Source organism: Asterias amurensis, chromosome 10 (genome assembly GCF_032118995.1).
Source record: "Asterias amurensis chromosome 10, ASM3211899v1".
Taxonomy (NCBI): domain Eukaryota; kingdom Metazoa; phylum Echinodermata; class Asteroidea; order Forcipulatida; family Asteriidae; genus Asterias; species Asterias amurensis.
This window is the reverse complement of record NC_092657.1, coordinates 22,224,035-22,512,392: the sequence shown is the minus strand read 5'-3', so window position 1 is coordinate 22,512,392 and position 288,358 is coordinate 22,224,035. Positions and strand designations below refer to the sequence as shown.

Genomic DNA, 288,358 nt, shown 5'->3' with positions numbered 1-288,358 from the left:
CAGAACATTATTTCATGACGAACAGCATTCACGCGCACAAAGTTTAGAATGTAATTTTTTCACAGTCCGTATACGGGTACACGGAGCGTGCCAAAATGACCTTTCACAACACGCACTGTGTAATAAAAACAGAGGAAGTGGGATATAAAACAGAGGTCGTAGCATAATATATGTTTTTATCCCCCTAGTAGTTCAAGCTTCTGATTGGTGGATTAGCGCGTACTGGAAGATAAATGTTTTTATCACCCTAGTAGTCTGAGCTTCTGATTGGTGGATTGGCGCGTACTGGAAGATAAATGTTTTTAATCCCAATCTAAATCGAGCTTCTGATTGGTGGATTAGCACGTACTGGAAGATAAATGTTTTTATCCCCCTAGTACATGTAGTTCAAGCTTCTGATTGGTGGATTAGCGCGTACTGGAAGATAGAGACATTTAGACGTAACCCCTGCCGAACTTCAGCAATATTTAAAAAATGCTCCTACCTTTTGTAATTAAGTTCCCAAAGGTTCATGTTATGGTATATATATCTACAGTTATTTCAATTATCAATACATTCCTATAAGTATTCATTTGTAAGATTATTCACAAGGCTAATTTGCCAACAAACCTAATTCATGAGGGAATTCTTCACAAATGACAGCAATGGAAGTCGAGATTCCCTGGAAGACTGACGTAGAAAATGACACTCCGATCGCTAATCCATCCACAAAGTTATGAAGACCGTCACCGAATATGATCATGTAAGCCACTGATGCTATGCGGACCTTTCCTGACATTGTTGTCATCGGTAGATGAGAATGTACGTCTTCACGTTGGGGCTTAGATGTTCCATTCTGTACATTTTGGTGGAAAGAAAAGGTAGATATTTAATCAAAACTTATGAAGAGTTCATACTTTACCCCAACTGCCTAATGGGTTTGTTCACAATTCCATGAGGTTTTTACTTTAAAGGGATGCTGAAGTGAATTAAAATAAAACAGTTAGTTTTGCTGTAATTTATATTTGGTATATATGTATTAGACATCAATAAAATGTGTTTTGTTTTTTCCCCGACATATCTCACTTGCGTAATTAGCGAATAAGTCATGCCCCACCCCCCTTTTGTGGATTGTTACTGCCCCCTACCATCGACGTCAGGTCGGGAATTCAAACATATCGTCTGGTCCCTAACTACACGAGCCTAGGTAACAGGCCACACAGTGCACACGTCTCTATGTGCACACAGCTAGAGGGCCTGACAGCTCAGGTTCCTGACATGACGTCACGTGCAGGCTCCCTTTTAGGGGCGGGGTGGGTTCCCCTAATCTCTTGAAAACCACTTTTAAAATACTTGCGCATTAAATAAAAAATAATACAAAATATTTCAGGTTTAAAAAGTCATGTTTAATCGTTCAAATTTTCAAAAAACACACTGCAGCCACCCTTTAACAAAAACAGCTACATCATACACATATATTTTGTTAGTAAGGAAGTGAAGAACTCTATTTGTATAGATTATGGTTAGTCTTGCTCAGAGCGAAATAAACAATTATTACAAACAACTGTCATGTACATGTTGTCCACAAAGAAAGATCTTGAGAACTTTTGTACCACTCAAGTACATTGTATCACCATGTTAACCTCTCAAATCCAACATAATATTTTGTTTCAATCTGTTGGACTGAGGACTGCACAATACAGTGTACATGTATATCCCAATATGTTTTACATGGCATCTGGTGTATAACAGAGATGCCAAGTCCAATGGCCAGCTATGCGTGAGATTTTTCAAAGCTCAACCCCCACCCCCTCCCCCGGAAAAAAAATAAAATAAGTTTCCAGTTTTAGAAGGCCTTTCGAAATTGAGCCCAACTTCTTTTTTTTTTTTTGTAAAATCAACAAAAAATCAGACATTTTATTGTGGACAAAGGAGTGTTTCAAAATGCATCAAAAACCTCTTCAGAACAACTAAAACTCAACTGAGGTACACAGGAGATGTTAATGGTTAATGTGGAGGTACATTTGTGTTAGATTATTTCCTTCCACACTAAAAAAAAATCTACTAAAAATGATGTCCAAAATCCTCCGCTCACTTCTTCTGCCTGTTGTGTCTTCGCTAGTAGTATTTGCTAAACGAATCGGGAAAAACTTGTGCGCAAAAAGCGTTTTGCGCTATGCCGAATTTTAGCTGAACCTGCTGGAAGAGCAAAAGCGTGCGCAATCTGCAAATTTGCGCTCTGTTTGTACAAAGTTTGTACAAGAATGATGATTCTGATAAGTTGCGTGCAATCTGAAGATTGTGCAAACATTGTAGATTGCAATTTTTGTACACACGAGTGCGATTTGGCGATGCATGTCGTTAATTTTTATTTTTTTCCCGGCCTGGCCCCAATGCGTGAGACAATGGTTGCTGTGCGTGTGAGCATGAGACAAAGCCCGAATGCGTGAGTCTCACGCCTAATGCGTGAGACTTGGTAGGTCTGGTACATGTATATAACCATAATCAGAGTCACAACACTTTGGATTTTAACAATACACCACAGGGGTGTATCAAACCCTGCAAGGTACAATGTACAATGTATGGAGAGCTCATATTGAAATAATGTGACCAACATGTATTCCCCTGAATCCCCATAAAAAATGGTTTTAGACTTTGTAATAGAGTGAGGAACTGAGGAAGGAAAAAGGGTACAAGACTGAATATGAACACATACATCTATGAATATTGTGGATATTGTCAGAATGAGGACAATTCAGTCAATTACAACAGGAGGTTTGGGTTTGAAAATGAAAACAAAAATACAGAGAATTAAGAATCTGAATTAAGAATGTTAAAATTTCAAGACAAAGACTGAAAGTAAAACTGATTTTCTACCACTACAGAGAAGAGCTGAGTGAAAAACACTTCAATGATAAATACACACTTTTACCTGTGTGTTTTGTTGGTCAGCATTCTGTGTTTTTATCATACGTTGGTACCCTGGTTTATCACCATTTAACTGTAAAAAAACCTCCTTTTACGGATAAAAATATCATTCAAGTCAATTGATAATAAGAAAAACTGTTATCTTAAGGAAACCAACTCCTACACATTCTGACATGATAGTAATGTTATAAATAACAATGGTTTTCAAGGCTTTCAGGTTTCAGTAGAATTACACAATTATTTTTAGGGGGAAAAGGGGCACTTCCAAAGTAAGACCCAACCTTTAAAACAGTAGAGTAGCCCTCTAAAAGCAGCCAATACACAATTCATGCTATTACTTCCCTTGTTTACCCCGCAATGCATTCCTGAAACCATCTCAACTCGTTACATGCCTTAGGAGTATGCAGCACCCAAAGAGCTACATGTATATTGACTAGAGCGCTAACTTGCTCTGCGTTTTGAAGCCACCCTGGGCGAAGACATTGTTTGATGTCTATGGCAGCACCTTAACCCATTTAGGAGCATACATAAAGTTACTTTGCAAACATGCTGATGGTCTATGACACTAAAGCCCACTTCATCATTCCTGCAAATATGATACCAATTTTGACGTCACAAATTTGCAACAAATACTTCGCAGCAGTTGAAATGTGCTCAACTCCTACGCAACATTTGCAGCGAAAACAGGACTGTTACATCAAAATTTGAAGTGCATTTTTGCATTCGCAGGAAGTTTGAACCGGGCTGAAGTCTTATCCAATCATGACTGCAGGCCTGATATTTCACGAAGGCAGCAAATGCGATTGCATCTATTGCCTTGGTGCCCTTGCTATTTTCTTGTAAGGTGCCCTTTACCAACGACAAAAATACCTTGGTGCCCATGGCCCTTTCAAAAAATGAAGCATTACCTGATTTGTAGCAGTAGCCGCTAAGTCGTTATCCGAGTTGATGATGACATTATTAATACCCAGTGCACTATCTCCAGATGTGATCTTATACATATCATGACGAGGTTCTAAATCATGCATAGCAGTCACATGCATTGTGTCGTCAGCTTGCAAATGCTTCTGCTGTAGTGTAGGAAACAAAAATCAGAATCAATGAAATTCATGACCAACCCCTGATATCATAGTTTAACACAATGGTTTGTTCTCCATATAGTTGCTTCCTCCACTGCAGTATTTTAAAAGTCCTCAATTTTCTCAGCTTCTTTTGTGTCAAATCATTGCCCCATGATGTCTTTATTTGTAAAAATTAATTAGCTTTGTAAAGGTAAATTTGTTCATATATAAAACAAGTTTATTTGTTCTGTTTTTTATTCAGAGGCACTCCACTACAAGTCTTGGCTTTTTAGGATTGTGCCTTCACAATATTGTGATTTGTGTACATTTTGTACTGTTCAAGATGGAAATAACTTTTATATTGAATTTAATTTAATTACTTTGGTTTTACCAAGCATGGATTTACACACAGGTTATGGAGGTTTTAGCTCTGGCAGTCTGGGTCCAACTCCAAAGAGCCACTTAAGCGGGAAATTGTGTTTCAAACAATCACTTTCTGCTAAGCAAGAATTAGCAGGAAACCACAATGCTAGTACTTAGCAGGAAACCACAGTGCTAGTACTTAGCAGGAAACCACAGTGCTAGTACTTAGCAGGAAACCACAGTGCTAGTACTTAGCAGGAAACCATAGTGCTAGTACACATCTAGCAGTTAAAATCTTTTTCTGGTAAGCCCATTTCTTCTGTGCTTAGCTACATTTATGGTTATGCAGTTCTGTTGCCTCCGTTAAATATCAGAACCTTTTGTATCGTTTTGTACTTACCTTGTATTTAGACTCCTTTCTCAGTGAAATCATTTTAAGAACTCGCTCAACGAAGAAAAATAGATAAATACCACTAAGGATTGTGGTATTCCTCCAGACAAAGTTCAGTCCATGTGTACTGACTAGCATTCCATGTGTCTATAAATACAAACATAAATGTCTTGTTTTATTCTTGTGGACTTGTGTTTTAAATGTCCTTTTTGCTACATGTAACGTTGATTTGTAAGGCCCTTTAAACCCAACCCCAACCTCTGCTCAATGCAGCAAAACACATACCTCTCATGAATTAGTAACACAATGAAACAAGTGGAACAGAAGTGACTGATTCATGTCAGACTCGGAACAGGGGATACAACTGTACCAACTGTATCATACCCAGCTAATTTCAACTTGGCACTGGACATTTACTATGACAAATACAATGAGTGCCTCAGTTATATGCAACAAGAATGTCTGCACCCAGGAGTATGTCAGACTGGTCCCCCGTCTTTATCCGCAAGGATAATGATACATCTAGGTATTGGTTTTACAAAGCCAGTGATTTGGCTGGATACAATGATTTCATTGGATAAACGTGCAGTGACGTAAGCTTTCTACAGCTGTGTTTTGATTGGTGCGAGGTTTAAAGTTTGGCAGCTGCACTTTTGGTAGCTGCGTGCTGCAGCAAGCAACTTTTTTACTAATAGATGGGAGGTCAATGGCACTTTATGGACGGGGATTGACAGAAGCTCAACACAGATCTAATACATGAATCTTGAAGTGTGATGTCAGATGTTCAGGGATAGGAGATTGCAAGAAAAACAGGAGTTAGTGCTCTTGCCATAAGTGCCTTGCCCACCAATACAAGTCAATCTTCTGATTGTGATGTTTTTTTTTTTTATCTATCTCCTTACCTCTGGTATAAGACCGAGCAGTGCATTACCACTCAATGTTCCAACAGCCAATCCAATGAGGTAGTTCAGTACCATCTTATACATCTTCTTATTCATGCAGGGAATGATGCAAGCTCCCATCAGTGTACTGGCGTTTATGATTGTTACAAAGAGGACTCCGTAACCCCATACTGTGGGAAAACAATCAAGTATGGTCAGAAGAAGCAAGCTTTGGTGATTGGAGGACTCAGTTACCCCATACTGTGGGAATACAATAAAATAATGTCAAAAGAAGCTAGCTTTGGTGATTGGAGGACTCAGTTACCCCATACTGTGGGAAAACAATAAAGTAATGTCAGAAGAAGCTAGCTTTGGTGATTGGAGGACTCAGTTACCCCATACTGTGGGAAAACAATCAAGTATTGTCAAAAGAAGCTAGCTTTGGTGATTGGAGGACTCAGTTACCCCATACTGTGGGAATACAATAAAGTAATGTCAGAAGAAGCTAGCTTTGGTGATTGGACGATTCTGTTACCCCATACTGTGGGAAAACAATCAAGTATTGTCAAAAGAAGCTAGCTTTGGTGATTGGAGGACTCAGTTACCCCATACTGTGGGAATACAATAAAGTAATGTCAGAAGAAGCTAGCTTTGGTGATTGGAGGATTCTGTTACCCCATACTGTGGGAAAACAATCAAGTATTGTCAAAAGAAGCTAGCTTTGGTGATTGGAGGATTCTGTTACCCCATACTGTGGGAAAACAATCAAGTATTGTCCAAAGAAGCTAGCTTTGGTGATTGGAGGACTCAGTTACCCCATACTGTGGGAAAACAATAAAATAATGTCAAAAGAAGCTAGCTTTGGTGATTGGAGGACTCAGTTACCCCATACTGTGGGAAAACAATAAAGTAATGTCAGAAGAAGCTAGCTTTGGTGATTGGAGGACTCAGTTACCCCATACTGTGGGAAAACAATAAAGTAATGTCAGAAGAAGCTAGCTTTGGTGATTGGAGGACTCTGTTACCCCATACTGTGGGAATACAATAACATAATGTCATTTGATGATTGGATGACTGTGTCACCCCATACCGCATTATACTGTAGAAAAACAATTAAAGTTTATGTCACCCCATACTGCATTGTACTGTAGAAAAACAATACAAGTTTAAGGAGTAAGCTATGTAGAAAAAGAATTTAACAGGCTTAAAGCAAAGTGATCCAAACAGAGAAAGAATCCCTACTAGCTTTGGTTTTAAGTGAACTGGGTTCTTTAACGTGCATCAACACAACACACAGAGCCTTTGAACCCTATCAAAAGAATAAAAACTTACTTGTTAACGATCACTTCGGAGAGCTGTTGATCATGTTGATAGTTTAAAACATTGTGAGAAATGGCTCCCTCTGAAGTAGGAACGTAGTTTTTGACAAAGAGGACATTTCTTACTCAAATAATGAAAGACGAACAGCTTTAAAGCCTTTTATCATGCATACTGAAAGGATACAGTTATGCAACTAGGGTGTTTTTTCTTTCATCATTCTCTTGCAAATTACATGTAGATGACCAATTGAGCAAAATTTACACCGGTTTGTTACTTTATGTTTGGATACACCAGGTGAGAATACTGATGTTTAACAATTACCAAATGTATCCAGTGGCCTTAAGACCAGGACTTGAATCCACACTCTGGTGATCAGAAAGAGATACATGTACGTGTAGCTTGAATCCAATGATATCAGCTCGGCCAGCACAGGATGATGTACATGTACATTGTACCATCTCTTAGAGAAGTGTACTCCATGAGTGAGTTTGACATACCTTGTGCAGTAGTTGGAGGTCCTCTATCTTTAGCAGGCCCTGTATCATCTAAAGCTACACACCAGTCAGTTGAAGCCTGGTACATTATAGTTGGACATAGGGCCTTTATAACATCTACTGTATCATTCAGTAATTGCTCCTCACTGGAGGAATGAATGCTCAACAATTCTGATGACGTATAGCACTGTAGGATGACAACAGACCAAATAAAGTTACAATTAACACACTGCTTTTTGTCAATGTAATGCTTTTAAATAAAGTTACAATAAACACACTGCTTTTTGTCAATGTAATGCTTTTAGAAGCCTGGTTCATCTGCAAATGCAAAGCGTATTTTGGAGATGCAATAATCGGTACACACTCTCTTTCCAATTGTGACACAAGGAGATTCATTTTGCACAAAGCATTTGCAGAAAGAGTCAACCGGTCTTTATATAAATTGGCAAATTTAAGTCAACAAAAGTCACTTGTGAAATATTCAGCTAAATAGTGTACACATACATAGAAGGTCAAATTCAAAATAATTGTTCATGATATGAGTTTTTGTCATCTGACAATGCATTGTGATTAAAACTAAACAAAACTATGAAAAAGTTAATGTAAGATTCTGAAGCATGTATTATGGTGCCAGACAAAAACAGAGACAATATTCCACACAACTGGTTTGTGAGTTGTGGGGCTACATGTAGCAAGGCGAACATGTAAATCCTAAGTTTAGCCTAGCAAGACAGGACCTTGTGGGCTGAGGTAGGAAGCCAGATCACCAAGTACATTCTACTAAGAACTCTTACGTTTCAATCCTCAATAAATCTTCATACTGTGATGACTCGTTAACTGTAACTAGTGGCTGCAAACTACTTTGCAAATTTATGATAAATTGTGAAATTGTTTATTAAAATTTAATAAGAGGAGTAAATCTTGACACAGTTCAGTTTAGTTTGTCCATGAATTAAGAAAGTAAAATGGTGTTTATAGGGGGCCTACTCTTTGCGGTCTATTACTGGGCAACCCTGGATACCAACAATGCAGTCAGTGCCTGACGACACTTTTATAACAAGCGCACAACGATAGCCGCAAGAGCAGATACTGTATAATCAGTAAAACAAAAAAGAAACCTCAATCTGGTTCAGTTTGTTATTATGAGTATTTGACCTTAAATTAATGTGAAAAATATTGGCCACAAAACATTTCTTCATGTAGAGTGATTTAAAGTAAAATGTGTTCAAAAGCTAAAAATGTTCAGTGACAACAGTTTTAACCAATATTTCAGGCATTTAGAAATAAATGATTCTTTTTGCAAGTCAGGCCTTAAAGCCATTATACACTTTCAGTACAGAAAAAAAAGTTCACATAAATTACAAATAATTTACAGGGTTTACAGTTCAAGGTAATGGTGAAAGACTTCTCTTGAAATATTAGTCCATGAAATGCTTTACTTTTTGAGAAAACATAATAACATTATAAAGTCTCGTACGCGAGAATTACAGATTTATTTTAACACATGTCATGACACGATTGAGCCTAAATTTTCACAGGTTTATTATTTTATTAAGTTGTGATACACGAAGTGTGGGACGTCTTGGACAATACTGTTTACCGAAAGTGTATAAAAAAAATGGCTTTAAAAGAAGGCCTTTTGGGAAATAAAAAGTCAATTGTTTCACCTTGATCATAAAATGGGTAATTCCACCAAAAAGTGTCCTCGGCCCAAAAAATTGAAGTCAAATTTGTGGATTTAAATTTAAAGTAGCAAGAAAGAGTGATACCTAGTGATTTCAAATCTATGTTTGTTTCATTTTTTTTTCTTGGTTTTCCATGTTTTTCATCGTTTATTAAAAAAGTTTTTTTTGTGCCACATTCATGATTTTTGGGAAATGTTTGGCACAATTGTCTAAAATGCCCTCCTGGTTACATTTGAGATGATATTTCAATTATTCTTGGCTTAAAACATATAACTGGTGGTAAGTATTCACAATTTTAAAGAAACTTCATTGTCAATTTATTCACAGGGTGCTGCCACTCATTTTAATTAGCCCTTAATTACCAATTATGAAATGTAATGTCCATGACATTGCATGGTGTTTAGTTTTATATTTTAAAGCCAGTAAGAGATATTTTCATGAGACTTCATACGCAAAGCTAGTTTTTAGGGGCTAATCCTATAATGCAAGAAAATTAATCAAAAATTAATTACAACTGTGCTAACGAGCGTCATGGACATTACATTTAGCGTCATGGACATTACGTCATGGACATTACATGTCACATGAAACTTACCTTTTTGAAGGTAAATGCTACAATTTATCAATTGGACCTATTGTAGGTAAACCTGGACTAGTCAAAGAGAACATTTTGTCATAGACCTCATCAGAATTTTTTTTCAAGCTCTTTTTTTAGCAGCGCGTTTAGTGGCAACATCGTGCACAGATTCTACAAACTGACAGCCCAAATCCGAGATTTTCAGGTGAGTTTTCTCATGGAACTGATCTTTCCTAAAAACATTCAAGTGACATTTTCATACTAAAATGTATGTGGACTGTTGGTGAGACAAGTTTAAATGAATGTAGGACATTATAAACACACTTTATCATGAAAGAAGACTTCTCAAGGCCTAGGTGTAATGCAGATTTGTACACATCTACGGATAGCTTGGATACAAAGACGTCATACATAAAGTAATTTTTTATTTTTACATAATTTCAGAATGGCTAAGACTTGAGTAGAGAGGCAGAAAAAGTATAGAGAGAAAACAAGACAAAACATGGAAACATGATTGTGATAAACAAAGCCCCATGCAGCCAATCTTTCCCTCATTTGTTGTTCTCCGTTCTTGTTTTGCATGTCAATCTAGGTGGAACGTGTAGAGGATGACCTCAATGACTGTCTCGTATTTGGAAAACTAAGGAAGCATCTACATGTACGTTTGACCTGTTCCTCCCAAGAAGTCATCCCAACTCATTTGAACTGATCTTCTGGGAATTGTTCACCCAGTCTGGAACATAGCAGTATCCAGATCAACTTTGAAAATTACAGAAACCTTTGATGTTTAATTTCCATTTACTGTCGTCACAAAATGTTGACGCAAGATGTTCAGTATATTACTCAAGATGAACAATCACCTTGTGAGAAACACATAAAAGGGAATTATGTGAAAGATAATTAGAAAAAAAAGGTTACTTCATGTATACCTACATCTCTGGTCTATCATAACTACTCCAATGCAGAAGCCAGCCTGGTTGGATGTGGACGGAAAGTGCAAAAAGGGGACTTACCGAGGGGCGGGGTTTAAGTGAGATTCTGGGGGAGGTTTGGTTCTTAAAAATGTTTGGAAGAGGTTAAACATTAACATAGGGACATTCATTATAGTTTAAAACCCATATTAAGAGCAAGGCAGCACATGGGTTTACAAATTCAGGGTAAAAGCATGATGCGTCATTTTACAAGTTTGACGTAATGTCCATGACGCTAAAAATAACCCAAAAATGTAATGTCCATGACGCTCTATTAAAGGAACACGTTGCCTTGGATCGGACGAGTTGGTCTATAAAAAGCGTTTGAAACCGTTTGTTATGAAATGTATATGGTTAGAAAGATGTTTTAAAAGTAGAATATAATGATCCACACAAGTATCTCTCAAAATTGCACGGTTTTCTTTTTACATCGCGAACTATCACGGTCGGCCATTTATGGGGGTCAAAATTTTGACTCCCATAAATGGCCGACCGTGTTATTGGACGAGGTAAAAAGAAAACCACGCAATTTCGAGGCATATTTGTGTAGATCATTGTATTCTACTTTTACATCATCTTTCTAACCATATGCATTTTATAATAAACGGTCAAAAAACGACCAACTCGACCGATCCAAGGCAACGTGTTCCTTTAAGACGTGTAACATGAAAGTTGACAGGTTGTCTTAAATATTATCACTGTTCATGTTAACTACTTCCCTGTTTAGCAAATAAAAAGGTATTCTAAAAATTTTGAACTTTAACTTCACAGAGTTTTGGAATTGAGTGTGTTGTACCCAAAACCCACTTCCGTTTTTCGTAATGTCCATGACGCTCGTTAGCAGTGCTCTGACTCCTTAATTAATTTGAACTTTTCCAAATACATAGTATCATTTGACTTACTAGGACACAAGATACTAGTATCAAACACAAAACTTTAAATCAAAGCTACTTGGTGTGTTTAACTGACCAACAAAGTTCTAAAAATGTCTCAAAACGTAATGTCCATGACGTGGAATTGCCCAAATGTCTTTAGTATAAATATATTGATAATGTTTTTCAAAATGTGCTGGTAAAAGCTTTATGTAATATTAAAGTCAACTATAGAGGGCATAGAGCAGCATTTTGTTAAATGACTATTATTTTGTTGTGATGATTAATAATAATAATATAGTGGCCTCTCTAAGTAAGAAATAAGAGCACTCATGTCACGTCCATCAGGCATAATGCTCACAATGAGTCCATACTTGTATTTTAATAGTTTAAATGATTCCTCTTTTTTGACAGTATCCAACATTTTACAGATGTTAGAAAGAAAAACTGTCATTCTTCAAGTTTTTTTTTCGGATAACTTTCCGTATGGCGCCACCACTTTTTCACTCATTTTTACAAAAAGGGATTTATCAATCAGGTAAATTAGATACTATTTTATTTTATTTCGAATGAAAAAGCTGTGGCGCCATACGGAAACTTTTCCGTTTTTTCATCAACTTCATGAATATTGTATTATCAAGTTTCCTTTAATATGTTGATTAGAATAGTCTATTTTTAATAAAAATATAAAATCAAACAAACAAATTCAAACAAACCTCAGCGCCGACTCGTTGTAGCAAAACCTGCAATTGCTCCTGATTAATTTTTCCATTTAAACCAAAAGTGTTGACAATTTCCTCGATGAAAATCTCCGAACTTACAAATGCAACTGTGTTCACGTCACGCTCAGCGGCATTTCGTCGTTTCCTTTGGCCGTCAATCGCGTTGCGTGACCCCGTCGACTCGATCGACGTGGCATCAACAGCCACGACTGAGAAAATCACCTCGGTCAAAACGATAAAACGACACAAACGCAGTACACATTTCTGCAATGAAAACGAAACCCGTGCCATCTTTCAAGCCAGGATTATTGCCTTCCTTGGTGCAGTGTTTAATTAATTATCGGTTGGTTACGGTTATTTTGCTGAACTTTAACTGAGTACAGTACAACTTCGCAACCACTCGGCGTTATTTTATCTATAAAAAAAAATCGCATGTGTGTGTGCAGCAATTAACCACGCCGTTACCACCACAGACACGTCTGTTTCCACACTTGTTTAGTCACCCCCGGCAAAACGTGGAAAGAGGATTCAAGCAACTGGGGGATCGTATTAGTACGAGGTTGACTTCTAATCGTACAGTAGACTGGTTAATATACTTCATGTACTAGGTTAACCTATAAACAGTACAGGTACCGCACTTTAAAGACACTAACTACACGTTGTAATAATAGTTTCAACTGTATGATGCAAAGGCCTTGTTTAAATGGGCGGGTCTATAGTCAACCACTGGGATTTGATTGGTTAAATCTTGAGCAAATTGCTTATAAAACTTTCTATCGCAAAACGTCACATGCACAGCCTGCCTGTCTTGAAGTCTGTCAATACGGTGCAGTTACAGCGCGGTGAAATCGTGGGGACGGTACACTCATCCTCAGTGGATCCAGTATGTGTGTGTGAGTCACCAGCAGAGAGTGGCCCACGCGCTACCTACGACCTAGACTTGATGACAAGTCGTTAGGCGCTGCCTATTTGTCTGCCTTTCATGCAACAGTCACAGTGCGATGTTACACATGCAACAGTCGTAGGTGGATCGAGGGTGTGTGTATCGTCCCCGCGCTGTAACTACACACCGCGCTCAACAATTACCGTCTTGATTTCAAGACTACCTACGACCTTGCTCTGTGCAACGACCGCACTGTGACTGTTGCATAAGGCAGACAATTTATTAAGCAGCCCCTTACGACTTTTCATCAAGTCTAGCCTGAGTTTAGGAGGCGGGGTAAACATGGAAAATCCCCCCCCCCCCCCACCGGACACACACACACCGCCAAACACAGAAATCGTTGAGTTTGTTAGAAAAAAAGGAACCAACCAGGGATAAACCGAAGTAAAATGTGTTATATACTATACTATTGAATGTTTTATTATCACCAGCAACCGACACCAACATGGCGCTACCAACGCCCGTTACCATGGTTTTTTTTTCTCTTTGTTTTGTTTTTTAGTGTTGCTCATAATGCATTAAGGTTGAGTAAAACCATAGCACTTTATATTTATTATGGTTAAATTTATGTATGAGAAGGAGATTCCCTCAGGCATCAGCAAAAATGCCATGACATTGTTCGAAATAATCTCATACCCAGATAGCATCACAACATACAATCAACGTTGGGCCAACGGAACACTTTCATTGGACCAACATTGGCTGTCAACATTGGCCCAGCGTACTTTTGCTCATCGGTCTTATGTTGGGCCAATGTAAAAGTTGGCCCAACGTTGGCCCAACGTAGACATTGGCTCAACATTGGGCCAATGTCTTGCCCATGTATGTTAAAACATTGAACCAATATCAGGCCAACGTAATCAAACATTGAGCCAACATCATTCTGCCAACAGAACAGTTTCATTGGGCCAACGTTGGATGTCGACGTTGGCCCAACATACTTTTGCTCATAGGAGTTATGTTGAGCCAATGTTAAAACTGGGCCAACATTGGCCCAACGCAAACATTGGCCAACGTATAGAACCAATGAAATGTTTATGTTTAGCCAATGTTGATTACCAATATTGGCCCAAAGTACTTTTGCTCATCGGCATAATGTTGGGCCAATGTTAAAGTTGGCCCAACATTGGCCTCACTAATAATCTTTATGTTGGCTAAACGTTGAGCCAACGTATCATTATTCAAAAATATTAACTTTGAGTTTATATTTCTGTTCATGAACTGAATTATCTTTATGATTAATTCAAGTAGGCCTAAGTCTGTGAACAGCTACTTATCAGTTATATTATTTACTTATAATTTACGATACCAATAACTAAATACTTTTTAAACTGACTACAATCTATAATATATGCCGATGCATCCTTCTGCACTGTATGTTTTGTATTTATAGTCCAGGATCCATAGACTTTCCATTCATGGTTTGTTGTTAATTCAAACTGTGTACTTCTTAATTAACATGGTTGAATTACAAATGTTTGTTTGTACTTTTGATGTTCATATTTTCTTACAAAAGAATTATACACAAAAATACACAAATTTGCCTTGGATAACTTAAACTCACCCAAATTGTTGTGATATTATCAAAAGTAAATATACACACAATTCTAAGCCCCCGCCCACAAATTTGCATTTATGTCAATGTTGGCCCAATGTTGGCTCAACGTTGGCTCAACTGTATTTTCGGGATTAATGACATTTGATTGTCAATTCCTATGAAAAACTTCAACATTAGCAATGATTCTGACCATCAAACTTGTCCTATAACTAACAAGCAAAGACATTTAATCTATTTGATGACCAGACAGACACACTTAACCACATGTTGGTCATATCCCCTGACTCATTTGCCGTAGTATGATTCTTGTTATAAATGGTTGACGACGAAACATCAGACCGCTGACCTAATTCCAACATATAACTGCGCAACATTTCAACACAACTCCAACGTTGTCCATTTGAAAGCTTTGTCTGTTTGCAAAAAAACAAAAACAACCAAACAAGCAAACCAACCCCAACAGCATGCAGTGTATCAACGTTCTGTTTCCAATGGTGTCCTAAAATGATTGGCAATTGATATGAAACCCGATTAATTATTTGAACATTTCGGCCAGGCCTTTGTTTTGTGATTTTGTATCATATTTTCTATTGTAAAGCTTTTTAGCTGTTCCGACCTACTGTCGGAACAGGTATTGTTTTCGTCGAGATTGTTATTATTATTTTTTGTTATTATTCTTTGTTTCCGCCTACAACCTCAAAAGGTTTGTGCACGTTTTTTTTTTTTAAAGGCAGTGGACACTATTGGTAATTACTCAAAATAATTATTAGCATAAAACCTTTTTTGGTAACGAGTAATGGGGAGAGGTCGATAGTATAAAACATTGTGAGAAACGGCTCCCTCTAAGTAATGTAGTTTAAGAGAAAAAAGCAATTTTCCACTAATTTGATTTCGAGACCTCAGATTGGACTTTTTTATTGCAAAGTAATTTCATTTAAATTTAATATATGCGATATACTTTTTGCATTTTTAAAATGCTGGTTGAATTTTCGTCTGATAATGAAAGTTTTACTTTCTGACATCTGGTTACTGTTAGTGGCAAACTGTGTTGGCCCAATACAGAAGTGCCCGCATGAACTCATCATGAACGTTATTGGGCCTGTAAGCCTACTGGGTGAATTATGGCAACTGTTACTGTGCAAAAAGTATTTTGGCCAACCTTCTGCCAGCTGTGGCATTATCTGGCCAGTAGTTGGCCAATTCTGGGCCAAATAGTGACATGCTATATAATGGCCCAAAACAGAGGTGCCAGCATCGGCGCGAGCGTTATTGGGCCTATGCAAAGAGTACTAGGCCAGCCTTCTGCCAGCAGTGGGCCATCTGGCCAGATAACGGGCTGATTCTGGGTCAATAGTAACATGACTGTAATCTCAATAAAGAATTGTGCCAGCAGTTATGGCAACTGTACTGGGCCGATTAATTGCCAATGTTTCAAACGAAATGCCAGTATCGAGCCAATACAGATGTTTGCTGGGAGACTCCTTTGGCATTGGAGATTAGCCTTGGGTAATCTTGATCCCATGTTGACCGGAAGTGGGGCCATAACTCAAGAGCTACACAACCGATTTTCAATTGTTTTTTAAAGCTTTGGGCAAAGAAAACACTGTCATTTCTTGAAATCAGACCAATTATAATCTTTGAAGCACTCAATCGAAGCAAAAGACCACGGAACAGCTTTGTGTTTGTGCATAAACACCTAATGTCTAGTTAATTAATTATTGTAATATTTTTAAAGATTTTGAAATATGTTTTCAGCGGTATGCTGCGATGACATTTTAAAATAAATAAACCATAATTTAATGTAAAAAACTGAAGCAAAAAAATGCTATAAACTGTCATAATTCCGACCTCAACATTGTTGGTCAATTGCTATCGTTGCCAAGGCAAGTAATGGACTAAAAACCATCGTTGGTCCAATGAATAAGCTTTAATGCTACCAATATTCTCTCAGCACTGACCACAAACGTTAAACAACGGTGATGTTGCCAACCCAGAGCCAACAATGGTCCTTCGTCCTCACCAACACAAGCCGTTATTGCTTTCCCACAAAATACATTATGTTGGCTCGACAGTGAGAGCCGGCGTAAAACCAATGTGGAAATGCCGACCTAGAGCCAACATTGGTCCTACGTTGGAAACCAACACAATGCCGACATTGATGTCCCACTTATAACCAACGTTGACTCAACATTGAGTGCCACCGTAAAACCAATGTGGAAATGCCGACCTAGAGCCAACATTGGTATTACGAATATAAACCAACACAATGCCGATATTGATGTCCCACTTATAACCAACGTTGGCTCAACATTAAGTGCCAACGTAAAATCAATGTGGTAATGCCGACTTAGCGCCAACATTGGTCCTACGTCGAAAACCAACACAATGCCAATATTAATGTCCCACTTATAACCAACGTTAGCTCAACATTGCGTGCCAACGTAAAACCAATGTGGTAATGCCGACCTAGAGCCAACATTGGTTCTACGTCGGATACCAACACAGTGCCGAATATTGTTTAATTACTAAAAAACAACGTTGGCTCAACATTGATCGCCAGTGTAAAACCAACGTGATTCTGCCGACTTACAGCCAACGTTGGCCCAATGTCAGAACCAAACATAGTGCCAATGCAGATCGTGGCGACGTAGTGCCAACATGGGGCCAACGCCAAAAGCTAACACAATACCAACGCCAACGGTGCCGACCAAACACCAACTTTGGCCCAATGTATGAATGTTATCTGGGTAAGGTTATATGGATCATCATTATAAAATCCAATAAAGATAATATCCTCATTAAGCTAAACCTACCAGCGCAAAGGGCCTCAATATGAATTCGTTACCGTACGTTTAATTGTTATTAAACATTCATAGACGGTGAGTTGCATGCGAGGGATTAGTTTTGATAAGCATTAATAATGCTTTTTAAACGAATCAGATTAACTAAAAATCGTGTTCGTGGCATGGAACACTTTCTTTAGGTAAAAAAACACTTAAAATAATGCAATTTTATTTCTTAAAAAAAAAAACAATCGTATAATCCAAAAAAGTCAGGGGATCTTCATAAAAATAGTCTTCTCATTAGTTTACTAATCATATACCAGCACATTACCTATACCGTATTATGAACGTCAATCATTTCCATTTCATACTTCTTGTTCAGGTATGGAGGACCAAAAGTGGACAACGCAATAGTATTTCCAATATTTTTGAAAGTAGAAGAAAAAGAGAATTTAGTTTCAAGTAAAACCATTTTTTTTTCAAAATCTTCATTTCCTGCTAGCAGAAATTTTCTTGTCAAAAGGGGGGGGGGGGGGCAGTTTGAATTCTTGTTTGTTCCCAAAAGGCTATGGCTGGATTGGCAGCATATTGCACCACAGCACCTTGTAAACCACTGGTGCTTCAAGGAACACGTTGCCTTGGATCGGTCGAGTTGGTCTTTGAAAAGCGTTTGAAACCGTTTGTTACGAATTGCAAATGGTTAGATAGATAATTTAAAAGTAGAATATAATGACCCACACAAACATGCCTCGAAATTCCACGGTTTTCCTTATACGTCGCGAAGAAACACGTTCGGCCATTTATGGGAGTCAACATTTTGACTCCCATAAATGGCCGACCGTGTTAGTGCGCGACGTAAAAGGAAAACCGTGTGCAATTTAATGTATTTCATAACAAACGGTTTCAACTGCTTTTAAAAGAACAACTCGTCCGATCCAAGGCAACGTGTTCCTTTAAGGATTAGGTCTTATAATATCTCAAAATAATACCTGAAAATTTGTATCCTTTGGCAAAAGGCGCGTTATAAAATAATACGGTTATTATTATTATTATAGAGCCATTGGCTGCACCGGACGAGTCCGAGTTCATTCTAATTTAATATTTTTTAAATGTTGTAGTAAACTTATCGTTTACTCTGGTTTTTCTTTTTAACGTTTACTAACTATTTTCAGTAAGTTTAATAAGTTTATCAAGCAACGTGTGCCGGGCGATCGTGTGGAACGAGCAATACCAAGTTATACATTTAAAAAATGAGTAAACAGCTCCCCCTGAAATTGCATAGATTTTGAGAAAAAGGTAATTTCTCACTAAATTAATAATAAAAGACATATAGCTAGAAGTTTTTTATTCCTATCTGAAAACACACAAATTCGTTCAAGCAAGGGTGTTTTTTTCTTGCAACCTCGATGACCAATTTGAGCACAAATTATCACATAACAGGCTTGAATATATGCTTATGTTGGAATACACCAAATGAGAAGAGTGGTTTGACAAGTGCCAAACGTGTACCTTCCCTTTAAGAGGGCTTGTGTATAAATTAGGGCAATGAACTTTGCTTACTTCCAGGAAAAGAATTTGTTTCCCTATAATAGGTTAATGTTGAGAGAAAAACAAAGTCCTGGAGGATCGTTTATAAAATTAACTATTACACCGTTTTTTTTTTTTTTTTTTTTTGGGGGGGGGGGTTACATTTTTCACTCGTACCCAGGTCCGTTATGCTTTTAGTGCTGATAATTAGAGAAGAGAGAGAGCATTTTAACGGAGTAATAGTATATTAGTTTCTTGTTTGCCCTTTATTTTTTTATTTTGACAAAACGCAGTTGCGAATGATCGCACACTTTCTCATTATTTATTCCAAACCTTTCTTGCTAACGAGTTAGGGGAGAGGTTGACCGCATTGTGAGAAACGTCTCCCTCTAAATGAAGTAATGAAGTTTTCGAGAAAGAAGTAATTTTTCACGAATACTTGTTCTTGATTATTTTTACCTCGACTTAAATTTTCGTCTCTGTAAAATAATTATTATCAAGAACCATGCTTCGTTGGCTGTAAACCACAAGTTGAAAACCTCTTCACCACACATTGATTCCCTTATCTATATTATAAATAAAGTAACAACGTGGAGCAATAGTGACAAGTACTTTTTTTGTGTAGAATTGCGAGAAAGGGGGGGGGGGGGGGGGTGGGGAGACGGGTCGATGGCCTCAGAAGTGTGTTGGGCTATCTAAACTCTAGAGGGCGCTATTTTTTCACATCTCGAATAAAACCTCCCACTTTTCTGCGTGAATATCGAAGCATAGGAAGTGAGATTCACTGGTTAGCAAAAAAGCAAAGAAAATGGTAAGTAGTTATTTTAAAATTGGGACTTTTGGTGTCCCGGGTAGTGAAGGATGAATTCATGAGGATTTTGAGGTTTGTGTGTAAATTGTTTGCAAAGCATATCCAGACATTGTGTTGTGACTTGTGTTGCGTATTCATTGACAATGGCAGTCCTTATTGATGCTAATGTTTTGCCCAGTATCCGGACAGTGCTTTAAATTAAATGTTTTGTGTTTGTTCCTCATCATGTAGTTTATATTTGTGTTGCCGTAACATTTTCATTCAATTACACCACCTAATATAATTGCTTAACATTTCTTTCTTTGTTTGGGGGGGGGGGGGGGGGGGGTGGGCGTAGTAGGGGGCTCCGTACTCGACAAGCTCTGTTTTCTGTGTTTTAAATTTAATTTTCTGGCCCCCTGGTACTGGACCACACATCATCACATGACCATCCATGTCAGAATGATGATGATGTGGTTATTATTTGTAAGTTTTTGTATTATTACTATTGGTTTTTAATTTTAGTTTGGTTTCCTGTTATGTTACGGTATGATTGCATTTGTTTGTGAATATTTGTTTAGGCCTAATTTTATATTTTAATTTTTAGTTACTTCATAAGTTTTTTTTTTTTTTTTTTTTTGTAGGGTAGGCCTGTTCACCATGTTCACATAATTGACTACATTTTATCGTATCATCCATCACTCATCAGTATCACTACATTGTCACCGTAATGGAAATAAAGTGAATTGTTTGGAACTATTCTTGTGATAAACTCTTTTAAATTAAAAAGCAAATTGAAGCAATTGGTCGAGAAACTTTCCTTATCCGGCTACCATTTCTTCTTTCATTTTGACAAAAAGGAATAGAAACTCATTTTGTTAAGACTGGCTGGGATGCTATTTTATTTTTTATTACACATGAAAAATGGTCAAAAAGTCTGAAATTGAAAAGGGAATTGTGGCCTGCCACTACTTTTTCACTCTATTTTATTTTATAACGAATGAAAAGGTGGTGGCAGGACCTGGACAATTTAAGTTGACTTTTCAGTGAGACAAGATAGAACAAGAAGGAATATGCTACAGACAACCTCATGATCAAAGTTTGTTTCAATGCAATGCATCATTGCTTTTATCAGATAAAGTAATGTAGGTGTTACCAAGGTGCCATAGATTTTATTGAGAAGCAAAGAAAATACTAAAATTTACCATTGATTTACAATCCCTGAACATAAAAGTGGTTGGACAATGAACACACCTTTCTTTGCTTTATTTTATATAAAAACAGATTTTGTTTTCAGTTATAAGGCATCAGTCATGTCAGTAGGATTACAGACTAACAATAGTGGTTACTGTGTTTCAATAGAGTTTTAAGGTAACCCAATGAAGAGTTTTCTAAAAGTTTCTTATGCCCAGTTCATATCTCGCTATGAGCCTTCATCATGGTGGATAATGTCACTTTAAGTTTTCAATATCATCATCGCTATCAAAACAGCTCGTTTCTTTTTTTATTTGTTATTTTTTATTCCCGTAGAGTTTCTTGGGGTTCGGTCAAGGCGCCGATATTGACATCGTATTGGACGATTCTGCAACTCGTAAACAAGCAGAAATAAAAACAGAAGATGGCAAGAAAGAAAGGCTCTTCTTGTTTTATGACGGAGAATCAATCACCGGGAAAGTCAATGTAAACTTGAAAGGGAGGAAATTAGAGCACCAAGGGATTCGGATTGAGTTTGTCGGACAAATTGGTGAGTATTAAACCTGTGAGTATTAAACCTGTGAGTATTAAACCTGTGAGTATTAAACCTGTGAGTATTAAACCTGTGAGTATTAAACCTGTGAGTATTAAACCTGTGAGTATTAAATATGGGATAATGCAGGTTGGTTACCCTACATAATCCATAGTGCATGTTTTTTGACTGTAGACTACAGTACATGTAGTTTTGTACTTTAGATCATTCATACTCACCAGAATCAAACTCCAGTACTCTGGGTTTGGATTTTGTTGTAGAGTGATCCCTGAGTGTTCCGTTTTCCTGAGATGAAGCCAAGAGAACAAGTTAATAGAAAGTTGTATTAGTTCTGAATGGCACCCTGAACAAAGATAATGACAAACTATAAGGAAAACAACAACATTTGGGCTAAGCTACCTCAATTGGTAGAGCACTTGCCTGAGGTGGCAGGTTGAAGTCCAACTCTAGTCAATCTGTCTGTCAATCTGTCAATCTGGTATTAAAAACCAACAACCTTTGCAACTCTAGAGCAGTGTCTTACATGTACCATTTGTATACAAATTGTCTTACAAACTACAGTATGGGTAACACCAACATTAATATTCTTACTTCCCGATGCAATTTTTAATTTATTACTGTTAAGTGTAAATTACTCTGAGCATTTGTTTTTATTTCCAGAGTTGTACTACGACAGAGGCAACCACCATGAGTTTACTTCATTGGTCAAAGAGCTCGCTAGACCAGGAGAACTCACTCAATCCACCAATTACTCATATGAGTTCTTGAATGTTGAAAAACCCTACGAGTCCTACACTGGAGCTAATGTTCGGTTACGGTAAGTTATTTGCCGAGGGTGGGAGGGGAAGGGGGTGGGGCAAGGGTGGGGGATTTTAATCAAACCAGCATGCTAATATGCCATTCTTCAAGGAAAGTTATACGTTTGGTAACCTCTCTTAAAATTAATGGCAGTAGAATTTGTTTAAAGAAGCTTACAGTAGCGTTTGATAGTATTTTGACTAGTGTCAGGTATTTGAACTTTGCCAGCAAACCACTATTAAAGGAAAGCAGTGCTCTGCTCTAAGAAACATTTCTTCATTATATATAATATAATTTTTTTTCTGGTTATGTTTTGTTCCTGCAGTTATTTCCTGCGAGTGACCATTACAAAGCGATTAACAGACACAGTGAAAGAAATGGACATCTTGGTTCACACTCTTTCCCACTATCCGGAAGTCAACTCATCTATTAAGATGGAGGTCGGTATCGAAGATTGCCTTCACATAGAGTTTGAATACAATAAATCAAAGTAAGTACAGGTACCAGACCTTAAATTTTTTAAACAGGTTTAGATTCTAAGTAGGGTTTGAAACTTTGCATGGTGTAAGGGAAACTAATAGACGTTTGCGGTAACACCATAAACTTTGCATGGTGTAAGGGAAACACCATAAACTTTGCATGGTGTAAGGGAAACTAATAGAGGTTTGCGGTAACACCATAAACTTTGCATGGTGTAAGGGAAACACCATAAACTTTGCAGGGTGTAAGGGAAACTAATAGAGGTTTGCGGTAACACCATAAACTTTGCAGGGTGTAAGGGAAACTAATAGAGGTTTGCGGTAACACCATGTAAATACAATTTTTTCAGTAGTGTTGGTTCTGAAAGGAACCGGTGGTTAATGACTCAAAGTTTGGTACTTGAGGTCGTTGAGACTGTAAACACGAATAAACGTTGCATTCCTTTTAAGGTGATTTCTCTGCTGCCACTTCTCATGTTGTTATTGTTAACTTTGGTTTGATCCCTGGTAACACAGCAGCTGCAGGTGGAATGGCTTCTGACTTCACCCCCAAACATCGATAATATTTACACATTATTTGGTTTTACCCATTACTTTGTGTGTGAGCACAGCATACTCGGTACTTTCCCAAGTTCTGTGTCAAAAATGTATACATGAAGGCCTACTCAGTACATGTACTTTCCCGACTTCTGTGATTTTGTGCACAAAATTCAGGAAAGTACTGAGTGTACAGTGCTAGCACACATCGGTGTAAGGGTACAAACCAAAAAAGATGTTTATCATAATCAAAGTCAGAATCACTATTTGAACACTGTTTTCCTCAATACATACATTACACAGTGAGGTATTACTATTCAATTAAAAAAGACAAGACTGCCCAACTTGTCCGATCTTGTATTGACTGAACTTAGGAGCAATGGGTGTCCAAAACAATACTAACAGTACAAACAGAAGAAACCCAAGCAATCGGCAATGCTAGCCTGAACAGTATATGTACCATGTAAATGTATGATATTGTGAGACTATTTATTGCACTCATAGACTTGAACAAAATACTAATATAGTTCAGAACAACAGTCAAAAACAGTAGTAGTTCATTTCCAATGTTTTACCATCCATTAAAATGTTGTGTTTGTACAGATACCACCTGAAGGACGTTATAGTGGGTAAGATCTATTTCTTACTGGTACGAATCAAGATTAAACACATGGAGCTTGCTATCATCAAGCGAGAAACAACAGGATCAGGTTGGTAGGCATTTGCCCCCTATTTCATTTCTTAATATTTGTAGTATTCTTTATTAAAGGAACATGTTGCCTTGGATCGGTCGAGTTGGTCTTTAAAAAGCGTTCGTAACCGTTTGTTATAAAATGCATATGGTTAGAAAGATAATTTTAAAGAAGAATACAATGATCCACACAAATTTGCTTCGAAATTGCGTGGTTTTCCTTTTACTTTACGAACTAACACGGTCGGCCATGTATGGGAGTCAAAAATTGCAGAATACACCTCTGCACATTGCAGAATACACCTCTGCACATTGCAGAATACACCTCTGCAAAATGCGAATCTACCATTAAGCAATTCTATTCTGGGAGTCAGATCTTGTGTGTACATTTTGACTACCAAAATAGTGGACAGATTGGCAGATGGTGTAAGTGTGCTGAACATCATGAAATGGGTCAATAATGTTATTGAATGCAAAATAAGTTTTATAAGGTTAAATCTGGACCATTAATAAAAGTAATATACTGATGTTAAATCCATTAATACAAAAAGTTCTCGGGCAATCATAAGTTGCCTTAACTATCAATTTTGTAGCAATGGCATGATTTAGCACAGTTACTTATTTTGCAGATCTGCTTATTATTGGCTCATCTTCTCATTTGTGTTTTCTTCTTTGTAGGTCCCAACACTTTTAATGAAAACGAGACCATAGCTAAGTATGAAATCATGGATGGGGCACCAGTTAGAGGTAAGTTAATGAATTGTGAACATAACCCGAAATCAATTTAAGGGGGGACTGTTTTCAGATTCTATCTTCGTGGAGATAGTTTTATAGTATCGCATGGCAACGACCATGCAAGGTTTTAAATGAATGTTCAAGATCGAATACCAGCCAGCGGGAACAGCCGCATACATGTGCAGTAATTTGGTTAGAGTTCATAACCCAGCAGGCACAAGATGGTCATAGTAACGTTAAACCGACGTCAAATCCCGACGTCGGATGACGGTCGGCTCATGGTTCTATGTGAAAGTTTGTAGGACGATTGTTACCGACCATAATACAACGTAATTTTTCCGACCACAAACCGACGTCGACAGACGGTCAATAAATGAACGTCATTTAGACGTCGGCAAATTTCCCAAAACATGACGTCAAATCCCGACGTCGGATGATGGTCGGCTGATGGTTCTATGTGAAAGTTTGCAGGACGTCTGTTACCGACCATGATACAACGTAATTTTTCCGACCACAAACCGACGTCGGCATATTGTCAATTAATGACATTGTTTAGACGTCATTAGAATACCCCAAACTTGACATTACATTAACATTTTATGTTTATTATTTATTAGTTAGTTTATTTTTAATTATTAACATTATCAATTAATACAACACACACATACAATCCACTTGATCTCCCTTCGTCGACCTCTAGTCACCGCACCAATATACTATTCAATGGTACAGCATGTGTATATATACCGATCGATTTCAAGAATTTTGCATTCATGGGTGTTATAGATTGTAATTAAAACTTTGTAGTTTTAATTAATATTTTGGAATTAAGCTGTCAAATTTAGTTCACACATTTAATTTATCACAAAATCTATTGATATTTAACACAAACAAAACAAAACATGTGTTTGTAGTATCTAATTACCGATTAATTTGTTGTATAATTGTTGCAGTATGTAACCACATCTAAGTCTGACCTCAAAATTTGCATAATATGCAAATGATGTCGTGACGGTAAATTGCCGTCACAAGTGGACCATAATATGACGAAATACTGATGTACATATTATGACGTCGTAATGACGTCACAGGTTGACCTAAATATAATGACGCTACTAACTGGTTATAATACAAACAATAAAATGACGTTTGTTTATGGTCGGCTTATGGTAATACAATTATGGTTACAAAGGGACATACAAAAGACGTCTATGCAACGTCTGCTCAGTGACGTTACTATCTGGTTAAAATACAAACATTAATGCGACGTCTTATTATGGTCAGACTGTTGTAATAAAACAATGGTTAGACTATGACAATAAAATTACGTCTAAACAACGTCTGGTCAATGGCGTTACTATTAGGTTATAAATCTACCTAAAATGTAACGTTCCTTTTCGGTTACATTTTAGTTATCATAGTCATGACCATCTTACGACGTCCATACGACGTTATTAATTTACGTTTGATTCTTGTCGCCAATCTGACGTTGTATTTAAGTCACTTTGGTAATCTGACGTCGCGACTTCGAAATCAACCATAATATGACATCAGAAAGACGTCGTGTGCCTGCTGGGAACCCAATACAGCCACAACTTGTTATGAATATGACAACAGTCCACCTTTAATTGACGTGACCTCCAAGACTAGAGATGTGACCTCCAAGACTTAATGACAACTCAATCTTAAAGCCCCCTCCACAATTCTCACAAGAATATGCTGCCTCTGTCCAAATGACAATGTTTCATTATTGAATGATTGATTTGTCTTGATGTATGTGAGTCTATTCCAATCCGTCTCTTCCTATCTGGTTATGAACTCACTCCAACAATGCAAGATGTTAATAAGAAGTTCTCTACTCGCTACTATCTTAACTTAGTCTGTGTTATTATTGATTGATTGATTGATTGAGTGATTGATTGATTGATTTATTGATTGATTGATTGATTGATTGATTGATTTGTCTTGATGTAGGTGAGTCTATTCCAATTCGTCTCTTCCTATCTGGTTATGAACTCACTCCAACGATGCGAGATGTTAATAAGAAGTTCTCTACTCGCTACTATCTTAACTTAGTCCTGGTGGATGAGGAAGAAAGGAGATACTTCAAACAACAGGTAAGCATGTCTGCAATAATGCTTAGCAGAACAAGGTTACCGAACAAAATACCATTTCTCGTGTACTCTCTGTGACTGGTATCCTGGTTATTTTTGCTTTGCACAAAAAGTAGCTAAGCACAACAAAATTATGCTTACCAGAACAAGGTTACCAACAGAAGTACCATCTCACCTGTACTGTATGTGGGTGGTATTCAGCTTATTTTTGCTAAGCAGAATTTTTAAAGCAGTATTTTCTGCTTAAGCAGCTCTACGAAATTGGGTCAAAGCCAGCAATTACCTAGTCTATGAGTTGAATTCCAAATGTTTATCATTGTGTCAGTGCAAATACTTTCTGTCTCCTAAACCAGCATTTATCTTTGTTATGCACTTGTAAGTTAGAAATGAGAAAATTTAATTAGCTGACTGCAAACTGCTTACCAACGGAAAGGACCTATGGTATAAATGAAAACAACAAAATGAATGGCCTGACTTTTCTGCCTTAGCAGTTTTTCTCGGTGGCTTAAATAAAAAAGCCTTCTAGAAAGACTCTGCTTGGGTCGAAACGTCAGGCCGTTAACCATTTTTTTGCAAGCTACAAATTGTCACAACTTTTTTTCTCGCTTAAAGTAGCCCGGATGTATACATTAGAACAAGCACACGCTGTGATACAATGATTTGCAGGGAGCATTTTTGTGTAAAATGAGAAACATTGACCCGACATTATGTCATCTTTAGACAAAAACATGTGCTTTCTTCAGTATGGGAACCCCTGCTCAGTGATCTGTTCTCTGAAGTAAGCCATCATTAACTCAAAATTTGCAGAGTATTTTAAATTGAGTATCTTTTGTTTTCTCTCCACAGGAAATCACGCTGTGGCGGAAACCTGACAAGGCAAAGAAACCTCAAAATTTCCAGACACAAAAGTTTGAACCAGTCAAATAGAAAACATTTCTCTCTAATAGACAGAACCTAGACAGGACTGGGGACCAGTCTACTGTAGTTACCATGATGTGATCATCTTCCATTGAAACTCATGTAAGCCAAAGTGAGGCAGGAAGGTAATTGGTCTGGTTCCCAATGGTAGACATGTGAGTAGCCATTTATTTCTTACTCTACATTAAACCACTATAGACGGGCACCTTGGTAAGTGCAATACAATCAAATGAAACAGGCATGATTTTCTCTACTTCAGTCTGATTAATGTTTTTTTTTAACCTGGAAAAAAACCCCAGAACAATTGTGATTAAAATAGCATGGAAAGTCTGTACTTTAAAAGCAGCTGTGTGAAGTACAGCCCAGCATACTAAATTCACAATGCAGTATGAACCAATGGCCCTGTGATTTTGCGGTGTGGACTTGTTGCACTCATAGCAGTGTCCTTTGCTAAGAAAAACTGTGATTGACAAAGAAAGAAGAACCATGACCGAATTTTAAATCATCAATCTAACAAGACTGAGTCCCCTCATGCTTGGTTAAAAATCAACCATGTCATACTTTTTAAAAATGTTTACGTTGTACAAATTTGTAACATTTGAGTAGAGTACATAAAGTGCATTCCATTATAACCAATAATTGCAACAGAAAAACCGATGCAATCACTTTATTGCCAACTCAAAACTAAAGTTATATAATGTAGAAATCCAGATGAAGTATTTTGACCTCAATCCTCCTATATTCTTTTCTCCCGTGTCACTAGACACTCAACTGATTGGACTCGGAAGATCAGAAACCCTGACACTCTGAGAACATGTGCTATTTTTTTGATACTGGCCCAAGTCCTTCTGAATTCTTCACTTTGGCAATTAGATAAATAAAGACTTGGTGCTGTCCATCTTGATCATTGTTTAAAGACACTGGACACCCTTGGTAGTGGTTAAAGACCAGTATTCTCACTTGGTGTATCCAATATGCATAAATTAACACAAACACGCCTTTGAAGTTTGGGCTCAATTGGTCATTGAAGTTGCAAGAAAATAATGGAAGAAAAAACATCAATTTGTGTGCTTTCAAATGGCTTCAAATAATTTGAATATTCACCAAATGTGGCCAGTGCATTTAAGTAGTGACACTCATTTTCTGATCAAACTTTTAGCGCCCCCCCCTCCTCCCACCCTCTGTAGGGTGGTTTTAAGAAACTGGAAAGGAGGTACAGCTTACTGTAGATAGAATCTATGAATAGATTTATATCATGTGTAAAGATATTGGCCTTGTTACAAACCTTAGGCTTTGGCTTCGGCTCTGGGTCAGGCTTCAGCTCTGACTGAGGCTGTAGCTTAGTGTAAGCCATTGGTAGAAAATTGCCATAAACAGTTTGTGTTTGGCTGCATATTGCGCTACAGCACCTTGTAAATCATTACATTCTACAAGGTACTATGTAAAGGAATAGGTCTCAAACTTCTTAACGTAGCTTCACATTATTATACCTTGTAGGAACGATACTATGGGGCCCTCATGGTGATAAAGCGCTATTATAAGAATGGGTAATTATTATTAGTATTATTATATTATATGATGACTTTTTGGGTTAAATGAGACTCGGAAAAAACAAATATTAATGTATTGAGAACTGTGAGGCATTTGACTTTTTTATCTGTTTATCTTTGTTAAAAATTACCTTAAAAAATCACATTGTTCCATTGGTATTGGAATCACTTTCTATCACATCTTTATTTCTAGTAGATGATTGCATCAGGGATAACGAATATCACTAGCTACCTGGCAATTTGGGTGGTCTTGTAGGTAAGACATCTGCTCTAGAAGAACAAAGTTCATGGGTTTGAATCCCACTCAAATAAAAGTACCTGTGATTATTTAACAGAACTCTGCAAGGTTAAACATTGCAAATACAAATTGGTGAAAGAGTAAAACAGAAAAATAATCTTTATTTCTCTTCAGATTATTTGACATATACCATGAGGTTAGCAAGAATGTAAATACATGTTTTTACTTGATTAGAATGTCATTAAGTTCAGTGTCAGATGAACACTTTAACCCTCCTACTTTCTGACCATTCAATTCTATAGTTTTGACTTATACACCATGAATGCATCTATACAGTTAACAGTCAACCCTCCTACTGTCTTTCCATTCACTAACATCCAGTTTGGTTTTAGTGCATTGCGGCAGTAAATACATAATGGCAGACATGTGACACGTATTGTACATGTCTCAGATACATTGAATGAAAAAACAATTATTTCTGATTACTTTCTGGTTAAAGAAACAAAATCTTAACTTTATTATAGTTTAGTACTTGCCACTATACACATTATGTCTATCGGCAAATTATGAGTATGAATAAAAATGTATAATTATGATAAAGAATATACTTGACATGTGTATAATAATGTAAACTTTAAGGCATTGTGTCTGGTAACCTGTTTCTATGATGCAGGTTTTTTGTCTGTGCTCGGCAAATTCATGTGGGTACCAACTTGATGAAAATGGCCTATGACGTTTTGGTTTGTATCATTGGAATATAGTGTGGTATATAGATCTACACTACACTGTCAACCCTCCTACTGTCTGACCATTATCATCCACAGTGATTATGAATGATACATTAACTATGACAGCCTCCAATATGATATCATGTTGTGAATGCATCTACACAGCACACACACGTGTAGAGTTTTAGTTATGTGTACAGTTCTGCCACCATACAAAAAGTGCAATTCGAATGTTTTTAAATGGTCAGTCAATTTGGAAATGGTATCAAGAGTATCACACAACCTTTGTGTCTATTTAAAGTCGATTTAATTTAGATCCTGTCCAACACTTTGTCATGAATAGTTATCGGGGATGCGTCGAAAAATGGCTGGAAATTTGTCTCCATGGTTACGAGTGACCTTTTGACCTTCTTCAGTACAACTCCCAAGCAGCTCTGTGATTGGATCCTCAGTCTACAATAAAGGATAGAAAACAAATTCAAAGATTACTGGAAAAGAACAAATTATAGCCCCACCAAGTAGCAAGTCTATAAGCCTTGTTTACAATACCAAGCCAAATCCCAGAAATTAAATTCAACGAACTGAACTTGTTTTTGCAACTATGTTTGTCATTCGGAAGATGTAGAGAAGGACATTATTTTCTAAAAGAAAGATGACAGAATAATTTATTTGAAAGTTTGATAAAGTTTGTATTGTACCTGTTGTTGGTCAGAGATCCTTTCAAATAATGGATGTTCATTCAAATGTTGACACATCCATTCATGAAGCTCCTTCACATCCGTTATTGTGTACAACAATCCCTGTATACAAGCAACATTTTGTCATTCATTACAATAAATTCAAAACTTAAAGTGTAGACTAGGTCATCTGTCCCTTGTTAACTACAGGGCAATTACATGTAGTTAGGATCCCCTGTGTATTAAGTGGAACGGTTTTAATTGCAAAATGAAGCTCAAAATGTTGAGTGATGGAAGTAATTGGGATGTCACATCCTCTACACCTCAGCACTACACCCTCAATATTGCAACTGGTCACCACTACCACCCACCCCACCACACCCCCTGGTCACCACACCCCCTGGTCACCACACCCCAGACGCTACACTCCCTGGTTGCTACACCCTCAATATTGCAACTGGTCACCACTACCACCCACCCCACCACACCCCCTGGTCACCACACCCCCTGGTCACCACACCCCAGACGCTACGCCCTCAATATTGCAACTGGTCACCACTACCACCCACCCCACCACACCCCCTGGTCACCACACCCCCTGGTCACCACACCCCCTGGTCACCACACCCCAGACGCTACGCCCTCAATATTGCAACTGGTCACCACTACCACCCACCCCACCACACCCCCTGGTCACCACACCCCCTGGTCACCACACCCCCTGGTCACCACACCCCAGACGCTACGCCCTTAATATTGCAACTGGTCACCACTACCACCCACCCCACCACACCCCCTGGTCACCACACCCCCTGGTCACCACACCCCAGACGCTACGCCCTCAATATTGCAACTGGTTACCACTACCACCCACCCCACCACACCCCCTGGTCACCACACCCCCTGGTCACCACACCCCAGACGCTACGCCCTCAATATTGCAACTGGTCACCACACCCCAGATGCTACACTCCCTGGTTGCTACACCCTCAATATTGCAACTGGTCACCCAGCCCCCACCCCGACCACACCCCCTGGTCACCACACCCCAGATGCTACACTCCCTGGTTGCTACACCCTCAATATTGCAACTGGTCACCACAACCCCCACCCCCACCACACCCCCTGGTCACCACACCCCCTGGTCACCACACCCCAGATGCTACACTCCCTGGTTGCTACACCCTCAATATTGCAACTGGTCACCACAACCCCCACCCCCACCACACCCCCTGGTCACCACACCCCCTGGTCACCACACCCCAGATGCTACACTCCCTGGTTGCTACACCCTCAATATTGCAACTGGTCACCACAACCCCCACCCCCACCACACCCCCTGGTCACCACACCCCCTGGTCACCACACCCCAGACGCTACACTCCCTGGTTGCTACACCCTCAATATTGCAACTGGTCACCACAACCCCCACCCCCACCACACCCCCTGGTCACCACACCCCAGATGCTACACTCCCTGGTTGCTACACCCTCAATATTGCAACTGGTCACCACAACCCCCACCCCCACCACACCCCCTGGTCACCACACCCCCTGGTGGCTACACCTCCCTAGTTGCTACATTTAATGACCACTAGTTGTTACACCCACCCTGCTCACTACAAACACCCAGGGCCCGATGTCATAGAGCTGCTTAAACACAAAAAAACTAGCTAAGTAAAACAAAACAAAGCTTTCTTTACCAATAAAAAGGTTACCAGCTGAAATAAAAAGAGAACATGTGACTGGTATCCTTCTTATTGTTGCTTAGCAGAAATTTGTTGTTAAGCAATTTATTTTGATTGCTGTATGAAATTGCCCCTACTGACTACACCCCTGCTCAGGATAAGGTCGAATAGAGATGAAACTTACCCCTTCTTTTATAACATAAGCATACTCCGCCAAAAGGGTCTGATTAATAATTCTCCACTTGTGTTTAGTTTTCTTGAAGTGTGGATCAGGAAATAAAATAAACATCTTAGAAATCTGGAAAACAAAACATAAATATTCAATATGACAGTGAGTGGAATGAGCGGACACTATACTTATATACATGTACTTATTCTTTCCTACAATTTAACTTCTACATTTATGAATCTTTTCCCCAACAAAAACATTACTTTTATTGAGTTTTTTTTTCTTTGCAATAATTAATCAGTCTGAAATATAATATAATTCAATTAGTTTAGAAAACAGAATCTGCTGTTGTAAACCGATTCCCTCACCAACCGAAAGGACCTTTGTTATATTATACAAAATATAATTAACAGCCTGACAGGCTGACATTTTGACCCTAGCAGAGTCTTTCTCAAAGGCTTAAAAAAAAAAGGCTCTTACCTGTCCTTTAGAGAAGAAGTTTGGAAGATGTTTCATAGCGTTCCCTCGGAGACAGCCAACATTCTGATATAAACCTTCTTGATTCTGTCTCAAAGCTTTAATTCGATCTTGAACGTAATCGGACACCTTCATCCGTATCTCCATACCGAGCATTAGTGTCTTTGGAAACATCGTCGACAGCGAAACTAAAGACAAGAAAGAAAAATAGAGTAACATTAAAGACATTGGACATGTTTGATAAATATCAAATAAATATCAAAAACCAGTATTCTCACTTAGTTAAAGACACTGGTCACTATTGATACATGTAATTGTCAAAGACCAGTCTCCTCACTTCGTGTATCTCAACATATGCATGAAATAACAAACCTGTGAAAATTTGAGCTCAATTTGTCATTGAAGTTGCGAGATGATGTTGAAAAAAAAAACTTGTCACACGAAGTTGTGTGCTTTCAGATGCTTGATTTTAAGACCTCAAAATCTAGTTCTGAGGTGTGAAATAAAATTCGATGAAAATTACTTCCTTCTTGAAAACTACAATTCTTCAGAGGCAGCCGTTTCTCGCAATGTTTTATACTATCATACATGTATACAAATGTAGTGAACCTGTTTGTACATATCTGGCAGGCCATTGCTTTTGTGTTTTTTTTTTATCAAATGTTCACTATGTATTTTCTATTGTAAAGCTTTTTAATAACTAATGTAATATTTTTTAATTATTGTAAATTATGCCGCAATTCAGCGGTATGCTGCGATGGCATTTTTAAATAAATAAACCAATTTATATCAACAGCTCCCCATTACTTGTAACCAAGTAAGGTTTTAGGTATACTAACAATTATTTTGAGTAATTACCAACAGTGTCCACTGCCTTTAACAGTGTACAATGTATGCATTTATAAATAACAAACCTGTGAAAATTTGAGCTCAATTGGTCATCCAAGTTGCAAGAAAATAATGAAAGAAAAAACACCCTTGTTGCACAAATTAGTGTGCTTGCAGATGTCCGAGAAAGGCTTCAGGCCTGAAGTTCTTTCTCAAATAAAATATTTTTTGGGAAATTGCTTCTTTCTCAAAAACTTTGTTTACCTCAGATGGAGACATCTCACCTACTATCATCAGCTCTCCATTGCTTGTTACCATTAAATTTTTTGCTAAAATGTTTCTACCCAATTAAATCATCAGACCTTCATTTGAAGAGCTACAAAGGAACCTACAGTGTATTAACCAGGGGTGCGTTCCACTCGCGCAAACGACTTGCAACTGTTCGCGCAATCGTTTTTTTATCTTTTGAACGATTGGTGCGTATACGCGATGTCAATATGGCGGCGCCCTGAAATGAAGATGGCGCGCACCATATGTAGGTATTTTTAAAACTTCGTTTTTGCTGCAATAGTCCTCTTTTTGACATCATTACATCAACTAATTAACTTTGTTATTCCAAATCTGCATTATCATCCACCGAAAATACAATGTAATTATGTTTGTGACAAAGATATAATACCGTATGCTTGTCCGCCATTTTAAAAACCACTAGCCAACACCTCAGAAGTATGTTCGCCTAAAGTTGCTAACGTTCGCCAACGGTGGCGGCGAACAACTCGTTCCACTTGAAATTGTTGGCGAACGTGCGCAACTGTTGGCAACGTTTGCGCGAGTGGAACGCACCCCTGCTTGCTCCCTGTTATTTGTTAGGCAATAGGTATTAATGTCTTCTCACCAAGGAGTCCCCCATATCCGCATCCAACATCCAGAAACTCAACTTTGGCTGAAGAGTCTCCATTTGCTACTTGAGTTTTATCATTTGGTGAAGAGAAGAAAGTTGGATAGATTTTACTCCAGTTCATCTCGTCTGGTCTGAGGGGGCTACAAAGAAGGAAACTTACAATAAAATACAAATGTTTATCAAAATAATTTGTTTTGAGAATGATGAGATTCTGTGTCGGTCATGCCTAGAGTCGTAGACCCAGTGACTGGGGCGCTAGATTCCTTTTTTCGAAATTTTGACATTAGTCACTGGGTCTGAGTCAGACCACCATTTTCCCTACTCTTTAACTACCTAGAACTACATGTATGAGGTTTGTTCCGCTATCGTCTCCACTTCATTTTCCCCATCAGTTACAAACAAGAAAAAAATAATGAAAACCTGACATGTGACCGCATGACGATTACTAATACTAGTCCTGAGCGACAATAGCTGTAACTGAGATATCCCTTTTTGTAAAAATGAGTGAATTGAAAAGGTGGTGGCGCCATACGGATGATACGGTAAGTTATCCAATTAATTTAATAAGTAAGGCCCCTCGGCTCTAGTACTCATAGAACTATTTCGGTTTTGTTCCGCCATCGCCTCCGCGAACGGAGACGATTGCAAAACGAAACCGGAACCGAAATAGTTCTAGGATTCAGCTTCAGGAATACTTTTACTAGCTAGGCTAGGACTCGAGTAAGGCCCCTCTACTCTACTAGTACTACTACCGCATAGCACTCTGATCATAAACATCGTCTGATGATATGATAATATGAGTGATTGTGTTTTGTAAGTAAATTTGACATGTTTGATCAGTTGATGATCAGTTCCTCATCTAGCTAGATATGCTAAACAGGTTTTGTTTATTTGATGAGAACCCACAGTCACACTACACACACACAGTCAGCATGGTCAGTGTACAGGTGTAGAAATTAGACGAGGACCTACATAATTTGATTTTGAATTTTGAGGAATAATTTTGACCATTGTTTGTGTATCTAATCATGCGATCACCGCCCAAACTTAACATTCAGGTTTTGGTGGATACTGATTTGATGAAGTATACTTACTACTCAAATGAATGGTCGGAATGTGGGTTAGAATGAGCTCGTTGTCGGTAAAACTTTTTCTGTGGCATGGGGGCCGCCATCTTGATTCTTGCACTGTGTCAACTGAGGAGGGCGCTACAACACATCGCCGGCAGCCAAAGGTCCTTTTCGAAACTACGTTATCTGCTCAAAATCAGGCTTCCGATCAGTCATTGAAAAAGGGGCGTTTCTACACTGGGTTGACGTAGGCCGGCGGAGTTAAAGTTGTAATTTCGAAAAGGGCCAAGACGACTGTTAATGTTGCATAGCGCCCTCATCTGAGAAAGTCTTGCGGCTGGCGCGGGCTTATGGGTGGAACCGCGGGAGTTGAATTGTTGAAATCGTCTGGATTTGGTGATTTTATTTTGCTTTCCTTCGTTACATTTTATTATCAATTTCACCTTTCTTTCCTGTTAATAGGTGTAATTCTTTGGTGTCATTCTTCTTAACTTAAAATTACAGGCAAGAGTCATATGGTAAACGTTTGGTATCAATGTTAAAATTCATCCTTTTTATAAAATTTTACGTAATGTTTAATGTAACATGTGTATTTTATTTCTGTTCGGTTGTCTCGGTTGTCAGTAACAAACACCAAACACTAACTACAGAGCCTGTCCAGCTGCATTGTTGACACTCTGGGTTCAGTGGATCATTGACCGGTACATAATGCTGCTGGTCGTCGGAGCTCCCGAAGTTTGTTTTACATTAGGGATGATCACTTCACTTGTGTCTTTGTGAATCTTTTTTGTTTTGATTGAAAGAAAAATATATATTTTTTTATTTACAAAGTACAACTTATCGGTGGAGCATTACCTATCTCTAAATTTTGGTCAACGGAGAGGAGAGTCGATGTTTGGCATGTAGAAAATGTAACTTTGTATCTAGTGGACATTTACATCGCGCGCAATGACGTTAAAGACAGCACCGCGATTTTAGGGTTAAATCGAACACATGATGAAGGACCACCACCTAAATATTTTGTATATTGTAGATTAACTATGTTAAAAATGTAAGAAACTATAAAATACTTGACTTTCACTTTGTTCCCAACCAATCAAGGCAAGGATGTGTTTTTATTCAGGGATAATTTTCCGCACGTCGCCACCAATTTATCCGCCGCTAATTAACTCCAAAACCACTGAATGTTTTTCTTACCTGAGTGGAAGGGTTACAGCATATATACATCTAGAAAAAAGCGAGAAAAATAACGTAACAGTTTGGAGTTAGGCCCCCCAATATTCAATTATTCTTTCTTTTTATAAATCTTACATTTGAATTTTTGTGAAACCAGTCAACTAGCGCCCCCAGCAAAGTCGCCTACTAAATAGAACTACACCTTCAAAACCCTAACCCTAACCCTAACCCTTCAAAGTCGCACACACCACAACATTGTTTCCATGCTGTTTGGGGCCAACTCTGTCAGAGGGAAAGACAACTTTGTAAGGGGTGATTTTGAGAGGGGGGTGACGTGACTTTGTGAGTGGTTGACTTTGCTAGGGGCATGACCACTAAAGGAAGTTTTTTTACTCGCCCAGACGCCCACCCATTGTTTTCACTCACATTTGACAAGCAGTTGACCACTAAAGGTGAAATTCTGGTTGTGTATAGATATTATTAATTGTTTTTTGATATACATTTTTACTAATAATTTTGCTGTCTCTTATCCAGACTTTCTAGATGAGGATGGCCAGTGTGGTGGAGCAGCCATCTTCTGGCACACACAGTGAAGAAATCACTGAGTATGACTCGGATTCTACCACAATCAACAATGATTTGGATGAATACACAAGTGACGCAGGCTTAGAGGATGAAGATACTGAGTTATACCCAAGGAATGAGGGTAGAGGAAACATCCCACAAAGGTCTGGTGTACCCTCAAGTAGACCGATAGATCTCGGCCACCAACCACAAACTAGAGCCCTGACAATTGCAGAGGAAGAAACCCAGCTCTTTGCATCACAAACTCTTAACCCTCTCAGGAGATCAAATGAACAAAGAACTCATGATGTTGGAGCAACATCTAATCATCCGATATTTCAGAATGAAAGAGTCGCTCAACCTGGTTTAGAATCTCACCAACCGGAGGAACTAAGAACTGTTGATGAACCACCAGGTGCCGTTGCATGGTCATTGGTTCCCAGCAGTGAAGGAGATGAAAATAGTGAATCACTTCTAAATGATCACCCACCAAGAACATCAACCATTCAATCAAATAGAACCACTGAGGCTCCATCAACAAGTAGCCAATCACTTCTTCATATTCCTTTGCCAGATGCTCATTCTCTGTCTCAAAGCAACCAATCACAAATCTCCATTTCAAGAGATGCTAATCCAACAAACCAATCAGGACCACAGGATTATGAAGAAGCCTCAGAGGTGATTCATGCTCCTAATCATCGCAACCGGATAGTTTTAGATTCCCTCGATGATGACGATGAAAGACAACACCCGGCAACCATTGATCTATCGCAATTACTATCCAACCAATCAGAGACCGTCGTCGTACTCGCACAGCGCCCAGCCCGTCGTCAAATTGCAGAAATCGTTATTGATCACGATGATGGAAGTGACTCTGACGTCGTTGATCTTGCAACTGATGAGGAACCGATGGAATTGGAAGAAATGGCAACATCTTCTAGAGGGCCTTCGTCATCGATAGCAAATCTGCCGGGACCAAGTACCTCTACAAACCAAACCAACATTACATCAGACTCTAAAAGTTGTCGAGATGATAAAAGTGATGATGAAGAAGCAGTAAGTCCGATAACAGCATCTGTAATTTTTGTATCCATCAGTTTCCACCAAAGTTTTCAGGCCTGAACTTGGCTCTTTTCTGGAACAAGTCTGGGCCAGTAAACATTTTGAGCAACTGGGCATGTAGGCTTGTGGATTTCCCCCCCCCTCCCCCCAAATTCAGGCCCTGACAGTTTTCATAAATTTTGTTCCCAGCACCCTATTCGAATTTCAGTTTGCCAAATCAAAAAATGATAAGGTTTTTAAAATCTGCGCTTTGTTGAATAAAATATTTGTTGGCACTTATTGAAGAAATTGTATTACCAAGTTTTTAATGTTGTTGACAATGTTGTTTCTTTTCCAGCAAATGTGTATAATTTGTTATGAGGTCTGGACAAACTCCGGAGAGCATCGTTTAGCTTCACTAAAGTGTGGACATCTCTTTGGCAAAAGGTAGGTCTAGAGTGTAGTGTAATTGAAATTCTCAGAAATATTCTCGTAGCCAGCTATCACTCAGTCATGACAAAGTGGGATCCTTGATGAAGCACCACTTAAAACAATCGTCATAGGATTCTGTACCAGCTGCACCATCGTTCAAAACCATTTAGGGAACCAACTATGTGCACAGTTATCAAACCATTCAAAACCGTTCACTTGAATGGTTTCAAATGGTGTATCAACTTGTTAAAAAAAAGGCATCGATGGTAAGAGGGTTACTAGGGGCACAGTAACTTTCGTCTGGGAAGGGGTGGCACTCTATGAGAAAATTTGTATTTAAACTGTGTGAAGGGCACCACAGCAAAACGCACAGGGCACCACACTAATTGCTGTGGGTATCATGGGTTATGTCAAGGCCTGGGACTAATACATAGCAGTCAACTGATTATGTTTAGAAAACCACTTCACATGGATAACTTGTGTACACACTAAATTTTTCTGGACAGACATTTTCAACACTGTGAGGTGTCAAATCATTTTTGTTAACCTCAAGATTGTTTTATACATCCAGCTGTATAGAGAAATGGTTGAAGTCAACTTCTAAGTGTCCTCAATGTAACACCAAAGCCAAGAAGTCTGATATTCGAGTCATCTTTGCCGGTAAATCACTCAAGACGCTCGACACTACAGAGAGAGATAGAGCTCTTGAAGATCTCAAAAAAGAAAAGGTTCGTTCATATTTATCAATTCAAAATAAAAAGTACTAAGAATAATAAGATGAGTTTTTCGCTGGTACAATTTGTAGATCTCTTTTGAGTAGTTTTGGTGAGGTTCTGAGAACTTTAAGAACCAACACATTTCAAATGAGATTGCAACATGGTGCTACCACAAACCTCACTTAAATGCAGCGTTTCAAATGAGTCTTGTATTCTTGGTCTATTTTAGGAAGTGAGAAGGAAAGCTGAGATTGAAATGGCTCAGGCTAATCTAAGATATCGTCTAGCTGTAGAAGAAATGAACCGACTGAAAGGTCAACTCAAATCACAAGAAGATCGTATCAGAAGGTAAGCATTAATAGTATAGCACTTTCATCCGTCACTCATTGATGCTCAAGGTGCTTCAACGTTTAGTATTTACCTGCACGGTTTTCAAGTATAAGACCAATTCCTTCACTTAGCACCATGTTATGCTTTACAAAGTCCTGTATCCCAATATGCAGCTATTCAAACCACGAACACCGGGGCGAATCCTTTCTCTTTACGATAAGTGCACTGGGGACTTGTATGTGTGCATTTCACATCTAAAGGATGCAGCAATAATGATTAAGTGTTTTGCTAAAGGACACAGTGTCATGACTGGGACTCAAACCCACACTCTGCTGAACAGAAACACCAGAGCTAACGTCTGGTGCTCTTAACTGCTCGGCTACATCACGCCATACTGAGGGAGTAATACTAGTTGAACATTCAGACATTAAAAGGCAATGGACACGTTTGGTTATTACTGTAAATATATTTGCATACAAACTTACTTGGTAATGAGCATGTGGAGAGCTAACTGTTGATGGTATAAAACATTGTGAGAAACGTCTCCCTCTGAAGTAACGTAGTTTTTGGGATCAAAGTAATTTCTCACTCAAATAAAAATACAAATAAATCCTACAACAAAGGCAACTGCCTCAAACCCCTGCAAGTTAAGCCAATCTTTGAAATGAGTTTCTTTTGTCTTTACCAGTTCATCATCGCAATCATCGTCATCGATCAAACCCCAATCTTCAACCAGTCAACGGATCGATGGTATGAACCCAGCTAGAGGACAATACGTCTTGGATAAAACCATTCAAATATCACAGGTACGTGTATATTATTGCAACATTCCTTCAAGGACCATTATATTATACAAAGACAAGTTTATGAGAGCAGGGGATTTCAACCAACCACTTTCGGATTAACTGAGCTATCTAGCCTTATGTTGGGGATCTACCTATTTTGTCAATATCTTTATTCGGGGTACTAGTCAGATGCCATACAATCCTTAGCTGTCATGTACAGTAGCCAGGTTAACGCAGGGTACTAGTCAGATGCCATACAATCCTTAGTTGTCATGTACAGTAGGCAGGTTAACGCAGGGTACTAGTCAGATGCCATACAATCCTTACCTGTCATGTACAGTAGCCAGGTTAACGCAGGGTACTAGTCAGATGCCATACAATCCTTAGCTGTCATGTACAGTAGCCAGGTTAACGCAGGGTACTAGTCAGATGCCATACAATTCTTAGCTGCCATGTACAGTAGCCAGGTTAACGCAGGGTACTAGTCAGATGCCATACAATTCTTAGCTGCCATGTACAGTAGCCAGGTTAACGATACAACCTGGGAAGCAGATCACACACCCAACTAAGGGCAAACAACATTTTAGTTTTAGTAATAATAAACCACAAGGGAAATTGACTGGTAAATTTAAAAAAGTAAAAAAAAAATACTATTGTTAATCATATTATTATTATACCATTTTATAAATATCTGCCTAAAAAAGAAAAAAAACAAAATATTTAAAAAAATACTCGTATTGATAATTACACATCCGCGTGTGCAGAACGGTGCCAATAACAGCAGGATGTCAAAACTTTTTTGATGCAGAATAAAAAGACAGAAGTTTATTCATTCTTAATACTCAGATCAACATTTCTAACCCTAACCCTAACCCTAACCCAAACAATCACCAAAACAATTTAAAATATACTGACACTCTACTTTACATCTTGCTTACTCTTTTTGCATTTTTCGCTTACACATAATTTGTTATTTTATTTGACTTGTTTGTAAATATTGATATATTTGACTTTGATTTCAGAGTGGCAATTGTCGTGTGATGTCGTTTGATTCCTTTAACAATGCGCTTATGGTATCAATGCCTTCACCAAACCAACTCTTCCCTGGTTTCGGAGTTAAAAAGGTAAGAGTAGTATCTCCTCCTATTTTACTCTTTTTTGGTTTGATCCATTATTGAAAGACCTGCAGCTGATTCCACAAAACGCTAGGATTAATCCTATCTCAAGGTAGGACGAGTATCTTGTCCTAACTTGGGATTGGTCCAATGTGTCCTAACGTCTTGGGATACGAAATTGAACTTGTCCTAAGTCCTAAGACTAATCCTAAATTAGGAAGAGTTTGGTGAAATCGACGCCTGTCAGTTTTATGGAATCTGGTAAGATTCTATTGCAGGCCAAATCTTACATAAAGCACCAGCAGCCAAAAGGGCACCAAGGCTCCTAAAGCTCTGGTGTGCTTGATGGATGAGCCTAGGCTTTGAACTTGGCTCTTGAAGGGGCACAACAATTATCCTCTGGAAAAGGGGCACTTCTATAAAGAAAATGTAAATTTGTATAGGAACTTTGCAGATGTCACCACAGCAAAAGCCTAGTACACCACATCAATTGCTATAGGTGCATTGGGTTATTTTGAGGCCTATGGATGACATAAGCACTTCTGTAATGACTATACTGTTTATTTCTTATGACAGGTTAGCGCAACTGCACACAATACGTCCCAATTCATACCTCAGTCATTAGATCATTAACATTCAATGGAAGGAATGATGGCGTAATGCTGACTGGATCCACCGATAACTACTGTTATTGATTATTATTATCTGTTTATCATGTTTATTATATCCCAGGTTAGCGCAACTGACCATCGCTGCACACAATACGTCCCAATTCATACGTCAGTCATCAGATCATTAACATTCAATGGAAGGAATGATGGCTTAATGCTGACCGGATCAACCGATAAAACATTGAAAATGACAAGTCTCGTCAGTAATACCGTGGTGCAAACGTAAATATCCTTTTGTGTTTTTTACTCCTACACTGATTTCTGTTTCATGTGACAATTCTATGTTCCTTTTTTCTTTGTTTTACAACCTGCAGTTATTTGCTTTTTACTTTCTTGAGTCCTGTAAAAAATATCAACAGGCATTTAACTCTGGCGGGATCTGAAGCCACAACCTTTGCCAATTCTAGAGCAGTTGTCTTACACACTACATCACTGAGTTTGCCCGATAGATTTCTTTTTGACAAGATTCAGGAAAGTACGTAGTGTACAGTGCTAACACACATCGGTGTTAGGGGAAACGAAACAATGCTCTTTATCAAGATGCAAGTTTAACATCTGTTAAAATCTGCAGTTGTAACTACTGGGTGTAGTGGAGGTTTTCTTGCCATTTGAACTTTGACATTTCATGCTGTAATGTTGACACTGACTGTTTGCAGATATAAAACGGAGGCACCAGTATGGAGCTGTACATGGAATACATCTGATGTGAATTATGTCTATGCTGGTCTCCAGAATGGTTCTATCCTAGTCTATGATACAAGACAGACAGCTAGCGAGGTTCACAAACTATCTCTGGATAATTCTCGTTGTCCCATCGTGGCGTTGACTTACGTACCTAAAGCTGCAGATGCATCACTTGGGTAAGTCTGATTAATGGAAAAGCATTCGTGCCTTGTTGTGGCTGAGCGGTGTAGTTTATAGGACCCAACCTCTGGGCCCAATTTCAAAGAGCTGCTAAGCACGAAAATTTGCTTAGCAGGAAATTTCTTCCTTGACAAAAAACAGGATTACCAACCAAATTTCCATTTCTTGCATTCGGTTATTCCTGGTTTTCAGCCATTGTTTGCTTATCCTGAAAACCATATGGAAATTTGTTTGGTAATCCTGTTTTTATCAAGGCAACAATTTTATGTTAAGCAAATTTTTGTGCTTAGCAGCTCTATGACATTGGGCCCTGGTGTTGTCAGCAGCAGAGTGTGGGTTTGAATCTCGGTCATTAAGACACTTGAGCAATGCACTCTAAACCATAATTTATTTGTAAACAAGTGGGAAGGTAATAGGTATTGCATTCTGCACAATCAACCAGGCTCCTATAGTGGATAATACCCATGCCTATATCCTTATGGACTGTGAAGGGGTAACCCTGTTTCAGCCCCAGGGGTAGGTGGCTCCTAGCGGATGTTACCCATGCCTATATCCTTACAGACTGAAGGGGTGTTACCATGTTTCAGCCCCAGGAGTAGGTGGCTCCTAGTGGATGATACCCATGCCTATATCCTTACAGACTGAAGGGGTGTTACCATGTTTCAGCCCCAGGAGTAGGTGGCTCCTAGTGGATGATACCCATGCCTATATCCTTACAGACTGAAGGGGTGTTACCATGTTTCAGAGCCCCAGGAGTAGGTGGCTCCTAGTGGATGTTACCCATGCCTATATGCTTATGGACTGTGAAGGGGTAACACTGTTTCAGTCTTAGGAGTATAGGTAACTCCTAGTGGATGTTACCCATGCCTATATCCTTATGGACTGTGAAGGGTTAACCCTGTTTCAGCCCCAGGAGTAGGTGGCTCCTAGTGGATGATACCCGTGCCTATATCCTTACGGACTGTGAATGGGGTAACCCTATTTCAGCCCCAGGAGTAGGTGGCAACATGCCCCTGGCATGCTTGGTGACAGTTGATTTGGGTTGGTAGCCCAAATCAGTTAAGTGTAAGTTGGGCAAAATCTCATAAAAATACAAATCATGCAACTCTTTACTTATGGTAAATTTGGCCCTGGTAATTTACGCACAGTGAAGACCAGTTCCTCATAATTATTGTTATTATCCAGATGTTTCTATTGATGATGTAATTGATATAAACTAAGACTCCTTGTGACCCCTCTCTACAGCTGTAGTGGTTTACTCATGGCATCTCTTGGTGGTATGTCATTCTGGGAACAGACATCGGAACTAGAATTCAAACCTCATCTCCTACAAGCGGATGGTATCTGTACTTCACTTAGCTTTAGTAATAAGAGTCGGCATTGTTTAGCATCATTCAGACCCAACAAGAACCATACTATGACAAGACATGTGGTAAGTTTTACCCCTATTCCCATGTATGAAAACACTGTGTACACTGTGCATTTATCCATGTTCTGTAAAAACAAAACCCACATACTTGAGTGTGATTGGAACCTACAATCTTTGCCATACTAGAAGTGCCACTAGACCATCAACAGGCCTCAAAATAATCCACGGCACCCACAACCATTGCCGTAGTGCCCTGTGCTTTTGCTGTGGTGCCCCATGCAAGGTTCAAATACAAAAGTTTTTTCCTCATAGAAGTGCCCCTTACCAGATAAAAAATGCTCCTTCAGAGGAAAAGTTCCTCTTCAAGATCCAAATTCAAGGCCTGCATCAAGCTTGCCTAGTAGCTTGGAATTGTTTGCAAGTTCTCTTCCAATGCCATACAAATTTTGACATTACAAAAAATTTGCAATGAAAAGTTAATCAGTTGACTTGTGCCGAGCTCTTGCGAAACATTCGCTGCAAAAACAACCATGTGACATCAAAATTTGTATCACATTGGCATGTTCTTAGGGAGTGTGAACCAGGGTTTAGTGGGGTGCTTTATTTTGTTTATGATTGTTCCCTCATTGTAGATGTGTGAATTAAAGCATGAGAAGGGACAAGCTACATCTAGCAGGGTAGTAGCCTGTCATCCAGTCCAAACCTTCTATGGTGGTCCAACAATGAAGGTGTTATCTCGTTCAGCATTGTATCAAAGCCCTTGCCAATCTGATCAACTCTTTGCATGCTCTGGGGATGAGGCTACTACTTCAGTAAGTACACACAACTTCAACTACCCATTTCAGCATAGTGCATTACGAGGTTAGGGTAAAGTCTGGGAGAAGTTCACCATGCCATGCTGGTAATAATTATTTTAAAAGAATTCTAGAACTCTGTCCAGAACAGTAATTTTTTGTTTTTCAACAAGTTTCAATAATAATAGTTGCTTCTAGTATAGCGCTCATATCCGTTACTCAGTGTCAACAAAACAATTGAATCTGCTGAAATAAATAAGCCAATAATGTCTTCATTTGAGTGCCATGGTCGAGTGGTTTGGAGCATCAAATTCAAGTTCTGGTGGTTAAGTCATTGGAGTCTGGGTTTGAATCCCGGTCATGAAACTTCTGTCCTTAAAGAAGATGCTTGCTTCTCTTCACCTAGGGGTATAAATTGGTACATGTGAGGTTAGAGGTTGAAATCGATAATCCCCAGGGAGCTGAGAAAAGTCAAATAAATGTTATTGGCCCAAAGACCATGGCACTAAAGCACATTGAGACGTTATTGTGAAATGCCCTATATAAGAACTAGTTACTAATATTGTATTATTGATATTTATTAATAGTATCCTTCCCCTGTTTAACCCTCATTTGCACAGGCCTTGATTTGGGATACAACAACTGGATTACAGGTACAGAAACTGGTGATAAACTCAGCTGTACTAGATGTCTGTCCCTTCCAGTACAACGCACACAACCTACTGGCTGCTCTTACTGATAAGCAAGTCAAACTGTATTCATGGCAACCAAGTAAATAAGGTAATCATTAAGGTATGACACTTTGTGTTGATGAGGACATTGGGCTAGAAATACATGGAGACATGTTGTAGTACCATACCCATTGTGGGCAATGCTATACACAGCTGTTGAACCACCAGGGCCCTAAATTTCATGGCTGTGCTTACCACAAGCCAAGAATTGTCGCTTATGGAAGCAGGGAATTACGCACTTACGTTTCAATATACATGTACATGTAGTTGCAAGACTGAATTGAAGCTTCATTAAGGAGCAAAACAGTTTATGTGTTCTGGAAAAGTTTTACATAATTGTGGTGTGATCTGGTTCAAGCAATCCCAAAGATTTATATCTGAGTTTTGTGGGATATTTTAAAGACACAAGACCTCCCTCCTGGAAGTTGATGTATTTTACCATTTCCAGCTACACTAAGACAGTGGCATATGACTTTAAACCTTTGGTTGGCCCTATTTGGGTCTCCTTGCATTTTTACCTCTATGATGACAGCAAACCCTGTCAATCATAATTGTCTTAAATTGTAATATTTTTTGGACCATAGCTGGCCTATGATCTTATCAGAAATTTCATTTGGTGTCTGTATGAATTCAAAAATTGCTGGCCCAACTTATTGAAAGACATTTAAGCATACCACCAAGGAGCGTAAGAAGTGGCCCACTTGTTGTAGATAATCTTTCTCAGGGCTCAAATTTGGGGAAAAATTCACAAGACTACAGGACTTGAAGCTCAGACTCGTTGCCCAGGATGTTATTCAAAAGACCAGAACCAAAATGAGAAGAGACTAGAGTAAAAAAGAGAACACAGCTTTATCATCAAATTGTTTGTTTTAACAAACACAAAGAGAGGATCTATTTATTTGTTTTAGGGGTAATACTCGGCAAGATTGAAAGATATTTGTGAGACTTAAACTCAACATTTTGTTGAATTGAACAAAAACCAAGACCTCTGGACTAATCTTGTCTTGAGCTTACTGGCTGGACACTGAAATTACTGACCATGGACCGATTGAGGTTCACAGTGCCTAGAGCTGTAACCTATAGGCCTGTACATACAATAGTAAAGATTACTCAATTTTATCAAGCGCCTGCTTGTTAAATGATCATTTACTCGCCGGTCAGGTCAAATTATTGTCACTGTTTAAAATGACTATATGGAACCAGTGTTGAATATCACAAGATTGTACAAAATGGAAATGAGGTTAGGTCTGGTTCTTCACAGAGCCAATAGAGTCTCTGTTGCCCCTTGTCATTGCCTTGGTGCCCGTTGGAGTATTCCAATATAACTTTACAGTTTCCTCATAGAGGGGCTTTTTCTACCAAGGAAAATAGGGCTTGGCGCCCTTGCAAAAGAGACAAATCACCATTCCTCTAAAGTACTTGCTTAATATGTTTTCACTTACAAATGTAAACTTGAAAGTTTAGCAACACTTTTTGCTACATGGCACTATTAATCATGAAATTGGACAGGAGTGTAGTGTGGTTCCATTAGTCTACTCTACACATATCAATAGCAAACACACAGGGTGTCACTGTCAGACAACCTTTGATAAACACTGATTGCTCAAAATCTACAAACAAATCATTTCACCAAATATCAATTAATTTTTTTTATTTTGTTCCTTGTTTTAAAGTTTCTATTTCTTCATCATGATTCCTTCTCAATTGTATTTATTTTATTTCTGTGATTATAATTCAAGTGACTTGGGTTTGATCAAAGATCATTTGGTAGAATGCCAATATTTGAATCCAGATCGAGGTAGTTGGTTCAAATGCTGCTTAGTCGATTGTTCTTTTATTAACCCCAAATCATAAAAGAAAAAGAAAGGAAAAAATCAGTTTCCCATGTGGTTTATTTTTTGATAAATAATTCAAGTAATAAACCACATCTGACTGTCACCCCTCACCCCTGAACTAATAATTTTACAAAATAAAGATACTGCTAACATACCTCAGTTTGTGGAGTGCCTGTTGGTTCAACTCCTGCTCTGGTCAATTTTCTTTGTTCAACTTAAAATTATAAAATAATTTATTGACAAGTCCTTCAAGTTCGTTTATCATTTTACATATATCTTTATTTCTATATTTTTCAGTTCCAATTTATTTCTATTTGTAAAATTGTTTTGAACATACTTCTCTGTCATAGTCTCCTAACGATGTTGACAATGCACCCGAATTTGTAAATCCCTAATTGAGCTACCCCAAAAGGAACTGGACACCTTTGGTCATTGTCAAAGACCAGTACACACACTTGGTGTATCTTAACATATGCATTAAATAACAAACTTGACTCACTTGGTCGTCGAAGTTGCAAGAAAATATAGAAGGAAAAAAAGAACCTGTTGCACCCTTGTTGCTCAGGCATTTGACAGCACACAAACAACATATGTTTCATACCGGAAGCCTTCAAGGGTGAAAATGGCCTCTCTCTCTAAAACTGCATTACTTTTGATTCTAACAATGATTTAAAACCTTTGAAGCAAGTGAGTGCTGTATACAAAGTAAGATGTTGTGGTCATTAACATTTGGGGGCAATTACCGAAGGTATACACTGCCTTTTACTTTAGGAAAGAATACCCTCAAATAAACATAGTATTAAAGCCACTGTACACTTTCGGAACAGAACAAAACATAAACGTTCACAGATAACTTACAGGGTTTACACAAGGTAATGGTGAACGATTTCTCTTGAAACATTATTCAATAAAATGCTTCACTTTTTGAGAAACTTAAAACAATATCAATTCTCGATATCGAGAATTAAGGATTTATTTTAAAGGAACACGTTGCCTTGGATCAGTCGAGTTGGTCTTTGAAAAGCGTTTGTAACCGTTTTTTATAAAATGCATATGGGTAGAAAGATGTTGTAAAAGTAGAATACAAAGATCCACACAAACATGCCTCGAAATTGCGTGGTTTTCCATTTACCTCGTCGACTAGCACGTCGGCCATTTATGGGGGTCAAAATTTTGACTCCCATAAATGGCCGACCGTGTTAGTTCGCACAGTAGAAGGAAAACCACGCAATTTCGAAGCAAACTTGTGTGGAATGTATTCTACTTTTAAAACATCTTTCCAACCATATGCATTGTATAAAAAACGGTTACAAACGCTTTTGTTTTGACCAACTCGTCCGATCCAAGGCAACGTGTTCCTTTAAACACATGTCATGACACGGCGTAAACAAGGGTGTGTTTTCCTGTCTCCCGACTCTTGTGATACACGAAGTGTGAGCCTTTGAACAATACTGTTTACCGAAAGTGTCCAATGGCTCCAATGTTACTTAGCCAGTTGCCAATGTTATGAATTAAGTTTGAGTAATGTCACAATTTCATACTTAGTTGAAAACTCATCTGAATTATTTTCCTCTTTTTTTTCTTGCTCGTTTTTCCCTTTTCATAGTTTTTCATGGATAGTTACGCACATGCATGCTAATGACAATAAGAATAATATTCAAAACTACAGCGAAAACAGAAACTAAGACAAATTAGAATTAATGAATTGATTCACATCTGTGACAGGGACGTAACGTTTCCAACAATTGTTTAAAAATCACAAGCCATATGTTTTGTCATACACCTTTATATATGAATGGTAGGAGACACGTGGGTGGAACTTTAACTTTGAATGGGTCACTTATCAAATGTAAAATGTGAATATTTTTTGGTAAGAATTAAAAGATTTTCTATTTAATTTTATCTTCTTTTGTTTGTTCTTTTTGTTTGATTTATTTCTTTTTAATTTGCACACCATCCTTTCTTTACACCATGGTTTAAAAAGCGTTAAAACATGTCACTTTTGAATGCTTTGGGGCAACAGTTATAATATTTCCATTTTGTAGTTGTAGGTTAGGTAGTCTGAGCATGCGTAAAAACAGTGGATTTTTGGGCAAGTCTGCTGCCACCTTGCGTCCACAGAATTCCCATAGAGCACTTTCAGCACATAAGACCTTTATCACGCTGTCACCATGTTGGTCATGTTCCATGTTTCCAATAACAGTAATAATTAATGCCAACAATCATTGACTATTATTTCGTTTAGCCTCAGTTTGGTTACAATGAGTTGGAATGGAGTGATAAAGGCCTGTACTTTTCATACTAATAAGTTACTATGTTTATTCCCATGTGTTTACAATGCCTCAAAACTTTTTGCAGAAACACAAACTTCAATGCTAACTCATTTCCCTAACACAAAACACAATAGAACTCAGCACAACATATGCTAAAAGGTTAAAGTTCACTGCGCCTGCTCCGTTACACAAATCCGTTTCACAACAATTGACGCACACCTCCTGTTGAACATACGTTGACGGATTCGTAATTGGGTAACAATGGTCGATGCATTGGGATCCACACGTGCGGGCTACAGACTGTAAGTAATTGGGATTGTCTTTGAACTTGGACCCAAGGGTGACTTCTACTTTCTGTGAAAAAAAAGAGAGGTAACAATTGTATGAGTTCAAAACAACCCATGCTCAGAGATTAGATGCTTTACTTTTTTATAATATCAAGATGAGATGAGAAAAATAGGACAACTGGGCATATGAAGTAGAAATGTTTCCCTACTCTCAGACCTGATTTATATGCAATTACAAAGACTTGATTTCGGAAATAAATGAGGGTTTAGGAAATTTTGAACTTTTGAAGATGCTGATTTACTTTTTTTTTATTTTTTTTGTTTTTTAAGATTGCGGCAATCGAAATAAAGCCAGAATAACAAGTCATCACAAATTAAAACTCATTAAACACAACCAGAGGAAATTTCCCAAACAATGGCCATCAGAGAACTAAATACAATTCTCTTACAATAAAAGTACAAAGTAGTGTTATAAACATTGTTTTCGTCCAACATTAGGCACGAGAGCAGATTATTTGTCCCCCACCCCAATACAACGAACTGTACAAACTACTTGTATAGCGCCCTCTTTTGAATCCTCCTCCAGCCCATGTTAAATTCTTATTGTGGGGACAGAATCTCCGGAGGACAGACTTCCCTGTGACACCCTCCGTCTGAATAACGAAAAATTAACGTACTTCAGTTCTCTTGTTGGTGTTATCGTTGTTGTTTACAAGATAAAATAAGTTTAAGTATGTTAGCCAGAATAGACTTACAATGCAGTATTTATCGCACGTGACGTCAGTATAAGACACGTTACCAGTCACTTCAGCGCTATCCACTCCCGCCTTCACCATCCCACAATAATCGGTGTCTGGTTCATCAACACTGTAACAGACGTGACAACTGATGGCGCTACATACTCCTGCATATCATTCCATGTAACATACATTCAAAATTAATAACTTTCTTTCAATGTTAAAAATAATAATAATAAGCTAAAAATATAAAAACAGAAACACCCACCCTCTCCCCCCCAAAAAAAAAAAAAACAAAAAAAAAAAACACAAACAAACCACAAGGAGCAACAGAAGAATAGAAACTGGCTGCATAGGAGAAAACAAAAGTAAAGTTTCAATGGTAATTTATTTTCCACAGTACCAAAAGAAAAAAAATACAGTATCAATTTAAACTGGTCAGAACAAAATGCAAGGTTTTGGGAATGTTCTACCTCCACGGTAGAACTAAAATGGAAAAGTTTTGGGCACGAAATTTATTTACGCCTTTTTTGTAGCGTAGACGAAAGTGTGTGGGTAGCACCGAAGCGACCTACCCCCCCCCCCCAATAAATAAATAAATAAACAAGTTGTGTTTCGAATCAATCGACTAATAATGTTTATTAAACCTCAGTAAGAAAATGAAACATAATGAAAACGTGCGAACAACATCTTATATCAGTCTAATTGTAATCTGAATAATAGAACAATAGGGAAAATAGAAATAGCTGTTTGCAAACTGCTTACCAGAAATGACCTATTAAGGTATGCAACAAAACAGCTTGGCGTTTTGGCTCTACAGGACCTTTATGTTAAAGTCACCTGGAAGTGGTATTTTGTCAAAATAAAGCTTTTGTCACTAAATTATGTGTTATGATGAGTGGAATATGACCAAACCAACAAACTAAGGTTTAAAAAAATTAGTTTCTGTGTTATTTACAAATTTGAAAATAATCCCGACCCGAGAGGGCACTGTTCGTGACGTCAATCGAGGCGCGATGAATCGCATTCAGTGCCAACACAAGATAGTGACGCTTGGCGCAAGTAAAGTTGAAACAATACCTGGTTTTTTCAAGTTAGGCAAATGCTCCTTTAGGTTCGTTACGTCTTCAGGTACCTTCTTCGACTTCCCCACTAGCTGGAAAAAATTGTTGGGATGGCGTCATGTTTTAGAAAAGAACTTTTCTCTTCATGTCAAAATGTGTAGTGTATTCCGGATTCTCGAAGCATGACGGCTCGGAGTGTTTGCTGCACAGCGCTGGAAAAGACTTGCAAACTGACACCATCTTTAGTTGTTTTGCTGCAATACACCTGGTCGACATTGCCGGAAAAATAAAAGACAAAAGCTTTTTCGAAACGTACAAACTCACGACTTGCACGTACGTGTGTTAGATGTTCGATCGAGGCAAAGTCTGCGTCGGTTGACGTCACAAAAGGGATAGGCGGAGTCACCCCCACACAACTCATTTTATTGTTCAGAAACATACTCTTATGTTTGAAAAAAAAAAAAAAAAAATTCTAGGTGACTTTTTAAAGTCACCTGGAAATAGATATTTAGCCTTAGAGAAAGACACGTTGCTAGGGTCGGCAGGCTATAATTAAAGGGCACGTTCTACATGAGCTAATTTTGGAGATATGAGCTAGATGGATAAGTGTACAAGGTAAAATGAGCTTAGCAAAATGTACACTAAACCGATATCTACCCATTGAGCCAATACACGTCATTGTTCAGCACTGTATAGACCGCCCAGTTATGTCCTACTGCGGTCGGAATTCCCTTCTTTTGAAACCATTGAACTGATGACACTCGATCGATAGACCCCTTTCACTCTCTGGGAAACTTCGGACCTGTCTGGTACCTTTTGTCCACTCTAGAGTTATGCATTATGGAATAAAGTGGATTGTGCCAAGGAAAATGGACGACAAAGTGTAGATTCGTGGATTAAGTTAAGGAGAATGAGAATGGTCTGAAAAGTGTAGATTCGTGAATCATGTTAAGGAGAACCGGGTCTTTCTGGTCTTAACTGCGTACATAATCTAGTCAATGTGTGTACATTTCTGCCAGGCCTTCGTTTTGTGATTTTTCATAATTTTTGTACTTCCTTCTTTTGTAAAGCGTGTTAATTATTTTGTAATATTTTTAACGATTGTGAATTGTGTCGCATTTCAGCGGTATGCTGCGATGAAACTTTTAAATTAATAAGCCATTATATAGAAAGTGTAGAATCGTGGATTAAGTTAAGGAGAATGAACGAGAAAGTGTAGATTCGTGAAGAGGTGTCATGGAAAGACAGTCATTTCCAAAATAAACCATTACTTTAGTTCGTAACGAATCTCTTCTTCCGTGAAAGTACAGTCCACCATCTGGTGTATTGCGTACTGTGGTAGTTGTGTGCATGCGAGGGTGTAGACATATACATGTACAGTGCAGGTGGGTGAACAGTGAACGTGCGGTTAAAAAACAGCTCAGGCTCACCTAGCGGAGCTGGACTGACTGTACACCCTGCTTAAAACTAGCAAGAGTTGTACAGTTGATCAGGTCTACCGGGAGATTGTTCCATATCTTAATGCTATTGGGAAAAAATGACTGTGTGTAGACCCCTGTCCTGGTGAATGGTATCATGTATTTGCAAGAATGACCCCTCAGAGAAACGGTGCATGGAGCCAGTAACAGTTGAGTGTGGATTCGTAACTAACCCACAGTTGATTGTACATTCATAACGAATCTACAGTTGAGTGTAGGTTCGTAAAAGCAATTAGATTGACGTCACCGATTGGTTTAACCATGGAGGTAGACGGTGTTGCATAATCTATAGCTGGAAGGCCGTGTATCGGAATTGATGGCTACGGCTGTTGCTAGGGCTGTTTCTAACATACAGCCGTAACCGCTAATTTGGGCACGGTCTCCATAACCATCTCAATGGTCTAACTGAGGGAAGTACTCTAGTTTTCCTCACAATTTACGGCAACTTAAAGTAACCACTCCGTTATTTTTTTATCAGTTTTTAGCAGTTCCTCGACTTTTGTTAAGCAATTTGTTGAGTAATCTGGCTTAGCAGAACAAGCGGTTACCATTCAATGTAACCATCCATATAAGCAGATTTAATTCACACTAAGCTTTTTATGGAATTTCTAATTGCTATACCAACGACTGCATGCATTGAATTCGGATTCAACAGTGAGCTTCACGAGTAACTTATACAGTACATTTAGTTATTATGTCAACATTATACAATAATTATTCAATGTTCATGTTTCCCTATGTAAGCCAATTTGCCACTGGTGGAAGCGGAAATAACCGGGAATAAACTTAAAGGCAGTGGACACTATTGGTAAATGTCAAAGACTAGCCTTCACAATTGGTGTATGTCAACGTATGCATAAAATAACAAACCTGTGAAAATTTGAGCTCAATCGATCATCAAACTTGCGAGATAATAATGAAAGAAAAAAACACCCTTGTCACACGAAGTTGTGTGCGTTTAGATGGTTGATTTCGAGACCTCAAGTTCTAAATCTGAGGTCTCAAAATCAAATTCGTGGAATATTACTTCTTTCTCGCAAACTATGGCACTTCAGAGGGTGCTGTTTCTCACAATGTTTTATACCATCAACCTCTCCCCATTACTCCTTACCAAGTGAGGTTTTATGCTAATAAATATTTTGAGTAACTACCAATAGTGTCCACTGCCTGTAATGTTTTCACATAGGACAAACACGTTTTGGGTTTCCACTCTTAAAAAGTACATGTATAATAGATTCGGCTAAACTTACCGTAAACAGCACTGAGTATAATTAGTTTCAACACTAGCTCACCCGCCATTTTGTTTTTGTTTTTGTTCTTGTTCTGCGTGTGTGTGTGGCGCCCTAGCTACTACGTCACTGGCTTTAGTTATATTCATTATCACTTTTGTGCGTGTTATGAATGGTCTCCTGGTTGCATTCAATTCAATTGGCAGTTTAAAACTGCCTTCATTGTGGCCAAGTCTTCTCAAATCAATAGTCATTGACAGAACCTTCACTGACAGTCTTAGCATCCCTGAGCTGTATCGACTCAGCTGCTGAAAACCCCAACAATCCAATCAATTCAATCTATGATGCATTTATCAAGCATCGATCCGAAGTAAGCAACATTTTGAAGAACCAACAGTGGACAACGCAATTTGTCTTTGATGCGAATTTGCTTTCAAATAAAACCTTTTTTCCAAAACCTTCGTTTTCTGTTGGTAGAAATTTTGAATTTACTTTTTGCCATTTTTTTTTTTTTTTTTTTTTTTTTTTTGGGGGGGGGGGGTTCTTCACATTAGCTACATCGTAGAGGAAGGAATTTCGAGAGGAAGGACCACAAACATGGGTAAACGCGTCAATCGAATTCTAGATACCATAAACATGGGTTTGCCAAGATATAGGCCAAAATATAATTTAAAATTACGGCCATATTAAAATTCAAAATGGCGGATGAAAAACGCCATTAAACAAATTGTACAGGCTTACTTTTTTGAAATCAGCACCCCAAAATAGACTAGTTGAAAAGTTACAAAGTAAGCTAATTAAACCAACTTTGGCACGAAAATCCAGCTCGATCCAAATGTCTATGGACCCGTACTTTTAGGGAATGGGACTAGTGATGCTGGACACGTGGGTTAGGTATTCACGCAGCTCCGAGTTGCACCATACACATCACATAATAGTCACTCTCATTATAACAAGGTCTCAGCATAGACTATGGTCGGAGGGACAGGATGTTTTGTACAACGAAGAAACCCAAAATAGAGATGCGGTTTGGGACTTCTTTATCAGCACGGCGTTCTCACTGTAAGGAGAGTGACTGTATCACGAAGTGCCGAATTTCAAAAAGATTCAAAAGATTCCCATCACTTGAAAAAGCTCCCCCTGGTCTTGGTGCCGCTTCAAAAGTGGCCCACCACTTGAAAGGTGCAGTTTTGCCCCTGGTCTTGGTGCCCCTCCGAAAGTTTCCACATAACTTGAAAAAGCTTCCCTGGTCATGGTGCCCACTCAAAGGTTTGATATATCACTTGAACAAACTCAGTTGACCCCGGCTTGATGCATCTTTAAAAGTGTCCCCTCACTTAAAACTGCTCCTATACATTGTCCCTACAATACGATGTTATGTCCCTCCCAATTACCTACCTTTACGAGTACATGTAATAGTAATAATGAATGGAGGCGAAACAATAATTGTGGTTCCCGTTGTGTAGTTCCCCTCTCTCAATGCCATCCATTCCCTCCTTTTCGAGTGAAAAACTAATTTACGGCGGCGAAACTGTCAAATGAAATAAACAATAATTGTGGTTCCCGTTTTGTAGTTCCCCTCCCCATGCCATCTATTCACTCCTTTTCGGGTGAATACTAATTTACGGAGGCGAAACTGTCAAATGAAATAAACAATAATTGTGGTTCCCGTTTTGTAGTTCCCCTCCCCATGCCATCCATTCCCACCTTTTCGAGTGAAAACTAATTTACGGTGGCGAAACTGTCAAATGAAATAAACAATAATTGTGGTTCCCGTTTTGTAGTTCCCCTCCCCATGCCATCCATTCCCACCTTTTCGAGTGAAAACTAATTTACGGTGGCGAAACTGTCAAATGAAATAAACAATAATTGTGGTTCCCGTTTTGTAGTTCCCCTCCCCATGCCATCCATTCCCTCCTTTTCGAGTGAAAACTAATTTACGGAGGCGAAACTTGCAAATGTAAAAATATATTGTAGTCCCCGTTTTATAGTTACTCTCTCAAAATGCCAAGCAGGCCTACCATTTTAGGTACATGTAGCAACATTCAAGTAAAGGTAAAACATAAGTACATGTACATACATTGTATAGTAAACCTAGTTACCCCTTGGATCATGTACAAAAATAATTCTGGAAAACATTTAAAAGAACAACATTAAAAATGTCTAAACAGAATTGAGACACAACATGTAAGTATAAATACAAGTGAACGCAATATTTTCAAAATACAAAGACAAATTTATTTCGCACAAACCGGTCACCTTATATAAAAAATACATGTACATACATAAAAAAGCATAACAAGAAAACAGTTGTGAGATCACATCACTAAAAACTGACCCCTGCACTCTCCTGGTAACGATGCATTAGGTTCACTGCCCATTCAACGAGCGCTCTGGGCATTTCAGCTCATTTTCTCTTGTAAAAACTAACCTACAAGTAGGCCACAGTTATTGAAAAGATAAAACAATATAAAAAAAGTATTATGTTCAGATAGTTTAAAAGTATTTGTGAAATTTGTATTCCAAATTCATATTGCAGACCAACTTTCTCTAAAACCTAATTCACTTCAGAGTTTTCATTAGGTTTCCTGATGTACTCTGGAGAAATCTCAACAACATTTATTTTGAAACAATTTACTGTGCTACATAAGCACCGATTACGGTAGCGGCCATGACAGCAATGCTCAAGGTGACTGAGGTTGCGCTGTTGCAATCATCGGTAGAGCAGCAATAGGTACATCCTTCAAGGCTGAAGAGGGAAACACAGGCCTCGGAGCAAGATGCTGAGCAACCACGAGCTAGAATAGTTACTGTGCCATCAACCTTTGTTACAGATTTCTGTAGAAAAATAACACAACAGCTTTATAAAACTTATAAAAGGTCCACCAATGGGAGCTGTTGCAGTACAAGTTGTATGCCCATTCATAATGTAAGCGAGTAGGCAGAAATTGACGTGGTAATAGTCAAATATATGTACACGTATGTATACATTCTGTTATACACAACATGGCCCCGGATCGGTCGAGTTTGTAACCGTTTGTTATAAAATGCAAATGATTAGACAGATATTTTAAAATGGAATACAACAGATCTAAAATGTAGATATTTAGGTGTAGGTACTGGTAATTCAATAAGAGTTATTACCAGGATAACTAGTTAAGGGTTGGTCTGTATATACTTACACTACACGAATCAAATCCAGACGCACATGTGACTGAGCTGTTAGAAGCGGTGGCATCGAATTCATCAAGGCATGAATCGTCGGAGGCACCGGTTAGCCAACCACACGTGTTACACGTCAGGGCACTCATACCAGCTAGAAAATAAAATAAAAATCAGTTAAACTTCGTAATAAAACAAAAGACACTTTTTGCAACTAACTTCAGTGATATACATTTATTTGTTATGCATAAAATTGAATAAAAATTAACTGTGACAGTTTGAGCTCAATTGGTCGACGAAGTTGCAAGATACGAGTGAAATACAAAACACCCTTACACGAAGTATCGACATTCCGAATGCTTGATTTCGGTATCTGAAAATCAAATTCTAAGGTCTCGAAACCAAATTCATCGAAAATTACTTCTTTCTCGAAAACTACATTTTAATACTTCAGAGGGAGCAGTTTCTCATAATGTTTAATACTACCAACAGCTCCCCGTTACTTGCTATCAAGTAAGTTTTCATGTTTAAAATTATGTTTAGTAATAACCATTAGTGTCCACTGCCTTTAACCAGTTCGCTTCGAAGGACACAACAGCAGGTTAACCGGTCCTACTACTCGCCGACTCGCCAACTCATTTTCGTGCCGTCAACTCATTAAATTTACATGAAAAATCTATAAAAGGGGCACGGAAGTGTTAAGTGTGATGGGCTAAACTACATATTTCTCATGGTTTTCAGTAAAAATTCGTTCACAAAACGACTTTGTGTTGATAAAAAAAAAAGTACCAATCATTGACATCTTGGGCCAATCAATGTGAAAGACTAATCAATGTGAAAAAGCAAGATGGCGGCCAACGGTTTTACTGCTTCGAGATAATTTTTTCACGAGAAAAAAACTCACTTTATCTTCCGAAATATGACCTAAAAATTACGCGAATTCTCTTTGAGCAGATACTTAGCAGTTCTATGCTTATTTTGTGGATTTTAAATGTATATTGGATGAGTTGACGGCGCACGTGAGTTGAGGCGAGTTGACAGCAAGTAGTACGACCCAGGTAAACATCTTATTTGCAACACACAGTTATTGGATACGGCCAAATTATAAAAAATACATGCCTTTTTGAAAGAAGGGCTCTGTTATTCAAATTGGCCGCCCGAAGAAATTGTTCGACCTATATCCTTAAATTGTTGCCTTCTTTTATTTGTAATAAATTAAAGGGGGAAAAGGAGGCGGACGGGACGCTAAACATTTGTTTTTGTCTCCACACAAAAAAAAAAAAAAAAAAAAAAAAACCTTGCAGATCGGACAGTTGAGATTGTGTTTTGTTTCACCGGGACCGGGATCATCGCCACTAAAATATCACCAGCGGTAAGTGTTCTCAGTGACCATTTAAACAAAATACAAATTCTTATTCGAATCAATTGTCAAATCCTCCATTTACAGTTGGTACTTACCTATAAGGCTCATCAGAACGACAATTGTTGCAAGGGTATTCATGATGAGTGTTTCTTTGTGGTGTTTATGCCTCGGTAAAGTACAAGATTCTGCAAGATGAAAACAATTTAATGATCACTTTTCCAGCCCAATCGACGAGATGACTAAAAACTGCAAACGCCCTCCCCTAAACTAAGATTAGATAATTGAGGTGAGGTTTGCTGGTGCACCATAGTTTAATCTATTTTTAGTAGTTTTGGTTCTGAGATGAAAAGAACTGCTACTGCAAACCTCACCACCTAAAGTTCAAAATCCCACTTTAATTGACAGGCCCATCTCTTTTCGTTTGAATCAATAAATTGTTGACCGTCGATTCCGATCTCCAACCAGCCGAGTTATAGTAGCGCGGTCACACTAAAAGCCCCTAACCAAAACGGACGAATGTCCGGGTAAAACATGTTTCAATGCAACCTGAAAATCCCCAAATCGTCAAAATGGCTTATTGGTCCCAACAAAAATAGTAATAATCGGTTGATTTGCTTTTATTTCATAATCATCCGATCACAAAGCACAATATTCATAAACGATGCAGAAATCCCGAATTAGTACGAAGATAGGAAGTGTCTCGTGAGAAGGTACGAAGTGTCTTGTAAGAAGGTACGAAGTATCTTGTAAGAAGGTACGAAGTGTACCGGGTACGAAGTGGCAAAGGTATACGAAGTGTCCTGACACCGTACAAATGAAAGCGCTTTTTGCTTATGTCTTGAATAACATTGTGAATAAATAAAAGTTAATACACTTAAAAAAAAAAATCCACGAAATGAATTCAAAGAACACATAAACTGACTTTATAAATAACACAATATTGGTTAATGTTTGCACAGTAGCTCTTACCTGCTCGAGTCCAGTGGATGTTGTGTTTGATTTGAAAGTAGTTGCCCGCTAACACCCAACGCAAAGCCGCACACTCTTCAAAATACCGCCCAAATACCGCCCAAATATCCTACAAACAGGGCGTGAGTGTCCGTTTGGCACCCGGTTGCTAAGTAGACATAGCCCAATTGAATTGACCAATTAGTAAGCAAGCGCCTAACAACAACGTGTTTGTGTTGATGGTGGTAACTAACGATGGACACAAAAGGTGCTAAGGTTACCAGCAAGCTTGTTGTCTATTAATGGAAATGTTTACGTCATATCTGAAGAAAGCAAGTCATTAATATGCAAATGAGGTATTTTGTACGGACACAATGCATGCCACCATGGGGTTAAGAGAACTTTCCCTGCTATACATGTACATGTAGTAGCAACGTGTAGTTTGATGTTTATGACAACGTGTTTCCTATGGACTCGCCTTATAGAATTCAAAATGCGTTATGCCAACCATGGGTGAATATTCCTCCATGCGCCAACGTAAGACTTGCAATGAGGCTCTTATCGACAGTTGGAGTTGCCAATCAATATTTATTTACTTATAATGTCGTTTATATAACTTATTTACACATTATCACAAAACATCTTCCTTTATTCTTCGCTTCGGAATGCTTTGATCAGACATATTGTGCCCGCTATACAACCCTAACGCAAGCAAATATAAATCAGGGACATTTCATAGTCTGTTGGTGTAGGCTATGTATACCGACATTACGGATTGGCCACATATAGTTGAAGTTGGCAAACAAAATGTATTCACTTACACTGTCGTTTATATAACTTATTTACACTATTTACCAAATATCTTCCTTTATTCTTCGCTTCGGAATGCGTATTGTGCCTGCTATACGCAAGCAAATATAAATCAAGGGACATTATATAGTCTGTTGGTATAGGCGTTGTATGCCGATAACACGGATTGGTTTAGTTGAAGTTGGCAAACAAAATGTATTTACTTACACTGTTGTTTATATAGCTTATTTACACAATTTACCAAATACCCTCCTTTATTTTTCGCTTCGGAATGCTTACTGATCAGACATATTGTGCCTGCTATACGCAAGCAAATATAAATCAGGGACATTACATAGTCTGTTGGTATAGGCGTTGTATACCGACAACACGGATTTGCCACATAATAGTTGAAGTTGCCAAACAAAATGTATTCACTTACACTGTTGTTTATATAACTTATTTACACAATTTACCAAATACCCTCCTTTATTTTTCGCTTCGGAATGCTTATATTTGATCAGACGTGCCTGCTATACAACCCTAACGCAAGCAAATATAAATCAAGGGACATTACTTTATCTGTTGGTATAGGCGTTTATGCCGACAGAACGGATTGGCCACATATTTATTTAGGCTGAACACAAGGCTGTTTGAACTGCTTCTGTTATAGCAAGTATATTTAGGCTGAACACAAGGCTGTTTGAACTGCTTCTGTTATAGCCAGTATATTTAGGCTGAACACAAGGCTGTTTGAACTGCTTCTGTTATAGCCAGTATATTTAGGCTGAACACAAGGCTGTTTGAACTGCTTCTGTTATAGCCAGTATATTTAGGCTGAACACAAGGCTGTTTGAACTGCTTCTGTTATAGCCAGTATATTTAGGCTGAACACAAGGCTGTTTGAACTGCTTCTGTTAAAGCCAGTATAGCATTCATCCTCCTCATGAGGAGTCGAAATCGGGGAGCCATCAGTTCGCGCGAGGGCAGTGATCTCGCGAGAGCACTATCTCAGCGCGTGGGGCCGATTTAACGACTTGTCCACAAGTCTAGTATATCATCGGAAACGAATGTCCATTGTCCGTATACGTAGTTATTGGGTAGTTGCAAAGTATCAAGAGAATTTGAAACAAATGTCCATCGTCCGTACCAAATGTATCAGATTAGCGTGCTTTCGAAAGACCACGGTAGGGACACAGGACGGGACAGAGCATAACACAGTAATCTGTATTCTCACGCTTGAGTGCTCCCGTCCTGTATGTTGTGGACCGCATGGTGATATAGAATTGATTCAAGTCCCAGTCCCCATGAGGGTCCTTTTATTTACAGTCTCATCGCCTAAAAATTATACAACTTTTGCGAGGTTGGCATCCCCCAACCTAGCCCCCTGTGCCTGGCCATTCTCGGGACCACAATAACTACATTTTGAAGTCGGATATGATTTTTTAGGATCTCTCGCACGAGAACGGGCCTTGAATCGAGTCTATCACAAGGCTCCCCCACCATACAACGTGTACAAACGACATCACTCCGTTGTCGTACAGACCGGACGTTGTTTCACCAAATTAGCGTTCCGAAACTCTACACGACGGAGTCTACTTCAGTTTGGCGCATGCGTCGATCGATTTTCCTGCTTCCTTACACTGATCTCGATTATATACAATCAGTAATCCCTTATAGCTTATTTTTTCCCCCAGGAAAGATAAGGCCACTTGGACGGGTTGTACATGTAGGCGCGTTGGCAACCATGGTGCAACCAACCAAGCGTGTCGAGAGTACCCTCTACTATACACGTGTGTAATTGTATTGCATCTCCATGCGAGCTCCATGTTGAAGGAACACGTTGCCTTGGATCAGACGAGTTGGTCTATAAAAAGCGACTTGTAACCGTTTTCTATAAAATGCATATGGTTGGAAAGATGTTGTAAAAGTAGAATACAATGATCCACACAAATTTGCCTCGAAATTGCGTGGTTTTCCTTTTACTGTGCGAACTAACACGGTCGGCCATTTATGGGAGTCAAAAGTTTGACTCCCATAAATGGCCGACCGTGTTAGTCGACGAGGTAAAAGGAAAACCGTGCAATTTCGAGGCATGTTTGTGTGGATCATTGTATTTTACTTTTACAACATCTTTCTACCTTTGTGCATTTTATAACAAACGCTTTTCAAAGACCAACTCGACCGATCCAAGGCAACGTGTTCCTTTAACTTGTAGCGTCCTCCGTCTTGGGGACGGTAAGGCTATGGAGCTAGTTATAAGCATAGAGCAAGACTTGCTTTTTGTTATAAGGTACACTGTTACGTTGTTATTGTTGTTTAGGTGCTTGACGCTAAGTAGCCTCATCTTCCCTGGGGAAAAAACACGCTTAGAATTTGTTCACCGTCCTGTGTCCCTACCGTGGTCTTTCGAAAGCACGCTAGTATTAGTGTTGGAAGCGAAGGCACAAGGTCTGCAGTTGTAGACACATTTAATGTGTTCTTTGCTCTATTTTCTCTTGTAATTTATGATTATTGTCCAACAATTCTCTTTGTATTATTTTCATGTGAATGCCGAATTATTAATAATATGCCTATAAAGGATCTAAGGCATTGCATGGTGAGGTATCAATGTATGTTTGGTTTGCGGTAATACCATCTGTGTATCTACTTGCCAGGTAGAGTTTGTTCTTTGACTTGCTTTATTCTACTGCCGCGGAGTAGATAATCGGGGGTTCGGGAGACTTCTCAGTCTGAAATAGTTAAAAGCAGGACAGTTCTTTTCAGAACTGTTTAATTCAGAACAGCTGGTTCTTTTCAAAACAGCTTAATTATTAATAGTCAAGTTTTTGAGAGAGAAAAAGTAACAACTATTTCAAGATGTTTTCAGGAGAGGCGCGTATTAATCCGTTGTTCACATACTAACATAAGTTTTCGTCTCACCGAGAGGAAACATATTTTGCTGAAATTATTTTACTCCTTTTTCAAAAGGTACTCGAACCCTATAAGTACTACATGGTATCGATAGTGACAGGGAATAAACATGAATTGATAACAACGAGACAACAGTAAAAATGAAATATGTGTGGTGAATAGGGAAGGGAAAGAGTGTTGTTATCATGTCCTGCAGGATCCTGGTTGGACAGATTGGACACCCTGGTTGAAGGCGCCTTATCGACAGTTTATACCTTATCACGGTAATGTAAATATAAATCATGTCCGACATTAGGAGTGATTAGGAAGATTGAAGTGATGTCCTACAGGTGTATCCAGCTTTTGTGTCTTGACTGTGGATTTGTGGCCATATAGGAACTCCTCTTGAGTTGAGGTCTCGTTTCACGTATATATTAAACACCACAGACTCTACACGATATGACCAATGAGGTAGAATGACATTGTTGAGTAGAATGACAGAGTGTAGGTGACATACATAATATTTTTGTCAATCTGCTGTTGAGTGCTGTATCTGTCCAGAAAAGAGAGGTAAATATGTCAAAGTTTGACTAACGTTTGTTCTGAATGTGTTGTAAACTTTTATCTTTATTTTTAGTTACTAAATAATGAGTAGGGTAGATTTAGCTGTAGCTTTGGATCCAAACCGGACCTTCTTCAGAGGCATAAACCATTAATATATTTTTATATATTTATTAATAAATTAATTTATTTATTTTTTTATTTATTTATTTATATATTCATTTACTTATTTAGTTATTTTTTTTTTTACTTGTTTACTTAATACTTATTTAGTTATTCACGTATTTATTTATGTATTTCTTTATTAATGGCTATTTTTAATTCTTATTGAGAAAATAGAATTAGCTGTTGCGAACTGTTACCAACCAAATAATGACTACAATGACAAACATGGCTACTAGCCCAAACGCTTCGACCTAGCAGGTTATCCTTCGAAGGCTAAATTAAAACGCAACAGACATGAACGGGTAGTGTGACGTAAGCAGTGAAGTGGAAATAAATGAATAGAGAGTCAGAAAGCACACTATATACATCAATCAAAGCGTAAACTGAGTGAATGGGTGGACAAAATAGGGGGGGGGGGGGTTAGGGGTTGGGGTTGGAGGGAAGGGTCTGGTTTGACCACAAGAAGATTGAAACACGAAGGACAATATCAAAGGTTGGAAGAGGGAGAACAAGCTATGTTTAATTAGTGAACGAGGCAGGCTAGCTAAAAAGGGGGAATGTAATAGTATATTTTGAGGGGCTAAAACGAATACTTCAATCATTTTTTTTTTTTTTTTTTTTTTTATTCGTATTATTATAACTGTTTTTTTTTTCCTCTAAACGTGTAAAACGTGCATTTGTATCAATCTCGATTTTGGGGGCCTACATACAATGCTATTTGAGGAATGTTGGAAGCACAAATACGAGGGGATTAACAGTATAAAGGAGCTTGGGGGAGGGGGGTTCTACCAGACAACAAATAGAGTCTTCTTGAATGGAATATTAACATGTATTGTGTCTTCTGGAACGGGGTGAATGTCTTGTTGACGTTGCTTGTGAATTGAATCTAGGGCCTATATACAGTTTTGCAGTAGCACACGCATACACCTCGTTCTTTACACTATCTTACATTAACTAAACACTGGCTCCCGATCAAATTACGTATCGGTTATACATTTAATCTATTAATTTTCAAAGCTCTTTATGGCAAAGTCTGACCATAGAGATAAATCCTTTCTCTATGGTATGGCCTTGTTCATACAAATAATCCTTTTCGTTCTCTCCCCTCTGCTAGACCCGAGTCATAAACCCAATCCCTACTGACTCAAACTACCCGTTCCAATAAAAGAGCCTTCCACTTCATTGCACCTTCGTGTTGGAATGACTTACCCATTCACTTCAGCAAGCTGCATTGCTATAAATTTTCAAGGCGCTTTTTTTATGAGAACTCATTTGTTTGAATATTTCGTTCGTAACAACTACTTTTAGTCGTAACATCGAATATTGTATAGCGAACGTTTTTTTCCAACAAAATACTCAATGCCATTAGTATACATTAATATAGGTAATTGAAGTTATTATAAAAAAAAAAACTTTGATTGGCTATGATAATTTCCACCTTTTTCTGGATCCATTCCCTTAATACTTTTCCCTTTTTTTCTTTAAATGAGCATGTATTTGTTTACCGGTACTTGTGTTTATAAAGATGGTCGACTGGTTTGGATCGGAAAATAAAGCCATTTATTCTAGACTCATTTTTAAAATTTGTTTTGCAGTACAAGCATTATGTCAACCCAATGTTCAAAGACTAAAGGGGTATATTCAATTCAACTCCCCAAAAGGGTACACAGTTCCTAGCACTTTCATGATATGACGGTTTGTGGCGAGTGGGTGTTAATAAAGGACACTGGATGAACACTTTGGGAATAATAATTTTGTCAAAGAGCCCAATTTCATTGAGCTACTTACGGTGTGATTTCTATTTCATAGCGCTCTAAACCGCAATCATACGGAAATGCGTGCAAACCTTCTGCTGCTTATAGCACGAAAATAAATGACGTCACAATGCAGATCCATAGTAATAAGCAATACGACCGCCTTATTTTTCTTCTAACCTGTGAAATACGCTTGCACCATAGCAAATTTTCTGTTGCATTAAGCACGCAAGATGCTCACTAGTTCAGGAGCCAAACCCCCAAATTTAGATAAATCGTGACATTGAGTACAACTCAACTACATTGAGTACACACAAGTATTTCTTGTCGAGAAAACATGTGAAGAGTTCTGTCGTTATCTTATAAAACACATTGATGAGCGTTTGTACACAAACATTATGGGAATTTTTTTTTTTTTTACAGTAACAAAAAATGCTTAACCCTGCCAGCTGGGCATGCATAAGTTTCTTAAAAGGGACCACCTGATGGACTCATTTCAGAAAAAAATGTTAGTTGTACTCAATGTCACGGTTGATGTTCAGTTCTCCTGGACTATACCGTTAAGCATTCGCATCAGCGCTATGTAATTTGGCCAGTATTCTCACTTAGTCTATCCCAAAACATGTGCATAAAAGTCGGTGAAAATTTTTGACTAAATTGGTCATCGAAGTTGTAATAAAAAGATGAAAACAAACAAAAGCATTTGTAGTATAAATGATGTGTGATGCATATATTAAAAAGGCTTAAGTCTCGAGTCTTTTAATATCTAAGTGAGAAAGTACCTCTTCCTTAACAACTGCGTTTCACATTGTTTTCAGTAGCTCATTGTAGGCCTATGCTAACAATTTATTTGAGTTATTACCAATTGTGTCCAGTGCCATTACATTGGACACTATTGGCAATGTCAAAGACCAGTCTTCTCATTTGGTTTATCTCAACATATGCATACACGAAGTTGTGTACACTGCTTTCAGATGCTTGATTTCGAGAGCTCAAAATCTAACTCTGAGGTCTCGAAATCAAATTCGTGGAAAATTACTTCCCATTACGCGTTGCCAAGTTAAGTTTTATGCTAATAATTATTTTGAGTAGTTACCAATAATGTCCAGTGCCTCTAAGCATTTTCATTATGAAGTATTGACATGGAGTGTATAACTCCCATTGAACATGGACTTGGAACAAATTGTTGACGATACACTTCACATTGTGTTTTTAGCGTAAATGTTTTCCTTAACTTGCACGGCACAATTAGGAGGGTTGCTTTAAACTTCACGAGGGGAACCATGACGATCCAAACCGGACCTTCATCTGCGGTGCGGCATAAATAAGTACAAACATAAACACAATATTCATTGTTTGTTTTCAATATTTGTATTTGTTTATCCGGTAACGTTGGTTTCCACTGGTTCTTTTTACCTGTTCCACTTCTACCCCACATCCAGTGCCTTCGGCAACCCCTAATTTAATGATCCATGGCCATAAAGGTCAATGTTGTATCCATGAGCGACCACACAGCACGAAAGCCGGGGGCCATACACGTTGACCTGCTGCTGTGAATAGCACAATAATAATTGTATTGGTTTGGTTTTATGACCGAAAAGGTCAATAAAATATGGAATTAATTATGCCTCACTGTTATTTTTCATCTTCTTTTCAAACGGAGATTTAGTCTCTAATCCTACCTCCAGGGTCATACCTGAGTGCAATTGAAAATTAGATTTTAAAAAGTTAAACTTTGTTAAATTGTACATTTGCAGTTAACTGCAGTACATCCGGGAACTAAATTCAGAGTAAAAGTTACAATAGAAACAGTGAGCATTTACAAATAATAGACATTAATTTACATTGATTTCCTTTTCATGGCACGTGGACATGTGTCGACAGCCTTACCTGGCGGACGACACACTTATGTCGACAGTCACTTTTTTTATTGTGTGTATTTTAAATGTTCGGACATCATTCTCTGTTGGCGGGGCTGGCCAAGGTAAGGCAAAAATACAAAACAAATTACCAAAGCGACGTACCCCCCAGACCCCGTAGCGATCATGCGTGTAAATAAAAAGAGTGGAAAGTAAAGCATGAGTAGAAACAATTGATAGGATCAAAACAATATAATAGTAAAGAACACTTATATATTGGAATTTGGAATAGAAGGCCTTCGGGTTATAGTTTTGAGGTAAACTTGTTTAATTCCGGGCATACGTCCCTGGTTTTTGTTTTGTTTTGATTATGTTTGTATTTGTATGTGTTTTTATGCCGAATAAATAATAATAACAATATTACCTACATTGATTTCAAAAAGCATGAAACACCGAACTGACACAAATATTAGGGAAAGATAATAATAATTGACCAGCAACTAAAAACTACATTTCTACCAGTAAAATTAAACCATAATTTTGAGTTCGGTGCCCTCAACCGCTCGGCAGACACTTATTGTCATACACAATGTATCACTTACAAAATAGCTTGGCAGTCATGTACGTCAAACCCTGTGCGTTGATTTTTGCACTGAACATTGGTATTGGCACTTAGTTAAATCAGATCCATAATGCTGTCTAATAACACTCCATACATAATTATTTTCCTATGATTGAGTTATTGTGCACATTTGTAAAGGTGTGCTGAATGTACATGGATTGTTGTGGCTAGTTGTGGCAACAGCATATTTGTGTCCTATTATTTATTATCTCATGTTTAGACCCTATAGTAATGTTAGATACAGTGGAAAAAAGTTTTCCCGTGTGACCTGTTGGGTGTTGACTTCCAACTTGTTGTAGTTTGGATGAAGAAGGCCCAGAGTGTAGTCAAGGTGTGCTGAATGTACATGGATTGTTGTGGCTAGTTGTGGCAACTATGGTGGCCCTGAAGGGACACAGCCAGTCGTGAATATTTTTGCGACGTCGTGAATATTTTTGCGAAGTCGTGAATTTATTCACGACAAGTCGCGAATATGTTTGCAATGTCATGAATATTTTTGCGACGTCGTGAATTTATTCACGACAAGTCGCGAACATTTTTGCAACGTCGGGAATGTTTTTGCGACGTCGTGAATTTATTCACGACAAGTCGCGAATATTTTGGCGACGTCGCGAATTTTTTCACGACTAGTCGCGAACATTTTCATGACGTCGTGAATATTTCTGCGACTAGTCGCGAATATTTTTTCAGTAGCTTGAGTGTGTAATTACTGTATTCGCGTTGACGGCTTAGTAAGACTAAGTAAAAGCTGTCCCGTACGATGATGGATCCGGAGGAGAATTCCGACTCTTGCAAATCGAGGGTGGGTTGTTTAAACAAAACTAACGTTAACGTATGGCCCTAACGGTAGGCCTAGGCCTAACGTTATAGTTTTATTAGTACTTTAGTAGGAGTAGGCTATCCTATGTTAGGCAATAAACGTTGGCACTTTCACTCTTCAGAAAAAAAACATAACGTTACATGTCACCCGCTCCTTCGTAATGATGAATATCGAGTAGATTTCATTTTTGAGTTTATCATAATAATCCCAACAAGCAAATCTCAACATTTTAAATAAAATTAAAATCATGATCATACGACCTTCCTGTCCAAAATAATATGTAATTTTCGATGACCTTGACACCATAAATTTTACGACCCGTTTTGAAAAACATAAACGCTAGAAAAATTTACTTTTAAAAGTGCGACGTCTCACACACTCATTAAAACAACTATTTTTTACGAAATGAAAACATCAATTTTAACCCCGGCGTAGTCTGACCAACACTAGGTAAATTTTACAAACAACCCAATGATAAGTTTAATTATAATGTGTTGACAATTTCAGCAATAAAGTGACAATTTTTACCTGAAGATCAGGTAAGCGATATAGAGCGATCAGAGCCGACTCCAACCGTACTCGCAATAGTTTTTATCCCAGTGCAATAAGGTTACTTAATGATTAATACTTTTTAATTTGTTTTGGGGGTTTGCAATTTTGTTACTGTTATTGTCTCTCTGCATATTGTGCGCATACTGTTTATTTGTTCGTTATTGTATGCCTATGTGGTTTTAGGGTTTTCTGTATTTTTTGTAATTTTTGATTGTTAATATTTTTAGACTCGCAAGCCGAAGTGAATTTCACTGTATATGTATTTATATGTGTGACAATAAACAATTGAATTGAATTGAATTGAATTGAATTGAAATGTTAGAGCAATTTGCGTTGTTATTTCCAACTTGAAATGCGAGTTCGTTCCGTCACGGCAGGGTGCAACGCATCACGTAATCCCCCACCAAGTTTAACTGAAAGATTAATCCTTTAGCATTCAGAATTATTTGGGTTTGGAGTAATTCAACCTTGAAAACCCCCGAAATATTGATGAAAATCAGACACTGTTTTTTCGAATTTCGATAACAATTCTACTGGATAAAACATGGGCCCCATACACATAGCCGAGTAGTAACAATCGTCATAGCTTGGCTCTCTACGCGTGCCGTGTAAGAATTACACACTCAAGCTACTGAACACAATATTTACGACTAGTCGCGAATTTATTCACGACTAGTCGCAGAATTATTCACGACGTCGTAAAAATATTCGCGACTAGTCGTGAATAAATATACGACGTCGCGAAAATATTCACGACTGGCTGTGTCCCTTCATCAGGGCCACCATAGGCAACAGCATACATGTATTTGTGTCCTATTATTTATTATCTCATGTTTAGACCCTATAGTAATGTTAGATACAGTGGAAAAAGTTTTCCCATGTGGCCTATGGGTTGTTGACATCCAACTTGGTTGTACTTTGGATGAAGAAGGCCAAGAATATTGTCCCATTTGCCGATAGGTGTAGGGGAACATTTCAAGATTGTTGCTCTGGATACGGTAATTGCTTTGTAATGTTGGTGTAAAGTTCTAAGGTGAACATACACGCTGGTTTTGATGCCGGCGTCACATGCAAATAATGTTCTCTATGCATTACTATCCGGATGACATTATTGCATTTGCAATATATGTCCGCCGTACGGTTTTGCGTACTCAAACGTGTCCGCCCGGACACTCCTGCATTGCAATTGTGTCTGCCCGGACTCATTTGCATATGCACTTGTGTCCGCCTATGCAAATGTGTCCGTCTCCGTGCTAAACCGTCCTTGCAGTAAATTAACCGCCCTTGGTCGACGGAACACGTTCGCAATTTTTTGTATTAAGCTATTGGTGCATGTTATGAATGGCGTGGGAAATGTTAGTCCGTTGGGTATTCGCTGCAATCATAAAACACGTGAATATTCATGCTGCATAAATACGTAGGTTCAGTGCATATTCACGGTCGTACATACATATACAGTCATGTACATGTCCACCGGACGGTTTTTGCATAGCCCCGGACACGATTGCATATGAAAAAGTGTCCGGAGCGGACAGTATTGCATGGCGGACACAATTGCATCTGACTCCGGTCTCTGGCGTTATTCACGAGCCTTGAAGTGTGACGTCAAAAGTTCATCGGTGTATGGGTAAACACCAACAACTAATATTCTTTATTCCGATGCTAAATTTAGCATCACTTATTGATCTCATTAATGTGCAGGCTACAGTTAACCTGAACGTATGACGTCATTCTTCGAGGCTCGTGAATAACGCCAGAGACCGGGCTCAAGCTGCAAAACCGGCGTGTAGTTTGACCTCTGACCTCTGTCGTTTCACATAGGGTGCATTCGTTTAGCTTCCCAGGGTCTACCCCGCGGTGCTCACTCGGCCAGCCCCTGAAAAGAGCTAAATGAACGATCACACTCGCCCTCTCGTGGTGACGGCATGCAACTCAAGTCACCCCCGAGTGACCCACTCCACAAGCAGGGCACTGGGGATAACCCGGGTGAGCCCCGTCAAAGCTATTCGAACGTACCGGGCAGACCGGTGTGACCCAGGGTGACGAACGCACCCATAATACGCAGTCAAATTTCATTGCGGACTTGAGAACAGTGACTATTTTGGGCATCTATGTCACTGCACGTGCATTGTATCCAATGGGAATCACTGGATCTAGCGGCAGCGACCTGTCTTTATCCTTGCGGATAAAGGACCCAGTCTAGGCTACAGTTAGCCCACAAAACATTCACAAGAGGGCGCTATGCTTCTCAGTAATGTCTTGCATGTCACAATGACGTTGCTGGCGACGTGATACCCTGTGGTAAAGCCCAGGTTTTTGGTATTGGAGTCAATTAGGGAGATAATTAATTGAGTTCGTTGACCTATATTGTAGATTTGTTGATATTTGTATAAGCGACCTTCATCAGAGCATGGATGATCATAGTAAATCAGCAAACCAATCTTGTGCAGTAGTGTCAGCGAACGACAAAGGACACGATGATTCATCAGCAGAGTCACTCATACTGAGAATGATTAGTCGAGTACAATCCAGGAAAAGAGAGACTTGATCACAGTAGTTAGTCTTGGTTCCAAAAGACCTTCGCATGGATTATTTCCCAGCCTCTTGCTACCATGCATGGGCAACGCGCCGTGTATCGCCCGCTCGCCTTTTGCAAGTCTATTTTATCGTTTGACAGTCGTCAACGGAAAAAGAAAATCACGCCCTCTGTCGGGTAATCACGTTTACGTTACGAGTATGAGACAGTGACGTCTTGGACAAAGACTTCAGAGTTGTAGGACTCGATTCCTGGACTCGAGACGTCTCGAGCCACATTATTGGTTGGTGGCTTGGCTTTGACTCAAACCTCTAAAAGCAGATTTTAAACCTGACTCTGAAAAAAACAACTTGTGCTTAGAAACCAGTAACACGTAACGTTACACAGTCACACCATCCAGCGACATAATCCAAACATACAGATTTGTGCAATCAGAGCACTCATTTAGGTGAGGGCGCCCTTCTCAAATGACGTAATCTGGTTCAAGCGGAGGTTTTAATTATTTTGTTTTGTTTGGACCGGAGAAAGGTCATTATTGGGGTCACGTTGTTAAATACTCCCAAATGTACCCTTAAGATACAATTTACCACAAATACTATGGTTTGATGACGTGGATATGTGACTTCTTAAGAATTGCGAGTTTCTTTTTTTAATTTCTTGTTTGTACCGGTGTCCCAGGGAATTCTCTCCTTAGGAGATTCGTCCCCAATAATTATGGGAAATTAACGTGAACTGCCTATGAAACAAAAACTAGTTTCAATTCCTCGCCCTGATTAAATGGGGACAAATCCCTACGTAGTAAAGTCTGTCCCGACAGCTTGGCCCATCATGCCGGCCGTGAATTGTTTATAACCGGTTTCCTTGGCATGTAGTAAGGATCCTCTCCTAATGGACAGGAAGCCAGTCCATCACGCTTTACTTCCAGCTCTATAGTACCCATTTGTACTTCAGGCTGGAGAGAAACAAATATGCTGTGCTTTACTCGATTGAACTGGCCAGGATTCGAATCCAAAGACTCAAAGTGTCGCGATTGAACTGGCCAGGATTTGAACCCAAAGACTCAAAGTGTAGCGATTGAACTGGCCAGGATTCGAACCCAAAGACTCAAAGTGTCGCGATTGAACTGGCCAGGATTCCAACCCAAAGACTCAAAGTGTCGCGATTGAACTGGCCAGGATTCAAACCCAAAGACTCAAAGTGTCGCGATTGAACTAGCCAGGATTCGAACCCAAAGACTCAAAGTGTTGCGATTGAACTGGCCAGGATTCGAACCCAAAGACTCAAAGTGTCGCGATTGAACTGGCCACGATTCGAACCCAAAGACTCAAAGTGTCGCGATTGAACTGGCCAGGATTCGAACTCAACGACTCAAAGTGTCGCGATTGAACTGGCCAGGATTCGAACCCAAAGACTCAAAGTGTCGCGATTGAACTGGCCAGGATTCGAACCCAAAGACTCAAAGTGTCGCGATTGAACTGGCCAGGATTCGAACCCAAAGACTCAAAGTGTCGCGATTGAACTGGCCAGGATTCGAACCCACATTCTTTAAATTGGTAAAAGTAGAGTATTTCATGTTTATTCCACTGGTCTGTGTACACAAAATGCTTGCATGAAGTCCAGTTTCTGCGGGCTCGTTGGCAATTAATGTGTCATATCAAAGATACCATGGTCCTATCAAGGCCATTTCCAAATCTTAAAAAGCAGATGGCAAAAATGGAATAACTCTTTCGCAAGAATGATGTATCAATGCCAAAACATAGGAGTATTATCTTTTTATTACATTCTACTATTTCGCAAACGAACTGCAAAAACCAGCTATACAAACAGCAAATGTTGCATATTATATGCGATAATAATACTTAAGCTTAATATAACTAAAGCTACCATTAACATTGTAGCTTTAATAATACTGAACTGTTAACCTTAAAACACCAATTACTTCCATTTCGCAAACGAATATGCTCATAGAAAAGTTACAGTTACAAACCAATATTACCTTCTATATTTATTTTATTTTATTACTAATACCTTTCAAAAAAAAAGAAATGTAGAACGTTAAGGTCTCGAAATCAACCATCTAAACGCACACAACTTCGTGTTGCAAGGGTTGTTTTTCTTTCATTATTATCTCGCAACTTCGATGACCGATTGAGCTCAAATTTTCACAGGTTTGTCATTTTATGCATATGATGAGATACATTAACTGTGAAGGCTAGTCTTTGACATTTACCAATAGTGTCCACTGTTTCTTTACCTACCATTAATATTTGACCCCGCCCACTGTTGAAAAAAAAAACACTGTATACGTCAAGTTTCGCCGGGCTAAAAGACACGTAGTCATAGTAATTATTGCATGCCAAAACACAAAGGTTTTGCCCGACGGTATGCGCGCGAACCATGTTATGGTTTTCGTGTAACGTCAGAGGTCTCATAATCAGATGAAATAACCAGTAGCGTTCATATTGGGCCTACCATCCACTTCTTTGTAATACAAGTAGGCCATGAAGCTTTCTGATATGAATTCCACAGTATTATTTTCTTTTGTGGGATTATTACAAACAATGATTACGTTCTACATTTTTTTTCATTATTACTTACACCTTAATATAACTAAATCAACCATTTACATTGTTGGTTTAATAATAAGATGTATAATAGTTTAACTGTTAACCATAATAAACTAACGCCAAACTTCCATTTCGCAAATGAATATTCTCCAAGTAAAGTTACAGTTACAAACAAATATATTGGTGGTTTTTTTTTCGTTTGTAATAACTGAAATCTAAGTATAACTTAACCTACCATTAATATTTGAGCTTCAATAGTAACATGTATGCAAGTTTTAACTGTTAAAATATAAGAAACCAACACAATTAACTTTAAACAGTTGTCTATTTGACCAGTTAAGTGTTTAGCCATGTAGTGTTTACAGTTGCAAAACGCGCTATTAATGACGTCATAATGACGTGACAGTTAACAAGGTAAGTCGAAATACAAGTTTAACTGAAAACATATTTAAAATCGGATATACACTTCTTTGGATATGGTGGTTACAAGATTAACTAATTAAATATGCATACAACGATAATGTAGTTAATTAAACAAATTATTTTAGTTACATCTAAAAACAAAAGCATGGTATTAACTTAAATATGTAGAACATTTGACTGCAGTTAAACATGTTTATTCACTAAATTAACAAGTTAGAAAGGGTCACAGGTTGAAGGGTTTACGTTCGTTCAGAAACTACTCTGAAAGTTAAAGGCAATATTAAAACGAACGTGGTTCGTAGTTTTTACAATAGCTTTAGCCCGCTTATGTAAAAGTTTTTACAATAGCTTTAGCCCATTCATGTACCTCAAGAGTCATTTTACCTCGAAGTACGTTATGGAAAAATTATATGCCTTTTTTTGTATTCTCAGTCAATATAAATATAAGGAGCGTTACCGCGGTAACGCTTCTCAGAAATGCGACCAAATTGTCATGGGTTAGTTCTTATATTATTATCTTCACTTAAATAGGATTGAAACATCATCCAACGCTTCCAAACACCGAAAGTATACTTTACATCTCGACATAAATGTCCTGTAATTTCATTAAGAACGTTAAATCCATCCATGTTTGGCAAACATGGACCCCTAGGCTACCGTGCTTGCTTTAACAGCGGGTACCAAACGCAACTCCAGTTTGTTCGTAATCAAGGCCCTATTTCAAAAGTAAGCACATTAATTAAGCTAAGCACAGAAACATATTGCTTAGTAACTGGTTACAAGCCAATGTTAAAGTTTGCAATGTTTTGACTGGAAGGCCACCCACTTATTTTCTGTTTAGCATGAACATTTCATTTGCGGTGTTTTGTTCTTAAAAGCTTTATGGAATCGGGCCTGGATGGGCAGCATTCCAAACAATCACCTCGAAAAAAATTTGCCTATTTAAAATTGTCAGCTTCTATAATCTGTTGGCTTTATATAGACGACGTAACCTATGGGTGCGTTCGTTTAGCTTCCCTGGGTCGACCCCGGTGTGTGGTGAATTTTTTTTAACCAGGACTAACGTGGGTAATTATCTGCACACACTTGTCCTGGAGAAAAAAAAACGCCACACACCGGGGTCGACTCGGGGAAGCTAAACGAACGCACCCTATGTTTACATGCAAACCTTCCTCTGTAGAAAAAAAAAAACACTGTATACGTCATGTTTCGCCGGGTAAAAAGACACGTAGTCATGGTACGATTGCATGCCAAAACACACATGTTTTGCACGACGGTATGCGGGCGAATCATGTTATGGTTTTCGTGTGACGTCAGAGGTCACATCGCCTATAATCAGATGAAATAACTTGGTACCGTCCTTACTGGGCCTACCATCCCCTTCTTTGTAAAACAAGTAGGCCATGAAGATTTCTGATATGAATTCCACAGTATCATTGTCTTTTGTGGGATTATAACCACAAAACAACCCCACCTTAAACGTGGCCAACAAAACGACTTGTTATCATTTCAATATAACATTGGCCTTGATTCGGCACTGAGTGCAGCGGCTACCTTGGGCTGATCTATTCACTACGACTCTATAGATCGCTATGGGTGTCATTCACTGATCTCTATTATAGGGATCAGTGGGGTCACCTTCTTACAATGATCCTGTCACTATCAATATGCTGTTTATTGTTGCACTTTGAGCTCGGCTAACCTTGGTGCATGTTGATTGTGCATCTGTTGTCAGACTATGGTCGCTCTATCTCCATGGTCAGACCATAGAGCAAGGGTCAGACCAATGCACTTTTCTACCCCACTCTGATTTTGATAAAAGCCTACAATGCAATTCCTTATGTTAAATACAATATTGGCATATTTTTAAAAATAAAATTAAACGAATTGAAGGCACTTGACACTCTTCGTAATGGCCAAAGAGCAGTGTATTCGCACTGTTTATCAATATAGGCCTAATATGCATAAAATAAAAAGTTTAGGAAAACTTGTAAATTGGTTCTCGAAGTTGCATGAGAACAATGAAAGAAAAAGCACCTTTGTTGAACAGTGTGTTCCGGATGCCTAAAATCGCCGAAAGGTTGAAGTGTTTTAACATTTTGAGTGAGAAATTATCTCTTTCTCAAAAGCCGTTGTGCAAAATTATGTGTTTCCGCAGCTCTCCATTGCTCTTTACCAAGTAACTTTTTATGATAACGATTGTTTTTATTAATTACCAATAGTGTCCACTGTCTTTGATTAAACCTTGTACCCAAAAAGGGTGGTATTTGATTTTAAAACAAATATTCAGATTTTCATGGTTTGTGCCCTGACCACATGGTAAGTCGGACCGGGCTAAATATTGGTGTGCATTCATTGCTTATTATGACCTATAGAAAACACGCACTTCATATGCAAGTATGTTTAAATCTCACCATGTCAGTCCTGGCTACCAAACAGATCAATGTTTTTGAGCACTTTCTCCAGGAGATCTCGCGAGAACTGCGGGAAATATTCATCATAAGCTTGAAGCCACTCCTCTTGGTTTGCCAGCTTGGTCTTTCCAACTAAACCGTCTGCATCTTCAAGCAATAGTGACTTATCTTTAATTGCTACCAGTCTGTCATGTCTGAAGTCCATAGCTCTAGCGCTAGTCGAGAATGGGAACGCGTCTTTGGGTAATGTTTTGGGCCCAGTGTAGACGAGGGTGACATTTTGAACGAGGCGTTCCAGACCCACGTGCTTGGTTGTAAACTCAGCAAACGGTATCCATCCATGTACAGGTTGGTCTGCACAGTCATCATCTACATGCCGACTTAGCATCAACCAAAAAGTCCCTTTATCGGATTTGATGAATTTATATGGCATGAAACTGGAGTTACACTCGGGTGATTCTTGCTGAAAATCCAGCGGTATTGGGAGAAACATTGGTATCCCTAATCCAACATCTACCAGATGGGTTGATTTATCTGAGGTGAGGTTTTTCACTATGGTAAGAACGTGGTTACCAGGATGGTTGATATTACCAGCGATACTGTATGCTTCATAACCAAGTGTTACCATTAGAACTTTCATGAAGTAGTTCAGTTCGAAACAAAGTCCCCCATGACGGGCGAACATGTTAGCTTTAATCTCATCAAAGGTTGGAACATGTTTATGTTCTTCTGGTGTTGCGACTAGACTCACACTTTGAAATGGTATCTTGTATAGGAAAGCTTGTATCAACTCAGCAAGGAAAGCAACTCGGTCTGCTTGGAGTCTGTTCATCGGGGACTCCATGTGAAGTACGTTCTCTAAGAACTGTAGTGACTCGGTTGTAGTAAGCTCTGACATCTTGAATTGAACTTGTACAGCGCCTTAGAGACGGTTTGAGCAAGAAAGCAACACGACCACTCAACAACTATACCGTTTACCGTGTTGTGAAAAAGTATACTTACTCCTGACAATAACTATACGTAGAGCAAGGTCTGAACGTGACGTTGATGCAAATTTCGATCTCACTCCGCGGTTGTGAAGTTAACAACGAGGAGACCCATTGACACACTACAGTAGTCTGGTCACCTGACAAAAAATTCCTTGACGTCTCTTGTTAAAAATCTTAGGTCAGGTATCACCCACGGTTAAAAATAGAGCATGACGCAACTTGTCAGGGTCGGGGGTCATCTCCAGGGAAACCATGTCTGCACTAGTTGCGATAACGTAACCCTCCTCCCGACGGCCGCCAGGCCGGAGGGTTACGTTATTATTTGATCAGCAATTAATGACAATCTGGTTCAACACGTATAATTTCGACAGCTAGTCACCAGATCATTTGCCCCATTTTTACCACTTTCAAAAATCATGAAAATTAATCCTCAATCAATGTCTAATGAACACTCAAGTCAAAACACCTTTGAAAAAATATTTTTGAAGAAAAAGGACAAAAACTTACCAGATCCTGGAGCGATTTCCCAGGTTTATATATGTTGAACTTGTCGCATCGCTTTGCAAACGCTTTATTTAGGCACAACGCCTGCATTGGCAATAACTGGCATAAAAACTCCTGGATCTACGGCCGACAGGACTGACATTACGAGTCCGTACCGAACATCAACGATACTGTCCGAATGTTGACGACAACACGTTCGGAACATTTCGGATAACTTCGAAACAGGAGGAATTCTTCCTTTTTGGTCACGTGATTTTGGGTGATACCGGACCCTAAATTCGACAGAGCCTAGTCGGAGATTTTTGGGTCTGGGAACCAGACTACCACTACAGCTAAAAGGTGACCCATCCACTACAGCTAAAAGTAGTCCCGGTTGAGTTTCTACTTTCTGCCCAGATAATATGTTACAAAGCAGGACAGTTCTACTTGAGAGTCTGCAGAATTTAGAAAATGTACTCCGTGGTAAGAACATAATCTACAAGCAAGTATTATATCCTACACACATTGTGTTACGGCAAACTAAATAATACAATGATCACAGTGTAAAAAACAGTCTAAAATACACTGGTTTTAACGCTGCAGCATGGTTTTGTAATCCAATGAATACACATTGTGCGCAACGTAGCATTACCACACCAGCATCAAACAAGTTCAAACTAGTGACCCCGTTTATTTTGGTAAAAGTTTGTGAGCACTGCTTGAACTTCCGCCCAGGGATTATTCTACACAAAGCCCCTTAAGTTTGCGTCTGGTAAATTCTATACTCGTCAAATAGACAGAAATAATCATGACAAATGAAGGCTTCCCTGTTAGCAGGAAGATATCATACATTGAAGGTTAGACATGTGTATACCGTTAGTTTAGTTTTTAAGTAATGTTTTTCCTTATTCTCATTCTTTAGACACAGGTCCATAAAGTAAAACAGCATTTTGCTGATTTCTTTATCCTATTTAAAGATCTCGAAATAAATAAATACTGAATAAATAAACATAAAGTATCAATTTACTTATCAGTTATATGTTCAAAAGTGAAAATGTTTTGGTTTAACAAGTAATATTAAGGCCTGTGTATTGTTTCTTTTTTACTAACAAAAGTACATGCAATGGTAACATTTTATTCTTAAAGGAACCGGAGATTTAGATAAGTCTCGACGTTTCGAGCAGCTAGCTCCGGTCGTCTTCATCAAAATGATTTTTTGGGGGGGATTTGCAACGGTATGCACGTATTTCTATTTCACTAACAGAATGATTTAAACTTCCAAAACGCTTCCTGTGTAGACTCGAAACCCACGTACAGCTGGCCCAAATAAACGTCACCAGTCCACTCCAAGAATGGGGCCCCCTCTACCGTTGTGCTGACCGAGATGGTCCCGTTTTTACCGCTAATCCATATGTCTTGGTATTTATTCTCATCCAAGATGGGTGCAAATGATGTCTGTTGATTGGTCTGTGACGTAGTGCTATTTGGGTCATGGTACATTAATGTTGTCTCGGTTGTATTTACAGACAATGCTGAAAAAAAAAAGATCGCAAAAGTTCAAAATGTCTGTGTTTGGAGCGCCATTTACCATGCATATCCAAAACGAATAGAGGTTTGCGGGAAACACCATGTGCTTTTGAGTTGTGTTGATTCTGAAAATAACTGGTGGTTATTGCTCAACGTTTCGATGTGAGCATGTTCTAATTATCTTGAGGAGAATGCTGGACTCTGTTGTGGGATGTTGCTTTAATACTGACTTGTGTACAATCAGAGTCAAGCATTTTCTTTGCATAGATTTATAGTCATTATGAACAGCGTTTTGTACTAAAAAGTATAATAAAATAATGGTTATTTTGTTTTGATATCTATTACAGATCCACTCAGCCATGTATTTGTTGCATACTTTTAGTACAGTCAGAGTCCAGCATTTCCATTGCGTAGGCTTAACAATAATAAATAGCAATTTGGTTTTAGTGGTGCAATAGAAACATGTTATTCTGATTATTATAACGTTTCTATTACAGATTCACTGAGCAACGTAACAAGCACGATATGGACTCACATATAGTGTATACGGGGTCCGGAATATTGGCACTCCGGGAGAGTAGGATCCGAACTAGTCCGGCTGATTGTATGGAGATATCCACACGGAATGACACTGCGTCTACTGACCGGAACGGGAACCTTGTATTGGATAATCCATCCGTCTGGTAGGTCGGACAGGCAACTGGGGGAACAATCGTAATGGGGTAAATACAACTTTGTTTCGATGGTGTTATTGTTTTGTCTTTGTTATTTGATTGCCTTATGTAGTTGTTGTTGTTGTTTGTTTGTTGTTGTTCATGATTTGTATTGTGGTGTGTGAATTCCAGTTTGTTCATGTGAAGTGACGAAAATAATCATAAAAACCTCAAAACACGGTGAAAACTTTCATGTGTTTTGCAGTAATTTTTGAATAGTAATTAATTTGTTTGGGCTGTGACACCATGAAAGTATCCTCACAACGTGTTAGACCTCAACAGAACCAAACCAGTACTGTATACTCGACGTTTCGATAAGATGCTCTAATGGTCTCCATCACTTTCAGTTGTCACGCAATGGGTTTCGTTATGCGTTCGTATAAATACCCCGGGTGAACCACCGCGTAAGTCCAAACTTACCAACACAGGTCAAACCAACGTCTTGTGTATGATCACACGATTCGCTGTCGTGCCAGTTACTATGGATACACTGACTCAAATGGTTTTCACATCCACGACACTGCATATCTTTGAGGTGAATAGCGCCCTCTCCCGGGTCAAACCTCAAGCTGAATTCTAAATTGAAAAGAAAGTCGAGTAATGTCAAAGATAGATAGATGGAATTAGGATGTTTGAAGCTTTGTAGGGTGTGGAAATGTTGGCATAAATCGATGTGTTACTCTATCGGCTCTGAAATGAACCTGTCTGGAATTTGTGAGCAGCCCCTTTCTAGCCCGGCTGTTGGATTTATCTTTGTACATTTTGTGGTTTTGCAGCCGTTTCCCAAAATATATACGTTCTTAAAATGAGTTATAAAAGTCACGAGTTCCATCAGGTCCGATGTCTTTCTCAGATTTAAATAATTTTGAGTGAGAAATTACCTCTTTCTCAAGAAATAATTTATTTCGGGGAATGTCGTTTCTCACAGTTGGATTATCAAAAGCTCTCCACTTTTATTCTAATATTTTGAGTAACGTGTCTGACCTTTTAAAGGTTTGGGTTATTTTTATATTAACACAAAACACAATGTCCACATATTATTTTCATTAATTTTTACACCATTTGAAGATAATGATAGTAGAAAGCGTACCTTAACTATCGGTTGCTGAAGTGCTGTAGTTTTTGAGAAATGAGTAAAACGATGTCATTAAAATACGTTTTTACATGCTAAAATAATGTTCGTCTCATGACCACTGAGACGAACATTATTTTCATGACATTGTTTTACTAATTTCGCAAGACCTACAGTACCTCAGCAAGTAAAATTTTTAGGGAAGCTTTCTACTAACATTATCTTCATACGGTGTAAGTTTAGCGTAAACCTGTGGACATTGTGATTTCTACCCTTATGCATTGTATTACCAATGCTTTTCAAAGACCAACTCGACCAATCCAAGGCAACGTTCCTGTAACATCCGTAATACTCACTTTGGGCCTTTTTGCAAAGAAAAAACTGGTCTTTATCTTTACAATTTTTGACACACCACCAGTGACCATCTTTCTTCATATGTAAACACTGCGGATCGTTGTGGTTTTCTTTCCATTCATCATCTTTGCCTGGATCCGTAGCTCCGTCATAGATCATACGATTACCATCAACCCAACGATGAGGGCGGTCATACTTCCCTTCTGTAGAAACAATTAACCATAAGATTTAAGACCTTGGATCTTCAGAATCTTTAGAAGTTATACTTGCATGGAAACGCCTTGGAAGGTTTTTTAAACACAGTTTGTCACGCATGCTCACGCAGGCTACCTAGATTTTAAAACGGGTGTTTTGTGTAAGATTTCTGTGGTAAATGGCGTCAAGTCTTTGAAGTATTTTAACTTCGTTGTCTCTTTTATATCAGTTGGTACCTTGGAGACCAAGTAACTTAATTTTGTGAAGTGAACCCTACTTAAGTTTATTGCAGTCTGAGTAAACCGTACTGCCCTTGCGTATGAAGCGTTTCTGCCCCATCAGAAGGCTCACTATACCCCTCAGATGGTCTACAGAGGTTTATTCCTTATTAAAACAAGTAGAATTTGCTTACTCTTTCCCCTAAATCTCTTATAATGATTTTTACTGCTCAGGAGGATATTGTCATAACTTATCGTAACTTAAGATCCCCTCTTTAATGCGGTTCCATGGGATAAATATCATGGGATGTGTGCAAGGGCATATGAGGGTGCCTGGCTGCTGAATTAATGAGGTTTACAAGGTGACAATAGCCTCCTACGATAATTAGCTTTTGCATCGTGTTTGTTTAGTGTGACCACGCCCATCTGTTGGAGGGTTGAATATTGTTTTCAGTTCACTAACTAGGATTACCTTGGTTTTCAATACACTACCTAGATGTACCTTGGTTTGTATCACTTTTGGCGCCGAGCCAGATGTCTTCATCATTGCTGGATACCAGACCCTTAACGAATGTATCCTCATCGGCTGATAGAATACTGACCTGCAGATACAGTGTTATTGTATTAAAGGCAGTGGACACTATTGGTATTTAATCAAACAATTAATTATTAGCATAAAAACTGATTTGGTTAAAGCAATGGGGAGCTGTTGAATGTATAAAACTTTGAGAGGAAACGGCTCCGCTGAATAATAGATGTTAACTTTGCATCGGGGATAAAGAATATATATTTTTTTTTTTTGAAGTAACGTAGTTTTTGAAAAAAAGTAGTAATTTTCCACGAATTTGATTTCGATACCTCAGATTTAGAATTTGAGGTCCCGAAATCAAGCATCTGAAAGCACACAACCTCGTGTGACGTTTTTTTTTCTCACTCGTCATTATCTCTAGACTTCAACGACCAATTGAGTTCAAATTTTCACAGGTTTGTTATTTTATGCATATGTTGAGAAGACCGGTCTTTGACAACTATCAATAGTGTCCAGTGTCTTTAACTTAGCTTGAACAAGGACAAATTGACTTTAGATAAACCTGAACAATCTACCCCCGATTTGTCACTTTACAAACCGAGCATGGTCTCTATGATGGCGGTCTCCCTACTAGTAAGTATCTTTCTTCGGGATGCCATTCAGAAGCAAAGTCGTTCCCAAGTGGGAGTCTGGCCTTTAATTCGTTCAGGGATTTTTGGAAGAGCAAAACTTAACAAATCAACAGCTAACCTCCTAAAAATTAAACAAGAGAAAATAAGTCACTTGTCTGCAAACATTTTCTTATCTGAGTTAAAGCTTGGATACTTTTATTTTTGTGAACGTTTTGTGAAACTAGAACTTAGTGTTGGCTGATATTATTTATTTTTAGTGTAGTACATGTCTTGTAGGAATGTTCTTGAGCCAACGTACTTAGACTTCATTCGATAAGCAAAAATTATAAATCCTAAAAGAGTACAGTTTTCTCTGATTACCTACAGATATAAGACTTACCAAATTAGATGATTGTTGATCACAAGCGGATTGCGCCTCATTAAAAGATTTCTTTTCAAGGCCAAAAAAGAAGTAACAAAAACCTCCGAAGTACTGCCAGCCCGGGTCGCAAACATCATCTAATTAGTTATCAACAAAACAATGACGTCATGCAAACTTTAAAAGCTTCCGGGTAAAGCCCGGTTCATACTTCATGCGAATGCGTATGCGAAGCGAATTTGACGTGAAGTTGGCTTTGCGACTTTCTTTTCGCAGCGTTATTCGCAAGTGAGTTGAGCAATTGAATGCGCGTTATTCGTAACGACTTTGTGACGTCAACATTCGCCATGCATTTGCAGGAAGTATGAACCGGGCTTTAGAATGAACTCGGAGTCTACTTCAATTTGTACACTATTGGTAGTTTCGACACAGATTCTATTTTGAATTGCCAACTATGCACCATACAAACAATGACCTTTACTAAAGTTGGACCTAGGTCAAGTCTCTAGAGTCATGTTGCCGAAGACCATCTATTCAAGCCGTCGACAGGAGATTCTGTCCATACTAATTATTCAACAGTTCCCAAACAATATTTAAATTCTGTCAGCCTCTTTAAATCCAATCCGATGAATTCCACAACTAAACTTCAATTTTCTTTTTTACTTTTTGGTAGGTCAGCCATAGTCAAGCTATTCAAGCCATACTTACCACTGCCTGGACCTAGTGGTGGTAGAAGACCTAGGGTTCTGCAGGCAACTACGGTGTCTTCCCATTCCCAATTACTGGAGCAAACCGTACCCCATTCATATTATTACTATTCAAGCCATACTAACCACTGCTTGGTCCTGGTGTTGGTAGAAGACCTAGGGTTCTGCAGGCAACTACGGTGTCTTCCCATTCCCAATTACTGGAGCAAACCGTACCCCATTCATATTATTACTATTCAAGCCATACTAACCACTGCTTGGTCCTGGTGTTGGTAGAAGACCTAGGGTTCTGCAGGCAACTACGGTGTCTTCTCAGTCCCAATTACTGGAGCAAACCGTACCCCATTCATAGTATTACTATTCAAGCCATACTAACCACTGCCTGGACCTAGTGGTGGTAGAAGACCTAGGGTTCTGCAGGCAACTACGGTGTCTTCCCATTCCCAATTACTGGAGCAAACCGTACCCCATTCATATTATTACTATTCAAGCCATACTAACCACTGCCTGGTCCTGGTGTTGGTAGAAGGCATAGGGTTCTGCAGGCAACTACGGTGTCTTCCCATTCCCAATTACTGGAGCAAACCGTACCCCATTCATATTATTACTATTCAAGCCATACTAACCACTGCCTGGTCCTGGTGTTGGTAGAAGACCTAGGGTTCTGCAGGCAACTACGGTGTCTTCCCAGTCCCAATTACTGGAGCAAACCGTACCCCATTCATAGTATTACTATTCAAGCCATACTAACCACTGCCTGGGCCCGGTGGTGGTAGAAGACCTAGGGTTTTGCAGGCAACTACGGTGTCTTCCCAGTCCCAATTACTGGAGCACACAGTACCCCATTCTTCTAGTGTATCACTGTATACCTCTAGACGTCCATGTCCAGGTAACGATCCGCCAACTAGCCTCCATGGTACTAAAAGGATACAATGGGGAACAATAGTGGGTTGGTATGGAGGCTCAGAAGTGTCATGTTATTTATCAGCAGCCGTTTTAACTGCTGGTGCAAACTTGACTTAAATTTAAAGATTAAGCACACCATTGATAGTAATATTACTGAGCCAATAGCGCATCAACATCATAACCTATCTTTCTGAAAGTTTGTATATACTCAGCGCCTTGAGTACCTTGTTTGGTAGATACGTGCGCTATATAAGACTTCGATATATATATATACAGAGGCCTCGATGTGTGTTTTAAGATGAACAAGAAGATGCTAAATACATTAAGGACGTTTGAGTAGGCAAAGGACAAACTGAAGTCTATTGCAAAAAATAAAAGTGTTTTGGGCATTGTTATAAATTAAATCACTATTTTTGCTATTCCAAATTCTGCTGATGCTACTGCTAGATTATTACATATCGAATGTTTGAATTACTGTCAAAAAACAAAAATCACTGTTTTTATTTCAATGGTTTTGAACCAAAATGTATGCCTACTTGAACCAAAAACAATGCGGTATATTAAAATCATGACCCAGTGGTTCAATGACATTGTGAATGTCGTCTGTATTTTGTGCTGAACTAAAACTAAAGGATGTTATTAAAAGTCCTGAAGCCTGGAGGCTTTACCGTGACAGGAGACGCTTCTACACCGGTCAATCTGAGTCGTTTCACCCACGCAGTCTCCTCCTCGACACACCCTCGTGCGATTCACTACGCCGTAACCACACCTCGATGCTGATGAACATTCTCTAGCATCGTCCCATGACGCCCACTCTAAGAAATACAAATCAAAATACAAAAGTTTTGTGTGACAACAGTCATAATTCTCTTGTGTTGTTTACCTGTCCCTTACAAGCATCGTACACTTTTGGCTTTTGAAACCATTCGATTGTTTACATGTTCTATATACTTGCAGTTGTATACACTACCATTAAGTTTGATGGTCCTGTGGAAGGAGTTTATGTGATTAATGAAAACTTCAACTGAAGCTTTTGTTTGCTTCATCACTGGTCCAGATGTAAAAGATGTCATCGATATAGCGCCACAAGACCCATGGACGGCAAGGGGCCAAGTTGGCTCATGAAAATACATGACCTTGTGCCATACGTGTGCCCATTGCAGTACCCTGTACATGTAGGACATTCTTACCCTTGAAAGAAAAGTTGTTTTTTGTTAGAACATGTTGCATGAGGGATACAATGTCTGAAATGGGCGGTGATGTGTGACCACTCTTAGCCAGAGCTGAAGAGCAGGCAGCAATCCTTGCGTCTAGGGGAATGCTGGTGTATAAAGAGGTTACATCAAAAGTACAGGTGATGCTGAACATCCAAGAAGGAAATGACTCATAAACCTTTTGTTTTGCCGTCTCTTCCCTCCCCCACAGATTTACCCCTTTTAGCCTGCGCCTCATTCACTAATTAATTAACTTTTCCACCTCTTCCACCACCTCTTCCCATTAATTAACATGAATAACTTGGTTTATGCAAATTACCTGCGCAGATCTCGTTATTCCAGCAGTCCTTATAATCCGACTCAACCCCATCACAGCTTCCACTGTTGACATTTGACCCCTGACACGACCTTGTGCGGGTTCGATGACCTTTTCCACAAGTTTTGGAACATTGACTCCATGTTGACCACGTGGACCACCTCGCTGTGAACATCAAAACAGTGTAATGTAAAGTTGTGATTAATTGTTATTCTGCTGCCGTGGAGTTAATAACGATATAGATGTCACCTCAATTGACTTCGCGAAAGTAGTAGTCCAAGACGGTGTCCTACCTTCCGCCCAGCCGAGTAGTTAATAAGCAGGACAGTTCTTTTAAATAGAATAACCAGCGGCAACATGGCTTTGAAATTGTTACTAATATTAACTTCTGTGCCTTTTTTTTTTTTTTTGGACTGCTGGTTGTTTGAAAATGTTTGCTAGTTCGTCCAGAAACGTAGCTTAAGCCTTAAACGCAGCCTAATCCGTAACCTAGGCAACTTGCCTCAAACACCTCATTACCCCGGACGGTATGCACAGTCAAACTGACAAGCAGAGCACGTGACTAGAAAGCAATGACTTCGTGAGTTCAATAACAATATATTAATTTGAAAAGTAAGGTTGGATTTGTAACGAGACAACCGGTAAACTTGACAGGACTGTTTAAAAAGCCATTGAATTCAAGGAACAATAAATAATGGCTAACTTGCAGGTAAGAACTCGAATAGCAAAACTACGATTTGTTTTCGGTTTTAAATTAAATAATTACAACAAGTTCCCTGAAACCCTGAAAGTTTAAATGAAAGATACACTTTAAAACAAATTATTTCGTAAATTAATACAACTGCTATTGTTTTATATGGAGCTGGTCAAGAATCAAATTGAATTGAAATGAAACAGTTCCCCAATAATACAATTTCATTTATAAAAAAATAAAAAAATAAATAAAAATGCTTTCGCTATTTAGTGACAAAATTATCGTTCTGATACAACATTTTTCTTTTTATTTTTGTTATACGCAAACATATTTCAGGTTTTTCCCTTGACGATTAATCGAAACGTCAACAGTTGGCACCTCGCCAATGCTTTCAAACCTTCACACTTTTTTTTTTATTTTTTTTTTTATAGTCCACGATTTTTTTTATTTCTAATGCCGGTATTTTCAATTGAGCACATCTTCTAACCTTCCATAATCTCACAGTAGTCGCCTCTCCAGCCATTATCGCAGACGCATCTGTAGTGACTCATTGGGTCGAAAGAGGGCGCTGCTGGTACGCAGTACGCATGATTTAAGCAACTGTGATTGCAACATGGACAGCTAGGTGATTCGTCCATCTGTGTGAATACACGTGTCATTTGTAAATACAAACTTTTAACAAGTTTAAAGTTATTGGTTTCTTACCCCCAGATTATGGAGTAAACTGTGTTTGTCTGTTTGTATGGTGACGTCGTGTTCATAGATAAAAACACAGACTTGAGTAAAAATGTGTTTGTCTGTATGGTGAAGTCGTGTTCATTGATAAAAAATACAGACCAGAGTACGGTAAAAATGCAAGACATTACCGGGGTACCAGTTGCAGCATTGGTAACTGACATTTTATTTGGCTGGTACAGTAGTTTTGCAAAGCAAATCTTTGAGGTGGTTATAGCTCGTTTTGTGCTTACAGGCTTCATGAAATTAGGCCTTGCTTTTTCAATTCGGTGATCGTTGTTGTTTGGTCCTGTCATGCTGAACGAGAAGAAAAGAGAAATGCAATATTATCGTCTTACCATTAATATCGGTGAATGTCGGTCGAGATAGTACGAAGTTTCATTACCGGTTCCCTTCACCAAATCCCCGGGTGAATCGAGCCGATTGACCCCATTGAGTTCGCAGAGCCCGCTCAGTGGGAGGTAGTTGAGCGATTTGCATCCTGCAAGGTTTATGCACTGTAGCCCGCATTGGATGAAACTTGGTACTTGATGAAACGTACGAATCGTGTGGTTAAGAAGTTGATAGTTACGAAGCTTATCACCCAGAGCTGTGTTTGTGATAAATCAAGGGTTAAATAACAGTTTTTATATTTTTGTTAAAGAAGGGAATACGTTACAATCTGTTGTTGATGGTCGTCAGCAGATATACCTCCTTCCCTGCTTTGAGCTTGACTATGAAAACCAATCACGGTCAAAAGTCCAGTTCATACTTTATGAGAATGCGATACGAATTTTGGCGTCACACATTCACAACAATTAATTGGTATCAGTTGACTTGTGTTCAACTCCTGCGAAACATTCGCTGCGAAAGCAGCCCTGTGACGTAGCAAAATTATTCAAATTTGCATTCGCAGGAAGTATGAACTTTTCCTATTATGAGGTTCGTGGCGTGGCTGAGTTCGTAATAAGACCACCATACTCAAACTCTGATCAGCAGAGTGTGGGTTCGAATCCCCATCTCGACACTTGTGTCCTTATAAGCAAGACACTTCACCATCATTGTCATTCGGAAAGAACATAAGCCGTGGGTCCCGTGTGCTGGGATCGGTAGTGCGCGTGAAGGAACCCACAACATTTATCCTGAAAGAGTATTTTGATGGGTTAACCCGGTGTTTCACAGGTTCCCTCGGGCTTGCAAGCTACAGTGAAAGAGTAGGGGTTAACCCCAGTGCTTCTGGTTCACATAGCAAGCACCCTTGTTTACAGGTTCCCTCAGGCTTGCAAGCTACAGTGAAAGCGTAGGGGTTAACCCTGGTTTTTCTGGTTCACGTATAACAAGCACCCTTGTTTTACAGGTTTCCTCAAAAAGAATTTACTTCTCACAGTTCTACACAAGCATTGCCGTCTGAAATAATGTTGAAATATCAGACCCTTACAATTACGTTGTTATTTCAATTGTAGAAACCGAAATAAGAACAAATTTAAAAGTGCACATGTTTCGAAGGCCTCCTTGTTACTTACCTGCCTCTGTGACGTCATCAAACTCTTCCAATGATTGCCCGTACACAATCTCCATCATTAAACAGACAGCAATAAATGCTGCAGCTTTCAAAGTCATATTGAAGGGTAGCTTAAACTTAATATAAATAACCCACGGTATAAGGTTCTATAACCATCTACTTGAACCTTCTAGAGATAATGCAGAAATGTTCTGTAGTATGGATGCATATATTATACAGGCAGCCATGTCAACAATCAATAAACCTACACCTCTTTACGGTGACACTACAGAGGTCTTCCGTATACCACTTTGGGGTATAAGAGCCGGGCGGTCTAGTGTACCGGACGCAAGTTCAGCACTTAATTGCATGGAGGTGTTTCAAGCGCTAAAAGTAGCTTTGCACAAAACAATAATTGTGCTTTCTTAATCCACCTGTGTTACCTATTGATTAAAAGGTGTAAAAACGATACCGAGTAACATATATTCGATTCTTCATTTTCATTTTAAGTGTGTGGAATCGATACCACCAGAGCGGATTAATACAGTTGGTCATCGTTTGCTGTTTTTAATTGCTTGCTAGAAAATGCCTCAAACAATTTGATATTAATTAATCTGTGTCATTTTGTTTGGTAATAGCAAGTTCTTAAGTCTTACCATTAGTTTGTATGTAGGCCTTATGTGCGCGTCAATGTGCAGCCATATGCTGCCTTTTATAGCATGTACTATGTAGCACCATTATACTAAAACATAACACAACATGTGAAAACTCGTTCATATTTTAGACCTCTCTATTGCCACAACACAGCCCAAATTTTGCCAACCAGTGTTGAAAACTATATGGAAGCCCCAAATGCAAAGCAAACGAGATGAGCACAGTTTGGAACAATGCTTTACAAATAAAATACTGTGATGGATTTGTTGGAAAAGAAATAAACAAATCTTGTGATATACATGTATTTTTTTTTTTATGGCTGTTTGCAGAAGTGTTGAATTCGGGAATTATTTTGTTCTGTTAAAACGATATGATGTATTGCTAACTATTTGGCCGTCCATGCCAACCAGGACAGTTTCTTTATTCTAAACAATGGAAATGTCTATTGGTTGATGTATGTTCACATACATTCCTATTTCTTGATGATTGGTAGGCAACAACAACAGGCAAGAATACGTCTTTAAAGGGTCTATGTACTTTTTGTTGGACAAAAAAAAAATGCCCACAGATTTACATTGAACTTAAACAGTTTGAAGATAATGATAGTGGAAAGCTTCCCTTAAAATATTACTTGCTGAGGTGCTGTAGTTTTTGAGATATGAGTAAAACAATGTCATGAAAATAATTTTCGTCACAGTGATCATGAGACGAAAATGATTTTAGCATGAAAAAACGTATTTTCATGACATAGTTTTACTCTTTTTTTTTAACTACAGCACCACAGCAACTAATATTTTAAGGTAAGCTTTCTACTATAAAAAGGTGTAAGTTTAATGGTAATCTGTGGACATGGTGTTTTGTGTTACAAAAAGTACCTAAATCCTTTAAATGATGGGCTGTATGTGGATGTATAGGCAGACTATACGAACTGAACCAATTATTTAGGATGATTCCCAATTCTATTTTTAAGGGCGAAAGTGAAGTATTCAAAACAATGACGTAACAAAATACACCGGTTAAAGTTCACGTGACTATTTTTTAATGAAGAGATTGCACGAAAGTACACTTTTATTGGTTACCAAGAGTAATTCACTACATAAGTTGAATATACAAGCAACTATGTCCAATAACTAATTTTCTCATAATATACTGAAATTAAATCGTGATAGGGCAAGTCAATATATTGGATCAATAATCTTTATTTTGGACCCAATGTGAATAAAAGTGTTTAATTCCGAGGATACGCGCAGACTGCTGCAATCAGCAGTGCCATGATTATGGGCCGGGCTAAGCGGTAGAAGGAACTAATTCAAAAAGCGATTAAGCAATAAGACTGATTGACAAATTTCTTTGCTACGCAAAAAATTAATGTGGCAGAAACCATATCAGTGTAAACTTATTGTTAATTTGGCTGGTAACCTGTTTCTGCCAAGCAATACTTGTCTGTGCTAAGCAAGTTTATGTGCTTGGGGCCAGGTAAAAAATTCAATTAAGTTGTACTCCACTTATTATTTATTTTGTTGCTTAGCAGAGGAGTTTGCTAAGCAGTGTTCTCTGCTTAACGGATTTATGCATTGTGCCTGGTAAGGGATTGAAAACCCACTCCACGCTGCTTGGGTGGATCCGATCTGGGCGGGATTCGAACTGGGATCCACAGAGGTGAAAGGCTGGGGAAAACTAGCTGTGGTTTGACTTTCAGATTTGCCTGGATTATAATTTCGGATTGTGATTGTCTATGGTTATTACCTGTGGTTACAGCCAGTACTAATGGTACACAACTAAGGCTTCAGCTAAGGCTGTTTGAAGACTACCAAAGCGCATGTCAAGACGCAGCATAAGCCGGAGCCAAAATTCTACAACATTTTCCCAGATAGACCAACTATATAATATGTGCTAAATGGTGCATTAACCTATCACAGACTTGTTGATGCTTTATGTACACCATAATCTAAACACAGTCAGAATTGATCCGGATTACTGGTCCAATGGGAATCTCTGTCAAACCTCACGCAGACTTCGAGTTACAATCGCACCGGATAGCCTGCGTTCCGGGAATTCCGGTAACCCCCAGGAACTCGGAATCCGGATTAACTCCAAGCCATGCCCAGTAGTGCACAGTAATATTCTAATGATGATTATAGGTATACGGTTCTCTCACATTCACATGCTATAGATTTCTTGCTTAGTGTGTATTATTACATGCTACAGGAATGATATAACTATTGCACAGTGCAGTATTTCAAATCAAACTATTGCAAATACATATCAGAGTCTGCCACCTTAAAATATTGATATTTCACATTAAATTAGTGCATAAAAACTGACGCAAAACATGTCTTAGCTGCTCAAAATTAACAAAAAAATATTTAAATTTGCTGTAAATATTTTACTTTTTTTTTTAATTAACAGGATTATTTAACAGTGGTATACAAACACACATTCATAGATTTACTCCTTAATTATTTGTTTCAGAAGCAAAGTTTAAACATTTTCCCAGCTGATTAAAACAAATACATTTTACTGAATTGCCAATAAATAAAATTAAATTTTTAGAAACGAAAAAAGACACGTTGTCAAAAGAAGACGGAATGAATAAGAGATGACCATGAATAAGGCACAATGAATACCGAACACCTTCATACAAAGGCTTTAACTCATAAATAAGTTGATTTATAAATATCTTTAAAAAATGATTTTTTGGGGGATGCTTTGAAAAGTTTAACAAAATAAAATGCAGGGGAGAAACTACCCTCGCAAAGTCGGGCAAATAGTTGAGAAATGTTACAAGTGTACTTGATTTAGATATACATTATGGAGACCAATGGCAAAACATTGGAATGTTGAAGAGTCCAGTGTGCTCCAGAGAGAGCATTGTGTGCAAAGTCTGAGGGCACTTGTTAAGTGAATGGAAAAGTAAAAAAGATTGTTCCATAATGGTGCATTTTGGAGAATAATGTGTTTGATCAGTGTACAATTTTAGGCAATATAACTTTGTGCCCCCATATGCGCAATGGTTTATTTTAAAATAAATATTTTGCTTGTATTGTAAATAATATACTGAAGAAAAATATAATGTTAGGAAGTAGCTATAACTAGTAAACTTGCAACCATGTATGAACCTCACATTGTATGAGTGTTGAATCTCAAAGCTTTTAAGCAAAAATAACTGCTCAGGGAGGGGCACCAGTTGCACCAATGTAAACGTTAGTTATGTTTGGTTGGTTGCCAGCTTCTGTCAAGCAAAATTTTGTTCGTGCTTAGGAAGTTTGTATGCTGATATGCTTCATGAAAATGAGACCTGTTGGTGTGGTCGAGCCAACACTCATCTCATAAAGAGAGTTACAGACGACTGTATCCACACGTTTACTATAGTCATAGTTACATCCTTTCATCCAAACCATGCAAAGCTTCAAACATTACTAACCCATGTTAAAACACCAAAAGCACAAATAATATGATATATCTTATAAACAGTGAAAAATAGAAGTTGATTATCGACACCTTACAGCTGCAACAAGACCTAAGCGGCGGCATTTTAGTAATGGTCCATATATTTACAACTGTACAATATCATTATTTAAAATACTCCTCTAACATCTATTTCATAACAAAAATATTATTCGGTGAATATTCCTAAGATTATTTTAGAGGCTCTGAGACACTTAATTATTTAAACATTTATTATATTTATATTATTTACATGTTTATACATCTATTTAAAATCGTGTGCGTCTACATGACGACGTGATTGTCAAGTTCGTTCCAAAGATTTGAGGGAAAAAAACGATACGATTTTTATTACCGTCCACTTTGATAAATAATCTTACAATAAAACGCGACCAGCACGTTTTAGGCCCCTACCAATCCAGAAGTGTTGGCTCTAAGCAGTACAATTTTAAACTCAACAGCTCTATGAAGATTAGCCATAAGGTTGCAGGTTTGATTTCGGTTTTAATATTTCGAATTTTTTGTTCTGACGGTCCTGTTTTCTTACTTTTTGTAGTATGAGGATAATTAGAAATGAGGCCATGTCCGAACTAGCGGCTATGCCTGTGGCTGTTGTCAAGGGCGTTGCTTAGGATATCGTATGCTTCAACGCATGAAACACTGTGATCCAACCAGAGCCATAGCCGCTTATTCGGAAATGGCCTTATTTTAGATCTTCTTAGTTGGTTCGTATTTGTAATTGGTCCGTATTTGATACTTTTTGAATACAGACTGGTCTTTGAAATGAACATGAGAGACGACCAAGGATAAAAATTACAAAACCCCAAACACGGAAAGTTGACTGAGTATATTATTCGCTATCATAAAATAAAATAGACAGAAGTTTAGTTGTACATAAGATAAATACATAAACAAATAAATAGAAGAAACTAAAACATGAGCCCTATAAGCGTAATGGTAACCAGCACCACACGCAATTTTGCTATTATTGTTGATTTGTTTGTTACACAAATGAAACCTTCACAGCCTTAAGGAGGTTGAATTGAGTTTTATTTTTACAACATTAAGAAAAGTTAAAAATTTAACTGATTTATTGTTGCCATGGAAAAAAACTGTGGAAAACGTGGGTAAATTATGACCCATGACCTTAAACAATGTGTCGGCCATTTTTTTCACACCTGGTCCGTCACTACAGCACCAATCTCTAATTTGGATTTGGTCCTGTTGTGTACAAGTTTAAAAAACATGGCTTTATTAGCTTAAATGTGCAACAGTAGATACAAACTTATGCAAAAGAGTGGTGTTGTAGCCGGATGTGACGTCACTTTTGTGACGTCATTGGTACATGACTTTTGCTCCCGATATTTATATACAACATTTGAAGTCATTCTTCTTCTCGTAGTTATTGGTGAGACTCAAACCACTCTCAGACACCTCCTTATCTTCCCGCTTGTGTAATTTCCTGAAATTATATTTAAAGTAATATTATATTAAAGATATATTATGAACTCATATAAAACATAAAACCTCAGACAGTTTAAGCCTTGGGCGTGTATTCTTTTACATTGGGGACATTTGACTCACAAATACTGCTTCAACATGTGAATTAACGTAACATTTAACATTATAGAACCTATCAAAAATACTTCAACATGCAAGAACATTCCGTAAATCGGGGTTCTTTTTCGATCTTCCAGTTCCAAACATTACAAACTTGTACAAATAAATCTTACAGAAGCAAAGCAACATATCTTTTATTGTTTCAGGGGTTTGGGAATTGATGTCAACTCAGCAACAAATACATCATTCCCCGAAACGTTATGTGTTGTCGTTCTACATCGCATCTAAATGCTCTTAAATCTCCCCTGCCGTCTCTATAAGCAATTTGGAGATGTTGTGAACACAGTAACACTATTTGGTGTGGCTATTAAGTAGAAATGTACACCTAATTGCTAGTGCATTCCTACAGTGTCCACCATCTCAAAAAGACTTATTGAACTGGTGGTATGAATTAAAACGTAGTTGTTGACCTTATCTGAATGAACCGTTTGCCTTTGATATACGGGGCAATTTAGATCTCATTTGGTGCTCGATATGCAGTATTGTGTTCCTCCTTTTGTGTCTTCATTGGGTTCTGGGAATCTTAGGAATTCTTTACAGGAATGTAGGGTATCTTTTGTATTAGAAGAAAAGAGTGTGGTCAAGTATGTGAACATAGTGTGGAACCTCCGTTACATAACGGGTATGGTGTTGGCTTTGATGCATGGTACTGTGCACCAGCTCTTCATTCCATCGTTATTGGGCATCTTTAATTTCATTTCATTAATTAATTCTGGATGTGAAGCCAAGGACTCTCAGAAACGTGAACTTAATCTTCACTGTACTGGCCAAGAACCCAATGGAGAGAAGACAAGGAAGGAAGTTTCAGTTTTAGATGTGGGAGGAAAACCACAGGAAAAGCCACTCAATCAGGTAGGGACTTAAAAACCCGATCCACATAGTGCCCGCGGTGTGATTTGAACCGGGGTCTTATTTGAGGTGGATGACGAGGGTAGACACCACTACGCCAACCTGAACACCCTGTTAGTTACTGTACTGGCTCTGAGCGAACTCTGGGATTTATCTTAATTATTCCCCAAGATTGTATCTTAATCTATATTGCTGAGGAAAGTGTAATGTCACATAATAAATCACGATGTATTATACGCCTCTCTTAATATTTATACATGAGGTACGTTACAATGCTAACTCAAAACGAGGCAATGGGCGCAGCCACTGCAAGTAAGGGGGGACGTGCGCCCTTAGCCTCATTTTGGGTAAGAATTATGACGTCATGCATAAATATTAAGAGAGGCGTATTGACAACCCAGTATGAATATAGTACAACTTTGTTACTACTAACAACTCTCAGAATTGTTACAATAAAATTAAGTTTTTGTGTGTGTTAATTTCAGATGTTCAAGAATATAAAATGTGACCATACCTCGTAAGGTCTTCTACTGCTTCTTCTACGTTACTTCCATCCTTTGCACTACACTCTATAAACAAGGCGTTGAAGGACTGTAGGTAATAACAATAACATTCATTTATCAATTATGTTCAATCTTAAGATCCTCGTGCATTACTATTTGTACTCGGAATGTAGTATGGCCATACCACATTTATACCATATTATGTACCCTCTCACACTTTAACTTAACGTGTTCTGGGTGCTGGATATAAGGATTTCATTTGAGGGTTTTCGAGGAGGAGGTATATTTGTAAATTTGGGGAGATTGTAATCGATTATAAGAGCAAAGAGGGGAACCCCCTTCCATTTGTATATCGGCTAGTTCTCCAGTTCTGCGATAGCTTATGTCGTCTTGGTTTACAACCAAGATAACTACGATGCAATGTACATGTGGCCGCCAACTGTGGGGTCGATTCTAGTTATGTAACCTCAAATAGTTACAGTCAAGCAACGTTGGGTGAATAATTATTAAACAAACAATATAATATTATTTAAGAAAAATGTGGCGTCGTTTTGATCAATGTACCTTGAAAAAAGACTATGACCAATAATGTGAAATACTGTAAAAAAAAAAATACCGAGGGTGTCTTCTTCATTCATTCATTCATTCGTTTAATCTTATATTTGTATATTTTTATTTTTAATCTTATAACAGAGTACAAACAATATTTTTTTAAGGAACAACCAATAAACAAAGCTATGTAGGGTGAGGACACAAATAGAGTATGGAGGCAAAATCTGGAAGCCGAGGCTTATGCAGGGATGCCTGGGGATAGACAATAAACTGGGACAAGAACGAACGGACTGGCAAATAGATTAAAGACAGACATGATGAAGACAACAACATTGAGAATACTAGTTGCATAACAATAATAATACCAATAACAAAGACACCGAGTAACAATATAAAAACGTTTGCTGACAACTAAGCAAAAGTAAAATGAGAGTAAGTAGGCAAACTATGTCAAATAATGTACTCGATACTAAATAACGAATATATACAATGCTAGCATAGTTGCCATACACTGTCAATCCACTGATAGCAAATAATAATATTCAACACAAGAACTGATTGATAATTTTGAAATTTAAATCTGAAGAATCGATACTTAATATTCGAAATAATAGAGTTCTTACCGAAGCAAGTCTCTCTCCATCTTCTGTGCGCACGCATCTTATTCCCTCAGCCTGTGCAGATGCGCGCGCATCCACCTTATTAGCGCATATCATCACCGGTATCGGCTTGTTAGCGCCCTCCTGTGGAAATAATCAAAACATCATTTTATACTCCATTAACTTTTAATTAGTTACCAAAACACGGTAACTTTATCGATGTTGTAATTGTCCGGACCTTCGTCAATGATTATCAGAGCTTGTGTTAAATTCTTATTAATGAACATGTTTATATCTTAGCTTTTGTCGTCAATACCAAACCATTTTGTGCATCAGTTTCTCCATCCAGGACTCACCGTGTTTTTTTTATAAGGAAGACCTATAGTCTAACTGCCCTACAAATATATATATATATATTATGGTGAACAAAGCAGCAGTTTTTTTTAATGTTTGTGTTAATGCTTACCTCAATAGCTTCAATCCAGTCGCGTACATTAATGAAGGACCTTTCGTACGTACAGTCATATAACAATAAAACACCATCTGCACGTCGGAAATACGATTTGGCGATGCTACGAAATCTTTCCTGCCCTGCTGTATCCCATAGCTGTAATGACGTCACTTTATCGTCTATCTCGATGGTTTTCATTTGGAAGTCGACGCCTGTTTTATGTATGAATAAGAATGGTGTTAGTTAAGATGACGTATTGAATGTGTACAGTACACACTCATAAAGTAGGTACTTTTTACCCGTTTTTAGCTAATTTGTTTTGCCTTTGGTCGGAGTGATAATTAAAAGGGAATGTACACGTCTGACAATTATTACCGCAGCAACGTTTCTCAATCTCACCAGATATAATTCCCTGCGTGGACTTATTCGCTCCGAATTCGAAATATTTTTAAACTAAATTTGCAGATGTTGGTTTTATTGTGTACATTAACCTTTATAGGATGAAACAATCGAAAGGTTCCAAATTGCCTTTAATTCTATCCCATGTATTCCGTCTGGCTGTTTCCTTTTTGATAATGGTTGATTTGATGGTAAATTCCATTGTCAATTAATTATGATCATAAACCACTTCTGTCCCGACTCTGTCTATCTTCCATTAATTACTATCCTTGAGTTCTACATTACATCAATATCTACCCTAAAATAACACTCCATTAAATAATGTGCATGACGTACGTACTGCTGCACTACACGAAGCTTATGTGAGACTACTAAATCAATACATTGTCAGTAGCGGTAGACACATTTTTATTTCTATTTCAATAACATGAGAACCGTACAAACAGTCAATCCCGATCACACTACATTAATTTATCTTCTAAAACCCCCTTCTTTGGGTTTATTAATTCAAGGGGTCACCGATGTTCCAGACGTCTACTCTAAACCTCTTTGGACAAAGTTGACAGGGAACTGATCAAAATTATGTCGACAAACTGACACAAAACCAGATTACAAATCCCATTTTTTTTAACCTGTTTCAAACTTTGACTCAGGCTTCCCGGCTGGACCCGGGAACTTTAAAAAGTGACCTTCGTTGTCATACACGGAGATACGCAGTTCGTACGTTTTTGTGTAAACGTATAAAGCCAATACCCGTCTTTATCATCATTGCAGATAAGGCAAAGGAACCAGTCTAAACACTAGGGTGGCTTCACAACCGAGTCATTTTGACATTATTAGTCATATGACTCACACAATCTGTGTTTAACCACATTGTGAAATTACTTTCTTATTAATTCAAGTGCAGACATTTATGCGCGTGATAATAAGGCAAATTCTACAACATACTATGATCTACTTAGGCAATACGCCCTCTACGTCCTGTGCAAGTTAGTTTGTTGTTGTTCCTCACCTGCTGTTATACATAGCTGGATTCTTCCTGGTTTACCCAGTATCATTTCTGGAATGTCCAGCAGAGTTTGCGTGTTGTAGTTTAGTACATACAGTCATTTACATAAATATTGACTAACATATTAATTTACATATTGATTTACTTAACGTCGTTTGCGTATAAGTTGTAGTTAGTACAGTCGTTTACATATTGATTTACATATTTAGAAATCGAACGACGCATTCCATAATCATTCGACTGCAATAATATGTAGGCCGAAACGTTTTGCACAAGAATGTATGTGAAATTGTTGCCATTCACACAATTGTTTTGACTAAACATGTGACGAGGCAACGTTAATGTTTTCTATCCCATGAATCTCAAACTAGACACTCACTACAGCTTTAAAACTATCTTGAAAATACACTTGTAAAGTCTGTAAATGTTGAAAACGCATTGGTTCCTTTCTTTTCATTGAAGTCGGTGTTAACTTTGTTTAAAACCCCCTTTTTAACATGAACATTTTCTGTTGACTTGTTCTGGTTTTTGTAAGTGTACAATTATTTTGCTGAGATGTATGTGATGCACTAAAAACAATCAAAGTTTAGTTAACATTCGATTAGATGTCTTACCTAATGTGGAGTTGAGGTTACTTTGGAAGATTCCTTTGCACAGGCGCATTATGAAGCTAGACTTGCCAACAGCTGCGTCTCCAGCTAACACTATTTTGTACATACGTTCCGGTGGACTTTGAGGTCTTTTTGGTTGTATCTAGAAACGAAAACAGATTTAGGTTAGAGAGGACTATGCCCGAGTTTAATTAAGTAACAATGAGTTGGGAAACAGTCGTCGTTTATCGTCTACACGTAACATCTTTAAAGGAACACGTTGCCTTGGATCGGACGAGTTGGTCCATGAAAAGCGTTTGAAACCGTTTGTTATGAAATGCATATGGTTAGAAAGATGTTTTAAAAGTAGAATATAATGATCCACACAAGTATCACTCAAAATTGCACGGTTTTCATTTTACGTCGCGAACAAACACGGTCGGCCATTTATGGGAGTCAACGTTTTGACTCCCATAAATGGCCGACCGTGTTTGTCGACGAGGTAAAACGAAAACCACGCAATTTCGATGCATATTTGTGTAGATCATTGTATTCTACTTTTACAACATCTTTCTAACCATAACGATTTTATAACAAACGGTTTTAAAAGACCAACTCGACCGATCCAAGGCAACGTGTTCCTTTAAACGGCTGTTACCGTACGTATCATACGTTCAGGTGGACTCTGAGATCGTTTCATTGAATCTAATATCGAGGGTAGAAAAGGTTACGTCAAAGTGATTTGCAATAGTCGTCGTTTAACATCTAAACAAAGGTGTTTGAGCATCGTTGACGGCTGTTTGCTTACTGTATCCACTGAATTGTAGAATATGCGACTTGTCGATTTGTTTTTGATACCAAGTACAGTGAGAACAAAATTAACACGGCGAGAACTACAATATTATGTATTAACAAAACCAAAATACCCACCAACACACATTCTTAATCATATGACCTTTGGGGCATATATTTTGTTCTTTCTACTGTCCTAGTAGTGTCAAATTGTGTACACACATTTCCTTGCAGAGCACCGCAGACTTTATAAACCCCACGTATAAGTCCCTTTCCTTTACGATTTGTTCTACTTGATCTCCATCTGGTATGTCGTTTATGAGAGCACACCCTGTCCCCTGATAATACGATACTCAATTGAAAAGCAATTCGATTGGTTTCACCGGAAGTTATCCAGAAGTGTTAATGTCTGGCCGAAAAATAATCTAAATTATTAAAAAACTACACTACATTTGCAAAAATCCACCACACAGCAAACAACAAACATTATGTTAGTAGTACGATAACTTCAAGTTCTACTTGTTTTTAAGTCATTTGCACACAAAACATTCAATATAAATAAATAAAAAATAAACAAATAATCAATAAAGTATGTCATCAAGAGTGTGTTTCGGGTTGTGCTTTTTGAAACTTCATTATTTCACAATCTGCTATTAATATCATTTTTACAATCAACATAATATAAAAACAGCAAAAACACCGCAAACAAGTAAGCAACCAGTTAAACCATGAGACCAATCTGTGTGTACCTCTTCCTGATCACTACTGCCGAAAAGTTCTTCAAAAAATCCAGCAAACTAATTAGCAATTAATAAATAAAACATTGTTACCTGAATAACGATTCACAATGTACCAGTTTATAGCGCCGGTATCCGCCTATTTCACATTTTTTGTATTTATTTTATTTTATTTTATTTTATTTTATTTTTATTTATCTATTTATTTATTTTTTTTTTGGGGGGGGAGGGGTTGGGGACACATAAGTCTGGACACTAGTTGGGACACAAATTTAATGCCCGAGATTCAAACCCACATTCTGGTGATTTTGCAAATATAACTTGACGTCATGGACACATCAATGTTAAGACTTGTTTAAGCTTTCCCATAAAATGTAACTGACAGAGCAACCAACGAAATGCTCTTTATTGCGATCGTCGGCAATCATTTGAAGTCATATATTATATCTCATTATAGATGGTAAACGGGCAGGAGTGTTACCAACGGGCACCTCTCAGGTCAACGTAGTTTATTTTGAGTATTTTGCACGCGGTTTCTGTAAAGTGGCAACAACAAAGATGTGCATTGGATGTGGTTTCAAAATCACCATCCTCGACTCCAAAGGGTCGACCACCAAGTTGGTTATTTTATTGGCCAAAGTTCAGCTAACATGGAATGTGCATATCATTATCAATATCATTGAGCCCTGTAGCATTGTCTAGTGATATTACACCCTATCTCACCTTCGTTGGTACCTGTGGAAGCGCCCTCTTGCGACCAGAGTTACGAGGTGAGATGTTACGCTGCAGTCTTTCATTCTTCAAAGAGGCGACTGGTTCGTGGACCGGTGACTTTTTAGCAACCGTGACGTCAGACTTATTTAAGGCGGTGACGTCATCCGTTATAGACTCCACTCTTTGAGTTTGGGTTGGCTATAAGAGGGAAGAAATATTGTTTGATACCACTGTGCCTCATTGTTCACTTAATCTAAGCAAACAGAACAGCTGCCCCAAAACTAACCCTTGTGGCACGATACTATGCTGTCATAGATAGAATTAAAACGTTGAACAATGAATCGTTTGCTGCAATTAATCAAGGGACCCTTCGCTGATTGCTCTCGTGTGAATGGAACTCCAATAATCAATGTTGTATTCACCTGCTACACCAATGCTACAATTTAACAAGGGACACTTCATACATTTCTCCCGTGTGAAAGGGGCTAAAGTAATGTCAGTTGTACCCACCTGTTGATTATCGCAGACAACCACAGCTTCCTTGATTGTAATCTCCTCGATAGGGGTCGCCCTTCTAATATCCTCATCCACGCAGTTTGATTCCAGCTCTGAATCCAACTCGTGTGGATCCCGTAATGTGGAGTTACCAGAATCTGATGTCAAAATAGTAAGAAATAATAATAATAACAACAATATTCATAATAATTATGGTTCAGAATAATTCTTATAAAGCGCACTAATCCTAGATATTGGATCAAGACGCTGGATCACATCAGATCGGAAATAATTACGTATTTGAAAAAAAAAAAAACTCAACTCACACACAAGAATTTCAACACGAACCCATTTCACACACACTCAGTCTTGTGTATATAATGACATTGAAGTATCGAGCGTATAACTTACCTTTGTTATGTGTTAATAAAATTGTAATTTGCATAATCCCTTTATTTCACAAGGGCTCGTGTTGGATGTTATGAGAATACAACTTGCCATTTGACAACTAACTGGTAACGCTTATCTCAAAATGCTAGTCAGATACCTCGAGATAAACTAACTGATAGTAATCCAACAGTCTTCAGCACAGGTTGGGTCAGGTGTGTAAACAAATATTCGTTCTTACACAAGAAACTAAGGCGTAATGTATACGAGTCAATGTGGAATTCCCTTGAAACAGCTGACTAGTATGTGTTGTAGACAATCCAGCGGATAAACGACCTTATTCTTTGGCAACCCCTAATAACAGTAGTGCTTTTCGACGAGGCGCAAGTTATCTCTAAGGTTTGTGTTGGGTTTTCAGACCTGAAATTTCATCTTTGAGAGGGCAAGGCGACTATCATTTTGAAAAAGGAGCTTCCAATACTGTCATTCCATTTAATTCCAGGCTTGGGTTTATGCACTTTACGGGGTTAATTAAAATAAGATACAGGAAAATGTATAAGCAACTTTACGCTGGTAGTAAGTGTCATTAAACGCACCCGTTTTCGCATATATCATAATAAAACAAAACATTAAAATACAAAATAAAGGTCACAGCAATTGTCTTTGTTCACACCAACATTTCTAATAGCAAAAAGGGAGGGCATTCATTCATGTGAGATGTTAGTGAAATTGTTGTTTTAATTTATTGGTTTAGGCCAATATCCATGACAAATGTATCTGACACTGCCATAGTTTTTGGAGTGGAAATTCTTGTCTGCTTACTGCGCATTATTAAACATGGCTCAACTGTACTCGAAAGCAAATGTTTTTATTAAGCTAAAATTTCCTACTGCGCAGTATTAAAGATGGCTCAACTGTATGCAATGCAAATGCCAAGTGAATTTGACGTCACAGCTTTATTATTATTGTACATCATAGTGTAATTATTTCACATTAGCGAATCGATGTAACACTTGTAACACTAATTTCGCCTCGCAAATAAAGTATGAGTCGGACTAAACACACAAGAAAACGTAATCCAAGATGGCGCAATAAGGCTTATTGTAGGTGATGACGTCATTTGAGTCTGGGCCATTAGGCCAGTGAGTACAAGAAAACATTAAAACACTGCAAACGTGTGGGGGAAATTCTTTGAGAAAACTTTCATTATATTTCATGAACTTACCTTCGTAGTCAAATTTATATAACGGTTTGTATGAGGCTTTAAAATAAGGATAGTATACAAACATTTATATTTGTACGTAAAGTCAGAGTTCACTTTCTTGGTCAGCATAACCCACAACATTTTAAGGCCACTAAAGTACCTGATTTAGTGTTATTTAGTTTTGAAAATGAGAAAACAGAAATAGTAGTTGCAAAACAGAATGACCTATGGTATCAATGCAAAATTTAGTTAATGGCCTGTTATTTTACAAATAATATACTTTTTAGAGTGATAGTTTTAAAGCCCCTTTCTTTATTCTTGGGCTACGTTAGTCATGTGGGCTTTCGTTTAGAGACTTCGTAAAGTTGGACGACCCTTAGACCGTATCCCAGGCCAAAACACGTGGTTTCGAAAAGGCCGAAAATATCCCCGGTCTATAAATTTGTATTTGTGACAGAAAAAAAAGTATATAATATGATTTATGGATACCAGCAAGAAGTTGTTGGAAGTACGCCAAAATGGTACCAGTATAAAAACTCCTATGTCATGTCATGTGGTTCTTGCTCACGTGTTTTATGCAGGGTTGCTTGTAGCCTAGCTAGAGGCAGATAATTGTCCAGCGAGCGTTTTTGTTTATTGTAAAAATTATTCATAAAAGAGATAGATTGGAAAGTTCCTACAATGTATTAGCAATGCCCTTGGGTCTTGTTTGGGCTTGTCCACTGAATTAAACAACTTGACCTTGTGCGTCACTAATAAACTGACTATTGAGTTTTCTTCATTTGTGTTCAACGCACAGTTTTTTTTATGAATTATTAATTGAGGACTTCCCAATATCCAAGCAATGTTTTTGAAATGAAAATAATTGACTAATTCATTCAGATTGTAAAGGGTTGTTGTTGTTGTTGTTGTTGTTGTTGTTGTTGTTGTTGTTGTTGTTGTTGTTGTTGACAGACACTTGATAATTTAAACACCAGTACTCTCACTTGGTACATCCCAAAATATTCATACAATAAACCTGTGTATACTTTTGCTCCATTGGTCATAGAATATGCAAGAAATTATTAAAAAGAACAAAATATACCCTTGTTGTGCGAAAAGAAAGATGTAATGTCATTACCTCACAATGAAACGATTACGAATACGTCGACTACCGACTAATCTGGTATTGTTTTATTGTATCGAAACTTTTGATATTGTATTGTAACAACGCTATGCAGAATCCGAATACTCGAAAAATCCGAATAACCGAAATGTAACTTACCGACTTCATCTGGATAGCTTTCACCATCGGCTGTTTGGTGATAAACGAATCGCCGTTTAGTCGAACCAGATCCAGGCAGACAAAGCATTGGAGATTCACTCTCTACGGAATCTTGAGATATTAGACTCCGCCTTCTTCGACTAAATCTGCATATAATGAATAATGTACAAACTTGATTATTCACTCTCTACGGAATCTTGAGATATCAGAATCTGCCGCCTTCGTCTAAATCTGCATATCATGAATACTGTATAATCTTGATTATTCACTCTCTACGGAATCTTGAGATATCAGAATCTGCCGCCTTCGTCTAAATCCGCATATCATGAATACTATACAATCTTGATTATTCACTCTCCACGGAGTATTAAATATTAAAATCCGCCTCCAACTAAATCTGCGTATCATGAATAATTCATAAACTTAATTATACACTCTCTACGGAGTCTCGAGATAGCAGACTCCGCCTCATTCAACTAAATCTGCATATTATGACTACATTATCATAAAGTTACTAATTATATTTTGAGTATGATTTGAAACTTTGCACAGTGGAAGTATAACTTTAAAAGAGGTTTGCGGTAACACTGTGTGAATATCTCTTTTGGGTAGTGTTGGCTCTAGAAATAATACAAACACACTACATTAATCTGGTTCACCCGGGCACTCTTGTAAGTCTAGGATCAAGACCCTTGATGGAAAACAATGCCAAATCTGCTTACCCTTTCTAGCAAATGCATGCTTCATTGTTACAAAATAATTATGCGAGTAATAATACAAATATGAAAACAGACTCGACAATGCCGATTGCGATTCTCTTGGAATGTATTAATTTACTTTCAAACAAAACAGTTTATTAAAATACTTACGAATCAGCAGCGGCCATGTTTAAGGTCAAAGGTGAATCTTCACCATAATGCACCATGCTGAAGGCATTCCTCTTCTGATTGGTTGGTGTAACAGAGCGTGACCGTTGATGCTGATACTAAAGATAAACAAGAAAACGCACATTTAAATTGACCCAATACCCGACGTTGTGTATCAACATGTTGTGAGGAGCTGAAATTTGACTGCTTCCATTTTACGACGAGTAATAAATTATAGGTCGCACTTTATTTGCAACTTGAGCCTTTGTGTGTGGTGTACAGTAATGACTGTTTGATTTATACCACACGTTGTCTTAATCTGATCATTGCTGCTGTTAATTCAAATACCTTTATTCGAAAAACATAAAACAATAAGTCATCACAAATCATTCAGGCATGAGTTTGTAATTTTGTTTGCCACAATTTTAATCATCAACGATTGTACCTTTACTATCTCCATTACTATCAAGTAATAAACAACAAGGGAACCGAATGGGTAACATTTAAAAAGTTGAGATTTGAGCAAAGAAGTATTGACTGTAGCAGGACATGAACCAACGACCTCCGGATTAACGCACCGGAGCCCTACCATTGGGTAAGTCACTTTGGTCAATCGCCTGTAGGGTTAATCTAGAGGTCGTTGGTTCATGTTCTACCACAGTCAACATTTCTCTGTTCAAAGCCAAACAAGTCAATTGATGCTGTAATTTAAGTACCATAAATCCAATCACACACGGGTTTTTTATTCTGAGGCGAGACTTCTGCTGTTTGAATTATGTTTTAAACAGTTATAGTCAAACAACAGTACAACCAGAATATAATGTTAAGATAATCGAGAAAGGTTTGATTTTTTTTTTTTTTTTTAAGAATGATCACAAAGAGAAGTCAACTGCTTACCCGCTTCATACTGTCAACAGTGGCTCGTAGATCGTCATTTGTATCTTGTAATCTTCTGTTTGCCTCCCTAAAACATAAAACCATCATTCATTATTTATTTTAAAAACTAGCATAAAACTGCCCTCGTCTACATTGGCAATTTTGACATTGCATATACTTAACTGCACATGTGCGTACAAAATTTCATACTAAATTGTTCTTTTGTTTACGAATATTATGTCATTATAAATTAACTCTGGAGTCTCGCAAAGTTTAAAATATTGGAACCCGTATCGTGCGATTTTTTTTTTCTTCAAATGTTGGAAATTTTGTATCATAGTTCTCTGATGTCCAACGTTTCGTTTCTATGAGATTAAAACTCGTAAATATAACCAAACCCAGGTTTACAGACCGATCGTTTAAGAACAGTTATCGAAATGACTGGGCAAACCCAGAAATGAAAGATTGTTAAATACTTACTGTAGCAACTGAACTTGTCTTGCGAGACTGTCATGATCGTACATGTACTCGTGCAGTAAACTTTTATCACTGGCAAGACAAAAATCAGAAAATAAAGAAAAGTGAGTGAGTGGTATAAAATCTGTGAAGTATTTCTTCTGATGGAGTGGCGCTCATGATTCACGATCGCAGAATAATTCTTGCAAAAGTTGAACTTTTAATAAAGTAAAATAGGAAACAAGCAAAATTAAGGTTAGCAACTACAACCACTAAAGTTACAAAGTAGGAAACTAGTTAAACTTTCAACACCTTTATAAATCAGCTAGAAATCAGATAAATTTATAACCACAAGCCAGTTTATTTATTGAGTTAGACATAAACCAAGTTTAGCTCTTACCTATCCATACACTCATCATACTCTGACTGGAATGCAGCTAACTCACTACGGGTTATGGCTAGGTCAGTTTATGCCAAAGGTAGTGTATCACTAAACCATTTATTTATTTATTTTTATTTGGAAGGGGGGCGGGGTGGGGGGGGGTGTTATACCTAAACCAAGTTTAGTTCTTACCTATCCATACACTCATCATACTCTGACTTGAATGCTGCTAACTCACTACGTGTTATGGCTAGTGTAGTTGAGGCTTCGGTCAAGCTGCTCTTTAGTTGTCTATTTTCATGCTGTAACTCATCCAGTTTCTTTTTTAGCGCTTCATCTTTGGGCTTCTCTCGACTGTGCCATCTCTTTTCAAACTACAACAAGAAATGAAACATGAAATAGCAGCAGTGTTTGAAACGCTTATGCCCTTTTCGACAACACGTCTTGGGTCCAGTTCAGGCTCCGTACATTGAAAACGTGCAATTTCTGTTTTTGGTTTTAAGTAGTAACCGAAACTTCAGCCGAGGTTTCCAAATAACAATCTACTTTTGAAAGGGTAAAAATAATGTACTTCCGTCCTCTTGTTTAAAGGCACTGTACACATCCGGTAATTGTAAAAGACCAGGATTCTCACTTGGTGTGTATCCAAACATGCATCAGATAACAAACCTGTGAAAATTTAGGCTCAATTGATCATCGATGTTGCAAGAAGATAATGAAATAAAAATCACCCTTGTTGCACAATATTGTGCGCCCGAAGACCTAATTAAATGTAACATAAATGTTTGAGCTTACGGAGTGAAATCTGCTGAGGTTTGCTTGTAGTTCAGTAATCTCAGCCTCTAATCTTTTCTTGAGTTCTTCTTTCTCAATGATGGCTGTTTCTTTCTCTTCTTCTCTTACTCTTGCTTCTAACTTTGTCATTTGTGTCTCCATCTCCAGCTCTATGTGTTGAAGATGCTCTGTGTGGGACTCGTTGGCTCTGTTCAGACAAACCAACATCAACTTTTTAATATCTGATAACATACATACTTAACATACAACAAAATACTTGTAAACGCGCCTTTACATTACGATCAAAGCACTGAAAAGAGCAAAACCAATGGCCATGGAACCATAACTACAACATACAAGTTATTACATCTGATACAAATGAGTTTTAAAGGGTTTTTTGAACAAAGGTAAAGAGTTACAATTTCTGATACGTACTGGGAGGTTTGTTGCACATTCGCGGAGCAACAAAAGAAAAAGTTTGGTTGTGAGAAGATGAGAGTGTTCTGATGGTTGGGTGTTCGGTTAGGCGTATGGTGTCAGAAGCTGATCGCAAGCTTTATTTTATAAATACAGAAGACATGCTGACTTAAATGACACTACATTTCCATTTTTGTTTTGTTTTAAACATTTTCATTAGCTACATTCGGTGATGTGTTTTGTTGTTGTTTGTGTTTTTATTGTCCAACTCTTGTGTTCTCGTTTTTGCAAATGATTAAGGGTGGACTTCAGAACATAATAAGTCCACATACTATGAGACTTGAATTCAAAACACCGTGTGGACCCACAGACGTCAACACAGTGTCAAACAAGAGAATGCCCCTTAAGTGTGCAGAACATGATTGTCCACACAGTAACTGCAGCTGCATGTTTTGTTTAACAGCCTTAATTGGAAAAATTCATGTCAATTATTCCATCGTATGATTGTCGTCAATAAATCTTCATAATGAAATCGTACATTATACGATTTCAACATCTGTTACATATTTCAACTGAACAAGTTGAAATACAGCTCACCTTGGCAAAATGCCATTTAACTAATAATGACGTCAGCTTATATTTTATTCTACATCACATGATCGCAAAAGCTTGACTCCAGAATAGTGATTTACGTTCAGTCAATGTTTATGGAAGTATTGTTTTACGTAGAAAAACTAGGTCACCTACCAGCATTGAGTCTGTATACACTAACTTAAAATAATACTAATAATAATATCGACTCTTTTTCAGCGAAAGTCCAACGAATGACCATTGCGCTTCCAGTACCCATAAATACTCCTGGGTGAAGAGAAGCAATTGTAGCTAAGTGTCTTGCTCAATGACACAAGTCTAAGTTGTCATGACCGGGATTTGAACCCACACTCTGATGACTTTAACCGCCAGAACTTGAGTCCGATGCACTTAACCGCTCTTAGGTTTTAATCGAAATTTGTTCAATCAGAAGCGAATATCTTTTTCTTGTACACATTAGTAGACAGGTTGTTATTAGTCATAATTGCATGAATGCTAATAAGTTCAGTCCCAATGCTATTTAGACATGAAATAGTCGTTCGGTTGAAATAACAAAGAAACACTAACCTTTTCAGTGATTGTTCCAATCGAGTTGTTTCTGCCTGCTGCTGTTTGATGTCTTTAATCGTCTCGAATATGATGGTTTCAAACTGGCTCAAGCAATGTGGAAGTTCAGCCGTATGAAGTTGTTGGTATAACTCACACACTTGCTCCTGGCTGCAAAACAACAACAAAATATAAACAAACTTACCATTAATTATCAGTAATTAAAAAATCAGGTACAATTTGTGAACTTTCAGAAATTGTATTCCTAAGTGATTCTAGCTTTCCCATAGAGCATACATGGGGCCCATTATCAACGTTTACAAAAGCTAATAAGCACAAAACATAATGTGCAACCAACTGCTTGCAGTGTATGCTACGGGACCTTATTGGTAGCACAGGAGTCAATTTTCGAACTATGTTTTACGACCTTCAAGAATAATGTGAACATCCAACACGTGAATGGACTTTCTTCTTGGAGATTGCCTGCAACTGGTTGCCTGTAAAATTGCGTTGTGTGCCGTGGTCTATTCACTGTTATATCTCACCATTAAAGACGAAAATGTTTATCTCTGTTTCTAAAACTATTACTATCAAAACATGTACTTACATTCCTCAATACTAACGTCCAGTACGTCCAAATTATAAAGCTAAAATTCAACTCAGTTTGCTTTTCCCTAAATCGGTCTCTTAACTCATACCATTTAAGCTGCAACCCTACAACCCTGCAACAAGGCTTTCTTGTTACGTTAAACATGATTAGACAACTAAACAACGCGTCCATCCTTAACTGGCATCCTTTGAGATCTTTGGTAACTAATCGATTCTTGATCAATATTGAATAACCTGTTAACGCTATACACAGCATGAAGTAGCGATTTTTAGTTTGTAAGATTGTATGGGGCCGGCCATAATCTTTAAATATCGCACTGCAGACATAACACAAGTGAAGAAGTAGGTTTAATGGACAGTTTTATGGCCCTTTTCGGAACAGCTGGATTTGGCTTTGGATTCGGCTCAGGCTAGCTGGGCCCTGTCGGTTGTTTTGACAATTGCGCGTGTTTTGGGTATACGCGCGCATGGCTTCAGACGAGAGAACGGAGCCGACAGCAAAGCAGAATCCCAAGCCTGAGCCGTGGTTTCGACAAGGGCCTAGTATGTAAACAGCAGCGTGAACACAAGAAATAATGAAGTGATGAAGAGCGAAGGAGACATAACATGAAATACCCGAAAATGTGGACATACGGTTGATAAAATTAACCGTAAAAAAGGAAAATTTCTACAAATGACAAGTAATAATTGTAATAATTTGACTCGGCCAAACAAACAGCTTCACAACCAAAACAAACATGTTGTAAGCCAAATGTGCCAATGACCCGACGTTTCGACACTAGCACAGTCTGTTTCAAAATACCTTTCTTTGGAAGGATTTTGTGAATTACGACAATCAAAATAAATGACTGTACTTTTAAGGTTTCTTATCCGCAACTTTGACAGTATTTCAAACGGATAGTCTTATTTCCAGTTTATTACTACTTTACAAAAGTAAAACATTCTCTCATCTTATGGCATTCTGTACAAATTTCCCGAAAATAACCAAGTTATAAACTTAAGTTAGGGTTTTTATTTAACGCTAACCTATTAAGCTCTCTTTTTAAAATAGTTATTAATACTATACAATCAAATAAGGTATTTTCAATTGTTAATCTATCGTGTGATAAGGTCACAAGGATTCTTCGCATTTCAAAGAACAGGCAGAAAGTATTTTCGTATTTGTAAGCTGATAACGTTAGTAATATGCTTTCACTTTAATAGAGCGTGTGATTAGCTTTATTTATCAACTTAATTTGATTGCAATTAAACCGATCTAGGTGTTTACATAACATGTTGTGTAAACGTATGTTGTTATTGTATTTTAATTAACAATATGCTGCGTTGTTTCTCGGATGCGCGGTCTACTAGTAATAAAGTGAAAGTTTGTCAGTATGCAATATTAAAGCACAAAACCTACATGGTAAAAAGAAAAGGGTAGCCAGATTTTGTCCTGTTCAATACAAATGAAATCACTATTATATATATAAAAAAAGACTGTTTAATCACTCGTCAAATTGCTGATAAATTGTTAACGAGAGAAAAACTAGTAAAACAGGGGAAAACAAAATAATGTTTGCACCTTTTCCGAACATCGAGTTATGACTCTTGAAATCAATAAATGTTTTTACTCATTTACTTAAAAAATAGCTTTATGCCACACAATCTATTGAAGTGAGAACCGTTATATAAGCTGTCAGTTATGTTTCTCAGATTGTGTATTCCAGTTGCGGAATATTCTTCAAGTCATGGACACAATCACACCGGATTTCCCCGTAATATCTTAAAAACAAGACCACATTTTAAAACACATACAGGTAAGTTTGATTAAAGCAATGAAATGGTAAACAAATAAATAAAAAGGTTTACTGTGCCTTTAAGAATAAAACGTAGCTTAAGCACAGTTCCATGCTTACCAGTTCTAGGCTACCATCATAACCACAATACCATGTTACATGATCTGTGACGTCTGGTATCCTACTTGATTTTGAATCTTAAAATGAAACAAAGTGTTGGTTAGAATGGATTCTTGCATAGTTAATTAATAATGTATCCATATGTTAACATTGATATAGGTTATTACGTACGCTGGTAGTAGATTGAACATACTAAATTGTAATTCCTCACTGTCACTGATACTCAGACATCTTGCTTTTGCCTCCATCCTTAAAATGACAACAGTGGTGACAAATTCGACGACAATGACAGCGGCGGTGACAATTTCCACAACAATGACAGCAGTCGCGACAACACGGCAACCGTAAACAGAATACAGACACCGGTAGCACGGTCACACGTGCACTCTTTGTCAGTTTAAGTATTGACAATGGTAGTCATGATGACATAAATTGTCAACTGTCCCAAAGAAAGTTCCTCAAAAAGGCAATGACAGACACTTCAACAACGACAATGGCAACTTAAGATGATTGACGACATCAACAGTTCGTTATCGCTGGTTGTAAAACAATACAATCATCAGTGGTACGATAACACTATGGTGTCACGATGACATCTTGGAATTGTCAACTGTCCCATAGAAGGTTCTGACAGATTTATCCAATAACAATGACACTTTAACAACGGCAATGACATATCCGACACTTTGAAACAGCTTGTAACCATTTGGGTGTAAATCAGTAGAGAAAACGATAACTTCTAAAGTTGTTTATCCCAAGCCTTCCTGGCTGTTGAATCCAAAATAACTTTTCCGAGCAAAGTCCAGTGGTGGTACGTACGTAAGCTTATTAGTCAAACAAACCAGCCTGTCCGTAAACTAGACCAGCACATATCACTTGCTGTGTGGTTTAACTATTCAGACGGTACCCAATGCGCACTTTGCATACAAATGCTGGTACTTTAAAGAATTCAAGATCGGGCCGTGAAATTTCTGCACAAACAAAACTATTATAATTTCGTTTTAGTAATTGAATGCATGATTTTATACGGGTAAGTTTAGCAAATAATTGCTTACGTCATGAGAACTGGCATTATAATTTGAGTAAAAAGGAATACAATAAAACAAGAAATGCTACAGGATTCGTGGTTATACTTGGTTAAGTTTGCCTTTATACGCAATTTCACAGAATGATAGAGTTGCATTAATTCGAACTTCATTCGTAACACAACTTTGTTCTCAAAGTGTATTACGAAAGAAATTCAACACTTGAAATAATCCTATAGGTGAACACTATTAATTGTTGTTAATAATTTCGAATTTTAAAAGATTGCAGGCCGGAAGCCTTTCTTTGGCACACTTTTGGTCAACAAGGGTGTTGTTCTGTTATTATTTTCTTGTGTCTCTGATGACCAATTGAGCCCAAATTTTCACAGATTTGTTACTTTATGCATGTTGGGATACACCAAGTGAGAAAACTAGCCTTTGGAAATTAATTACCAAAGGTGTCAATGCCTTGAAGCAGATCTCTTTATTATTTTAATACAATTAATCTTCTTTGTTCGATGAAAATAACATCCTTTAAAAGAGGGATTGCGACAACTGAATTTAATTGTATTGTGAGCAATGTACATTAATATCGGGCCTTCGTTTTAGTACGACACGAAGTTCAATATTAATTACTTATCCATTCGTCATTGCTTTGCAGTTGTATCAATAATGGATGGTAAGCCGATGCACAGTTTTCATCATCACAAATCGAATGAAAAGTGTCAGTAGGATTGACAATGCATTGGGTTCGAGCTTCTGAATTGTCATAGTTCGGCAGGCAGTAGGATAGGTACCAATGGTTGTTGCAATGAACATTCATCCATATCCTCTGGAATAGAGGTAAACACACTTTACAAGACAGCAAAATAAACACTGAACAACTACAACAACAACAACTACAACAAAACATTGACAACAATAACAACAACAGAAACATCTTCATCATGGGCAGAAAAACTAAACAAAACAAGGTTGTGAATATTTTAACTTTCAATCTCATTTTGAGTGACGGTACGACTAATAACATACAAATATTTTATACTACAAATTATGTTGAACATTTTTGTATAAACCCATGAACCCGCGGTCGTGCAAAACTGATCCTTCTTAAATTCAATATACAAAATCGTAAAGATAACAAAATTAAAATAGATAATAATTATTTAATAATCTGACGTCATACGCCCACGTTTGTAATAATTTACCCAGAATTTATCAAACAGAGCCACGAGTTTATAAAATCGATACGAACCAGATGTTTGCTATGAATCATACGATATTGCTATTATAGCATGGCGCTGAAATATTGCAGAGAACAATAACATGGTATAAAATATGTCAATGTGAAACACTGTTAATTTAATGTAGTCCTTGTACCCCAATTAAACTACAAATGCAGCACTTCTAGCTCTGCTAGCTGTTCTAGCTCTTGTTTGCCTGAAAAGCAGAGGGAAAGTTGAATCTACAACTCCTTAACACCGACCCTAACCCCTACCCAAGTCATGCATGTATACGGTATGAACCCTTAAACGAGACCTAATGTCGATTTCACAAAGAGATAAGACTAGTCCTAACTTAGGACTAGTCCTAGTATATACTAAAAATGTTAAGGCTAGTCCTAAGTTAGGACTTGTCCTAGTATATACTAAAAATGTTAAGGCTAGCCCTAAGTTAGGACGAGTAACTCGTCCTAACTTAATATACGACTTGTCTTACTCTTGATTTTATTTAGCTATGTCCAATTTAAAAAAGCTGCTTCAGCAGCAAATGTTAAACAATATTTGCTGAGCATATTTGCTAAGCAGTTAACCAGTCACAAATCGTGCATGTAGAACACTTTGCAGTAGTTCTGCAAAGCATTACTGTGCCCTGGTAGAAAATGCAACAGGTGGTTAACAAAGGTCATGCGGCTAAGGCTTTGGGCTTCGTGAGCCTATTTAGCCAAATCGTAAGCCAACGCCAGGGTTTCGTAAAAGTCCTATAATTATTCAAAACTGTTGAACAAACCTCTCCGGAACAAGGTTGTATTCCGTAACATCATCATCGTTCTCATTAATATATCCCCCTGCCTCCCCAGTCGACCCCGTAGTAATTTCATATCTCGGCTCCTCATCAATGACGGCTAAGATCCGGCCGGCTCCTACGTTCATTCTGCCCGGTGAGATACAGTCTAAAAACAGCGGCGCCTCGGAACTCGGTCCAACAATCAATCGAATTGTCCAGACTTTAGTTTATCTGCATTCATTTTCTAGCACTCAAACTTTTACAGTATTTTGAAGTATGATTGTTAAATTCAACTGCATCAAAAGAACTCTATTCCACATCAGGCCTCAACTCGGTTATTGAAACATAAGTTATAAACCACACAATACTGCTCACAATAGCATGCTGCACCTTCCACTCTATTTAGATGTCGTATAGTCTCTATTCAAGCAGAACCAAAGTCATCATAGCAAGCCGACAAGTTCAACCACTAGACTGTTTTGATAAACTATTGTACTCAATCGTTGCTGTATTTCCCCCGTAAGGTTAAAACAGCGACCTATAAACACAAAGTTGTTCAGTCGAAACAAATTTACTCAAACTGTAAATGACAATAGGTTGTTGTTTTGGTTGTTTGAGGAACTCGCCCAACCGTAGTTGATTGCAGCACGGTACAGAAATGTCCGTAATAAAACATTATGTTAAAAGATCTGGAACCTTTTTACCAATAGCCGAACTATTGCCCAAACATAAACTCCCCTTTCAACCCGTGTTACGTTACGTGTATAGGCTTTTCTTATCAGCAAATATTTGTGTAGGACTCCGTTTTGTACATGCCACTCAGACCATGTCCTTCGCCGGACAAATAAGATTAAATTAGGTATAAATTTAACAATTAGCAAACATGTTTTAATTAAATTCTATTTGAGGTGGATATTAAGAGCTGGTCCAGGAAGCAATGGCGCTGGATTGTTTAATTATAAACACATCTGGGAGTAATTATAAGTTGGAACGTAGAGTAATACTCTATGGTTTGAATGATTGTATAAAATTGGTTTTGATTGAAAGAAATCCCAAACAATGCTCAAGGCTTTTTGAATAACTGTTATAAGTAATTGAATATCATGCCAGACTATTCCCATGTTTTATGCCATTCTGATTCAACATGTTGAGAAGACGTGGGAACTGACGGCTGTTTGAGTTTTTGTCGACATTTCGACCGTGCATTTTCGACGAATTTTATTTCGAGACCTCAGAACTAGATTTTGAGGTCTCGAAATCAAGCATCTGATGAAAGCACATAACTTCGTGTCACAAGGGTGTTTTTTCTTTCATTATCATTTTGCAACTTTGACGACCAATTGAGCTGCGGCTCAAACTTTCACAGGATTTGTTATTTGATGCATATGTTGAGATACACCAAGTGAGAAGAGTAGTCTTTGAAAATTACATAGTGTCCAGTGCCTTGAACACTCCTTACAACAACTTGTTTAAATATCAGATTCACGAAATTGCATTTCTTCATTTCTTTTTAAGTACCTTGTTTGACCTGGTCCTAGACTCCTAAATGTCACGGGCAAATAGAACGTGCGATTCGTCCTGGCATACTTGGTCCCTTGTTATATTGATTACTATAGTTACACTATTAAATACAAGGTAAACTGCAACAAGGACAAACTAGCCATCGGAATTCACATACAAACTACAGACATGTACAATAATAACAATATATCGATAATAATGACGTCAATTCTGCAAATGTAGTTTGTAAAAACATGAAAGTCTAAGTGCAATTATGTGAAAATATGCTTGCAATTACAAAATAGTGAGTAATAAACGCGATCGTATGAGAACACTTTAACAGAGTAGTTCTATGGTAAAATGTGCGTCATCGAATCATTTAGAGATAATTCACAGTTCTACAGTTATTTGTGAAATTCGGAACGACACTGTTGTTGTTTACTTTCATTGTCAATTGTTATAAGTTTGCTCGTGGGTTCAAACAAAATGAACTTGTTGAATAGAATGCAAATTACAAATTCTGTTTTGCCAACCCGATCGAAAAGCTAATCATGACGTCACAAATAACGATTCATGCTGAAATTATATTCCAAGATGGGCTGTTTCATAATTGGGTGATTTTCCGCCATTCTGCCAGTCAAACTTACTAATCAAGTTAATCAATGCTTACACAACCTCACACATACATAGTTTCCCAAAATGAATAGTTCCATTATTTTTTCTTGAGAACATTAACATGGTATTTCAATATTAATATAACTCATTGGAAAGCATGTTACCTTTCAATTGGAAATTATTTACGATTGGAAAGAACGCACATAATGTTATGAAAAATTAAAATGTTATTAAACGAACTGTGTTGATTATATCGCAGAATGATCTTTCAATAGTTAATTATTGCCATAAATACTAATAACGCTCAGTTTTTCCATAGCTCTTTCTTTATGAGCTTGTCCCTTATAATGTAACGACATTATGCAAAGCTAGGTTTGAAAAATTATAATTTTATGAGACCCAGCAACAATTCAGGGTTCACAAGTAGCCCTGGTGCCTTTACTCTTTTGTAATACACTTCAGCACGAACGAAGAGTCCCATAAAAGGATAGGTTTACAATAATGATGCTGGGCAATCTAAACCCGACGAGTCCCAAAACATTGGGGATACTCACTTCTCTTTCGATAAGCGTGTATCTTGTCATTTTTATTATGCTACAACTTTAAGCCTAACGCCTAATCAAAGGGGAACGACAAACAAGGACCCAAGTGCATTGAGCTATCTGGACTCGAACCAAAACCCTGATAAATCAGACCTAAAATTTGCTGCCACCACAAACAATTTCTGAAGGATTTGAAACTTTGCTTGGTGAAAGTATATAGCTAAAAGGGGTTTGTGGTAGCACCATGTGAAAATCTCTTTTGAGTAATGTTGGTTCTGCAAAAAAAAAAGGTGGTTTCGAATAGTAGTCTCTGAGACTCTGTAACGAGTCAACGTTTCGATTAGTAGTCTCTGAGACTCTGATCGTCTTCAGGAGAATGACTGAATCTCTTGCCTCAGCCAAACCCAACTAACCAGTTGATTTCCATTGCAGACTTCTTAAGCACCATCCAGTGACAGAGTCCAGCATACTGATTGAAACATTGAGTTGTCAACCACTTGTTTTTTTGAGAACCAACACTACTCAAAAGATATGTTGAATGGTACTATGCCGCAAACCTCTCTGCAATTATTTTTAGGGATGATTAAAAATGAGTGTAACATGTCCGAATCAGATACGGGTTTGTGTAGCATGGGAACTTTCCAGGTGTGTTAGATAAACTCGATAAGCTTTAATTTGAATTCATCGCACCACAATCAGGCAATAAACAGGAGCCAACCAATAAGTTCATTTTATGTGATTATTGCTTACAACAGCACAACAACTAAACAAATCGATTACAATTAACACATTAGCCAACTGTGCTAGTATTCAAACACTTAAAATCACACCCTATAGGACAAACGGCAGTGATAGAGGATTTATAAGTGGGGCATATTTAAGGGTTCAAACATAATAAGTAGGTCTACCATGGCTACCCCGGTTCCTTCTCGCACAAATAAATCGGCATTTCACAAAGTCAAGTTTCAAGTATCTTGAAAATATCAGCGTTAAGAAAACAATTCTTGTTTACGTTTCAGCTCAAAATGTCATTTTAAGATTGAACATCAAAAACACATTTTAAAAGAAATTTATCGAAGTATTTTCCATGTTCTACTACTCGGCAGAGTCGGGGAATAAGTCAGGCAATTGAGCTTTAATTTTTGTCTTATTTTGACAATAATGTAGATAAGGACAATTCCTGCTTGAAACCTTATCTCGTCTACTCAATCATTACTCATGGTTACTGCGTGATGGACATCACAAACAGTCTACAAATATTGACCACCATTTGTTAAATTTGTACATTATTATGTGCAAGTTTGTTTCAGTATTTCGGTTTGGTTGTTTGCCTGGGTGTTTGTGCGATTATTTATTTGGTTGGTTGGTTGTTGTTTTTTAGGTGTAATTTCATTCATATCCTCTGTTTTTGTTAAGCACACAACCCTATAAGAAAGTAAGCTTACGGTGACCCTATGTAATATTCCTTGTGTGCGTAATGGTGGCTCTGAGAAGAGCTGGTTTCTGCTCGACGTTTCAATCAGATCGCGTTTACCGTCTTCTAGAACCTAAACACATTCTTAATTTCCATCACATTAACGTTCTAAACAATTATTAAACAAAAACGATGACATCTAATCTAAGTTTTGTAATACATCCGGCTTATTTCGCTAGCGGCGATTGATATAACCAAAGGTGATATGTGAGATCGAAATGCTTTTTTCAGGACTTTTGTAATAGGGTATTTTTTTCTATTTTTGTTAAATCTCTGTATATTTTCCTGTAATTCGACCTCTGGTCGCCATTGGAATTTTTGTTTTAAAGAATAAACCAATAATGAATGAGAAAGTGACTGACTTTACTGCAGTATTTCAAATAGCATTTCACCGGTACTGTTTTGAATTTTATAACAAACTGAATTTTCAAAATAAATTAAAGGTCCTAAATTCTTTAAATCCATCGCTTGTATTTTTTCTACTGGTATACATTTGGTTTGCCTGATGGTCTATGAAACTTGACCGATAAGGTTTACCTACATCAGTTTGATAACCCGGTATATTTGTCAAAATACTGGCCTATACATGGTTTTCAAACGCAGGTTTATGAGTTTACTAAATTAAGGTGTGCAATACATCGAGTAGTTAGGATGGGGTTTGGTCTTCCATCAAAATTTTTTTATAATAATTGATTTCAAGATATTTCACACATGATACAAACATCAGCACAACGGCTGTTTAAGATTATGATATGTTTATATTAATGATAAGTGTTTTATCATATTCGTTGACACCAGCGTTGCAATTTTTGTTATCCGATGACGTCATATTTGACGTCATATTTTTGAAGACAAATAAGAAGCATTTTGTTCTGAGACGCTTTTTAAAGAGAAGGTTTACGTTTGGAAATCACTTTTTAAATTTATGGCAATTATATTCCTTTAAATTATCCGACGAGTTCAACTTTTGACGTTACATTTAATTGTTTAAGGCCATTAAGAAGAACTTTGTTTTGAGGAATACTGTATAAGGTGCCTCCTAATATACCAAATCAATCTTCTACATATAAACTAAAATTTGAGAAAGAAATAAATCCTACCATGGCATAAGGGATTGAAATCCTGCAAACTGCCCTGAGAAAGCCTCCCACGATATCTGAGCATTCAGTGGCTGACTCTTCCGCCGTGCTTGCTCCGTTTTAGACCGCATAAAAAGTGTCTCCACACTCTGAAATCCTTCCGTAAACTCGGAGATTGTGATTTTTCCATCTCCATTGATATCTAGCTCACGAAATACATCGATAAGTTCGTTTTCTCTAATGGCCAAGTCGGCACAGAGTTCTTTCAAGTCATCATACTCGATACATCCACTGTTGTTCAAATCACAAGCCGCAAATAGTTGTTGTATTCTCGCCTCATCTAACCGCTCCATTGTTCTAGAATGTTCAGTATAACTAATTCACATGGTAAAAGTGTTGCACAGTTAGCAGTTATAAAACTAGTGTTGACGCTATTTCTTGTTGTAGTTGACCGACCTTGCGAAGCTTCCAAAACCTTTCAAACAGTTCCAATAAACTTGGTGAATATCACAAGGTGTGTTTGCAGACCGAAATATGTTTCAAAACACTCTGTTCACGATGACAGTTACATGCAAAACACCAACAGTGATCTTGAAATTAGAGCGAGCTTGAAAGATAGACCAACCCGGTTTCGTTTAAACACTACTCCCCAAATGATATTTCCGTAACTAAATCTCAGTCATCGAAGGTTTTATCCTCGAGTTATAATGTATCCGTAAAGTATCACAGTAATGGCTGACATAAAAACAAACTGCCGAACACTAAACATACACCAATAATCCGGTTTTATTCAGTGTACACTTCACTGATAAGCGCTAACACGAGTATGAAAAAACACATCCAAACAGTGCAGCATCAAGATGTATTGTTCATGAAAACTAAACCAAAAACAAGCGCGCACACCTGTTGCCGACTAATTTGCATAAGTATGCATAACTAAACTGGATGAACTGTATTCGAGAAAGGTTGTGTATTTTGTGCTGGCATGCTGGTGCTGTGTTGAGTTTGGCCTTCAATTTGAATAAACCCACGCTCTCTGGTATCCAACCATATGGCGCTAATAGATAACATGAATCGCATGGAAAATAAATCTCAATGGTACGGAGCCTCTAAAGGGACAAGTAAAATAATTATTGCGAAGAAGATAATCATACCGTACTGGGTCGAAACGCCGAGTTGAAACCAACGGTTTAGAACCACCTCAACTCATTTCGAGATTACCATGTTTAATACCGCAAATCTTACTACATCGTATTTCGCCCATGCAAAGTTTAAAATCCTAATTATTGAGAAGGTACAAAACAAACTAAAATTAAATTTAAATATAATTTATTCACCTCGAAATCTTATTTCGTCACTCGAAACAATTATTTCGTTCCTTTAAAATGATATTTCGTATGCAATCTACATGTGACAGTTAAGTTAATTGCAGTGTTTAAAATTCATTAACACAACTTTGGGCCCGAACGGCTACGTCTGTTTCGCCATCCTGTTCTTTAACGCATGGTCACGTGACGACCAAGCCACAGCCAGAGACGTAGCCACTAATATTGAAAACAGCTAAAGCACGAAATCAGTATCAAGAACACAACTCGTCTATAGTGTCATTAGCTGCATCAGCATAACAAAGAGCTAAGCATTTGTGCGTACCAGAATAATGGTTACCAGCCAATGCGCTATATCTCATAACCCTGCTCATTTGTGCTTAAGTAGAAAATAAATAAGCAATATTTCCTGCTTATAACTGTTCAATATACATTATTTAACTCCTGAAACTCATTATAGGTTGAGCTATAAAATGTGCATTATTATTTACTTATACATGTAACACAACGAAAAAACATACGTGAGATTAACATCGAGAAAGAAAAAAAACACTCGTGCCCGTAAACTGAACAAATTGGTGACCTTTAACTATAGGAAAACCGCGTCCATAAACGGTCGGTGCCTAGATAGGTAGTCAATAAAATGTATTTTACAGATTCGTGTAACTTCATGTGCTAAGTTACGTTAGATACAAATCTAATAACTTGATACTAAATGCCGTCAGTGTATTGCGTAGCTGGTGTCGGCAACACTATACTGTCTGTCTATACAGATCTGGTCCAAAACACCTACAAATTCGGAGAAAACAAAACCCCAATCCTAATTACACTTCTATAGTAGGTTGTATGGTATGTTGAAAGTTTATATTTCTAAGTTTTTAGATGCCCCAAACTCCGGGGTAACTTTGGCAGCACATTCATTGACCTCAGGGTCTAATAATAATAATAATGAAACATTTTTGTAGAGCCCATATCACAATCACACAGAAGTCCCTATGCGCTTTGAGATGAAAACAAAAGAGAAGTAAAAGTTAATATAGATGTGAAGTAAATACAAAAGCAAAATTTAGTTGATACAGAATTGATACAGAAAGAAATACTGAAGGCTTGCAAAAATAAATGTGTTTTTAACTTTGTCTAAATGGAAAATAGTAATCTTTTACTGTGTAATTAGAATGTGAATTTTTTATTTCAAAAGGTGGGCGCTGTTTTGAGATATCGCCGAAACTCCGGAGCGATTTATGTCCATTCATGAAGAATAATAATCCCTTATTAGGAAGAAACAATCTGAGAAGCGTTACGCGGTTATGCTTCTCAGACTCGTATTTTTGGCACAACAACTAAATACAATTATTTTTTTAAATTACCACATTTCTACGCGTGAAAATTCTTTACACCATCAAACGCTGCTGATGGGTATCTAACCACATATTGTGATACCATTAGTTTTATAGGCACTTGACACGTTTGGTAATTGTCAAAGACCAGTATTCTCACTTAGTGTATTCCAACATAATGCGTTTAGTAACAAACATTTGAAAATATTGGCTCAATTGGTCATCGAAGTTGCAAGAAAATAATGAAAAATAAAAAAAATAAAAAATATGTGCTTTCAGGTCTTAGAATCTATTTTTATTTTTCCTCTTTCTCAAAAATTAAGTTACTTCAGAGGGAGCCGTTTCTCATAATGTTTTATACTATCAACAGCATCTCTCCATTGCTCATTACCAAGTAAGTTTTTATGCTAACAACTGTTTTGAGTAATTACCAAAACGGATACATCCCTTTAAAGTTGTTATTCTTTGCCAAACTCAATGAAGAATGGCTCACTCTTGAGTCAAGGTTAGAATCTGCACGTGAATCAACCTTATTGTGTGAAATGTAAGCACGATCACCACTAAAGGGTCCTTGGTCGTTTCCATGTAAGAATTGTTTACTGTCTATCATTGTATTTTGCATATGAGTATAAAGTTGACATAGAACCGAGTTTATTGCTACCACCGTACGGCATGAACAGTTCAAACCAAGGCCGTAAATATAAGAGAAACGTGCTCAAAGTAAAGAAAGACGAATTTATTGTGGCTGGTGAATGTTAAACGACCGGGTAGTTGTGCATAGTTTGATATCACAGTTTGTTAATTGTTCAATGTTACGCCAAAGTTACGGGTTTCTGTTTGTGGTTCAAAGTTGTGTATAGTCAGTTTGGGATCCCAGTCTGGGGTCCTAATTTAGGATGAGTTCTCCGTGTGTGATACCAGTTTGCGATTCCAAAAATGTACCTCAAGATTGAAGTTCAAGTTTGAGATTGATGGTTCAAGTCTGAGTTCCGAGTTTGCGATTCCTGCGGTTCCAATTTGTGGTTCCATTTTAGGGATCCCAGTCTGTGATTCCACAGTTTGTGATCCCAGTCTGTGATCCCAGACTGTGATTACAGTTTGTGATCCCAGTCTGTGATCCCAGTCTGTGATCCCAGTTTGTGATCCCAGTTTGTGATCCGTGATCCTAGTCTTTGATCCCAGTTGTTGGTTCTAGTTACTTGACCCCCTATTGTGACCTTATAAACCAGTGATGTATAAACAGGAGTTTGTCTGCTCCGAAACCCTTGTCAAACTAAGCGGATTAGTAATCTTGGTCTAGTCGCCAAACCATGTACACAATCTACAGCTGATTCAATAATAATAACAGTGGATGTTAATACATATTATTGTTTGCCTCATTTTGCTGATGGTGTTATGGTTTATGTCTACCCCACAAAAAAGGGGTAGGTAAAATCGAGTAAACGGTGTATAGCTTATTTATAAAAGGACACCATACAAATTTAAAACTGTTGCACATATAATTATGCAGTTGTGAAACTTACATTTTAGGTAAGAATGGTAGAAGTTGTATAAACGGGATCGGTCCTATCAAAGTAAAGAACACCTCTTAGTAGTACTGTTTTTGTATTGTATTTCTAATTGATTTGCCCTTTTTTTAATGAGTGCACCAAACATTTTTTTTCCCCAATCAGATGAAAATATTCGGGCAAAGGCTCTCCCTGATATTCAGCAGTATAGCAGTACTTCTTCTCTGTTTTCTTAAAATAATATCTCTCTTGAGTTGACCTGATTTCTCCAATTGCCATATAAATGATTCAATGTAGTTACTTACTCATTTTCAATTTCTTCTGTTACTGTTTCGGTGTCCGAAATGTCTTCCTGTTTCTCCTCAAAAAGTTCCCAAATTCCAACCACTTCATCATCACTCGAAGCCATTCTTACTTTCAAAATATCCACTTCCCAAAATCCTCTGGTTAATTGACTCCAAACCAAATAGGTGATTTAATTTACAACAAGCAATTTTTGATCAACCACACAGGAGAAAGTAAACCAGCGAAGTCCACACTTGTACACTTTAAGGCAGAGATACCAGTGAAATTGTTCACTTATTACAGGGGGATCATATCATAATTACAAATACTGTATTGGAATCTGCATAATGAAATGAACGGGCTGTGAATGTCAATATTTACTGATATGTCGGATAAAGTCAGTAAGCCAACAATAACGTCACTGCGCAACCGGAGTCTGCTATTTACACGTTGATAACATCCAGGATGGGGGTGACAGTGTTAAATTATTGCAAAGGAGTTAGGTTTTACGAGATATAAAACAACATCGGGAGAGACAGCACTTGAGACTTGAAAAGAGTCTAGGCTAGACGTTTCACACTATTATTTGGTGAGGCGTGCATGGAAGGTGGTCTGACACTTCCATGTCAGTGTTGACAAAACACCAATAAGTTTTCAAATTAATTTGATAATTAAATAAGTCTAAAAAATTTTGTTTTCAGTAAAATAACACCATATGTGTGTCTACTTGCTGGGTAGATTATGTTCTTCAGAGAACTGTCTTGCTTTATATTACTACCGCGGAGTAGATTTTAATTGGTACCTCACCATGTAATGCATCAAATCCCATATAAGTTAAGTCGGATGAAGGTTTGTTTACCTTGAGAATAAGTCAAAGTCGCTGTCAAGCTTTTCCAGAAATGTCTCTAGTTCTTGAGTTTGGGCACTTTCTAGAAGCTGTTGACGCCGCCTACGTCGACTTAGAGCCAGTAGTGTACTCCCAACACTATGAAAACCTGCAGAGAAATCACGCATGCTGATCCGTCCATCGCCATCCAAATCAAGGGCCTGCAAATAAACAAGTATAATTATTTTATTTTATTTTTTCCTTTACCGAAACTTTTATGAACCTTTTTTGTATGCAAAATGACGTGTTCACATTCGGTGTTTGTTAGTGATGCTGATGATTTGTTGAAGCCTTTAATTCTTATAATTTGTTTGTTTATATTATCCGGGTCATTTTTACCGGGAGTTTTTAGATGACATAATTTTGAAAATTTACGCAAACGATTACAAACTATTCTCAATGACACAAAGACTGGTGGCCGTTCAGATGTTGATTGAAGGATAATCTACAAATTATTGAACTATTGGTTTATTAATTGCATAAAAAGCCAACTTAACGTCACATTTTTGAAAAAGTGACCTTCAGATTTTTTGGTCCAGGTGTTTTCACTGTAAATTGATTTTGTTGCTGTTTATTGAAGAATTTAATTAGCAGTTAGCTAACACACAAAAACACCAAAAACAGTTAAAACTCTTGAAAGGGTAAAACCAATATATAAACCAATGATGTTTATACCCGATGCAAATTAACATCTAGTAGTTCGGAGTTTGTTTAAATTAATTACTATTTATTTAGACCCATTTTGTGCGAAGCCCGTCATGCGTTGAGAGGTAGTTTGATAGTTGCAAAGCTGTTTATTATATACGTTTCATTAATTGTTCAAGCATACATTAATTTCCATTGTTTCTGTTCCTTACCTGGAAAACTTTACTAAGCTCTTCCGAATCCAGATCGTTACAAACCGACGCCAATTCACTGCGTTCGATATAGCCATTCCCATTGAGATCACAAACACAGAATAGTTGTCGGATCGCATCGGGACTCAGTCCTTCGTCAAACGCCATAGCGACCTTGCAAAGAACAATTGGTTATAAACTGGACAGATTAGCGCTATAAACAAAATATAATTAACTAGTAATTAAAACATGGATTATTACGTTCCAATATATTGAATATAAAAGGTGTATGGGTATAAAAATCAAAATTAATATTCTTTATCCCCGATGCTTATTTCCATTTATTGCTAGTCATAAAGTTGATATAGAAAGCTTACTTAATTGAAAAACGCTTTAAAATTAATAATCAAAAACCTTCAGTTAGAAGCCTACATCATATCAGCAAATTTTGATAAAATAATTTTGAGAAATACTTCACTTGGAAGTAGGCCCTAATGCGTTATTAAAGAGCTTAATAGTTGTTATGTCACGAAATTTGAATCTGAGAAGCATTACCTTGCACTCAATACTTAAAGGCAGTGGACACTATTGGTAATTACTCAAATTAATTATTAGCATAAAACCTTATTTGGTAATGAGTAATGGAGAGCTGTTGATAGTATAAAACTTTGTGAGAAACGGCTCCCTCTGAAGTAACGTAGTTTTCGAGAAAGAAGTAATTTTCAAAGAATTTGATTTCGAGACCTCAGTTTTAGAATTTGAGGTCTCGAAATCAAGCATCCGAAAGCGCACAACTTCGTGTGACAAGGGTGTTTTTTCTTTCATAGTTATCTCGCAACTACGACGACCAATTGAGCTCAATTATTTTTACAGGTTTGTTATTTTGTGCATAATGTTGAGATACACCAAGTGAGAAGACTGGTCTTTGACAATTACCAATAGTGTCCACTGTCTTTAAAGGCTTCTCGGATTGTGTGTTATATAAATTGATTCTTCCTGCGTGGACAAATTATTCGCTCAGGATTTTCGGGGATATCTCAAAAACACAACAACCTTTTTAAATCTTCATTTGATTGTCAAAAAGGAAAAAGAAAAAATGAATAATTTGCCTTTAAAGCAGGCGGACAACCTTTCGTCTAAAACCATCACACTTTAACTGACCCAACATAAGACATGCATTAAAAAAACTCCCTAAAAGTGTCATAGCAGATTAGAATTGAGTCGGATTCCAAGTTGGGAAAAGGCAGACCAGAATTGAGCCGAATTCCAAGTTGGGAAAAGCCAGATCAGAATTGAGCCGAATTCTAAGTTTGGAAAAGCCAGACCAGAATTGAGCCGAATTCCAAGTTTGGAAAAGCCAGACCAGAATTGAGCCGAATTCTAAGTTTGGAAAAGCCAGACCAGAATTGAGCCGAATTCTAAAGAAGTTTGGAAAGGCCAGACCGGAATTGAGCCGAATTCTAAGTTTGGAAAAGCCAGATCAGAGTTGAGCCGAATTCCAAGTTTGGAAAAGCCAGACCAGAGTTGAGCCGAATTCTAAGTTTGGAAAAGCCAGACCAGAATTGAGCCGAATTCCAAGTTTGGAAAAGCCAGATCAGAGTTGAGCCGAATTCCAAGTTGGGAAAAGCCGGGTCAGAATTGAGCCGAATTCCAAGTTTGGAAAAGCCAGACCAGAATTGAGCCGAATTCTAAGTTTGGAAAAGCCAGACGAGAATTGAGCCGAATTCCAAGTTTGGAAAAGCCAGATCAGAGTTGAGCCGAATTCCAAGTTTGGAAAAGCCAGATCAGAAATGAGCCGAATTCCAAGTTTGGAAAAGCCAGATCAGAAATGAGCCGAATTCCAAGTTTGGAAAAGCCAGACCGGAATTGAGCCGAATTCCAAGTTTGGATAAGCCAGATCAGAATTGAGCCGAATTCCAAGTTTGGAAAAGCCAGATCAGAATTGAGCCGAATTCTAAGTTTGGAACCGCCAGATCAGAATTGAGCCGAATTCCATATTTGGAAAAGCCATATCTTCTTCTGAGTCCTGGCCCGGAATCTGAGCCAAAACTTCCCAGAAAATATAAGAAGGAAATTCTAAGATTACATCTCAAACTAACAGTGAGACATAAGACCTAAGACAATTTTTTTTATTGAACTCCAAAAAGAAGAAATTGCATTGCACGCACAAATTTTAAAAAGCAGCACAAATGTAAAAAAGAAACAACGAATATAGATAAATCAAATCAAACTGGTAAAAAAAAAAAAAAAAAAACAATACGTGAACCATTATTTCGAAAACATTAAGGCCTTGCTACTATTATAGAAGAGCAAACCTTGTATTGAGTAGAGCATGTCATTCCAAAAACTCAATTATTCCGCAACTATCGTTTCAGATTGAGCAAATACTAAACACAATGAAAACAAATTAACTCAATTTATTGTCCGTACTTCATCGATTCCCTTTAATTACTGCTTCAAAGAGTCTTCTAGAATGTCGTCTGGTGTATATGAGTGACGTAAAAGGCGGAATCTACATCTGTGTTTTGTATAGACTATAAGTAATTAAAAAACCCAATACAGTTCTATCTGTGGAACAACAGATTACATGATTGTATAAAACCTTATTATTTTCTAGTTAACAGTGAACGTAAAAGGACAGCAACTTAATTACATCTGCGGGATGATTTTCTCGTTTTAATTCGTGGTATATAGAGTTAAATAACTGACGTCATTATACTTATTGTCAACTGATTTAATTAATTTGAACTGTAGTTGAAACAAAAACAGATTAACGCCGACGGTTGGTCTTCTAAAACTTGTTTAATTGGTTGTATACTTTTCAAGTAGTTTAAGCTATGTGTGGTGTCTAGTGGTAGTTTCTTACCTCACACATTGTTTTAATCCTACATAATGTAGATGTATACAATACAACATATTTGTGGCAATTTCATTAAAATGGGTGGTCGCGTTTTTGAGATATTGCTACTAATCCGGATCGATTAATTGTATGACCACTCAGGAAAACTAATCATTAGACCTACCACGGAATACACAATCTAAAAAATAAAAATCAAATTACAGTAGCGCTTCTAAGATTCAAATTTTGGGAGACAAACTGGTATATTTGTCCATAAACCTATCCACTTTACTTCGAAGTGAAATGATCATCAGAATGCTTTATACTATCGAAAACCGCTGTACTTCTGTAAACCTTCCCTAAAGGCAACGTTTGGTATTGTCAAAAAACAGTATAATCATTTGGTGCATCCCAACATATGCATAAAATATCAAACCTATACACAATTTGAGCTCAATTGTTCATCGAAGCTGCAAGGAAATGATGAAAGATAAACCCCCTTAATTGTTGCACAAAGTTATCTTAGAATTGTCTGAGAAAAGCTTCAGAAACGCTTCAGCAAATATCTGAGTGAGAAATTACTTCTTTCTCCAAACACTACGCTACATCAGAGGGAACCTTTCTGCCAATGTTTTAAATACTATCAACAGCTAGCCCATTCCTCGTTACCAAGTAAGTTGTGATACTACTTGTGTAATTACCAAACTTGTTCAGTGCCATTAAACATAGCATAACATTACTTACCTTTATTTAAAAGAGTTCCACCGGCTGAGAATTCTAAAACATGTCCTCTACCCTCAACATTTCATAGACGAATGTGTTATTACTCAGTTCCAATCAGCGAATAACCGTCGACACAGCTCTGCAAATCAAACAAGGTGATACGGAAATCGAAGAAAACGCAAGTTTACAGTATGCCTGGGGCGTTTTACGCTGGACGCATAAACATACACGTCACAACAGGGACAATTGGTCTCAGGGCCTGTTTAATAATCAATAGTTGTGAAACACAGTCTTGGTGTCTGGTATAAAGACTACATACCTAAAGGATGTTATTCTATTGTTGGTGTAATTTGGAACAAGGGATGTTTTTGTGTTGATTTGTATAATGAGCTTGGATAGAACATGGTACAGTCACTCAGTCGGGGAATGACCTATAGGCAAAATTAACAGGTGGACCTGTTCACACACCACATCTCCACACAAAATTCATTTAATTTAGACGACAATACCCGCGTCTTTTAAAAAGGCAAAGTTTTTCTTTTGTTTTTTTCGGAAACGTGACTCGATTGTTAATACAATCGTAGATGTACACACTAAAACTAACATCTGAATAATTATATCTGGTGGCGCTTTGCCGGAGCGAATTTTTCCACGCATGCAGAATAACGGTAATATAGGAGTACACACTCTCTCTGAGAAGCGTAACGCTACGATGGAATGCTTCTCAGAGTCAAACTTGGGGCATTAATACCGTTATCTGTTAACATAACCACATAACTTTGATGTAAAATGTTTCTAAAAACTGCTTTCAACTATCGAAAGCTGTGTAATGCTTCTGACCAAAGGTTTTTATTGCCGTTAATTTGAGTGATTTAACGTATACCCTTTAAACCTTAATTACAAAATGTGCGTAAAGCGTAGGAAACAATATGCAAACAAAACGTGTCTTGCTCATAATCTAACTCCCAAAGCAATTTGTCGACATGAGGGGTCCTTATTGGCAACATTAAACTCAAACAAAAACAAAGGTCAACATTATATTTAACAGCGTATAATGGTTGATGATCACTTTTATGTTCCTTGACATTCAAAATTGTATGTGTCTTTCCTATAAAAAAATTATAGAGAGGTTTGTTTGCTTATTGTGTGCGTATGAGACAAAACAAGTTAACTGTAGTCCTGTATTAAATGTTATCTGCTAAAGCGCAAAAACAGCTAAACTAAACGCTTAGCAGAATATGGCTACTAGCCACACTTCCATGTCACATCGTGAAGAAAGAACCTTCCTTCATGATGACATGTAGGCCTGCAATATGTGGGTGGTGTCCTGCCTTTTTGTGCTAAGCAGAAGCAACATGTTCTGCTTTCAGATTAGGGCCCAGTGGTCAATAGTCAACGAGCCTTTTCGAAAATCGTGGTCCGGGTCCAGCCCCACCAGTGGATCCGAACTAATGCACTTGTTTCGGAAAGGGTATGGCTCGTGTCACATGAGGCCAACCAGTTCCAAGCAATCTTTAAGAAGATAAAGCATTCGCGTTTCATCACATGCATTTATTCTTAGGGATCGTAAGACATTGTAAGCAAAATGACGCCCGTGCAACCAAAGTGGTCCTGTAGCATACACTGCAGTCGGTTGCCTCCAAGTTACCTGAAAAGTTGCCTCGTACGACAATGACCTAATATAATGTTTTAAAACACCATGAAACTTGTTATTTCGGTATTTTGTTGTCAACTAATGATACCACATCTCACGATCCTATTGAATATGGTTGTTTCAGTAAAATACATTAACAGGGTGTGCAACATTAAACCCACGTTACCAGCATGTAAAATTTGGTAGTCCACTAAGCAAAACGTGGGTTGGAAAGTTGTCTAAGCTTCGAAGTGTACCTGCATTCTATAGTTGTACCAATAATAACTTGGAGAGCCTACACATGGCCAAAGCAATCGTTTCGAAAAGGGTAACATGATGTACCAAACTTTGCTTTGGTCAGTTATAGATACACACGACGTGTCACGATACTAATGATCGTGAATGTTCCAATAACATTAATCAACAGGGTGCACAACTTTGCAAAGCCACACTACCTGGCTGTGGCTGTTGTATGCGCCGTAGCATGCAAAGCCACACTACCTGTCTGTGGCTGCTGTATGCGCCGTAGCACATTGTAAACCTTTAGGTGCTAAATATTAGGTATACAAAATTCTCATTGCAATTGCATGTACCTATCTTTCTGAAAGTCTGTGTATTACTCAGCGCCTTGAGTACTTTGTTTTGTAGATACGTGCGCAAGACTTCGATGTTACACTGCATAATAAACTACACATATTGCCAATAATTATTATTAACACAAATGTTGTACCAAGTTTTTAAACATGTTAAAATAATAAACATGCTTATCAGTTTGACACCTGCTCAAACATTTGGTAGCATTCAATTACACACAAGAACTAACCATGTTCTAGGTTATCATGTGGAAAGAATTGTACAAAAAGTTTAAGTATGCTTTGAAATGTGTTAAAATCTAAAACCTTGTTAAAACATTGATTTTAGAGTGTATATAAGCTGATAGTCAGCCATAATTTCCAAGTGGTGTTTTGGCCTTGTTTACATACAACGGTTACATGTTACACAAACACAATAAATCTAAACATGTTTAAGATTATCGTGTTAAAAACAGTGCTACAAATAGTATGCTTTGAAATGTGTTGAAAATCAAAACATTGTTTTTAGAGTGCAAAGCTTGTAGTCGGCCATAGTTTCTTAATGGTGTTTTGGCTTTGTTTACAACGGTTGCATGTTACCCACACTAAGCCCACCATACCCCATACCACTCACCTCGTTTGAGCTACCAATCCATCCACAACCAAACTCCAAGTTCACTGTAAACACCACAACAAAGCTCCAACCTCAATAATGTTAATATTGTCCTGTGTACAATGTATTCACCCATGCGGTCCACAGACACCGTTTTAGACTTACTGGCAACTCGAACCTGTAAACCAAACTGAGAAGGCGGCGGCCTTGGTATAATAAAGACACTTCATTGACAAGGTATTATTACCGTACATAAAGGACGTGCCAGTCAATATTTTCTATAGAACCGGTCCCCAATAGCGCTATTATGTGGATCGTCTACATAGAAGTGTTGTGACTCGTAAATATAGCTTGCTATAAGCATCAATAATCTATGTTTATGTAAATAGCACACTATGAGAACTTGTAACAATCCCATGTCTGCCACTCTAACCAGGTCCCAATTCCAAATTGCTGTTAAGCAGAAAATACTGCTTGACGAATTCTTTAAAACTGAGTGGGGCACCATTCACACCAGTGTAAACTTAATGTATCTTTGCCTGATGACCTGTTTCTGTTAAGCAATACTTTTATGTGCTTAGCAAGTTTGTTGTGCTTACATCCTTTTTTGGTCCCTGACCACGATTGTTCCGAAAATTTTGGTGTGATCCCCCTGGCTACAGTTACAGGTTGTATGGCTTCTGACTGGCACCCACGAACAAAGATGTTGACAAACATTCGGGACACCGCCAATATAGGGCTAGATTCAAGACAGCTCAGTTGGTAGAGCGCCGTCACGTTAATCTGTAGGTCGTTGGTACAAGTCCCACTTTAGTCAATTTGTCTTCGGTCAACCAAGGACAAAAAATACCCTTCAGGAACTAACATTCAGCCTTTGAATAATATTTATATTTATTTATTGATAACCGCAACACTAGAACATGTATCTCCAAATAAGAAGTAAGAAAGTAGTGAAGAAATTAAATTAAATAGTAATATATAATATTATAGAAAACCTTAACAAGTAAAACGTAAGTTCGGGTTTGGTCACAGAAGGTCACAACCATTTTGGTCAGACTGTCCCAAAAAGGTTTTGTGTTAAAACGGAGAACTCGAATTCTGCAGAAATTTGACAACAATTATCTGTATCTTTATCCTGGGTACTGTCTAATAAAGGGCTTCAGCTGAGATATTTACTATTTAAGATGGGGAAAAATAACCTCTTTCTCAAAAACCGTTCATCACAATGTTTAATACTATCAACAGCTCTCCACTGCTCGTTATCAATGAATGGTTGCTATTTAAAGGAACACGTTGCCTTGGATCGGTCGAGTTGGTCGGTGAAAAGCGTTTGTAACCGTTTGTTTGTTTTTTATCTTGCAAACTAACACGGTCGGCCATTTTATGACAGTCAAAAATTTGACTCCCATAAATGGCTGACCGTGTTTGTCGACGAGGCAAGGGAAAACCACGCAATTTCGAGTGATACTTGTGTGGATCATTATACTTTATTTTAAAATATCTGTCTAATCGTATGCATTTAAAAACAAACGGTTACAAACTCTTTTCGAAATTACCAATAGTGTCTAGACTAGTGCCTTTAATGGTTTTTGAAATGTTTTCTAAAGAATCAGACTGAGTCTTAGAATCAGACTGAGTCTTTCAAGACAGTGTAAGTTTTCCAAACTAGTCCTCAGCTTTCTGGACATCAGAAACATTTTGTAGATACTTGATGAGTAATTTCAGTTCTACTGGATCGATCGGATGTAATCGGATATCGATCGGGCTGTCAAGAATCGATGAACCGAAATCGCCGCTTGGGGATCGCTCTAGAAACAAATGTCTAGAATCGTTGTGGGATTTCTGCTCTGCTTTCAATTTCTCAGTAGATTTATCTTTAGAGTTTTTGGTATGAGGTGAGGAGAAAGTTGCCATATTGTCTGGATCTGAAGTTACTTCTGGTGTCTCCTCAGACACTTTGGATGGGTTCTTGTCAGAAGGTTGCGTTGTGGTTATTGTTTTCATGTCAGCATCGTAGTAATCGATTCCTTCATCATCGTCGGGTGATAGTGTTTCTTGTGTGGTGACTGGTTCAATGATGTCATTATTCGATACCACGGTATCAATCGTGGTCGGACTCGAATATTCCGGTGTCGAATACGTTGGTGTTATTCGATGTTCGTCAAGGAGTGATAATAACCTTTTGCGATATTCTTCTGTTCGTTCAAATTCCGACTGCAAAAATTGTGCGTCTTTTTTCAGATGAGGATGAATTTCCTGAAATAGTTCTCCTCTTGCTTCGGGTGCTGTTGTGACTGTCACTCTCACTTCTTTCACGAAATTGGTAATAGCTTTAGATACGTCTGGTTGTTGGGAACTACTTCCAGATTCAGGGTTTTCAAAGTCTTTTTTCCTAGACTTGGTGAGAGATTGAGCTTTGTCTTGGTGTTTGGAGCCAGTTACTGATTCAGGATTCGCAAAGTCTTCCTTCTCCGAACTGGTGAGAGCTTCAGTTTTGGCTTGGTGTTTAAAGACAGTTCTTGATTCGGGACTTTCAACGTCTTCTTTCCCTGACTTGGTGAGTGATTTAGCTTTGTCTTCCTGTTGGGTGCCAGTTACTGATTCGGGACTTTCAACGTCTTCTTTCCCTGACTTGGTGAGTGATTTAGCTTTGTCTTCCTGTTGGGTGCCAGTTACTGATTCGGGATTTTCAACGTCTTCTTCCCCGGACTTTGTGAGAGCTTGGGTTTTGCCTTGGTGCTGGGAGGCAGTTACTGGTTCAGATTCAGGACTCTCAACGTCTTCTTCCCCAGAATTGGTGAATGATTTAGCTTTGTATTGCTGTTGGGAGGCAGTTACTGAATTGGGACTGTCTTCTTTCTCCGAATTGATGAATGATTTAGCTTTGTATTGCTGTTGGGAGGCAGTTACTGAATCGGGGATCGACTCAACGTCTTCTTTCCCCGAATTGGTGAGAGCTTGGTATTGGGAGTCAATTTCAGATTCTGGATTCGCAATGTTATCTTCCCCTGACTTGGTGAGAGTTTGAGTGTTGTCTTTGTGTTGGGCACCACTACCAGATTTAAGGTCTTTAAAATCTGTTTTCCTTGAATTGGAGAGAGCTTTTGATTTGTCATGGTGCTGTGAGCCAATTAATGATTCAAGATTCTCAACGTCTTCAGTCCCAGAATCGGTGAGGGCTTGGGCTTTGTCTTGCTGCTGGAAGCCATTTACTGATTCAGGTTTCTCAATGTTTTCTTTCTCCGAATTGGCGAAAGATTGAGCTTTGTGTTTGGAGCCAGTTACTGATTCAGGATTCTCAACGTCTTCTTTCTCAGATTCGGTGAAAGATTGAACTTTTTCTTGCTGCTCAGAGCCAGTTACTGACTCAGATTTAGGATTCGCAACGTCTTCTTTCTCCGACTTGATGAGCGCTTGAGCTTTGTCTTTGTGTTTGGGGCCAGTTACCGATTCAGGTTTCTCATCGTCTTCTTTCTCCGAATCGATGAGAGCTTGAGCATTTATTTTGTGTTTGGAGCCAGTTACTGATTCAGGTTGCTCATCGTCTGCTTTCCCCGAATCGATAAGAGATTGAGCTTTGCCTTTGTGTTTGGGGCGAGTTACCGATTCAGGTTTCTCATCGTCTTCTTCCTCCGACTTGATGAGAGCTTGAGCTTTGTCTTTGTGTTGGGTGCCAGTTACCGATTCAGGTTTCTCATCGTCTTCTTTCTCTGAATCGGTGAAAGATTGAGCTTTTATTTTGTGTTTGGGGCCAGTTACTGATTCAGGTTGCTCATCGTCTGCTTTCCCCGAATCGATAAAAGATTGAGCTTTGTGTTCATGTTTGGGGCGAGTTACCGATTCAGGTTTCTCGTCGTCTTCTTTCTCTGAATCGGTGAAAGATTGAGCTTTTATTTTGTGTTTGGAGCCAGTTACTGATTCTGGTTGCTCACCGTCTGCTTTCCCCGAATCGATAAGAGATTGAGCTTTGTCTTTATGTTTGGGGCGAGTTACCGATTCAGGTTTCTCGTCGTCTTCTTTCTCCGAATCGATGAGAGCTTGAACTTTTATTGTGTGTTTGGAGCCAGTTACTGATTCAGGTTGCTCATCGTCTGCTTTCCCCGAATCGATAAGAGATTGAGCTTTGTCTTTATGTTTGGGGCGAGTTACTGATTCAGGTTTCTCATCGTCTTCTTTCTCCGAATCGGTGAAAGATTGAGCTTTTACTGTGTGTTTGGAGCCAGTTACTGTTTCAGGTTGCTCATCGTCTGCTTTCCCCGAATCGATTAGAGATTGAGCTTTGTCTTTATGTTTGGGGCGAGTTACCGATTCAGGTTTCTCGTCGTCGTCTTTCTCCGAATCGATGAGAGCTTGAACTTTTATTGTGTGTTTGGAGCCAGTTACTGATTCAGGTTGCTCATCGTCTGCTTTCCCCGAATCGATAAGAGATTGAGCTTTGTCTTTATGTTTGGGGCGAGTTACTGATTCAGGTTTCTCATCGTCTTCTTTCTCCGAATCGGTGAAAGATTGAGCTTTTACTGTGTGTTTGGAGCCAGTTACTGATTCAGGTTGCTCATCGTCTGCTTTCCCCGAATCGATTAGAGATTGAGCTTTGTCTTTATGTTTGGGGCGAGTTACCGATTCAGGTTGCTCATCGTCTTCTTTCAACCAATTGAAGAGAGCTCGGTTTTTGTCTGTGTGTTTGGTTCCAGTTACCGATTCAAGATTCGCAAGATTCTCTTTGACTTTGTGGTCGTCTTCTTTCTCCGAATCGATGAGAGCTTGAGCGTTTATTTTGTGTTGCGAGCCAGTTACTGAGTCAGGTTTCTCATCGTCTTCTTTCTCCGACTTGATGAGAGCTTGAGCGTTTATTTTGTGTTTGGAGCCAGTTACTGATTCAGGTTGCTCATCGTCTTCTTTCACCGAATCGGTGAAAGACTGAGCTTTGTCTTTGTGTGTGGAGCCATTTACTGATTCATGTTTCTCAACGTCTTCTTTCTTTGAATCAGTGAAAGACTGAGCTTTTATTTTGTGTTTGGAGTCAGTTACTGATTCAGATTTCTCAACGTCTTTTTTCAACCAATTGAAGAGAGCTCGATTTTTGTCTGTGTGTTTGGTCCCAGTTACCGATTCAAGGTTCTCAACGTCTTGATCCTCATCAAGATCTTTATCCTCATCTTCGTCTTCTTCATCAACATCTTTCCCAACCTTGGAACTGGAAAACTCGTCCATCACTTTGCTCCTTTCATCTGCAGACGATTCATGCTTCACTTCATGAACATGTGTCGAGTTCAAACTTCCTGTTGTAATACAAATTAACTTAAGATTTAACGAATTCTTCTTCCTCGAGATAATCTGTAGTATGATTATTTTTAGCAGTTGATTAATATTTATCAAATCATAAATCATAAGGGAAACTGATTGGGTAAATGTGTGTATGATTTAGGGTTGAACGAAGAAACATTGCCTGGAGCGTGATTTGAACCAATGTCCTCTGGATTAACGCGCTCGGCGCTCAACCATGCACCAACTGAGCTATCTTTAATGGCGGTCTCTTAGAACAAAGATTGAAAATATGGAGACCGCCAACAACGGGCTGGATAGAGCGGTAGAGCGCCGGCACGCTAATCCGAAGGTCGTTGGTTCAAGTCTTGCTCTAGTCAATGTTTCTTTCTTCAAACCTCAAATCAGCTGATAAGTATGTAAATGGTCTCAAGTTCAAACTAGGTTCATTCTTACCGCATAGTTCAATTAGTTCCGTCGAAGTGTAAGTATCTTCGTCAAACCCGGCCTCTTTACAATGTGTAGAGGGCGCTAGATTTGGCACTCCTAGAAGCATCACGTGATGACTGTTTATCCAATCAAGAAGCTCACAGCTGCACTCTAAACGATTCTTAGTTAGATCTCTGAAAAGATTGAAGCAAAGATAGAGAAGATCAGTATGGAACTAGACATGTTTTCCATTTTACATGCCTATACAATAAACTGCTTCCCTCTCTTCCGGTTTCCTGGCGGTTAAGACTGATCCTACACTCTAAATTACAGAGATTTAAATTTAAATCTTTTATAGGATTAAAATAAAAATAAATCCTAAAGATTTATTTTTAGTCCAAATCGATTTAATAAATCAACAACTATCCGCAGAATCTATTTTGTTTTTCAATCCTCCGAACGATTAAAAAAGGACGTCAACTTTATGGACAGTGGACCAATCAGCGTGACGCGATTTCGTGACGTATTGCACAAACGTACAACTCAAAACTTTGTCGGCAGCCATTAAAATAAACCGACTGTGTGTGCGCTGCTAGCTAGCTACACAACTACTGCTGTCTGCTGCATGCTTAAACGCGCACGTTCAATTACAAATGTAAACGTACATGAACGATGATCAGTCATTCATAGTCACACAAGTTTCTTCGGTCAGAACAGTCGGCAGTAAGGAGGCAAAACTTCAATATTATTTCAGGAGGTAGGTGAATCCAATCTTATGTAGGACGTAGACGTATATCGGATAGGATATGGATAGGTTTTTGCAATGATTGTTTACACGACGATAGTGGTAAAAATTATATCTCGACGAAATTTTGTTAATGTAATACATTTTATACAACGTCCACGTATATTTTGGTGTTGTATTAAAGTCAGTGTGAACATCGTTGTTTTAACTAAATAAACCAAACATTAACCATTCCAATGGAGAAACGTTATCATGTCCATGGCCATGACCACACTCCGCATAGACAGAGACAACGAACTTGAATTGAAGAGGAAAAGAGTGAATTCAAGACCGATTTTCACTCAGTTTCCCCCACCAAGTTCATTTTTTTCCCAGCGACGGCGGCGGACCAGACTTCAGCTCCCCGTTGCATGGGCCCTATATAGTACTCTCATTACAGTTCACGAACGGAAGTGTTTTACTGTTTGGTGTTGCTTTTGAGTTTTGTTGGTCACCCAACATGATAATTAATATATGTAGATACGGCAATATTTTACAATAGAAACGTGTCTAATTTATAGACTATGTGCTCTAAAAATGAAGAAAGAACGATTTCGATAGGCTAGCAAATTTAAATTAGTTAGAGAATCATGTTTCTTTTTAATAATATATCTTGAGTGAACCCACATAGTGGTTTTGTTTTGCAGAATAAATAATTTAAGAAAATGTAGTTTTAAATCCTAGAAAATATAATGCACAGATTTTTTGCGAGTCGAAAAAAACAAAACATGACACAATTTTGTTAGACCAAATTGTCTCTAGTTAAAGCTTTGTTTGAAGTTCCATAGGCTATTACTAAAACTCTTCATAATAATGTGAGGTTTTTCTTAATTGTTATTCGTCTGAATGTTTCCATTTTTCATACAGGTGACCTGTCTTCCTTCTGGTCGCTGTTTACAGTTTTCTTCGTTCAGGCAAAGTCAAGAGATTTCAATTGTATCTGATGCAAATTCCAACGTTATTCCAGTCAGATCAAGCTGGTAAGCATGTCTTGTGTTTTTTTCGTTGATATATTGTTTCCATGTAATACAATTAAGATACAATTAAAATTTTGCATTTGTTGGCATGGTTGCTATAAAGGAAAGCAATACTTTTTACGATATATGGTGGGAGATATAATTTAATACAAAGCTGTTTTTAAAAACGAGTGGCTTGTTTGTATATGGCCACCTGAGCCCTATTGCAAGAGCCTCAACAACATAAACTAAAAAATAGAGACTGACATGTTTTTTATATTCAACGATTGTGTGCTGGTCAACAGAAAAACAACCGTAAATTACAGTGACATATACTTTACATTGAGTTAATGCTACCATTTTCCATGGTAATGATGTGGGGGGTTTGTTAACACTAACAGTCGTCTGGATGTTTTCATGTTCCAGGTGACCTTTTTTCCAATAGTGTTTGCTGTTTACAGTTTCCTTCATCCAGTGTAGAGATCAAGAGGTTTCAATTGTAGCTGTTGAGGTTCAGAACATTATTCAGAACAAGCTGGTAAGTACTATTTCCCCTAGATGGAGGTTGTTTAAAATTATGTTTCCTTTACTGAAATGTAACAGTGGTCCATTTCACTATAACATTCATTGCAAGACAAATTGTCAGTATTACCTTGCTAATTTGTATAGTGACATCACACTTTACTTAGCAACTGCGATTGATTTGCAGCTAAAATCAAACTTAGTTCTTTGTGAAACCTGGGCCTACTAATTCACTTTAAGCCACAATGTTGTTTAAATCAACTCTATCAGAAATAACTCACGTTTATTTAGAACTTGATTTCTTTGATGCGATTCCTTTTGCTTTAAACAAGGAGTGAGTTTATAATAATATCATTTGAAAAACAATCACATATCCACGTTTGAGGGGCCCCTATAATAGCTGATAGCTGATAATTTGAAAGTATTTAATCTTGTCACATAAACATGCGGATTCACCTATATCAAGGTCACATTCACATACAGGTCCAGGGTCACGTTTGTGTTTGTTGTATTATACATACATGTTTTTTATCATGGTTATGTCGACCAGGGACGGAATTCTTCAAAGACGTTTCTTTGGGAATTAAACAGCCCCCCCCCCCCCCCTTTTCCAAACCGGTCAAGAAAAAACTGTGCATTTCAAATGAGAACATTTCATTATCACGAGCATGTTTTGTTTTTTCAAATACAGGAGGGGAGTAGCACACACATCGATGAAGCAGTTACAAACTTGACATCTATAGAGATACAGCAACCTGAACAGCTTCCCTGCGAGAAAGCTGAAGCAGTTTGTCTTTTGTATGGATTGCATTCCCGTTAGTGTGGGGGGGGGGGTCGTCAGTAGTTGAAACTTTTGATAAGTTCATAAAATCCGTTATTTTGAGTGTGGGTCAGACTATTCTGAAAAACCAACAACTTTGGAGATCCTTGCTGCAATGAAATCCGGTTATCCAACTGATATCAAACATAATTCACAAATCTAATTTGAAGTGGCATTTCCTTGGATACAGCATACAGTTTTGCTGAAAATAAATAATTTGTAGGAGAAAGGTAGTTCATCAGTTAATTCAAAAGCATTTAACAAATTGTGGCAATATCTTTTTTTTTTTTAACAAGTTATTTGAAATAAAGTTAGTGTCGTTACTAGACTGTCCATGTTCACCCTATCTAGGAAACAAACAAAATGTTTTGTTTTAAAATAAATCTCTCAAATGTGCCCAGAGGCTGTAAACAACTGGTTAACAACCACTCGAATCTTCTTAGAATTGTTGAATGAAATTGCAGATTTAAACCTTGAGTGATAAACATGTAGCTACAAAATAGAACTTTTCATGTTTATGGAAACATAGGTCAAATGTATGTCGAGGTTTATTGTCAAAACTATGTGTATTATTTAACTTGTATACTTGAAAATAAAATTTTGAAGGCAAATATTTTAAAACTGTTGTTTTTACTTTGTTTTGTTTTTCCTGCTGGTTCAGAAACCGTGTTTACTGTTTTAATCCCAAGGAGGATTAGAAATGAATCCGAAAAGATTGCTAGCATCTAGGTTTAAATCATTCAATGGGTGAAGGTTAAATCTGTAAAGATTTGGAAAAATAAATCCACTGGGATTGATTTAATTAATCCTCCACAGACTTAATTGTTTTAATCTTTTGAAAGATTAATTTTAAATCCACGCTGATTGGTCCCTAACGACAATCCTTGAAAGATTTAAAATTTAATCCTGTGGATTTAAATTTAAATCCTTGTAATTTAGAGTGTACTCCGTACGTGCCAGGCACTGTCTTTGGAACAACCTTCCATCACTTCAACTCAGACAACACATCTCAAAACATATCTAATTCTGAAATCATAGCTTTGGCCTTTTGTTGTATCTGTGTATAGCAGGGTTATTGACTCTGCGTCAGGAGTGCCATCATTAACAGACATGGCACATTAGAAATTCCACAACCATAATAGCGACAGTTGTCAATTCGAACATGAATTTAATACACGGGCTTACCGACACCAAAGTGACATAAGAAAGATTGAACAGAATAGAATGAAACATATGGATTGGATGGCATTGCATGAGCCATAATGAGGTGTCAATGTATATCGGCTTTGCGATGTTAAAAGCCATCTATATCCGTGGTAGCAGAATATAACAAGACACAATCAACCAGTATAGATAGGCCTCATGGTTCACAAACTGAATTATTATTACTAGAAAATAACTTACAGAAATCGTAGTTGACCCAGGCCCTCCATTGCGGTAGCTAGACCATGTGGGGCGACGTTGTGCTTCAGCTTCTGGAAGGTTCTGATTCAGGGGAAAATAATACATTTTTGTCAGACGTTCTTGACAGTATCTTCTTCTAATGATTATCAATGTATGTGTATTATTGATTTTTTGAACCGTTCGTTTCTTTCAATAATAAATGCAGAAGTACACAATAAAACTATAACATCATATTTAAAAAAAAAAAACATTTCAGAAGGAGGCCGCGTTTTTTGAGACATTATTGTCGAAAATCCGGAGCCAAAGGTGTCCAATAAATGAAGAATATTCCCTATTGTATTTTTATACGCAATCTGAGAAGTGTTAATGTTTGTCCGATTCAGTGCTGTGGGCTAATTTTTTATTTTATTTTTTTATTTTATTTTTTTCCCGTAACTATACGTTACTTCGAAGTGAAACGTTTCTTGAAATACTTTATTCTATCAAACGCTGGTGTAGGCTTAATTTTCTGCCCACAAGTTTTTTTTTAATGTCCTCATTAATTTTAAGAGTGATATCGAAGCTTATTTCCAGTTAACTTACATTGCTTTGATGTGTTTCATTCCTTGGAAGAAATCTGGAGGAAGGTATTTCACATCCCCTGAACCAGAATCGTGAAGTCTGTATGAGAAATAATAGATTGTACATAAAATGTTGCATTAGTGGTATAAGGTCTACAAAAACACTTGCTTGGCGAAGATAGCAGTATGTTTGCAGTAACACCATGTGGGCCCTTATAATTGTATGTAAATAAGTATAGGATTTTAAACATGGTGGAAATACATTATGTACATAGCGGGGTACATCATTGGGGTGAATTCCAAACAAAGTTTCCCCACTAATATTTATGTGATTTAAAATGATCGGATGACATGTTTTGAAAATTGATGCATATTATACGACATGAATCAGCAACCCTGAGTCGGTGGCATATGGAAATCTGTCCCACGGATATTCTGTCCCCAGATGGGAAATAAACAGGGGCCAGAGAAGCAGGATTCAACAGAGGGCGCTACCAGAAGAAGATTCACAGTTCACCGTATGGGGGAAAAAATCTCCTGCCACACCAGTTCAACTTAGACATAAATATATTGCCTATAGTGTTGCTTACATGAGATCAGTGACATCGGGTGCGTGTTTGATGTAGCTTCGCATAGAACCCGCAGAAACGTGACGTAGCTCTCTAAAGATATTATGGACAGGTGTCAAGAACATTATAGAATTGATATTAATTTAATAAGATTTAAAACTGATATACAATGCCAATCTCTCTAAGCCAAACCGTACAATGAAGTCATACATTGATGACCCAAAGTGAAGCTGTGTTATTTGTCTGATAGTACACTTAATATAGAAGGATAATTTTAAACCATCAAACGAAAATATTTTGTCTCAGGTGAACCCGTTTAAAAGAAATTATTTTTGCAAAGTACCACAGAAAAAGAAATCACGATTTTTTTTCTTCTTCAAACTGACTTGCTGCTGCCCGCTTTCATGAGGCACTCCTCCCATTCCCAAGCAAAATTAATATGACTTTTTTGTTATCAACCCCCAAAAAAATGATAAAAGTTGAAAGCACTGAGACCCCAGGTTCTGATAGATTTTATCTTTACACAATCTATTAATTGCATGACTCTAAAACGTTATCGTTGAAAAGTAACTGTGGGTTTACAAACAATTGATAATTACATTGGTGCACGACTTGTCACCTAATGTGTGGTGCACTCTTGCAAGCTAAGCTATTGTACCCCCCTCCCCTTTTTGAGTTTGCTAGAAATGCTCTTACAGTGTTTTAATTGACGGAGGGAAGTCCTTGCTGGGCCCCTTGTCTTTGAAACAAATAGCTGTATGTCTTTCTGAAGGAGGCCCTCTACAGCTGCAACCAGTCGGACACTTCTTAGCAAAGACTGACGTCACGGTGACGCAAAACAGCAAACTCCACCAAATCAAACTCCTCATAATTGCTCTTTCTGTAGTGTAAGTAATTCAATCAATTATCACAAATCTGTTAGTAATTATAACCAATCAAAGCAGAGATAATAAGAAACAGACATGATTTGGTTCTCTAAACAAATTGTGATTTGGTTCTCAGTGGTCTATAGTGGTTAGACTAAAGAACTTGCAATCCAAAGGTTGGAGGTTTGAATCCCCAGCTGTTTATTTATTCCACATGACTAGAATAAACATTGCCGTTTATAGTTACTGGTCTACAATATTTCTTGATTTGCGCAGTTCATAATCATAGATATTAAACCAATGATAGAGATTAGTTGTTGCCAGCTTTGCGTTTATATCCCAGTGCGGGAGTTTGCCGAGTTCCATTGATGGGTAGATCATAAATAAACGAACAAAAACAACAAAAGATGTAATTTGGTGCAATAATACTTAATACTATTGTTACACCAGATACAATTATCTCCATTTGGCTTCCTATCATGCTCGCGTCATCTTTAAAATTCTCCTCCAAACATTTCAATTCAGTCACGGAAGTTGACCAACCTACCTGAAGTGAGAGAACTACTCACTGTATGCACCCTCCTACTAGAACCCCCCGTTCTGAATACAAAGATGCCCTTGTTGTTATCCCCTTTTGCCACCAAAACATAACGGTCAACGTAGTTTTCAATTTGCTGCACATACAATCTCCCCTCACCCATCAAACTTGTTACATGTTAAAGCCAGTGGACACTATTGGTAATTATCAAAGACCAGTCTTCTCACTTAAAGTCACCTGGAAATGGTATTTTTTTCAAAATAAAGCTTTTGTCACTAATATATGTGTTTTGATGAGTGGAATGTGAATAAACAGTTAACTAAGGTTTAAAAAAATCAGTTCTTATGTTATTTACAAAATTAAGAGTAGACCCCGACCCGAGAGGGCGCTGTTCGTGACGTAAATCGAGGCAGACTTTGCCTGTAATGCGTAGACACCGCTGCTTACTCGCTGACAGTTATTTTTGCGCATGTGCGAAGTTGTTGACGAGCGCTCTCTTGAGTCAAAATCGTAAACAAAACATAGCCTTTCAACCGTTGAAAACGATCTGGGGTCATCGCGATTTTTGACCAATTAAAAGCCAAGATGGAAAACTAAACATGAATATGCAATGAAGTTAGTTGCGATGGTCGGATTTTGAGTCGAATTGATCCTTCAAAATCTACGTAATGTGAATTTTCTTGTTGAGAAATAGACCTCACACGTAATAAATATATAACAACTAATGTTTTCCACTAAAAATTGAGAGAGCAAACCCTTTGAAAACAATTCCCTGTTTATTTTTGTAACACATGACGACGTTCTGGTGAAGCATTTTTATCAAGAGTAATGTACACAAGCATTGGGCAATTGTCGCTTTTTGTGACGTGTGCAAACTGTAATAAACATTGTGCATTGTATGCGTTTGTTTAGTTTGTATGTGAAACATGTGGGCCGCGTCAGAAAAACGTTGGTGGAATCCCACTGATTTTAATTAATCCAGAGGGTTTGCTGCTATATAAACGGAATAATTTGATAGAATAATAATTTTCCTCTACAACAAACATTGTTTTAATATCAGGGAAATTCAATTTTACTCACAAACGCCAACAAAACTCATCGTTAAAGTCATAGAAACATGCACAAAACAGCGATGGGTCACTGCTGTGAATAATTTATCTAATGTTGGACTTTCTGAAAATCTCGCGCATGCGCAAAACTATTTGGCACTCGATGTAGAGCTCTGAACAGCGGTGTAGAGTAAACACAATTGCAAAGTACATGTACGGACCAAGTCGTGAGTTTGTACGTTTCAAAAAAAGATTTTTTTGGTTTTTTTTCCGGCAATGCCGACCAGGTGTATTGCTGCTGAATGCAGAAAAACTTTTTGAAACGTACCAACTCACGACTTGGACGTACATGTACTTTGCACGTGTGTTTACTATACGCATTGCAGGCAAAGTCTGCCTCGATTGACGTCACATAAGGGGTAGGCGGAATCAGCCCCCCAAACAACTTAAAATTTTTTCTAAACATATAAATCGTGACAAACAATTACTAAAAAAATTGTTTTATTGTTCGTAAGCATTTACTCTTATGTTTGAAAGAAAGTGAATTATATTTCCAGGTGACTTTAATGTATCTCAACATATGCATGATAAACTAACAAACCTGTGAAAATTTGAGCTCAATTGGTCGTCGGAGTTGCGAGATAACTAAAAAAGAAAAAACACCCTTGTCACACGAAGATGCTTGATTTCGAGACCTCAAATTCTAAACTTGAGGTTTCGAAATCAAATTCGTGGAAAATTACTTCTTTCTTGAAAACTACGTCACTTCAAAGGGAGCCGTTTCTCACAATGTTTTATACTATCAACCTCTCCCCCATTACTCAGTACCATGTAAGGTTTTATGCTAATAATTATTTTGAGTAATTACCAATAGTGTCCACTGCCTTTAAATGTTCAAGTTTTTCATGAACTGAAATACTTGAGAAGGCACAACTCTCTACCATCGTTACTTAGGTTTTTGAATAAAAGCTGTCTCTCTACCATTGTTATTAACTTATTGAGGGAGGGGGGGTGGATACCCAACCATTTTCCATCACCTTTAAATGAACCAAAATGTTACTGTCAAAACGATTGAAAAGCTTACCTTTTTTCAAATTGTTGTCCATAGGTTCTTTATTTTGAAGTTCATATAAATAGCATGCATCATTTGATATAAACTTGAGAAAGAATATTATGCACACACACCTAGCAATCCAAATACTGTTAATCGCTCTGCGCGTCCGTCCACATTCCACAGAACTCTGGGCTTAGTATGCGTCATGTGACGCGCGTGGTTCCTTTAAGGTAGATGGGTCAACGCGCGCGGTACGCCGTGTCGATGTCTTGTGTCGCGCAAGCACGCAAAGACTGTGCAAGTCTCGCGCAGATTTGAACTTCCGGGACCATTGTGGTCCCAACCTTATGAAGTTTTACGTTGGGGAGATTTTGTTTCGTCCATTACTTTAATCTAGTGTAGTTTATGACCATAAAAATGACATATGTTGTTAAAAATGTAATACTAATTAACAACATATATAAAAGTAAAAATAAAGTCAACATTATAACGAAGAAAAACCGATATTTAAACTTGACCTCAGGTCAGGTTAGTTGTAGAAAATTAAGAATTTGTGCCCATCTCCGATCAAGAAACTTGCGCAGACGCTTGTTTTGGCCGCGCGGGGTGGAAAGCCTTTTCATTGGTCGCTTGGGCGTCGGCTTCCTCTTTAAAATGCGTCACGCGTTTATCTAACGCCCTTGCGACCATCGTGCGTCCGCGTATAAACCAGCTTTTAGTAGTTTCACATCCGGGCGTAGATTTACAAAAGGGTTTCAAAACATTTAAAATCAAACAAACATCCTTGTCCCAGAGTTTTACTTGTGTCCATACATAGACTTTAACCGATAATTGTGTATTGTTTAAAAAGCTAAAACTAATTTAAACAAGCTCTAATGGGTATTTTTGTTGTTCAGATTCGGCATTAAGAATAAATTAAAGCAAAGATGTGATTCACAAAAAAAAAAAGTTCTTCAGTTGTCGTGTTTTCTCGCTCCGGTGCGCGCGAGACTTGCACAGTCTAGACGTCATTGATCAATAATAAATAGTGTGCGCTCACCGTCGCGTTTAATTACCAGTGATTTCATAAACCTTTTTGAGGTATGGCGGACGTGATACGCGCGCGTCACACGCCGCGACTAATGCCACGCTCACCATGTTGATTGTCATTAGGTTTACGTGTAAACGCCGCATCGCCTAAAATGCGCACTTCACTGAATAGCATACGTTCTATTTCTATGGTCAATAGATAGTTCCCACATGACGTAAATCGGCCATCTTTACGGGCAATTTGGAACACATAGCCGTGTGTTTTGCGCGAGAACGGCGTGCAGCACGCGCAGAATTCACAAAACTCGTTGCCTGATTGATTAGTAAACAGCGTGGTTGCGTTAATAAACTGAGCGCTTGACGCGCCTGCAAGCTTAAATGCAATTTGCCCGTAAAGATGGCGTCTATTGCAACTTATCTATACGCACAAATTTACCACAACTTTACAGTGTTGTAGCATTGTGTCCACCTCAAAAAGGCTTATTGGATAAAATTATTTCATTGGACAAGCGTGCAGTGACGTAAGCTTTCCATGTGCGTTTGATTGGTCCGGGGAGATGTGGGTGCAGCTGACAAACATGTTTTACTAATTTAAACACCAAATAAAACCTAACACGCGTAATGAGACGAAAGTAAAAGGCAACCACATGGCTGTAGTGAACACCACACTAATGAGAAAACAGTAGAGCATTGATCCTCATTAATATATTGGAGACCATTAACATAATGTTTCCTTATAAGACAGATTTGAGCTCTGAAATTACGCTCAGCAACACGTAACCAAAGAAAAATGGTCCCTCTATTTTAATCAACCCTATCAATACATTAGCTCGTCCCCAGCGGACAGGGTCTATCCAGCACCGCTGGGAGGGGCTAATCAGCTTGCACAGATTCTTGTTCAGGGTATGCATGCAGTGTGAGTGTGATGCATGATGGGACTGAGCAGCGCCTTGCCTTAACCAATGAGCGGATAAGTTTGCCTATCCCAGCGTGTTTGGTTAAGGCAAATTCAATACACAGCGGAGGCAAAACTTAAGGGGCGCCCTCTATCAAGCACTGTTTCTAAAATAACAATATTATTCTCTTTCCAGTTAAAAAAAAAAGACATTGCAAGACATTCTTTTCTAAAAGCATTTATTCTGGTAACAATCTAATACTAAACACTACAAGCTGAAACATACATCAATCACTATAAGTCGGTATGATTTGAAACTCCGTAGGCCTATGCAAATTTCATGTAAATTTGTATAACAATTTGTAAATTAAATCAATCTACAAAATTAGCATATTTTTGGGGGTCAAACACAGTTCATACCAAAAGTAAATATAGATCTAATTCTTCATCAAACGACAGACAAGAAAAAAATAGCTTAAAGTACACAGTGTAATTTTTCCCAGATTTAATACATTAGTGACTGTTTTGACAGATCACGAGAATGTCTCTAACAAGTTCCCAGTTTAATTACAAAGGTACTATTATTAAGTCCCACACCGCATGTATCAAACCAAGTATTTATTACTAATAATATTGGTCTAAATAAAGCAACATTCAAAGACACTGAACACGTTTGCTATAAAACCTTACTTGGTAACGAGCAATGGAGAGTTGATAGTATATTAGACAATGAGAACGACTCTCTCTGAAGTAACATAGTTTTTGAGAACGATATAATTTCTCACTAAAATAATATTTGAATCTGGGAAAGACTTCAGGAAGACTTCGAAAGCCCACAATTAATTAATTTATGCAACAAGGGTATTTTTCTTTAATTGCGTTAATTTCTTGCAACTTCGATGATCAATATTGAGCTCAAATGTTCACATATTTGTTATAATGCTTGTTGGGTTGGGATGCACCAAAGTGCGAAAACTGATCTTTGACAATTTACCGAAGGTCTCCAGTACCTCTAATTAATGAGGTTTCCCATGTACCTCTAATTAATGAGGTTTCCTAATACCTCTAACTAATGAGGTTTCCCAATAGACGATGTGACCTCTGACGTCACACAAAAACCATAACATGATTCGCGCGCATACCGCCGGGCAAAACCTTTGTGTTTTGGCAGCCAGCTAGAAAGTGTACGCAATCTTACTATGACACGCAACTCAGTGCCCGGCGAAACATGACGTATATAGTGTTTTGTCAATAGAGGGCGGTTTGAATGTAAACATAGGTCACATCGTCTATAGACAACAAAACTGTAGGATTAATCCCCCTTTCTCACATTTTCTGTAATTATTGTTGATGAAGTAATTAAAAAAAGTCTATGGCTACTTGTAGGTTGCTGGAAGTCGCCAAGAGTTGGTCAAAATTAGAACATACCCAATACTGTGTGGAGAAGTATAATATAGAGAGGTTTGTGGTAACACCATGTGAAAATCTCTTTTGAGTAGTGGCACCGTGGCGGTTCTGTAAAGAACCGATGGTTAACGATCAACGTTTTGATTAGTGTTCTCTGATCGTCTTCAGGAGAATGCTGGACTCTGTTGCAGGATGCTGTCATTGCCTTGGAGGTTAACTGGTAGTTAGGCTTAGCTACTTAAGCAACAGAGTACAGCTCTTGAAGACGTCAGGGCATACTGATCGAAACGTAGAGTTGTCAAACACCGGTTCCTTTAAGAACAAACACTAGCAGAGATTTACACATGGTGCTACCACAAACCTCACTTAGTTATACTTCAATCATACACAGTTTCAAATACTACTTAATTAATATTGTGACGATACTTCATTTCCCGCTATAAATAGATTTGCCGCGTTGATAGGAGAACCTGAGTCTGTTCCCATTATGAAAAAAAACATGGGCTGTGAGAAGGTTGAATCAAAAGAGGGCGCTATTACTTAGAAAGAGTCATAAATGCAACAACAACAACAACTTTTCGCAAAGTACCTATTGCGCACGCGCTAACTGTTGAATGAAGTGCATGATGGTCTAGCTAGCGATCAAACTTGATTACTAGCTAGACCAACATGCACCTCATTCCACGCATAACGCGCGCGTACCAAGTAATTATTGTGATAAAGTCTATGACTAATCTGAGTAAATGAAGCAATAATAATGTTTAAAGTTTGACAATCAGTTACTAGGTCAGTCTGATGAGAATAACTTGCGTCTCCTTAAATGGAATCTTGATCTCGACGCAAGTCTCGTGGTTTCTCATATTTGGCGTTACTTCATATTTCCTAATAGGAAAGACAAACAAAAACGTTACCAGGTTTTAAAGGGAATTAATGACCAGTATCTTGACCAGCCACAGCACAATTATAATTACGTTCATATTCAACATTATTATTAATTTTTCTTTTGAAATGAAATCATGTAAATTTTGTTTTGCCCGACACTTAGCACTGAAATCTGTCGACTGAAGGGATGTGTTACTAACGACGGTTGTTTGCATCGAGAAATGTCTTTTTAATTTCCTTTATCTCACCATGCTAGTTGATACAAATTAAAAACAAATCAAGAACAAACAAACAAAACCAAAAAAACAAACAGGCAAACAAATAAACAAATAAACAAACAAACATTTGTCCTTATTAATATAAAACAAAACAGTTTTTTCTTAGGTAAGTACAACCCTTACACATCACTCGAGCAACCCGGTCCAAAGTCTACTAGAGTGGATCGAAGACCCTCATGACTGAGGGTCATGACCCTTCTCAGAAAAAGGAGGTCATATACGCCTCTCATACTACTCTTGTGACTTTATAAAGTTGCTGAAGTAAATGGATTTTTTTTTATATTGTTCTAGTTTTACTTTTGTAATTGTTTTGCAGTCAATTTATGAAGGAAACAGGTATGTGTTCCCGAAACAATGTGTTTCAAGTGACACAGACTTGAGCTCTCGTCTTATTTAGCTCTTTAGTTGTCTTTACTTTGTCGTGTACCCTACACTCTATAAAAGCGACCTAACTCGACTTGTGCCCAAACTTATGCAGATCACTGCACCGGGTGTCTCCCTCTGTCTCATCCGCTCATTTCCAGACAGGAGGTCAAAAATCCATGCACATTAAAATGACAAACCAACTTCAGTTTATTGTTTAATTTACCTGATAGATAACGTGCCACTAGATCTTCCGTCCCTTCGACTTGTTTCAGAGCGTCAATTAACTCTTCTCCCATTTGATGCCTGTTTGTGGCCAGGTGAAAGCGACTATACCAAATATGCAGCATCTGGAATATCTGCTCATCAATATTACCGGGACATTCCGCCTTTAGTCGACCAACTCTTATAGTTGTAATGTGCAGATAACTTGCAACTTGTTCCCAGTTCGGAAGGTTTTTCGCCAATTCACGCAGGGTCCGCTCATTAATTGGTGGCATTTCTGAAGATGTCTGTTGTGCAGGAAGTGAAAACAAAACCAGAATATTGTGTTTAAAAGGGGTGTGATAGAGCCATTTTTCCAGGAAAATCTGTCCCCATAATGGGAAATTGACTTGGGCCGAAGGAAGAAGATCAACAAATTATTATTAATAATTTATTAAAAATTCAAACATCGCAGCCCAAGGGCTGTATTGGGTTTAAAAGATAATAAACAACAATAATTTACAAAATAAAAACATTAAAATAAGGGAAGTGATAAAAAAATATACATTAAAAAAATTATGTACAGTTGACAATATTATTTTGGATTCCAACTCAATAAAAACAAGCAGTACAAATTCAACTGTAGTTTAATAGAGAAGGAATTTGGTTCTATACTTGATTGAGCAAAGTTTGTTGGCATGTCTGAGAAAAGAGGGTGCTATCAGAAAAAGCTTGTAAACAGATTGTCAAATGGTGGGGGGGGGGGGGGAGGGTGGGGGGCAGAATATCCTGCTGCACCGAAGTAGGGAGATTCGTTCGCCGGTATGCAAGTGTAGATTCATAAATACCTCTTGGTGGAGAGCGCGTCACGTGGGTGTGTATAAACCTTTGTTTATGACTAGTAAAAAGTGTATTTTTTCTTACATTGTTATCTCGCAACTTCGACGACTATTTGTGTTCAAATTTTCACAGGTTTGTCATTTTGTACACAGTCATGTTGAGATGCACCAAGTGAGAAGGCTGATCTTTAACAATTACCAATAGTGCCCAGTGTCTTTAATGATGAAGCAGAGAAAAAATAAATAAATAGAGTATGGAGGCATCATCTGGAAGCCGAGGCTTATGTATAGGGATGCCCGTGACAGACAATAAACGGGGACAAGAACGAATGGACCATTGATCTCCGAGAATATCTCTCAACTCTTTGTCAAATCCACCATTGGGCCAGTTTTCACAAAGCACTCGGTGTCACTAACGTCGTATAAATCGTGACAGCACATTCTGCTTGGTAATTAAAATTTGAATATCTCTATGGTAAATATTAATTTGTGAAATCAATCTCTGAAAGCCTTTTGGTCCAAAAGTCGATGATTCGTAGCACACACAACATGTGGAAGTATAGTGTAAATTGCAGAATGAATTAAATAGCCGCTCAATCGGGCATGGTCGTTGACAGCCTAAAGATAAAACGGGTTGGCCTTTGCGGAGAGGGGCCAATTTCATAGAGCTGCTTATAAGCGAGAAATTTGCTTTTAAAAACATTTACACATGTTACTGCATGCCATAATACATTGATTGTGACTGGTATTTAGCTGATATTTACTTAGCATTACAAGTGGAGTCTTGGCCGGTAATCTGATTTTACTAAGCAAGGATTGTTTTGCTTAAGCAATATTTTGTGCTTAAGCAGCTCCATGGAAATGGCCCAAGATCCGATTGTTTGTGGATCGAATGTTTTCACTGATACTTTCCCACTTTTAAAGTCACCTGGAAGTGGTATTTTTTCAAAATAAAGCTTTTGTTAGTAATATATGTGTTTTGATGAGTGGAATGTGAATAAACAGTTAACTAAGGTTTTTAAAAAATCAGTTCTTATGTTTTTTACAAATTTAAGAGTAGACCCCGACCCGAGAGGGCGCTGTTCGTGACGTAAATCGAGGCAGACTTTGCCTGTAATGCGTATAGTAAACACAATTGCAAAGTACGGACCTGTCGGAGTCGAATGTCGATAATTTGTTTTTAATTGTTTTAGTGTTACTTTTCTCGATCTGACATAGTGTAAATTCCCCAAACCTGCGGTTTGTAAATATTTCGCGCAGTGCTGCATTTCTGTCACGTCATACGCGTCGACTGCGCAGGAAACGCCCTGTTAAACTATGTTATGTAGGCACACCTTGCATGCCACCCTTAGTTAATTGGTCATGGTAATTAAGAACCCCCCTTCCTTTTTTGGCAAATGCCTTTGTATTTTTGCATTGAAACAGTTGGATAAAGGAAAGTTAATGTGGAGTGTGAGAATGTGTGTGAAAGTTAAAAAGCAATGTGAGCTTGAGGAGAGAGGAGGTGTTGAATGTGAATGTTAGGGTTGCCGACCAAACCAGCAGGCGAGTGGATACAGCCACCGTATCGGTATTGGGCAGGTCAGCCAAAGTTATGGCCGAGAGCCACCTTCGTGTACGTTGACCAATCTCTACAGCAACGGCAGTGTGACGCCAAAGACTCCTCTCCAATTAATTACCGTAAGTTGAGTAGTTTTAACGAAAGTTGAGAACTAAAATGTGTTTTGATAAAATTGTATTACTTACTTGGAAATGTCGGAACGGCTATGAAGTTTGACAATGTTACGATGATGAACTGGTTTATTAATATCATTCAAGTGTTTGATGATTTAGTCAATTAATTTTTTGTGCTAACAGTTTCAGTGATAGGGAGAATTTCCCTCAAAAACTTTTACGTTTAGACGTGATGAAAAACATCAACGAAAGTGTTTGAAGTGGTTAACGAAATTATGTTGTATCAGGAATGTATTTATCTGATGTGCTTTTGGAAAACCCAGTATTAGACAGTTTGGTTAATTTCGTTTATAGATGACCATTTAACCCCTGGAATCAGCTACCCCTCTTACCGTACCCCAAGTCTAGATCGCAAGGACGACCACGGCAGGGACACAGAGTGTGGCGCTAATTGGGATTCACCCGCAAGACGGAGGTCCGCCGCCGGTGAAGGTTTTCAACGACAATAATTATTTGAACATTGTTAATTGTATGAAAGCTTAAGAGTTCCAGTTTGTGAAACTTAAGGCTTGGGGCCAGATTGGCAGAACCCGACTCGTACCTTATTTATTTGTTTTACGTCGCCTACAAGTTGAGAAGTGACGCACAAAGAGAGACGATTATACATTGATTTATTTATTATAACTGTTGTGCGATAATTAGACCTTGATGTGAGAAGGAGCACAAGAACCATTCTGTAAAGCATATTATTTATAAGTTTATTTGATGTTGTGAGCTTAAACAACCAATAGTTACTGGCGACCCGAAAGTCCGGAAGCCATCATTTCAGTTTATACCTTGATTATTTTTATGTTGTAAATATTGTAAATACCCTTAAGATTTATTTAATAAGAATATTTGAAGTTTAATTCGTGTCGAGTGAACGTTATTTTGTGTCCGTCTTTCAGTTACACGATTTCTATATTGTCGAGTCTGACAGGACCAAGTCGTGAGTCTGTGCGTTTCAAAAAAAACAAAATTGTTTTTTCCCGGCAATGCCGACCAGGTGTATTGCTGCTAAATGCAGCAAAACACTTTTTGAAATGTACCAACTCACGACTTGGACGTACATGTACTTTGCACGTGTGTTTACTATACGCATTGCAGGCAAAGTCTGCCTCGATTGACGTCACAAAAAGGGTAGGCGGAGTCAGCCCCCCAAACAACTTTATATATTTTTTAAACATATAAATCGTGACAAACAATTACTAAAAAAATTGTTTTATTGTTCGTAAGCAAATACTGTTATGTTTGAAAGAAAAAAAAACTATTTCCAGGTGACTTTAAAACCAATTTACAAAACTAAAGGCGTTAAAGGGACATACCTCTGACTCCCGCTTCAGAACGGTTTTCTGGGTGGTGTTGGACGCCTGTGTAGCATAAGAAAATAGACTGACAGAATAATAAGAAATTCCAAAGTACAAATTAGCCACTGGACACGTTTGGTAATAATTGTCAAGGACGGTGCTCTCACTTGGTGTGGCCCAACATTATGCATCAAATAATTGAAGAGAACAATAACAGAATAACAGCTGAGGTATTTATTATTTGAGTGATAAATTACCTCTTTCTCAAAAACTACATTTTTTTCAGAGGGAGCCGTTTCTCCCAATGTTTTTTACTATCAACAGCTCTCCATTGCTCGTGACCAGGGAAGTTTTTATGCTAACAATTATTTTGAGTAATTACCAACAGTGTCCAGTGCATTTAAACAATATTAATAAATTATTCTTTTGAGCGTTTTAACGCTCAAAAGTACTTAAAAGCACTCTAATTGGAAAAAAGTATACCGGCTCTGTGAGCTAGTGTTACACTTATTGCCGTAACAAACAAAAAGTATTTCGTGTAAAGGTTGCAAAAAATTTAACGACTTTTCCGGGGTTTTTAATTTTTCTTCTTAACGACTGTACAGATCACCTAACCAAAGGCCACGGACGGCCACTCCAATCCCCTTCACAGTCCGTAATGTTACAGGCATGGGTAGTATATCGTCTATATAGAAGCCTGGTTATAGGCAGACGTCAATTTAGGATTAATATTTTTAGGACCAGATTAAAGTACAAAACTTCATCACTGTGGTAACCGGTCACTCCGACACTTCTCAGCAAACTAGGCACCTTGCAAACCAATCACCTTCAGATTCTGCACAGATGCTGATACTGCACCCCGTCCCATAATGGCCGATTTATTATGCAGTATACATTCCCACATGATGGGTACAGCATAATTCTGAAAAATTTTGAACATGATCTTGGAGGGTGGAATATCAATGGCCTAACTGTAGCACAGGTGCGAGTGTCATGTTGGACGGAACATACAAAAGAACAAACGCGGAAGTATACACACCATTATACCAATGAGTCAACTCGACTTTCATAACCTGACATACCAATACATAGCCATAGTGAAATATTGCACTGTAAAGTGGGAATCGCCGAAGAATTCGGATTTTGGTGGGGCTAAAAATAGCCTAGCGCACTCTGGTTGATTTTGAGAATGAGAGATTATCAGTTTGCCGTTTCGGGAAAGAATCTCCAGCCACACAGGCGACTTGTTCATGAATGATATTTTACTCGCTTTTGTCTTTCACATTTATACATGAGCACAGTTTGTTTTAGTTTAAGTTATTGACTGTTTGGTGATATCATTGGATAGTTGTGCAAGTGTTTTTCCTGGTGTTCTTTTTTAATTTATGTTATTAAATTGTTGCGTATGTAATTTTGCCATTTGCTGTGAATCAATCACTAAAACAAGCAACCAAAATGGTCTTAACACCTTTATACTCTTAATGATCATGGCGCAGGTCCGGACCAGAACAAATAAGTACATAAAATGTATAAATTCTTACCATTATTTTCAGAATCCTTGCCGTTTTCGGTAACAATGTATCCAACCTCTTTCCCAAGCAATGGTGGATTGATTGATCTGGGGTGGGCTAACCAGCTTGGGTAATCTCTTGCTCAGGAAGTACATCATGCGTGCAGTGTCTGTTGTGCCCTATCAGTGTGATTGGACAGTGCTTTCTTCCTCACACTACACGAACCAATGAGCGTGCTTGATATACGTTTGCCCAAACCCAGCGCCTTTGGTTAAGGCATGGCGCTGGGGACGAGCGAACAAGCATCGCCTTTTCATGTTCCGTTGGTTATCAATGGTATTCTGCACACCAGTTTCGTTCCCAGCGGTGATCGATCTCGCCGCACCAAATTTCCCCCAGCGCGACTAGTCTTGGTTCAAGACCTTTTTTGACTGATCCACTGTCTCTCTATCTACAAGGATACAGACAGGTAGGTACTTGCTTTTCAAAACCAATGGTTTCGTTGGATACAACGATCTCATAGGATACGTGCAGTGACGCAAGCTTTCCGTATCTGTTTTGATTGGTATGGGCTGATGTGGGTGCAGCTGACAATCACCTCGGACCATAAAGGGAGGACCATTTCGGTCGTCTGCATGTTGCGTGCATATTGTATGGTATTATTTACAGTTGCATGTGATGTTGTTATGTTAAATTTCTGTGTTCATGAATGTAGGTGAAAGGTGATTATGTACAGGGATTGACCGCGGCTCTATGCCACTCTCTGGTGTTGTTCACAAGCCTCGAAGTGTGACGTAAGAAGTTCGGGCTATACGTTCCTATTATTTATTTTAAAAAACCATGGCCAACTACAAACAACCACCGCTAGTAGAGGGCGCTATCTAGAAACATAGACTAGACTACATCACGCTTGCTTGCTCATTTCCCCTTCCCTGGTATAAGTTTTATGTGCCTGTGGCCGATCCTCTCTGTGCACCCACTGAGAAGATTGATCATCTTAGCTACCAAGATGCTTTTGTCTCAGTTTTCCCTCAGGTCCCCCAGCCAGGGAGAACGATAACTGATGGGGCTATTATTTCTCCCTTCGCTTTCTTGTGTGTCTCGTCTGAGACCAATAGCCACTGCCGGTGTGTCAGGAGATTCTGTCCCCCGGAGATCCTGTCATCTTACGCCAAACCGTGTACAAACTTCTTCTAATAGCGCCCTCTTCTGAATCACCCTCTAACAGCCCATGTTAATTTCCAATCTGGGGGACCGAATCTGCAGCGGACAGAATTCCCTGGGACACCGGTGATGGGCTTTTACCGAAGATGTGGTCTCTCCTTGAGTTTGTATCTGTACATTATTCAAGTTGAGACCATCATGTTGACTAGTTCAAACAGCCGGTTAGGATTGTTTTGATTGCCATTTAGCTAACAGATTAATAGCATAAAGTTTGACAGCACTAACAAATGATGGTTAGGAAATACCAGCACATGGTGTAAAACATTACCATGGCCCGACAATGACGTCACTATAAAGCATCTAAAACAGGGTTCCCTTGCAACTAAAGACTGAACAGCCCTAAAAAAACAATGTTTATGACGCACAGTATGACGAAAATATGTCATTCAAGGGCATCGGTTTCCCATGGAATTATGTAGTGCCGGACCTCGGTCCCCTTCGCTCGTCCCCAGCGCCTTGTTTTATAGACTGGCCGCAGGGGCCGAGCGAACGGTCCCCCTACATTGGCTGGAGGAGGAGGATTCAAAAGAGGGCGCCATCCGAAGAAGTTTGTACACAGTTCGCCATCATTGGGAGTGGTGGGGGGGGGGGGGCACACAGAATCTCCTGCCAGTCAAAATTTTGACTCCCATAATTGGCCGACCGTGTTTGTCGGCGAGATAAAAAGAAAACCACGCAATTTCGAGTGATACTTGTGTGGATCATTATATTCTACTTTTAAAATATCTTTCTAATAACACATGCATTTTATAACAAACGATTACATACGCTTTTCAAAGACCAACTCGACCGATCCAAGGCAACGTGTTCCTTAAAGGCAAATCCAATAAACAGCCGAGGCAAAACTTAAGAGGCGCCCTCTATCACGCACTGTTTCTAAAATAACAATGTTATTCTCTTTCCAGTTAAAAAAAACCTCACTCATACATTGCAAGGCATTCTTTTCTAAAAGCATTTATTCTGGTAACAATCTAATACTAAACACTACAAGCTGAAACAAGCATTTATTCTGGTAACAATCTAATACTAAACACTACAAGCTGAAACAAGCATTTATTCTGGTAACAATTTAATACTAAGCACTACAAGCTGAAACAAGCATTTATTCTGGTAACTATCTAATACTAAACACTACAAGCTGAAACAAGCATTTATTCTGGTAACAATCTAATACTAAACACTACAAGCTGAAACGTACATCAATCACTATAAGTCGCTATGATTTGAAACTCAATATAGGCCTATGCAAATTTCATGTAAATTTGCTAATTAAATCAATCTACAAAATTAGCATAATTTCTGGGGTCAACACCACCAAAACACCACCTGGACAGAAAATAAATCGCTCAGCATTATTGCATAGCAATATTATGACTGAACAGTATAATTTGAACAGGAAAGCAAGACTTATTATTTTGAAAAACAGTCTACAAAAACTGACAGGCTTAATTAAAAAGTGTTTAGTGACTGTTGTTTGTAATCAATATATTTTTTGTTTATTTTTTGTTTTCATACCAAAAGTAAATATAGATCTTATTAATTATTCATCAAACGACAGACAAGAAAAAAATAGCTTAAAGTACACAGTGTAATTTTTCCCAGATTTAATACATTAGTGACTGTTTTGACAGATCACGAGAATGTCTTTAACAAGTTCCCAGTTTAATTACAAAGGTACTATTATTAAGTCCCACACCGCATGTATCAAACCAAGTATTTATTACTAATAATATTGGTCTAAATAAAGCAACATTCAAAGACACTGAACACGTTTGCTATAAAACCTTACTTGGTAACGAGCAATGGAGAGTTGATAGTATATTAGACAATGAGAACGACTCTCTCTGAAGTAACATAGTTTTTGAGAACGATATAATTTCTCAAATAATATTTGAATCTGGGAAAGACTTCAGGAAGACTTCGAAAGTCCACAATTAATTCATTTATGCAACAAGGGTATTTTTCTTTAATTGCATTAATTTCTTGCAATTTCGATGATCAATATTGAGCTCAAATGTACACATATTTGTTATAATGCTGATTGGGATGCACCAAGTGCGAAAACTGATCTTTGACAATTTACCGAAGGTCTCCAGTACCTCTAATTAATGAGGTTTCCCAGTACCTCTAATTAATGAGGTTTCCCAGTACCTCTAATTAATGAGGTTTCCCAGTACCTCTAATTAATGAGGTTTCCCAGTACCTCTAATTAATGAGGTTTCCCAATAGACAACAAAACTATAGGATTAATTCGCCTTTCTCACATTTTCTGTAATTATTGTTGATGAAGTAATTAAAAAAAGTCTATGGCTACTTGTAGGTTGCTGGAAGTCGCCAAGAGTTGGTCAAAATTAGAACATATCCAATACTGTGTGGCGAAGTATAATATAGAGAGGTTTGTGGTAACACCATGTGAAAATCTCTTTTGAGTAGTGGCGGTTCTGTAAAGAACCGATGGTTAACGATTCAACGTTCTGATCAGTGTTCTCTGATCGTCTTCAGGAGAATGCTGGACTCTGTTGCAGGATGCTGTCATTGCCTTGGAGGTTAACTGGTAGTTAGGCTTAGCTACTTCAGCAACAGAGTACAGCTCTTGAAGACGTCAGGGCATACTGATCGAAACGTAGAGTTGTCAAACACCGGTTCCTTTAAGAACAAACACTATCGGAGATTTACACATGGTGCTACCACAAACCTCACTTAGTTATACTTCAATCATACACAGTTTCAAATACTACTTAATTAATATTGTGACGATACTTCATTTCCCGCTATAAATAGATTTGCCGCGTTGATAGGAGAACCTGAGTCTGTTCCCATTATCAAAAAAAACATGGGCTGTGAGAAGGTTGATTCAAAAGAAGGCGCTATTAAAAGAAGTCATAAATGCAACAACAAAAACTTTTCGCAAAGTACCTATTGCGCACGGACTAACTGTTGAATGAAGTGCATGACGGTCTAGCTAGCGATCAAACTTGATTACTAGCTAGACCAGCATGCACCTCGTTCCACGCATAACGCGCGCGTACCGAGTAATTATTGTGATAAAGTCTATGGCTAATCTGAGTAAATGAAGCAATAATAATGTTTAGAGTTTGACAATCAGTTTCTATGTCAGTGTGATGAGAATAACTTGCGTTTACTTGAAGTGGATCTTGATCTCAACGCAAGTCTCGTGGTTTCTCATCTTTGGCGTTACTTCATGTTTCCTAATAGAAAGGACAAACAAAAACGTTACCAGGTTTCAAAGGGAATTAGTGACCAGTATCTTGACTAGCCACAGCCACAGTAATTATATTACGTTTAAAGGGACACACCGGCCGAATTGGGCTATTTGGGCTACAAAGTAGACTAAGAAATGAATTCAGCAGTCTTCCAGGAATGAAGAAGAACAGTCCATAAAAAAAATCATCAAATTTGGCCGTTTTTGAGCATTTTAAAACAAAAACTTAGGTCGCGTGATTGTTCTAACCAAAAAGTGGTACAAACAATCACGTGACCTTCCGGGCTAGTTACAAAATTTTTTTTACAAAATTATTAACGAGTAATTGACGAAAAAGATCATGTTTTCAAGTTATCGCTACAAAATGTAAATAATGGTGAAAAATCTAACGTAAGATTCGCATTCAAAGAGTCCGTGTAACGGAAGCTTGTTGTATAGCCCACGGCGTGGAGCAATCAGAACGTAAGCCTCGGGGCATTATACCATACCGCGCATGCCGTGTCTCGTGGGGAGCTGGAGGTGTAATCCCAGGCGCTATGAACTTCAAGCTTGCGGGTCTCGCCGTGAGCTTGGGAGGGGTTGGGAGTACATGTTTGTCATCGTGGGTTTGTCAGTCGGTACACCTCGTGTCGAATCCGTTATTTCTTATGATCGCAACGTTCCAATATTATGCTCTGTTTTGTTTCATGGCTCCTAATTATTTTGCTAGGAGTTTTCAGGTAACAATAAAAAAAGATTGATGATGTCCAAACGTAGAAATACCGCATTTTGTTATATTGACAGTGTTATTGTGTGAGTAGATTTAAAATTGTTTTATGAAGAAGAAAAAAGGGATACAAAAACCGGAGCCCCCGATCGAAAAAAGAACAGTTGAATAATAATTTTGTACAAAAGGTTGAAAAAAAGGTTCAACAAAATTCTCTCAAAGCATAATTTTGTCAAAAATATTTTTTAATTCTGTGAATGAAGTGTTATTTTTGAGATTGTTGAGGTATTATTTGGTTACGTTCCAAGCTACACAGCTACTCAGCTACGCTTACTTTCCTTCAAGTTACGCTATAATATCAAAAGGTACTTTTTCAAGCCGAGTCAAGCTACGCTTACGTTCCATATGCAGCTATGTTTACGTTGCAAGATATCAAGCTATGCTTACATTCCAAGTTTTTGCTTACGTTCCTTCTCAAGTTATGCTGTAATTACAAAAGGTATGCTTTCAATCCTGAGTCAAGTTACGCATACCTTCCATACGCAGCTACGTTTACGTTCCAAGATACCTAGCTACGCTTACGTTCCAAGATATGCTTACGTTCCAAAACATAAGGTTACGAAGCTACACAGCTTCTCAGCTATGCTTACATTACAAAATACTCTTACGTTTCGTCAAGTTACGCTATAATAACAAAAGGTACGCTTTCAATCCTGAGTCAAGTTACGCTTACGTTCCATACGCAGATATCCAGCTACGTTTACCTTCCAAGATATGACGTTCCAAGATACGCCTACATTCCAAGTTTTTGCTTACGTTCCTTCTCAAGTTACGCTATATTTACAAAAGGTACGCTTCAATCCTGAGTCAAGTTACGCTTACGCTCCATACGCAGCTACGTTTACGTTCCAAGATATCTATCTACGCTTACGTTTCAAGATATGCTTACGTTCCAAAAGATATGGTTATGTTCCAAGCTACGCAGCTACTATACAATCCATATTCATTTTTTAGATTTGTTACGCTAAAATCAAAAATTACGCTTTCAATCCCGAGTCAAGCTAGGCTTACGTTTCAAGATTTGCAACTACGCTTACGTTTCAAAATACGTTCTCACAAGGACGTTTTTGAATCCCTCACGATTCCCTCCCCCCTCCCCTCCCGACCCCCACCCCCGCGATTACAAAATGTTTCACTGTGAATAACAGGGCCCATTTATCCGTCAGTTTCATCTGTTTAGCAAAAAAATACTGCTTACAAAATTTCTTTCTATTCAAAAATTTAGTTGGGCACTAGCCACAAGTTCACATCATTTCAAAATTTAAAATTTGGCTGGTTTCTGCTATGCAATACTATTTTGTGCTACTACAAATTTCTGTGCCTCTGTAGGCGCCTACAGGCATTGAATGGGTCCTGGCACGTCGATACTCCTAGAACTATTTCGGTTTCAGCCGGACGAAACTGAAATAGTTCTAGGAGTAGCACGTCGGGAGCATGATTGTACGCCACGATCGCATTCCAAACTGCATCATGCCTATGCACTGTAGTAGTATGCCTAGTCTTGGCCCAAGACGATGGTGCTTGATTCTGGATAGTGTACTACGCGCGGTTGAATGGCCAAAGCGCGCCCGCCACTGTATGATTTAGTTACGTGGACGGCTCGAAATCTAGCTTGCAGAGTGTAGTCTAGATTTCGAGCCGTCCACGTAACTAAATCATACCGTGGCGGGCGCGCTTTGGCGATTCAACCGCGCGTAGTACACTATCAAGAATCAAGCACCATCGTCTTGGGCCAAGACTACAGTGTAGCCTGCAGCGTACACACACACACACACCCGCACACACAGTCGGTTTATTTTATTGGCCGCCGACAAAGTTTTGAGTTGTACGTTCATGCAACACGTCACGAAATCGCGTCACGCTGATTGGTCCACTGTCCATAAAGTTGGCGTCCTTTTTAAATCATCATCATCATCATCATCATCCGTCGTCCTTAGACGGAATAGCAGAAGCAGCTTTGATGAAGTGGTGCCAGGTTGCTTTGTCCCTCATGAGTTGTTGAGTCTCGTTTTGATTGAGATTTGCGTCTCGAGTGATGGTGTCAGTGTAGCTCATTTTCCTCCTGCCGCGATTTGGATGTCCGCCAGGGGGATTCCAGAAGACCAGATGCGATATAGGTTGATCCGCTGTTCGCAAACAGTGGCCAGCAAACTGGAGACGTCTCTGCATTATAGTCTCGGAAAGTGGTGGTAGATTGCCGCTGTTTGTAGCGGCTATCAGGACGACTAAAAAGCCACGATCAAAAACTTGGAACCAAGTCTAAAACACTCTATAAAAGCGACCTATAACTCGACTTGTGCCCGCATATGCAAATCACTGCATCGGGTATGCCCCCCTGTCTCATCCGCTCATTTTCAGACAGGAGGTCAAAATTCCATGCACATTAAAATGACAAACTAACTTCAGTTTCTTGTTTAATATTTACCTGCTTGAAAAAGTGATATCAAACTTTCCGTCCCACTGACTCTTCTCAGAGCATGAATTAACTCTGTTCCCATTTGATGCCTGTTTGTGGCCGGATCAAAGTTCCTATACCAAATAATCAGCATCTGGAATACCTGCTCATCAGTACTCCCGGAAAAATCCGCCTTCACTCGGGAAACTTCTACATCAGAAATTCCCAGATAAGTTGCCAGTTGTTGCCAGTTTTTGAGGTGTTTGGCCAATATACGCAATGTCACCTCATTAATTTGTGGCATTTGTTCCTAATCAAAAGGGGGAAAATAACAATCAGAATATCGTGTTTATAGGGGGCGTGATAGAGCCATTGTCCAAGAAAAATCTGTCCCCACAATGGGAAATTTACTTGGACCGAAGGAAGAAGATCAAAAAAATATTATTAATAATTTATTAACAATTCAAACATCGCATCGAATTTACAAAATAAAAACATAAGGGAAGTGATAAAAAAATTGGTTAAAAATTATTGTTAAAAAAATTATTTTGATTTCAATTCTGTCAATTAAAACAAGCAGTAAAAATTCAACTGTTGTGGAATGTGGTTTAATAGAGAAGGAATGTTGCTGTTTTTATACCTGTTGGTGCTACACTTGTCTGAACAAAGAGAGTGCTATCAGAAAAAGCTTGTAAACAGTTCGTCAATGTGGGGTGGGGGCACAGAATATGCTGCTGCACCGAAGTAGGGAGATTTGTTCACCGGGTTGTAAGTGTAGATTAAAGGCAGTGGACACTATTGGTAATTGTCAAAGACAAGCCTCCACAGTTGGTGTATCTCAACATATATGTATAAAATAACTAACCTGTGAAAATTTGAGCTCAATCGGTCATCCAGGTTGCGAGATAATAATGAAAGAAAAAAACACCCTTGTCACACGAAGTTGTGTGCGTTTAGATGGTTGATTTCGAGACCTAAAGTTCTAAACCTGAGGTCTCAAAATCAAATTCGCGGAAAATTACTTCTTTCTCGAAAACTATGGCACTTCAGAGGGAGCCGTTTCTCACAATGTTTTATATACCATCAACCTCTCCCCATTACTCGTCACCATTAAAGGTTTTATGCAAATAATTATTTTTAGTAATTACCAATAGTGTCCACTGCCTTTAATGATAGTGGACACTATTGATTATTGGTAATTACTCAAAATAATTATTAGCATAACAACTTTCTTGGTAACAAGCAATGAAGAGCTGTTGATAGTATGAAACATTGTGAAAAAACGGCTCCCTCTGAAGTAACGTAGTTTTTGAGAAAGAAGTAATTTTCCACGAATTTGATTTCAAGACCTCAGAATTAGATTTTGAGGTCCCGAAATCAAGCATCTGAAAGCATACAACTTCGTGTTGCAAGGGTATTTTTTCTTCCATTATTATCTCTCAACTTCGACGACCATCTGAGTTCAAATTATCAAAGGTTTGTCATTTTGTGCACATGTTGAGATGCACCAAGTGATAAGACCGATCTTTGACAATTACCAATATTTAGTCAGAATGATGAAGCAGAGAAAAATAACTAAATAGAGTATGGAGGCATCATCTATAGAAGCCGAGGCTTATGTAGGGATGCCTGAGGACAGACAACAAACGGGGACAAGAACGAACGAACAGACAATTAGAACAAAGACAGACATGATGAAGACAACAATGATGAGAATACTAACTGTTATCATCGGTATTGGTATTATTATTGTTGTTTAATAAACAACAATAATAATACCAATACTAATAATAATAACACCAACAATAATAATACCATACTAATAATAATAACAATAATAATACCAAAGTAATAATAATACTACTAATAATAATAATAACTCGAGACTACTCTCAACTCTTTGTGAAATCCACCATTGGACCAGTTTTCACAAAGCACTCGATGTCACTATCGTCGTATAAATCGTGACAGCACATTCTGCTTGGTAATTAACATTTGAATACCTCTATGGTAAGTATTAATTTGTGACATCAAGCTCTGGAAGCGTTTGGGTCCAAAAGTCGATGATTCGTAGCACACAGAACATGTGGAAGTATAGTGTAAATTGCATAATGAATGAAATAGCCGCTCAATCGGGCATAGTCTTTGACAGCCTAAACATAAAACGGGTTGACCTTTGCGGAGAGGGGCCAATTTCATAGAGCTGCTTAAGCGAGAAATTTGCTTTTAAAAACACAAAACAGCTTGCTTATTTTACACATGTTGCTGCATGCCATAATACACTGATTGTGACTGGTATTTAGCTGATGTTTACTTAGCATTACAAGTGGAGTCTTGGCCGGTAATCTGATTTTACTAAGCAAGGATTGTTTTGCTTAAGCAATATTTTGTGCTTAAGCAGCTCCATGGAAATGACCCAAGATCCGATTGTTTGTGGATCGAATGTTTACACTGATACTAACCCACTTTTAAAACCAATTTACAAAACTAAACGCGTTGAAGGAACATACCTCTGACTCACACATCGGAACGGTATCCTGGGTGGTGCTGGACGCCTGTGTAGCATAATAGGAAAATAGACTGACAAAATAATAAGAAATTCCAAAGTAAATAATTAGAGCCACTGGACACGTTTGGTAATAATTGTCAAGGACGGTGCTCTCACTTGGTGTGTCCCAACATTATGCATCAAATAATTAAAGAGAACAATGACAGAATAACAGCTGAGGTATTTATTATTTGAGTGATAAATTACCTCTTTCTCAAAAACTACATTATTTCAGAGGGAGCCGTTTCTCACAATGTTTCTTACTATCAACAGGGTCCAATTTCATAGAGCTGCTAAGCACAAAATTTGCTTAGCATGAAATGTTTGCCTTGATAAAAACAGGATTTCCCAACCAAATTTCTACGTGATTTTCAAGATAACCATACAACAGCTGAATACCAGACAGTAACTAGGAAATGCAACAAAATGGAAATTTTGTTGGTAATCCTGTGTTTATCAAAGGAAGAAATTTCATGCTAAACAAATTTTCGTGCTTAGCAGCTCTATGAAATTGGGCCCAGCTCTCCATTGCTCGTGACTAAGGAAGTTTTTATGCTAACAATTATTTTGAGTAATTTCCAACAGTGTCCAGTGTATTTAAACAATATTAATAAATTATTCTTTTGAGAGTTAAGCATTCTGATTGGACGAAACAATTACACCAGCTCTGTGAGATTGTGTTTACAATTATGGCCCTAACAAAAAACAAAGAAAAACATTTCGTGTAAAGGTTGCACAAAAATGTAACGACTTTTCCGCGTTTTTTTTTTTTTTTTTTTTTTTTTTTAATGACTGTACAGATCACCTAACCAAAGGCCACGGACGGCCACTCCAATCCCCTTCACAGTCCGTAATACAACAGGCATGGGTAGTATCGTCTATATAGAAGCCTGGTTATAGGCAGACGTCAATTTAGGAGTAATATTTTTAAGACCAGATTAAAGTGCAAAACTTGATCACTGTGGTAACCGGTCACTTCGGCACTTCTCAGCAAACTAGGCACCTTGCAAACCAATCACCTTCAGATTCTGCACAGATGCTGATACTGCACCCCGTCCCATAATGGCCGACTTATTATGATGTATACATTCCCACATGATGGGAACAGCATAATTCTGCAAAATTTTGAACATGATCTTGAAGGGTGTAGTGTCATGTTGGGACGGAACATACAAAAGAACAAACGCGGAAGTATACACACCATTATACCAATGAGTCAACTCGACTTTCATAACCTGACAATTATACCATTACATAGTCATAGTGAAATATTGCACTGTAAAGTGGGAATCGCTGAAGCATTGGGATTTTGGTGGGGCTAAAAATAGTAAAATTTGAGAAATACAAAGTTGTTTCGGTTGCGAATCAATCCGAATTCCCCTCCAAATGTTTTTCTAGTTTTGTTTATGTGTGTATTAAGTTTATATCATCGTCGCTGTGTCTCAGGCTGGGGACTTTTTCTTCCCAAGGTAATGCCATTATGAATGGGGATTATTGCAAACCAGCCTACATTATTATTTAGAGACATGGCCCCTCCTCGCTCATGAATGCTAGCGCACTCTGGTTGATTTTGAGAATGAGAGATTATCAGTTTGCCGTTTCGGGAAAGAATCTCCAGCCACACAGGCGACTTGTTTATGTATGATATCTTATTCGCTTTTGTCTTTCACGTTTATACATAGACACAGTTTGTTTTAGTTTAAGTTATTGACTGTTTGGTGATATCATTGGATAGTTGTGCAAGTGTTTTTCCTGGTGTTCTTTTTTAATTTATGTATTAAATTGTTGCGTATGTAATTTTGCCATTTGCTGTGAATCAATCACTAAAACAAGCAACCATAATATTTTTAACACCTTTATACTCTTAATGATCATGGCGCAGGTCCAGACCAGAACAAATAAGTACATAAAATGTATAAATTCTTACCATTATTTCAGAATCCTTGCCGTTTTCGGTAACAATGCTTCCAACCTCTTTCCTAAGCAATGTTGGATTGATTGATCTGGGGTGGGCTAATCAGCATGGGTAAATTCTTGCTCAGGAAGTACATCATGCGTGCAGTGTCTATTGTGCCCTATCAGTGTGATTGGACAGAGCTTTCTTCCTCACACTACACGAACCAATGAGCGTGCTTGATATACGTTTGCCCAAACCCAGCGCCTTTGGTTAAGGCATGGCGCTGGGGACGAGCGAACAAGCATCGCCTTTTCATGTTCCGTTGGTAACCAATGGTATTCTGCACACCAGTTTCGTTCCCAGCGGTGATCGATCTCGCCGCACCAAATTTCCCCCAGCGCGACTAGTCTTGGTTCAAGACCTTTTTTGACTGATCCACTGTCTCTCTATCTACAAGGATACAGACAGGTAGGTACTTGCTTTTCAAAACCAATGGTTTCGTTGGATACAACGATCTCATAGGATACGTGCAGTGACGCAAGCTTTCCGTATCTGTTTTGATTGGTATGGGCTGATGTGGGTGCAGCTGACAATCACCTCGGACCATAGAGGAAGGACCATTTCGGTCGTCTGCATGTTGCGTGCATATTGTATGGTATTATTTACAGTTGCATGTGATGTTGTTATGTTAAATTTCTGTGTTCATGAATGTAGGTGAAAGGTGATTATGTACAGGGATTGACCGAGGCTCTAGGCCACTCTCTGGTGCTGTTCACAAGCCTCGAAGTGTGACGTAAGAAGTTCGGGCTATACGTTCCTATTATTTATTTTAAAAACCATGGCCAACTACAAACAACCACCGCTAGTAGAGGGCGCTATCTAGAAACATAGACTAGACTACATCACGCTTGCTGGCTGATTTCCCCTTCCCTGGTAAAAGTTTTATGTGCCTGTGGCCGATCCTCTCTGTGCACCCACTGAGAAGATTGATCATCTTAGCTACCAAGCTGCTTTTGTCTCAGTTTTCCCTCAGGTCCCCCAGGGAGAACGATAACTGGTGGGGCTATTATTTCTCCCTTCGCTTTCTTGTGTGTCTCGTCTGAGACCAATAGCCACTGCCGGTGTGTCAGGAGATTCTGTCCCCCGGAGATCCTGTCACCCAGATAACATTCATACATTGGGCCAACATTGGTATTTGGTCGGCACCGTTGGCGTTGTTATTGTGTCAGCTTTTGGCGTTGGCCCCATGTTGGCACTACGTCGCCACGATCGGCATTGGCACGTTGTTTGTTTCTGACATTGGGCCAACGTTGGCTGTAAGTCGGCAGAATCACGTTGGTTTTACACTGGCGATCAATGTTGAGCCAACGTTGGTTTTTAGTAAATTAAACAATATTCAGCATTGTGTTGGTATCTGACGTGGGACCAATGTTGGCTCCAGGTCGGCATTACCACATTGGTTTTACGTTGGCATTCAATGTTGAGCCAACGTTGGTTATAAGTGGGACATCAATATCAGCATTGTGTTGGTTTCTAAGGTAGGGCCATTGTTGGCTCTAGATCGGCATTACCACATTGGTTTTACGTTGCCACTCAATGTTGAGCCAACGTTGGTTATTAGTGGGACGTCAATATCGGCATTGTGTTGGTTTCAAACGTAGGGCCAATGTTGGCTCTAGATCGGCATTACCACATTGGTTTTACGTTGACACTCAATGTTGAGCCAACGTTGGTTATTAGTGGGACACCAATGTCGGCAATGTGTTGGTTTCAAACGTAGGGCCAATGTTGGCTCTAGATCGGCATTACCACATTGGTTTTACGTTGACACTCAATGTTGAGCCAACGTTGGTTATTAGTGGGACACCAATGTCGGCAATGTGTTGGTTTCAAACGTAGGGCCAATGTTGGCTCTAGGTCGGCATTACCACGTTGGTTTTTAATTGGCACTCAATGTTGAGCCAACGTTGGTTACTAATGGGACATCAATAATGACATTGTGTTGGTTTCCGATGTAGGACCAATTTGGCTCTAGGTTGGCATTACCACATTGGTTTAACGCCGGCACTCACTGCCGAGCCAACATAAGTTATTTTGTGGGAAAGCAATAATTGCTTGTGTCGGTGAGGACTTAGGACCATTGTTGGCTCTTGGTTGGCAACATCACCATTGTTTAACCTTTGCGATCAGTGTTGAGAGAGTGGTGGTAGCAAGCTTATTCATTGGACCAACGAGGGTTTTTGGCGGCGGTCTGATGTTTCGTCGTCAACCATTTATAACAAGAATCATATACTACGACAAATGAGTCAGGGGATATGACCAAAATGTGGTTAAGTGTGATTGGTCATTAGATTAAATTAATGTCTTTGCTTGTTAGTTATAGGGCAAGTTTGATGGTCAGAATCATCGTTAATGCTGAAGTTTTTTCCAGACATTGACAGTCAAATGCCAGTTATCCCGAAAATACAGTTATGTTAGACGATCACGTTAAATGTTAAGCCAACATTGAGCCAACGTTGAGCCAACGTTGGGCCAACATTGACATAAATGCAAATTTATGGGCGGGGCTTAGAATTGTGTGAATATTTACTTTGATAATAGTACATCAATTTGGGTTAATTTGAGTAATCCAAGGCAAATTTGTGTATTTTTGTGTGTAATTCTTTTGTAAGAAAATATGAACATCAAAAGAACAAACAAACATTTGTGATTCAAACATGTTAATTAAGAAGTACACAGTTTGAATTAAAAACAAACCATGATTGGTAAGTCTAAGGATCCTGGACTATAAATACAAAACATACAGTGCAAAAGGATGTATAGGCCTTTATTGTAGGTAGTCAGTGTAGAAAGTATTTAGTTATTGGTATCGTATACGTGTTAGTAATATAACTGATAATTAAGTAGATATTTCACAGACACTAACTACTTGAATTAATCATAAAGATCATTCAGTTCATGAACATAACAATAAACTCAAATCAATATTTTTGAATAATGATACGTTGGCCCAACAATGGGGCAATGTTTAGCCAACATAAAGATTATTAGAGGGGCCAATATTGGGCCAACTTTAACATTGGCCAAACGTAATGCCGATGAGCAAAAGTATATTAGGCCAATCATTGGTAATCAACATTGGCCCAACATAAACATTTCGTTGGTTCTACGTTGGCCAATAGGGACTTTTCGTTTTCGACGACGGATGGTTCTGCGTCGGTTGTTCAGCTAAACGTTGTCGTTTTCAGCACAACGAAGATTTATCCCAAGTACTGTCGTAGAAATTGAGGGACGACCGTCCTCAAAGCCGACGCATGCGCAGATGACGCCAAATGTCATCTTTACTGTCGCAGATCCATCCGTCGTCGAAAACGAAAAGTCCCTACTGTTTGCGTTGGGCCAACGTTGGCCCAATTTTAACATTGGCCTAATTTTAACATTGGCCTAACGTAACTCCTATGAGCAAAAGTATGTTGGGCCAACATCGACAGCCAATGTTGGCCCAATGAAACTGTTCTGTGGCAGAATGATAGGCTCAATGTTGGCTCAATGTTTTATTACGTTGGTCTGATATTGGTTCAAAGTTTTAACATACATGGGCAAGACATTGGCCCAACGTTGAGCCAACGTCTACGTTGGGCCAACGTTGGGCGAACTTTTACATTGGCCCAACATAAGACCGATGAGCAAAAGTACGTTGGGCCAATGTTGACAGCCAATGTTGGTCCAATGAAAGTGTTTCGTTGGCCCAACGTTGGTCCTATGTTGTGATGATGCTATCTGGGCATCTTACGCCAAATTGTGGACAAAAATTCTTCTAATAGCGCCCTCTTCTGAATCACCCTCTAACAGCCCATGTTAATTTCCAATCTGGGGGACCGAATCTGCAGCGGACAGAATTCCCTGGGACACCGGTGATGGGCTTTTACCGAAGATGTGGTCTCTCCTTGAGTTTGTATCTGTACATTATTCAAGTTGAGACCATCATGTTGACTAGTTCAAACAGCCGGTTAGGATTGTTTTGATTGCCATTATTAGCTAACAGATGTAACAGCATAAAGTTTGACAGCACTAAAAAATGATGGTTAGGAAATACCAGCACATGGTGTAAAACAATACCCATGGCCCGACAATGACGTCACTATAAAGCATCTAAAAACAGGGTTCCCTTGCAATTAAAGACTGAACAGCCCTAAAAATAAATTTTTAAATAGATGACTATAATAAACAGCACTTATAAATCGCATAGTATGACGAAAACATGTCATTCAAGGGCATCGGTTTCCCATGGAATTATGTAGTGCCGGACCTCGGTCCCCTTCGCTCGTCCCCAGCGCCTTGTTTTAAAGACTGGCCGCAGGGGCCGAGCGAACGGTCCCCCTACATTGGCTGGAGGAGGAGGATTCAAAAGAGGGCGCCATCCGAAGAAGTTTGTAACACACAGTTCGCCATCTTTGGGAGTGGTGGGGGGGGGGGCACACAAAATCTCCTGCCACACACTAGCCTTGCTCAAGGCAGTCGCATTATTCACTCCGTAAAAGACGCCGTAAATCCACCCATACACTGTGTGCGTAATTTGTGTTTCCTCGCACAACGCCCGTAAAACTATACTGTGCGCAGGTCATCCGCCTCTCGTACCACTCTCCGCCTGTGGGAGGCCGTGAGGCCGGTTAGTATATACGCATGGAGGTAGAGTTAATAGTATACGACATACAGCTCACCTGGGCCCAATTTCATAGAGCTGCTTAGCACACAAATTTGCTGAGCATGATTTGTTTTGCCTTGAAAAAAAAAAGGGATCACCTACCCCTACCAAATCTCCATTTGATTTTCAAGATTTAGCAAACAACAGCTGAATACCAGTAATAAGCAATATGCAACAAATGGAAATTTTTTTGGTAATCCTGCCTATGTGTATCAAGAAAAAAAATTATGCTAAGCAATTTTTTGTGCTTAGCAGCTCTATGAAATTGGGCCCTGATCACGCGCACACTACTGCATACACAGCTCGGGCGGGAAGGTAGCTCGGCGCAAATAAAATAAAAGTGAAACAATTATCAATAATACATAATTATTTTTAAAATCCTTTAAAAAAAATACAAAAAATGCACAGAAAATAAGATTATTTTACCAACCTTTTCCAGTTAAACCAACTCATTCACAGACTATAACAATGTTGCCGTTCCTGAAAAGAAATGAAGGACTTGTGCAAGTTGAAGTTGAATCCCTATAAATCTGGAGAGCGCCCTCAAGTGTTATTTCAGTGTACATTGCCAACATGGCGACTTCGTCTTGGTTTGCTCAAAACAGTGGAAAGGTATGAAGAAAAAATCATTGTTACATTGCTGTACGGGAAAAATGTATGTTCTTGAGGAAGGAGTTTTAACAACACAGTTGTTGTTAAGACAGCTATCTTTGTTTTGTTGGTAAACAGACAGGGCCAGTGAGACTCGAACTGGGTGAGTCTGCAGTCGCAGACTCTTCGTATTCATTCACAACACATTCACAACATTTTGCATAGACAGTTAGACTAGAGTTAGTGACATCTATCTACCGTAGCGTCATACGTTATCGACCCTCATATGTTTTCGGTCCCCAACTTTGATTCCCGTTTATCGCGAAATTGTGCAAGCTGCACCGGTGACAGAAGCTATGCAGTTTACTCACGGTCTGTATTTTCATCAGGCTTAGTCATGCATGCTGAGAATAAAGTTTCCTGTCGTTGGTTATGCTCAAACATTTATAAATGGATTGATTTTTGGTACTAATCACTAGTGCATTATTATGCCAACATTCAAATGAATGAGTCAAAGAAACATCATCCAACCTCGAAAGTTCAAAACAAAATTACTATCTTCTAGATTGAGTTTCATTCTGCTTTAGTCACTAGATCGATCCTGTGAGGTGGTTACTATTTGGGATTCTATGGTGTGCAAATGTGGGGAAAATATTAAAATATTCCAAGTGAAAATGACAACATTTTTTTTTTTTATTTACTCATGCATACTGTAATAAATTCTGATAAGCGTAATAAATATTAAGTCTACATTAAAGAGAAACTATCATAGATTGGTTTCGTATCTCCTGAAACCAAAAATTACTGGTCTGAAATGGGGGAAAACGGATTGTTATGAAGTGTGAGTGCATCAAGGGGGGTGGGGTGTTTTACTTTCATGCCTTATGATATCTCTGGATTCTAATAAAGTAGCCATAATGCCTTATGACAAAAATGTAATTAAATTTGTTAAGTAGTAATTGAATAATATTTTTGATTTATTTTGCACGCCATACTAGCTTCTGAATATTCAATAAAATACCAACCAATGAAAGGTGTGAAAACATGACGTTGCTCCAATGTCGTGCATGCATCCACTGTTAATGACGGACTGTCTCTTGCAACGTAAAACCAAAACTTTAAAAATTTCAACACACCATGAAGTGAAAGTATTATTGTTAAAAAGTTGGATAGATGATTTGAAAAAAAAAATTTAGTTTTTGATTGTAAAACAATTTTCCTGTTATCCTATAGGGATAACTATAGGGTGTGTTCGTTTAGCTTCCGTGGGTCGACCCTGGCCTGCCCCGGTCATCTTGGTCAGCCCCCAGTGCCCTGCTTGTGGAGTGGGCCACTTGGTTGGGGTGACCTGAGGTGCATGCCGTCACCACGAGAGGGCGAGTGTGAACGTTTCTGTCAGGGACGGGCTCACCCGAGTGAGCACTGCGGGGTCGATCCAGAGGGAAGCTAATCGAACGCACCCATTGAGGTTCGTTCGGCTATCGTCTCCGCGAACTAAACCATTCTATAATTCTGTGAAAGGGGTGTTAGTTTCAAGGCAGTGTGGTAGTGCGTGGGCACTGTCCGTTTACCATACCCGCCGTTCACACATATAGCTTGCATGCACTGCCGCACTGCCTTGTAACACCCCTTTCACAGAACGGTTTAGTCCGACTCGGCCGCGGCAGTTCGTCGATCTAGTAGGCTCGTGTCCGCGCGTGCAGCGCTTGGTGACCAAAAATATAAAGTGTTGAGCATTTTGAGAAGTAAAAAAAAACGGGCAATGCGGAACAACAGTAAGTACCAAGCAGAAAATTTCATTTTTTGAAGGATGTTTTTTAATTTCACTCTTCCAAAAGGCAATGCAAGCATTATGAATGTATATTAAGTGTGTGGGGAAAGTTTTGGTTGTGTAGTACAAAGGAAACATCAGTTATTGGTGGCTAACGGTCGTAAAACTTTCATCTATCAACGCGCGCCGATTTTAAAAACGTATAGCGTTAAGGAGGCCCAAAATATTAGACCCCTATTAGGCTCACGGGGGAGCCTTTATAATTTCTAGAAGTACCTCTAGCCCAGGTTGGACTCCTCCGTTGCATGCAGTGGCACTGACTGTCTCCTACCTAGGGCTAATGTACCTCAATAATACCCCCATATAGTCTACTGAAGTACTAGACAAAGTAACTGGGGCGCTGTACTCCTTTTTTTCTACAAAATTTGTCATTATCGGTCGTACTCTAGTTGTGACCGATAAAAGTGACTGAAAATTTATTTGAAAAAAAGGAGTACAGTGCCCCAGTTACTGGGTATCTACAGACTTCAGTAGTAAAGGGTAAACTGCGCATGACCTTTGCAACACCTACATAGGCCCTTTTTGAAACCACAGCTTCGGCTTTGGATCCGGCTTCAGGCTTCCTCCTCTCGTCAAGCACGCTCCATATTGTCAAAACAACTTTGGGGCCAAGCTAGCCTGAGCCGAAGCCGAAGCCGTGGTTTCGATAAGGGCCTTAGTCTTCAGTAGTACAGGGTACATTGACGATTGACTCTGGCCAGACGACAGCTGGCAGAATATTGCTTTTTCTAACAGCCATTCACACTTTTTGCCGTTTTTCTTCCCTCCTACTACTAGATTTTCAACAAGATGTGTAAATGAACAATTTTGTCAAGTGCACCAACCACCACAGGGACAAGTTTTACTTTCATTTCACCTTCCAAATCTACAAAGATTATTTCTTGGTAAATTGAGGGAGTTTTCAGTTTCAAAATTCAAAAGCCTAGTATAAATCTCGGCTGTTTTTAAATAAATTTTACACTACTCCCAGTTTTGTGGCAAAAGCTTAATAAATTATGCTTAAATTCTTAAAATGTCTTCAATTAGTAAAATCCTTTAATCTTGTTTTACTGCAGGCTGGTTCAGCAGTAGTTGACTTAACAGACAATGCGATGGATAAAAATGGTACGGATCTGACGGGAATGGACTCTTATAGTCAAGCAGACAACTCAATGGATCGAGGTACTAGAGAAGAGCCCAGAGGAGAGACTCAATCTGAGACGGCCTTTATGGATGCGGTCAAGAATCAAATGGCAGAAACTGTAAGTTGACAATTACTAATTGGCAGGGGCCGATTTCACAAACAGCTAAAAATTGATCAAAATCTTTTTGCTTTGTTTTTTTTGTAATGAATTACAGCATTGAAATAAATGTTACTGAATTGAATTGAAAATAGCAAATCAATCACAGTTGCTTAATAGTAAAGTGAGTGTAAATTCCTGTTGACTGGCCTTGATTACTATCGTTCACGAATCAGAAAGGTAAAATTGTGACAACACATGTTAAATATCTGGGTTTGAATCCCGGTTGTGACACTTGTGTCCCGGAGCAAGACACTTTACTATAATTGCTTCTCTCCACCCAGGGGTAAATGGGTACCTGTGAGGGCTTAGATGGTTCTTGTGGTTGGTTAACATGTAGCTTAGTGCGCTACATATTTGGCGGCACAGGCTATATACTCCCCAGGGAGCTGAGATGGTTTAAGGAATAATTTGGCCCAGTGATCAGGGTTATAATGTTCACAGCGTTTTGAGACATGGTGTATAAAGCGCTACATCAAAACCAAACATTATTATTCTCATTATTACTAATCTAGCCCGCTTGCACGGTTCTTCTGTCACAGGGCAATCCAAAGCTTTTATTTACCATGACAATGCTGACTGATAAACCATTTTGTGTTATTTTTCTGTTAATTTGACAGGTTTGGCAAACTGGTAAACAGCAGGCTCGGAAAGTGTTTGACTTGTATGGAAATATTGATCTCCTAAGACCTTACTTTGACGTGGAACCCAAGACAGTTATTCATAGGTAAGATGCAAACAAAATCTGATGCACATCCAATATCAATTATTATATCTGTATTAGTACTCCGTGCTATAACTCTCTACATGTATGTTATTCCCTTTGGAAAAGTGTTGCTTAAAAAAACACAATCTGAAGTAAATAGGTTAAGGAAGTGAAAAGATTCTTCAAATACTTTATATTAATGATAATATTAAAGGATTCTTTGTTGTGTTCATTAGGCAAAAAAAAAGAAAAAAACAAAAACAAAAAACAGACCCAACTAAATTAGTCCTTGACAACCTGTTACATACAGTAAGATAAGGTTTGAGAAGAGATTTGAATTTTGTGGTACAAAGACAAGATCTAAGATTAAGTGGTAGAGAGTTCCAGATGCGTGGCGCAACTGAAGAAAAAGACCAGTGTCCACAGGAGTGTTTCGAGAGCTGCTGTGAAGTAAGTTTTTATTGCTATTAATTTTTAGGGTGATGAAATTGACAAACATTCAATGTTTTCTTCCATAGATTAGTGTTATCGTTTCTACCGTTGCGGCCATCAGGAACTCAACAGAAAGCTGTAGGTGAACTCTACGGACCGCTGATGATTGTCTTTACTCTCGTTGCTATCTTGTTAATGGGAATGAAGGATTCTGGACACACTGTGGTAAGAATGATTGTCTTTACTCTCGTTGCTATCTTGTTAATGGGAATGAAGGATTCTGGACACACTGTGGTAAGAATGATTGTCTTTACTCTCGTTGCTATCTTGTTAATGGGAATGAAGGATTCTGGACACACTGTGGTAAGAATGATTGTCTTTACTCTCGTTGCTATCTTGTTAATGGGAATGAAGGATTCTGGACACACTGTGGTAAGAATGATTGTCTTTACTCTCGTTGCCATCTTGTTAATGGGAATGAAGGATTCTGGACACACTGTGGTAAGAATGATTGTCTTTACTCTCGTTGCTATCTTGTTAATGGGAATGAAGGATTCTGGACACACTGTGGTAAGAATGATTGTCTTTACTCTCGTTGCTATCTTGTTAATGGGAATGAAGGATTCTGGACACACTGTGGTAAGAATTGCTCAACAACTAATATTCACATCCCTTGAAGGCAACTGACATCCTTGGTAAATGTCGAAGACCAGTATTCTTACTTGGTGTATCTCAACATATATGTATAAAATATCTGTGAAAGTTTGGTCTCAATCGGTCATATCGAAGTTGCAAGAGAATAATGAAAGAAAAAACACCCGTGTTGCACTTGTGTGCTTTCAGATGCCTTAAAATTGTTTCAGGTCTGAAGTCTTTAATATTTGAGTGAGAAATTACCTCCTTCTCAAAACCTACGTTACTTAAGAGGGAGCCGTTTCTCACAATGTCTATACTATCAACTGCTCTCCATCAACTGCTCTACATTGCTGGTTGCAATGTAAGTTTTTATGCTAGCAATTATTTTGAGTAATTACCAATAGTGTCCAGTGTCTTGAAGGTGATCCCCTGGCTGCCGCTTCCAAGGTTGTATCCTTTGCTACCTGGCTGCTAATGGTTATATATGGCTTTTGACTGACACCCCTTACAAATATATTGACTAATATGGAGACTGCTAACTAAGGGTTAAGGCCTGTTTATAGTCGGTCGCCTGATGGTCGCACGAGGGAAATCTTGACGCGTGATCTTAAAAAAACACAGTTTATAGTCGTCGCTGAGGCATATCATTTGTGTTTTTTATGATCGCTGCATCAACATTTTCATTGCGCGAACATCGCATGACCATTGCGCGAACATCGCATGACCATTGCGCGACTGACTATTAACCGGCCTCTGGGATCCTTAAACTCTTTGAATGGGAATAGTGCTTCATAAGCACAAACAGCAGCTAAGCACCAAATAATTATGCTTACCGGAATACTATTACTAGCCAAAATTTCTTGTCACATGTGCAATTTGTGTGGTCTTCAATTTATTGGCCCGATGCTATTCCAGCCCAGGGCCCAATTTCATAGAGCCGCTAAGCACAAAAATTTGCTTAGCATGAAATTTCTTCCTGATCAAAAACAGGATTACCAACCAAAATTTCCATTTGTTGCATATTGCTCGTTACTGGTATTCAGCTGTTGTTTGCTTAGCTGAAAATCACGTGGAAATTTTGTTGGTAATCCTGTTTTTATCAATGAAGAAATTTCATGCTAAGCAATTTTTTGTGCTTAGCAGCTCTATGAAATTGGGCCCTGGTGTATGCCTACTGTACATTGATCTTTTTCAGCACTACTTTGCAAAAGTGCTGAGTATAGGGTTTATCACACATGGGTGTAAGGATGAAACCAGTATTCTTTATTTCTGATCCATTTTTTGTTTTCTGATGTCTTGTTTTCTAGAGAGAAGGAACGTTGATGGGTACAGCCATTGGTGTTGTATTTGGATACTGGTTTCTGGCGTCAGGATTGTATTATGGTGTGTCGTTTATCTGCAACACTCAGATATCATTCCTGCAAGTTTTGTCATTAACGGTAAGGATTAAAAAAAAAATCATTTAGAAGAAAATCTTCTTAACGTTTTGGGTATTCATTAAAGACGTAAAGTCGTACAAAATCAAATTGTCTCAATTTTGAAGCAACAAGTGTCCACTATCAGAAAACTGTTTAAAACAACTCTGAAATTTTAACTTAAGGGTGTCATGGTCGAGTGGTTAAGAGCATCAAATTCAAGTTCTGTTGATTAAGTTGGGCGTGTTGGGGTCCCAGTAGTGACACTTGTGTCCTTGAGCAAAATACTTTACTCTAATTGCTTCTATTCACCCAGGGGTACATATGTATAAATGGGTATCTGTCAGGAAAGAGGTTGATATTGGTTATGGAAAAGCCACTGGAGCGCTACGGTTGCCCAAGTTGTATATTCCCCACAGAGCTGAGAAAGATTAAAGGGAAGTTATTGGCCCAATGACCAGGGTACTAATGTCAAGCGCATTGGCACAGTTATTGTGAAATGCGCTATATAAGAACTGGTTATTTATAATAATAATTGTTTTAAGGGTTATTTCACACAAGGCAATCTATTGGCAACCAGTTGCAGGCAATCTTCAAGAAGAAAAGCCATTCACATTGTTTGCAAAGTGCTCTTGAAGAGCGCACTGCAGTTGGTTGCTTCCAAGTTGTCTGTAAACGTTGCCACATATGAACAGGCCCTTATACTCTGTTGTATTTGACAGTTTGATAGTATCTGATGGTTGGTGCGTGTCAGTTCTTTGCTATGGTTATATTTTTGTTATTTTGCAGGGATACGGCATGTTTGCCTTCTGTATTGTTCTCTTTATTGGTACAACATTTCACAACGCCGTCTCTCATACAATGTTCTACACCATCTGGGCTGTACTGGGAGGTTTATCAAGCATCAGGATGGTAAGTCACTCTTTGCAATTACAGTGGGTGAGTTCAATTAGCTTCCCTGGGTTGACCCTACGGTGCTCATTCGGGTGCGCCCCTGACAAGAGCTAATCAAACAATAACTCACCCTCACATGGTGACGTCATGCACCCCGGACCAGCCCCAAATGACCCGTTCCACAAGCAGGGCACTGGGGCTGGGCCCCTAAAATGCCATCAAAGCTATTCAAATGTTCCGGGGGCAGATCAGGTCGACCGGGGAAGCTAATCGCACCCAGTATTAGGTAAAGGCTTGCTGTAGCACCATGTGAAAATCTCTTTTAACCTGTGGACGTGTAATATGCCAATGTATTTACCTCAACGCATGGTCGTACAGTCCGCAACTGTACTGCTTAAGTAGCGTGTGAAAACTGATTTTGGCTGCTCTCAAACTTGTCTCACATGGTGGACATAAATTCCTAAAGGTTCACTGAAGTCACAGAACAAAACAAATGTTGTGTGTATGGTTGATTAGTACATACAGTTCCTACAAAAAGAAAGTACAACCAAGTTCAACTTGAGGCTAAGTACAGAAGAACGTGTTCATTGTCTATGGGGCTTTGAAGTTAATGTTGACTACACCAAGCTAATTCTGCTGAGACCAGTGTTGTATAAGTTTGTATAACCAAACAGTTCAGTTACAAAAGGGTTAACCTGCTGACTTAGTTAAGTTTTGTTCATACAGCAACTTTCTTGAACCCTTTTTTTTACCACAAGAACTAACGGACGCAGTCATAAGCTGACGATAGCCTCAGTTGTTGCTTCAATTCATTTATTGTTTCTTTTGTATCTACAGGTTGGTGTCTACTTATCAAGAACTAACGGACGGAGTCATAAACTGACAATACCCTCAGTCGTTACTTCAATTCATTTACTGTTTCTTCTGTATCTACAGGTTGGTGTCTACTTATCAAGAACTAACGGACGGAGTCATAAACTGACAATACCCTCAGTCGTTACTTCAATTCATTTACTGTTTCTTCTGTATCTACAGGTTGGTGTCTACTTATCAAGAAATAACGGACGCAGTCATAAGCTGAAGATAGCCTCAGTTGTTGCTTCAATTCATTTACTGTTTCTTCTGTATCTACAGGTTGGTGTCTACTTATCAAGAACTAACGGACGCAGTCATAAGCTGACGATAGCTTCAGTTGTTGCTTCAATTCATTTACTGTTTCTTCTGTATCTACAGGTTGGTGTCTACTTATCAAGAACTAACGGACGGAGCCACAAGCTAACAATAGCCTCAGTTGTTGCTTCAATTCATTTACTGTTTCTTCTGTATCTACAGGTTGGTGTCTACTTATCAAGAACTAACAGACGGAGCCACAAGCTGACAATAGCCTCAGTTGTTGCTTCAATTCATTTACTGTTTCTTCTGTATCTACAGGTTGGTGTCTACTTATCAAGAACTAACGGACGGAGCCACAAGCTGACAATAGCCTCAGTTGTTGCTTCAATTCATTTACTGTTTCTTCTGTATCTACACTTCAGTTACCACAAGATTGCTGATGGTAAGCTAATATAAAAACCCATAAAAATAGAGAAAGATGCAATAATAATGATAATAGAAGTGTTGTGGCCGAGCGGTTAAGAGCACCGAATTCGAAAGGTGGTGTTTCTGATCACTGTGGGTTCGAGTCCCAGTTGTGACACCTGTGTCTTTTAGCAAGACACAAGATCATTGCTTCGTCCTTCGAATGGGATGTAAAGCCATACATGTAGGTCTTGTGTAATTCAGGTAAAAGAACCCAGTGCACTTATCAAAACGGTGCGGCATATGAAAATGATCTTAGGCATAAAAACTTGAAGAAGCTCTTGTACTTGAAAGCAAGTACTGTTGAGATGATCGTAAAGTTTGAGTAGGGGAATAATTGTGAACAAGTTCAGATAAATAGGCGGGAGATTAACATGTTTGAGCTTTGAAAGTTAACAAACGAACAACTTGGCTAACCCGTTTACATGTTGGTCCTGAGGAAAATGTACCCGTTGGTTGATAAAAATGAAAATAATATATTAATTTATTGGGAGTCTTTAAGTATTGCATTAAGTACCTTACACTAGTACTACCCTAGTCTGAACGTCTGACGTCTTTCTTCGTGAATTATGCCAGAGACCTGCTTCCAAAACTGCAGTGTAGATTCACCTTTGACCTCAGTCATTTCACATAGAGATAGGCAGTCAAATTCTATTGTGGACGTGACAGCAGTGACTGTTTGGGCATCTATGTCACTGCACGTTTATTATATCATTGTATCCAATGGAATCACTGGATCTAGCGGCAGGGACCTGTCTTTATCCAGTCTAGTATACCCCTGTTCATCAAACTAAATCATTTCAAAATCATCTCAGCTCCTTAGGAGTATGCATCAACGGCAGCCACATGACCACACAGTTTGCTAATCATTCACATCAACAATCCCTACCCTAATAGGTAACCATTACTCCTGGGCAATGAGGAGCAACTATGGTTAAGTGTCATGACCGGGATTCAAACCCAAACACTGGTGTACGTTTTTATTGCATCTCTCTTAAAGCATTTTTAATGAAGAAATCCACTTGAAACAAAACTCCCTTTGTTAGTTCATTTGTTTTCATCAATTTATTTCATATAGTATTATTTTATTATTTGTTTTCAGTTTGTTTAGTTTGTTACACTGTTTTGTAATTTTTTTTATCATTAATTTACTTTGTCTTTGTAATTTACATACTTACTTTGTGTTTGAATTGATAATGATCATAGATTGTTAAATCTGTAATCCTAGATTTAAATAAATTCTCTAGGTTCTCAAAATTTGGATTGTTAATATTATTTTGTCTTGTAACGAAGCGGCTCCTGACAGGTTTACGAGAAGGTTCGAACCTTACCACGCAACTGGCACCACCCTTTCCACTGGATTGATCTAACTTTAATGCTATAAATAATCACGCACAAAATCAATGGACACTCCGCTCGCTTAATCTGCTAAATCAGCTACACATGCTCGTAGGATTATCAAATGAGAATCATTTTGTCAAATTGATATCGACGGATCTTTAGAAGTACCTTATTTTCATTTATTTAATTTACCATTATTTGTTTATTTATTTATTTATTTGTAAACACCCTTTCAGCTGCTACTGAAATAGTCACTTAATAATAACAAACTAATAAATCCAGTGATCATTTAGAGCCCCTGTCAGCAATGTAAATCAAACAAAAATGCGAGCGTAAAGTTTTATGACAGTTACTGAAGCCAGCAAAGTATGATGATAAAATTAAAAATTTCAGACTAAAATGCCTGCAGGTAATGATTTAAGGTATAATTCTGTTACATCAACTTTACATTGTAAAATTGTTAAACCTAATTGTATCATGTGATGTCAGGTTGGGTCGTAGTGGTATCATTCCTCGCCTTGCACCTCTAGGACCCCGGTTCAAATCCCACCAGGGCACTATGTAGATTGGGTTTTCAGTCCCTACCTGACTGGGTTTTCCCTGGAATAATTCTCTCGAGTGTTTTTCTCCAACATTTAAAACTGGAACTTCTTCCCATGCCTGTATACTACATTTATGGAAGGGCGAGAGCACCAAGGCATTTCCTCGGTGAAGGGCACCCTATGAGGAATTTGTAAATTTCCATTGGAGCATTTCAAGGGCACCAAGGCAATGACTAGGGGGCATTGAGGCAATCGCCTTCCTTGCCTCTGCGGAGTATCAGGCCTGTATTCCTATTCCCTGTCTTCTCTCCATTGGGTTATTGGCTTACAGTTGGTTAATTTTGCATTTCTGAGAGTCCTTGGCTTCAACAACCATATTTAATTCATGGAATGAAGTTAAACAAAAGCCACATACACACGTATTGTTTTATGTTTTTTTTCCCAGCTTTGGATAAAATGAAAATGTTTCAGTGATGTTATAGTGCAAATGGTAGGCAACCAAAATTTTACTCCGAGTTGTTAACTTTGTTGCATTGCATGGTTCGGCTGCGCATTCGTTGTGTTATGTGAACTGTTGTGCATGGATTGTGTTTGCAGGTTTTAGGAATATTTTGTTTGATATTGTATAGTTTATTTAGGTTTGTGCTCAACTTTAATATTGTTGTTTACTTTGTTATTCTTTAGCAGTGTTAGCTGAGTGGTCGTTTTCTTTAAAATGAGTTTTAAATTTATTTATTTATGTTGTTTGGGTTTACATGCTATTGTTATAAGGTGGAAATAAGGGTTGAATTCGCAAAAACCTGTTGCTTAAAAGTTAACCCATGTGTTGTCTTTAGCTTGCTAAGCTGCACTAGTTGTTTGCGGCTGCATGCGCCTAGATACATGATGCTTCGTACATCGTTTGGTTCGGCTTCAATTCGTTGAATCGCTGTAGAAAAAACTCAACTCTCAGATTCAAATTTGTTATTGAAAATGTACCTATTTCTCTAAAATTACTTCAAAGGGTCTTGCCAAGCAATGTTCTACAACATCAGTGATCTTTACCAAGTAATTGTTTGTCATTTTTTTAAAGTAATCACCGAAGCCGCTATACCCTCCCTTTTCGTCGCCGGGTTATTAATATTAAACACAATTTTTGTTGACACTATTTATAAGAGCTGTATGAGTTATACAAAATAAATAATTCACAATACCTTAAATGCCTTATCTTCAAATGGAATATCATTCGGTCCTCTTGACGTTGAGTATTATTTTGCAGTTTTATCTTCCAGTATATTTTGTTTATCTGACGTCATCAGTCACTCACGATAAATCGTGGCTGCTTTTCCATGCAAGTTGTGCAGTTTTTGATTGGTGTTGTCCAACCACAAAGGCACAAAGCCAAAATTTAAGGAAGTTGGAAAGCCGGGCAGCAACATACATTTTCTACTTACTATCTGAGTCAACTATGGACAACTTTTAGTGGCAATGTGATGGGAATGGGATGCATTTGTACCAATTGGGGTAGTTTCTTATTCGTTAATATGTCGTTTGTTTATGTCCTTGTAATCTTTCAAAGTGCCAAACGTGTCCGAGGGTCATGAGAAGGTCAGACTAAGCGCCCTCTTGGGTCGGACTGAAGAAGAAAACCACGTGTTGTAGATTGTACCTTCCTGATTGGTTAGTAGTTACTGTCGTCATTCTTGTTCATTGAAGCTGGTTTGCGGTTGCGTGGTGTAGGTTTACTTGGTAGAAGGGCTTTACTGGTGCTGTTTTCGCTTGTAATTGTCGAGAACTTTAGCTGTTGACCTAGGGCGACAGTTTTTTGTATTAATATTCTTGTGTCCCTAATGCAAATTTAACATCAATTAAATCGTTGCGGCCGCGGTACTGGCTGCTAAAACATGATTCAAACTGCCTCTGGCTACTGCCGAGCAATCTCGTTGGTAAGACACTTCTCTAGAATTGCAAAGGTCATGGGTTGGAATCCCACTCTAGTAAGTATTATGCCTGTGATTTTGTTCAAAGAGCTCAGGAAAGTACTGAGAATACAATGCTAACACACATCGGTGTAAGGGTCATCGGTGTAAGGGTCATCGGTGTAAGGGTCATCGGTGTAAGGGTCATCGGTGTAAGGGTCATCGGTGTAAGGGTCATCAGTGTAAGGGTCAAAACCAAATTCAAAGACCCTTGCTAAATGCGCTCGTGAGAAAGGGGTTTAGAATATGAACTGGTACTTTTGTCTTACTAATAATAGTTCTAATTGATGCAATTGAATACTAACCCAACGCTTGCAAAACAAAGATGTGGATGCTGACCTCCAATCAATCATTTATAAACTGCTGTTTAAATTGCTGCCTGAAGAAATATTCATGTCATCGCTGAAATAAAGCTCTTCAAATATATACCAACACAAATCATCAAGAAGTAATTTCCTTTGCATAAAAGAAATGAGCTGAAGTCCAGAAAATGCATGATGTGAAGGCTACGTACTAATGACCGTTGCATGTATTTGTTGCTGCATGACATGAAGCATGATAAAGAATCACAATTCATGAAGAGGCAAGGTGGTTTTCTTTTGCTTGTACTCGAACATAACCAATGAAATTCTCTCTTAATGGCACTGTACACTATTGGTAATTGTTTAAGACCAGTGTTCTCACGTGGTGTATCCCATCATTAGCATAGAACATAGAATAACAAGCCTGTGAAAATTTGGGCTCAATCGGTCATCGAAGTTGCGAGAAAATTATGAAAGAAAAAACACCTTTGTTGGACAAAGTTGTGTACTTACAGATAGGAATAAAAGACTTCTAGCAAGAAGGCTTTTATTATTTTAGTGAGAAATTACCTCTTTCTAGAAAATACGTTACTTCAGGGAGTCGTTTCCCACAACGTTTTCTACTATCAACAATTCTCCAATGCTAGTTACCAAGTCAGTTTTTAAGTTAATGTTTGTTTTGAGTAATTACCAAACGTGTACCTTCCCTTTAAATGGGCGCTGGACACTATTGGTAATTACTCAAAACAATTGTTAGCATACAAACTTACTTTGTAACGAGCAATGGAGAGCTATTGATAGTATACATTGTAAGAAACGGCTCCTTCTGAAGTAATTTAGTTTTTGAGAAAGAGGTAATTTCTAAACTAAAAAAACACATTAAGACTTCATGCCTGAAGTCTTATTTTAAGCATCTGAAGGCACACACATTTGTGCAACAAGGGTGGGTTTTTTGTAATTATTCTCTTGCAACTTTGATGACCAATTGAGTGAACATTTTCAAAGGTTTGTTATTTTGTTTGCATTATGGGATACACCAATTGGAAATACTGGTCTATGACAATTACCAAAGGTGTCCAGTGCCTTTAAAGGATTTGGGTACTTTTTGTAACACAAAACACAATGTCCACAGATTTACCCTAAACTTACACCGTTTGAAGATAATGATAGTAGAAAGCATAGTTTAACCTATTAGTTGCTGAGGTGCTTTAGTTTTTGAGAAATGAGTAAAACGATGTCATGAAAATACGTTTTTACATGCTAAAATAATTTTCGTCTCATGATCACTGAGACGAAAATTGTTTTCATGACATCGTTTTACTCATTTCTCAAATACTACAGCACCTCAGCAGCTAATATTTTAAACTATGCTTTCTACTATCATTATCTTCAAACTGTGTAAGTTTAGTGTAATTCTGTGGACATTGTGTTTTTGTGCTACAAAAAGTACAAAGACCCTTTAATGAAAATCCAAATTGTCTCAATTGTTGTTTATTTGTGAAAATTTGCTCTTCCCTAAAAAAATGTTTGGCGAAAATTTACGTATCTTTCTCACTTAATTACATAATACTATTATTAATACCTGATCGTGCCTGTAATGCATATTTGGTATTAACAGAGACGTGTTTCTTTTCTTGTTCATGCAGCCATTTCGAGCCTTGGATAAACTTCTTACATCAGATCCACGTTCAACCATCAAGTTGTTTCTTTTATAAACTGCACCACAAAGGACTAAACTGCTTCTCTTTGCCTTATATAGATATAACATTTGGTCAAAGGTGAATCTTATCAAGTCTTCTTCTTCTCTTCAACCCATCCCTGGATTTAAATTATTTATGTAAATAAACTTACTAGTATCCGATTAAACAAAACAAGTTGCCATTTATAATGGCCATATGACCTATGTCTGTGACGGAGTCGTCAAATTGAGAATTTGGAAACTGACGAGGGACTAGTTGTTATTTGAAAGTTTATTCTGAAAACAACGAAGGCACAGAAACTGATGTTGGTAGCGTCTTTGTATACAGAAAATAATCATATCATAATAAACAGTATATACTAAGATATTAATGAAGAAAACAATTATAAGAACTGTCAAAGTAAAGCCTATTTCGTAAGTTAGCGGGGAACTTCGCTTGTGTGCGTTTGTATTTCCTTTAAAGTCACCTGGAAATAGAATTTTTTTTCTTTCAAACATAAGAGTATATGCTTACGAACAATAAAACAATTTTTTTAGTAATTGTTTGTCACGATTTATATGTTTAAAAAATATATGAAGTTGTTTGGGGGCTGACTCCGCCTACCCCTTTTGTGACGTCAGTCAAGGCAGACTTTGCCTGCAATGCGTATAGTAAACACACGTGCAAAGTACATGTACGTCCAAGTCGTGAGTTGGTACATTTCAAAAAGTGTTTTTTCTGCATTCAGCAGCAATACACCTGGTCGGCATTGCCGGAAAAAAACAATTTTATTTTTTTTGAAACGTACAAACTCACGACTTGGTCCGTACATGTACTTTGCAATTGTGTTTACTCTACGCATTACAGGCAAAGTCTGCCTCGATTTACGTCACGAACAGCGCCCTCTCGGGTCGGGGTCTACTCTTAAATTTGTTAATAACATAAGAACTGATTTTTTTAAACTTAAGTTAACTGTTTATTCACATTCAACTCATCAAAACACATATATTAGTGACAAAAGCTTTATTTTGAAAAAATACCACTTCCAGGTGACTTTAAATGATCAGGGTACTTTTTGAAGATCATGATAATAGAGGCGTCCCTTTTGCTGATGTGCTGTAGTTTTTGAGAAAAGAGTAAAACAATGTCATGAAAATATGTTTTACATGCTAAAAACAATTTACTGAAACGACCATTATTTTTCGTGACTATTTTTTTTTTAAACTAATGTCTCAAAAACTAAAGCACCTCATTAATTGATATTTTAAGTGAAGGTTTCTACACCCATTGTCTTCAAACTTCGTGAGTTTGATGTAAATCTCTGGATATTATGTTGTGTGTCATGCAAACATTACATATACCCTTTAGTAGGCTTTCCACGCTTACACAGCTAGCGCAGAAAATAGTTGCTTCCGCATAAGTGGAAAAACTGTGACCGTATTAAAGCGCAGAAACCGGCGGTAAGCAGAGCCACTGAATGCCAGCGATTCGATGCGAACTGCCCTACACATTATATAAACAAAACGATGATGCATGGTTAGGGTTATTAAGTGCATTATTTTAAGATTGATTGTAATTTTGTAAGATTGGTTTTTGTTTAATGCAATGTTTAATTTAGTACTGTTATTAATACATGTATCTTGTCATAGTTCAAGCCTATTTGAAATAAAATTACAACGATAGTCTTGTAAATAGAAACATTTACAAAGTGACAGACGTTAAGATTGTGTTTCCTAGGCAACGTGTTACCCGTCCGATTGTTATAACCTAAAAAAATAATGGAACTAGAACCAAAGCATCTCTCCCAATCACTGAACCATAAAACAAATTTCTGAACTCAAAACAATGGACACGCAGGATTTCTCTTGCAAATAAAACTTGAAAGTCGTCTGAAAACTTAATTTCAAAATCATTTTCAAAAGGTGGTGGCGGTTTTGAGATGAGCCTATCACCGACAATATGCAGCGGTTATGCCCATGCAGAAAGAATATAGTACTTAATAATTGGAACACAACATTTGAGAAATGTTTTATTAGCGGATTTATTTGTTTGTTATCTCTTTCTCTTAGACCACATTCCTCAGAAGGGAATCGAGTCTAAACATTTGTTATACATTGATTATTAACAGCTGCAGTAAATAAGTTTTGAATCTATTTTTCAAGAAAGGCGAACAGTCGATAGAATAATGTAGATTGTACTGCAGTATGTTGCGTATTAAAGTTGCACTAAAGCAGTTGATCACCCAGAACAGTGTGAACTGAACGATCGGAGCGACATCTTAGCGTATTGATCTTCCTTCAAAATATAATTAAATTAATACTAGCTTAAACTTACAGGAGCTGAGAAACACAATGCCAGTGTTGAGTTTCTCATTCGGTTGTTGTTTGAAACAAAACCTGTGAAAACAATCGCGTTTAATTTATCAAAACAATTATATGTGATTATTATACTATTATTTTACTAGTTAGAAAAGGCACTTTGTATTGTTTTAAATTCAAATTTTTAGCTATAATAACATTGTTTATAATCGCAATTGGAAACCTTTTCAGGCGGTAGAGAGCGGTAGACGTTACTGGTTAAAGCCAAGCTAACATGCCACAAGTACATACTAAGTGACTGGTATCTTGCTCATTTTGCTAGCAGAAATTTGTTTAATTTTCTCTGCTAAAGCAGCCCTATATAATTGGGACCTGGTGTAGAGATGAGCAACAGTGTTCACTTAGCGAAACGAGAACCATTGGTATATAGATCTATGTCATGAAGTCAATGATGCCCCATAATTTAACTTAATCGCTGTATATAGCTCACAAGCCCGAGGAAACAGTATAACAAGGGTGCTTGCTGTAAGAGTCGGAAACACCAGAACTATGAACTATGAAATAACCAATAGTTTTAAAGTTGGTCAATTTGCAAGACAAGAATCAAACATGGCTCTCGTAATACGAGTTTCTGTACTTGAGTTTGTCTTGATCATTGGTCAGTATTTCAATGTGATTGGTTGGTGTATAAGCACGTGACATATCGGGATTATCGTAAGCATGTGAGTATTGTGGTATGGATCTAGAATCAGTTTCTCTTGCAGATATTGTTGAGACTTCAATACGAGCTGATAACTCCGGTTGCGTTGTGTTGTTCCTTCCCGTTGATTGGTGGGGAAAATCTCCAAGAAGCAATGTGCGTAGTTGATTGGCTGAAAGCTCTTCTCTTGGTCCGTGATTGGACGGACCGAAAACATCCTCATCATCCACCGAGTCATGGGTTTCATCTTTGTATTTTCTTCTTGCACGACCTTGCTGATGAACACGACCATCAAACTGATTGGTCCTCTGTGATTGGTTGCTTTGTGAGGAGCTTGCAATGTGATTGGTCAATCCCTCAGATGACGAAATATCACTTGGTGACCTCAAACTTACAGCTGGTTGTTGTTCAGCGTGTATTTGGTGTTCAACGTGTACTTGGTGTTGCCGATATCTCGGATGAAGACGCTCTGCAGTGTTATCCGCCATGCTTGATGACGTCATGAAACCAGCTTCAAACTCTGGCGCCCTCATCGTCCCGGATACAACCTGCTCATCACCCTCATCATCTTCCAAAGCATTGGCTCGCATGATATCCACAACCTGTGGTAGGACACGTTTGATATCTCGGACTTCACTCTTCCTGCGAGACACTAGAAACCACAGGAGTAATAGGATCGTTGCTAGCATTGCTGATATTGCAACGAGACATCCGAAGATAACGAGTTCCTGGTGTGCATTATGGCCCGGATCCAATGCTGCTGGCATATTGGCTCGAGGATCCTGAGCAATGGCCGCAAAGCTTGTCATTAAAGTTAGACAAGCAGTTGTGACTAGGGCTCTTCCTTGTATGAGTGACATGGTTATTGTTGGTTTTGGGGAAGTTCAGATACCACACAAGCAATGGGCTCTTCTTGTAAAGTTCCCCCAACCCTCTGATTCACAGGCAACGGGTAAAATGTCCGATTTTCCGGTTGGTGCTCAATCCATTATGAGTGAAATCTTAATGCAGTTTGTGCTCATGTTGTCGCTGTCTTCGGTCTATCCGTGGTTCCTTTCAGTGGTTACGTCACGGTGACGTCCAATCTGTTGGAGCGTGTGGTTTTTCTCTGTTGGAATAGAAGAGTAAACAATGATTAAGAAATCTGAAGTGAATGGATTTAGATGCCAAGGTTGGGTTTAGGCTTGAGTTCAGTTGAGTTCATGTGCAAGTTCTATTGCAACTTCGATGCACTGGAGTCCAAACGTTCACAGGTTTGTTATTTGATGCACATGTTGGGGATGGGATACATCAAATGAGAATGCTGGTATTTTACAATTACCAAAAACGCTGGAGACTTCTGAAAACTCTTTATACTTCCCAAGTTCAATCGTTTTTCCAAAAGTATGGAAGCTTTCCCACCGTGAAAGGAAACAAACCATCATAAGTCTTGCGACCTCGATCGAGGCCAGGAAGACTTTTTATTTCTGACCTCAGATAACATGAGAGACTGGTCTTAATTCATTTCCCACGTGAATCTATTTACGGAATGATCCCAAACAAATTATGGAAGGAATCTTGTTTTGGCGAAACACATTTTCCGGGTGCGGGGAACAAACGTCTTCTTTGATATAAAGTCTTGAATAATGCGAACTGATTTAAAGGCACATTTGGTAATTGTCAAAGACCAGTATTCTCACTTGGTGTATCTCAACATAATGTATCAAATAACAAATCTGTGAACATTTTGGGATTGTTTGGTCATCAAAAAAAATAATGAGAGAAAAAACCCTTGTTGCACTTATTGTTTGTGCTTTCAGATGACTGAGAGAAAGGTCCTTTCGGTTGCTACAAAATGTTCGTATATTGAGACGAAAATTATTTTCGTGACATTGTTTTATTAAATTTCACTTCTCAAAAACTACAGCATGCACTCAGCAAGTGTTATTTTAAGGGAAGTTTTCTACCATCATTATATATTTAAAGCCATTGGACCCTTTCGGTAAACAGTATTGTCCAAGGCCCACACTTCGTGTATCACAACTAACATATAAAATAACAAACCTGTGAAAATTTAGGCTCAATCGGACGTCGGAGTCGGGAGAAAATAACGGGAAGACCCATCCTTGTATCCGCGCGATTCGCCGTGTCATGACATGTGTTTAAATAAATCCGTAATGTTTTCACTATCGAGAATTGATATTGTTTTACTGTTTTCTCAAAAAGTAAAGCATTTCATGGAATAATATTTTAAGAGAAGTCTTTCACTACTACCTTCTGTAAACTCTGTAAGTTATTCGTAAATCTGTGAACTTTTTTTTTTTTTTTTTTTTTTTTTTTTACCGAAAGGGTCCAATGGCTTTAAACCGTGTAAGTTTAATAAATCTGTGAACATTGTTTTTGTGTCGTCACAAAGTAGCCAAACCCTTTAAACTATAATGTAAACCTACACGCAGTTTGAATTGTCCTAAAGTGGCATTCTATATAAAAACAGATGCACCCTTCAGGCCCACACCTTGTTTGGCTGTTAGTCTTCCCTCGAGGATTGGAACTGGTATGTGTAATGGGTTCAGACTGTAAACTACGTCCCGTTCGTTAAAGGGAAGGTACACGTTTGGTTATTAATCAAAACAAATATTAACTTAAAAACTGACTTGGTAACGAGCATTGGAGAGCTGTTGATAGTACAAAACATTGAGAAACAGCTCCCTCTATTAAAAGTAGCATAGATTTTGAGTAAGAGGTAATTTATCACTAAAATAATAAAAGACTTCTAGCTAGAAGTCTTTTATTCCTGTGTTTTTTCTTGTATCATTTTCTACCAACTCCGATGACCAATTGAGCACACATTTTCACAGGTTTGTTATTTTATGCATATGTTGAGATACACCAAGTGAGAAGACTGGTCTTTGACGAATACCAATAGTGTACCTTCCCTTTCACGTACGTCTGGATGCATGCAGTCTTTTTTCAAGACGTTCTTGTTAGTTGAGTTTGTAAAATCATAAAGTGCGGTGGAGCGGGGAATCGCAATAGCTGAGTGTTAATAAACAACAACGTCTTGTACCAAGACTAGTCTGCATATCGTAATGCCATTGTATTAATTTTTTGGTCTTCAACGTTGTGGTTCACGGTGATTTCTTTAATAATACGAGGGAACAACAGTGTGTTTTAGGGTTGGCCAGTGTCATACAATGAGACTTGAAGTTCCGAGTTGCAGTTCAATGGAGATGTACAAAAGGCTTTTCAATCTAACCTTGACGTATTGATGATAGGGTTTCGAATCATGAGACATGTAGATCCTTTCAAATACATGCAAGTACACTTTTTAAAAAGTCAAAGTTAAAATTTCGATATTTTGCTTCATTACAAGGGGTTGTTCGATGAGGTATTAGTTCAAGTTTGGTTTGCAGTAACACCATGTTTTTTCTTGATTGGTAGTAGATTATGTTCTTTTGTAAAATTGTTTTACTAACTTGTTATTATACTCTGCGGCAGTAGAGAAGTCTCCCGAATTTCTTCCGAAATGTATTGTAAGTGAATGATTTGAACATCCAGTATGTAAGTTTCTAGCAACTGAGGACGGTCACCCTTTCACCAAATCCTGGAAAAAGCCTTGCCCAATGTAGTCTAAAAACACGCTAAATTATGCCTTTGTAATAGCCATGATATTTGTTCTTCTTGAATCTTGTTTTTGAATGTTTCTTCTCTCTGGAAAGTCTGCAAAATTGTCTAATAAAAGCTTCTTCGACATGTAGGTCAGCCCGTGCCTTGCCTTTGCAAGGGTCAGAGATCATGGCTGAAATAAAGCTGGCGGGTCAAGATGGAATAGTTTGAACACATATGGCATAGTTTGAACACATATGGCATAGTTTGAACACATATGGCCCAATTTTATAGAGCTGCTTAAGCAGAAAAAACACTTCCTGTTAGCAAAAAGCTGGACACCAGCCACAGATAATAAAATGTGTGTATTATGGCTGGTAACCTTATTCTGGTAAGCATCATTTGCTGTGCTTAAGCAGCCCTAACTGAGCGAACCGGAATGCATGCTTGGATTGACAGATTTGTTTAGTTTGTTTTCATTATAAAGCATCAAACGCTTCATCGATCGATAGATCAATCCTGCCATGAATAGATTGTTTTCAAAATACATGGGGTATTTTTTGATGCACCCCTCCCCTCGGACAAAACAAACTAGTGCAGTTGTTGTTGCACGCACACTGACTCATGTACAAGTGATTATCAACCCCCCCCCCCCCCATCCCGAAGAAATTATGTTATAAAATAATTTAATTTTAATGAAAACACTTTATCAATCAATCAGTCAATACCAGTATACACTTAGATTGAAGTCCCCCTTCCACAGTGGATAAACTCTATGATGGAGTAAACCTCATTGTTCGAAAGGTTCTTGTGTTGTAATTCAATTGAAACTCACCCACTAGAAAATAGTCAATTCTTACCTCAAAGTTTCCAAAGATTCTCACACTACGTCTATGACCATACGTAAATATCCAGTGTAACCAAAGCGTAGATTCAGTGAAAGCTTGAAGATCTGTGCGTGCAAACTGAATGATTGTTATGATAAAGCATAATTCGCATAACTCCAGGCACACTCACTGCAGCAGTATGTTGAAAGTCAATATACTACTGTTGACTTTGACTTATGTGCCTGATTGTATAGTTCATAAATGGAAATAGGTTTTAAGTAATACTTCCATGGTTTGCTGTCCTGGCTCTGTGATTTGATCAGAATGCTGGTTTGACTTCAGTTCATTTGTAACTGAAAAAACGCATTATTGTTATGTACTCACACGACTACCCGATCAGTATAACAGTTTTGTAACCCATTGAAGTCCACAGCTGCGAAATGGTAGTCTATCCATACATGTAAATGTACGTTATCTACTACTGAGTGTGTACAATTGGTTATCATGACGTCTTGTACGCAGAAGCCACAATACTTTTATCTAAGCAGCTCAGATCTTTGTGAGGAGTTTCACGAAGACGTAATAACCCAGTCCACCATGCAGCCGTACTAGGAAATAACTGATGAAAACCCCCACAAGTGTCTAGTGTATTAGGGAATTAACGTGTAAAGTGGATTACCATGCTTGTGGTTAAAGACAGCGCAGCGTGGTTCTTTGTTGGGTTTACGCCCCATGGCTCACTATGACCCCGATATAAACCATGATACAGTCACAGTCAAGCTTCCTTTAGGTAGACTGGTGCCCTACATAGACAGGTATCGGCTTTACAGAGCCAGTGATATCATGGGTTTACGCCCATGGCTCACTGTGACCTCGATATAAACCATGATACAGTCAAGCTGCCTTTAAATAGACTGGTGCCCTATATAGACAGGTATCGGCTTTACAGAGCCAGTGATATCATTGGCTACACGTTCATGTATTGCAGTTGGGTTTACGCCCATGGCTCACTGTGGCACAGTCAAGCCTTAGACTGGTCCCCTATAAATACATGTATCGGCTTTACAGAACCAGATGTATCATTGGCTACACGTTCATGTATTGCTTTGGGGTTATGCCCCACGGCTTCGTGACCTCGATTTATTCATGTATCACGTATAACTGTGCTTAGCAGGTTTCTGTGCATGCTTAGCACGAAATCGGGCACATGTGGCAATAAGGGTATAGGCCTACGTAACTGTGAGTTATTTGATATTTTTTACCGATTTTTTTTTAAGTTTTTATTAATGGACTTCATTTTCCTTGTTCTATTTTTATATTCCTCATGAGAAAGGTGCCTCTCTTCTGTCCAACCCTTAGTTGCCGAAAACTACGTGAGATTCAGTGGCGGAAAATGTGCCAAAAATCTTACCAATCAGAAGTATCATATTTTTTAAGGTGTCATGCTCTTTGTGGGCCTCAGTCTTTCTTTCAAAAAATTAGGGGCGTAAACCGGCTCAAGCTTATCTTATTCAACCGTTGGTGGCGTGATTTCAATATGCGGCTGGCGAAACTCCACATCAGCATACTGTACATTTTGTAAAGTAGGATTTGAAACTACGCATGGTGGTATCTTGGTGAGGTTCCCGTATGCACTTGAGATGTGTTGCTTCGGAAGACCATCCTTTAGCCGACTTTAATTTAAAAAGAAACACCGGTAGAAATGTCGTCAAATATTTTCATTTTGTTTTATTTTGTGGCTAGTCTATACCCTCACCATCAGCAGAAACAAAATATGAAAACTGCACTTCTCTGACGGACTTCGTCAGCCCTTTAAAGAAAAACAGCAAGACCATACTTATGATTAAGGTGTCTGCCCCTTGATGACATCTTAGCTCTAAATTATAACCCCCTCCCCCTTTGTCGTCAAATATTTTCATTTTGTTTTATTTTGTGGCTAGTCTATACCCTCACCATCAGCGGAAACAAAATATGAAAACTGCACTTCTCTGACGGACTTCGTCAGCCCTTTAAAGAAAAACAGCTAGACCATACTTATGATTAAGGTGTCTGCCCCTTGATGACATCTTAGCTCTAAAAACACCCCTTTCAAAAAAGATGTTGGGCGTGAACCTGAGTCGATCGAGCTAATCTTTTTCTACCGTTGGCGGCGTGAACTTCTGACAGCACCCTCTTTTGAATCATTCAGCCCATCAATGATTAAAGGGCCAGTTTAAAAGATTAGCATTAAAGTTATTATAAAATGAGCTACATTTTGCTGTAAAATCAAATAAATATAATAAAAACACATGACAAGTCAATAAGAAAATAAGAAACAACTGAAAACAAGCTTTTTGAAATGTCCAACTGTTTTTAATTCATAAATGGACAGCTACCAACTTACTCGATCAAATTCAATAAAAAACTCACATAAATTAACACAATATTATATTATTTTATGTTGTAATCAACGACGGCAAAAGTTACAATAGACTCGATTATGACTAACGTATTAGGAAGAGTAATGATGGTGCAATTATTAACGCCTTAAAGGCAGTTGACACTATTGGTTATTACTCAAAATAATTATCAGCATAAAACCTTACTTGGTAACGAGTAATGGAGGAGGCTCCCTCTGAAGTGACGTAGTTTTCGAGAAAGAAGTGATTTTCCACGAATTTGATTTCGAGACCTCAAGCTTAGAATTTGAGGTCTCGAAATCAAGCATCTGAAAGCACACAACTTCGTGTGACAAGGGTGTTTTTTCTTTCATAGTTATCTCGCAACTCCGACGACCAATCGAGCTCAATTTTTCACAGGTTTGTTATTTTATGCTTATGTTGAGATACACCAAGTGAGAAGACTGGTCTTTGACAATTATCAAGAGTGTCCACTGTCTTTAACCCGTGGACATAGTATGCCGATAATAATGTCACATCAACACATGGTCGTACTGTTCGTGACTGTAGGCTCACTCACTCACTAACTCACTTTACTTAGTCGACCCAAGTTGTCGTGTTGCCGCATGTTTGAGTCGGGCTCTATGTCTGACACGCCATACAACTCTATCCTTCATACAGCTGATCAGATCCTCCTTGGTGTTTACTCCTGCGCCTTCAATCAGGGTCTTCGAGCATGGCCTTGCTGGATCTTCCGTGGCCACGCCTGCCGTGAGTGGGCTCCCACACGATGGCTTTATGGGCTGGTAGCTCTGGGTGCCGTAGACAGTGATCAGCAAGGCGTAGGCAGTGTGACCAGCAAGGCACAACCGGCGCTCCTCGATCTTTTCACTCAGTGCGGGAATGTAGACATATAGCTCCAAATTGATGATGTGATCCCTCCAGGAGGTATTCTGTGCAATCCGTAGCATCCTGATGTAGCAACCATTGATGGATTTGGTCAACGCCTTGTTAAGAGTCCAAAGACTCACACCCATACAGCAAGATGATTTATATTGCGGCATGAAAGAATCTCAGCTTTAAACCCTTGGGGAGCTGAGATGTCCAGATCTTCTTCATGTCATGGAGGGCTTTCCATGAAAGCGCCTTACGGACTTTGATGTCTTTCTCTGTACTCTGCATCCTGGAGCCGAGGTACTTGAAATCGTCAACCTTAGGCTACTGCAGTTTAACTTGCTTGTAAAAATTATTTTGCTGCTCTCAAATTTGTCTAAAACATGGTATAAACTCTGAAAGATTCACTGAAGCCATAAAACCAAAATAAATGTTGTTTGTCAATGGGCTATTGAATAATTCCGTAAGGGATCTTAATTACAAATCACGGCCATGTCGATTGGGCCTCATTGAAGATAAGGTTTCACAGATCTTTTCTTTCAGCGTGGAAAAATTAGAAAGTTATTAGCTAAAGTGTGTTTTCGGTCTACTGGCTTCAGACCGGTTGGGCTGCGGAGGAATTTTAATGGCCTTACGTTTCGACCCCTGCAGAGTCTTTCTCGAAGCCGTATAGATTGTTACAAACGTGTTTCGCAGGTTGGACACACATTCTCACAATTACAACTCGTGCTACTCTTTGCCTCAGTATTCGTCCCTTCGCCGTTACAGCACTTAGAGAAACAAGACACAGTAACTGATATAGCTTTACCTTTTGAGCGACGATCAGAAACAAGACTGAATATTGTATATAGATATGGATTAATGGATGAATTGATTGGTAGGATAAAGACAACGGTCCAGGCATACATGAAGGGCTGAATAGTAATAGCACCAGTCTGAGACAGAATCCCCATAATAATAACAGGCATCCAACACATGAGGTCCGTACCTACAATAACCGCCATACGTAATGCCATGTTCATCTCTTCCTTACCAGTCATATTAACTCTCGATTCCTTCATCCTTTGATGTGATGCTCTGAACTTAAAGAAGATGGCTGTATAGGCGATTGTGATAATCAAGAAGCAAATTAAGTTAACACCTAAGAAGAGAATTATGGAGTAGGTCCACGCAGGTTTGAGATCTTTTGGGACTGGGATTCTGAAACTATGCCTACCGTTATCAAGGCTCCCTTCTTGGAGGTCATAAGAAGCGGGTTTGGTGATGAGAGGCAAGCCGATACAAACGTCTGATAGACCGTATATATCAGAGTCAGCATCTGCCAGGATTGTTGGTAAACTACTAAGTATGAAACCAACTATCCAGATGGTCGCTACGGCAATACGCGCAGTGAACTGCGTCAAACGAATGATGCCATGGGGATAAACTATACAGAAAAATCGATCAAGACTAATAAGTGTGACGAAGAACACACTCGCCTCACTGGATAATACAGAGACGATACCAGCAAACTTACAAACTCGTCCCAACCTCCATGAGGTAGACACAGTGTAGTACAACTCGCCATAATGTATATCAGCAGTTGCTATAGTAACCATGTAAACACCCATTAGGAGGTCTGAGATCGCTAAGTTGAGCACAAGGAAGTTATGGACGTACTTGGTGCCGTGTCCAAGGCTTTGCGTCATAGCGATCCGACATCTCCATGCGACTACAGCAATGTTACCGATGAGGGCGCTAAGACCTAGGATCCACATAGACACTCGTAGGAATGTATTCTGCATCAGACTGCCACAGTTGAATAAAGGTGACTGCTGCTGCGTCGTGTAACATCGATCTGTATCAAAAGACTCCAGTCCTTTGAATTCACAGCAAAGCTGATGGTCATCTACGTACCTTTGGAAATAAATACAAACGAGAACAGTTCTGTAATGTAATGGTATGGATGACATGCACAAGTGTAGTTGTTGGTGACGTCACATAGCCATGGGTGCCGCCATGTTTGGCTCATTGGTTTATTACACAACAGTGACGTGTACGATAGTTCAGTTCACAAATACTATAAGCAGTTCTATTATGAAATTCATGGCAGGAGTAGTCTGACCATAAATTCAAATAAGTTTCTATTGAAATCACACAACATTGCTGTTTTTGTAAGCGTGTAGCTTTGTTTCAAAACTCTAGTACGGAAAATGTTGGTTGATTTGCAATGCATTGTTTCTCAAGCCCATTAAAAGACGAGGCGTCCAGCCGTGACCACCTTGCTCTGTGCTGGCCAACAAATACCTAGCTTAAGTATAAAGTAATGTTGTCACTGAAAAGTTTGGGATGTTGTAGTATAAGTGAATAAATAGCTCAGATTCTTACAGTGTTCGTAACTTCGTTAAGTTCTGGATAGCACCAGGTTGTACGGTGATTGGGTCGTCTCTGCCGAACTTGCCTCGCATCAACACGCTGAAAGTACATCAAATATTGAACAATAATAGTCGGGTTTGCATGTTATTATAGCTTTCATCACCTGAGTGGAATTCGGAGAACTTTAAAGGCATTGCCACTATTGGTAATTACTCAAAATAATTATTGGCATAAAACCTTACTTGGTGACGAGTATTGGGGAGAGGTTGATGGTATAAAACATAGTGAGAAACGGCTCCCTCTGAAGTGCCATAGTTTTAGAGAAAGACGAAATAATTTTCCACGAATTTGAATTCGAGACCACCGATTTAGAACTGGTCTCAAAATCAACCATCTAAACGCACACAACTTCGTGTGACAATGGTGTTTTTTCCTTTCATTATTATCTCGCAAGTTCGATGACCGATTGAGCTCAAATTTTCACAGGTTTGTTATTTTATGCTTATGTTGAGATACACCAACTGTGAAGGCTAGTCTTTGACAATTACCAATAGTGTCCACTGCTTCCAATATGAGTTAAATTTGGTTTCAAAGTTTTTCGAATCCTGTTTTAGCTTAGATGTCTTCAACCCCTCCCCGACCCACCCCCCCCCCCAATAAAAATAAATAAATAATAATAACTGCGAAAAAAGTATGCCCAAGTTGCTTACACATTATGATTTCGAAACCTGTTTTAGTCAATCTTACTCAGTCCTAAATTGTTCTTACATTGTTGTGAGTTGATCTAACCCACGGAAAGCAGCTTCATGGATTGCTCCTAAAGGGACGTCTTGAATAACGCTGCAAAACAGAAGTGAACTTGAGTTAGTTATAGCACAACATGTGAATGTTCAAAAAGGCAAATAACATAAAACCATGGTCCACTCAGACAGGGTGCCCAGTGCACCAACAATACATCAAATTACATAGCCAACTAATTTGAAAATGATAATGATTATCCAATTTATACAAAGAGTGAAAACATACATCTTATTATATCTGTGAAGAAGTAAACAACCGAAATCATTAAAAACCGAGTTACACAGCAACAATTGCATAGGCCCCTTACACACACAAGATAATAATGGTCATGCAAGGGGGATCCATTGCTTAATAGACACTGGACCCTATTGGTAAATGTCAAAGACCAGTCTTCTCACCTGTGAAAATTTGAGCTCAATCGGTCGTCGAAGTTACGAGATATTAATGAAAGAAAAAACACCCTTGTCGCACCATGGTCACACGAAGCTGTGTGCTTTCAGATGCTTGATTTCGAGACCTCAAATTCTAAATCTGAGGTCTCGAAATCAAATTCGTGGAAAATTCCTTTTTTCTCTCGAAAACTACGTCACTTCAGAGGGACCCGTTTCTCATAATTTTTTATACTATCAACCTCCCCCATTACTTGTTACCAAGTAAGGTTTAATGCTAATAATTATTTTGAGTAATTACCAATGGTGTGCACTGCCTTTAAGGGTTAACCAAACTTTATTGTGATTGCGCCAGATTTCTAACACTATAGGCAAACAAAGACATTATTAGTGTGCATGTAGTGCAAACCGTTATAAAGTTTTATATTATTGGTACTCGAATCGGCCGTGAACAGTAAATGTTATTATGGCAATACTTACATTCCGTGCAGATTAATCAGTTCTTTGAATGTGTCCTGTCGCAAAACAGAGAGGTCATTCTGTGAGATGTTTCTGCAGAGTAAAACACACAATGGAACAAAAATCTATGGAAATCGCACTAAATTTTTTGAGACAAGATAACAACAAAGCAATAGGAGACTTTTGGGACGCTTGGTGGCAGCAGACTTACCAGGTAAACTCCATTGTTCCCGGTAATGTGCGCATGCTCAGAGCTACGTAAACAATGGAAATTTACCTGTTAGGTCTGCTGCCACCTAGCGTTCCAAAGTCACACATTCAATAATTGTTAACTTGCTTTGAGACCTTCCACTGGCCCGTATGCTTCGTTTTTTGGATGGGCGTTAGGGCACCCTATGAGAAAACTGTACATTTCTAGTGTAGCATTTCAAGGGCACCAAGTCAACTACCAGTGGACATGTAGGCAAGCACCTTCGTTGCCTCGACTTTACTGACTGAAGGCAAACACTTATTGACAAAAAATGTGAAAAATTAGCAGATAATATACATGGACATTAAGAAACATTAATTTTTTCATTGTGCCGCATATTCAATTCAACTCAATTCAACGTAATACCTGGTGGGTGTATAATTCAACTGTAATGAACGGTTGAGTGTGTTGTCTTTGTTTAGATGCATGGCGCTTGTAATTTAGGCAGCGCTGGCAGATTACACTATCTAACGACTTGTCATCAAGTCTAATTTTTACTCGACGTTCAACCAGTATCTTCTCTTTGTATAACAGCAGAAAGTTGCGTTGCATTTTCTATAATCAGTGCATTAAAAATAAATATGATCGTAGAGGGCTTTGGGGGGTCTACTTACAGCCAAGATAAACTGCTCAATCCTTTAAATGACAAGGGTGCTATCTCCTCAATGCTATTGTTCGTAAGATATCTAATAAAGACAAAATATGGTTATTATTAATGTCACTTCTGAAAGCACAGGGTGGACAAGAAGGGTAATTTATTGCATTATACTCTCCTTTAACTTCAATGACCATTTTTAGTCCACATTTCCACGGTCTTGTATGGTGTGCATGTTGGGTTACAACTTGAAAGTACAGCCGTCGACTTCAGAAAACTCTTCCTAACTTAAGACTAATCTTAGGACTTAAGACGAGTCCCTACCCTGCACTGTAGCATGCAGACATTAAGATTAATCCTAAGTTAGGACGAGTTTCTCGTTCTAACTCGAGATAAGACACGTCCTAACTCTTAGTGAAATCGACGGCTGGTCTTTGAAAACTACCAATAATGTCCAATGCCTTTAAGTAATTTAACAAGACTCGGACTATTAAACCAAGGCACTGAACACCTTTGGTAATTGTCAAAGTCCCGTATTCTCACTCGGTGTAACCCAACGGTATGCATAAAATCACAACATTTGGACTAAAAAGTCAACTATAAAGCTGGTGTTTGCTGTCTTTCTTTACACTCTTGTAGTGTGTAAAATACTTACAATGTATGAAGTCTAAAGAAACGTTTGAAGTTTCCCGGTTCAAGTTTGCTCATATTCCTGCCAGAAAGTCGCCTTTAAATAAAGAGTAAAAATAATTCGAACTAATAGAACCAAATGATACTAAAACATAACACACTATTTTGGATTGGTTCTTTCGTTTTTACCCAAGTTTAATACAAACAAAGACCAGATCTTCCGTTTATTTATATTAATATTTACCGCTCTATCTTAATTTATTTTCTTTGTTCAACCCCGAAGTGTTAAAAAAGTCACACCCCTTAAAAGGTGAACCGTCGCTGGCTATACGACGGTTGTTTGGCTTCTGTCTGGCATCCATGAACACTTTCAGACAACATTGGGAGACCGCCAATCCAGATCAATGGTTCAGTTTGGGGCTGCGCAGGTGCGTTAAACCGAATGTCGTTGGTTCGATTCCTTTTCTTTGTATTGCCCATTGTTTATTGTTGCAAGTATAGTTCGCGTTTCCAGACTGCTTGCGGTACCACCATTATTATTATTTACTTTAGCTCTTTTAGTACTAATATATACTCTATTCATGTAAAAAGAGTTAAATCACTATTTGAAGAGCCATATGAAGGACAACTCTTTTTCGAGTGGTCTTCCACTCTTTTAGATTGAAGTTTGCATCTTTTTGAGTGATTTTTCACTCTGTCCTGGAGTGAAACCTCTCTAAAAGAGTGAAATAACCACCACTTTGGTGTTTTTCACCATTTTACATTTAGATAGTAATTTCTTTGTTCAACCCCGAATCATGTTAAGTTGACCCGGTCAGTTTCCCTTGTGGTTTAATTGATATCTGAAAAAAGGGAAATCAAAACAGTTCATGGTTGGTATGGCTTCTGACTGGCACAGGAACAGATTTTGGACATGGGGATACCCTAAAGATAGCTCGATTGGGGGAGCGCTAGCGCGTTAAACCGGATATTATTGGTTCAAATCCTTTTCTTTTTATTGTTTATTGTGGCCAGTGGAATTCGCCTTGACAGACTGCTGGCGGTACCACTAAACACCCCGGGATTTTTAATAAAAGATTTCCAGAGTTGTAAGGTCATTTGGACCTTCTGAAGGTAGCCCTCATAAGAAAAATGTAAAGCTCTAACAACTACTGCAAACAAAATCAGATTATGTGAAACGCTTAGATACTAACAAAACATCAATTGTGGCCGCCATGTTGTCTAGTGTTTCCTTGGCCCAGCCTGTCTGACAAGCAACGTAGAGGTCGCCCTCCTCATACCAGCAATCACATTCAACTGGACAGCGATTCTTATCTAAAGAAAATAATGGATTTTGTTAAAAGTCAATAGACGCTAAATATGTTTTTATTTTATTTTGCCTAGAATGAAGCAGCAGTAAACTCACCACAGTTGATTTCATCATCCTTAAGTAGGCACTGTTCCGTTCCATCACACACTTGTTCCCATAGCAAGCACTGTCCACTTCTACTGCACTGAAAATACTCGGGACAACTTACAGATGCTGATGGGGAAAAACACATTACATAATGATTGACTATTGTAATTATTGCGTCCAGTGCAATGTATTCACAACAAAAAAGTAATATTCACGTGCGAAATGCCTTTTAAAAATCGTATACAATTTAAATATGATCGAGCAAGGCATGCTGGGGAAAAAATGGCGCGGTGAGATCGATCACCCCACGGAACGAGGTTGGACTAAAAAGGGATTTTGTATAGTAACTCGGGAGAATAGTTCAGAATCATGCATGCTTTTAGCATTGTCCGTACACAACAGTTTAAGTCCAAATGATGACATGCTTCTCATTTCATAGTTGATAATACAAAACATGCGCACTGCCTGTGACTGTTGTTTGTCATCAGTCAATCCTGTAGTATACCAAAGGTTTGTTGGTTGGTGGAAGTTAGATTGTCTTACAGCATTGGTTTTCATCTGTTCCATAACCGCATTGTACGAAGCCATCGCATACAGCGTCTACTGCTATACAGATTGTTGTATTGTCACAATGAAACTCTCCTTCTCGTTCACATACACCATCGTCAACTGCAAGAAAGGAATATCATGCATTAATTTATAAACAAATGTTGTTAACTAGTCGACTGCCTTATAGCAAGGTCACAGACTTGCCAACTCATCAAGGACTTTTTGTTTTGGTTTTATCTTGCACTGATCTGTGTTGGAACTAACTACTTTCTCGAGTCGTGTGGAAAAACATTGGCACCCAGGGGGACATTTGCAATTCTAGAGCAGTGTCTTACCAATATACCACCGAGATTGCCCGGTAGCTAGAGCACTTTGTTTAATTGATGGTAAATTTGAATCGTTACTCCCCATTACTCGTTACCAAGAATGGTTTTATGCTAATAATTATTTTGAGTAATTATCAATAGTGTCCACTGCCTTTAAAGGCAGAGTTTGATTTATTATTATTATTGGCATTATAGTTTAATATCTTACCTGAGTCGTTCATCTTGATTTCCATCTTAAATCCACGTCTCGTTACTGAATAATCTGACGTAAACATGACGTATGCTTCATCTCCACGAATCAGAATCGAAGTTAGCTTCGTAGGTCCAGATATCACCAGTTCCTCACCAGTTTCCGTGTGTATTACATCAGTCGAAGTAGTACTTATATCCCCAAGGAGTAAACCTCGACTAGAGATAGTTACTTTGTCATATCTGGCTTCAGTATCAAAATCTAGAATATTGATTTGTATGAATCCGTTGGCGTTATCTGATTGTATACTCCATCTACAATCCGTGTCTGGTTTGTATTCGCTTGGGTAATGAGGGGAGGTTAGGTTGTACGTTTTGTGATACTTCGTTAGGCAGATTGTTAACTCACCACACGAACCAACTGAAGAAAAACACATGGGATAATATTTGCAAGTAAGATACTCATCACCTTAAGAAACCTGGCCCTGAATAAAATCTTGAAAAACATATTATTATTATTTTTCAAGAAGGTTTTAAAACTTTAATGGAAGTTTGTATAACTAATAGAGGTGTGCGGTAACATGCACATCTGTCTGCCTGCTTATGGAACACTCAAGTTGGGTTTACTGTAAGAAGTCCCACTTGCGGGCGAATCAGTTAACGTAAGTTTTATGGATTGGGATAATGGTAGGTCGAGGGTTAATAATAATAACAATAATGATCGATATTTATACAGCGCTTTAAAAGGCTGGAATATACAGTATTTCATGCAAGGAAAGGGACTTAGTTTGAATTGTTAGATCTACTCCTTTTACAAAGCACCATGTGATGGTTTACGAGGTGCTGTGGCGCAATATGCCACTGCACTGGATTTGTTTACCTATGTCACGCAACACACGTGACCAACGGCTTAACGTCCCATCCGAAGGACGACGCAATGGTTAAGTGTCTTGCTTAAAGGACACAAGTGTCACGGCAGGGGATTAAGAGATGTTTAGCTTTGGGTTTAGACTATAGTGTGAATCTATTATGCCATAAGTTTTATGGTAGGATTAGTGTTAGGGTTGTTTCACTTGGGGTTAGATTATCATACGACCTTATGCCGCTAGTTTTATGGGTAGGATTATTGTTAGAGTTAGGTTTAGGGTTACAGTTAGCTTTGGGTTTGGATTATAACATGACTACGCTTACGTCCGCAGTAGTAGAGTTCCAAGAACTTGTTCAATGGTCTTGCGAGGCAAATCAGATCCGGTGACCCACACGTTATTTGATTCTCCTCGCAACTCACTGAAAAAAAAAAACTGATTTATTAGTTCAGAAAACGGGTAATATCTTGTCTGTTTTGGCAACGAATTTGTATAATAATCATTTCAGGAACATGGCAGTTTATTGGCGATTATAATTTGACTTGCAAATAAAATACAATTACCCATTGCGCAAGCGCTAGTTATTAAATGATGTGCATTTTGGTATAGCTTTGAACCTTGAACCTCAATCCAAGCCTAATTCACGCGTACCTAGTATTTGCGAACATGTCTATGGCTTTGAAACACAGCCATAATAGTGTTTGTGCTTTGAACACGTTTATTCAATGATGCCCTCTAGTAGGGGGAGTCTTACCATTTCTTCGTGACTCAACGTGGAATGAGAACCCGCTATTCTCGCCAATGTAGTCGGCCTCAAAATAAATCCACATGTTTGCATTCCTTGATGCCATTGCAACCAATGGTTTGTGGTCACCACCGGTTAATCTCGCTCCAATCTGTGTTGTCTTATTTGCGACTGTGTCACCCCAGCCGAATGTCAACGGATCGTCGTTACCATAAAGCTGTATCTCTTGTGCAGTAACAAAGACATGAAATCCAGGGGGTGCCACTATTTGCCAAAAACACTTCAAGTTGTTGTAGTAATCCCGAGGATAATTTGGAGAACTGAGTGTAAAAGGTTGAACATGATGCGAAAGCTCAATGGTTCTGCGTCCACATGGACCTAAAAAGGAACATAATTAAGAAACTAATAGCTTAACGACGAAAGGTGGCAGCAGACTATATTAAAACTGTCTTGAATGAGAAACTTTGGAATGCTAAATGGCAGCAGACTTACAAGATAAATGTCCATTGTTTTCAGTGGACCAGTCAAATTCTAGAGACTAGAATAATAAAGAAGATGTACAGTTGATCAGGTTGCTTACCACAGACAGCGATATTGTCGCCCTGACATCGCCCATAATCACCACATAATGTGTCTACGTGAACACACCGGCCTTCAGATCTGCAAAATATCTCATTGTCTGTACAGGAGTCTACAATGCAATGATGCAAAGACAATAGAAAGCATTGTTTAATCTGGACACTATTGGTAATTGTCAATGACCAGTCTTCTCATTTGGTGTATGTCAACTATAATGCATAAAATAACAAATCTGTTGAAAATAGAGCTCAATTGGTGATCGAAGTTGCGAGGTAATAATGAAAAAACACCCTTGTCATACGAAGTTGTGTGCGTTTAGATGGTTGATTTCAAGATCTCAAGTTCTAAATCTGAGGTCTTAGAATCAAATTCGTGGAAAATTACTTCTTTCTCGAAAACTATGGCGCTTCAAAGGGAGCCGTTTCTCACAATGTTTTATACCATCAACCTCTCCCCATTACTTGTTACCAATGGGAGACTTTTGGGACGCTTGGTGGCAGCAGACTTACCAAGTAAAATCCATTGTTCTCGGTAATGTGTGCATGCTCAGAACTACGTAAACAATGGACATTCACCTAGCAATTATTTTGAGTAATTACCAATAGTGTCCACTGCCTATAAGCAATGGTAACTTTTGATGAGGTACATATAAACTGGATTGTCTTTTTTTCGGAATATGTAATCTAGATTATCTGTTTAGTTTATGATTTTTGCGGATTGTCTCTAAGAGGATATAACGATTATGACATAGAAAACTGTAAGGCACTTGACACTATTGGTATTTAACTTCTGGCATTTAACTTTAGGACGAGTATCTCGTCCTAAGTTAGGACGAGTAACTCGTCCTAACTCGAGATAAGACTGGTCTTAACTCTTTGTAAAATCCACCCCAGGATCTCCTGCCACACCGGTTTTACCCCCATGGTCATACTCACTGCACCCAAGTTCGTCCCCATAATCCTCACAGTCTACATAACCATCGCAGATAGATGAGTTGTGTATACACACACCAGTTGGGCACGTGTACTGACCCAAGTCACAATCTGAAAGGTAACCAATGAACACTGATAGATGAGTTGTGTATACATACATCAGTTGGGCACGAGTACTGACCCAAGTCGCAATCTGAAAGGTAACCAATGAACACTGATAGATGAGTTGTGTATACATACACCAGTTGGGCACGAGTACTGACCCAAGTCGCAATCTGAAAGGTAACCAATGAACACTGATAGATGAGTTGTGTATACATACATCAGTTGGGCACGAGTACTGACCCAAGTCGCAATCTGAAAGGTAACCAATGAGCACTGATAGATGAGTTGTGTATACATACACCAGTTGGGCACGTGTACCTACCCAAGTTGGGCACGTGTACTGACCCAAGTCGCAATCTGAAGGGTAACCAATGAACACTAAATACACTTTCTTTTTTCTTTTCTTATTTATCATGAGGAACCTCTCAGTGAAATAATTGTTTTTAGTGCTGCCCAGCAACTACAAAACACATCATAATTTAAAATTGTATTAAGACGTACTGGACACTATTGGTAATTGTCAAAGACTAGCCTTCACAGTTGGTGTATCTCAACATATGCATAAAATAACAAACCTGTGAAAATTTGAACTCAATCGGTCGTCTAATTTGCGAGATAATAATGAAAGAAAGAAAAAACCTTGTCACACGAATTTGTGTGCTTTTTGATGCTTGATTTCGAGACCTCAAAATTCTAAACTTGAGGTCTCGAAATCAAATTCGTGGAAAATTACATCTTTCTCGAAAACTATACGTCACTTCAGAGGGAGCCGTTTCTCACATCACAATGTTTTATACCATCCATCTCTCCCCATTACTTGTAATCAAGAAAGGTTTTATGATGATAAATATGTTGAGTAATCACCAAGAGTGTCCACTGCCTTTAATATAAAATGTATTTATAAAAACTAATTGATTAAGAGAAATATTAAAAGTAGAAAAACAGTAAGATTTAATTAAAGACTACGAACATACGACACCAGCACAACGTCTTTACCAGCAATTCAATAAAGACAAAGGTTAAACATCTGGGCCAGCCTGGAAAAGCACCGCATGCCCCACCTGTTAACAATTCAAATTTATGTATCCACAGAAATCACTGGTCATGTAAAACCAATACCTGAGACCAGTCTATGATTGGATCGAGAAATTAAGGCACATCAACTCGCTTACCGTTTGGTGCAATCTCAGTAACTGTTGCATTCAACACGTAGTAACCATCTAAGTGATTACGCTGAGCAAACGATACAAGTTGCCCACGTGACGCCAACGCTTGCTGCGTTACCCACATCCGGGAGCTTCTTGACGTCACATACTCACGAAATGTTACCGGAAGAGAATCATCATACGTCACAATATGTAGCACTGTTGATTGGTCAGAAGGGTCCTGACCGTCGCCAATGGTAATTTTCAAGGGTGGATAGTCGAAAGTGATTTGTTGGATAAAGAGGAAGTGGAGAGAGACAAGATGGTCGTCCGAGGCCGTTATGAGAAATAAACAATCCATAGAATGAGGGCTGATTGGTTCATACGTGATCACGTGATATAGTCCATCGGTGACGTTTATCGAAGGTCGGAGGCCACATCGTCCTGGAATAAAAAGCAAAATGTTGGCTTGTGGATTTGTAATTAAGAGCATAAACATTTTTGGTTGGATCAACAACCCACGTGAAACGTTCAATGTAAAGCCCATCTAGGGTTTCTTTCACCCATTCTTCCCTTTTTAATTCTCTAAAACGACTCTTCCAAATTCGACCTCTCTGATACAGCCTCTAGGGGGCGCAATATATTAATGCAAATTTATACTAAACGAGGGTTATGAGATACTGTTTCAACGTTACCGTTACATACCACATAGATACTCGTCGCTGAAGCGATCGCATTGTGCTAACCCGTCACACACAAAGACATCTTCCAAGCATTTCTCACCGCACGAGAGTTCGCTGGAATCACATTCATCTGTAACAAAAAGGGTCTTAGCTACTTTCAGGCACACTTTTCATAATAATCTATTCAGAAATCCCGCTGCTTGTCAAAATAAAATGAATATATTTTGTTATGGTAGAATAGCAATAAATGCAATAGCTAATGACTTGATGAGGGTTTAACCCACAGTTCGAGAATCAACTCTACTGGTGTAAAACCGTCAGATCTTTGTTTAGGCCAATCTGGTTTGGAAAGCAGTTTACATCATCTACAAAATAAACCAATTTGTGTACAAACTTACAGCAGCCTTTTTCGTCAGCTAGCGATGGGCATTGTGGTATACCGTCACATATCTGGTGTTGTGGTAAACATGTCAACCCGTTATCACAGATAAACTCATCTGGACCACACTCTGGGAAGAAACATGTGTACGACTTTCAGTCAATTAGTAATATAAATGTGTGTCCATGATGGTAGAAATCACGATTACATTTTTAAAACTACTTATTTTGCAGGTTGGCAACGGTTTTGAATAACATAGGGTAAGGGTTGTTAGGTTTAGTATAGGGTTGGGTTGTGTTAAGTTTAGAGTTTGGTATGGGTTAGGGTTACACAGTTGGGCAGGGTTAGTGTAGGGGCGGGGTTGGGGTTGGTAAGGGTTACAGTTGGGCAGGGTTAGTGTAGGGGCGGGGTTGGGGTTGGTTAGGGTTACAGTTGGGCAGGGTTAGTGTAGGGGCGGGGTTGGGGTTGGTTAGGGTTACAGTTGGGCAGGGTTAGTGTAGGGGCGGGGTTGGGGTTGGTTAGGGTTACAGTTGGGCAGGGTTAGTGTAGGGGCGGGGTTGGGGTTGGTTAGGGTTACAGTTGGGCAGGGTTAGTGTAGGGGCGGGGTTGGGGTTGGTTAGGGTTACAGTTGGGCAGGGTTAGTGTAGGGGCGGGGTTGGGGTTGGTAAGGGTTACAGTTGGGCAGGGTTAGTGTAGGGGCGGGGTTGGGGTTGGTAAGGGTTACAGTTGGGCAGGGTTAGTGTAGGGGCGGGGTTGGGGTTGGTTAGGGTTACAGTTGGGCAGGGTTAGTGTAGGGGCGGGGTTGGGGTTGGTAAGGGTTACAGTTGGGCAGGGTTAGTGTAGGGGCGGGGTTGGGGTTGGTTAGGGTTACAGTTGGGCAGGGTTAGTGTAGGGGCGGGGTTGGGGTTGGTAAGGGTTACAGTTGGGCAGGGTTAGTGTAGGGGCGGGGTTGGGGTTGGTAAGGGTTACAGTTGGGCAGGGTTAGTGTAGGGGCGGGGTTGGGGTTGGTAATGGTTACAGTTGGGCAGGGTTAGTGTAGGGGCGGGGTTGGGGTTGGTAAGGGTTACAGTTGGGCAGGGTTAGTGTAGGGGCGGGGTTGGGGTTGGTTAGGGTTACAGTTGGGCAGGGTTAGTGTAGGGGCGGGGTTGGGGTTGGTAATGGTTACAGTTGGGCAGGGTTAGTGTAGGGGCGGGGTTGGGGTTGGTAAGGGTTACAGTTGGGCAGGGTTAGTGTAGGGGCGGGGTTGGGGTTGGTTAGGGTTACAGTTGGGCAGGGTTAGTGTAGGGGCGGGGTTGGGGTTGGTAAGGGTTACAGTTGGGCAGGGTTAGTGTAGGGGCGGGGTTGGGGTTGGTAAGGGTTACAGTTGGGCAGGGTTAGTGTAGGGGCGGGGTTGGGGTTGGTTAGGGTTACAGTTGGGCAGGGTTAGTGTAGGGGCGGGGTTGGGGTTGGTAATGGTTACAGTTGGGCAGGGTTAGTGTAGGGGCGGGGTTGGGGTTGGTTAGGGTTACAGTTGGGCAGGGTTAGTGTAGGGGCGGGGTTGGGGTTGGTAAGGGTTACAGTTGGGCAGGGTTAGTGTAGGGGCGGGGTTGGGGTTGGTTAGGGTTACAGTTGGGCAGGGTTAGTGTAGGGGCGGGGTTGGGGTTGGTTAGGGTTACAGTTGGGCAGGGTTAGTGTAGGGGCGGGGTTGGGGTTGGTTAGGGTTACAGTTGGGCAGGGTTAGTGTAGGGGCGGGGTTGGGGTTGGTAAGGGTTACAGTTGGGCAGGGTTAGTGTAGGGGCGGGGTTGGGGTTGGTAAGGGTTACAGTTGGGCAGGGTTAGTGTAGGGGCGGGGTTGGGGTTGGTAAGGGTTACAGTTGGGCAGGGTTAGTGTAGGGGCGGGGTTGGGGTTGGTTAGGGTTACAGTTGGGCAGGGTTAGTGTAGGGGCGGGGTTGGGGTTGGTTAGGGTTACAGTTGGGCAGGGTTAGTGTAGGGGCGGGGTTGGGGTTGGTAAGGGTTACAGTTGGGCAGGGTTAGTGTAGGGGCGGGGTTGGGGTTGGTTAGGGTTACAGTTGGGCAGGGTTAGTGTAGGGGCGGGGTTGGGGTTGGTTAGGGTTACAGTTGGGCAGGGTTAGTGTAGGGGCGGGGTTGGGGTTGGTTAGGGTTACAGTTGGGCAGGGTTAGTGTAGGGGCGGGGTTGGGGTTGGTAAGGGTTACAGTTGGGCAGGGTTAGTGTAGGGGCGGGGTTGGGGTTGGTAAGGGTTACAGTTGGGCAGGGTTAGTGTAGGGGCGGGGTTGGGGTTGGTTAGGGTTACAGTTGGGCAGGGTTAGTGTAGGGGCGGGGTTGGGGTTGGTAAGGGTTACAGTTGGGCAGGGTTAGTGTAGGGGCGGGGTTGGGGTTGGTTAGGGTTACAGTTGGGCAGGGTTAGTGTAGGGGCGGGGTTGGGGTTGGTTACGGTTACAGTTGGGCAGGGTTAGTGTAGGGGCGGGGTTGGGGTTGGTTAGGGTTACAGTTGGGCAGGGTTAGTGTAGGGGCGGGGTTGGGGTTGGTAAGGGTTACAGTTGGGCAGGGTTAGTGTAGGGGCGGGGTTGGGGTTGGTTAGGGTTACAGTTGGGCAGGGTTAGTGTAGGGGCGGGGTTGGGGTTGGTTAGGGTTACAGTTGGGCAGGGTTAGTGTTGGGCGGGGTGTGTGGATTATCGCACCATAAGATCGTCTCAAACCACCACCTCCTACGACTGAGAGATTATATTTATCTCAGGTTGTGTTAATCTCAGGAGAGACTAAGATAATCTCGGTAGAGATTAAGCTAATCTCAAAACTGCATGCAAAGTATGACGTTGTACTTGTAATACGTACCAGCAGTCTCATTGTGCGTTGTTAGCGTGATGGACACTATGTGATGCATGGTTAGAGTTGGTAACGTTTTCAGATGCAAAGCCAACCAGATATGAACACCAACACTTGGTGAAAATATAGGTAGAGAACCTATGTGCTGGCCAGTGACACTCATAAACAAAGTTGAAAGGTCAACTTCGCTGGTACCTGTTGCTATCCCAGCAGTGACTTTGCTAGAGTCGTCTGGTTCCATGCCATTAAAATTTATTTCAAGTTTAGAATATGATGGTACATTGACCACCCAGATGCAGTCTTGATCCCATGCAAAGACAGACTTCAGCACGTGGTGACTTACAACAATTTCTCGCGTTTCCTCGGCACCGAGGACTATAAGACGAGAACCGCAGGCATCTGCGTTGATCAAATAAAGACAACGAAATAGTTGGACTTTACTTGAGGGATTATTGAGTTTGCTGTTTGGTAAAATTGGGGCTTTCAAGACCTGAACTTTTTCGAGTGTAACATTTAGTTTAGCATGGCACATTGGTGAAAATCTTGACCAAATCACATCTTCATTGACTGGAGGCACTGGGCACTATTGGCAACTACTCCAAGATTGTTAGCATCAAAACTTCACTTGATAACGAGCAATGGAGATCTGATGATGATGGTATAAAGCATTGTGAGAAACGGCTCTCTCTGAAGTAACATAGTTTTTGAAAAAAAAAGTAATGTCTCACTCAAATATTAAAAGACTTCGGCATCTGAAAGCATACCAATTTATTCAACAAGGGTGTTATTTTCTTTCAATATTCTAAAAATTTCAAAAAATAGTTAATGGCCTGACGTTTCGACCCTAGCAGAGTCTTTCTAAAAATTTCAACAGATCTGTTATTTTATGCATACATTGGGATACACCAAGTGAGAATGGTCCTTGACAATTATACTGTTACTAAAGTTGTCCATAGACTTAAACGTAATATTACAGCCTCATGCTCTCGCCTCTCATTGACTACAACGTAATATTACAGCCTCATGCTCTCGCCTCTCATTGACTACAACGTAATATTACAGCCTCATGCTCTCACCTCTCGCCTCTCATTGACTTAAACGTAATATTACAGCCTCATGCTCTCGCCTCTCATTGACTACAACGTAATATTACAGCCTCATGCTCTCGCCTCTCATTGACTACAACGTAATATTACAGCCTCATGCTCTCGCCTCTCATTGACTTAAACGTAATATTACAGCCTCATGCTCTCGCCTCTCATTGACTACAACGTAATATTACAGCCTCATGCTCTCGCCTCTCATTGACTACAACGTAATATTACAGCCTCATGCTCTCGCCTCTCATTGACTACAACGTAATATTACAGCCTCATGCTCTCGCCTCTCATTGACTACAACGTAATATTACAGCCTCATGCTCTCGCCTCTCATTGACTTAAACGTAATATTACAGCCTCATGCTCTCGCCTCTCATTGTACGTAGTTAATTCCTCGCTATTTATTTATTATTTGCTTTAACATTTTACTAATTTGTATACTTATATGCGCTGTTGATGTACTGATTAATTACCATATTATTTTGTTATATTTTCCAACAAGAGCCTGGGCTAAACATTTTAGTGAATTAAATAAAGTACCTTGATACTTGTCTTGACATTGAGAAGGAGCTTCATCCCAATAATCAGGACAATTAAACCTTCCATCACAGATTGATTCTTGAGTAATACAAACCATACTCTCAGATACCATGGGACAAAGAATCGTCCCAGCTGGACATAACCCTTTGAGAAAAAGAAGGGGGAAAAAACATGAAGGAAATATTAAGAATGACGACAGCTTATAAATATTAGTATAGCTCATACATATTCATGAGCGAAAGTCGAGTTCTTACTTGTCCATTCATCATCACGCGCAGGGTGCTATTTTGCCATATACTTCCACTACCTCGGGGGAGCTAACATCGACTAGTCACCCTCAAACCATGTTACATATTTTGTATAATAATAGAGGCTTCTTTTATAGCGCTCAAATTCGTCACCCAATGATGCTCTTGGTGATTCAATATTACTAACCCTAATATGAAATTAGGAGTTGAAAGTTTGCATTGTGGAAGTATACCTCCATGATGTTTGCGGAAACACCATGTACATATCGCCTTTTATGAGTAGTATTGGTCCTGAAAATCCCACACGCTTCCCGCCCTAAGCCCAGATTTCCAATTTACTGCCTTTGCCACTGAGCCAAGTACTTAAGCGTCACCAACGTAGCTACGAGTCCGTGTAACTGACTGGTTAACATGAGCAAAAAAAAACATGGCGGCGTGACGTCACTTGAAAACCAAAACAGACTTGTTCAGTCTTACCATCAATAGGCCTTTATCACATTGTGACCATCTTGATTTACTTCATTCCAACTCATTGTAACCAAATTGAGGCTGGACGAAATAGTAGGCTGGTGCCATGTTTGCGCAATGAATGTAAGCATTTATTACTGTATTGGAAACAGGGAACATGACCAAGATGGTGACAGCGTGATAAAGGTCTATTCATTACAACTACTTACTTTCAAGTCTTTGGTCAAACTCCAACTCAATTTCTGGCTGCTGTCTGTAGTCGCTACTTCTGGCGAGTTGACTTGACCATATAAAGATATAGGCCTCTGTAGATTGCCTGGTAATATAAACCACACCTGAAACGACGCTGGTGTATGTACTAAACACAACATTCTCTGCCACTTCAGGGTCATCGCCAAGTCCAATTAACAAACGGAATTTCCCCAAAGATGGAATAATCAAACTGCGCACCGCTATGGATATGTATGCGTTAACGTAACTCCTCACCGACCATACACAACTGTATAATCCAGTGGGGTTGGATACCAGACCTGTATGTTGGAAGACTACTGGTGTCTGCGGGCTAACGTAGTAGATATTTCTCGCATCACAGTACCGATCTGCAAGAAATGATTTCACAACAAAATCTTGTTTTTTCGCTACTGTCGTTATTTCGTAGTAGTTATTTTTTAGGGAAGTTTAATTCCAATAACACCAAACAGTCAGCAGCAGCTACATGCTTAACACAGTAACGATAACATTAATAACAGTAGCAAAGGCAACAACAGCACGCACAGGTGTGAGACATGTCTTGCGCAGTAAACCATTCTGAGCGAGATATACTTCACCCTTGGGCATTAAACATATTCATTACATACAGCAGTAATGGAAACTGGAGTTTTCGAATTGATAAAGGATTTTGGTACCTTTTGTAGATACATTTTGATGGCATGACATGAATCCCTACTCACTGTATATGAAGATGTATGTATTATTATTATTTACTTGTAGAGGTTTCAGCCTTATAAGTCGTCAAGGTTTTGAGAAAAAAAGTGAAAAACCTTATAAGGCAATATGTTCTCAGGAGCCTCAAGTAATATTAATACATTGTACATACTAAAATTATTTTCGTAACATTGTTTTTTTTTACTCATTTGACCTACAGCTCACTAGGAATAACTATTTTAAGGTAAGCTTTCTACTTCCATTATCTTCAAACTGTGTAAGTTTAATGTAAATCTGTGGATATTGTGTTCGGTGTCAACAAAAAGTAGCCAGATCCTTTAAATTCCGGCCTCATCAACTCACCGCAGAAACGTTCATCTCCTTCGTAAAAATATGAAGAGCAATCTTCAACTCCGTCACAGAGTTGAAAGAATTCAAGACAAGTTCCTTCATCTTCACAATAAAACTGATCAATGTTGCATGGTCCTGATGGGATGAACAAGTCTAAGATTCAACGTTTATAATCTACGTTCAAACAACGTTTAAACAAACAGACCAACAGACAAACAAACAGACAACTTATTATGGAAACAAAGGCTTTCATCAAGTGTTGTCTATGATCCCTTTTTAAAATATTTATTTTCTGTTAAAAACATTTGTAGAACGAACAAACGATCGAACGAACGAACATGCACCCAAACAACAAACACCCCCAACGAACAAACAAACACCTTAACAAAAAAACAAAAACAAACAGATAATAGCAGCTTCTATTTACCGCATCCCAACTCGTCAGATGCATCAGAGCATTCGACCACACCTGAGCAAACTTGAGACGGTTCGTCGAGGCAACCAGTAGAATACTTGCATTGAAGAAATGAAGGACATTCTAAAATCAGAAATAGAAAAGTTATTTATGAGTAACTACCAATAGTTGAGGGCGCCGTCATTATAATCGCGCGCGTACAGATTCACTGTGATCAAGAGGACACATGTCAGCCATGTTAGGCAAAAACATGTAAAGCATCCATTTTGAATTTAAAAATGGCCGGCCTACACAATTTCGTCTGAGATTGTTAACTTGTGTCTTTTTTTCAAAAAGGAAGAAAAGAGGCGGCCTCTAAAAAGGAAGCGGTAGGGGACACTAAACATGTTTGCTTTTTCTTCTATTATTTTGGCCTTAAGGGTTGGTATTATTTAAAAGTAAATTCATGAAAGGACATGATATTTTGTGATGTAGATGTTTTTATCACTGATGCAAGATGCCTTGTGGTCCTACAAAATGGCGGACCATGATAGTTCAAATTTTATCATGGTGGTCAATGACGTCATGACCAGTCCATCTATGGGTGCGTTCGATAAGCTTCCCTGGGTCGACCCCGCAGTGCTCACTCGGGTGAGCCCCTGACAAGAGCTAATCGAACGATCACACTCGCCCTCTCGTGGTGACGGCATGCACCTCAGGTCACCCCAAGTGACCTACTCCACCAGCAGGGCACTGGGGGCTGACCCAGGTGAGCCCCGTCAAAACTATTCGAACGTACCGGGGCAGCCGGTGTCGACCCAGGGAAGCTAAACGATCGCACCAATTATGTTTACGGCTCACCATGATAACAGAATAATTCATCGGTTTCGGTGTGGCAATCGGACCAGTCGTTACACTGACCCTCTCTGCTTATACACAAACCATCACCACAGGAAAAACCTCTCGCAAACAGTCCTTGTTGAGGGTGAAATATAGGATCTGCAGAAAGAATCGATGTGAATGTTTATGTATAGGTACTGGTGGAAAAGGGTTGTATCTAATCAAGTTAAAGGAACACGTTGCTATGGATCGGACGAGTTTGTCTTTAAAGCGCTTGTGACCGTTTTTTTTTATAAAATACATATGGTTGGAAAGATGTCTTAAAAGTAGAATACAATGATCCATACAAGTTTGCCTCGAAATTGCGTGGTTTTCCTTTTACTCTGCGAAATAACACGGTCGGCCATTTATGGGAGTCACAACTTTGACTCCCATAAATGGCCGACTGTGTTAGTCGACGAGGTAAAAGGAAAACCGTGCAATTTCGAGGCATGTTTGTGTGGATCATTATATTCTACTTTTACAACATCTTTCTACCCATATGCATTTTATAAAAAAACCGGGTACAAACGCTTTTCAAAGACCAATTTGGCCGATCAAAGGCAACGTGTTCCTTTTAGTAGCGTTCTGCCTGAACACCTTTCTTTGTTTTTGGTGGCGTGTCATGGCCGAGAGGTTAAGATCACCAGACTCGAGCTCTGGTGTTTCCGATCAGCAAAGTGTTGGTTCGAGAGTCGTCACACTTGTTTTCCGTCGTCCTTCAGATGGGACGTAAAGCCATTGGTCCCGTGTGTTGTGTAATGTACGTACAGGAACACAGTTATACCTATCGATAAGAGAAGGGGTTCTCCCCGGTGTTTCTGTCAGTGGCTGCTGAATGCGCATTGCACCACATGCACGGTATAGCAATTAGTTGCTTAAAGGGGCAATTTAGGGGTGTAGAATCATAATAATGTTTTTATAGATGGTTGCTGTAAAAAAATCATTAAAATGTCACGTAATTAGCAAAAATTATTTAGAAAACCAAAAGCGGTAAAAGGCCAGCGTATACGTGTTTCCAGCCGTTGCAACTGTCAAATCTTCGTGACATCGTCGCACAATGTTGTAAGTAGACTGGTGCTTTTTGTTTATAGCAACGTTTTACTATGACGCAGCATAGGATCCAGTCTATCGATGTATTATAAACAACCAGCTGCATAAATATACGGATCAGGCAAATCCTTCGACGATGGAGGTAGACCTTCGTGCCTCTTGCTCTATGATGCTTCTACGTAACTACTATTTTAATGTAAGCTTTCTACTATCATTATCTTCAAACGGTGTAAGTGTAGTGTAAATCTGTGGACGTTGTTTTTTGTGTTACAAAAAGTACCCAAATCCTTTAATCAAAATAATCCATGCTTAGTAAAATCAAATACTGGCCAAGACTCCACTCAATTGTTATGCTAAGTAAACAATAGCTCAATACCAGTCACAAGCAATTTATATGGCATGAAGTTTGGGCCAGTAACATGTGTAACATAAGCAAGCTCTGTGCGTGCTTAACCAATTTCTTTGCTTAAAGGGAAGGTACACGATTGGTAATTGTCAAAGACTAGTCTTTTCACTTGGTGTATCCCATATATGCATAAAACAACAAACCTGTGAAAATTTAGGCTCAATCGGTCATCGAAGTTGCGAGAAAATGATGAAAGAAAAAACACCCTTGTTGGACGAGTGTGCTTTCAGATAGGAATAAAAGACTTCCAGCTAGAAGTCTTTTAATATTTTAGTAAGAAGTTACCTCTTTCTCAAAAACTACATTACTTCAGAGGGAGTTGTGTCCCACAATGTTTCATACTATCAACAGCTCTCCACTGCTCGTTACCAAGTCAGTTTTTTAGCTAATATTTGTTTTGAGTAATTGCCAAACGTGTACCTTCCCTTTAAGCAGCTCTATGAAATTGGCTCCAGTCTGTGTATAAAACTCCATACCTGAACAGGGAAGTGCTTCTTGCTGACAAGACTCATATAGCAAAGCACAGATGGTGACGTAGAGAAATAACACATCCATTGCAAAGTTCTGTCAACAAAATCAGAGCAGATCAGTGTTTAATAAGACAAAAACAATAAACATTTTTATAAAGTGTCAAAGTGCGTAAGATTGATAAGTACCAAAATTACAGAAAATACAGAAAGAACAACAAAATGCACAAAATGAGCACAAAGTTTTCCACAAAAAGATATGTGTTATAAAACATAAACAAATAAACTACCGACCCTCCAAATAGTGCCTAAAATATAGTTAAGTGATTTTCGTTCTTTAATCGTTTTTAACTAAAGACTTTAAATAACTTGCTATAATTGATTATATATGCTGTTTTTAAATAAATTCCAGGACAGCTGTAACATTCATCAGGCAGGGATGAATGTTACCGATCTCCGAATAGTGTTTTGAATAATACGAGTGTCACTCTGATCAGCAGAGTGAGGGTTCGAATCCACAGCCGTGACACTTGTGTCCTTAAGCAAGACACTTAACCATTGCTTCGTCCTTCGGATGGGATTTAAAGCTGGTGGTCCCATGTGAAGTGAAACGCATGTAAAAGAACCCAGTGCACTTTTGAAAAGAGAAGGGGTTCGCCCCGGTGTTCCTGGTTGTGGCTGCTGTATACGCCGCAACACCTTGTAAACCCTTATAAGGTGCTAAGTAATTGTGTCTCAAAACTCATCACTGCAATTACCTATCTTTCTGAAATTGTTTATTGTACTCAGCGCCTTGAGTACCTTGTTTGGTAGATACATGCGCTATATATAAGTCTTCGACTTCGATATTATTATCATTATGTCACATGCATAATGTTGGGCCACACCGAGTTAGAACAACGGTATTTGACAATATTGTTTAAGGAGAGTCTTTCTTTAAACTATTTCTGTGCGTCACTCTATTGATGAAAGTGTAGATTACTTCTTTTTACGAATCTATCGCATGTACAAACAGAAAACATGATGTGCAACAAAACACACCTGAAAACATGTTTTCTTTCAATTTAAAATGTTGTTGTTGTTGCTAAACAACACAAGTATGATTGTTCTTGATAATGTTGCAAAATAGGGCTATACAACGTGAGAATCTGGAGTCGTTGACAAAAAAAAAACACCACGAATTTCAGCAGATAGACTGAAAGGCTAAGTGTTGTTATTATAATAATTATAATTGAGAAATCTAATTAATTAAAACTGTTTTACGTAATTAAAGGGGAAATAGTTTAAGACTCGAAAGTTAGGACTCGAAAGTGTAGATTCGTGACTACAATGTACTCGCCTTTGCCTGGTACATTCCATTTACGAATCTACACTTTTCGTCCATTCTCCTTAACTTACATCCAATATTATTAGTTATTGAAGCTTTACTGCTCACCACTTTTTCCTGTTTGAATATCAAACCGGTCTTGTAATTACTAACAGAGGTTTGCAGCGGTAGCACCTTCTGAATAGCGTTGAGTAGTGATGGTTCTGAAAAGAACTGGCGGTTGACAACTCGTTTCAATCAGTGTGCTCTGATCGTCTTCATCCTTGATTCTCTTATTACATGCTGCTTAAGTACTTAGCTCAATGGTCTGAGAAGGCAGGAACTGGACAAGCTTGGCTCAGGTCGGTGAAGCGTGTAGGCTTGAGTGATTGGACGACAAACTGACCAGTCTTGTAAAACTGATTAAAATATTGATGAGTGTTTCAGAGCTGGAAACATACCAATAACAGTGCAAATGAAATTTACGATCTAGAGTCTTGTTTTACGATTTCAGCGAAGACCTCATTAAAATATCACTACTGATCGGCCTGATCACTTGTTATGGGCTTTTATTTTAGACTGGTATGTTATGCAAACATCACGTTTATTGCGATTTAAAGGCACTGGACAATATTGGTAATTGCTCAAAATGTTTGTTACAAAAAAAACTTACTTGGTAATGGAGCAATGGAGAGCTGTTGATAGTATAAAACTGTAAGAAATGTCTCCCTCTGGTTTTTTAGGTTGAAATTTCGCACTCAATTTTTCAAAAAACTCAGCTGAGGCCTTTTATATGCATCAGAAAGCACACACAAATTGGGCAACGAGGGTGTTTTTTCTGTCAGATTAGTCTAATTCAACTTCGATGATCATTGAGCCACATTTTTCACAGGCTTGTTGTATTATGCATGATTTATTGGGACACAAAGTAGAAATACTGGTATTTTGACAATAAAGGTTCACACTGCCTTTAAAACAACCAGCATAAATAAGGCTGTACTAAAGTTGTGTACCATACATTAGTAAACTGGGCTTTATATTATGTGACCCGTGTTATATTAACTAGCGAGGTTAGCGCGGCTTTTACTTAGTGTCAGTCACGTCAATCACTTCTAAAACGAAGATGAATACATTGATATCTTAACCGCCAGTTGAGTCATTTAAAAAAATTGTTTAATACAAAAGGAACATTACAGAGTTGTTTTAGCTAACAACATAGTTGCTGGCAGTGTAAGCATTTTATGTAATCCACCACACATAAACTGACAAACCTGTAGAAGTTTGAGATCGATCGGCCATCTAGGTCACAAGAGAATATACTAAAAAATTAAAAACGAAAACACATTGCATGTCATCGATCAAAAGCAAATGAATAAAACAAATTAAAGCTGACCTCAGGAGCGATAAACTCAGAACGGGAAGTTAGTTTTATTTCAAGGGATGTTTTCTACTATCATCATCGTGTTTAGAAACACTTCATAACAATATGAAAGTTATACCAGCATTTTGCTCGTATCGTTTATGGCGGTGACCTCCCCTTCAAGGCAGTGAAAGAGTCATTTAAGTTGAAGGACGACGAAAGGAGGGGCGGGGTCAGAAAGATTGTGGGAGGGACTTCAAAACCGTCTCTGCTAAAAATGTAGCCCCTATGAGTATAATGTTTGTAATTTCTCTGTTAAACAAAACTTGAGCTGGCCATGGTATCATTGTGTGCTTCTTAAAGACAGTGGACACTATTGATAGTTGTCAAAGACTAGTCTTCACACTTGGTGTATCTCAACATAATTTGCATAACATAAAAACCTGTGAAAATTTGAGCTCAATTGGTCGTCGAAGTTGCGAGATAATAAGGAAATAAAAAACCACCCCTTGTCACACGAAGTTGTGTGCGTTCAGATGCTTGATTTCGAGACCTCAAGCTCTAAACTTGAGGTCTCGAAATCAAATTCGTGGAAAGTTACTTCTTTCTCAAAAACTATGTCACTTCAGAGGGAGCCGTTTCTAACAATGTTTTAAACCACCAACCTCTCCCCATTACTTGTTATTACCAAGTAAGGTTTTATGCTAATAATTATTTTGAGTAATTATCAATAGTGTCCACTGCCTTTAATGACACTTTCTAGAATGCAACCAGCCCAAGTAACTACCAAAACTATTTCTCATTTTCAGGTCCAACTGAACCTCAATATTTTTCAAATTATGAATCAATCATTTTAACAAATAAAATAAACAGTAGCCTAGTCCTATACTTATTATGACTCCCATATGAACAGGTTGAACGAAGTCCCTCAGACAAGTGTTGTTTCTGGCTGACGTCGTCAATTTAGGCTTATATCATGCCCACGTATGACATCTACGCGCACGTACGTACCTGACGTGAAAATAGTAACTTCACGTATGCTAAAAACGTGATATTTTACAGGCAGTGGACACTGTTTGTAATTACTTAAAATAATTATCATCATAAAACCTCATTTGGTAACGAGTAATTGGGAGAGGTTGATGGTATAAAACATTGTGAGAAACGGCTCCCTCTGAAGTGGAGTAATTTTCCACGAATTTGATTTCGAGACCTCAAGCTAAGAATTTGAGGTCTCGAAATCAACCATCTAAACACACAACTTCGTGTGACAAGGGTGTTTGTTTTTTCATAGTTATCTCGCAACTCCGATGACCAATCGAGCTCAATTTTTCACAGGTTTGTTATTTTATACATATGTTGAGGTACACCAAGTGAGAAGACTGGTCTTTGACATTTACCAATGGTGTCCACTGGCTTTAACCACACAATCTGACGTTGTCGCGGAACGTGTAGCTAAACCCTCCTAATGTTGCATATGCAATTGTGTCCACCCGGACGCTGTTGCATAATGCAATTGTTTAGTTTTTTAGTTTTATTAGACTTTACACTGGCATACAAAATATAGAAATACAAATCGATACATAAAAATATAGAAAAACAAATCGATACGAAAACAAAAATAAAGAATCTAAATAGCTAAAAAATACCAAGCCAGTGAGTGGCGAGGAGGAACAGGTGACCAGCACCTCTACAAAGCTGTCCTGCCACAAGAAATGTCCCCTGAAACCCACCCCACAGCAAAAAACCACCCAACCCAATTGTGTCCGCCCAGACACATTTTGCATATGAAATCGTGTCCGCCACTGTGGAACGGTCATTGTAGTGAATTAAACGCCCCCTTTAGATCATTTTGAGATGAATTATGAAGGAAGGAACGTTGGTGTTCTGAAGGTACTTGATCGAATCACAGCGTGATCGGAGACAAACGGCTTAGATTGCTTTGAGATTAATTATGTACTAATGAAACCGGTGGTATTCAAAATATAAGTGTGATCGGAGACGAAAAATGTCAAACCTTTGATTCGAAATGTGTGAGACTAACTATCTACTGAGGAACAAGGGTTTTCTGAAGCTGCTGGTAAAATATATCTGCATGACCGGAGACGATTTTTGTTTACGAACCAGAGAGGGGGGGGGGTACATGTTCCAAACCAACCAACCAACCCTCCAATTGTGTCATTGTGTTATTCATGCACTTTGAAGTATCTGATGTCTTGTTAGTAAAAAATAAGTATTTCTACAAATTTTAAAGGCTTTGTTCTGTTCCCTTTATCAATTATGCCTATAAATGGTCTTAGATTGCACCAAAGAGCATCTAGAATACAAAATTTGTCGGAGCCCTTAAACTGGCTCCGGACCCCACGCCGAAAAGGCTTCGCGCTACGCACTCGCATGCTACATCCTACATATTTCATCTTCGTTCTGAAGTGCCCCCCCCCCCCTAGAAAAATGTTTGCCCCCGCCCTTGTGTACCCCTTAAAATGTACCCTTGTTTTATACATGAGAGACATAATAACGGCAAAGAAGACCTCACACGACAAAAATCACAGGTTACCAAACTAAAAAATCATCAGGTAGCAAACAAACTGTGCGAGCTGACGTCGCCCGTAGAGCAGCGCTATAAAATACGTCAGAACACGTTGACTGTCCGCATACACGACTGTCTCTATAATATAGAACATAGATAAAAAGTGACAAATAAACGAGATTCGCAATCATCTCATTTGCATTGTTATTTTGATAGGTTTCCGGCTATGAAACTCGTCATTCAATTAATCAGTTTAACAAGACCAATCACTGTGTAGTCCCACTCATCAAGCCTATTACACGCATCACAGCTGATTCAGTTCCTACTTTTGCGCACCACTGGGTCATGTACATTGGCAGCATCCATTAACAGAGTACAGTATTCTCCGGAAATCGTTTAGGGAAATCATACTGAACGAAACGTTGAGTTGTTCACCGCTTGTTATTTTGAGAACCAACACTACTTAACAAGATTTGCATATGGTACTTACCGTAATAGTTAGTTTCCTCTCTTACAAGAATAGTAACTTGATGTGTATCTTGATGCCTGAAATTAAACTCGGTTGATCAACAGAGAATGGTAAGCAGCATCAAGCTCCTACTAAATAATATTATATCTTTCGTATTTTGTTTTAGTTAATATTCAAATTACTTTAGGCTTCTTAACAAAGGTCACGAAAACATACTAAAAAATTAAAAACGAATACACGTTGCATGTCATCGATCAAAAGCAAATGAATAAAAAAAAATTAAAGCTGACCTCAGGAGCGATAAACTCACAACGCGAAGTTAGTTTTATTTCAAGGGATGTTTAATTATACTATCATCATCATTGTGTTTTAGTTATATTCAAATTACTTTAGGCTTCTTAACAAAGTGAAACTGAGTTTTTTATAAAGAGTGTGTTTCATAAAGGGGTCCTTTACTGGAATAGTCTTAATGCAGAACTTAAACAGTCAGTCAGTGTTTTTTTTTTCTTTTCGTAAAAAGGTAAAGACGATTTTGATTGATTTATAGACTACTTAATATATCTATTTTATTTTAACACACCTAACTTTTTAGTAATTATTTATCTATTTCCCAGTCTCACTCATGCAAAGTGCCCATGTCCCTTTTGTTTGTTTCCGTACGTTTTTGTGTAAGTTGTCTTTGTCTTTAGGGAAGGTGAACTATGAACTTAAAACATTTGCTTCTCCTCTTTCCTACATGTAAGTGTCAAACGATGTTCTATTTATTGTTCATTAACTGAATCAAGTTTTAATTTCTAAGTTATTATAATATGTGTTCTAACCAATATTATCACAATGTATTAACTGATGGTGACATGGAATAAATGTATCTGAAATGAAAGTTATGGATGCATATGTTGTCACTGAAGGTTTTCTCATGAAGACAGTGATAAATGTTAAAGCTGTGTTCATTTTGTAGTTCTTTCTGTATTTCCTGTAATTGTTGTATTCCTGATTTTTATCTATGGACTTTCCAAAGTCGCTTTGAGACTTGTATTTTGCGCTTAATGAAAACCGTTTATTATTATTTTGTTAATATATCTCTCTCTATTCTAACTTTGTTGACAGGTTCTCGTCATGGATGTGCTATTCCTGTACGTCATAGTCTGTGCTTTGCTTCATGAATCTTCGAGTCAGTATCGCTTACCTTTTCCAGGTGGTAAGTTTTCAAAACATGTTTTTGTTCAATTCAACTCAATCAACATTAATTTTATTTCCATATTGTTCAAAAAGGGAGAATAGTTAACAATTTAAAGGGACACACCGGCTTCGTTTTGTGGTGTTTTTTTTTTTTTTTTTTTTTTTTGCTTCAAAATAGTACAATGAAGGTCTTCTAGAAGAACAGTCCCTAAAAGAGACCATCAAATGTTGCCGTTTTCGAACATTTTTCAAAAAACGAAGGTCACGTGATCTATTGAACCAAAAAGTGGTTCTAGACGATCACGTGATCTTCCGAGTTAGTTAAACTTCCAGCCGTTAAAATTAAATTTTTTGAACCAAATTTAAATAATATAATATTTAGATTTACAATTGTTCTGGAGTTTAATATGGCGAAAAGGACTATGTATTCAGGTTATGGATACGAATTGTAAATAATAGTAACAAATCGATCGTAAGATTTGCATTCAGAGAGTCCTTGTAACGGACTTGTGTCGTACGGCCCCATGGCGTGGAGCAATCGGAACGTAAGCCTTGGTGCATATCGCGTATGCCGGTGCCTTGTCTCGTGGGGCCGGAGATATAAAACCACGGGGCGCGATGAACTCTTTAGCTTGCCGGTCTAGCCGTGAGCTTGGGAGGGGTTGGGAGCCAGACATCAAAGTACATGTTTGTCATCGTGGGTTTGTCAGTCGGTACACCTCGCGTATCGAGTATGTTATTTCTTATGATCGCAGTGTTTTTAAAGGCAGTGGACACTATTGGTATTTACTCAAAATATTTATTAGCATAAAACCTTACTTGGTAATGAGTACTGTGCAGAGGTTGGTAGTATAAAACAATGTGAGAATTGGCTCCCTCTGAAATAACGTAGTTTTCGAGAAAGAAGTAATTTTCCACGAATTTGATTTCGAGACCTCAGATTTAGAATTTGATGTCTCGAATTCAAGTATCTGAAAGCACACAACTTCGTGTGACAAGGGTCTTTTTTTTTCTTTAATTAAGTTCGACGACCGATTGAGCTCAAATTTCTACAGGTTTGTTTTGTTATGCGTATGTTGAGATTCACCAACTGTGAAGGCTAGTCTTTGACAATTACCAATAGTGTCCAGTTTCTTTAATACTCTATAGCTGTTTGTGGTTTGTTTCCTTCCCCTGATTGGTACAGTACAGGTTGATTGATTGATGTTTATGATAATTATAATAACGATTTATATGGCGCCACAATTCACCAAATACACGAACATGTTATCCAATGTTTGTCCCACTTAAAGGCAGTGAACACTATTGGTAATTACTCAAAAAAATTATTAACATAAAACCTTTCTTGGTGACGAGTAATGGGGAGAGGTTGATGGTATAAAACATTGTGAGAAACGGCTCCCTCTGAAGTGCCATAGTATTTGAGAAAGAAGTAATTTTCCACGAATTTGATTTCGAGACCTCAAGTTTAGAACTTGAGGTCTCGAAATCAACCATCTAAACGTACGCAACCTCGTGTGACAAGGGTGTTTTTTCTTTCATTATTATCTCACAACTTCGATGACCGATTGAGCTCAAATTTTCACAGGTTAGTTATTTTATGCATATGTTGAGATACACCAACTTTGAAGGCTAGCCTTTGACAGTTACCAATAGTGTCCACAGCCTTTAAAGGCAGTGAACACTATTGGTATTTTATACTAAGTATAATTATTATTATAAAACCTTAATGGGAGACTTTTGAACGCTAGGTGGCAGCAGACTTACTAGGTAAATGTCCATTGTTTACGTAATTCTGAGCATGCGCACATTACTGAGAACCATGGATTTTACCTGGTAAGTCTGCTGCCACCAAGCGTCCCAAAAGTCTCCCATTGGTAACGAGTAATGGGGAGCTGTTGATGGTAAAACACATTGTGAGAAACTGCCCCCTCTGAAGTAACGTAGATTTCGAGAAAGAATTAATTTTGAGGCTAAAAGCACTGCTTCGTGTGACAAGGGTGTTTTTTCTTTCATTATTATCTCGCAACTTCGACCACCAATTGAGTTCAAAATTTCACAGGTTTGTTATTTTATGCATATGTTGAGATACACTAAGTGAGAAGACTGGTCTAGTGTCGTTATAAGGGTTACAAAAAATATAACAATTTATTTTTGGGGTTGAACAATACTTCTGACTGGCACCCCCGAACAAAGATATTGACAAAATAGGGACACCACCAATATAGGGCTAGATAGCTCAGTTGGTAGATCACCGGCACGTTAATCCGGAGGTCGTTGGTTCGAATCCCACCCTAGTCAATTCTTTGTTCACCCCCCAAACAAAAATGATATATATATATAAAATGTTGAAAAACAAATTACAACACAAAGTGTTTCAATTTGTTATGAAGTTGCAACTATTTTAAAACAAACAATTATTACAGTTCATTTTCCGCATGATTTTGCAATTGAGCAATAGTTGCATAACCCCTTAATAAACACATAGCAGGTTTCGAGTTCAAAAATAATTATGTTTACGAACTTTTTTATTTTCAAGACATTTTCAACACGACCATCTACTTCAGCTTGTGTGGTATCAGAAAAAAACCATTACATAAATTGATAGAACTTGCCAGTAGTATAATATAGTCTAACAGTGCCCAAGTACGGCAGTAAATTATAACCAATCCGTTGCAGTTTAACATTGAGCCAGGCATCAGACACAACATTTCAAGTTTAAGATTGGGTTGCTGTGAAAATCAAAGAAGTGGTGGCAGACTTTCAAAAATGGATTTCGTTTATACTTTGCACAAGTGAAGGCCATCAACCAAAATGTAAAAATAAAGCATAAGTTTTGCATTTACACCTTCGTTGCCATGGCAACGGTCAAAAGTAGAAAATTAATTTAGCATGATTCATGAGTACAAATTACCAAAAGTTGAGGGCTTCACTGTGTGAAAACCAAATAGTGGACCTACCTGTCAGCTGGATATGGTAAATATAGGTCCTTAATCTTTCCAAAAATGCATTTGACAAAAGTACAGTTAATTGTGAATGGAATAGGGGGTTGCTAAAATTGTCAGAAGTCCCAAAGTAGCATATTTAGGAAAGTTTTGCTTCTAGGCGTGAAAGATAAGATAATGGTCTGTAAGAATTTCAAATAAAACTGTTTGGTATTTGTTGTACTGGGGAGCAGTGCTGCCACAAACTTCGTGCTTTTTGGGGAAAATAACCCCAAAAATATGATTTTTTTTTAAAGGATCTTGTTTACTCTTTGCACATGTTAATTCTTTCAACCAAAGTGTAAAAAGAAAGCATAGTTTTTGCAACCGCACTTTGGTTGCCATGGCAACGATTAAAAATGAGAAAATTGCCATATTTAGCCTAATTTAGCTATTTTCATAAGTAAAAACTACCCAAAGTTCAGAGCTTTACTGTGTAAAGACCAAATTATATGACCTGCCTCTCAGCTGAATATGGTAAATATACACCCTTGGTCTTTCCAAAAATGCACCTGACACAGGTACAGTTAAAAATTGTGAATGGAACAATCCATTGTTTCAAAAGAGGGTGTTTTGAACAAAGGTCAATTTTGGAAATAGAGGGGGTTGCTAAGTTTGTCAGAAGTCCGAAAGTAGCATTTATGTAGGAAAGTTTTGCTACCAGGCTTGAAAGATAAGATACTGGTCTGTAGGAATTTCGAAAAAAATGTTTTGGTATTTGTTGAACTGGGGAGAAGTGTTGCCAGAGCTTCATGCTATGAATTTATAAAATAATGCTCTTTTTATGACTTTCTACATGCTCAACAATGATTGAAGACTGACAAAATACAATAAAGCATTTTATGACAACATAACTCACAGTTGTATAAACATGTATCACAGAATTAAAAAAGAAAAGTTTTTGTATTTTTTGACCTGTGGATCAGTGTTGCCAGAAACTTCATGCTTTTTTGAAGAAAAAAAAATGTATTTTGCAAATTTCATAATCATATAAAAAAATAATGCTCTTTAATTACTTTTTACATGCTGAACAATGATGATGATTGAAAAAACAGGCACACAATATAGCAAAGCAACTTACAAGTATAAAAATATAACTTTCAATTGTATAAACATGCGTCACAAAGACATTCTGTTGTATGTTTGTGGTCATTTACGTTTGGCTATAGCAGCTACAATCATCAACAAAATTTCTTGACAAATGGACGTTCGCAGCTCTTCGTTTAAACATCAAAAATGTCTAACACGTCCTTAACGCTGCGCACAGGCATCACATAATCAGTGACTGTACAATTAATGGTTACGAAAATCAATTAATTTCCAAGTTCCTTAAAGACCTTAAACACTATTGGTAACTGTCAAAGACAAGTCTTCTCACTTGGTGTATCTCAACATAATTTATGCATAATATCAAATTCTCGGAAAATTACTTCTTTCTCGAAAACAATGAGGGAGCCGTTTCTCACAATGTTTTATACCACCATCCTCTCCCCATTAATCGTTACCAAGTAAGGTGTTGTGCAATAATTATTTTGAGTAATTACCAATAGTGTCCACTGCCTTTAATGGAACATAGCCGGTTAACACTATACCAGCCGAATTAGCTTGGAGTGAGTCTTCGAACTATACACTGTATACAATTGAGAGTTACGCTTTTTATTTTCAGTTGCTTTGCTTTATTTTATCCTGTTTTTTTTTCAGAAATGCCATTTTAGATAATTATTTTGTTCTTGTTTTTGCAAATAATAATTACCATGTTTGAGACAGTGTCACTACATGACACAGTTGCCCATTTTGTGCTCCCCAGACATGAAAACACAAATAACCGCCCAATCACAACCGAAGGGGAAATATTCTCTGAAGCTGAAGACACTACAAACTTTCCTACTATTAATGATGTGCATGGGAATTTTAAAAAGGGAATTTCAACCAAGGATACGCAGTTCACAGCGCTTTGTAATACATTGTCAACGAAATTTGATATGCTTGGGGGCTGGGCATGGGAAGGGGGGGGGGTATAAAATACAAAACTTAGGTCATTCAAAATATTCTTGAGTAGTCCACAAGGCTACAGGGTGCTTATGAAAGGTGCCGGATTGATGGAAAACTTAAAAAATAAAAGTATTATTTTATTAATGTTATTATTTGAATCTGAAGAAAACAACTTCAAAATGTTTTTTTTTTTTTAGGCAGTACTGTTACATAAGAATACAATTGTTTTTCTCAAAATGGAAGGACCAATGTTGGCCCAAAATACAACCGAAAGGACAACATTTTGAGACCCCTGGCAAATTGTCATTTTGAGGGCCAAAAATAGGGTAAAAATGCTGATTTTGCATTTTTCTAAAGACATGCGCTAATGTTGTTCTAAAAAAAAGCATAAGGGTAAAAAGTAACTGTTTGTCTCAAGTAAAACAAAGGACGACTCGTTGTACTGATGTGAAAGGTTTTATAAAATATAAAAAATGTGCATTGGCTGGGTGGAGTTGAAATATGCTGAAATACAGTTTTTCAGACACAAAATCGGCTAAAAATTTCCAAAACACAAAATGAGCCGTTACCATGGCAACGGGCTATGTGGCGATTTCAAAGTTTATTTTTTTTCAATGCACCTCAAAGCCCTTCCACCTACAAGGTATTAAAAAAAAAAAAAAAAAAAAAAAAAACACTGATATTTACCTAATGCTAATAATGTATAATTTTTGATCATTTATTGCGTTTTTCTCCTGCCAAAGTGCTAACTTTCCGGCAAAACTGTGTTCGCGCACTTAAAATACCAAAACATTTTATTGCATTTTTATGTAGGTCGGTACCTTATCTTCCAACTATAAAAGTGTCATAATCCACAAAGTGCCACTTTCGGACTTATGGCCCAATTCAATACCCCTATTTTTCGCTATTAGAAAATATGACAAAAACACCCCTATTTGAAGTAGTGGTTTGATCCAAAGTTGATCGCACACTTAATTTTTAAAAACATTTTCTGAAAGAGTAAACATGGTTGTGCAGTATGTGTGAAAGAACAACTTCAACGTTTCCCCCTTTAGACGTACCAGTGCTTTCAATTCACCTATGTTTCAACACTTAAAAAACAAGAACAGTTAAATAGCAGTTGGAATGCGATCGTGGCGTCACATTCTCATGACGTGCCAGAGCCAAATTAAGTTCATAAGGCCATCCGCTTAGCACAGAATAGTATTGCTTAGCGGTAACGGCTCATTTTGTGTTTTGGAAATTTTTAATAATGCCCTCCGTGAACGCGCAATTCGTAGCCACGACTTACTCGAAATAATGGTTAGCATAAAACTTACTTGGTAACAAGCAGTGGAGAGCTGTTGATAGGTTACACAATTCTGAGAAACGTTCAGTGTGGGTCGGTTTATTCTTTGAGATTATACGTTAACATTAAAATGTTAACGTTTCTTGATCTGTCTTTGACTTAAACAGTTGTACTTAAAGGGTCACACCGACTTATTGTTTACACGGAATTTGTGGCGTAGAATCAAGGATAAATTTTGTTTAGATGGCTGTTGTAATCATTATAAAAACACGTTATTAACGAAAAATGTTTTAAAAACCCAAAGGCGTTCAAAGGTCAGTGTATACTTTGAAATATCAATTCTACGTGATATTGCCGCGCCCTGATGTAAGTAGACTGGTACTCTGTTTATATCAATGCTTTACTATGACGCTTCATGGGGATCCAGTCTACATATCCATGTGTGCTACTGACATCACGCATCAGGCAAATCCTTCGGCATCAAAAGATCGTCCCGAAAAACACAAAGAAACGACCCAATCATATATTATGGTGGGACAAGAACAGTTAAATAAACGTACCACATGCCCTAGGCATATACTACTTTTGCATTGCAAAAAGCAGTTGGAATGCGATCGTGGCGTCACATTTTCATGACGTGCCAGAGCCAAATTAAGTTCATAAGGCCATCCGCTTAGCACAGAATAGTATTGCTTAGCGGGAACTGGTTGCAGGCCTAACTAATACTTAAGACTGGGTTGCTGTAAAAATCAAAGATATTAATTTTTGAAATGTTGGCAGACTTCAAAAATGGATTTTGGCAAAACTCCATGTATGAGTAGGTACGAAGACACAAAACACAAAAATCGGAAAAAAAGTTATATATCAGACATTGGTTGCCATGGTTACGGCCAAATTAAGATTTTCAGCATATTTACCAAGTTTTTACCTTTTTTAAGTGTTGAAACATAGGTGAATTGAAAGCACTGGTACGTCTAAAGGGGGAAACGTTGCCATGGTAACGGCTCATTTTGTGTTTTGGAAATTTTTAATAATGCCCTCCGTGAACGCGCAATTCGTAGCCACGACTTACTCGAAATAATGGTTAGCATAAAACTTACTTGGTAACAAGCAGTGGAGAGCTGTTGATAGGTTACACAATTCTGAGAAACGTTCAGTGTGGGTCGGTTTATTCTTTGAGATTATACGTTAACATTAAAATGTTAACGTTTCTTGATCTGTCTTTGACTTAAACAGTTGTACTTAAAGGGTCACACCGACTTATTGTTTACACGGAATTTGTGGCGTAGAATCATAGATAAATTTTGTTTAGATGGCTGTTGTAATCATTATAAAAACACGTTATTAACGAAAAATGTTTTAAAAACCCAAAGGCGTTCAAAGGTCAGTGTATACTTTGAAATATCAATTCTACGTGATATCGCCGCGCCCTGATGTAAGTAGACTGGTACTTTGTTTATATCAATGCTTTACTATGACGCTTCATGGGGATCCAATCTACATATCCATGTGTGATACCGACATCACGCATCAGGCAAATCCTTCGGCATCAAAAGATCGTCCCGAAAAACACAAAGAAACGACCCAATCATATATTAGAATCTTATTTTGGCCGTAACCATGGCAACCAATGTCAATATATTGCGACTAAACCCAAACCTGTGACGTCATGCTCTTGTTAAATCGTTCTATTATGTTACTCCAATAACTCTATGTTGTTTAATTTTAAGTCAACTATTGTCTGCATGTATAACGTGTAAAAAGGGAAAAGTGAAATCATACATGTAGCCATGTGAAACAGACCCAGAGAGAGAACGTTATGACACTCCCCCCTTAACCCCACAAAAAAAAAGAAAACAAAAAGGTTTTGATGGAAGAAAACATATGTGCATCACTATGAATGTTTTTTTGAGGACAAGCACAGAAAATAATGAAACCGGGACGCACCCAGCACCTTCTATTACATTTAGGAATTACGCTGGTTCCTTCCGCAGTGGCACCATGTATCGAAGCGAAAGTGACAGTGAAAGTGATTTTTTCCTGAATCAAAGTTTATGAAAGTAAACTGATAGAAAGTGACTATGACACTGATGTTGTTGTAGCCGACTTGACAAATTGCCTCCACTAGTTAAATCATCCGTTTCTTTAACACAATTTAAAAAACAATTTAAAACATATCTGTTCAAACAGGCATTTTGAGTCAAAAGTTTTTTTGTTTTTTGACTTTTTGTTACCCTTTGATGTTTTCTTAAATATTGCATTGTATTGTTTTCTAATATATACCACATGTTTCTAGATTTCTTCTCAAATTAGACTTACGTTTGAATTTTTTTTTATTGTATATTAAGTCTGGTTCCCAGACCCAAAAATCTCCGACTAGGCTCTGTCGAATTTAGGGTCCGGTATCACCCAAAATCACGTGACCAAAATGGAGGAATTCCTCCTCTTTCGAAGTTATCCGAAATGTTCAGAACGTGTTGTCGTTAACATTCGGACAGTATCGTTGATGTTCGGTACGGACTTCGTTATGTCAGTCCTGTCGGCCGTAGATCCAGGAGTTTTTATGTCAGTTATTGCCAATGTAGGCGTTGTGCCTAAATAAAGCGTTTGCAAAGCGATGCGACAAGTTCAAAATATATAAACTGGGAAATCGCTCCGGGATCTGGTACGTTTTTGTCCTTTTGAAGAAAAAGTTTTTTTTTTTTTTTTTTTTTCAAAGGTGTTTTGACTTGAGTGTTCATTAGACATTGATTGAGGATTAAGTTTCATTATTTGTAAAAGTGGTAAAAATGGGGCAAAATCTGGTGACTAGCTGTCGAAATTATACGTGTTGAACCAGATTGTAATTAATTGACGATCAAAATAATCTCGTAACCCTCCGGTCTGGCGGCCGTTGGGAGGAGGGTTATATCGCAACTAGTAGTACGTGCAGACATGGTTTCCCTGGAGATGACCCCCGACCCTGACAAGTTGCGTCATGCTCTATTTTTAACCGTGGGTGATACCTGACCTAAGATTTTTAACAAGAGACGTCAAGGAATCTTTGGTCAGGGAACCAGACTATTGTATATTATTTTAATTTTATTGTTTGTATTTTAGCGCCATGAGCACTTTGTGGATTTGTGCGCTTTGTATTTTTTTGTTATACGTATTATTATTATTATTATTATTATTATTATTATTATTATTATTATTATTATTATTATTATTATTATTATTATTATTATTATTATTATTATTATTATTATTATTATTATTATTATTATTATTATTATTATTATTATTATTATTATTATTATTATTATTATTATTATTATTATTATTATTATTATTATTATTATTATTATTATTATTATTATTATTATTATTATTATTATTATTATTATTATTATTATTATTATTATTATTATTATTATTATTATTATTATTATTATTATTATTATTATTATTATTATTATTATTATTATTATTATTATTATTATTATTATTATTATTATTATTATTATTATTATTATTATTATTATTATTATTATTATTATTATTATTATTATTATTATTATTATTATTATTATTATTATTATTATTATTATTATTATTATTATTATTATTATTATTATTATTATTATTATTATTATTATTATTATTATTATTATTATTATTATTATTATTATTATTATTATTATTATTATTATTATTATTATTATTATTATTATTATTATTATTATTATTATTATTATTATTATTATTATTATTATTATTATTATTATTATTATTATTATTATTATTATTATTATTACAAAACCCCAACAAGTGAAGGTAAACAAAAATAGAGAAATCTAACACTAACCCTGACATTGACTGAGGACCACAATTGATAATGATCACTGTATCAATGCCCGTTGCAAGGGGGACCAGTCTAATTCACACACTGGCTGGCCCCTTGTCTTTATCAAGGTCTGATTCTACTCATTGGCCCATCACTATCTATCAAGTTCGGCGAAAAGACCTAAACTTTTCGAGACTCTTGCATGCGATTAATTACTAGAATATTGACAAAAATTTATTTCAGAATTAAGATACCATGTATCGAAGCGAAAGTGACAGTGAAAGTGATTTTTTCCTGAATCAAAGTTTATGAAAGTAAACTGATAGAAAGTGACTATGACACTGATGTTGTTGTAGCCGACTTGACAAATTGCCTCCACTAGTTAAATCATCCGTTTCTTTAACACAATTTAAAAAACAATTTAAAACATATCTGTTCAAACAGGCATTTTGAGTCAAAAGTTTTTTTGTTTTTTGACTTTTTGTTACCCTTTGATGTTTTCTTAAATATTGCATTGTATTGTTTTCTAATATATACCACATGTTTCTAGATTTCTTCTCAAAGACTTACGTTTGAATTTTTTTTTATTGTATATTAAGTCTGGTTCCCAGACCCAAAAATCTCCGACTAGGCTCTGTCGAATTTAGGGTCCGGTATCACCCAAAATCACGTGACCAAAATGGAGGAATTCCTCCTCTTTCGAAGTTATCCGAAATGTTCAGAACGTGTTGTCGTTAACATTCGGACAGTATCGTTGATGTTCGGTACGGACTTCGTTATGTCAGTCCTGTCGGCCGTAGATCCAGGAGTTTTTATGTCAGTTATTGCCAATGTAGGCGTTGTGCCTAAATAAAGCGTTTGCAAAGCGATGCGACAAGTTCAAAATATATAAACTGGGAAATCGCTCCGGGATCTGGTACGTTTTTGTCCTTTTGAAGAAAAAGTTTTTTTTTTTTTTTTTTTTCAAAGGTGTTTTGACTTGAGTGTTCATTAGACATTGATTGAGGATTAAGTTTCATTATTTGTAAAAGTGGTAAAAATGGGGCAAAATCTGGTGACTAGCTGTCGAAATTATACGTGTTGAACCAGATTGTAATTAATTGACGATCAAAATAATCTCGTAACCCTCCGGTCTGGCGGCCGTTGGGAGGAGGGTTATATCGCAACTAGTAGTACGTGCAGACATGGTTTCCCTGGAGATGACCCCCGACCCTGACAAGTTGCGTCATGCTCTATTTTTAACCGTGGGTGATACCTGACCTAAGATTTTTAACAAGAGACGTCAAGGAATCTTTGGTCAGGGAACCAGACTATTGTATATTATTTTAATTTTATTGTTTGTATTTTAGCGCCATGAGCACTTTGTGGATTTGTGCGCTTTGTATTTTTTTGTTATACGTATTATTATTATTATTATTATTATTATTATTATTATTATTATTATTATTATTATTATTATTATTATTATTATTATTATTATTATTATTATTATTATTATTATTATTATTATTATTATTATTATTATTATTATTATTATTATTATTATTATTATTATTATTATTATTATTATTATTATTATTATTATTATTATTATTATTATTATTATTATTATTATTATTATTATTATTATTATTATTATTATTATTATTATTATTATTATTATTATTATTATTATTATTATTATTATTATTATTATTATTATTATTATTATTATTATTATTATTATTATTATTATTATTATTATTATTATTATTATTATTATTATTATTATTATTATTATTATTATTATTATTATTATTATTATTAGTATTATTATTATTATTATTATTATTATTATTATTATTATTATTATTATTATTATTATTATTATTATTATTATTATTATTATTATTATTATTATTATTATTATTATTATTATTATTATTATTATTATTATTATTATTATTATTATTATTATTATTATTATTATTATTATTATTATTATTATTATTATTATTATTATTATTATTATTATTATTACAAAACCCCAACAAGTGAAGGTAAACAAAAATAGAGAAATCTAACACTAACCCTGACATTGACTGAGGACCACAATTGATAATGATCACTGTATCAATGCCCGTTGCAAGGGGGACCAGTCTAATTCACACACTGGCTGGCCCCTTGTCTTTATCAAGGTCTGATTCTACTCATTGGCCCATCACTATCTATCAAGTTCGGCGAAAAGACCTAAACTTTTCGAGACTCTTGCATGCGATTAATTACTAGAATATTGACAAAAATTTATTTCAGAATTAAGATACATGCTTGATATCCATGTAGAGTTATCGTACTTTGCATAAACGATGCCGTCGAATAACAAACTTTAATCTGGTCCAGGAGCGAGTCATTATGGAACAATAGGTGCCTCTCGTTAACAGGTACGGGCAATTTTAATGGTGAGTGTATTTGTAAAGGATCGACCAAAATTAGTTTATGATGGCTTTTTACCTGGAATTAAATGAACGAACCGATTAATTCTAAAGTCATTAGTCTTGACAGTATCACGCTATGACACAATTTTACATTGAAGCTAAATTATTCTTTCTCCATTGAACCCCAGAGTAATGCTAACACTTGTACTGTTTAGTCTTATTTCTCACATTGGCTGATCACTATTGACAAAATATTTGAAATGTACATCAAAAATAATGTATTCATTCATAAACATAATAACTGTTTGATACTTCGAGCTGAGAAGACTCCCGAAGTCTCCCTACGTCTCCCGAACATCCGATAAATCTACTCCGCGGTAGTAGAATAAAGCAAGACAGTTCTCTAAGAACAACTCTACCTGGCTAGTAGATACACACACGGTGTTACCACAAACCAAATATATATATATTGTTTGATACTTGTTAAAAAGGGTTAAAAATCAAGTCTTTTCCGAAAAGACACAGTATGTTTGACCCTCTATTGATCCTTTACTGATGTTTAGGACTGGCTTTACTCTTAGTATCCAATCGTGATAGAAGCCGGTTTACACTAACTCGAAAACCCGTTTGGAAATTGAGAACGTAATTAATTTGGCCCCATGTATGCTTTCTATTGGAAACCCGACGAATAGATCTTCTATATCTTTATTCAACACTTAATTTGATATGTTACTCCTCTAAAACGTCTGTTTTTTAAAGCGAACCAACGTGAAATGAGACTGGCTTTTCCTGGAATTTCCATATTGTTCAAAAAGGGAGAATAGTTAACAATTTAAAGGGACACACCGGCTTCGTTTTGTGGTGTGTTTTTTGTTTTGTGTTTTGCTTCAAAATAGTACAATGACTCCGAAAGTCTTCTAGAAGAACAGTCCCTAAAAGAGACCATCAAATTTTGCCGTTTCGAACATTTTTCAAAAAACGAAGGTCACGTGATCTATTGAACCAAAAAGTGGTTCTACAAGATCACGTGATCTTCCGAGTATTTAGATTTACAATTATTCTGGAGTATAATACGGCGAAAAAGACTAATTATTCAGGTTATGGATACGAATTGTAAATAGTAGTAACAAATCGATCGTAAGATTTGCATTAAGAGAGTCCGTGTAACGGACTTGTGTCGTACGGCCCCATGGCGTGGAGCAATCGGAACGTAAGCCTTGGTGCATATCGCGTATGCCGGTGCCTTGTCTCGTGGGGCCGGAGATATAAAACCACGGGGCGCGATGAACTCTTCAGCTTGCCATTCTAGCCGTGAGCTTGGGAGGGGTTGGGAGCCAGACATCAAAGTACGTGTTAGTCATCGTGGGTTTGTCAGTCGGTACACCTCGCGTATCGAGTATGTTGTTTCTTATGATCGCAGTGTTTTTAAAGGCAGTGGACACTATTGGTATTTACTTACAATATTTATTAGCATAAAACCTTACTTGGTAATGAGTACTGTGGAGAGGTTGGTAGTATAAAACAATGTGAGAAACAGCTCCCTCTGAAATAACGTAGTTTTCGAGAAAGAAGTAATTTTCCACGAATTTGATTTCGAGACCTCAGATTTAGAATTTGATGTCTCGAATTCAAGTATCTGAAAGCACACAACTTCGTGTGACAAAGGTCTTTTTTTTTCTTTAATTAAGTTCGACGACCGATTGAGCTCAAATTTCTACAGGTTTGTTTTGTTATGCGTATGTTGAGATTCACCAACTGTGAAGGCTAGTCTTTGACAATTACCAATAGTGTCCAGTTTCTTTAATACTCTATAGCTGTTTGTGGTTTGTTTCCTTCCCCTGATTGGTACAGTACAGGTTGATTGATTGATGTTTATGATAATTATAATAACGATTTATATGGCGCCACAATTCACCAAATACACGAACATGTTATCCAATGTTTGTCCCACTTAAAGGCAGTGAACACTATTGGTAATTACTCAAAAAAATTATTAACATAAAACCTTTCTTGGTGACGAGTAATGGGGAGAGGTTGATGGTATAAAACATTGTGAGAAACGGCTCCCTCTGAAGTGCCATAGTATTTGAGAAAGAAGTAATTTTCCACGAATTTGATTTCGAGACCTCAAGTTTAGAACTTGAGGTCTTGAAATCAACCAGCTCAAATTTTCACAGGTTAGTTATTTTATGCATATGTTGAGATACACCAACTTTGAAGGCTAGCCTTTGACAGTTACCAATAGTGTCCACAGCCTTTAAAGGCAGTGAACACTATTGGTATTTTATACTAAGTATAATTATTATTATAAAACCTTATAATAATAATTACGAGTAACGAGTAATGGGGAGCTGTTGATGGTAAAACACATTGTGAGAAACTGCCCCCTCTGAAGTAACGTAGATTTCGAGAAAGAATTAATTTTCCGCGAATTTGATTTTGAGGCTAAAAGCACTGCTTCGTGTGACAAGGGTGTTTTTTCTTTCATTATTATCTCGCAACTTCGACCACCAATTGAGTTCAAAATTTCACAGGTTTGTTATTTTATGCATATGTTGAGATACACTAAGTGAGAAGACTGGTCTAGTGTCGTTATAAGGGTTACAAAAAATATAAAAATTTATTTTTGGGGTTGAACAATACTTCTGACTGGCACCCCCGAACAAAGATATTGACAAAATAGGGACACCACCAATATAGGGCTAGATAGCTCAGTTGGTAGATCACCGGCACGTTAATCCGGAGGTCGTTGGTTCGAATCCCACCCTAGTCAATTCTTTGTTCACCCCCCCAAAAAAATTATAAATATATATAAAATGTTGAAAAACAAATTACAACGCAAAGTGTTTCCATTTGTTATGAAGTTGCAACTATTTTAAAACAAACAATTATTACAGTTCATTTTCCGCATGCTTTTGCAATTGAGCAATAGTTGCATAACCCCTTAATAAACACATAGCAGGTTTCGAGTTCAAAAATAATTATGTTTACGAAACTTTTTTATTTTCAAGACATTTTCAACACGACCATCTACTTCAGCTTGTGTGGTATCAGAAAAAACCATTACATAAATTGATAGAACTTGCCAGTAGTATAATATAGTCTAACAGTGCCCAAGTACGGCAGTAAATTATAACCAATCCGTTGCAGTTTAACATTGAGCCAGGCATCAGACACAACATTTCAAGTTTAAGATTGGGTTGCTGTGAAAAGTGGTGGTAGACTTTCAAAAATGGATTTCGTTTAAACTTTGCACAAGTGAAGGCCATCAACAAAAGTGTAAAAATAAAGCATATTTTTTGCATTTACACCTTCGTTGCCATGGCAACGGTCAAAAGTAGAAGTCAAAAGTAGAAAATTACCATATTTCACCTAATTTAGCACTTTTCATGAGTACAAATTACCAAAAGTTGAGGGCTTCACTGTGTGAAAACCAAATAGTGGACCTACCTGTCAGCTGGATATGGTAAATATAGGTCCTTAATCTTTCCAAAAATGCATTTGACAAAAGTACAGTTAATTGTGAATGGAAGAGGTGTTTTGAGGAAAAGTCCACTTGGGAAATATAGGGGGTTGCTAAAATTGTCAGAAGTCCCAAAGTAGCATATTTAGGAAAGTTTTGCTACCAGGCTTGAAAGATAAGATAATGGTCTGTAGGAATTTCGAAAAAAATGTTTTGGTATTTGTTGAACTGGGGAGCAGTGTTGCCAGAGCTTCATGCTATGAATTTATAAAATAATGCTCTTTTTATGACTTTCTACATGCTCAACAATGATTGAAGACTGACAAAATATAACAAAGCATGTTATGACAACATAACTCACAGTTATATAAACATGCATCACAGAATTAAAAAAGAAAAGTTTTTGTATTTTTTGACCTGTGGATCAGTGTTGCCAGAAACTCCATGCTTTTTTGAAAAAAAAAATGTATTTTGCAAATTTCATAATCATATAAAAAAATAATGCTCTTTAATTACTTTTTACATGCTGAACAATGATGTTGATTGAAAAAACAGGCACACAATATAGCAAAGCAACTTACAAGTATAAAAATATAACTTTCAATTGTATAAGACATTCTGTTGTATGTTTGTGGTCATTTACGTTTGGCTATAGCAGCTACAATCATCAACAAAATTTCTTGACAAATGGATGTTCGCAGCTCTTCGTTTGAACATCAAAAATGTCTAAAACGTCCTTAACGCTGCGCACAGGCATCACATAATCAGTGACTGTACAATTAATGGTTACGAAAATCAATTAGTTTCCAAGTTCCTTAAAGACCTCAAACACTATTGGTAACTGTCAAAGACAAGTCTTCTCACTTGGTGTATCTCAACATAATTTATGCATAATATCAAATTCTCGGAAAATTACTTCTTTCTCGAAAACAATGAGGGAGCCGTTTCTCACAATGTTTTATACCATCAACCTCTCCCCATCAATCGTTACCAAGTAAGGTGTTGTGCAATAATTATTTTGAGTAATTACCAAGAGTGTCCACTGCCTTTAATGGAACATAGCCGGATAACACTATACCAGCCGAATTAGCTTGGAGTGAGTCTTCGAACTATACACTGTATACAATTGAGAGTTACGCTTTTTATTTTCAGTTGCTTTGCTTTATTTTATCCTGGTTTTTTTTCAGAAATGCCATTTTAGATAATTATTTTGTTCTTGTTTTTGCAAATAATAATTACCATGTTTGAGACAGTGTCACTACATGACACAGTTGCCCATTTTGTGCTCCCCAGACATGAAAACACAAATAACCGCTCAATCACAACCGAAGGGGAAATATTCTCTGAAGCTGAAGACACTACAAACTTTCCTACTATTAATGATGTGCATGGGAATTTTAAAAAGGGAATTTCAACCAAGGATACGCAGTTCACAGCGCTTTGTAATACATTGTCAACGAAATTTGATATGCTTGGGGGCTAGGCATGGGAAGGGGGGGGGGGTATAAAATACAAAACTTAGGTCATTCAAAATATTCTTGGGTAGTCCACAAGGCTACAGGGTGCTTATGAAAGGTGCCGGATTGATGGAAAACTTAAAAAATAAAAGTATTATTTTATTAATGTTATTATTTGAATCTGAAGAAAACAACTTCAAAATGTTTTTTTTTTTAGGCAGTACTGTTACATAAGAATACAATTGTTTTTCTCAAAGGTTTTTCTCAAAATGGAAGGACCAATGTTGGCCCAAAATACAACCAAAAGGACAACATTTTGAGACCCCTGGCAAATTGTCATTTTGAGGGCCAAAAATAGGGTAAAAATTGTCTAAAGACATGCGCTAATGCTGTTCTAAAAAAAGCATGGGTGAAAAGTAAAGCAATAACTGTTTGTCTCAAGTAAAACAAAGGACGACTCGTTGTACTGATGTGAAAGGTTTTATAAAATATAAAAAAATGTGCATTGGCTGGGTGGAGTTGAAATATGCTAAAATACAGTTTTTCAGACACAAAATCGGCTAAAAATGTCCAAAACACAAAATGAGCTGTTACCATGGCAACGGGCTATCATCAAAGTTTTTTTTTTTTTCAATGCACCTCAAAGCCCTTCCACCCACAAGGTATTAAAAAAAAAACACTGATATTTACCTAAATGTATAATTTTTGGTCATTAATTGCGTTTTTCCCCTGCCAAAGTGCTTACTTTCCGGCAAAACTGTGTTCGCGCACTTAAAATACCAAAACATTTTATTGCGTTTTTATGTAGGTCGGTACCTTATCTTCCAACTATAAAAGTGTCATAATCCACAAAGTGCCACTTTCGGACTTATGGCCCAATTCAATACCCCTATTTTTCGCTATTAGAAAATATGACAAAAACACCCCTATTTGAAGTAGTGGTTTGATCCAAAGTTGATCGCACACTCAATTTTTAAAAACATTTTCTGAAAGAGTAAACATGGTTGTGCAATATGTGTGAAAGAAAAACTTCAACGTTTTCCCCTTTAGAAGTACCAGTGGTTTCAATTCACCTATATTTCAACACTTAAAAAAGGTAAAAACTTGGAAAATATGCTGAAAATCTTATTTTGGCCGTAACCATGGCAACCAATGTCTGATATATAACTTTTTTTCCGATTTTTGTGTTTTGTGTACTCGTACCTACTCATACATGGAGTTTTGCCAAAATCCATTTTTTGAAGTCTGCCAATATTTCAAAAATTAATATCTTTGATTTTTACAGCAACCCAGTCTTAAGTATTAGTTAGGCCTGCAACCAGTTCCCGCTAAGCAATACTATTCTGTGCTAAGCGGATGGCCTTATGAACTTAATTTGGCTCTGGCACGTCATGAGAATGTGACGCCACAATCGCATTCCAACTGCCTTTTGCAATGCAAAAGTAGTATATGCCTAGTGCATGTGGTACGTTTATTTAACTGTTCTTGTCCCACCATAATATATGATTGGGTCGTTTCTTTGTGTTTTTCGGGACGATCTTTTGATGCCGAAGGATTTGCCTGATGCGTGATGTCGGTAGCACACATGGATATGTAGACTGGATCCCCATGAAGCGTCATAGTAAAGCATTGATATAAACAAAGTACCAGTCTACTTACATCAGGGCGCGGCAATATCACGTAAAATTGATATGTCAAAGTATACACTGACCTTTGAACGCCTTTGGGTTTTTAAAACATTTTTCGTTAATAAACGTGTTTTTATAATGATTACAACAGCCATCTAAACAAAATTTATGTATGATTCTACGCCACAAATTCCGTGTAAACAATAAGTCGGTGTGACCCTTTAAGTGCAACTGTTTAAGTCAAAGACAGATCAAGAAACGTTAACATTTTAATGTTAACGTATAATCTCAAAGAGGCAAAATTGTGATAATTATAAAAATAAAAAAAACTATACAACTAAAATGAAGGTTGTATAACAGCAACATCAATGAAGACGGAGGAAGTTTTGAAATAAGGAGCAGACTGGAATGCACAAGAAGGGAAAATAAGCTAAGAATAAACCGATCCACACTGAACGTTTCTCAGAATTGTGTAACCTATCAACAGCTCTCCACTGCTTGTTACCAAGTAAGTTTTATGCTAACCATTATTTTGAGTAAGTCGTGGCTACGAATTGCGCGTTCACGGAGGGCATTATGCGACTAAACCCAAACCTGTGACGTCATGCTTTTGTTAAATCGTTCTATTATTTTACTCCACTAACTCTATGTTGTTTAATTTTAAGTCAACTATTGTCTGCATGTATAACGTGTGTAAAAAGGGAAAAGTGAAATCATACATGTAGCCATGTGAAACAGACCCAGAGAGAGAACGTTATGACACTCCCCCCTTAACCCCACAAAAAAAGAAAACAAAAAGGTTTTGATGGAAGAAAACATTATGTGCATCACTATGAATGTTTTTTTGAGGACAAGCCCAGAAAATAATGAAACCGGGACGCACCCAGCACCTTCTATTACATTTAGGAATTACGCTGGTTCCTTCCGCAGTGGCACCATGTATCGAAGCGAAAGTGACAGTGAAAGTGATTTTTTCCTGACTCAAAGTTTATAATAGTAAAGTGACTATGACACTGATGTTGTTAAATAATCCGTTTCTTTAACACAATTTAAAAAACAATTTAAAACATATCTGTTCAAACAGGCATTTTGAGTCAAAAGTTTTTTGTTTTTTGACTTTTTGTTACCCTTTGATGTTTTCTTAAATATTGCATTGTATTGTTTTCTAATATATACCACATGTTTCTAGATTTCTTCTCAAATTAGACTTACGTTTGAATTTTTTTTTATTGTATATTAAGTCTGGTTCCCAGACCCAAAAATCTCCGACTAGGCTCTGTCGAATTTAGGGTCCGGTATCACCCAAAATCACGTGACCAAAATGGAGGAATTCCTCCTCTTTCGAAGTTATCCGAAATGTTCAGAACGTGTTGTCGTTAACATTCGGACAGTATCGTTGATGTTCGGTACGGACTTCGTTATGTCAGTCCTGTCGGCCGTAGATCCAGGAGTTTTTATGTCAGTTATTGCCAATGCAGGCGTTGTGCCTAAATAAAGCGTTTGCAAAGCGATGCGACAAGTTCAAAATATATAAACTGGGAAATCGCTCCGGGATCTGGTACGTTTTTGTCCTTTTGAAGAAAATTATTTTTTTTTTTTTTTTTTTCAAAGGTGTTTTGACTTGAGTGTTCATTAGACATTGATTGAGGATTAAGTTTCATTATTTGTAAAAGTGGTAAAAATGGGGCAAAATCTGGTGACTAGCTGTCGAAATTATACGTGTTGAACCAGATTGTAATTAATTGACGATCAAAATAATCTCGTAACCCTCCGGTCTGGCGGCCGTTGGGAGGAGGGTTACGTTATCGCAACTAGTAGTACGTGCAGACATGGTTTCCCTGGAGATGACCCCCGACCCTGACAAGTTGCGTCATGCTCTATTTTTAACCGTGGGTGATACCTGACCTAAGATTTTTAACAAGAGACGTCAAGGAATCTTTGGTCAGGGAACCAGACTATTGTATATTATTTTAATTTTATTGTTTGTATTTTAGCGCCATGAGCACTTTTGTGGATTTGTGCGCTTTGTATTTTTTTGTTATACGTATTATTATTATTATTATTATTATTATTATTATTATTATTATTATTATTATTATTATTATTATTATTATTATTATTATTATTATTATTATTATTATTATTATTATTATTATTATTATTATTATTATTATTATTATTATTATTATTATTATTATTATTATTATTATTATTATTATTATTATTATTATTATTATTATTATTATTATTATTATTATTATTATTATTATTATTATTATTATTATTATTATTATTATTATTATTATTATTATTATTATTATTATTATTATTATTATTATTATTATTATTATTATTATTATTATTATTATTATTATTATTATTATTATTATTATTATTATTATTATTATTATTATTATTATTATTATTATTATTATTATTATTATTATTATTATTATTATTATTATTATTATTATTATTATTATTATTATTATTATTATTATTATTATTATTATTATTATTATTATTATTATTATTATTATTATTATTATTATTATTATTATTATTATTATTATTATTATTATTATTATTATTATTATTATTATTATTATTATTATTATTATTATTATTATTATTATTATTATTATTATTATTATTATTATTATTATTATTATTATTATTATTATTATTATTATTATTATTATTATTATTATTATTATTATTATTATTATTATTATTATTATTATTATTATTATTATTATTATTATTATTATTATTATTATTATTATTATTATTATTATTATTATTATTATTATTATTATTATTATTATTATTATTATTATTATTATTATTATTATTATTATTATTATTATTATTATTATTATTATTATTATTATTATTATTATTATTATTATTATTATTATTATTATTATTATTATTATTATTATTATTATTATTATTATTATTATTATTATTATTATTATTATTATTATTATTATTATTATTATTATTATTATTATTATTATTATTATTATTATTATTATTATTATTATTATTATTATTATTATTATTATTATTATTATTATTATTATTATTATTATTATTATTATTATTATTATTATTATTATTATTATTATTATTATTATTATTATTATTATTATTATTATTACTACAAAACCCCAACAAGTGAAGGTAAACAAAAACATAGAAATCTAACACTAACACTGACATTGACTGAGGACCACAATTGATAATGATCACTGTATCAATGCCCGTTGCAAGGGGGACCAGTCTAATTCACACACTGGCTGGCCCCTTGTCTTTATCAAGGTCTGATTCTACTCATTGGCCCATCACTATCTATCAAGTTCGGCGAAAAGACCTAAACTTTTCGAGACTCTGGCAATAAATTACTAGAATATTGGCAAAAATTTATTTCAGAATTAAGATACATGCTTGATATCCATGTAGAGTTATCGTACTTTGCATGAACGATGCCGTTGAATAACAAATTTTAATCTGGTCCAGGAGCGAGTCATTATGGAACAATAGGTGCCTCTCGTTAACAGGTACGGGCAATTTTAATGGTGAGTGTATTTGTATAGGATTGACCAAAATTAGTTTATGATGGCTTTTTACCTGGAATTAAATGAACGAACCGATTAATTCTAAAGTCATTAGCCTTGACAGTATCACGCTATGACACAATTTTACATTGAAGCTAAATTATTCTTTCTCCATTGAACCCCAGAGTAATGCTAACACTTCAACGTTCGTATTGTACTGTTTAGTCTTATTTCTCACATTGGCTGATCATTATTGACAAAATATTTGAAATGTACATCAAAAATAATGTATTCATTCATAAACATAATAACTGTTTGATACTTCGAGCTGAGAAGACTCCCGAAGTCTCCCTACGTCTCCCGAACATCCGATAAATCTACTCCGCGGTAGTAGAATAAAGCAAGACAGTTCTCTAAGAACAAACTCTACCTGGCTAGTAGATACACACACGGTGTTACCGCAAACCAAATATTGATACTTATTAAAAAGGGTTAAAAATCAAGTCTTTTCCGAAAAGACACAGTATGTTTGACCCTCTATTGATCCTTTACTGATGTTTAGGACTGGCTTTACTCTTAGTATCCAATCGTGATAGAAGCCGGTTTACACTAACTCCAAAACCCGTTTGGAAATTGAGAACGTAATTAATTTGGCCCCATGTATGCTTTATATTGGAAACCCGACGAATAGATCTTCTATATCTTTATTCAACACTTAATTTGATATGTTACTCCTCTAAAACGTCTGGTTTTTAAAGCGAACCAACGTGAAATGAGACTGGCTTTTCCTGGAATTTCCATATTGTTCAAAAAGGGAGAATAGTTAACAATTTAAAGGGACACACCGGCTTCGTTTTGTGGTGTGTTTTTTGTTTTGTTTTTTGCTTCAAAATAGTACAATGACTCCGAAAGTCTTCTAGAAGAACAGTCCCTAAAAGAGACCATCAAATTTTGCCGTTTCGAACATTTTTCAAAAAACGAAGGTCACGTGATCTATTGAACCAAAAAGTGGTTCTACAAGATCACGTGATCTTCCGAGTATTTAGATTTACAATTATTCTGGAGTATAATACGGCGAAAAAGACTAATTATTCAGGTTATGGATACGAATTGTAAATAATAGTAACAAATCGATCGTAAGATTTGCATTAAGAGAGTCCGTGTAACGGACTTGTGTCGTACGGCCCCATGGCGTGGAGCAATCGGAACGTAAGCCTTGGTGCATATCGCGTATGCCGGTGCCTTGTCTCGTGGGGCCGGAGATATAAAACCACGGGGCGCGATGAACTCTTCAGCGTGCCAGTCTAGCCGTGAGCTTGGGAGGGGTTGGGAGCCAGACATCAAAGTACGTGTTAGTCATCGTGGGTTTGTCAGTCGGTACACCTCGCGTATCGAGTATGTTGTTTCTTATGATCGCAGTGTTTTTAAAGGCAGTGGACACTATTGGTATTTACTCAAAATATTTATTAGCATAAGACCTTACTTGGTAATGAGTACTGTGGAGAGGTTGATGGTATAAAACAATGTGAGAAACAGCTCCCTCTGAAATAACGTAGTTTACGAGAAAGAAGTAATTTTCCACGAATTTGATTTCGAGACCTCAGATTTAGAGGTCTCGAAATCAAGTATCTGAAAGCACACAAATTCGTGTGACAAGGGTCTTTCTTTTTTCTTTAAATATTATCTCGCAAGTTCGACGACCGATTGAGCTCAAATTTTCACAGGTTTGTTTTGTTATGCGTATGTTGAGATTCACCAACTGTGAAGGCTAGTCTTTGACAATTACCAACAGTGTCCGGTGGCTTTAATGCTCTATAGCTGTTTGTGGTTTGTTTCCTTCCCCTGATTGATTGATTGATGTTTATGATAATAATAATAACGAATATTTATAAGACACCACAATTCACCAAATACACGATTATGTTATCCAATGTATGTTACTACTTAAAGGCAGTGAACACTATTGGCATTTATACTAGAGTATAACTATTATCATAAAACCTTAATGGGAGACTTTTGAACGCTAGGTGGCAGCAGACTTACTAGGTAAATTTCCATTGTTTACGTAGTTCTTAGCATGCGCACATTACCGAGAACCATTGATTTTACCTGGTAAGTCTGCTGCCACCAAGCGTCCCAAAAGTCTCCCATTGGTAACGAGTAATGGGGAGCTGTTGATAGTAAATCACATTGTGAGAAACTGCTCCCTCTGAAGTAACGTAGTTTTCGAGAAAGAATTAATTTTCTGCGAATTTGATTTCGAGGCTAAAAGCACTGCTTCGTGTGACAAGGGTGTTTTTTCTTTCATTATTATCTCGCAACTTCGACCACCAATTGAGTTCAAATTTTCACAGGTTTGTTATTTTATGCATATGTTGAGATACACCAAGTGAGAAGACTGGTCTTTGAAAATCTAGTGTCTTTATAAGGGTAAAAAAAATATAAAACGTTAAAAAATAAATTACAACACAAAGTGTTTCGATTTGTTGTGAAGTTGCAACTATTGTAAAACAAAAAATTATTACAGTTCATTTTCCGCATGCTTTTGCAATAGAGCAATAGTTGCATAACCCCCTTAAAGATGCTATGTCAGATTTTTGGCCGATTTGACCGAAAAATGTTGATTTAAAATTCAATAGGTATTTTGATGGGGGTCGAGGAAGTTACAAGCTTTTATTTAAGCCATTGCTCGAAAAAGTCCGCCAATTATTAGTAGCAGTGAAATAAAGTGCTCAAAATTTATTTTTGTCGGGATCTCGACAAAATTTCACGTGACCAATTCTTATGTGTTTTATAGTAACGTTTTAAATTTTTGTCATGGTTCCTGACCATTAAAAGTAAAAGTTCAATTTCTTTTCGTTAGAGCGGGTGATACTCTTTGAAATACCATTCACTCAAAAAAATCTATTTTTTAATGTTTGGGGCCTAAAATCTGACATAGCATCTTTAATAAACGCATAGCAGGTTTCGAGTTAAAAAATAATTATGTTTACGAAACTTTTTTATTTTCAAGACATTTTCAACACGACCATAACTACTTCAGCTTTTGTGTTATCAGAAAGAAAGAAAATGATGATAGAACTTAATTGCCAATAGTATAAAATAGTGTAACAGTGCCTTAGTACGGCAGTAAATTATAACCAATCAGTTGCAGTTTAACATCGCCCTCTTGAGAGGGACCGACTTGTAATTTAAAGCTCAAACGAAAACAATCGGCTGAGGGGTGACTGAGTTCCGACCGTTTAGGGACCGCATTTCATGGTCTGCTTTGAGCCGGGCACCAGACACAACATTTCAAGTTTAAGTATTAATTAGGCCTACGACCAGTTCCCGCTAAGCAATACTATTTTGTGCTAAGCGAATGGCCTTATGAACTTAATTGGGCCCTGGCACGTCAGGAGAATGTGACGCGACGATCGCATTCCACCTGTTTTTTTGCAATGCAAAAGTAGTAGGCCTATGGTTGCCTATATGTGGTGCGTTTATTTAACTGTTCTTAAATTGTCCCACCATAATATATTATGGGGTATAGTTGGTTGTGTTTGTCGGGACGATCTTTGGATTGCGAAGGATATGCCTGATGCGTGTACGTCGGTCGGCACACATGGATATGTAGACTGGATCCCCATGAAGCGTCATAGTAAAGCATTGATATAAACAAAGTACCAGTCTACTTACATCAGGGCGCGGCAATATCACGTAGAATTGATAGTTGAAAGACGAATACACTGACCTTTTAACGCCTTTGGGTAAAATAAATAAATCGCCAATAACGTGTTTTTTATGATTTTTTTTGTTACAACAACCATCTAAACAAAATTTATCTATGGTTCTACACCACAAATTCCGTGTAAACAGTAAGTCTTTGTGACCCTTTAAGTACAACTAAGACAGTCAAAGACAGATAAAGATAATAATAAAAGAAAACAAAATGAAAAACAAAATATTATGTAATGAATACGGAGCAAAGTAATATTGGGGCATTTACATCAGGAAGGCTTGTTTTGAAATGCCTGTCGAATACCCCCCCCCCCCCCAGAAAAAAATAAAATAAATAAAAAATTAAAAATAAAAAACAACTTAAAACATATCTGTTCAAACAGGCATTTTGTTTTTGTTACTTTTTGTTACCTTTTGATGTTTTCTTAAATATTGCATTTGTATTGTTTTCTAATCTATACCACATGTTTCTAGATTTCTTCTCAACTTAGGCTAACGTTTGAATTTTTGTTATTGTATATTATTTTAATTTTATTGTATGTATTTTAGCGCCTTGAGCACTTTTGTGGATTTGTGCGCTTTATAATGTTTTGTTATACGTATTATTATGATTATTATTACTACAAATCCCCAACAAGTGAAGGTAAACAAAAACAGAGAAATCTAACACTAACACTGACATTGACTGAGGACCACAATTGATAATGATCACTGTATCAATGTCCGTTGCAAGGGGGACCAGTCTAATTCACACACTGGCTGGCCCCTTGTCTTTATCAAGGTCTGATTCTACTCATTGGCCCATCACTATCTATCAAGTTCGGCGAAAAGACCTAAACTTTTCGAGACTCTGGCAATAAATTACTAGAATATTGGCAAAAATTTATTTCAGAACTAAGATACATGCTTGATATCCATGTAGAGTTATCGTACTTTGCATGAACGATGCCGTTGAATAACAAATTTTAATCTGGTCCAGGAGCGAGTCATTATGGAACAATAGGTGCCTCTCGTTAACAGGTACGGGCAGTTTTAATGGTGAGTGTATTTGTATAGGATTGACCAAAATTAGTTTATGATGGCTTTTTACCTGGAATTAAATGAACGAACCGATTAATTATAAAGTCATTAGTCTTGACAGTATCACGCTATGACACAATTTTACATTGAAGCTAAATTATTCTTTCTCCATTGAACCCCAGAGTAATGCTAACACTTCAGCGTTCGTATTGTACTGTTTAGTCTTATTTCTCACATTGGCTGATCACTATTGACAAAATATTTGAAATGTACATCAAAAATAATGTATTCATTCATAAACATAATAACTGTTTGATACTTCGAGCTGAGAAGACTCCCGAAGTCTCCCGAACATCCGATAAATCAACTCCGCGGTAGTAGAATAAAGCAAGACAGTTCTCTAAGAACAAACTCTACCTGGCAAGTAGATACACACATGGTGTTAGCGCAAACCAAATGTATATATATTGTTTGATACTTATTAAAAAGGGTTAAAAATCAAGTCTTTTCCGAAAAGACACAGTATGTTTGACCCTCTATTGATCCTTTACTGATGTTTAGGACTGGCTTTACTGTTGGTATCCAATCGTGATAGAAGCCGGTTTACACTAACTCGAAAACCCGTTTGGAAATTGAGAACGTAATTAATTTGGCCCCATGTATGCTATCTATTGGAAACCCAACGAAAAGATCTTCTATATCTTTATTCAACACTTAATTTGATATGTTACTCCTCTAAAACGTTAGCCTTGCTCAAGGCAGTCGCATTATTCGCTCCGAAAAGACGCAGCTGTAAACCCACCCGCCGTATACCCTGTGCATGGTGTGTGCGATCACACCGAATGACCCACCCGTATACACACTGTCACATCACACGAATACTGTTCACACAAGTCATCGCACTCGTACACCACTAACCGCATGCGGATAGTGTACGGGGGCATCGTGTCGTGCGATGTTACGCACAGTGAATACGGGTGGGTTTTACGCACAGTGAATACGGGTGGGTTTTTATACAGCGGCGGTCTTTTTTCGGAGTGAATAATTCGACTGCCTTGAGCAAGGCTACTAAAACGTTTATTTTTAAAGCGAACCAACGTGAAATGAGACTGGCTTTTTCTGGAATTAATTTGTTGCCTCAATGATGCGGGTTTGGCCTGCTTGTGGTGTCCCTCGTGGTTTCTGATTTCATTCCCATCGGTTTTGGTTGTTCTTTTCCGATTTCCCAGCTCTTTGAAACCTCAGGCAAATGCGCTAATGGTGTTATCAATAACAGAAAGTCACGCCATTGTAATGTTTTATATTATGCTTTTTAAATTCATACTGGCAAACATAATGTTATATTAAAAACATAAACAATTCAATTGAAAGGTTCAACCCCACGTCCATAATGAATTTGCCACTGGTATCAAACGAGCTACGATTGGCCCTTTTCTTTTTAACATAATGCATATGCATTTCGGAATTTCCTATAATTATATGGATATTCAGCGTTGAACAAGGCGCCCAAGTCACTAGAGCATGACCTTGCCACTCGATACCTACGACCGTTCCATGAACGTTTTATTGCACTGTGACCGTTGCATGAACGGTTAGAGGAGTGCAACAGTGCATGGCGCACGTATTAGGATGCGCTGCCCGACAAAACACCGACTAACCAATTGTCCTAAAATCAACGCTTAAGGGCACTGTACACGTTTGGTAATTGTCAAAGACCAGTGTATACCAAGATAAACATAAAATAACAAGCCTGTGAAAATTTAGGCTCAATCGGTCATCGAAGTTGCGAGAAAATGATGAGGGAAAAAAACACCATTGTTGGACGAATTTGCGTGCTTTCAGATAGGAATAAAAGACTTCTAGCTAGAACTTTGAACTCAATTGGTCGTCGAAGTTGCGAGAGAACAATGGAAGAAAAACACCCTTTTCGCACAAGTTGTGTGCTTTCAGATGCTTGAGTTCGAGAACTCAATTCAAATGTTTTAATGAGAAATTACTTCTTTCTCAAAAAATACGTTACTTCAGACGGATCCGTTTCTCAAAATGGTTTTCACTATCAACAGCTCCCCATCGCTCGTTACCAAGTAAGTTGTCATGCTTACAACTATTTTGAGTAGTTGTTACAAATAGTGTCCAATGCCTTTTAATGCAAAAATAAATTATCCACGACTTGTTTTTTACGTAAACTAGTCATGTGTTCTACAATATTGTCATTGAATAACATAATTTTAGTTTCAGAAATTGTAGGTTTGTAGAGAACAAAAGGTGCCTCGGCTTGTTAACAGCAACCGATAATTTTATGGTGATTGTGTTTGTGAGGATGAAAAAAAAGATCCACTATTTGTACACTCTACAAATAGTGGATTGTAAAAATATTGTTCGTTTATATATAGTTTTTCTTCTTTACCCATTTGCTAATTATGTTTCCATCTTTGTTAGGAATTATTTAAATCTCCTTTTTCCGGCTAGTAATTACTTATCGTATTTATTAAACACAACAACTTTGTTTGTGTTCAGGTGCAATCTATTGGGTGTTAGGAGCCTTGCGTTAGTTACATTCTTACTATACAATCAACAAATTATCGGGAAGGTCATTAAAAACGGCGCGAATGCTTCCAGCCACAGACCCCAATTTGACCTTGTCGTCCGGTTCAACTCGGAAGTTGAAAATTTAAAAGTTCATACCTCAAGAATTATGTATTTCCCACATTTTACCCGAAAATCTACACTGTAATAGTAAAATATAGCGAGACAGTTGTTTAAAGTACATGATCTACATGGGGTAGTAGACACATGGTGTTTTGTACATTGATACCGCACGATGCAATACCTCAATTAATTACATACTACATATATATTTATATCAATTTCTCCTGCAGATCTTACTCGTCAACAACCAGGCCAAAATATGTGGGGACCTGGTGATTGTAATTATAGACCCCCCATGTGTAGAGGATTTGCTTGGCGAGGTTTCTGTCGTAGCTATTGGGAATGCTATTACTACTGCATGGAGTGGCGGTACCGATTCTGTTATCAACCTCGTACGCAGAAACCTACAGTTGGTATGTACACGACGTCATTGACCGCCATATTTGATGGAACGTGCACGCGTCAGAGGCTTCCATTGCAAATAGGCCCTTCTCGAAACCACAGCTTTGGCCTTGGATTCAGCTTCAGGCTCCCTTCTCTCATCTGAAACCCTGAGCCAAGCTAGCCTGAGCCGAACTCACAGCCGAAGCTACGGTTGGTTTCGAAAGGGCCATACTGTCATCGCGACCGCCACATAATGATTAACGATGGAAAAGTGCACGCGTGTACTCGCTGAGCACAACTCTCAACAATGATAGCCTTTGATGCATGCACATTTCATCAATGCACAAGCTGCTAAAAATGAAAGTCGAACAATGAACAAACGAATAATGAACAAACGAACAATGACAAAAACGAACGGGTCAGAAAAAAATATCTATAAACAATATAAATTAAACAAAGTAACTTAAAATTACGCCTAAATACATTTTTTTCCTAATAAAGCGAGTTCCAAAGCTTGGGTTCCATATGAGCGTGAGCAGTAATGCTGAATGATAGAGTGGATTGTCACAACCTTAAACTCTTTGCTAATAATAGTTATAATAATGATCATAATAATTATAAGACTTGTAAGGTGCACGTATCCACTGCTGGGTGTTCAAGGCGCAGTACCAACAACAAAACAAACAAAACAAAGAAATACAGACACAACAAAACTAGTCCTTGAAAACCTGTGACATAAGATAAGTTTTGAGAAGAGATTTAAATTTTGTGGTACAAAGAAAAGATCTAAGATTAAGTGATAGAGAGTTCCAGATGCGTGGCGCAGCCGAAGAAAAAGACCTGTCACCCCGAGAGTGTCGAGTCTTGGGTTCAATGAGAAGAAGCATGGAACTTGATCGAAGATTTCTTGATGGAGTGTAAACTTGAAGAAGTTCAGAAATATAGTGGGGAGCCTTGCCATTAAGTGCTTTGTGGACAATGAGCATCAGCTTGAAGATGATTCATTGAGAGATAGGGAGCCAGTGTAGTTGTTTCAGAATGGGGGTGATAGAACAGGATTTTCTAGACAGTGTCACAATGCGGGCAGCAGTATTTTGGAGCCGTTGAAGTCGGGAAATCTGGTTGTTAGGAAGACTGTAGAGAAGAGCATTGCCGTTGTCAAGACGAGAAGTAACAAATGCATGAGTGACCTTTTCAGTGGCACTTTTGTCCAGGTACTTACGAATCTTACCATTACCCCTGATGTGGTATAATAATAATAATAGACCGTTTTTATATAGCGCTTTTCACGCCGGAGGGCGTCTCAAAGCACTTCCGACAATATTACCCCTGGTCACCGGGCCTTAAATCATTCTTTAAACCATCTCAGCTCCCTGGGGAGTATACAGCCTGTGCGACAAATACATGCGCTACTCGGCTAAACCAATCACAAGAACCACCTCTGCCCTCACAGGTACCCATTTACCCCTGGGTGGAGAGAAGTAATTATAGTTAAGTGTCTTGCTCAGGGACACAAGTGTCACGACTGAGATTCGAACCCACACTCTGCTGAACAGAAGCATCAGAGCTTGAGTTCGGTGCTCTTATCCACTCGGCCACGACACCCTACACGGTGTGATGACAGACGAACGATGCCGGCAGTCCAGAGCACTTTGGTTAAAGGAACGAGGTACCAATATTTGAGTACAGGAACATTTAGTGGATAACCTGACATAGTCAGATATGGATGTCTGCCGGGGACCCCCGCTGCGTTTGGCGCATGGACATCCAACAAAGAGGCAAAATAATGGGCTGAATCAAATATTCTAGGTACCACATGAAACCAAGTGGAAATGGTCATTAACATGATACTAAGTAAAAAATATCAACCGCCAGACAAATTTTCTGCTGCATTAGGCCTGCCAGACACCCCCTCCCCCAAATGTTTATAGTGTACAAACCTATAGGTTGAAACTACCCAGTTGTCAAATCAGCTCAGATTTACATGAAACACACACCAAAAATTAAACCCATACTCCTTATCGTTTCCGAGATACAGCCTCTTCAAATATGCTAAAACCTCCCCTTTTTGGAGCTCCGCCCCTGGACGACCGCCGCGAAAGGTCAACTGAAAAAGCTAATTGTTACCACCGTGCCAAAATAATGAGTGGAAGTAAACAGGACAAAAATCAAAGGGTGGTTCGGTCACATTTGTTGCAGAGCAGTGGGCCTGCGAGGGGATGTAAAGGCTAGGTAGCCTTTAAAATCATGTGGTCCTCTTTGTGTGCACAAAAATGCTGTTGTGACGTGTTGAAACCAGCGCAAAGGGATGCTTGCATTGAATAACCAACGTTTGCATATCCATGCTCTGGTGAACCGGTTGCTACTTCTAGTTTTTGCATTTTTTGTTTTCAAATCGCCCGCGCTGTCTGTTTGACAGGAAGTCGGTAGGTCAATTTGCTGAGTCTGATCCAGCGTTGCGTTTACACTTGGTTGTTGATTCACCTCGGTTGATCAGACTCACCTTTGATTCAGCAGTAAGGGTGGATCAAAAGGGTGAGTCTGATCCTGATCCACCGTGCGTTTACACTAGCGTTGATTCACCTGTGATTCACCTTCGATTCACCTTGGTGGATCTGATTCACCTTGCCGGATCAAGTGTAAACGCGGTGAGTGTTTAAGGTGGTTCCATCGATGTTTACCCGGGGGTGTGGGTGTCTGGCGGGCCCAATGAATGCAGCAAAACTTTTGTCTGGCGGTTGTGCATGATATTACATTAAGAAAAGTGTTATTTGTCATTTCAACTTGGTTTGAGGTGGTTCCATCGATGTTTACCCGGGGGTGTGGGTGTCTGGGCTGCCGGTTTATGATGATGTGTGGTTGAAGTGTCATCGATGAATCAAAAATAACCCATAAGTTCCGAGCTTGCAGCCTGTGCGACAAATACATGCGCTACTCGGCTAAACCAATCACAAGAACCACCTCTGCCCTCACAGGTACCCATTTACCCCTGGGTGGAGAGAAGTAATTATAGTTAAGTGTCTTGCTCAGGGACACAAGTGTCACGACTGAGATTCGAACCCACACTCTGCTGAACAGAAGCATCAGAGCTTGAGTTCGGTGCTCTTATCCACTCGGCCACGACACCCTACACGGTGTGATGACAGACGAACGATGCCGGCAGTCCAGAGCACTTTGGTTAAAGGAACGAGGTACCAATATTTGAGTACAGGAACATTTAGTGGATAACCTGACATAGTCAGATATGGATGTCTGCCGGGGACCCCCGCTGCGTTTGGCGCATGGACATCCAACAAAGAGGCAAAATAATGGGCTGAATCAAATATTCTAGGTACCACATGAAACCAAGTGGAAATGGTCATTAACATGATACTAAGTAAAAAATATCAACCGCCAGACAAATTTTCTGCTGCATTAGGCCTGCCAGACACCCCCTCCCCCAAATGTTTATAGTGTACAAACCTATAGGTTGAAACTACCCAGTTGTCAAATCAGCTCAGATTTACATGAAACACACACCAAAAATTAAACCCATACTCCTTATCGTTTCCGAGATACAGCCTCTTCAAATATGCTAAAACCTCCCCTTTTTGGAGCTCCGCCCCTGGACGACCGCCGCGAAAGGTCAACTGAAAAAGCTAATTGTTACCACCGTGCCAAAATAATGAGTGGAAGTAAACAGGACAAAAATCAAAGGGTGGTTCGGTCACATTTGTTGCAGAGCAGTGGGCCTGCGAGGGGATGTAAAGGCTAGGTAGCCTTTAAAATCATGTGGTCCTCTTTGTGTGCACAAAAATGCTGTTGTGACGTGTTGAAACCAGCGCAAAGGGATGCTTGCATTGAATAACCAACGTTTGCATATCCATGCTCTGGTGAACCGGTTGCTACTTCTAGTTTTTGCATTTTTTGTTTTCAAATCGCCCGCGCTGTCTGTTTGACAGGAAGTCGGTAGGTCAATTTGCTGAGTCTGATCCAGCGTTGCGTTTACACTTGGTTGTTGATTCACCTCGGTTGATCAGACTCACCTTTGATTCAGCAGTAAGGGTGGATCAAAAGGGTGAGTCTGATCCTGATCCACCGTGCGTTTACACTAGCGTTGATTCACCTGTGATTCACCTTCGATTCACCTTGGTGGATCTGATTCACCTTGCCGGATCAAGTGTAAACGCGGTGAGTGTTTAAGGTGGTTCCATCGATGTTTACCCGGGGGTGTGGGTGTCTGGCGGGCCCAATGAATGCAGCAAAACTTTTGTCTGGCGGTTGTGCATGATATTACATTAAGAAAAGTGTTATTTGTCATTTCAACTTGGTTTGAGGTGGTTCCATCGATGTTTACCCGGGGGTGTGGGTGTCTGGGCTGCCGGTTTATGATGATGTGTGGTTGAAGTGTCATCGATGAATCAAAAATAACCCATAAGTTCCGAGCTTGCAGCCTGTGCGACAAATACATGCGCTACTCGGCTAAACCAATCACAAGAACCACCTCTGCCCTCACAGGTACCCATTTACCCCTGGGTGGAGAGAAGTAATTATAGTTAAGTGTCTTGCTCAGGGACACAAGTGTCACGACTGAGATTCGAACCCACACTCTGCTGAACAGAAGCATCAGAGCTTGAGTTCGGTGCTCTTATCCACTCGGCCACGACACCCTACACGGTGTGATGACAGACGAACGATGCCGGCAGTCCAGAGCACTTTGGTTAAAGGAACGAGGTACCAATATTTGAGTACAGGAACATTTAGTGGATAACCTGACATAGTCAGATATGGATGTCTGCCGGGGACCCCCGCTGCGTTTGGCGCATGGACATCCAACAAAGAGGCAAAATAATGGGCTGAATCAAATATTCTAGGTACCACATGAAACCAAGTGGAAATGGTCATTAACATGATACTAAGTAAAAAATATCAACCGCCAGACAAATTTTCTGCTGCATTAGGCCTGCCAGACACCCCCTCCCCCAAATGTTTATAGTGTACAAACCTATAGGTTGAAACTACCCAGTTGTCAAATCAGCTCAGATTTACATGAAACACACACCAAAAATTAAACCCATACTCCTTATCGTTTCCGAGATACAGCCTCTTCAAATATGCTAAAACCTCCCCTTTTTGGAGCTCCGCCCCTGGACGACCGCCGCGAAAGGTCAACTGAAAAAGCTAATTGTTACCACCGTGCCAAAATAATGAGTGGAAGTAAACAGGACAAAAATCAAAGGGTGGTTCGGTCACATTTGTTGCAGAGCAGTGGGCCTGCGAGGGGATGTAAAGGCTAGGTAGCCTTTAAAATCATGTGGTCCTCTTTGTGTGCACAAAAATGCTGTTGTGACGTGTTGAAACCAGCGCAAAGGGATGCTTGCATTGAATAACCAACGTTTGCATATCCATGCTCTGGTGAACCGGTTGCTACTTCTAGTTTTTGCATTTTTTGTTTTCAAATCGCCCGCGCTGTCTGTTTGACAGGAAGTCGGTAGGTCAATTTGCTGAGTCTGATCCAGCGTTGCGTTTACACTTGGTTGTTGATTCACCTCGGTTGATCAGACTCACCTTTGATTCAGCAGTAAGGGTGGATCAAAAGGGTGAGTCTGATCCTGATCCACCGTGCGTTTACACTAGCGTTGATTCACCTGTGATTCACCTTCGATTCACCTTGGTGGATCTGATTCACCTTGCCGGATCAAGTGTAAACGCGGTGAGTGTTTAAGGTGGTTCCATCGATGTTTACCCGGGGGTGTGGGTGTCTGGCGGGCCCAATGAATGCAGCAAAACTTTTGTCTGGCGGTTGTGCATGATATTACATTAAGAAAAGTGTTATTTGTCATTTCAACTTGGTTTGAGGTGGTTCCATCGATGTTTACCCGGGGGTGTGGGTGTCTGGGCTGCCGGTTTATGATGATGTGTGGTTGAAGTGTCATCGATGAATCAAAAATAACCCATAAGTTCCGAGCTTGCAGCGAGGGAGCTATCTGAGCATTACCGATGGAAACTGATGGCACTGAAGGAACGATGTCTTATCATCATTTAACTTCAGGAAGTTAGAGGTTGACCGGGAATGACTGGGCTTGGAGCGTCGACCACATTGAAACGATGTTTAGACCATAAAGAATCTTTGTATTGGCACATTCCTTTCTTCCCACTATGTCCATTCTTCCCAAGCGTATGATGGTTGTATTGATGTAGGCAGTAAGCTTTGCTTCGTCTGGCTGGATGCGTATTCTCCAGTCATCCCAAATTTTGCTTGATGGTGCGGAGAGAGTCAGGATACTGACTGCTCTGGCTCCAGCGTCAATATTCAAGCGAAATTACTTCATTCCTGGCAGGTCTGGCTGGACACATGAGCAGAGGTTGGAAATGTCTCATTATTCGGTTTTGTGTCGAACATATCTGTGTATGTAGTACCCATATACCTAACCGTAACCCTAAGCTTAACCACACACTTAAACCTGCACCAAGCTCCAACCAAGGCTGGGTAAAAAAGCAAACCATTGTTTACCGTATAGTTTTGTCTTAGCCCTAAAATGCAATGTCGTTATAAAAGTGACTTTTTGCAAATAAAATCCTATGATTGTTTTTCTGCAGTTAGTTCGTATAGTGAAACAATCTACCTAACGAAGGGTAACAGTACGTACAACCTAACTTCCCCCAACTACCCAAGCAACTATGAAACCAACACGGTCTGTAAGTGGAGTATACAGTCAGACAACGCCAACGGATTCATACAAATCAATATTCTGGATTTTGATACTGAAACCAGTCGTGACAAAGTAACTATCTTTAGTCAAGGTTTAACCCTTGGTGATATAAGTACTACTTCGACTGATGTAATACACACGAAAACTGGTGATGAGTTGGTGATATCTGGACCTACGAAGCTAACTTCGATTCTGACAAGTGGGGATGAAGCATACGTCGAGTTTAAGTCAGATGGCTCAACAACGAGAGGTGGATTTCAGATGGAAATCAAGATGAGAGACTCAAGTAAGATATTAAACTATAATGCCAATCAGTTTTACAAGCTTCACAGCGATCTCCGACTCCTACGGGGTCAACATCACAAACTCACTCTGACCCATCTATGGTCAGTTGTTTTATTACCACAGCCTGACCCTTCCAGGATCCCCATTACAGCCATGGTGCCCTTCATTTCTGGGGTCCAATACAGTCAATCCGCACCCCATGCGTTAATAACCCTAAATGTGAGGTTTTATCTGCAGTCTTTTGTGTGGTATTCCATGCGTGACTTCGGTTTGAATATTAAATTTATTAGGCCAAAAGGCTGCCGAAATTCAGGCGTTTTGGGCCTTAACCTGAAAAGTATTGACATAAATTATGTAGCAGTACACTGAAATGAAGAGCATATCTGTCGTTTTGTATGAAAGAAATTGGTGCAACCCAAAGGTTTAAACATTGGTGATGTTGTTACTATATGGTTGGACGAAATACACACGAAAACTGGTGATATCTGGACCAAAGAAACTAACTTCGATTATATCGAAAGGGGATGAAGCTTACATCGAGTTTACGTCAAATGGCTACATATAACGAGACGTGGATTTAAGATGGAAACCAAAATGACAGACTCAAGTAAGACATTAATCTGTTAATGTCAAACCCATTCTGTCCGTAATTTTAAACAAAAATTTGATTCCCATTTTAAAACTGAGCAAGCAAGTTTCTAGCCTCTGCCAATCAATAAATTGTCGATTGCGTAGCATAAAGAGAATCAAACGGTACCTGGATATAAGGATATTTTCCCTCATGTTGTCAGAGCTTTAGTCCTCTCTCGTATTGACTATGGCAATCTCCTTTTATTTGGTGCAACGTCATATGAATTGGACAGAGTTCAAAGACTACAAACTAGTGCAGGTCGTTTAATATGTTCCACACCCTTGAGAGAACATATTATTACCCCATCACTTAGGGAACTTCATTGGCTACCAATTAGAGAAGAAATCCATTTAAAAATTGTTTTTCTTGTTTTTAAATTCTTGAACAAAACTACTACTCGATATATGGAAAACAAAATTTCTCCATCGGATAATAGGAAATTTTTGTACAAAATCCATGGAAAACTGTAAAGTGCCGAAACAAATGAAAGATCAAAATAATTAGTTAAACAATAATTATTCTTTATCCAAGATTTAAATCGAATATCAATATAAGCAACATTTTCTTTTTTACTGGTTGATCTTGGTGGTCTAGTTGACAAGACACTGTTCTAGAATTGCTAAGATCGTGAGTTCGAATCCCAAGCAAGTTTCCATATGCCTGTGATTTTGTTCACACAACTCGGGAAAATATAGGAACTAAGTATAGTGCTTACACACATCTGTGTAACGGTACAACCAAAACAAAAGGTTATTGTTGGGTCGGCCAGTCCCATGACCTTGTTATAAGACAGTCGACTTCTAAACAGTATTTTTATAAATTAAAGCATGATGTTCCTCTACTTGCAGTTGACGATGGTGTATGTGGACGAGAAGGAGAGTTCCACTGTGATAATACCTACATCTGTGTATCAATAGACGCTGTATGCGATGGCGTTGTACAATGCGGTTATGGAACAGATGAAAACCAATGCTGTAAGAAATTCTAACGCACAACAAACATCAAACTTATAAAGGGTGCGTTCGATTAGCTCTTGTCAGGGGCTCACCCGAGTGAGCACCGCGGGTTCGACCCAGGGAAGCTAAACGAACGCACCCAAAGGTTTTTATAGTAGGGTCGGTAGAGCTGACGGAATAGTCACAAACAGTGTGCATGTTTTGTATTATCAACTATGAAATGAAAAGCATGTCATAATTTGGACTGAAACTGTTGTGTAAGGACAATGCTAAAAGTTTGCATGATTTTGAACTATTCTCCCGAGTCTCTATACAGCATCCCATTTTAGTCCTATTTAAATAGTATACGATTTTTAAAAGGCATTTCGCTCATGGATATGACTTTTTTGTGGGAATGCATTGTACTTTGACACAATAATTACTACAGTCAATCATATGTGTTTTTCCCCATCAGCATCTTTAAGGTGTACTGGTGAGTATTTTCAGTGCAGTATAAGTCTACAATGCCTGCTAGGGGAACAAGTGTGTGATGGAAAGGAACATTGTCTTCTAGGGGATGATGAAATCAACTGTGGTGAGTTAACTGCTGCTTCATTCTAGGCAAAATAAAATAAAAAACAAATTAAGCGTCTAATGACTTCCATCATCAATGCACAAGCTGCTAACAATGAAAGTCGAACAATGAACAATGAACAAACGAACAATGACAAACGAACAATGACGAACGAACAATGACAAACGAACAATGACAAACGAACAATGACAAGAATGAACAGGTCAGCAATGTAAGAAAAACGATATCTATCAACAATATAAATTAAACAAAGAAGGAACTCTGTCTTATTATCATTTAAAATCGGGAAGTTTACACTAGATCCTGCTAGGAGGATCAAAGGAGGATCTGATCTCGAAAGGGCGATCAAAGGGAGATCAACGGCCGGCGAGTGTGAACGCGATCAGGACGCGGCACAAACATGCTTGATCCCGCTTTCCGGATCTGATCCTCATTGGATCATTGTAGAAGGATCTAGTGTAAACGCGGTGTTAGAGGTTGACCGGCAATGGCTGGGCTTGGGACGACGACCACGTAGAAACGCTGTTTAGGCCAATAATCTTTGTATCAGTGCATGATGTCCATACTTCCCAAGCATGTGACGGTTGTACCGTTGTAGGCTTTGTAAGCTTTGTACCGTTGTAGCTTTGATTCGTCTGGCTGAATGCGTAATCTCCAGTCATCCCGATTACATTGATTGATGGTGCAGGGGGAGGCAGGATAATAATACCGACTGGCTCCGGCTCCGGTGTCAATCTTAATGCGGAGTTGCTTCACTCCTGGCAGGTCTGGCTTGACACAATCATGAGCAACGGTTGTGAACGCCTCATGTTTCGAACATATCTGTGTAGTACCCATATGCCTAACCGTAACCCTAAGCTTAACCACACACTTAAACCTGCACCAAGCTCCAACCAAGGCTGGGTAAAAAAGCAAACCACTGTAAGCCCTAAAATGAAATGCCCGTATAAAAGTGATTTTTGCAAATAAAATCCTACGTTTGTTTTTCCGCAGTTAATGAAACAATCTACCTAACGAAGGGTAACAGTATGTACAACCTAACTTCCCCCAACTACCCAAGCAATTATGAAACCAACACGGTCTGTAAGTGGAGTATACAGTCAGACAACGCCAACGGATTCATACAAATCAATATTCTAGATTTTGATACTGAAACCAGATATGACAAAGTAACTATCTTTAGTCAAGGTTTAATCCTTGGTGATATAAGTACTACTTCGACTGATGTAATACACACGGAAACTGGTGAGGAACTGGTGATATCTGGACCTACGAAGCTAACTTCGATTCTGACAAGTGGGGATGAAGCTTACATCGAGTTTACGTCAAATTATGCAACAACGAGACATGGATTTAAGATGGAAATCAAGATGAGAGACTCAAGTAAGATATTTTAAGATTGATTCTGTCCGGAATATTTAGGGGGAAAAATATTCCCATTTTAAAACTGAGCAAGCAAGTTCGTAGCCTCTGCAAATCGATCAACATAAGGAGAATCAAACGGTACCTGGATAAGGTTACTCTCCATCATGTTGTCAGAGCTTTAGTCCTCTCTCGTATTGACTATGGTAATCTCCTTTTATAAGAGATGTTAAATTTGCATCGGGGATAAAGAATATAAATGTTTTTGGTTTTTACCCATACACCGATGCCGTGGGTAAAAACCATAACAAATTAATAATCTCCTTTGCCATGTCATATGAACTGGACATAGTTCAAAGATTACAAAATAGTGCAGCTCGTTTAACATGTTCCACACCCTTGAGAGAACACTAGCCCATCACTTAGGGAACTTCATTAGATACCAATAAAATGGGAGAACAAATCCATTTTAAAGCTGTTCTTCTTGTTTTTAAATACTTGAACAAAACTACTCCCCAATATGGAAAAACAAAAGGTATCCATAGGAGAATTCTATAGACTGGGGTGCACCACAAGGACATTTGTGTACAACTTTCATGGGAAACTGAACAAATGAAAGAACAAAAGAATTAGTCTAACAATAATTATTCTTTATCACAGTTTCAAATCGAACATCAATAATATAAACAACATTTTCTTTTTTACCGGTGGTCTAGTTGACAAGACACTGTTCTAGAATTGCAAAGATCGTGAGTTCGAATCCCAAGCAAGTTTCCATATGCCTGTGATTTTGTTCACACAACTCGGTAAAATATAGGAACTAAGTATAGTGCTTACACACATCTGTGTAACGGTACAACCAAAACAAAAGGTTATTGTTGGGTCGGCCAGTCCCATGACCTTGTTATAAGACAGTCGACTAGTTAACAATATTTTTATAAATTAAAGCATGATGTTCCTGTCTTTGCAGTTGACGATGGTGTATGTGGACGAGAAGGAGAGTTCCACTGTGATAATACATACGTCTGTATAGCAGTAGACGCTGTATGCGATGGCTTCGTACAATGCGGTTATGGAACAGATGAAAACAAATGCTGTAAGAAATTCTAACGCACAACAAACATCAAACTTATAAAGGGTGCGTTCGATTAGCTCTTGTCAGGGGCTCACCCGAGTGAGCACCGCGGGTAGACCCAGGGAAGCTAAACGAACGCACCCAAAGGTTTTTATAGTAGGGTCGGTAGAGCTGACGGAATAGTCACAAACAGTGTGCATGTTATGTATTATCAACTATGAAATGAAAAGCATGTCATAATTTGGACTGAAATAGCCTTGATCAAGGCTGTTGACGTACCGTTCCCCGGCCCGGTTCGCTGCACACGCATGCAGTGCATACACAAATGTACATTACCATACATTGTACAGCGAGAACAGTATAGCGTAGTCGTGAGTACGGTCGTGTCTTTCTACTTTCAACCTCGCACACGTGGTTAGGAAGTACCCATGTACCGTAAGTGTACCGTATACAGATGGTACATGTACATGTACAGTACGTATGTGTGTACATACGCTGTATACGTATTATATGCACTGTGTTATGTATGGGGGTGCACTGGTGGAATTCAGTGATGGGGACTGGGATTTTGCAGATCGCGGCTGGCTGTAGCGCCTTGATCAAGGCTAGGACTGAAACTGTTGTGTAAGGACAGTGCTAAAAGTTTGCATGAAGTTGAACTATTCTCCCGAGTTACTATACAAAATCCCATTTTTAGTCCTGTTTAAAGCCATTATACACTTTCGGTAAACAGTATTGTCCAAGTCCCACACTTCTACATAAAATAACAAACCTGTGAAAATTTAGGCTAAATCGGTCATTGGAGTCGGGAGAAAATAACGGGAAAACCCACTCTTGTTTCCGCGCGTTTCGCCGTGTGATGATATGTGTTTAAAATATATCCGTAATACTCGCTAACGAGAATTTATATTTTTTTTACCGTTTTCTCAAAAAGTAAAGCATTTCATGGACTAATATTTCAAGAGAAGTCTTTCACCATTAGCTTCTGTAAACCCTGTAAATTATTTGTAAATCTGTGATTTTTTTTTTTTTTTTTCTGTACCGAAAGGGTCCAATGGCTTTAAATCATAATACGATTTTAATAGGCATTTCGCTCATGGATATGTTTTTTTGTTGGGAATGCATTGCACTGGACAATAGATACCACAGACAATCATTAAGTAATGTGTTTTTCCCCATCAGCATCTGTAAGTTGTCCCGAGTATTTTCAGTGCAGTCGAAGTCTACAGTGCCTGCTATGGGAACAAGTGTGTGATGGAAAGGAACAGTGCCTACTTAAGGATGATGAAATCAACTGTGGTGAGTTTACTGCTGCTGCATATTAGTTTTAGTTTAGTTTTATTAAACTTAACACTGGCATAAAAATATAAATATACAAGACAATACATAGAGAAACAATGAACCAAAAAAGCTTAAAAATACCAAGCCAGTGAGTGGCGAGGAGGAACAGGTGACCAGCACCTCTACAAAGCCGTCCTGCCACAAGAAATGTCCCCTGAAACCCACCCCATAGTTAAAAACCACCCATCCCACTACATTAAAAAAGGGGAAAAAAGAAGGGCGCTTGAAGGCGGGATTTATATACAGACGACAACAAGAGCAATGGCAGTGCGACACCCAAGTGCAAACATCATCCGCTGAAAATTCAGATACAAACTTGTCCCTGTAAAATTGGAGCAGAAGAGTCTTAAATGCTGACAAGGACACATTAGATCTGACTGACAGCAGAAGCTGGTTCCACATGGGGACAATCCGCTGAAAATAAAACGACGTATGGGACTCTGTTTTGCATCAGAAGACAGTCTAGTGGCAGGACGGCCCTGTGTGACATTAAAACTTACATATCTATTATTATTTATGTCAATTTGACCGTATTTACATTTAAAAAACAGAATAAGATCACAAATTTCCCTTCTGAAAGACAGGGGTAAAATGAAAAGACGTTCTAACCGTGTCTTATAGTCCTCTTGAGGACGATGTAGAATGAACTTATTAGGCAAAATAAAATAAAAACATATTTAGCGTCTGTTAACTTTTAACAAATTCCATTATTTTTTTTAGATAAGAATCGCTGTCCAGTTGAATGTGATTGCTGGTATGAGGAGGGCGACCTCTACGTTGCATGTCAGACAGGCTGGACGAAGGAAACACTAGACAACATGGCGGCCACAACTGATGTTTTGTTAGTATTTCAGCTGTTCACAGATTTTAAGTTTGTTTAAACTAGTTGTCGGAGCTTTACATTTATACTAAGCCCATGCTAAGCCTAACTTCAGTTACAACTCTGGATTTTTTTTTTTTAAAAGACAATCTTTGTAAAGATGGTACCGCCAGCAGTCTAGGAACGCGAATTTCACTGGCCGCAATAAACAATGGGCAATAACAAAAAACAGGAATCGAACCAACGACATTCGGTTTATCGCGCCTGCGCAGCCCAAACTGAGCCATCGATTTCGTCTCAGGAAGACAACAATTATTTTAGCATGTAAAATCCCATTAACCAGTTATTAAATTATACCAAAACCATAGCATAACGGGTCAATACGTTGTTACATGCTAAAACTGAGACGAAAATTATATGTTTTACTCATTTCTCAAAAACTACAGCACATCAGTAAGTAAAATTTCAAGGGAAGCTTTCTACTATCATAATCTTCAAACTGTGAAGTTTAATGTAAATCTGTGGAGATTGTGTTTTCTGTTAGAAAAAAGTGCATAGACCCTTTAAGGGGTGTGACTTTCTTTGTTTTAGATATCAAATAAACCACGAGGGAAACTGACTAAAGACAATAAATCAATATAGAGCGGTAAATAATAATACAAACAAACGGATAAGATCCGGTCTTTGTTTGTATAACTTGGGTGGAGACAGAACCGATCCAAAATAGTATTATGTTTTAATATCACTTGGTTCTATAAAAGGAACACGTTGCCTTGGATCGGACGAGTTGGTCTATACAAAGCGTTTGTAACCGTTTTTATAAAATGCATATGGTTGGAAAGATGTTTTAAAAGTAGAATACAATGATCCACACAAGTTCGTCTCGAAATTGCGTGGTTTTCCTTTTAATATGCAAACTAACATGGGAGTCAAAAAGTTGACTCCCATAAAATGGCCGACTGTGATAGTCGACGAGGTAAAGGAACACCGTGCAACTTCGAGGCATGTTTGTGTGGATCATTGTATTCTACTTTTACAACATCTTTAAACCCATATGCATTTTATAAAAAAAAAGGTTAAAAATGCTTTTCAAAGACCAACTCGACCGATCCAAGGCAACGTGTTCCTTTAATAATATAAAGTTATTCCTGTTTCTGGTTCTTTTTTTTTATATATTTAAAGGCAGCTTTCTGGCAGGAATATGAGCAAACTTGAACCGGGAAACTTCAAACGTTTCTTCAGACTTCATACATTGTAAGTATTTAACACAATACTAGGAGTGGAAAGAAAGACAGCAATTTTTTTTATAGTTGACTTTTTAGTCAAAATCTTCACAGGTTTGTTATTTTGTGCATATGTTGGGATACACCGAGTGAGAATTCGGGTCTTTGACAATTACCAATAGTGTCAAGTGCCTTTAAGGTTAGTTCAAGTCTTTTTAAATTACTTAAAGGCAAGTTCTCAAAGACCAGTACTTTCATGGTGTAACCCAACATGCACAACATAAACAAACTGTGAAAATGTTGACTGAAATTGGTCATTGGAGTTGCAAGAGAGTAACGAAAAAAAATCACCTATTTGACCATTGTGTGCTTTCAGAAATGGCATTAATAATTACTACATTGTGTCTTTATTAGATATCTTACGAACAATAGCATTGAGGAGATAGCACCCTTGTCATTTGAAGGATTGAGCAGGTTATCTTGGCTGTAAGTACAAGCCCTCTACGGTCACATTTAAATGAACTGATTATAGAAAATGCAAAGAGACTTTTTGTTAAATCTGGTCGAAACGTCGAGTACAAATTAGACTTGATGACAAGTCGTTAGACAGTGTAATCTGCCAGCGCTGCTTTAATTACAAGCGCCTTGCATCTCCAAAAAACAACACGTTGCCGTTCATTACAGTTGAATTATACATCACGCAAGTGTTAAATTGAATTGAGTTGAATTGAATATGTGGCAAAATTAATTGGCTCTTAATATCCATGTATATCTGTCAATTTGTCACATTTTGCCAACAAGTGTTTGCCTTTAGCCAGTTAAGTCGAGGCAACGAAGGTGCTTGCCTACATGTCCACTGGTAGTTGACTTGGTGCCCTTCAAATGCTACACTAGAAATGTACAGTTTCCTCATAGGGTGCCCTAACGCCCATCCAACAAACGAAGCATACGGGCCAGTGGAAGGTCTCCAGGCAAATTTACAATTAAAATTACTTTGTTATCTTGCCTCAAGATATTGAGTGCGATTTCCATATTTTAATCAATTATTGTGTATTTTACTCTTTGCAGAAACATCTCACAGAATGACCTCTCTGTTTTACAACAGGACACATTCAAAGAACTGATTAATCTGCACGGAATGTAAGTATTGCCATTATATACTGTTCACGGGTGATTCGATTACCAATAATATAAAACTTAATAAGTGTGCACTATAGCAAACTAATAAAATGTCTTTGTTTGCCTATAGTGCTAGAAATATGGCGCAATCACAAATAAGTTTGGTTTGCGCTTAAGCAATGGATCCCCCTTGCATGACCATTTATCGTGTGTACAATTAATGTTGTTTAACTAATGTCTTTATAGGCCTTATGTCTTTATATGTTGATGGTGTTGGGGGCCTTTGCAATTTTTGGTGTGTAACTCGGTTTTTAATAATTTCGGTTTTTTATTTCTTCACAGATAATAATATGTACGTTTTTCACTCTTTGTATAAATTGGATAACCATTATAATTTTCCAATTGGTTGGCTATGTAAGTTGATGTACTGTTGGCGCACTGGGTACCCTGTCTGAGTGGACCATGGTTTTATGTCATTCGGCTTGTTGAACCTTCACATATTGTGCTAACTATTAACTCAAGATCACTTATGTATTGCAGTGTTATTCAAGACGTGCCATTGAAAGAAATCCAAGAAGCTGCTTTCCGTGGGTTAGATCAACTCACAACAATGTAAGTACATTAATTAGGACTGAGTATAGATTGACTAAAACAGTATTCGAAAACATTTGAAAAAAACACATTTCCCATATAATTCAATAAGAACTAAATATCAATTTTATGCAACTTAATAACTAGTAAGTATTGCACGAGTGAACCTGGCCATTTTTGTTGGCAGTTGTGTACTCGGTGAGCTCACATGAATAAAGAAAACTACTTTTTTTGTGGGGGGGGGGGTGGGTGGATGGGAGGGGTTGAAGACATCTAAAATAAAACAGGATTCGAAACAGTTTGAAACAGCGTTTCTCATAAGTTCTCCTAATTCCACTAAAGCGATGAAATCTATATAAAAACGTGCAAACTTGACTATAGGTTCAGTATTATTTGATATACTTTCAGCGTGTTGATGCGTGGCAAGTTTGGCAGAGACAACCCAATCACCGTACAACCTGGTGCTATCCAGAACTTAGCAAAATTACGTACACTGTAAGAATCTGTTATTTATTCTCTTATACTACAATATTATCTTAAACTATTCAGTGACAACAGTCTGAATGACGCTAGGTATTTCTTGGCCAGCACAGAGCGAGGTGGTCACGGCTGGTCGCCTCATATTTGAATGGGCTTGGGAAACAATGCACTGCAAATCAACCATCATTTTGCGCACTATTTTAAAGGTTTATAACAAGGCTAAACACATACACAAATAGGGCAATATCAACTTGTTTGAATATATGGTAAACTATTCAAGTATTTGTGAGCTGAACTACCGTGCATATCACTGTCGTGTAAACGAGCCAAACATGGCGGCGCCCATGGCTATGTGACGTCACCCTAACTACATTATACTTCTGCATGTCATCCATTACACTACAGAACTGAACTTAATTTTTATTTCCAAAGGTACGTGGATGATCATCGGCTTTGCTGTAAGTTCAAAATACTGCAGTCTTTTGATACAGATCGATGTTACACAACGCAGCAGCAGTCACCTTTATTCAACTGCGGCAGTCTGATGCAAAATACATTCCTACGAGTGTCTATGTGGATCCTAGGTCTTAGCGCCCTCATCGGTAACATTGCTGTAGTCGCATGGCGATGTCGAATCGCTATGACGCAAAGCCTTGGACACGGCACCAAGTACGTCCATAATTTCCTTGTACTTAACTTAGCGATCTCAGACCTCTTGATGGGTGTTTACATGGTTACTATAGCAACTGCTGATATACATTATGGCGATCAGTACTACGATGTATCTACCTCATGGAGGTTGGGACGAGTTTGTAAGTTTGCAGGTATCGTCTCTGTATTATCCAGTGAGGCGAGTGTGTTCTTCGTCACACTCATTAGTCTTGATCGATTCTTCTGTATAGTTTATCCCCTTGGCATGATTCATTTGACGCGATTCACTGCACGTATTGCCGTAGCGACCATCTGGATAGTTGGTTTCATACTTAGTAGTTTACCAACAATCCTGGCAGATGCCGACTCTGATATATACGGTCTATCAGACGTTTGTATCGGCTTGCCTCTCATCACCAAACCCGCTTCTTACGACCTCCAGGAAGGGAGACTTGATTACGGTAGGCAGAGTTTCAAAATCCCAGTCCCGAAAGGTCTCAAACCTGCTTGGACCTACTCCATAATTCTCTTCTTAGGTGTTAACTTAGTCTGTTTCTTGATTATCACAATCGCCTATACAGCCATCTTCTTTAAGTTCAGAGCATCGCATCACATGATGAAGGAATCGAGAGTTAATATGACTGGTAAGGAAGAGATGAACATGGCATTACGTATGGCGGTTATTGTAGGTACGGACCTAATGTGTTGGATGCCTGTTATTATTATGGGGATTCTGTCACAGACTGGTGCTATTACTATTCCGCCCTTCATGTATGCCTGGACCGTTGTCTTTATCCTACCAATCAATTCATCCATCAATCCATATCTATACACAATATTCAGTCTTGTTTCTGATCGACGTTCTAAAGGTAAAGCTACATCCGTTAAGGTGTCTTGTTTCTCAAAGTGCTGCAAAAAGACAACCACTGAGGCAACGTACAACGCGTGTTGTACTTGTGAGAATGTGTGCCCAACCTGCGAAACACGCTTGTAACAATCTATACGACTTCGTGGAAGACTCTGCTAGGGTCGAAGCGTAAAGCCATTTAAAAAAAAAACTCCACCGCCCACCGGTCTGCAGCCAGTAGACCGAAAACATACTTTTTTCGTTAATAACTTGTTATTTTTTTCCCCGCAAAACAAACATATTATGAAACCCTATCTTCAAAGATGCCCAAATAGACGGATCACCTGTATCTAGTGTCGACGGTCCCCTGTCTGTGGTGCCGGCAGATCCCCATCGGTGGTGCCGGCAGATCCCCATCGGTGGTGCCGGCAGATCCCCATCGGTGGTGCTGGCGGATCCCCTGTCCGTGCTGGCGGGACCCCTGTCTATGGTGTACCGGCGGATCCCCCGTCTGTAGTGCCGGCGGGTCCTCCGTCGTCGGCGGTTCCTCTGTCGTTGGTGCCGGCGGGTCCCTCCCTCCCTGTGGTGCCGGCGGATTCCCTGTCTGCAGTGTCGGCGGTTCCCTGCTTGTAGTGCCGGCGGTTCCTCTGTCGTTGGTGCCGGCGGATCCCCTGTCTGTCTGTGCCGGTGGATCCCATGCCTGTAGTGTGCAGGCGGTTCTTCCGTTTATGGTGCCGGCGGATCCCTTGTCTGTAGTGTCGGAGGTTCCCCTGCCTGTAGTGCCGGCGGATCCCCCGTCTGTGGTGCCGGCGGATCCCCTTTCTGTCTTTCGCGTCCTGTCAGCTGCCTTCGGAGCGTTGTCCTTCCATGATCCGGCGGTGCCACTCAAACGCACCGGCGGGGCTTACGTCCAATACGCAGAGCGTATGAGATTTGAGGCATTGCATGGTGAGGTGTCAATTTGGTTTGTGGTAACGGATTTGATTTGTGGTAACGGATTTGATTTGTGGTAACGGCCAGGACTACTACTTTAACTTATAGCGAATCGTTACTTCATTACCATGTGTAATGATTACCTTTTACAAGATTAATAATTAATTAAAGACATTTTGTTATCGCTGCTAATTGCATCTGACTTTAAGTTTGTAAATTGCGTCATCCATGGAATATTTTGTGATAGTGTCAAAACTGTTTTGTTTGGTAACCAGTTTCTTGAATGTGATGACCTTGATACTCTCGGTCGGCTGCTCAGATTGTTCTGATAATCCTTTTGTTTTCATAATGTTTTCAAGATGGTCTGGGGGTCGTCCATGGGTGACAGGGTTATCATGTTTCTTTAGTTACGTGTTTATGTAACTTTTATTGTAAATTTGATGTACTTTTAACTTTGTATCTTCTCCATTTTGGGAGGTTTTGTGGAAGAAAATAATAGATAGTGTAGTAAAAAATCACTTTTTATGATTAGTGGGTTCAACTGGCTCGAATAGCCAACACTTATGAATAATTCATAAGTGATTGTGACGTATTACCACGTAACATAAATTCCACGCTGTCGTAGCATTTTCATGCACCATGCATTTGTTGTCCCCTCTCATTTTACACTGAACACAAAATGTATAATTTTTATTTTTTAATTTCGCCTCTGTGCGACAAAATATTATTAAACTTTGGAAATTGGTTGTTCTTTGTCTTTCAAATGTCACACCTCAGGGAACAATTAACAGGCTCCTAGAGGTGCGGATGGGATTATGTTTTAAAGTGATACGTTGCCTTGGATCGGTCGAGTTGGTCAATGGAAAGTGTTTGAAAACGTTTGTTATGAAATCAGTTATAGTAAGGAAGATGTTTCAAAAGTATAACATAACGATCCACACAAATATGCCTCGAAATTGCATGGTTTTCCTTTTACGTTGCGAACTAGGGTCGGCCATTTTATGGAGTCAAAAACTTGACTCCATAAAATGGTGTGCCGTGTTAGTTCGACGCATGTTTGTGCTACTTTCAAAACATATTTCTTACCGAATGTATTTTGTAACAAATGGTTTCAACTGCTTTTCATGTACCAACTCGACCGATCTCCAAGGTAACGTGTCCCTTTAACTCTACACGAAGCGGTTACGCAGTCTCAGCGGCCGTACCATGGTAAACAAAAATCTACTCATTAATGTGCAAAATTGATTGATGTTCTCGTTACAGTAGGTTCCCACCAGGGCCCAATTTCATAGCGCTGCTTAACGGCCGATTTTGTGCTTACTGTGCAATTTCTATTTCATACCCCTGCTAACCGTAAGCACACGAAAAGCATGCTAACCTTCCGGTGCTTACCGCGCGAAAATAAATGACGTCACAATGCAAATCTACGGTAAACACGCAATATGGCCGTCCAATTTTTCTGCTAACCTGTGAAATACGCTAAGGCTTAAGCAAATTTTTCTGCTACAGTAAGCGCAAATTTGCTTACCGTTAAGCAGCGCTATGAAATTGGGCCCAGGTGCTTCTAATTTTATCAATGTTTCCTTGTGCAGTTGTTACATAAAAACATTCTCCTTTTCTGCTGTATATAAAATAGTATATATTTGTTAACATCTCTATGTTTTTTGTAAAAGCCAGTAGTTTTTTAAACAAAGGCTCCAGACCACAGAGATAAAACACTTTTTCCCTGACATGTGTTGCTAGCTTGCTTTATTGTATGTGCCCGAATCATTTAAAATAACATTGTCTTGCTCTGTATTGTATTATTCGTGTCGAATACAACAACAAATAATAATATACTTCAGGTTAAATATCACGATTTTCTTACATATCCCTGATGGAACCTAGCCGGAAAATACTATTACCAGCAGATTTAGCTTGGGTTGAGTCTCCACCTGAACAGTCACCTTTAATATTAATTTTGTTTTTTTACCCATACACTGATGTGTGTCAGCTCTGTATACTCAGTACTTTCCCGAGTCCTGTGAAGAAAAAAATATCACAGGCATGTTACTCGGGTGGGATTCGAACCCACGACCCTTGCACGACAGTTCGAATCCCACCCGAGTAACATGCCTGTGGGTAAAAACCAAAATTAATATTCTTTATATTCTTCCGATGCAAATTTAACATCTCTTACAGCCACCTTTAACTTCGAAACCCCACAATATTTCTCTGGCTTCAGTGAACCTTTCAGAGTTTATACTATGTTAAACAAGTTTGAGAGCAGCCAACATAAATTTTACACGCAATATTTAGGCAATGCTGTCGAGGACTGTGCGCCCAAAATAATAATTATAGGACGCTTATAGTATGCGTCATGTCTGTCACAAGTGACACTCCTGGCGCAGGAACCCTTACTTTTTAGGAACCGGGGGGGGGGGGGGTGGAGGGGGAGGGGAAAAAACAGAAGGAGTAGCATATTTCTAATAATTGCTTGTCATTTTTCGCTTGTATCTATTTTGCTGGTTTTAAACATAATTATGTACCTTGTTGTTAATTATGATAATGACTTTGTGTTTATCTACAGAGATTTTGTTTTTAAATGTTTCTCCGTAAGCGCCATGGGTCATTGTTGTGCCGGTGCTATATAAACTTTTATTATTAATATCATTTACTATTATGTGAACTTTTAATTTAAGAGTGAGAGAGTAGGTTGGTAACTGTCCACTTAGAAAATAAAAACAGTTGAACATTTCAAAAAGCTTGTTTTCAGTTGTTTCTTACTCGAAATTTGTTTGTTTAACTGTAAAAATGTAGCTCATTATTTTATAATAACTTTAATGCTTATCTTTTAAAATGGCACTTTAATCATCGTAGGGCTGAATGATTCAAAAGAGGGCGCTGTTAGAAGAAGTTCACGTAGCCACCGGTAAGATTAGCTGGAGTCAGGGGGGGGGGGGCATAATTTAGAGCTGAGACGTCATCAAGTGGCATACTCCTTTAAAAAAAAAATAAGTATGATCTTTTTAATTATATTTTGTTTGAATGGCTGAGGCGGTTCGTCAGACAAGTGTAATTTTCATATTATTTTGTTTTCTTTGAAGATAACACACAATAAAACAAAATATAAATTTGATTTGCGGTTGTGTGTATCTACTTGCCAGGTAGAGTTTGTTCTCAGAGAAGTGTCTTGCTTAATTCTACTACCGCGGAGTAGATTTTTCGGGTGTTCTACTCCGCGGTAGTAGAATTAAGCAAGACTGTTCTCTAAGAACAAACTCTACCTGGTAAGATACACACATAATGGTGTTACCGCAAACCAAATAATACCTCATCATGCAATGCCTCAAATCCTATAGTAAACTTTAGAAAATTATTCCCGGGCGTGGTTTTATTGAGTCAAGGTCTTCAGAACCAACACCTTTACCCAAAACGAGTGCAGACTATCTGACTATACTATCAGCACTGCTTTCAAATCCTGTTTAGTTTGTAGGTGCAGCTGCGCAGCGGGTGAAGAATGACGTCATCAGATGTTCAGGCTTTCCCCCAACAAGAATGAAATCACGCCGCCAACGGTAGAACAAGGTTAGCTTGGGCCGGCCAGTCATGCCTTTAACTTTTCGAAAGATAGTGTGAGGCACGGCGCCTTTATAATGATTTTCTAACTGGTGAGATAATGTTTCTCTCTAAAAAGGGCAAATCTACTTATACCTGTAGTTTTGGCAAAATTTCCGCAGCTTACCACCACTTTAACTCACGTTTAGGCAACATTATCCTCTGTACCTTTTTAGAAGGGTTAATTTTTTTTTTTTACAAAAATGTAAAGAGGTGAGAGACAGTTTTACACACGAGGAATATTTAAATAATTGAAATGAAGTCCAACATCCACAACACAAATAAAACAAGTCTCTTATAAAGTGGTTTTAGGGGACAGTTTAAATTGT

The 288,358-nt window shown here is 38.2% G+C and overlaps 15 protein-coding genes and 1 long non-coding RNA gene across 27 annotated transcripts in view; 5 read left to right on the top strand and 11 right to left on the bottom strand.

Moving 5' to 3' along the window:
• LOC139942513 (metal cation symporter ZIP14-like) overlaps positions 1-12,810 on the bottom strand; it is a 16,582-nt gene extending 3,772 nt beyond the window's left edge. The window contains exons 1-7 of one of the 3 annotated variants that reach the window (XM_071939325.1): positions 12,239-12,810; positions 7,421-7,604; positions 5,625-5,794; positions 4,732-4,869; positions 3,816-3,977; positions 2,912-2,995; positions 610-835 (exon numbers count right to left, since the gene is read on the bottom strand). In XM_071939325.1, coding sequence (XP_071795426.1) covers positions 610-835; positions 2,912-2,995; positions 3,816-3,977; positions 4,732-4,869; positions 5,625-5,794; positions 7,421-7,604; positions 12,239-12,535 — 1,261 coding nt within the window. In that variant the 5' untranslated portion in view covers positions 12,536-12,810. The remainder of the gene's footprint in view (positions 1-609; positions 836-2,911; positions 2,996-3,815; positions 3,978-4,731; positions 4,870-5,624; positions 5,795-7,420; positions 7,605-12,238) is intronic. The other 2 variants (XM_071939326.1, XM_071939327.1) reach the window with 2 other exon arrangements.
• Positions 12,811-19,781: 6,971 nt separating this feature from the next.
• On the top strand, positions 19,782-30,688 carry LOC139943041 (vacuolar protein sorting-associated protein 26B-like). The gene is made up of 8 exons (XM_071939856.1): positions 19,782-19,866; positions 21,376-21,589; positions 22,253-22,409; positions 22,716-22,880; positions 24,010-24,116; positions 24,776-24,844; positions 26,807-26,949; positions 27,793-30,688. The coding sequence occupies exons 1-8, from the start codon at positions 19,864-19,866 to the stop codon at positions 27,871-27,873; spliced, it is 939 nt and encodes a 312-aa protein (XP_071795957.1). The 5' UTR covers positions 19,782-19,863; the 3' UTR covers positions 27,874-30,688.
• On the bottom strand, positions 29,782-36,323 carry LOC139943042 (tRNA (guanine-N(7)-)-methyltransferase-like). Its single transcript, XM_071939857.1, has 6 exons — positions 36,214-36,323; positions 35,114-35,259; positions 33,394-33,578; positions 32,929-33,042; positions 31,079-31,180; positions 29,782-30,833 (listed from the first exon to the last, which is right to left on the bottom strand). Exons 1-6 carry the CDS (start codon positions 36,291-36,293, stop codon positions 30,714-30,716), a joined length of 747 nt encoding a protein of 248 aa, XP_071795958.1. The 5' UTR covers positions 36,294-36,323; the 3' UTR covers positions 29,782-30,713.
• Positions 36,324-36,519: 196 nt separating this feature from the next.
• Positions 36,520-48,752, top strand: LOC139943020 (E3 ubiquitin-protein ligase rfwd3.S-like). The gene is made up of 12 exons (XM_071939833.1): positions 36,520-36,585; positions 37,900-38,985; positions 39,329-39,417; positions 39,974-40,130; positions 40,348-40,466; positions 41,137-41,254; positions 42,256-42,357; positions 43,081-43,241; positions 43,676-43,879; positions 45,129-45,315; positions 45,885-46,064; positions 46,667-48,752. Exons 2-12 carry the CDS (start codon positions 37,909-37,911, stop codon positions 46,823-46,825), a joined length of 2,553 nt encoding a protein of 850 aa, XP_071795934.1. The 5' UTR covers positions 36,520-36,585; positions 37,900-37,908; the 3' UTR covers positions 46,826-48,752.
• A 113-nt stretch (positions 48,753-48,865) lies between these two features.
• On the bottom strand, positions 48,866-55,711 carry LOC139943022 (uncharacterized). The gene is made up of 4 exons (XM_071939834.1): positions 55,702-55,711; positions 52,990-53,065; positions 51,928-52,076; positions 48,866-51,239 (listed from the first exon to the last, which is right to left on the bottom strand). Exons 3-4 carry the CDS (start codon positions 52,006-52,008, stop codon positions 50,988-50,990), a joined length of 333 nt encoding a protein of 110 aa, XP_071795935.1. The 5' UTR covers positions 52,009-52,076; positions 52,990-53,065; positions 55,702-55,711; the 3' UTR covers positions 48,866-50,987.
• Positions 55,712-57,895: 2,184 nt separating this feature from the next.
• LOC139943347 (uncharacterized) lies at positions 57,896-61,268 on the bottom strand. The gene is made up of 4 exons (XM_071940179.1): positions 61,175-61,268; positions 60,301-60,390; positions 58,863-58,996; positions 57,896-58,518 (listed from the first exon to the last, which is right to left on the bottom strand). Exons 2-4 carry the CDS (start codon positions 60,341-60,343, stop codon positions 58,315-58,317), a joined length of 381 nt encoding a protein of 126 aa, XP_071796280.1. The 5' UTR covers positions 60,344-60,390; positions 61,175-61,268; the 3' UTR covers positions 57,896-58,314.
• Positions 61,269-75,572: 14,304 nt separating this feature from the next.
• Positions 75,573-80,355, bottom strand: LOC139942911 (uncharacterized acetyltransferase YvcN-like). The gene is made up of 2 exons (XM_071939730.1): positions 77,854-80,355; positions 75,573-77,705 (listed from the first exon to the last, which is right to left on the bottom strand). The coding sequence occupies exon 1, from the start codon at positions 80,003-80,005 to the stop codon at positions 79,112-79,114; it is 894 nt and encodes a 297-aa protein (XP_071795831.1). The 5' UTR covers positions 80,006-80,355; the 3' UTR covers positions 75,573-77,705; positions 77,854-79,111.
• A 13,544-nt stretch (positions 80,356-93,899) lies between these two features.
• Positions 93,900-136,946, bottom strand: LOC139943500 (ras and EF-hand domain-containing protein homolog). Of its 8 annotated transcripts, XM_071940314.1 has the most exons (20): positions 136,728-136,946; positions 133,910-134,027; positions 130,348-130,500; positions 129,464-129,651; positions 113,425-113,574; positions 111,871-112,057; positions 111,268-111,449; positions 110,718-110,786; positions 110,259-110,325; positions 109,365-109,480; positions 108,496-108,641; positions 107,253-107,288; positions 105,656-105,798; positions 105,155-105,343; positions 104,444-104,491; positions 102,927-103,065; positions 100,920-101,116; positions 100,478-100,597; positions 99,314-99,390; positions 93,900-97,792 (listed from the first exon to the last, which is right to left on the bottom strand). In XM_071940314.1, exons 3-20 carry the CDS (start codon positions 130,492-130,494, stop codon positions 97,696-97,698), a joined length of 2,298 nt encoding a protein of 765 aa, XP_071796415.1. In that variant the 5' UTR covers positions 130,495-130,500; positions 133,910-134,027; positions 136,728-136,946; the 3' UTR covers positions 93,900-97,695. The 8 variants fall into 8 exon arrangements, with proteins under 8 accessions (XP_071796415.1, XP_071796418.1, XP_071796417.1 ...); XM_071940317.1 differs by lacking the exon at positions 104,444-104,491 and having other exon boundaries at positions 136,728-136,943; XM_071940316.1 differs by lacking the exon at positions 107,253-107,288 and having other exon boundaries at positions 136,728-136,943.
• Positions 136,947-137,591: 645 nt separating this feature from the next.
• Positions 137,592-151,699, bottom strand: LOC139943090 (uncharacterized). The gene is made up of 7 exons (XM_071939906.1): positions 151,550-151,699; positions 148,709-148,892; positions 148,034-148,105; positions 147,466-147,543; positions 146,884-146,964; positions 142,425-142,591; positions 137,592-141,985 (listed from the first exon to the last, which is right to left on the bottom strand). Exons 1-7 carry the CDS (start codon positions 151,569-151,571, stop codon positions 138,372-138,374), a joined length of 4,218 nt encoding a protein of 1,405 aa, XP_071796007.1. The 5' UTR covers positions 151,572-151,699; the 3' UTR covers positions 137,592-138,371.
• On the top strand, positions 142,969-146,026 carry LOC139943091 (uncharacterized). The gene is made up of 4 exons (XR_011786746.1): positions 142,969-143,154; positions 144,049-144,161; positions 144,564-144,675; positions 145,351-146,026. It is a non-coding gene; the product is annotated as an uncharacterized lncRNA (long non-coding RNA).
• Positions 151,700-153,692: 1,993 nt separating the features above from the next.
• Positions 153,693-162,029, bottom strand: LOC139943023 (uncharacterized). Its single transcript, XM_071939835.1, has 4 exons — positions 161,978-162,029; positions 160,455-160,499; positions 156,600-156,885; positions 153,693-155,732 (listed from the first exon to the last, which is right to left on the bottom strand). The coding sequence occupies exons 1-4, from the start codon at positions 161,978-161,980 to the stop codon at positions 155,719-155,721; spliced, it is 348 nt and encodes a 115-aa protein (XP_071795936.1). The 5' UTR covers positions 161,981-162,029; the 3' UTR covers positions 153,693-155,718.
• A 2,211-nt stretch (positions 162,030-164,240) lies between these two features.
• LOC139943503 (uncharacterized) lies at positions 164,241-174,175 on the bottom strand. Its single transcript, XM_071940327.1, has 4 exons — positions 174,031-174,175; positions 172,066-172,110; positions 169,586-169,865; positions 164,241-166,380 (listed from the first exon to the last, which is right to left on the bottom strand). The coding sequence occupies exons 1-4, from the start codon at positions 174,031-174,033 to the stop codon at positions 166,367-166,369; spliced, it is 342 nt and encodes a 113-aa protein (XP_071796428.1). The 5' UTR covers positions 174,034-174,175; the 3' UTR covers positions 164,241-166,366.
• Positions 174,176-179,248: 5,073 nt separating this feature from the next.
• Positions 179,249-196,767, top strand: LOC139943502 (protein YIPF3-like). Of its 3 annotated transcripts, none has more exons than XM_071940324.1 (9): positions 179,249-179,317; positions 182,183-182,368; positions 183,028-183,134; positions 183,632-183,770; positions 185,489-185,620; positions 186,386-186,508; positions 187,922-188,045; positions 191,510-191,610; positions 193,858-196,767. In XM_071940324.1, exons 1-8 carry the CDS (start codon positions 179,279-179,281, stop codon positions 191,590-191,592), a joined length of 933 nt encoding a protein of 310 aa, XP_071796425.1. In that variant the 5' UTR covers positions 179,249-179,278; the 3' UTR covers positions 191,593-191,610; positions 193,858-196,767. The 3 variants fall into 3 exon arrangements, with proteins under 3 accessions (XP_071796425.1, XP_071796426.1, XP_071796427.1); XM_071940325.1 differs by lacking the exon at positions 191,510-191,610 and adding an exon at positions 190,397-190,441 and having other exon boundaries at positions 193,858-196,766; XM_071940326.1 differs by lacking the exon at positions 191,510-191,610 and having other exon boundaries at positions 193,858-196,762.
• On the bottom strand, positions 194,356-202,004 carry LOC139943501 (uncharacterized). The gene is made up of 2 exons (XM_071940323.1): positions 201,354-202,004; positions 194,356-198,016 (listed from the first exon to the last, which is right to left on the bottom strand). The coding sequence occupies exon 2, from the start codon at positions 197,766-197,768 to the stop codon at positions 196,812-196,814; it is 957 nt and encodes a 318-aa protein (XP_071796424.1). The 5' UTR covers positions 197,769-198,016; positions 201,354-202,004; the 3' UTR covers positions 194,356-196,811.
• A 2,953-nt stretch (positions 202,005-204,957) lies between these two features.
• Positions 204,958-229,004, bottom strand: LOC139942812 (uncharacterized). The gene is made up of 25 exons (XM_071939589.1): positions 228,960-229,004; positions 227,630-227,717; positions 225,677-225,814; positions 224,849-224,959; positions 224,434-224,556; positions 223,356-223,745; positions 222,431-222,574; positions 220,986-221,189; positions 217,985-218,095; positions 217,609-217,716; positions 216,931-217,347; positions 215,657-215,764; positions 214,723-214,833; positions 214,152-214,520; positions 213,723-213,818; positions 212,551-212,952; positions 212,011-212,136; positions 211,477-211,593; positions 211,265-211,385; positions 210,097-210,168; positions 209,461-209,532; positions 208,618-208,689; positions 207,716-207,787; positions 206,960-207,046; positions 204,958-206,488 (listed from the first exon to the last, which is right to left on the bottom strand). The coding sequence occupies exons 1-25, from the start codon at positions 229,002-229,004 to the stop codon at positions 205,270-205,272; spliced, it is 4,923 nt and encodes a 1,640-aa protein (XP_071795690.1). The 3' UTR covers positions 204,958-205,269.
• Positions 229,005-271,624: 42,620 nt separating this feature from the next.
• Positions 271,625-286,833, top strand: LOC139942918 (uncharacterized). Its single transcript, XM_071939741.1, has 13 exons — positions 271,625-271,830; positions 273,309-273,434; positions 273,871-273,990; positions 274,984-275,373; positions 276,323-276,448; positions 277,610-277,726; positions 278,489-278,609; positions 279,771-279,842; positions 280,226-280,297; positions 280,880-280,951; positions 281,471-281,542; positions 281,930-282,016; positions 282,434-286,833. Exons 1-13 carry the CDS (start codon positions 271,806-271,808, stop codon positions 283,644-283,646), a joined length of 2,613 nt encoding a protein of 870 aa, XP_071795842.1. The 5' UTR covers positions 271,625-271,805; the 3' UTR covers positions 283,647-286,833.
• Positions 286,834-288,358: the final 1,525 nt, after the last annotated feature.

Excerpts from the sequence above, each read along its gene's own strand:
- LOC139943023 (XM_071939835.1), bottom strand. Across the intron at positions 156,886-160,454 it reads TTCTGAAGCGGGAGTCAGAG|ACATCTTCAGAAATGCCACC; the intron begins GTATGTCCCTTT and ends CCTGCACAACAG.
- LOC139943500 (XM_071940314.1), bottom strand. The coding sequence starts at position 130,494 with ATGGCGTTTGACGAAGGACTGAGTCCCGATGCGATCCGACAACTATTC. Across the intron at positions 112,058-113,424 it reads TTGGAACAATCACTGAAAAG|AGCCAACGAGTCCCACACAG; the intron begins GTTAGTGTTTCT and ends TTGTCTGAACAG. Across the intron at positions 100,598-100,919 it reads ACTGGATTGAAGCTATTGAG|GAGGGCGCTAACAAGCCGAT; the intron begins GTAAGCATTAAC and ends TTATTTCCACAG.
- LOC139943042 (XM_071939857.1), bottom strand. The coding sequence starts at position 36,293 with ATGGCGGCCCCCATGCCACAGAAAAAGTTTTACCGACAACGAGCTCAT. Across the intron at positions 31,181-32,928 it reads CTTATGTTATAAAAGAAGGG|GGATTGTTGTACACAATAAC; the intron begins GTAAGTTTCATC and ends GCTTGTATACAG. Across the intron at positions 30,834-31,078 it reads GGATCTCTGACCAACAACAG|ACTGAGGATCCAATCACAGA; the intron begins GTACAATACAAA and ends CCTTTATTGTAG.
- LOC139943090 (XM_071939906.1), bottom strand. The coding sequence starts at position 151,571 with ATGGACAACAATTTGAAAAAAG. Across the intron at positions 148,106-148,708 it reads CCTCCGTCAATTAAAACACT|AGAGCTACGTCACGTTTCTG; the intron begins GTAAGAGCATTT and ends TAATATCTTTAG. Across the intron at positions 141,986-142,424 it reads GGAACTAATTGAACTATGCG|GAAGTTTGAACTCGACACAT; the intron begins GTAAGAATGAAC and ends GTATTACAACAG.
- LOC139943501 (XM_071940323.1), bottom strand. The coding sequence starts at position 197,768 with ATGTCACTCATACAAGGAAGAGCCCTAGTCACAACTGCTTGTCTAACT.
- LOC139943347 (XM_071940179.1), bottom strand. The coding sequence starts at position 60,343 with ATGAATACCCTTGCAACAATTGTCGTTCTGATGAGCCTTATAG. Across the intron at positions 58,997-60,300 it reads CGTTCTGATGAGCCTTATAG|CTGGTATGAGTGCCCTGACG; the intron begins GTAAGTACCAAC and ends TTTATTTTCTAG. Across the intron at positions 58,519-58,862 it reads CTGGATTTGATTCGTGTAGT|AAATCTGTAACAAAGGTTGA; the intron begins GTAAGTATATAC and ends ATTTTTCTACAG.
- LOC139942812 (XM_071939589.1), bottom strand. The coding sequence starts at position 229,004 with ATGGACGAAAAGTGTAGATTCGTAAATGGAATGTACCAGGCAAAG. Across the intron at positions 218,096-220,985 it reads CACTGCTGGGATAGCAACAG|AGTGTGGTCCAGATGAGTTT; the intron begins GTACCAGCGAAG and ends GTTTCTTCCCAG. Across the intron at positions 214,521-214,722 it reads CGACAATATCGCTGTCTGTG|GTCCATGTGGACGCAGAACC; the intron begins GTAAGCAACCTG and ends GTTCCTTTTTAG.
- LOC139942911 (XM_071939730.1), bottom strand. The coding sequence starts at position 80,005 with ATGTCAGAGCTTACTACAACCGAGTCACTACAGTTCTTAGAGAACGTA.
- LOC139943503 (XM_071940327.1), bottom strand. Across the intron at positions 169,866-172,065 it reads TTCCGATGTGTGAGTCAGAG|GAACAAATGCCACAAATTAA; the intron begins GTATGTTCCTTC and ends CCTTTTGATTAG.
- LOC139943020 (XM_071939833.1), top strand. The coding sequence starts at position 37,909 with ATGAGGATGGCCAGTGTGGTGGAGCAGCCATCTTCTGGCACACACAGT. Across the intron at positions 42,358-43,080 it reads CTGGTTTCGGAGTTAAAAAG|GTTAGCGCAACTGACCATCG; the intron begins GTAAGAGTAGTA and ends ATTATATCCCAG. Across the intron at positions 43,880-45,128 it reads GCTGCAGATGCATCACTTGG|CTGTAGTGGTTTACTCATGG; the intron begins GTAAGTCTGATT and ends CCCTCTCTACAG.
- LOC139943022 (XM_071939834.1), bottom strand. The coding sequence starts at position 52,008 with ATGGTGAAGGCGGGAGTGGATAGCGCTGAAGTGACTGGTAACGTGTCT. Across the intron at positions 51,240-51,927 it reads CGTGCGATAAATACTGCATT|AAAGTAGAAGTCACCCTTGG; the intron begins GTAAGTCTATTC and ends TTTTTTTCACAG.
- LOC139943502 (XM_071940324.1), top strand. The coding sequence starts at position 179,279 with ATGGCGACTTCGTCTTGGTTTGCTCAAAACAGTGGAAAG. Across the intron at positions 183,771-185,488 it reads AGGATTCTGGACACACTGTG|AGAGAAGGAACGTTGATGGG; the intron begins GTAAGAATGATT and ends CTTGTTTTCTAG. Across the intron at positions 186,509-187,921 it reads GTTTATCAAGCATCAGGATG|GTTGGTGTCTACTTATCAAG; the intron begins GTAAGTCACTCT and ends CTGTATCTACAG.
- LOC139942918 (XM_071939741.1), top strand. The coding sequence starts at position 271,806 with ATGGAAATCAAGATGAGAGACTCAA. Across the intron at positions 276,449-277,609 it reads AACAGATGAAAACAAATGCT|CATCTGTAAGTTGTCCCGAG; the intron begins GTAAGAAATTCT and ends TTTCCCCATCAG. Across the intron at positions 280,298-280,879 it reads TTGAGCAGGTTATCTTGGCT|AAACATCTCACAGAATGACC; the intron begins GTAAGTACAAGC and ends TACTCTTTGCAG.
- LOC139943041 (XM_071939856.1), top strand. Across the intron at positions 22,881-24,009 it reads TTTGAATACAATAAATCAAA|ATACCACCTGAAGGACGTTA; the intron begins GTAAGTACAGGT and ends GTGTTTGTACAG. Across the intron at positions 24,117-24,775 it reads GCGAGAAACAACAGGATCAG|GTCCCAACACTTTTAATGAA; the intron begins GTTGGTAGGCAT and ends TCTTCTTTGTAG.